The sequence below is a fragment of the Myotis myotis genome, unplaced genomic scaffold (assembly GCF_014108235.1).
Source record: "Myotis myotis isolate mMyoMyo1 unplaced genomic scaffold, mMyoMyo1.p scaffold_m19_p_13, whole genome shotgun sequence".
Taxonomy (NCBI): Eukaryota; Metazoa; Chordata; class Mammalia; order Chiroptera; family Vespertilionidae; genus Myotis; species Myotis myotis.
In genome coordinates this window covers 23,894,425-24,137,069 of record NW_023416317.1, presented here as the reverse complement: position 1 = coordinate 24,137,069, position 242,645 = coordinate 23,894,425, and the positions used below count along the sequence as shown (strand labels likewise).

Below are 242,645 nucleotides of genomic sequence, written 5' to 3'. Positions count from 1 at the left end.
TATATGAAAAATTGCTCAACATCCCTAATCCTTAGAGAAATGCAAACCAAAACTACAATGAGATAAGATCTCACACCTGTCAGAATGACAAACATAAAAAATTCAACAAACAACAAGTGTTGATGAAGACATGGAGAAAAGGAAACCCATGTGTACCATTACAGGAATTGTACATTGGTGCAGCCAATGGAAAACAGTATGGTGATACCTCAAAAAATTAAAAATAGAACTGCCATATGACCCAGCAATTCCACTTCTAAGTATTTAACCAAAAAAACCCCAAAAACACTAATTCAAAAATATTATGTACCCCTATGGTCATTGTAGCATTATTTACAATTGCCAAGATGTGGAAGCATAAAGTGGGGATAAGAACACATATGTAATAATTAATAAATTTTTAAAAAAAGATATGGAAGCAACCTAGGTGTGCCCATCAATAAATGAATGGATAAAAAAGACACAATATGCCCTGGCTGGTTTGGCTCAGTGCATAGAGTGTTGGCCTGGGGACTGAAAGGTCCCAGGTTCGATTCCGGTCAAGGGCACATGCCTGGGTTATGGGCTCAATCCCCAGTCAGGGGCGTGCAGGAGACAACCAGTCAATGATTCTCTCTCATCATTGATGTTTCTATCTCTCTCTCCCTCTCCTTTACTCTCTGAAATCAATAAAAAAATATATTTTTTAAAAAATACACAATATGTATATGCACATACACAATGGAATATTACTATGCAATAAAAAAGAATAAAATCTTTCAATTTGCAACAACATGGATGGACCAAATGGGTATATAGTAAAATAAGGAAGAGAGAGAAAGATAAATATCATATAATTTCACTTATTTGTGGAATCTAAAGAAACAAAACAGAAACAGACCTAAATATAGAGAACAAACTGATGGTTGCCAGAGGGGAGAGAGGGCTGGGTGAAAAGTAAATTAAAAAAAATTTTTTTAAGGAAGAAAGAAACTGCAGGAAGGTAGGTAATACAAAACCAAGAGCATGGCAGTCTAGAGTCATTTACATTCAAACAGCCTTGTAATCCTCATAAGCTCTTATAAAATGTCAAGCCACTTGTATTCCAGTGTTCATAGCAGCATTATTAATAACAGCCAACAAGTAGAAACCATCCAAATGTACATCAATGGATGAATGGATAAACAGAATACGGTATATCTATACAATAGAATACTATTCAGCACTAAAAAGGAATGGAATGCTGATACATGCTAGACATTATGCCAAGTGAAAGAAGTCAGTCACAAAAAACCTCATGTTGTATAATTCTATTTATGTAAAATGTAATAGAATAGGCAAATCCATAATGACAGAAATAGATTAGTGTTGCCAGAGTGTAAAAGAGGAAAAGATAGGGAAGGTTCTTTTGGGGTGATGAAATGTTCTGGAATTAGACCATGGTGATGATTACACAACTTTGTGAAATAATAAAATCCACTTAATTGTACATTTAAAAGGTGAATTTTATGGCATGTGAATTTTAACTCAAATTTTTAAAGTGATGTTGAGAAAAATAAAGGATTATTTATACCCTCCCCTTACTAAATAAGAGCTATCATGTTTTTGCTTTTCCCTTCTCACACACTTACCTTGATTTGTCATTCTGTTATTCCAGGGCTGCAGCAGATTGTTGTGCAGGTTGTAACTCTGCCCCAAACGGACACTCAAGTGGACAAAGAGGGTCTTGAGTCCTAGTCACACACTCATTCTACCTGAATGAAGGGGTACTTTTTCCTAATTCCCACAAAAATGCCTTATGGATTAGTAGTAGCCTTAGTCATTTTAATGGGCTTTTAGCATAAGGAAAGTTGGTAAATATATATATTTAGTCTACATCTTGAATTAAAAAGCAAGCACTTCATTTTACTATAATAAAATAATAGATTTACTATAATAGATTATTTTCCAAATCCTTTGGCCCTCTTTTTAAAAGTTGAATTGAATATTATTTGACTAATCTTAAAAAGTGCATTTCTAGTTTACATGTGTTAGACAGTTCCTTTAAATTCGCCTTTTTTGTTTGAAAAGTATTCAGCATACTGTTCAACTTTACATTATGATCCTCCAACTCAATTTTTATATTTCATATCACTAAAGTATTACCACTACCAAAGGGATTTCCTGATACTTACTTGTTCTAACAATGCAACTTTTCTGACAGCATTCTTGTATAGATTTCAAAAGAGCTCAAATAATAGTATTTTCTACACTAAATTTAATCAGTGAGTCAATACACATTTACTGAATTACTATTATATTCAAAATAACACTATTTCAAACAGGAAGAACCCCCAAATTCTGATATTTTACATTCAAAGTGCATTTCTGCTTGGCACATAGTAGATACTCAACAAATATTTGTAAATGAACCAATGAATTAAGAGCAATTAAAAACAATTTAGATTTACCTGTGATACCTAAACATTAGACACTGACAAATAACCATAGCATTCAATGTCTTTAATTATACCTGTAGGGAAAGAAGGAAAACTACCTGATGTAAAAAATGTGATATTATTAGTGACTATTTCTAAGATAAGTCTTAGAATTCTGGCAAACTAACAATTGCATGTTTTAATGTGAAGTATTTGTGGTATTTTAATAATAATGCCAAATTCACACTATCATTCCCAATCTTGATTCCTTCTCTCCTTCCCTGACTCAGGTGTACTTCTTATGCACATTATAATTTGAAAATCATTGCTATAATGAAAAGGTCATAAGTAGTAAACAGAAAAATTTTGTTAGAACTCAAAATATAAGTCCAGATTTTTAATATTGTTCTCTATCATGTGAATTAGAGTTCAAGTCCCAATCAAGTCAGAGAAGATTGCCTTTTCAAGTATTTAAGGACCATCATTTAAAATGCTATTCTTACCAAAAGAATCTCTTCTTTCTCATTAAAAAAAAAAAAAAACACACCACGTTTAATTCCAGTTATTCTCAGTAAGAAATGTGAGAAATGGAAATAGTAAACATATTCAGTATTTGAGGAAAACAGTTGGTATTCAGCAAACGCCAAGTAATTTATTGACTTGGCAAGGCTCCCTTGAACTCTAGCATATAGTTAACTCTTCTTTATCTGGGAACAGATTTATATTTTGTAAATTGTTTGTAAAGTCATTGAGCTAAATTCTAGGCTACTGACAGTATGCCTGAGACAGCAGTGGAATTAATCAAGCTGAACACTGGGCTAAGTGTAGGTTCACTTTCAAATTCTTATTAAGCACATCTTCTGTCACACGTGTTTGGCTGAAAGACAAAAACCTGGCTTTTAGGGAGCTCACAGTCCTGCAGAGGAGACAGATCAGTTTCTTTTTAAAAAAATATGCTTTTATTGATTTCAGAGAGGAAGGGAGAGGGAGAGGGAGAGGGAGAGGGAGAGGGAGAGGGAGAGGGAGAGGGAGAGGGAGAGGGAGAGGGAGAGGAGAGGGAGAGGGAGAGGGAGAGGGAGAGGGAGAGGGAGAGAGAGAGAGAGAAAGAAACATCAACGATGAGAGAATCATTGATTGGCTGCCCCCTGCACGCCCCCTACTGGGAATTGAGCCTGCAACTCGGGCATATGCCTTGGCGGGGAATTGGACCATGACCTCTTGGTTCCTGGGTTGACGCTCAAATGCTGAGCCACACCTGACTGGGCAGATAACTTTCTTTTTAAAAGCAGAATACAATGCTATGAAAGTGTTATCACATGTTGCCATGGGAGTACAAAGAATGGGGCAAATCTAACTCAGGTTGAGGAGGGTAGTGGTTAATGAGAAGGCTTCTCAAAGATATAGTACTGAGCTTAATCTTGAAGGATGAATAGAATGTAGCCATACAAAAATATTTAGGAGGTAAGATCCAAGGCCTTTAAAACAAACAAAAACCCTCTTGCATTCAAGGGCATGCATCTAAGCTGACGCTCAGGTTTCTAATGTGAGCAATTGCTGGGCTCAGTTTGAGAAATGTTGAGTTGTAGGTGTCTGTGGAGGGTAACCAAGTGAAGACGTCAACGGACATTTACTCCTGTACCTAGGGTCATGGAAAGGCTCTGTGATGGAAATACAACTTGGGATTGTCATTGTTTGCCTAGCTACTGAACCCACTGATGCAAATGAGACTGCCAGGGAGAGCAAGAAAGTGAGGCAGCAAAGGAGAAATCTCTGAGGAAGATGAGATTTTAAGGGATAGGTGAAATCTGAGAAGGAACAGCTAAAGAAGTAGAAAAATGACAATGGCCTGGCATAATGAAGGTCAAAGGAAGAGAGCAGACAATTCTCTCAGATGACATAGAGAAGTTAACTAAGATTGGCCTGGTAAACTTTGGTGAAAACAGAGGTGGAGGTACAAGACATGCCGGTCAAAAACATTTATTGAGCACCTACTACAAGCCAATCATTGTAGTAGGCTTGCAGTGCTATTTTTAATCTTCACTGCAGCCCTCTGAGGTCAGGAAGAAATATTATTACTATTGTCACCCTCATTTTACAGGTGAGTACATTGAGACACAGAAAGACCTTGACCAGTCATACAATTAGTTTGCAACAGTTCCAAAACAATTCAGCTCTACCTAACTCCTGAGTCCAGTCTCTTAGCTATTTCTGGTTACCAATTGTGATGAGAAAGTGAAGATAATGAATGCCAATGGCTCTTAGACATGTTTGTCAGTGAAGAAAAGAGGGTTATACACTGAGTCTAACCAAGGTGGGGTTTTTTACTTTTATTTTTTAAGATGAGAGGTTTGCACATGATTTTAAGCTAATGAGAAAGAAACAGTGAAAAGAAAGAGGAGTCTCAAGAATGCAGGGGTTGTCTAACGCCATTTTCCCTCCTATACCCTCCCCACACCCCGCCCCTGGCAACCACCATACTATCGTCAATGTCTATGACTTGGGGTGGTGAACTCACAATACAGTGTACAGATGATGTGTTATAGAATTGTGCAACTGAAACCTGTATGATTTTGTTAACCAGTGTCACCCCAATAAATTCACTAAAAAGGAAAAAAAAATTGTCACATGCTTTTGTTTTCAGGAAAGTGCACATTCTGTGGCTTTTTTGAAGTTAGTCTCTTTTTTCTCTTATTTTTTTTCCCATTTACATTCATGTCTACACTCCCCTAAAGGAAGTTATTTCTCTTGCTTCTTCTTCACTCATGCCTGGTACTTTAGTGGCCACTCTAAGAGAGAGAGAAAAAAAGAAAGGGTCAATGCATTCCTAGCTATATTTCTATTTCTGTGGCTGGATCAGAATAGATCTGGAAAGAAGCTGTCAGTTTGAATAAGTGAAGCTATCTGGTACTGTATAAGTATGTTTTATGAAAGAAATCACCTGCAATAAATGTCCATCCAGTTTTTTCCCACTTAGGAATCCATTAATATAATTAATGATTAAGTAGACTGACTTTCTTATTTAACTACAATTCACAACTATACTTGCCATATCAAACTAGGCCATATCTATGCAGGTTCAAGGTGAATATCAACAGTCAGGGATAGGCTCCCTTAACACCTTTCCTTCCTATGTTCATATTATAAAATTGAATACCTTCTTTCTTTTCATTAGTTGCTGTATTCCAATAAGTGCCAGAGTTCTTTCTTTCACACCAAAAAACATGGTGCCCATTGCAGAGCTCTTTTCTTTTCTTTATTGATTAAGGTATTACATATGTGTCCTTATTCCCCGCTTGTTCCGCACCCCCCCCCCACCCGCCCCGCTCATGCCCTCACCTCCCCGCCCCCCACCGGTATCTGTGTCCATTGGTTAGGCTTATATGCATGCATACAAGTCCTTTGGTTGATCTCTTCCCCTTACCCCCACCCTCCCCTACCTTCCCTCTGAGGTTTGAGCATCTGATCGATGCTTCTCTATCTCTGGATCTGTTTTTGTTCATCAGTTTATGTTGTTCATTATATTCCACAAATGAATGAGATCATGTGATATTTATATTTCTCTGACTGACTTATTTCACTTAGCATGATGACCTGCAGGTCCATCCATGCTGTTGCAAATGGTAGGAGTTCCTTCCTTTTTACAGCGGATTAGTATTCCATTGTGTAGATGTACCATAGTTTTTTAATCCACTCATCTGCTGATGGGCACTTAGGCTGTTTCCAAATCTTAGCTATTGTAAATTGTGCTGCTATGAACATAGGGGGTGCATATATCCTTTCTGATTGGTGTTTCTGGTTTCTTGGGATATATTCCTAAAAGTGGGATCACTGGGTCAAATGGGAGTTCCATTTGTAGTTTTTTGAGGAAACTTCATACTGTTCTCCACAGTGGCTGCACCAGTCTGCATTCCCACCAGCAGTTCCCTTTTCTCTGCATCCTTGCCAGCTCTTAACTGATCCTGCAGTGGTACTAGAAATGGTTACTTTCAGTTATCCCAGATCTTATTTTCAAAAAAATGTATGCCAATCATGGTTAAAGTTTATTAAACTGAGCTTCTAGTCATTACACTATAAAGGGCAATATTTCCAATGTCTTTTGTATTAAAGGACTTACAATGAAATCCATAACCAGAGCTCTTTGTAGGTTTCTCTCCATAAGGTAATAGTTTTGCTACTCTGGCAGAATAGTGGCTTCTAAATCATAGTCTACATCATAATTTTATACATTCAAGGCAGTCATATTTGGAACCTACTATGCCGAGGCAGTAATGCCAGTGCGGTGGGGGAAATGCAAGGTACAGTGCATATATCTTCTCTAGGAGGTTTCCATTTTCTTAGAAGAGGCTAGATGGTAACAGAAATGACTAGAATTCAGAGCAGTAAAAAGGGCTGATATAATGATAATATGATGTTAGGCCACCTTAATTTCTTTCATTTAAAAATGATTCCATACCCCCAAAAATAAAATAAAAATAATTGCACCAGTAATGCATGACTTTACTTTTGTTGAAAGGAATACAGAAATATCCAGAATAAATTATAGAAGTTCCCCATTACTATCCCCACACTTCCACTTTCCTTCCCAGATTGAGGTATTTCTTGTTAGTCTCTTTTCTGTGTATTTTCATACATATAGAAGTACATATGTACTTTAGCATACGGATTTTATAGTTGTTTAGCATAAATTATTTGAAATACATGGTTCTGTGAATTTTTCACTTAAGTTCTTTTCATGTCAGAACATATAGATCTATCCTTTTAAAAGTCAGTATAGTATTACTACAGAATAAAATTTTAACTATATTCTGCAAAAAAGAGTGAAACAAAATAACTAGGTTCTGAAACTATTAGTTGGCAAAATACTCACCATTGTATTAAATTACTTCCATGCTTAATTACTTGTTGGCGAAGACTAAGCCTCATATAAATTTTCTCTTACCTTTTGATCTTTTAAAAACATAGATTTTATGTATTATTTTGATCTATGAAAGGCTTTAATAAATGTTTTGCTTAAAATCAAGTGTTCTTAAAAGGAATATGTAAGTACAAAATACTGGAATACAACCTAACAAGCATATATAATTGAATGTTAGGACCCCACAAGGAAGAAATAGAACTAAATAAAAGAAAAAATCTTAAATATCTAAAGATAATGGTAATTCTTAATGAGCGTTCTTTTTAAAAATTTCAGTTCTTTTCTCATCATTGTTAAAGTGATAACTGAAATTTTTTAAAAACATAAAATACTCTCTATATCTTGTTTAAATATATTTGTGTATACAGTGGAACAGAAAAAAATAAGTTTATGTTTTAACAGTGGTTATCTTTGGATGGTGGAATGTATTCAAGGTAATTCTTATTCTTTATTTTTTTTGTGAACATTCCAATTTTAAAAATAATGTATATATATTAGTTGTCCTAGAAAAAAATTGAAGCAATAAAATGCATTAATAAATGAACTGAATAACTGTGTCTCTAGATTTAAGAATAAGAACTGTATCCTCTTTATCTTTATATTTCCCCACATTACTTTTACTCAAGTAGCTGTCAATACACATTATTAAAATTTATTAAAACAAAAATAGCATTGGACTATTATGTGTAATGCATAAAATGATAACCTTGGGTCAAATAAACTTAAAAATAGACTTGTAATATATAAATAAGCACCAAATCCAAATTAGTTTATTCTAGTCGTATTAGGCTAGAACACAAAATAAATTTTTATTGGCTAATAAGTTAACTCTCTTTTGTTAAATAATTATATTTTTATTTATAATTTAGCAAAATCTAGTTTTTAAAAAAGCTTATTCTTGTCATTTCCAAAAAAAGAGAGGGGAAAGGAGAGAGGAAGCTGTGCTTACTGGGAAAGTTGCAACATTCAGTTTGTAAGTGCTTTTTGCTTTAGATATTTTTTTCAACTACTTCTCTTACATAAGAGTCCTGTAATATCTCCATAGGGAGAAATAACACTGGGTTACATTATGTCTTTTAATTTTTCCTCCAGATAGTGTTTACAAATCAACATGTAGGAGTGACTCCATATTCAAAGTAATTAGCCAACTTTGGTGTCCATTTGCCATTAAGGACAATTGGTAATTTTAACAATCAATGAGAGTTTATTTTAGGAGAAAACTTACTGAAATTTGCAGGAAATAACCTTTTTGTTCCAAAACAGCTGTCATTGAACACCATTATATCTACAACAATTAAAATTATCTTTGGTGACTTTGAGCATTTGGCATTGCTCCATTATTGTTCAGTTAAATATTTTTCAAGTTTGCTAGGACTTTTGCCCACTGTGTGCTTACGGCCCTTTATTGTCAATAAGTATCTTAGAATTCACCTTTGTGACATTACTTTTTTGTATTGTGGGAGAGAATGTAATGTCTGAAACAAATTGCCTAAGAAATCAAGTAATATTTACTAAGAAATTGTACTACATATCTACAAGTTACTTACAAAAATATAATTACAATTTATTCCATTATATTTGCAACAGATCTCCCCTTTTTTCTGTTTCTAGGTCTTTGCAAAAAAAAAACCTCCCAGTTTAAAGAATTAGCTGATGTTTAGTGGACAAAAACAACAAAAGCTAACATGTGCTGTCATTTTGATAAATTTAATTAAAAATTTTGAAAAAAATTTCTAAGTTTAAGTCACCCAGACCATCAGCACAGGGAATTGATTGTCAAAAACAAAACAAAACAACAACAAAAAACATACTATTTTGGATGCCAATGAGAGTCATAAGCATGTTTGTTCAACACCTATCCAAAATGAGTACTATCTTAGAAAAAAATAACAAAACTGAAATCCTGTAATACATCATCCAATTTAACTCTTAGATAAGACTTCATATTTGTTTGTTTAATTTTGCAAGGAAGTAAATGTTTGTCTTCAGAAATGATTAAGTATTGAAACCTTAAATACATCATATGATAAAAGGGCAATATGTTTATAATATCTCAGATCCCGATTACTGTTACTTGTGACTATTTTGAGGGAAATAATAATTTATTTGCCGTGATTTTATTCAAACCAGAAAAATACTGGAAAACTTGTAAGAATTATTGGATTATTTAAACCTAGAATATTGAAACAAATGGACATTTCTTATACCTTAATACTTTTCTGAACACTTGCAAGTGCATAAATAACCTTTCAGACAAAAAAAATACTGGAAAGGATTTAGAAGGGCTATTAGGGTGAAATTTACTCCAAAAATCTGCAAAAACTTCAAAGCAATTTAACTGTGCTGTGTATATAGGGCATAAAAATTTGCATAAATTGTCTTTAGGCTGACTCCCTTTTCTGCACTTCTCTCTGTTGTCATAACAGATATTTTTATTTTTGAACTGTCTCCTCAATTTCACATATTCAAATCCTGGACTGTTTTTGAGGAGAAATAGTAGCAAAATTGTTTTCCTACCTCAGGAAGTTAAAAATGGAGGATTTGCAATATATTATTTAAAAAGCAGATTCAAAACTTTCATAAAATTTAAAATTGACTAACAAATTGGAGACAATATTCCAAATTGTTAAAAGGTCTTATCTCTGGGGTAGAGAATACTGGTGATGTTTCTTTTCTTGATATACTCTGAGGTTTTCAGAAATTCATGTATTACTTTTATAGTTAGCAAAATAGTAAAACATGGGGAAGGGCATCCCATTGATCATAAAAAGGTGAGTAAAATATATAAAATACTTAATTTTTTTCAAAGAATTTTAAAAATTACTTTTGTAAAACAGTACAGGCCTCCAAGCTCTTCCTCTCATTTGTGGAACATGAAGTATATTTTGGATCAAAACATGGAACATTCCAGACAATGTGAAATCTAGAAAGGAACTGCACCTGTATCCCAATGCAGGGCCAAAAAAATATAGTTACTGAATAAATAATCTTTTAAAATTAGGAAAAAAGCCTAAAGCCCACCCTTTTACTTACTACTACGCACAAAAGTGAAAGTTTTACTTTCTGCACGAATATGACAGAATTTCTGGGATAGTAATTATTAGTAATAAGGTATTTTTCAGAGTTTTATTATACTGATCAGTTTTAAGTGGAAGAGTAGATATTGTAGAATATAACTTAGTGCTTTAACTGAAAACTTGATGATCTTGAATTAAACTATAGCTATTTACTTTGTAAGTTTTGAAATTACTTGATTGTTTTTCCTCACAACTATTACTTGTACCAAACAGAGAACATTGTATATTTGAGAATTTGTTTACCTAAACTGATGTACTTTGTAGGGATGAATTTAGCTTTAGCACTATTTTCTGTGAAAAGAATAACATTTACATAATGTCAATTCTAAAAAAAAAGTCATCTTTTTCATAGGAAAATGTGAAGCAATGTATGTGGAAAGCTGAAAAATCTGGAGATTAGGCAAGGGACATTTGGTATAAAAAAGAATTAAATCATGGCTCTAGATATTTCTGGCAAAAGTAATAATTGATATGTGGAACAAACTATTAGCATGGCTTTTTGAAAGTAATTATTAGTACAACTTCTTAAAAAGTAATCAAAAGTTGTAAAAGAATTCCCACAGAGGAGAGGCATAAAATAAAGACGGAAGTTGAGGAAGAAGAATGAGTGTGTGATCAAACATGTGACTTTGCCATTATTTTTATTATCTTTGCAGAAAACCTCAGACAAACAAGGAGAGAGGATGAGGAGAAGACAAATTAAAATTTAGCTCTCTAAACTAGGTATTTTGCTCATATCACATTCCTTTTTAAAGAAAAAATTTGCATTCATTTTTTGGGTGTATTTCATGGTGGAAAACTCTCTCAAATGTTCTATTGTTTACAACAAAAATTGAAAAGCAAAAGAAGCATGTGAAACTATTCTTAGGCATAGATAAAAGAGAAGCCAAAAATAAATCTTCACCTTTGCATTTTAATTTTCAACAGAAGTGTTGTAGGTTTCTTTAAAGTCTCATGTTGCAGCTGCACTCATTTCCCCAGTCCTTTTACAGTAATCTTAGCAAATGCTAAATTGCTAAAACCAGTTCCAGGCTAGTAAAATGATTTGTATTTTTTCTTTATTGAACCTTTTTATTAATCTTCCAGTTTCTCCACTTATCACGATTTAAAGCTGCCTTTCATTTGAAGGTTTGGTAAATAATCTATTATTTTGTACTAGGTACTAGAAATACAACTCCGAACAATTCAGAAAAGTTTCTCAGATTCACTGTACACTACGTTCTTTCCCCAAAAAGTTTATAAAGGTCCTAATGATCTCTACAGTGGCATCAGAAATAATTTCTCCTTTCTAATTTGGAAAACAAGAACATTAGCCATTATTTGTTTCTTAGTAATTTTCCACATGCCAGTCATCCTATCTTGGAACGCCTCAATTTTAGACTAAACCCCTCTACTGGTGTATGACTTTTCCCATGTGACCCTTTAAATAAATTCTGAGATTTTTCCCATAATTAATTAATCTCAGAAATCAAAATGAAACATGTCACCAGGGTCTTATTTAAAGCCAAGAAATTTATTGGCTATTATCCAGCCTTCTTTCTAAATTAAACAACCCCAAATACTACTTCACTATCCTTGCTTCTTGATATTAGGCATTTTCTTTCCAGATAACTGGGGCACATATAAGAAAGTTTTGATATGTCCACATTGTAACCAGGACCACATTTATATTTTATTTCAATGATACATAAATATATTTTTCTCTAAAATTTCCATATCTACATGCTTTTAAAAAATACATGCAGTAGGAATTAATTTCTCCATCTTTGGCAGTAAAATGATTTTATATCATTTTTCAAATTTTGAATGATCTGAAATACAGGACCACAAAATTCTTTCTGAAAACGTGAATTTTTAGGCTTGGTAACAATTTAATATACAACTAAATCTTCTTGGTGAGAGAGACAAAGAGAGAGAGAGAGAGAGAGAGAGAGAGAGAGAGAGAGAGGGAGAGAGAGAGAGAGAGAGAGAGACTGATTTAATTCCTAAGCTAAATTCAAGATTGCCCATTTTTTGAAAAAAACGAAGTCTCTCTTTTGTTGAGGTATATTTTTAAAAATAACTAAAGAGAAAGCTGGGAACCTTTCTTCTTCCTTTTCTCTTTTCTTCTTCCCTCCCAGGAGGACTTCTTCTTTCTCCCCTTTCTTTTTCCTCCTTCCCTTTCTCACTTATTCTTCCTTCCTTTCTTCATTTCTAATACTCTCATCTTAAGCAAAAAGCAAAGGATTCCTTTGCAGCAGGAGGATAGGCAGAATACCATCACATGCAATCCTCAGTTTAATTGCATTTGGTCCTTAGGAAGAGACATTGATTGGGCTGTTCTGACTATGGCTGTCAGACCCCAGCTGTACTGCCAGGCTATCACAGGAAGATGGTGTCTCTGTATCGCGCTGTGTCACCTCTGACATGTACCTCAGAGCCTACAATGCTGAGTTCTTATTTCCTTCTCCCTCTCCCTCTTACTCCCTCCTGTCTTTCACATTGGTCTTTTTCTCTTTATGTCTGTCTGCATGCCTCCTTCTGTCTCTGTCTGTTGTTCTTCCTCTCTGTTTCTTTTTCATTTATTCATATTTTCTCTCGTCAAAACCTCTAAATTATTATTTAAAATATTTTTGCTTGAATTTAGAAAAAAAAAACACCTTGGTGCTTTGATATAGTTCTACTTCTTTAAAGATCAATTATTGTAATTCCAGTTTTGTTTTTGCTATGAGTCAGTGACCTTTGCTAGAAAGAAAGCATTCTCACTATGGCTTACAGAATTACTACTTAGAAAATGTATATTTTTAAAGGCTGCTGTTAATTTTTTCTATTTTCTTATGATAATCTTAGAAAATATAAAAAACATTGAAAAATATAATTATCCATGGCTACCCTACAGTCTCCAGATTTAGCAAATAAAAGTACAGAGTAGTCAGTCAAATTTAAATTTCAGATAAACAATAAATTTTTAGTATAAGTATGTTCCATGCAATATTTGAGACATATTTGTTGTTTACCTGAAATTCTAATTTAGTTGGGCATTATGTATTTTGGGCAAAAGTATGATTGACCTTTTATATGTATACTAGTGGCCTGGTGCACGAAATTTGTGCATATTAAAAGGGAATTAATTAGAAGAAATATTTTAATATTGCTATTTGTCCTTTATAACAGAAGTGTTAGAGATAAAAGGAAATTAGTAAAATGCATATGAAAATCTTCCTCCTGTCAGAGTCTGGGGTGTGCTACGGGACCCAGAGTCAAGTCCCCACCTACCCACATGCTCTTCGAAATCACGCGAGACCCATACCTGGCCAGCCCCCCCCCCCCCATTGGGCTAGGTCCAGACCTGTCCGGCCCCACTCCCGTCAAGCCCCGCCGGGCAGGGGGCGTGGCCTGAGGTCCCCTGTCAAGCCCCACCAGGCGGGGGGCGCAGCCTCAGGTCACCCACCCCAGCCTGGAGCCATGCAGCCTCAGGTTCCTGCTGATAGCTCATTACAGGAACCCCGCATCTGCTGTGGATGCAGCCATCTTGTGATGGCGTGATGTAGTAAGGGTCAATTTGCATATTACATCTTTATTATATGGGATAATATTTGTAAGTTGGGTGGTTTTTTATTTGGGGACTAATTCGATTTCTTGCTGCTTCTGTATTTAGAGTTCCTTGTGCAGTTTCCTGCTGAGATTTTACTGCTCCCAAGGATGGCTGTCAGATAAAGGTGACAGTGAAAAAACCATAATTTAAATTAGGTAATTTTGCTATTTACTTGTTCTGGCATGGGGTTTTATAGGGTTACAGCAATTTCTCATTTATTTGTCCCTTACTAATTCTGAATTTAAAATAATGTATTGACTTTATGTTTTTTCCCCTTAGTTATACATGTTGTTTCACTCCTTTCCAAGTTCATTGAAAACATAGTTGGTTTTAGAGAAAAATGTACCTAAATATTCAATTTCCTATCACCTCCATCTGTAACAAGCACTTAATAAATACTGTAAAGGGAAGCATTTTGGAACTTGTTATAAAGCAGCTTAATAGTTGCACTAGGTAGATTAAAAAAAAAAATTTTATTGATTTTTTACAAAGAGGAAGGGAGAGGGACAGTTAGAAACATTGATGAGAGAGAAACATCGATCAACTGCCTGCTACACACCTCCTACTGGGGATGTGCCCACAACCAAGGTACATGCCCTTGACCGGAATCGAACCTGGGACCTTTCAGTCCGCAGGCTGATGCTCTATCCACTGAGCCAAACCAGTTAGGGCTAGATTTTTTTTATTAATCTCTCTCATTTTAAAATAAAACATCTGAAAGAAAGTGTAACTATCGTAATATAATAGCTAAGATTTATTGAGCACTTACCATTTGTCAGGTACTGTCCAAGCATTATACCTGAAATAGCTTAAATCATTTAAATCCCAAAACCAATGAAATAGATACTATTTATTCCCACTTTAGAGATGAGGAAACTGAAGTAAAGGGACGTTAGGTAACACCCAGTTTCTTCTGTTATTAGCAGTTCACATTGATGTAACTTTATCACAATTAATGGACCAATATTGATATATTATTATTAAAGTATATATTTTATTCAGATTTCCTTAGTTTTTTTTTAAATAAATCTTTATTGTTCAGATTATTACAGTTGTTCCTCTTTTTCCCCCCCACAACTCCCTCCACCCAGTTCCCACCCCACCCTCTGCCCTTACCTGCCCTCACTGTCCTCATCCATAGGTGTACGATTTTTGTCCAGTCTCTTCCCCCACCCCCACCCCCCTTCCCCCCACCCCCGAGAATTGTTAGTCCACTCCCTTTCTATGCCCCTGATTCTATTATATTCACCAGTTTATTCTGTTCATCAGACTTTTTATTCACTTGATTTTTATATTCACTTGTTGATAGATATGTAATTGTTGTTCATAATTTTTATCTTTACCTTTTTTCTTCTTCTTCCTCTTCTTAAAGAATACCTTTCAGCATTTCATCTAATACTGGTTTGGTGGTGATGAACTCCTTTAGCTTTTTCTTATCTGTGAAGCTCTTTATCTGACCTTCTATTCTGAATGATAGCTTTGCTGGATAAAGAAATCTTGGTTGTAGGTTCTTGCTATTCATCACTTTGAATATTTCTTGCCACTCCCTTCTGGCCTGCATAGTTTCTGTTGAGAAATCAGCTGACAGTCGTATGGGTACTCCCTTGTAGATAACTGACTTTTTTTCTCTTGCTGCTTTTAAGATTCTCACTTTGTCTTTTGCTCTTGGCATTTTAATTATGATGTGTCTTGGTGTGGTCCTCTTTGGATTCCTTTTGTTTGGGGTTCTCTGAGCTTCCTGGACTGGTAAGTCTATTTCTTTGACCAGGTAGGGGAAGTTTTCTGTCATTATTTCTTCAAATAGGTTTTCAATATCTTGCTCTCTCTCTTCTTTTGGCACCCCTATAATTCAGATGTTGGTACACTTGAAGTTGTCCCAGAGGCTCCTTACACTATCTTGATATTTTTGGGTTCTTTTTTCTTTTTGCTTTTCCGGTTGGGTATTTTTTGCTTCTTCATATTTCAAATCTTTGACTTGATTCTTGGGATCCTCTTGTCTGCTGTTGGATCTCTGTATATTATTCTTTATTTCAGTCAGTGTATGCTTAATTTTTAGTTGGTCCTTTTTCATATCCTCCAGGGTCTCACTAAATTTATCGGCAGTTTCTAGAAAATTCTTGAAAAACCTTATAACCATGGTTTTGAACTCTATATCCAGTAGTTTGCTTTCCTCCATTTCTGTCATTTGTGACCTGTTTCTTTGTCTCTGCATTTTGGCTGCTTCCCTGTGTTGGTAGAGTGGCTTTGTGTGCTAGGTGTCCTATAGGGCCCAGTGGCTCAGCCTCCCCAATTACCTGAAGTGGACACTCTTGGTGCACCCCTTTGTGTGCACAGTCTTGTTGTAGTTAAGCCTTGATTGTTGTTGGTATCACTGGGAAGAATTGACCTCCAGGCCAATTGGCTGTGAGAATCAGCTGTGTCTACAGTGGGAGAACTTCTGTGCTGAAGACACCCTTATGGGGCAAGACTTGCTTCAGTGGGGCTTTGGTGCTCACTGAGTCTGCCCCCTGAGTGTGTCCCTTATGGATCTGAGGAGTTGTAATCTGGATGGTCCCACTCTGACCACTAGGTACAAGGGCTCTTGGATCTCTAAGGAGATGCTAATTTAGCCTCTGTCTGAGGCTACCCAGAAGGAGCTATGGAGAGATCTGCAGATTCCTCTTCCTTGTTTGGGGTTTGGAGGTGCCCAGATGAGGCCCAGCTGTGATGCAATGCAAGCTACTGTGGGGCCTTGAGCCTTCTTTTGGATGTTCTGGTTCTCTCTGACCCAGCTGCAGTTTGTTAGGTAATTTTAGATCTCAAAGAGCCAGCCCATTCATATGCAAAAGCCTCTGTGCACAGCTTGGGTGGGGCAGGGTCTCAGGGAATCAAAAGGGAGGAGCAAACAGCTATGGCTGGTCCTCAGCCCTGCCCTAAGAGCCCCCATATCTGTGTCCCGATGTAATCACTGCAAGCACCTCTGAGAGAAAGCCGCCCTCGAGTTCTGCCCACTGCCAGACAGTCCATTTTCCCCCTGTATGAGTCTGGGTCCCCAGAGACTCGCCCGAAACTGGAGCCAGAGCCATCGGAAGCTTGAAACTCCCTCCCGATTGAAAAAGACAGCTGCGTCCTCCGTTGCCAGCCCCTTCTGTGCGCGCGCCTCCATACCTCTGCACTTTACTTCCGCACCTCCCGAGGCTCAGAGTGCTTTTCTCTTTCCTTCTAGTTGTAGAATTGCCACTCAGCCAGCCTTCCTGTGGTTCTGGGTGATGTCTGTTTTGTCTTTAGTTGTATTTTTAAGTGGTTGTTCGAGGCAGCAATTTCAGGTGTTTACCTATGCTGCCATCTTGGTTTCTCAGTAATTCCTTAGTTGTTTTTTTTTAACCTACTATCCTTTTTCTTTTCCAGGAGTCCATCCAGGACACCACACTACATTTAGTTGTCATATCTCCTTAGGCTTCTCTTGACTATAAGTTTCTCAAACTTCCTTTGTTTTTTATGACTTCGATAGTTTTGAAGAATACTAGTCAGGTATTTTTTTAGAGTGTCCCTCAATTGGGATTTATCTTATATTTTTCTCATATTTAGACTAGGGTTAGGGTTTTGGAAAGGAAGATCACAGAAGTGCAATTCTCACCATACCTTGTCAACCTTAATCACTTGCCTGAGGTAGTGTTTGTCAGGTCTCACCACTGGGAAATTACTTTTTCCTCCCCTCTTTCTATTCTGTACTCTTTGGAAGAAATTCACTATTCCCAGCCCACACTTATGAGATGGAATGTTACAATTAAGCTATTATTTTATGAACAGCTTTATTGAGATATAATTTATATACCATACAATTCATCTATTTAAAGTGTACAATTGAGTGGTTCTCAGTATATTCACATAGTTGTGCAATACCACCACTATCAATTTTATAACATTTTTATCTTCTTAAAAAGAAATTCCATACCCATTAACAGTTGTTCCCTCCTCCTCCCCCAGCCATGGCAACTAATCTATTTCCTATCTCCATAGATTTACCTATTCTGAACATTTCATATAAAAGGAACCATGGTATTTCCTAACTGATTCTTTTAATTAACAATAATGTCTTTGAGGCATGTCCATGTTGCAGTACATACCAGTACTTCATTGCTCTTTATTGCTGAATAGTATTCTCTTACATGGATACACTACATTTTGTTTACCTATCCTTCAGGTGATGGACATTTGAATTGCTTTCCTTTTTTGGCTACTATGAAGAATACTGGTATGAACATCTGTACGCAAGTTTTTGTGTGGACATATGTTTTCATTTCTCCTGGCTAAATACCTAAGAGTAGAGTTGCTGAGTATAAATGAGCTATTTTTAAAATAAGAAATACATGGCTGGCTAGACTATGGGCTGTCCCTGCTTTCAGTTATCCACACGGGCTAGGAAAGCCTAGCTCATTGCCCTATAAAGCCATAACACAGGGCACCACCTTAAATCTGTTGCAGCTACCCAAATTGCAAGCATGTTGACTAAAATGAAAGAAAGGCTTCATACAAGCCTGCCTACACACCCCATTCTGTAAAACTATAGTAAATAATTATATGCACTGAAAAAATATATACACATCCCACATATCACTAGCTTCTATTAAAAAGTTATGAACACAGCTGGCATGGCTCAGTGGTTGAGCGTCGACCTATGAAACAAGAGGTCACAGTTCAAGTCCAAGTCAGGGCATATGCCTGGGTTGTAGCTCAATCCTCAGGGCATGCAGGAGGCCGCTGATCAATGATTCTCACTGATCATTGATGTTTCTGTCTCTCTCCCTCTCCCTTCAATTATCTGAAATCAATAAAAACATATTATTTTTTAAAAGTTATGAGAAAGTGCCCTGGCTGGTGTTGCTAGGTGGTTAGAGGGTCAGCCCATGCACTGGAAGGTTGAAGGTTCGATTCCCAGTCAAGGGCAAGTACCTCAGTTGCAGGATCCCCACCCTGGTGGGGGTAAGTTCAGGAGGCAACCAGATAGATGTTTCTCTCTCTCTCTCTCTCTCTCTCTCTCTCTCTCTCTCTCTCTTCCCCTTTCCTCCCACTCTCTCTAAAAAATCAATGGAAAAAATATCCTTGGGTGACAATTAACAAAACAAAACAAAAAAAAGTTATTATGAGAAAGCTCTGCCTATCCTAAGTCTAGAAGTTCTTCAAGGTGCATAGAATAAGTTGTGTGTGTGCTTTCTCTAAATCTTTTTGAAACAATCGAAGGCTGCCACTATCACTACTAGGACTAAGTATTATTAATTAGGAAAACAGGCAACAAGGAGGGAGCAGAAGCTTCTACTTTCTAGGACAAGGGATGTACATATCATTTTAAGAAAGCATTTGGTAGAAGAAAAAAGTACATGATTATACAGCTTTAAGCACAGACACTTCTACTCTGGGGAAGAGTGGAAGGGGGAGAGACAGAAAAAACAATGAATCTAAAGTTTAAACTCCCACTCCTTCTCATCAACCACTTATAGTAGGAACTAGGTGACGTAATCCGCAAGTTTTAAAAAATTAAAAGATATCTCATCGCTTTCCTATTCTTGGTGGAAATAAATTAAACCCATGTAGTTTCTAATAGGTATCATTTAAGTTACTCCCTCAAAAATAAGCATTCTTTTAAATACCTTTGATCATATCCATTATTTCTTTGAAAAATGGTCACCAAAATTAAGCAGGACACTTTTAGGCCTACTCCTTTAACAGAGAATAAGAAAGGTGGAACTAAGTCTCTGTTTTTAATGAATAACAAAACACCAAAAAATAGTGGTCCACACTATTTTCTTTTTGTTCCTTGTTCCCTCCCTAAGGATCTAATATAGCATCCCACACACAAATGGAGTAAAATAATTATTGGCTGAATTTAACTGATGTACTTCTGTGTCTACTTATAGAATTTTGCTGACTTCTGAGAGAAAAGATTCTTATTAAGCAATCCGTGGAACCGCAAGTCATAGTCTGGTCACTGTATGTAAGGTATGCTTTAGATAAGGGTGTTACACAAAGGAAAGTGTGACAGAAAAAAATTGCTCTAAAGAATGAAATCCTGGCCGTACACATAAAATAAAGTCCTTAAAAGTGTTAGCGGCGGTGCAGACTAGTACTCACAGGTTGAAAGAAGGTATCTCTGGCTGTTATTCAAGTGGCAAAATCTGAGAAAGAGCCGGAGGAAAAATTTAACTCAGGAAAAGGGGTAGAATCTCTTTTCCTGAGGACATTTCCAAACAGACCAGATGTATCTCTGCCTGGAATGATGTAGATCAGAGTGGTGTGAGGGGGATGTGTCTTAGGTGTGCAGAGATAGTGATCATTTCAGCCCTAAGGGAAACTGGGCAGGGCCTGGGGTCCAGACACCCAAGGCTGATCATCTCTGTGCACAAATGTCCTCTTGGATTTACCTTTGTGTGCCATATATATGCCATTTCTATATACTCCACAATGTGAAAAAACTCAGAAGCTCATATTTAGGTGAAATTTGCCAGAGGTTGACGTAGATGATTATTCAGTAAGAATTAACAATATAATATATTCTCCATCATTCCTTTTCATGAAGATAAAGGATGATACAATAGTTATGTCATTTTTTATTTAGCGTTAGAATTTGATTTTGTTTTTAGATGAAAATATAGCTATCTCTATTTAGAGAACGGGAATTAAAGTGTTGTGGCCCAGCATTAGAGGACTCAGCATCAAGTGGCTATAGGTACTAATTTAATGTGTTTCTTAGGATCTTGATTCTGATAGCCGGAGTTCCACCTATTCCCCTCGGCTTGAGTTCTTGTCTTGGGGTTTTGCCTCAGACCCCAGATGCCCTAGAACTTAGGCCCTGTCTTGTTCTTACAAGTCTTTCCTCCAAAGGCATGAAAATCTCTGCTCCTGAAATCAAGCCCAAGACATTCCAGGAAGGAAAAACAGTGCACTTATAGATAAACATGCATGCTCAGGAAGATTGTAAGTAGTTCAGCACGGCTAAAATGAAGTGGAAAATCTGCGAAGAGTAACAATAAAATGAGAAAAGTAAGTGGAGGACATATCATGAAATACCTTACATATCATGCTAATGTTGGGATGTACAATATGTCCCTAATCTTTTGGGGACATGTTGTGATATATAGATATTATGTATGGCATATGTAAATACAATACATATTTTAAAATCTACACTGGATTTTTAGTTTTGTTATTTTAATAAAATAATGCATGTTCATTAACAAACATTTGGAAAATATAATGAAATTTAAAGAAAAAGATAACTATCACCTATCATCCCATTACTCAGATAGTATCACTGATGATATTTTGATGTCTTTCACTTAACATTACATCTTGTACTTTTCCCATGCTGCTAAAATTTTTCCAAAACACAATTTTAATGAATGCATAATATTTCATCTTAAGTAGTACAATTTATTTAGGCATTCTCCTAGTACTCACATTAGGTAATTTTCAATTTTTTTCTTCTTATAAGTAATAGTACAATAAATGTTCTTATACCTAACTACTTATATTCTTCTCTGATTATTTCTTTGGGATAGTTTCCTACTGGTCAAAGGGCAAAAGCCTCAACTTTTTCTTTTCAAATTACATTCCATCAAGGTGTATTCAAGTTTTTAAAAAATATATAAAAGTATCTCACTACACTCTGTTCAATGTTTAGAATAAAACTATTTTTTTCATCTTTGTGAATTTGATAAACAAATAAAGGTATCTTTTAATTTAAGTGTATTTGATAAACTAATGATGTGAAATTGTTTTTAATGACCATTTGTACTTATTTCCTCAAATGGCTTGTTAATGCCATTTTCCTATTGAAATTTGAGTGTGAGACTACTCATATAAGTGCTCAAGTGACCTTTTATGTAAGGGCATAAGTTAGGTATATCTACATAGAATCTATTATACTTGTTAAAAAAAACCACAACTAACAAAAATCACTCTATAAAAACCTAATTTAAGAATGTCTTGGAAGTTATCAAATTTATTCATTTTTCTTAACACTTATGAAAGGCAACTTAGAAATGAACAGATAACCTTTAAGATAATGCTTTTCACTAACCTAAATAGAATTGTCTGCACTAATATGTTATTATAGTACTCTTTTCTTCAAAAGTTAAAAACAATTATATATATATTTTTAAAAAAGATCCTATCTTTCATCTTCTGGGCTTGTAAGAATAAGTATATAGCCATTATGGAAAAAGAGTATGGAGTTTCCTCAAAAATTAAAAATGGAACTCCTATTTGACCCAGTGATTCCACTTCTAGGAATATATTCTAAGAAACCCAAAACACCAATCAGAAAGAATGTATGCACCCCTATGTTTATAGCAGTGCAATTTACAATAGCTAAGATTTGGAAATTGCCTAAGTGCCCATCCATCAGCAGATGAGTGGATTAAAAAACTGTGGTACATTTACACAATGGAGTACTACACACCTGTAAAAAATGAAAGAACTCTTACCACTGGCAACATATGGATGGACCTGGAGAGTATTATGCTAAGCAAAATAAGCCAGTAAGAGAAAGATAAGTATCACATGATCTCACTCATTTGTGGAATCTAATGAACAACATAAACTGATGAACAAAGATAGATCCAGGGACACAGAATCACGGAACAGACTGTCGAATCTCAGAGGGAAGGCAGGGGAGGGTGGGTGGGAAGAGATCAACCAATGAACTTGTATGCTATATGCATAACCCATAGACACAGACAATAGGATGGTGAAGGCCTGGGGTCGGGGGTGGGATGGGCTGGAAGAGGTCAACGGGGGAAAAGGGGACTTATGTAATACTTTCAACAATAAATATTTTTTAAAAAGAAGAAGAAGTATATAGAAATAGCAATGATGACCACAAAAGATTTTTTAAAGAAGACCAGGTGAAAACAGTCAAATAAGAATTTGAAGGCACAATTTGTCATAGAAAACTTCAATGTAAATAATCTATACTTAACCCAACCACATTCACAACAGAGAGAATATATACAATATGAACTTAGAAAGACCTTTAGATGGCAGTTAAAATGTAAGATCACAAAATAATTTCATCCTCCAAAATAAGCCAAATGTACAAAATAAAAGTAAAAAGAGCAAAGAATATACAACTAATGCTAAAACCATGTCAGCGTCTCCATCTCATTCTACAAAAGTCAAGAAATATAATCAGGTATAACACAAATTTTATCAAATTAAAAAGGAATGTAGGAAATAGACTCCTGACTTTCTCAAGAGAGAAATGTAGTGAGGGCAATCAGTAGACAGAAAAAAAATTATGGAAAACCATTTAGGTTTGGTGGCATGAAGTTTAGGAATATAGATGACAAAAGGTAAAGAACTTAGAAGTTGAAATCCCTATCTCCAAACTCAGATAAATAGTTCATGAGCCTAATTTAGAAAAACTCACAGAAGTTGCCTCTTTTTCACTTTGTTCAGGTGAAAAGTGAAAGAGGATTTTTGGTTTTTTTGTTTTGTTTTGTTTGTTTTTAAGCAGCAAATAAAGTCTCTAAACAGTGGGTGGGAGGGAGGAATATTAGGACATACCAAACTAAAAGCTGAAATACCTAATGCTTTCACACTAAGTATACCATCTCGATGACCCTGAAACAGGGAAACATTCAAACAAGGGAACTTCATTGCCCCAGTTACAGCTGACTCTTGAACTGATGCCCTGCACAGTCGAAAATTCATAAACAAACTTTGACTCCCCCAAAATTTAACTACTAACAGCCTACTGTTGACCAAAAGCCTTACCAATAACGTAAACAGTCAATTAACATATATTTTATGTTACATGTATTTTATATACTGTATCCTCCCAATAAAGTAAGCTAGAGAAAAGAAAATATTATTAAGAAAATCATAAAGAAAGAGTTTACATATATTTTATACATTCATGACATCTCTAACTTTTTCTTAATTTTTCCATATTTCTAGGCTATGTGGTTCATCTGGAGTTTTTTTCAAATTGTTGCAAGTCTCCAAAAATTTTTCCAATATATTCACTGAAAAAAAATTCACATATAAGTGTACCCATGCAGTTCAAACCTGTGTTGTTCAAGGGTCAGCTCTATTTGTCTACTAAGACAGACTCTCTCCACCCAACTTTACAGAATGACCTCTTTATGCAGGGCTCCTTAGAGAAGGTGGTAATAAAGCTCCATGAGCTCATCCACTCCAAGTCTCAACCCTCTCCAGCCCCTTCCTGCTCTATCTCAGGCAGATAAAGGATAGAACAAAACCACAGCCCATTAACATGAGCTTTTACTAGTATACACATGGTCTGAGTGGAGCAGCTTCACATATTATCCAGATCACACTCATATGTGGAATCTAATGAACAAAATAAACTGATGAACAAAATAGATCCAGAGACATAGAAGCTTGGAATAAACTGTCCAATCTCAGAGGGAAGGTGAGTGTGTGTGTGTGTGTGTGTGTGTGTGTGTGTGTGTGTGTGGGCGGGGGGAGGGCGTGGGAGCTGAGAAGGTGAGGAGGGGGGGTGGGGAGTGGGAAGAGATAATAGGGTGGTGAAGGTGTGGGGATGGGGAGGAAGGGGGGGCAGGGAGGGGGAAGCGGGGGCGGACCAGTCCTCCTCGAAAAGTGGTCAAACCACCCACACAGGGAAAAGAAATCAGGCTGTTTCTGACTTATTCACAGAAACTTTTATCTAAAATCAGTGAAGCAAGATCTAAATGTTTTGAGTGATAAGGGGTTTGACTGAAAAACTCTATACCCAGTGTCATTCAGGCTACAGATATGAGCAAGCAACATACTGGCAATAGATAGCCTCAGAAAGGCAATGGATTCTGGAGATAAATCATTTCTGAAAAGTCTACTTGATGCTATAGTTCAATCCACCAAGAATTGAAATAAAATGAAAACATGCAATGTCTGAGTCACAGAGTATGTCAATTTTCAACTTTACTAGAGATTTTCAAAATGCTCTTCAAAGTGGTCCTCTGGATTTACACTGCATCAAGCATACAGAGTGTACTTTCACACCTGCTTGCCTATATTTAATATTGTAAGAATTTAAAATTGTTTTCGATCTGATGTGCACAAAATGGTACTTCATCACTGTTTTATTTTGCATTTTTCTGATATTACATTCCAGATTTCTCTTCAAAGTGGTGTTACCAACTTTCACTCCCATTAGCAATGTATTAGCATTTATTTTGTTCCACATCATTGCCCATACTTGACATGTGGGAACTAAAGATGGTCATCAGTTGGTCTAACATAGCCTGAAAATTTGATATAACCTTTTTAAACAATTTGTATAAATATTTCTAGGCCCTCTTTATAAGTATGTGAACAAATGTTCATTTTAAGTACATACTGGATACTATGATACATATCATGACCTCTTTTTTTCATTCAACAATATATTGTGGAGGGTTCCACAATCCTCCTTCTCTCTATCCCTCACCAACAACAAACTTTGTGAAGAAAATTTGTGTAAAACAAGAAAAATATCCCTTTCTTCCTCTACCACAAATTTAACTAAAATTCTGTAAAGTTTTAATGAAGTGTCAAGTTGAAAATCCTGAACAATAAATTAGTTTTCTTCTTTATCTAGTGAATATTTATAATTAACCATTAATTCAACAAATAGTGTAATTTTCAGTTAATTATGGAATCATAAAATATTGGTTTTTTTGATACTTATGTATTAATTTATTAGGCAAACCCCTCTGAGATAAATCAAACAGCACCCTAGGCAGACTATATTTTACAGTCACTCTCCAGTTTTATTATTGTATAGAGTCAACCACAGTTTCCCTTGTTTTATTGCTGCATAGAGTTGACCACAGTTTCCCTATCTCACCATTGAAACTTGGGTTTGAATGTGTTTGTAAAAACACATTTTCTCCTGCTGAGGCTAATTATGATAACCTAGAAAGAAAATCTAGGAAATAACCCCCAGTATGGTACCTGGCACATAAATAGGTGTTGAACATTAGTTGTTGAACACATAAAAATTAAGGTCTGCTTTCTGGTTGAATTTCCTATTAAATCCATCCCTGTATTCTATGCTATTTTTGTCTTTTAAATGGTGAAATGCAGATCATTTGTATCATATCCATATGATGATTTTCATTTGTGGGTCTTCTTAAAGTTCCATTTTTCTAGATCCATCTTGCAAAGTTACGTGGGTTGGTGCAGATGAGATACAAATTTACATATTATATAAAAATATGATGCCGAAACCAGTTTGGCTCAGTGGATAGAGCGTCAGCCTGCGGACTGAGAGGTCCCGGGTTCGATTCTGGTCAAGGGCATGTACCTGGGTTGCGGGCACAGGATGTGCAAGAGGCAGCTGATCGATGTTTCTCTCTCATCGATGTTTCTAACTCTCTCTGTCTCTCTCCCTTCCTCTCTGTGAAAAATCAATAAAATATATTTAAAAAAAATATATGACATAGTTTGTCTTGATACCTTTCCCTGAGCCATGACATCACATTTCACCCACTACACCAATACTTTAGGATCCTCTTTCCCCTTGATCACAAAACACTTGTGTACAAAACTCACACCCAGGAGCCATTCCACTTGAACAGGGACAGATAATATGCAGGTGGACAGAGTACTAATTCTAATCTTGGACTTTGATTCTCTCATCCCCATTCAAATTTTTGTTTACATTTTAGTTAACAAAGGTGGGTTAAATCCATATCTTTACCTCTGTTTCCTTTGGGGAGAGAACTCAGAGAAAAGAGAAAGTAATAAGGTAGGGAGTAGAAAACAGGTTCAATAATATTGTGAGACAAGAGTATACACCATATCCATTATATAAGGACAATGAGAAACAAGAAAGAACTCATGAAAACTAAAAATATGATGGCTAAAATTATAAACCACCAATATGAGGATTAGGAGATAAAATTGAGAAACTGTCCCAGAAGTATAATTAAAAGACCAAGAGGTAAAAAAACAGGAGAGGAAAGATAAGAAAATTAGAAGATCATGCCAAATTAAAAAAGAAAGGAATTCTAGAAAGAGAATAGGGACTATAAACCATCGGAAAAATCTATGAGTAGTACATAACAATGATAGAGAGATGATAGGTACATACAATAGATAGATAGATAGATAGATAGATAGATAGATAGATAGATAGATAGATAGATAGATAGATAGAAGACAGAAGGATGGATGATGAATGAAAACAGAAGGGAGGGCTTTGCTTTCAGTAGAATGCTGAGTGCTTACTGGTATATGTAAAAAGAGTGCAATAGTTCAATCATCATTTGCAACCATCAAAGTAAAAATTGGTTCAGGCAAGAATCATCAATGAATGCAAAATCTAGGGAAACTTCAGTGGTAAAGAGGATATTAGCATGGTCTTAAAGTATCTTTCCACAGAGTGCTTATTGCAATAAAAAAGACACCTATCCAGCCCAACCAGCTTGGCTCAGTGGTTGAGCATCTACCTATGAACCAGAAGGTCACGGTTTGATTCCTGGTCAGGGCACAGGCCTGGGTGGCGGGTTTGATCTTCAGTGTGGGGCATGCAGGAGGCAGCCAATCAATGATTCTCTCTCATCATTGATTTTTTTTTTATCTCTCTCTCCCTCTTCCTTCCACTCTGAAATAAATAAAAATATATTTAAAAAAAAACAACACCTATCCAATGAAGAATTGAATAACACTTATGTTGCATTGTGACCAGGAGTGCATAACTTGAATCTAACCATAAAGCAACAGTAGGAAACCAAAAAGAGGAGCAATTTATTTAAAATAAAAGGGAGTGAGGCTTTATTCTCTCTCTTTTTTTTAAGGATCATAAAAGACAAAGGTAGGTTGTGAAATGTTTCATATTAAAGGAGATGAAGGAGGCATGACAACTAAATGTAATGTCTGGTCCTAGACTGGATCCTGTACTGCAGGGAAAAAATAATATAAAAAACATTTTTAATCAACTGACAAAATTTATCCATTGGAATATGGATGGTAGATTGAAGTATTGTATCAATGTTATATTTATCAAAGTTGATAATGGAACTATAAATATATAAGATAATATCTTTATTCTTATGAAATATATAGTGAAGTATTTAGGCTAAAGGGCCATTATGTATAGGACTAAGTTTAAAATGGTTCAGAAAAATTACTTTAGTGTACATATATACCTACACTCTTGTGTGTGTGCATGTACACAGCAAGTGGAGCAAAGTGTTAATAGGAGAATGAGGAAAATTATATGATTACACTCATGTAATCATTAAGTTACTTACAAATAAAAAAGTTGTTAAAAATTGCCTCCTACTCGCCTCATTTCAGGAAGCTACTAGACAATATACTCTAACAAAGGGGTGAAGTAAACCCATTACAAAGAAGACAAAAATACAGGAAACTGGGGAACTAACACTAGAGAAAAGGAGGGCAATTCTCAGGAAATGATAAAGGCAAGGTTGGACACTGCAGGAGGCAAAAAGAACAACTAATCCTACTTGGAGAGGGAGAATGGAGGGATTCCAGAAAGCTGTCTCCCCACCCCCCACCCCCGAAATGATAACAATAGATTACCTGATGTGTTTGTATTGAAAGGGGTTTTATAGTTCTTTTGGAGAGGTTGGGAAGAATTAGTGGTAGTAAAAAAGAAAAGCAATTATTAACTCTAGGGAAAAATAAACTTGTACTAGAAAAGGGATATAATATACTACTTGGTTCACTCATGAATAATACTTATATGATAATAATAATGTAAACACAGAATATTCATTTATCCAAAAATTGTGATAAAACTATATTGAGAGAATGAAAGTAGGGAAGGGAAAAAATGAAAGGAGGGGTATGTGAGGTAAGAGTGCTAAATTCACAGCTTCCAGAGTTGCAAGTTAAATAATGCCCAACTAACTAATAAAGGAAAAGCCACAAGAGCAAATCAATTAGAAATATGGAGGGAAATATCATATAAAATAGAGAAATAGCAGAAAAAAGAGGTTGAAAGAGATTGAGAAGTGACTGGGAAGCAGAACTCAGAGATAGTGATGTGGGGAAGTGAACTGCAGTTTCAGGAGCTTTGTTTATAATAAGCTTTGTAATACTACTTGATTTACATACCTGTATGAATTTAATAAAGAAAAATTTTTAAGACTACAAATTTCTCCTTACTCTAATGATAAACAATGTATTCGTATGCATTCCTTTTTTTGATAGTACTAGAATCTAGGGAAAGCAAGGGGGAGCTGCTAATTAGAAAGGTTTGATCATTATATTAATTATAAAATTTAGTTTCTTATGTTAATTTTTTAAAGCTGTGAGTGGTATGTGTGTGCATATGTGTGCGTGTGTGTGTGTATGATGAAAGGGAGAGAAAAAGGGTTTTGAATAATTCAGGTATTTGCAAAACTAAAGAAGGAAACTGTGTTCATTACATGCTTTTTAATATGCTCATACTCAAGAAAGTACTTATACCCAAGTGGAATTTGATACCTAAAAATAAGTACAGGAAGCACAAAGAAAGATGTGCTCATCATAAAGAAGGTTGTTGTCTATAATTTTGGGTACAGCCAAGCCATTGTGGTTCAGTGGTTGAACATCTACCTATGATCTAGGAAGTCATGGTTCAGTCCGGGTCAGGGCACATGCCCAGGTTGCAGGCTTGATTCCCAGTAAGGGGCATGCAAGAGGCAGCCAATCAATGATTCTTTCTCAACATTGATGTTTCTATCTCTTCCTTTCCCTTCCTCTCTTAAATCAATAAAAATATATAAAAATATATCATTTTGGGTACAGAACAGGATGGAAAGGGGAAACATAGAAAAGATGTTTACATGAGTTTTTACTAATTTAAGTGCTAAGCCTTATAATGTGGTACAGCTAGGGAATTATTTCACCTGCAGGACAGGTGTAACAGGGGAAGGAAGGCATAAGAGGAATTTATACATGTTACACAGGTTTCAAGCTGAGATTTCCCAGGGGAACTGAGGACGCCAAGAAGAGTGTGGGTGGCACACAATCAGTCTTGTTGGTAGAAATTTCAAGGCCAAGCAGAAATATGCTGAATTTTCTTTGGCAAAAAAACATGTGTAAGAATACCAGTGATTTCTTAATCCAATTTTGCAAGTACAAACAATGACTGTGTATTATAAAAAGGTCTATTCAGTTTTCGATTTCTTCATAGTTCCAATAAGGCAAAGATCAAATTTTCAATGTAAGAAAAAACAGACAGGTCAGCAGACAATGAATGAGAAGGTTCTAAAAATGTTAGAGGTATTTTAATTGCTTTATAGTTTATGGCATGTCAAGCTATAATTCTTGCAAGAGGAAGTCAATATGCAAAACTGAGTTAAAATGTTATGGTTATGAAATTTTTTACTCATGTCAATCTAAAATAAAATGAAGCATATGCATGTTCAAAGGCCAATGATATCAATGCTATTGATTGGAAATGTTTCTTGATTAAACATCCCATCAAAATAAAAAATTTTAAGTCCAGTTTAGTGCCATGTAGACAAAACATACAAATGACATAACCTAAAACAGACAGAACTTTGCAGGTTGTCTCTAAATACATGGGATGAGATGGCTAGATGCTCGTCGCTTTTATCTCAGGAAATGGGCTGTGCAAAGTACATGGCTTGTTTAAATCTGCCTTAAACAAGTTTGGCTTTTTGCTGAAATGAGTTAGAATTACAACTGGATACTTTAAGAATCATATGCACACGTTTGGCACTTTTCTTTAGCACATCAAGAAAAAAAACAAAACTGATTTGCACCCTGCTCCTAACCTGGATCAGGAGTTTGTTAAATTTATTTTAGGGTCAGTTTGGCCTCAAGTGGACTACCTAGTAATTGTATTTTAACACATAACAGAAAGCAGCCCAGTGTGACCTTATTGTCTTTTTTCTTCTAAGGACAGTGCAAGAATGAATTGCCCAAGTGCCCATCAGTAAAAGAGTGGATAAAAATGCCTTGGTACATTTACTCAATGGAATACTACTTGGCCATAAAAAAGAAGGAAATTGTACCTTTTACAATAGCATTGATGATCCTGGAGACTATTATGCTAAGTGAAATAAGCCAGTTAGAGAAAGACAAATACCATATGATTTCACTTACTGGAACCTAATGAACAAAATAAACTAACAAACAAAATAGAAACAGATTCATAGATAAAGAGACTGACAACTATCAGAGGGGCTGGGGCTAGGGCTGGGGAGCTGGGTGAAAAAGGTGATGGGATTAAGCAAAAAAACCCCAACAACTCCTAGACAGAGACAACAGTAAAATGATTACCAGAAGGAAAGGAGGTAGAAGAGGGTAAAGGGGAGATAAATACTCACCAAAGGAGACTTGACTTGGGGTGGTAAACACACAATGCAACATATAGATGGTATATTATAGAATTGTACACTTGAAACCTATATAATTTTATTAACCAATGTCATCCCAATTAAAAAAAAAGAATGAATATCCTCTCTAATCACACCATTACCCTGGAGAAAGTCAAGAGAGAGGAACACCCATTCCACCAGAGGAACATTATCCTAACCTCACCTAACACCCCCAATTTGGAGCTTAGGTTTACAATTATTTTAAACAAATAATTAGAAAAATGTTTTCCTTACAAATAACTCAAAGTAATTAATTTTTTGACATATATAGATATGGACCACAACAAAAAATTGGACTCCCATGCATGCGTCTAACATATAAGTAATTAAAGACCAAACCCAAATTCACCTATGTGTTAAAGAAACTCAGAAAATCAGGAAGTATTTTTGTTTGTTTTCATCTCAGTTGAGTTTCTGAGGTTTTTAGTAAAAGAAGTCATTCTTCTTGGTTCAGGACTACTATCTTTTCAGATGTGATCCATAACAATATAGGATTATCTTTCCAAAACTACCTGTTTTGGTGCTCATCAAATAATAGAATTGTAACATGTGAGAGCAGGAAAGGACACCTCTGAGGGAATTCAGTTCAATCCTGAAGGAAGAGATCATAACTGACCCACAGTCCTGGAGCTAAGGAGAGCAGACACCAGGTATCCTGTCACTCAGTGCTATGTTCTCTGCTACATTCCACACGGCACACTACTCATTTGTAAGAGGGACTGTTAACTTAAGTTATTCCCACTTGCCTCTTAAATTTTTCATTCCTCCAGACATGCTCTTGTTTTGCCTCTAATCTTTTCCTGCTCTTCTCTTAAACTAATCCTATAATTCTAACCTTAAATTTTTTGAATCTGAGATAGCATCTATAATAATTTTAAAACATTATGGCAAAATAGTGCAATGAATAAAACATTAAATTTGAATTCAGCATACCTACTTTGTAATCCTGAGCATGTCTTTAATTTTCTATAACTTTGGGCAAGTTGCTTTGCCTCTCTCATATGCAGTTTTCTGACCTATAAAATAAAAAGTTTGGTCTGCATAGCGATCAGACAATAAGAAGAAATAAAAGATACCCATATTGGAAAAGAGGAAGTAAAATTGTCATTATTCACAAATGACATGATATTGTACATCAAAAACCCTAAAGACTCCATAAAAAAAACTACTAGACTTAATAAATGAATTCGGCAATGTAGCAGGATACAAAATTAACACCCAGAAATCTATGGCTTTTTTATACACCAATAATGAAATCACAGAAAGAGAAACTAAAAAAACAATCCCATTTACCATTGCAACAAATTAAGACACCTAGGAATAAATTTAACAAACAAGGTAAAGGACCTGTACTCAGAAAATTACAGGATGCTGAAAAAAGAGATAGAGGAAGACATAAACAAATGGAAGAATATACTGTGTTCATGGATTGGTAGAATCAACATCATTAAAATGTCCATACTACCCAAAGCAATCTATAGATTCAATGCAATCCCCATTAAAATACCATCAGCATATTTCAAAGACATAGAACAAACTCTCCAAAAATTCATCTGGAGTAAAAAAAGACCCCGATTAGCTGCAGCAATATTGAGAAATAAGAACGATGGTGGAGGGATCACAATACCAGATATCAAGCTATATTACAAAGCCACTGTTCTCAAAACTGCCTGGTACTGGCATAAGAACAGATATATAGACCAATGAAACAGAACAGAGAACCCAGAGATTGACCCAAGTCATTATGCTCAATTAATATTTGACAAAGGAGGCAAGAGCATACAACGGAGTCAAGAGTCTCTTCAATAAATGATGTTGGGAAAATTGGACAGATACTTGCAAAAAAATAAAACTAGACCACTAACTTACACCATACACAAAAATAAACTCAAAATGGATAAAGGACTTAAACATAAGATGGTAAACCATAAAAATATTAGAAGACTCCATATGCAGCAAAATAGTAGACATATGTCATAGCAATATCTTTACCAATACAGCTCCAAGGACAATGGATACTAAGGAGAAAATAAACAAATGGGAATACATCAAAATAAAAAGCTTCTGCACAGCAAAAGAAACCATCAACAAAACAAGAAAGCCCACTGCATGGGAGAATATATTTGCCAATGATATTTCAGATAAGGGTTTAATCTCCAAAATTTACAGGGAACTCATACAACTTAACAAAAGGAAGATAAACAATCCAATCAAAAAATGGGCAAAGGTCCTAAATCAGTGGTTCTCAACCTTCCTACTGCCGCGACCCTTTAATACAGTTCCTCATGTTGTGGTGACCCCCAATTTCATTGTTACAAATTGAACATAATTAAAGCATAGTGATTAATCACAAAAACAATATGTAATTATATATGTGTTTTCCGATGGATGGTCTTAGGTGACCCCTGTGAAAAGGTTGTTTGACCCCCAAAGGGGTCGTGACCCACAGGTTGAGAACCGCTGTCCTAAATGAACACTTTTCGAAAGAGGACCTACAGAAGGCCAAGAGACATATGAAAACATGCTCAAAGTCACTAATCAACTGAGAGATGTAAATCAAAACAACAATGAGGTACCATCTCACACCTGTCAGAATGGCTATCATCAACAAATCAACAAACGACAAGTGCTGGCGAGGATACGGAGAAAAAGGAACCCTCTTGCACTGCTGGTGGGAATGCAGACTGGTGCAGCCACTGTGAAGAACAGTATGGTGTTTCCTCAAAAAACGAAAAATGGAACTTCCATTTGACCCAGTAATCCCACTTCTAGGAATGTATCCCAAGGAATTCTATGCTATTGTAAAAAAGAAGGAATTATTACCATTTGCAACAGCATGGATGGAACTAGAGAGCATTATGCTAAGTGAAATAAGCCAGTCAGAGAAAGATATATATCACATGATCTCACTCATTTGTGGAATATAATGAACAACATAAACTGATGAACAAAAATAGAACCAGAGACATAGAAGCATCGAACAGACTGTACAACCTATGAGGGAAGGTGGGGGGTGAGGGGATAAGAGATCAACCAAAGGACTTATATGCATGCATATGAGTAAAACCAATAGACACAGACAGTAGTGGGGTGAGGGATTGTGCTTGGGGGGGGGGCAGGGGAGAGGTCAATGTGGGGAAAGGAGACTCATGTAATACTTTAAACAATAAAGAATTTTTTAAAAATTTGGTCTGGATGATCTTTAAGGTTTCTTCCACTTTCACAGTTGTATGATTATTTTGTTTTTTACCTTAACATTTTAAAAAACTGATTTTAAAGAGAGAGAGGAAGGAGAGACAGAGAGACAGAGACATTGATTTGTGTTCCACTTATTTATGCATCCACTGGTTGATTCTTATAAGTGACCTGACCAGGGATCAAACCCGAAATCTTGTGTGTTACAACAATGCCCTAATCAACTGAGCTACCCAGCCAGGGCCTTGATTATTTTGCTTTTAAACAGTTTTAACTGTGAAAACAAAATAAAAAACTACACACTTTAATCTTCATAATTCTTAATCTTTATAATTCTTCACCCACTGGAACAAATCTATATTCTTCATGTTGTGATTCTGTTTTAGCTTCTCTTTTCCACCTAGTGAAATGGGAATTGTCTCCATGTAGTTCTCTTTATACACTGCTTACTACAGCACCACACAGAGTTGATGGCTTAATAAGTATTTTTCAATGTGATGATGACAACAATTATAAAATATAGCACAGGTGTAGACATTTTAATGCCTGGCATTTAAAAATCTTTATAAAAACCTCTGTTATTTCTGTTTTACTCTTCCTTTCAAAGACCAAGAATAAAATATTGGTGTTTGCAGAAGAAAATCAATTAAATCACTTCAGGGTCCATCCCTAGCCAAATGTTGTGGCAAAGGAGTTCAATGAAAAGAATATTAAATTTGGATTTAAGATTTGTACATAGGTTGTAATCCTGAATATGTCTTTAAGTTTCTATAATTTTGGGCAAGTTATAAATTAGAGGGAATCTAGGAAAGGCATCTTTCATTCCTGGCCCCTAATAGCCAGGCTTTACTTAGTCCATTCAAAAAATGGAATTCAAGTAGATTAAAAAAAAAAAAAGGAAATACATGTTAAATACTGTGGTATTTTTTCTTGTTAAAGTGTATTTAAAAGAAAAAATATTTTAGGAAATAAAAGGAGGTAACTTGTTCATAAATAAGACTTACGTTTATGGTCTCTAGGATTTGCCATAACATGTTTCCTAGAAAAGGAATTCCATACTCTTGGAAAAGTTGCAATGTACCTTGAATCTAAAATGAAAGTTGAATAGCCAAAGGTAACTGCCCATAGCAAATATGAGTCATCATTCCAAATGATAAGCAAAGAACAAAAATAAAATGACTGAGAGTAGGAAAACAGCAGAATTACTGGAAACTTCATTGGATTACCCAGCATGTTAATTCAACTCCTCTTCTTATAGAATTGGATTTGCCTTTTTTAACTATCAAGCGCCATTAGAGCTTGGTGATTACATTTTTTTTTTTCTTCATTGATTGCAGTCTGTGTTAGAGAGATGATTTATTTGTACTGTTCTTCCTTAGAAAACAAATGCTCATTTTGAATTTTCTCCTGCTTTGTGTTGGTGCTAGGAATATGGGGGTGCCTTTAAATATGCTATAGGAGAGATTCTTGCTTTATTTGACAAAGCACTTAAAGGAAAGAGCAATAAAAGGAAAAATGAAAGGAGGAATCTCTTAAGCCAAGTACAATTAAAAACAGTGAACATTATCTGACCTTTTATTCTCACAACTCAAGGTGAATGAGAACAGAAAGTCTATTTATTAGGACAAAGACTGACACGCAAATATTTGGGTACCTTACTAGAGAATAAAAGATGAGCTGTCATTAAAAAGGCATAGGGGGATCAATTAATATTTGACAAAAGTGGCCAGAGCATACAATGGAGTCAAGAGAGTCTCTTCAATAAATGGTGTTGGGAAAATTGGACAGATACATGCAAAAAAATGAAACTAGACCACCAACTTACACCATACATAAGAATAAACTCAAAATGGATAAAAGACTTAAATGTAAGTTGTAAAACCATAAAAATCCTAGAAGAAACCATAAGCAGCAAAATCTCAGACATCTCTCATAGCAATATGTTTACAGATATATCTCCTAGGGCCATGGTTGACAAACCACGGCTCGCGAGCCACATGTGGTTCTTTGGCCCCTTGAGTGTGGCTCTTCCACAAAATACCACGTGCAGGCGTACATGTACAGTGTGATTGAAACTTCATGGCCCATGCACAGAAGTTGGTATTTTGTGGAAGAGCCACACTCAAGGGGCCAAAGAGCTGCATGTGGTTCGCGAGCCACAGTTTGCCGAGCTGCAGTTTGCCGACCACTGTCCTAGGGCAACGGAAACTAAGGGGAAAATAAACGAATGAGACTACATCAAAATAAAAAGCTTCTGCACAGCAAAAGAAACCATCAACAAAATAAAAAGGGAGCCTACTGTATGGGAGAACATATTTGGCAATAATACATCTGATAAAGGGTTAATATCCAAAATATATAAGGAACTTATACAACTTAACAAAAGGAAAACAAACAATCCAATTAAAAAATGGTCAAAGGACTTAAATAGACACTTCTCCAAAGTGGACATACAGATGGCCAAGGGACATATGAAAAAATGCTCAAAGTCACCGATCATCAGAGAGATGCAAATTAAAACGACAATGAGGTATCACCTCACATCTGTCAGAATGGCTAACATCAACAAATCAACAAATGACAAGTGCTGGCGAGGATGTGGAGAAAAGGGAACTCTAGTACACTGCTGGTGGGACTGGTACAGCCATATGGAAAACAGTATGGAGTTTCCTCAAAAAATTAAATATGGAACTGCCATTTGACCCAGTGATCCCATTTCTAGGAATATATCCTAAGAAACCTGAAACACCAATCAGAAAGGATGTATGCATCCCTATGTTCATAGCACCACAATTTGCAATAGCTAAGATCTGGATACAGCCCAAGTGCCCATCAGCAGATGAGTGGATAAAAAAGCTGTGGTACAGTTATACCATGGAATACTATGCAGCAGTAAAAAAGAAGAATCTCTTACCCTTTGAGACAGCATGGAGGGACCTGGTGAGTATTATGCTAAGTGAAAGAAGTCAGCTAGAGAAAGACAAGTATCCATGATCTTACTCATGTGTGGATCTAATTAACAAAATAAACTGATGAATGGAATGATTCCAGAGACATGGAAGCATGGAACAAAGTATGGAATCTCAGAGGGAAGGTGGGGAGGGTGGGTGGGTGGGAGGTAATCAACCAAAGACCTTATATGAATATATGCATAACCCATGGACACAGACAATAGGGTGATGAAGGCCTGGGATGGGCTAGAGGGGATTGATGGGGTGGGGGGGAGGAGGAAGGGGAACATATGTAATACTTTCAATAATATTTATTTTTTTAAAAAAGGCATAAGGGGAGCCCAGCCGGCGTGGCTCAGTGGTTGAGCATAGACCTATGAACCAGAAGGTCACGAGGTCATGGTTCAGTTCAATTCTCAAATCTCAGTCAGGGCAATCAGGGCACATCCCTGGGTCGCGGGCTCAATCCCCAGTTGGGGGCATGCAGGAGGCAGCCAATCAATGATTCTCCCTCATAATTGATGTTTCTATCTCCCTCTCCCTTCCTCTCTGATTATATATTCTATCTAATAAGGAGGGAATATGCTAATTGACTGCCCCACCCTCAAAGATGGTAGCACCCACAGCCAATAAGGAGGGAATATGCTAATTGACTGTCCTGCCCTCAAAGATGGCAGTGCCCAGTCCCCTCAGCCCCCCAGCCACCCAGAGCCAGCCCGAGGTGCAGGCAAGCCTTGGATGGTGGCTGCCCAGCCACCCAGGGCCGGCCCAAGGATGACCAAACGACTGAACAAGCAGGCTGCATGGGGCAACCAGGCCAGCAGAGGGGAGGGGTGAGCGGTGACCAGGCTGGTGGGAAGGGCAGTTGTGGCAACCAGGCCAGCGTGGGGGAGGGGGGGGGGTTAGGAGCAACCAGGCCGGCAGGGAGGGGGCAGCTGGGGGCAACCTGGCCAGCAGGAGGGGGCAGTTAGGGGTGACCAGGCAGACAGGCAGGTGAGCGATTAGGAGCCAGCAATGCAGGACTGTGGAGAGGGATGTCTGACTGCCGGACTGGCAGTTGGACATCCCCCAAGGGGTCCCTGATCGGAGAGGGTGCAGGCTGGGCTGAGGGGACACACACCCCCATGCACAAATTTTGTGCACCGGGCCTCTAGTGTGTATATCTATATCTATATCTATATCTATATCTATATCTATATCTATATCTATATCTATATAGTCATGGTGGAGCTGCACATCTTATATTATTGCATTTAGAATGACTAACCAGTCTCCTTATCCATAAGGCCAAGTACACTTGACCCCAGTGCTTCAACTTCTTTTGGTAATTTAGAAGGACATATGTGCTATGCATTGAAATGCTTTTCAGTGAAGGAGTTCACCTTTATAATCCATGCGTACCCAGTTGTATTAGAAACAAATAGTTTTAAAAATCACATTAGCCCAGTTGCTACCCAGGAAATAAGGAGCCAATCCTTATTATTCAGTACTCTCCATTCCTTTTCTACCACCATGTATCACTGCTCTCTAGTTTCTCCAACAAAACATAGAGAAAATTTTTAACAATAGAGCTCAAACAAGAATTTGCATCCTTTGCAAAGCAACAGGCTTTTAGGAAAAGTTTCCATGAGGAAGAAGCTGAATCTTTACCAGGAATTTAAAATTACGTTTCATCTGGCCCTTCTTTTGAAGTCTGCTAATGAGAATTTTTCAGAATCAACCACCTGAATAAGCAGCAATTTTGAGCCAGGCATGTCAGTAAATATGGATAACTCAAAAGTGGGAACTTTGTCATTTTAATTTTCTGACTATGGAGCTAAGTAAGCATCAGAACATTGCAAATGTTTCCCTCTAAGGTGACACTGTTAAGAGAAGTGGGCAGCTGTTTCAGGAGTGAGAAAGCAGGAAAAAAGGAAGAAGAGGCAGAGCTCAGTGCCCCTTGGACATGTTCCTCAAAGGTCTTGCACCTCCAAGTCACAGACCCAAAGGTCTATCTCTTAAAGCTAAAATTTCATCATTAAAGAGATGGCCATTTGAACTGTCACCTACTACAATGCAAATATAGTATTCTCTGGGAGATTACATATTAACGAACTGTTATCTTTCCATACTTCTACAGTATGACTTCTGTAGTCTAATTCTATTTTTAGCATGATAGTTGCCTAAGAGAAAATCTGGATAGTGAGTGTGTAGGAGTGATGGTGACACTAGTGGGAAGTGGGAAGGAGATGGTGAATGAACCATGTAGAGGAAGTTGTTTAAAATAAGGGCACTGACCCAGGAATCTCAGAGTTGAGTAGTGAGTATCTCTTGTCTGCCCACGAGCTATATGAGGGCACTGGGCAGCCAAAGCAAGGGGAAGAAGGAGAGGTAAGAAGACTCCTAAATAAGTGTTATCTTCACAGTTTGGTTTAGTTTTGGCCCTTGACCAAGAGGGTAGAAGGGATGACAAGGATTTTGGCTTTGGTGAAAGATCAACCCTAGGAAGGAGAGGACTGCAGAACTGGAGGAAGGTTTTGACCTACCATTGTGTGTGTGTGTGTGTGTGTGTGTGTGTGTGTAGAAATTGGAATCAGGAATTTGATAGCAGAGCAGGGACTTCTGGTACACACAGCAGAATGAGTTTGGTAAGCAGATGGATAAATACAATAAGTGCAACTAAGAATCAGAACTGCAGACTGGATTTGAGGGTGGGGCGTGTGATGGTGAGGAGCTCTGTGGTTGGGAAAAACAGTACTCACCTTTGCTCTTTCCTCTCGCTCTTTTTGGCATTGTGCCCTCTTTATCTTTTTCTCTCGTCATTTTGTGTTTGTTTCTTCTTTCCTTTTTGTTTCTTTTAATTGTAGCTAAAAAACACATAACATAAAATTTATCCTCTTAACTATTTCTAAATATACAGTTCAATACTATTAATTATATCCACATTGATATGTAATCAATCTCCAGAATGTTTTCATCTTGTAAAACTGAAACTTCACCCAATAAATAACAGCCCCCCCATTTCCCCTCTTCTCAGCCCTCAGCAACCGCCATTCTACAATCTGTCTCTATAAATTTGACTGCTGTAGGGACCTAGTATAAGTGGAATCTTACTGTACTTGTCCTTTTGTGACTGGCCACTTCACTTAATGTCCATGTTGTAGCATGTGCAGAATCTTATTCCTCTTTCAGACTGAATAATATTCCATTGTACATATAGACCACACTTGGTTTATCCATTTATTCACTGATGGACACTTGGGGTGCTTTCACCTATTGGCTATCATACATGCTTTCCATTTCTACTGGTACCTTTCCGTTTTCCTTAATTGTACACATTGGCAAACTAAAGTATATTTTAAATTATTTATTTATTATTTAAATCATCAGGAGAAAAGGAGGAAGCATAGCAGATGGAAATTAATTTAACAGCTTGGTATCCAGTTAACTGTATGATCTTGGACAAGTTAGTTAATATCACTGAAACTCTGTACATCTGTAAAATGAGGGATTTGGCCCAGGTGAATATCCTTCTAAGGTCTCTGGTTTCTTATTCTCTCTTTTTATATTGCAGGAGGGTTAAATTATTATCTCAAATCAAGTAGAATATTCCTCACTTGTATGAGAGCGTTTTGAATTTGCCTCCTTTGCGTAAATGATCCTTTAAAGAGAAAAAGCCCTCTACTTTTGAACTCCTTTTATGAATCCCTTCAGATTTTCAATGAGTTTTATTGACACATAATGAATTTTATAAGTTTCCTATAGATAAACTCTGATTGTCTCTTTTAAACCATAGTCTCAATCAAATATTTTTAATGCACAAATATGTATTCATTGGGCACTTATGTATTTCTAGAATTATGTTTTAAAAAGAGCAATATAAGACAATGGTACTTCTCTTAAGAAGCTCAAAACTTAATCAACTGTGTCCCAGGTTTTGGGGGATTATTGATTTTTAAAAATTTCTTTCAATTTATCCTAAGTTATACTAGGGTTTCACTACTATTTCAATAATTGCTTAATCCCACGATATGCTTTAGCCATTTCTGTTTTTGAAAGGTTTAACACAATCTATTTTATGCTTAAATAATCAACTAGATCATCTAGTATATGGTTTTTCATATATGTGTCATTAGAGCCATGTGTCAACGAATACTGATTTCATATGAATATAACAAATAAATAATTTCTGTAAGCATATTTTTCTTCAGAATACTAACATTTTTATGTGTATCACCTTATTTGATTAAATCTTTTCCAATTTTGCAACACTACAGTATACTGCAACACAGATTTCATCTGTAAACACAAAGCCCTTCATCTAATATTTGTTGCTATTGCCAGGTTTCCAATGAAATTACCTAGAAATGAAAACAAAAACCGATACAGCAGTTGCTTTAGGGGGAAGAGAGGAGGTGGATGGTGCTCATAAGAGGCCCCAGTCAGGACTGAACAGAAATCCTTAGCTGGCAGAATGGCAGCATGATGTCTCTGTCTTCCTTCCCCATTCAGAACACTGGATTTTTTTTTTTTTTGGCCTAGTGGACAATAACATATCCAGCCACTCACAAGCTAAAGCTCATGCATGTATAACATGGTACAGAGAGTTCTATATTTTACCCATGAAGGCAAGCATGAAGAAAAATTAGAAACAATAATTTTTAATTATTCAAAAAATATGTTGAGTATATATAAGCAGTAATAAATGGTTAAAACCCCTCTTCTGGAAAGATAAAGGATTATGAAAACTCCATCAAAGTAATTTTAATGAAGGGACACTGGAACGAGGGAGATCTCAAAAATAGGCTCTGGACCAATTAAATAAGCCAAACTTGACACTTAAGAAATATGCTGCTCTGAAGAAATAGTATGGACTTGTCGAACTCATTAAGTCCTGGGGAGAGGCAGAGGCCATAGGTAGAGTTTTAAATAAGAGTCTGGTAGATGTATATAATAGGCTTAATGGAGAAACATGCAGATAAAAGAGCTCTCTCCCACGTGGTTTGGTAGTTGCTATTACATGTGGCTACTTCAACTCCTGAAGTCCCTCTGGAGCTAGAAGAACTCTTGTTAAAATTATTGTTTTATGGGCTTAACTGTATGCCCCTCAAATTCTTTTTTTTTTTTTCTATGTCTGTGGATCTATTTTGTTCAACAGTTTATTTTGTTCATTAGATTCCACATATGAGTGGGATCATGTGATACTTTTCTTTCTCTGACTGGCTTATTTCTTTTAGCATAATACTCTCTGGTCCCTCCATGCTGTCTCAACGGGTAAGAGATCCTTCCTTCCTTTTTACTGCAGCATAGTATTCCATGATGTAAATGTACCACAGCTTTTTTATCCACTTGTCTACTGATGGACACTTGGGCTGTTTCCAAATCTTAGCTATTGTAAATTGTGCTGCTCTGAACCTAGGGGTGCATATATTCTTTCTGATTGGTGTTTCGGGTTTCTTAGGATATATTCCTAGAAGTGGGATCACTGAGTCAAATGGCAGTTCCATATTTAATTTTTTGAGGTAACTCCATACTGTTTTTCCATAATGGCTGCACCAGATTGCATTCCCACCAGCAGTGTACTAGAGTTCCCTTTTCTCCACATCCTCGCCAGCACTTGTCATTTGCTGTTGGTAGCCATTCTTATAGGTCAAAGGTGATACCTCAGTGTGATTTTAATTGCCTCTCTCTGATGATCAGTGACTTTGAGCATTTTTTCATGTGTCTCTTGGCCATCTGTATGTCCATTTTGGAGATGTATCTGTTTAGGCCCTTTGCCCAATTTTTAAAAAAGATATCTTTATTGTTGAAAATATTACATATGTCTCCTTTTTTCATCCATTGACCCCTCTAGCCCGACCCTAGGCCTGCACCTCCCTATTGTCTGTGTCCATGAGTTATGTATACTGTTTTCCATAATGGCTATACCAATCTGCATTCTGGTACTAGGGTTCCCTTTTCTCCACATCTTGGCCAGCACTTGTTTATTAATTTGTTGATGATAGCTATTCTGACAGGTGTGAAGTGATACCTAATATTCCTTTTAATTTGCATCTCTCTGATGATCACTGACTTCGAGTATTTTTTCATATGTCTACTTTGGAGAAGTGTCTACTTAGGTCCTTTGCCCATTTTTTAGTTGGGTTATTTGTCTTCCTTTTGTTAGGTTGTATGAGTTCCTTACATATTTTGGATATTAACCCTTTATCAGATGTATCATTGACAAATATGTTCTCCCATACTGGGCTACCTTTTCGTTTTGTTGATGGTTTCTTTTGCCGTGTAGAAGCTTTTTATATTGATGTAGTCCTATTTGTTTATTTTCTCCTCAGTTTTATTTACCCTACGAGATGTATCCGTAAACATATTGCAATGAGAGATGTCTGAGATTTTGTTGCCTGTGGTTTCTTCTAGGATATTTATGGTTTCACAACTTACATCTAAACATTTTTATCTATTTTGAGTAGATTCTTATGTATGGTGTAAGTTGGTGGTCTAGTTTCTTTCTTTCTTTCTTTTTATTTTTTTTTAATTAAATCTTTATTGTTCAGATTATTACATTTGTTCCTCTTTTTCCCCCCCCATAACTCCCCTCCTCCCAGTTCCCGCCCCACCCTCCGCCCTCACTCCCCACCCACTGTCCTCATCCATAGGTGCACGATTTTTGTCCAGTCTCTTCCCGCATCTCCCACACCCCTTTCCCCCTCAAGAATAGTCAGTCCATTCCCTTTCTATGTCCCTGATTCTATTATAATCACCAGTTCATTCTGTTCATCAGATTATTTATTCACTTGATTCTTAGGTTCACTTGTTGATAGATGCATATTTGTTGTTCATAATTTGTATCTTTACCTTTTTCTTCCTCTTCCTTTTCTTAAAGGATACCTTTCAGCATTTCATACAATCCTGGTTTGGTGGTGATGAACTCCTTTAGCTTTTCATTATCTGTGAAGCTCTTTATCTGACCTTCAATTCTGAATGATAGCTTTGCTGGATAAAGTAATCTTGGTTGTAGGTTCTTGGTATTCATCACTTTGAATTTTTCTTGCCACTCCCTTCTGGCCTGCAAAGTTTCTGTTGAGAAATCAGCTGACAGTCGTATGGGTATTCCCTTGTAGGTAACTGAGTTTCTTTCTCTTGCTGTTTTTAAGATTCTCTCTTTGTCTTTTGCTCTTGGCATTTTAATTATGATGTGTCTTGGTGTGGTCCTCTTTGGATTTCTTTTGTTTGGGGTTCTCCGCGCTTCTTGGACCTGTAAGGCCATTTCTTTCACCAGGTGGGGGAAGTTTTCTGTCATTATTTCTTCAAATAGGTTTTCAATATCTTGCTCTCTCTCATCTTCTGGCACCCCTATAATTCTGATGTTGGTACGCTTGAAGCTGTCCCAGAGGCTCCTTACACTATCCTCGCATTTTTGGATTCTTTTTTCATTTTGCTTTTCCGGTTGGGTGTTTTTTGCTTCCTCGCATTTCAAATCATTGACTTGATTCTTGCGCTCCTCTGGTCTGCTGTCGGGAGTCTGTATAATATTCGTTATTTCAGTCCGTGTATGCTTAATTTCTAGTTGGTTCCCCAATATAACATCGAGGGTCTCATTAGTTTTCTTGTAGATCTCATTAAGTTTATCGGCGGCTTCTAAACAGTTCTTGAGAGACCTTAAAAGTGTGGTTCTGAACTCTATATCTTCCATTGACAATTTTGTCCTGTTTCTTTGTCTCCGCATTTTGTTATGCTTCCTTGGTGCACCCCCTAGTGGTCTTTGTGTGCAGTCTTATAGTTAAACCTTGATTGTCGTAGCTAATACCAGGGAGGGTTTGACCTCCAGGCCAAGTGGCTATGAGAATCAGCTGTGTCTGCAGTGAGAGAACCTCTGTCCTCTAGGGAGGTGCTAATCTAGCCTTTGCCTGAGGCTATCCGGCAAATGCCTCTGTGCAGGGCTTGGGCGGGGCGGGTCGCACAGGATCAACAGGGTGGGCCGGAGAGAGCAGTTATGGAGGCTCTCAGTCCTGTCCCCAGGGGCTCTGCCTCTCTGAGTCCCAGCACCTGCTGCAAACCTCGGAGAGAAAGCTGCACTCGCTCTGACCGAAGCCAGACAGTCCCGCTTCTCCCGTTTGAGTCTGGGTCCCTAAAGACTCGTCTGTATCTGGAGCTCAGAGTCTGCGACTCCCTCCCGATTGAAAACACCAACCGCGCCCTCCGCTGCCAGCCCACTCTGCGCACTCCGCACCTCAGAATTTGACTTCAGCACTGCGCCTCCTCTGAGTGTTCGTATGCATTTCTCTTTCCTCCTAGTTGTAGGACTTCCACTCAGCCAGCGTTCCTGTGGTTCTGGGTGATGTCCGTTCCATTTTTTAGTTTCACTTTTGAAGTAGTTGTTCAAGGCAGCAAACTCCGGCGTTAACCTATGCCGCCATCTTGGTTCTCCCTCAAATTCTTACACTTAAGTCGTTACCCCCAGTACTTCAGACTGTGAGCTAATTTGCTAACAGCATCTTTACAGAGGTGATTATTGGTGTCCTTATAAGAAGGACACAGACATATACATGAGGGAGAAGATGGCCATTTACAAGCCAAGGTGAGAAGTTAGGCACAGATTTTCCCCTCACAGCCCTCATTAGAAACCAACCCTGTGGTTATTTTGATCTCCGACTTCCAGCTTTCAGAACTGTGAAACACTATAAATTTCTGTTTTTAAGCCGCCCTATCTGTGGTGTATTTTGTTATGGCAGCCTGAGCTCACTAATACAGTTGTAACACACACCTTTATTTTATTTACTTACCTATACAGAGCTCATTATGTGCCAAGCACTCTTCTAAGCACTTTACAAATATTAATTTAATACTCATAATAACCTTATGAGGTGGGGCCTACTATTTTTCCCAATTTACAGATGAAGTAATAGAAGCACCAAGAGATTAAGTAACTTGCCCAAAGTCTCATACTTGCTAAGTAAAGGAGCTAGGATCTGAATGTGGGCAGTCTGACTGAAGTCCACGTGCTGAAACCCCACTCTACACAGTTTCTCTTTCTTTCTCCTGGGACTTAACCAGGAGTTCATAGATTCAGGTTAAAACTTGTCTTTACAGAAGTGGGTGAGTGGGAGTGTGTGTGTTTGTATATTTTAACCTAATACCACACCATCCCTCACTGCCAAATAGATAGAATTCACATTTCATAATGTCTTTTAAAACTTTTAAAGCCCCACATTAAGGTAAATGACCCAGGATTCCTACAAAATATTTGCTGGTCCTTCATGAGGGGCAGACTACTAGACTCCATGGGCTTTAGATGAACAATTTTTATTTCTTACCTAGCAACATTCCACAGAGATATGGCAGGAGTGATGTTGTCTTCTCTGTTGGCTTGCAGATAATTTCCTTTAGTTATGCAGAACTTGAAGATTTGCACGAAAGGTAGGTTTCTGCAGTCATACTACACAGCATGGAGGCAAAGAGCTTTTCTGTCTGTGTCCTTGGCTGTCAATGAACTGTTAACCAACATGTTTAACTTCAATATGTAGAAAATAATCTTTCTATAAAATCAACTAGAAAAACCAAGTTTAATTAATAAATATTCTAGGACATGAGCAACTAGGAAAAAAAAATATCACTGCAGGAAAAGAGGGAATGCTGCATCCCTGGCCAGAAAACACAAGGGTTTTGGAGACTGGTGTTGTCTCAGTGGCATTTTCCACAAACAGCATCAGAAGCTGGACCACAGTTCAGAGGGGAAAGTTAATTCCTTTCCAATTATTAAATGGAAGGAAAGTACACATGTCCAACCTGCTGAACATGCACCATGCCACACACCGTCCCACACCCTGCCCTTGAGAGTTTCAGGTTGAAAGACTTTGTTTGCAGTTATTCATTGCTCAGAATCTTGAGTTCAGGAACCAGAAACACACCTCTTTACTTTCCCATTTCAGCTGACTCACCCATAGCTTTTATGGAGATGACCGTGAAAGGTCAAGGTAGGGTCTGAGAGGCCAAGATGGTGCCAGCAAAAGTTTGGACTTTGATGAATCGACATATTTGGAAATTAAAAAGAAAGAGTGAGGGAACAACTTCTTGTTCTACATACATTAGGTAGATTTTTCACTTCCCTCAAGAGTAAATAATGGACCCCAGGTTATAAAGTGAGCATCTTGACAGAAGGTTAGTGACAGAGCCTTTTCCAATCATGACTGAGAAAGCAAAGCCAAAGTATACTGAGCAAGAAGGGGCCAGTGACCTCTGGCCTTTTCTAAACCATTTCCTCTCACATTCAGTCAAAAGCTTGGCTTCTTTAAAATGATCCATGTGGTTTTCTGTCTTGTTCTAATAGGAAGTGTTGACACTCCCCCCCCCCAAAGTTATCTCTGGTATTTCCAAACAGGCCAAATTCCCAAAATTTCCACTGCAGAGAAATCCTAAGCAAGTTTGTTGGCAACTTTATTGGTCTGGGAGCCAGCTCTGCCCCAGGTGTTCTGATGTTGCCATGCACTGCAGGGAGCCAACTTAACATCTGAGAACAAAAGGAGAAAAACATTATGAAACGTGATTTCTACCTGGGATATGCCAGATAGGAAGGAAACAAGTCCTTTGTAAGGAAGCAGGTCTCAGCCTGAATCTCAGTAAAGAATGCCAGGAGGGTGGTGTTGCTGGTGGTGATGGTGGTGGTGCAGAAGGAGGGTCAAGAGTATCTAAATGAGATGCCTGACTCCAGGGAAGTATCATGATGCTGAAATGCCCATAGTGCCATAGGTGCCGGTATCTACCAACCCCAAAGTAGGGATGTGGTTCATTCTGTTGTGGTCCATTTACTTCGGGCAAAAATAAGATGCAAGATCAGATTCACTAACACAAGGCATATGAGAAAACTTCCTAAGAAGTCAGGGAACTGGAAAACATTTCTATAACTGAAACATTTGTAGATCTGTGATATCTTTGGAGATGTAGCTGGAGAATGGAGTTATAGGCAAGGATTTGGCTTCTTCTCTGGGTAGTTTAACCCAAATGTAAGGCTTTGGAGAATTCTAGTTCTTTGTGTCATGCTGAAGGCCAAAGGAAACATTGCAAACTACTCCCCATTCCAACTGAAGTTCTTTATCACTTTCTTAAGGAGATACCATGACAACATAGCAGGTAGCTTTATGCTCTTTCAGGTCCTTCTAACTTGAATAACTACATTGCTAGTTTATCATTTCCAGCTAAATCAGGCAATACCTGCTATACAGGATTTCTAAGCAAAATAATTTGCTGCAAGAAACTGTCAATTGCCTGTCTGTCTTAGTTTCTCTAAGTAGATTGACAAAGACCAGAGATATGAAAGGAAAATATTTGTGAGAATCAGAGTCCCTCCTCCCTCCACTTGGCACCACCCTTATCTTTCTTGAGTAATGTTAAGACTCTTATTCAGGTTGAAAGCTCAACCTGATGACTTTCCATTATACAATATTTGTATAATTGGATATTTGTTTGTTACTCATTTAGCTAACCATTTACCATGGACGAATCCTAAGTATATGGAAATGAACCAACTTGCATGTACTTTTTGATCAGAAAAGTTTTATCTTACTACAAATCAGACTAAAATTCACACAAAGAAGCATATTATGTGAGATACTTTATAAAAGGAACATGCATATTATCTGATAATTATTTTAGTACATTGGGTTCAAGTGGAGCTTATAAAAGGTCTTATCAGGTTATTCTTAAAAACAAAACAAAACACCACAACCTGATATCAATGAAAGTGATTAAATATTTTCTCACCCAAGCTAACTTGTGTTGGTTAAATTATGCTGGTGGATTGCATAACTGAATTAAGCAGCAGGGATAGCAGAAACCCACTTGAGGTTAAAAGAGCAATGAAGTTAAAATAACTGTGGTCTCCAAAATATTGAGTCAAGAAAATGCTCTGGGTTCATGGAGTGATTTGGAGAGAAAGCAAAAGGAATTCAGTGGTTATGTGGTAGGGTAGTAAGATTTCTGAATCAATAGTCATATTCCAACTTTTGTTGCCACACTCTGAGGAATTCACTTCTCCCTGAGTTTCATCTATAGAACAAGGTCCTCAGATTAGAAAATCCCTAAGGTTTCTTCTATGTCTACCAGTCTGTGAACTAGGTGGCATTAGTTTATGGTATCCTGGTTTTGATTACTGATACTTTTTTTTTGTTTAAGTAAATTAAAATTTGTATTACATTAGCATGCTTAGGATTTTTTTCAATGGTTTTTCTAATCCCCTGAATTCAACTTGATTAAACAGGATATTTAAATAGCTTAACACCAGAAACTCCCATTTAGACTTAATGGATATAACTGTCAACTATACTTCAATTTTAAAAAATTAATAGGGTAGGGAGATTATCAGAGCAATCTATCAAAATAGTAGGATGAAGACCTTAAATCAAAGAAAAGGATGAGGTATAGAATACTTGTCTAAATTTCAGCAGCAAAAATATGAGCACTTGGGAATTTGAAGAAGGCCCTGGTGTTCTTAAATATTTCCTTTGGACCATAAACTTTAGTTTAAAAGAATCAAGAAAACATAGAGGATTATCAAAATGAACATTTCTAACACTGAAGAAATAATATAACAAAAAATCCTTGATACTTCATAGGCTGTAAGCAAAGACAAAACCTCTTCAATAAAGGTGGTTATCTGAACGAATTTTAGCCTATAATCTATCTTTGGAAGCCTAATTTTTATAACTTCAATATCTCTTCTCAAAGAAGGAATTCTATAGAAAATATGGAAATCAATGCATTGTTGCAGAAGAAGGGCAAGACAGGGTACTATTCTAACACATAACATTCATGTCATGGCACTGTGAAGGCTAATGCTAGGCAGGCTGCAGTTGGTGGAGGAACTGATGACTGCCTCTCCTAGGGTGGGTTCCCTGAGAAACAGACTCTGAGATGGAGATTTGCCTGCAGGAGGTTCAATGAGAATTCTCTCAAGAGCAACACTTGAAAGGAGTGAGGGAAGCAAGATTGGGCAAAAGTTGAGCTATGATGCAGTTACAACAAAGACTTGAGACAATCCCACAGGAAGTTCCGGAACTGGGATGGCCTTTCAAAGTTATTTCGAGTCAAGAAAAGAAGCCTGGGTCTTTGTACATTCACATAAACTGGTCACTGGATGTGAGCTGCACAGGGGAGGGAGCATAACCTTGGGTAAAGCAGCTCCCTTTGCCTGAGGGCAATGCCCAGAGAGAAACTCGCCTGTGGCTTTAAACAGCCAATACTGACTGTCAGCTGCTGGGGGAAGGAATACATCAGTCCTGATGAGGGTTAGGGGTGCATTTAGGGTCCTGCACCACCGCATTCACTACTTTGCTTGATAGTATGGGAATTAACTCTTCACTGTGTAAAAAGCTATATAAAATAGTAACAAAATTTTAATGAATAAGAGCTCAGCTCCCAAGCAACCTCATCTATTTGGAAATATCTTCCGAAAAATAAACTGAGTAAAAATGCCTTTGAGCAGACGAAATAGATGTCTCCAAGACTATTCACTAAAGCTAGTGAACTTGATTCATAGGGATCTCTGCACAAGAAACTTGGCAATATATTGTCTATGTCCATATTCAGTGAGAAATAATAAGACAAATATTTTTTAAATTTCTCAATACAGGAAGTTTTGGTCACTAACAATGTATCTTTGAGGGAAGAGTCAAAGAATATCACGAGGGAGAAAAAATCTTAAAGGGCACAAGAGTCTGGAAACATTTAGTGTCATAGAGAAAATGTGTCCTGACATCTCACTATGCCTAAGGGCATCATTGCATTACAGACTACCACTGTGATTGATACTTATAATGATTAGATCTTCAAGAAAACAATATTCTAGCCCAGCTGGTGTGGCTCAGTGGTTGAGTGTCGACCTATAGACCAAGAGGCCATGGCTCATGCCTGGGTTGTGAGCTCCATCCCCAGTGGGGAGCGTGCAGGAGGCAGCCCATCGATGATTCTCTCTCATCATTGATGTTTCTCTCTCTCTCCTTCTCCCTTCCTCTCAGAAATTATATATATAATTATATATGTGAAAAGAAGAAAATAATATCCTATACATTTAGTTTATAAGGAGAAACAAATTTCAGAAAGATTGCTTATTCATAGCTATCCAGGATCCACCCCATTCTCTGAAGGATCTGGATAGCCAAGTTTTTACTCTATGCATGGACATGGAAATTAAAGGTTAATAGGCATGGCTTCAACCAAGGCTTTAGTAGGGAGATGTTCACACCATACCGAAGATCAATGGCAGTGGCTCTATATCCTATTTCCTTCCTTAATCAGGTCCCCTAGGGAGTACACTTGATAAGCAAGAGGCTTAGGTACAGATTCTTTCAGGTGAATTAAACAATTAAATTGCAAGCAGTTTGGAGCATGCTCATTGCCCTCAGCAATCATCTCATTCTTGCGAACCTAGCTTAGTAAAACTTTCTACCAACAGGTAGAATTCTGCTCTGGCTAAATCATCCATTCAGTCTCTTATCTACTGAGAGAAAAGTGGAGATAAAGAAGACATAGTAAAAGCAGATCTCTGACCAGCTTTCAGAAGCTATGACGTCTATGGGAGTAAGCAGTTGTTCCCTTTCAACTGGCTCAGCTAAGTACGAGGAGAAAGTGTTCCTGAAAATTTACCTAACTGGAAAATCAATAGAAATCAATTTTTTTTTTTTTTTTTTTTTTTTTTTTTTATTTTTTTTTTTTGTGAAACGCTGAATCATTCTGATGCATGTAGCCAGACGTTTATGCAATTTCTTTTTTTATCACCGGAAGATCTTTAGTAATTGTGGGCACTCCTCTTATTTCAATAGCTTCAGAGGTTGTTGACACCTTAGATTAAGCCACTGGATACATGCCACCTTTTCCATTCATAAAGTGAAAGAACTAGACATATGCTGAAAACCTGAAAGTCATTAAAGAATAGGACTTCAATTTTTTTCTTTTACCTTGAAGTCTTAACATTCCTATAAGAACTTTATACCATGAAAACAATCCCCTAATCCTTTTTTTTATTATTATTGTAGTGAGAACTCTTAACATGAGACCTACCCTCTTGGCAAATTTTAAAGTGTACAATACAGTTTTGTTGACTATAGGTACAATATTGTATAGCAAGTAGATCTCTAGAATGTATTCATCTTGTTTAAATGAAATTTTACGCCCATTAATTAGTAGATCCCTCCTCCCTGAACCTCTGGCAACCACCATTACACTCTGACTCTATGAATTTGACTATTTTAGATACTTCATATAAGTGGAATCATAAAGTATTTGCCTTTCTGTGACTGGCTTATTTCACTTAGCATAATGGTGCAAAGAGCCCAAGAGCCAGGATATCTACTATCTAAGGCTATTGGTAAGCTGTACAGGTTTCTGGCCAGACAAACCAACTCCACCTTTAACCAAGTGGTGCTGGAGAGGTTGTTCATGAATCGCACCAACTGGCCACCTCTGTCCCTTTCCTGGATGATCCAGAAGTTGAAACTTCCTGGCCAGGATGGCAAAACCTCTGTGGTTGTAAGGACTATAACCAATGACATGTTTGTCTAGGAGGTGCCAAACTGAAGATGTGTGCATTTACTGTGAGCAGCCGTGCCTGAGCTGCATCCTCAAGGCTGGGGGCAAAATCCTCACCTTCGACCAACTGGCCCTGGATTCCCTAAGGGCTGTGGCACCAGCCTGCTTTCTGGTCCTTGAAAGGGTGGAGAAGTGTACAAGCATTTTGGCAAGGCTCCAGGAACCCCTCACAACCACACCAAACTATACCTACTTACCAAGGGCCAGAAGTTTCCTCGAGGGAGAGGCCAGTGGGTCAATCCAGGCTACAAAAACTAATTCCAGATCCTATCTTGTTATTAAAAAGATTTTGGAACCCCGGCTGGGCGGCTCAGTTTTCTGGAGTGTCATCCTGTACACCAAAAGGTTGTGGTTCGATTACAAGTCAGGGAACATACCTATGATTGATGTTTCTCTCTTACATCAATGTCTCTCTCTCTCTCTCTCTCTCTCTCTCTCTCTCTCTCTCTCCTTCCTCTCTCTCTCAAAATCAATTTTTAAAAAAACACATATTCTAGGGTGAGGATTAAAAAAAAGATTTTGGATGCTGAAAAATTCATTTGTATTTCTACATACTAGAGAGGAACAATTGGAAAGAAAAAAATTAAAGTACATTTATGATAATATTCCCAAACATATATTACATAGGGAAGTATTTGACAAGATATATGAAAGACCTATACACTGGAAACTACAAACATATTTAAGATAAATGAAAAGAGAAACCATGTTCGTGAATTAAAAGACTCAATTCTTCTCAACTATAGATTCAACGTAATACAAATTGAAGTCCCAACAGGCTTTCTAAAAAAATTAAGTTGACTAACTGAATCTGAAAATTACATGGAAACATAAAATATCTTTAGTAGCCAAAAAAATTTTGAAACTATATTACCTGACTTTAAGACTTAGTATAAAGCTATTATCAAGACAGTGTGGTATTGGCATGTGGATTGACCTATATGTCAATGAAACAAAAGGAGAGAGAGAGAGAGAGAGAGAGAGAGAGAGAATTTATTTTCAACCAAAAGTTCAAGGTAATTCAGTGGGAATAGGCTTTTCAACAAATGCTGCTACAATAACTGGGTATCTGTAGGAAAAAATGAACCTCAACCTTCATCTTGCAAAGCTAACTCAAATTTGAACATGGATCTATATATAAAATAAAAAACACTAAAGTCTAGAAATAATCTTAGGAGAAAAATCTTCACAGCCTTAACATAAGCAAAGATTTCTTATGTAAGATGCAAAAAGAACCAACCATAACAGAAAAATGAAGAAAAATTTGATCTCATCAAAATTATAATCTTCCGCCCTTAGAAGAAAATGAAAAGACGAGCCATAGAGAAATAAAAGATATGCTGGGGGAACCATGAATTATTCTGATGGCATTTCTCCCTTAGGGAGGAGTGTCCATGAATTTCACAGAAGCAGCGCTGGGACCTGTGTTTTCTCTGAGTCCTGCTCCTTGGGTCTGCCTACCTCCTCCTCTCACCTGCCGGGTCAGCAGTTCCCTTACCAGGGCTGTCTTGGCTTCAGTTTGTGTGGCACTCTTTAGATGTTAAATAAATGTCCATTGAACGATTAAAAATGGAGATGAGAAAATATTTGGAAGGGCCTCAATCCGACCAGCACTAGGGAAAATGTTTCATAGCTCTGGGATTTTAAAACAGAAAGTTTAGTTTGCCCACAGGGCTTCTTTCTCCCAGTTCGGCATCTTTTCTTGTGTCTTCTGATGTTTTTGTGAATCCTTCTGATGTTTGGTGAACCATTCCCAGAACAAGGTGTGTGTATGTCTTTGTCAAGTAGTAGATCAATTATTTTTTTTAGAACAAAGTTTTAAATATTATAATAAAATATGCAGGAGCATAAAGAAAACCTTTATAGGTATTAAAATATAGTTTCAAAATATTTTAAAAAATAAATTAGTGGTATGGTAATAGAGAATGCTTATTTTTTTTAACATATAACTAACAAGATCTTGTAGTAGGCCTCATTAATTGCTGTAATTTCGAAGTAACGATGAGATTAGTGACATTTTGAAATAACTGCAACATCTTAATAGATCTGAAATATCTATGATTTCTACTGGTAATAAAGTCACAGGAACTGCTAACACTAAAAAAAAAGAGACAATCCAAAAATTGAAAGAATATATTCATTATACATATATCTGACAAGAGATTTGTATCCATAAAATATAATAAACTCTTACATATTAAGAAGGCAAAGAAACAAATTATTTTTAAATGGACAAAAGGTTTAAATAGATACTTCATAAAAGAGGATATACAAATGATCAATAAGCACATTAAAAGATGCTTAACATCATTGGTCATTAGAAATATCCAACTTAAAACCAAAATAAGATACCACCATACACCCCCTAGAACAGCTAAAATTAAAAAGACATACTATCAAGTTTTGACAAGGATAGAACATCCAGGACTGTGATACATTGCTGGTGGGGGTGTAATACAATTCAACCACCTTGGAAAACTATTTGGCAGTCTTCTAGAAAGTTAATGTATTCTTACCATCTGACACATAAATTTCACTCCTAGGTACTCTTCAAGAAAAATAAAAACATATCCACACAAAGACTTGTCAATGGATGTTTATGGTACTTTCACTTATAAGAGCTAAAAGCTGTAAACAACTCAGATATCCATTACCAGATAAATGGTTAAACCAATTGTGGTATATAATGGACTACCATTCAGCAATAGAAAGGAATGAACTATTGGTATATGCACATGGATGATTCTCAAAAATATTGTGCTAAGAAAGAGAAGCCAGACACAAAAAGAGTACCCAATGTCTGATTCCATTTAAATGAAATTCAAAAACGGTTTAAACTAATCTTTAGTGACAAAAATCAAATCAGTGGTTGTCCAGGCATGGATGGGTCGGTGGTGAAGAAGTACAGGAATTGATTGCAAAAGGCACAAGGGAACTTTTGGGGGTAATAGAAATGTTTTATATCCTGATGGGGATGGTGGTTACATAGGTTTATATATTTGTCAAAACTCATCAAACTGTACCTTTTAGAAATAAGTAGATTTCATTGTGTGTAAATTATACTTCAATAATGGTTATTTTTAAGTTTTATTTATATTTATTTATTTATAATATATATTTTTTTATTTTAGAGAGAGGAAAGGATGGGGAGAGAGATATAGAAACATCAATGATGAGAGAGAAGCATTGATTGGCTGCCTCCTGCATGCTCCACACTTGGTATTGAGCCCACAACCTGGGCACATGCCTGGGAATCAAACTGTGACCTCCTGGCTCATAGGTCAATGCTCAACCAATGAGCCATGCCAGCTGGGCTATTTTTAAGTTTTAAAAAAGTATATTATAGTAACATTCAGTTAACATTGATTTAATGCAATATGACTTTTTACTAAATGCTAAGGAAAAACTAACAGTAACCAAAATCAGCTGCTGTACTACACAAAGTAGAATTATCAACATTTGAAATGAAAAGAAAAAAAAGAGACCTAACTACATGGTACTAAAGACATGAAAAAGATAAGATACCATGAAAAATGTTATGCCAATAAATTTAAAATTTTAATGAAATGAACAAGTTCACAGAAAAACACATCCTACCAATAGTGACACAAGAACACATAGAAAATGTGAATTGTCCTGTATCTATTAAAGGAAAAGAATTATAATTTAGAACTTTCTCATGAAGAAAATTCCAGGTTCAGGTGTCTTTACCAATGAATTTTCAAATATTTATAGAAGAAACAATATCACTCTAATGAAAATCTTTCTCAAAGAAAAAGAGAGATTATTTTCCAACTCATATTATGAGGAAAATATGATTATGCAAAATTTGGCAAGGATATCACAAATAAAATTAGAGATCAAGCTCACTCATAAATATAGAAAAATTAGCAAATCAAACACATTGATATACAGAAAGGATAATACATAAGACCAACTTTGGTTTATTCCAGGAATGCACTGTTGATTTAAAATTTAAAGTCAAACAATATAATTCACACATCAACAGAATAAAGAAGAAACCCCATATGATCATTGTAGTCAATGGAGAAAAAAACGTAACATCCACTCTTTATTTTAAAAAAAACTCTTACAGACTCATAGACAGCCAGCAGACAGCTCTAGTGAGGTGGACGAGGGGATGATGGGGAGGTGGTGGGATTGAGCAAAAAAGAAAAAAAAAAGAGAGAACTCATGGACTTGGATAACAGTGTGGTGATTGCAGGGGTGGGGAGTGGGTAGAGGTGGAAGAGGGCATAGAGGGGATAAATGGTGATGGGAAAAATAAAATTAATAAAATTTTAAAACTCTTAATAAAGTAGCAATATAAGAGAACTTCCTTAATCTTATAAGGATATGTTAAAAATTAACCAACCAATCAAACAACAGGAAAAGATATAGCAAATATGTTTAATGGAGAAATATTGAAGTTTTTATCCTGAAATCAGAAACAAGACAAGAATATCTGTTATCACCACTTCCCACTTCAGTCAACATTCTACTCAAAGCTTTAGCCAGTATAATAAGGCCAGAAAGAAAAAAGATATAGATTTGGGAAAAAAGAAACAAAACTATCATCATCCACAGATGATATAATTGCATATATAGAATACAAAAGAATTTATAGACAAACCATCACAAATAATAAGTAAATTTAGTAAGACTGCTAGATATCAGATCGATATACAAAAATATCAGTTGTATTTCCATACACCAGAAATAAAAATATTAGGCAACACAAATTTTAAATTTATTTATATATACCTATAAACACATATGTATATACATACATATACTATATATCTATCATAATAAAAGCTTAATATGCCAATTAGATCAGATGTCCTTCCGAATGTCCTTCCAGACAACCTTCTGGACAAAGCCACTGCGGCGGGGACCAAGGCAGAAGCGGCTGCTGTGGCAGCGGGGACCAAGCCCCTTGCACGAATTTCGTGCATCAGGCCTTTAGTGTATTTAAATAGCAAAAAATCAAATATCTAGAAAAGGAAAACTATCAAAAGATGTAGATGACTCTTCACAGAAAACTACAAAACATTACTTAGAGGAATTGAAGAAGAATTAAATAAGTAGAGGAATATACCATATTCATAGATTGGTAGGCTCAATATTATAAACATATCAATTCTCCCCAAATTGATATAATCCTAATAAAAATTTCAGAAGGCTTTTTGTGGAAATTGACAAGCTAAAGAATAGTCAAGATAGTTATGAAGGGTAAATTTTGGAGGGCAAAGCTACTTGATAATAAGGTTTACTATATAGCTACAGTAATTCAGATTGTGACACCAAAACTTGGCAAGAACATCACAAGCAAAATTACAGATCAATTGCTCTATAAATACAGAAAAAAATATAAACAAAAATAGACAAAGAAAACATAACAGTTCAGAAACAGACCTCTAAAGATTTATGACAAAGTTGTCACTGTAATTTCGTAGGTAATAAGTGGTCTTTTCATTTAGTGGTGCAAAATCAACTTGATATGTTTATGAAAAAAAATCCTGACTCCTATCTCCCACTATACACACTAATCAATCTAGATGACTTGTAGATCTACATATGAAAGGAAAAACAATAAAGCTTTTAGAAGTTAACATAGGGGGAATAAGTAACAATTTCTTAAGCAGGAACAGAAAACAATCACCATGAAGAAAAAGACTGATAATTAGGACTTAAAATTAAGTACTTCTGACCAAGAGATAAGGAAAGGAAAGGAGAGGCTAAAGAATTGTAAAAGATAGAGAACAGTCCTTCTTGGTAGGCAATTATAAATGTATACATAGAAAATCCAAAAATTTCTAAACCAGACATCTAGTGAGAGAATTCAGTAAAGCTCCTGAAGATAATCAACATTAAAAACAACAACAGTAGCCTGGCCAGTGTGGCTTAGTTGACCTATGAACCAGGAGGTCAGGGCACATACCTGGGTTGTGGGCTTGATCCCCAGTAGGGGGCGTACAAGAGGCAGTTGATCAATGATTCTCTCTCATCATTGATATTTCTATCTCTCTCTCCCTCTTCCTGCCTCTTTGAAACCAATAAACACATATTAAAAACAACAGCATTCCTATGTAGCATAAATCAATTGGAAAATATACTATAGAATATCATAACAACAAGAATCATAAACTCTCCAGGAATAAATCTAAGAAACTTTATGCCTGATAATTATGTAGAGATAATTTTAAAACATTATTAAAGAACATAAAAGAAGTCCCAAATAAATAGAAAGATATACCATATTTATGGACTAAAAGGCTGAGAATTGCCCAGCCAGTGTGGCTCAGTGGTTGAGCGTTGACCTGTGAACCAGGAAGTCATGGTTCAATTCCCTGTTCAGGGTACATGCCTGGGTTGCGGGCTCCATCTCCAGTAGGGGACGTGCAGGAAGTAGCTGATCTATGATTCTCTCATCATTGATGTTTCTATCTCTCTCTGCCTCTCCCTTCCTCTCTGAAATCCCTTCAAATTAATCTATATATTTAGTACAATTATAATAAAATGTCAAAAGGGTCAATTTTTCAACTGACCAAATGATCCTAAAGTTCTTATGGAAGGGTAGAGGGCTAAAAATCACAGAGATAATTTTAAAGAAGATGGTGATGGAGTTTTCCTATCAGATATTAAGATTTATTATCTATCTATTTAAAAGCCTAAGCAACCATCGCAACCGAATGGATGACTGAACAGGCTGTGTGGGGTGACCAGGCTGGCAGGGGGGTTAGTGAGGGCCGACCAAATGACTGAGCAGCAGGCTGCATGGGGCGACCAGGCCAGCAAGGGGGGCAGTTGGGAGTAACCAGACTGGCGGGAGGGGGGGGGGGAGCAGTTGGGGGCAATCAAGCCAGCAGGCAGAGGCAGTTAGGGGTGATCAGGCCAGCAGGGGGGCAGTTTGGGGTGACCAGGCCGGCAGGGGGGGCAGTAAGGGGCGATAAGGCTGGCAGGCAGAGGCGGTTAGAGGTGATCAGGCTTTCAGGGGTGGGCAGTGAGGGGCAATCAGGCAGGCAGAAAGTGAGCGGTTAGGAGCCAGTGGTCCAGGATTGTGAGAGGCATGTCCCCCAAGGGGTCCTGGATTGGAGAGGGTGCAGGCTGGGCTGAGGGGACCCTCCCCCACCCTCCGGGCATGAATTTCATGCACTGGGCCTCTAGTACAATTATAAGAAGATAGGACAGTATTTGTGCAGGATAAATGAATAAATAATAGAAGAAATCTGAGAAGCTAGAATCAGACCCTGGAATTGATGTATGACAGAAATCACTGCAAGTGAATGAGAAAAAAATGGACTCTTCAAGAAGAGATTTTGAGATCATTGGTTATCCATAAGGGGAAAAAATGAAATTGTATCCCTACTTCACAAACACCACAAGTGTTAATTTCAGGTATATTAAAATCTACATGGTAGTGGAAGATGTATAGAAGGAGGTACAGGAAAGCATCTTTATGACTTGCTGTAAGAAAGGATTATTCAAACAAGATGCAAAAAGTACAAATCATAAGAGGAAATATTAATAATTTGAGTATAATTTAAAACTTTTGAGCTTTCTATTTCCTAGGAATAAACTTCCTTAACCTGATAAAGACTATCTACAATATTTAATCATATTTAGTATGATGAGCATTTCCTAAAAGTCAGAAACAAAACAGTTACTTCTTACTGATAATTTTCAACATTTACTGGAGTTCCCAGCCAATAAAAATACAAAACATGGAAAGATTGCAGGTATTAATATTAGAAAGGAAACAAGAATATTTCCAAATTACTAATATATGGTTGTCTATTTAGAAAATCCAAGACAATCAAATAAGAAACTATTAGAATCTTCTAATTTCTAATCAGAATTATAAATGGATAAAAAATTATCTTCATAATAGCAACAACAACAAACATAACAGGACCAAATGTTCAAGAAATTGACAATTCCTATATGAAGAAAACTAGAAAATGTTATTTAATGGATAAAAAAAATTACATTTATAAATTCATCAGCAAATATTTGTTAAGCACCTGTTATGTGTCATGCCCTATCCTAGGCTTTGGGGCTATTTTGGGGTAAAGAAAACAGACACATGTACTTGCTTTCATGAAGCTTCCATTCTAGTAAAGAGACAGACAATAAACAAAATAAAGAATAAAATATAAAGAATGTTCGATAGCGACAAGTGCTATGGAGAAAAATAAAGCAAGAGGAGAATAAGGAGTGTGGAGGAGATGCGATTTTTAGGGACAGTCTCACTTAGAGGAACAGTGTATGCTACACAATGGGAAGTCTTATATTGTAGAGATATCAATTCTCTCAAAAGGTAAATATGCAAATTCAATGCTTTCCCAATTACAATATCAACAGTCTTTTTAAACCTGACAATTTCATCCTATGTTTCATGTGGAAGAGAAACTGTGGGAGACAAAATAATCAAGAGGACTTTGAAAAGGAAGAAAAGACTAGGATTTTCCTCATACAATCAAAACATTATAAAGTTATAGTAATTAAAACTGTATGATAGTGGTCCACAAATAGAAAAATAGACTAATCTAATAAAATAAAGAGTAAGCAGAAGTATAGTATGCTAAATAAGTGGGGGAAAATACTTAATTTCCTAATTCTTAATTCAAGTTATAGTTTTTCCAGCAATTTTCTTGCATTGTCACCAAAAGGAATAATTTTATCTTTAATAATTTATAAATTCTTATGCTTCTAGTTGTGTTCTCTTATCTAACAGTATTGACCAACTCCTCCAGTATCAGGTTAAATAATAATAGTGATTGTGTTCATGCTTGTCTTAAACCAGACTTTAGTGGAAATGCCTTCAATGTTTCCCAGTAAATAAAATGCTGGTCTGAAGGCTAAGATATCTCTAGCTCTATCTCCATATTTATATCATATATAAAACTTATGTACATATGATTATGTTAAGAATATAATGACAATTTTTATATCTTATCATTTTAAGAAAGTATCCATTGGTTCCTGTTTTATTATTTCTATCAGGAATGGGTTTTTAATTTTATAAAATGTTTAGCTCTATTTATATGACTTCCTTATTTGACTTATGATGACTTATAATTCCTAAAACTGAAGCATTTTTGCATTCTGGAATGAGTCCTACTTGCTCAGGATGTTTGTTTAATATGCTGTTGGGTTCTATTTCCAAATATCCTATTTAAGATTTTTGCATCAATATTCATAAATAAGATTGGCCTGTAGTTTTTTGTGGGTAAAATTATACTTTTTGGTAAATTATATTTTCTAGAACATCAAGTTTCAACTTCTTTCATTTTCATTCTCTCACAAATATACAGTGGAGTTATCCAGAGGCAAAGTGTGTGTGACAACAAACTGAATGCCGAAGCAGGTGAGAATCCAAGTGTCTTCTGTGTAGCCAGATATTAAAGAGACTTGAAAAATGCAAACAAACCACTCATCCTAGCAAATTTTAAAAGGAATATATAATTATTTTTATATAAATAAAAGCATTATTTATATGAACATGTAATGGGTTTATTATTATTATTTAAAATTTCATGTATTTGCATGGAGTTGTGGTTTTAAAAATTACCTTTCTTTTGACTGTCACTTTCCCCAAGTCATTTCTTATTTTGTGTCTTTATGCTTTCTCTTCCCTTTAAAAATACTAGATTGGCTGTTGGATTATTTTTGTTAATTTTTTCAATGAACCATCTTTTGATATTAGTATAGGTTTTAAAATCTCATTAATTTCTGCTTTTAAAAAAATATATTTTTATTGATTTCAGAGAGAAAGGGAGAGGGAGAGAAAGATAGAAACATCAATGATGACAGAGAATCATTGATTGGCTGCATTCTGCACACCCCGTTATGGGGATCGAGCCCGCAACCCAGGCATGTGCCTTGACCTGGAATTGAACCATGACCTCCTGGATCATAGAACGATGCTCAACCATTGAGCCATGTCAGCCCGGCATTTCTGTTTTTATCCTCATCAATTTATTTCTTCTGTTTTTTTCTATTTATGTCATTTTCTTACATTTTTTAGCATATTTAATTTATTTTAATATTTATTAACACAGGTATTTGATACTATTAATTTTCTTTGAATTTCACTTGGCTATATCTCTGAGATTCTGACATCTGTTTTTAGTGTAAGAATTTTCTAGAAATTCTGCCGCATCATTTTACATTTCCTCTTTCATCCTTGACTATGTATTTTAAATATCATAAATAACATGGGCTTTTTTTCTTTTTATCCTCAGTGCTCCTTATTAAATATGACAAAATTTGAAATAAGGGAACTTGAAAACATGAAGTTTTACTGTTTACCTATTTGTACTTTGCAAGCCCCAGGCACAGTCCCATGCCAGGTTTGTGACAGGTGAGTTTGGGCTAGATGCCTTCTGAAATTCCTTTGATTAGAATTCTAAGATTTAATTATTCTAAATGTATATGTACATTAATTTTTTTGTACATTTGATTTTAAAATTCTTTTTTTACATGGATGTTTCTCTCCTCAGAAAGACTTTATGGTTTTCAAAGAGAATGCAAATGTCCTCATTCTGATATCACACTTCAACTGACTGCAGCCAAGTAGAAAACTACTTAAAGGAGGTGGGTTTAGAATAAAGTGTAGGAAATTGAATACAATTCCGGCCATAACCAACCAGAGACCCCTGCTTTCAGGACCACCACCCAGTGTTACTCATCCCACTAAAGGCACTTCACATTGTGTTCTGCGGGGGCAGAAATCGCATATGTTGTTTTTCTCCAACAAGGGGAATTATGCATACACTGACAACATGAAACCACCTATGCCAGTACCTCGTTGCTACCCATTAAATAACAAACCTCCTGTGTTTGGAAGAGTGCTACCACTGTCAACATAATTCAGAAGAAGCCAAAGTGGTGGACTGGTAAGTTTTAGGTTGATAGGTTTGTTTCACAGCTCTGTTTGATTGCCTGAATTCCAAGTCTGGAGGTTTTGGCAGATGTTTTTTCAGAAACGGTGTTCTCTTTGTGCTCTCCGACGTACATACTCCCAGCTGGCACTTTGCTGGTACTTTACCCATGGGCTAAAGTACTTTTACCAACATCCAAATTTTTCCCCCCTCCAAGTTAGCTTCCAGCAGCCACACCCTTACTCACAGTGGAGCATAGACTCCTATACTCACTTGAATATTGTATTAAATACAGTATATATTTAAATGAATCTCTTTCATATAGAGTTGTGCCTTGGCCTTCCTCTCTACCCTTCTATCTCACAACACTGGGCCCTTTGAGGGTTTGTTGGAAGGCAATAACACCTAACTCAGGGATGGGAGTGGAAACTCTGGCTTAGCCCTGCCTGTGGTTACACCAACAAGCTCTGGATAACCACCAGTAGGAAGTTAAGCTTCCCACTCATATTTATCCATGATTATCTGTCACATACTTGATTATCTTGTACAGCACTTTCCTTAAGTTCATTTGGGTGTGGAACCTGGCATGAGGAATCCATTCTTCCCCAGTGCCATCTAAATGCTTATTTATTTTTGATAAGCTTCCTTTTCCATGTAAGAAAAATAAATGCATTTTGTGATCCTGGAAGATCCATCTATTGAAGTCTTGAATTTCATTATAGAAGAGAGACATGGGAAGGGTATTACTGACAAAATGGCAATGTGAAACATGTTTTAAATATTCTCTAACCTTAGCCTTTGTAACCTTTCATTAGATATATCCTGTCACTTAAGAGTAAATATTTTAATTAAAATGATCTTTCAAACAGCTAGCAGCTCCGAGGCTTGAAGCAATTGTAAGGAGTAAAGATACTGCCAAAGAGCCCAATCCCATTTTCCAAGGTACACTCTGTAGAACTCCTACACTGGTCTGGAGGCAGTGAGCTCTGACCCAGAGGTTGACATTGAGCCACTCTTCTTGTCCTTCTCTGGGTACTTTGGCACTCGTGACACATGTTACTATCTGCTGAAGCGCACTGACCTATGCATCCCAGGTGGCTTTCAATTTGAGGAGCTTCAAATTCTTCATTTTGGTAAGGGTTATAATATCCCTTTAGCTCAATTTCAGCTAAGCAGAAAGACTAACACCTTATATTTAAACACAGGCTGAATGGATAATCATCAGAGGTGTTGTAAACAGGATAGCAGAGTTGGACTATACCAGCGATAAATAGTTTTTTTAGACTTGTGTGTCAAGGAAGGGATGCAGTCAGTGATCACCTTGGGATAAAGGGAAAATAGAGAGGTCAACACAGTGGTGTGCCTGGCCTGCTGTTCTCCTTTAATCAGGAAAAAAATGTACTTTAATCTGTTTTATACATTAAGGTTTCATGTACAAATATATATATATATATATATATATATATATATGTTTAAATATGTTTTATTGACTTTTAGAGAGAGAGAGGAAGGGAGAGGATAGAGAGATAGAAACATCTATGAGAGAGGGACATCATCAATTGGTTGCCTCCTGAACACCCCCTACTGGGGATTGAGCCTGCAACTCGGGCATGTGCTATGACAGAATTGAACTAAAGGCCTCTTGGTTCCTGGGTCGACACTCAACTGCTGACCCACACCAGCCAGGCTCATGTAAAATATTTTTGAAAAAATGGGTGTTCTATTACAAAAAGTAAAGTTCAAAAACTATTGGACTAAAAATAATATTTATGATTCGCAGATTTCCAAGAGAATGCACAGATCTCCCTGCCTTTCAAGATTTACTCTCCATGTATCCTAAAAACCCACAATATTTAATGGGTCTCCAGGTTTTGAAGGTAATGCTTGAGCAGTAGCTATTACTTTAAAAGAGGATTTGGGTGTTTGTATTTATCCCTAAATTCTAACTAAATTGTCAACAGCAGAATCTGGCTTAGTAGATTCGGCTTCAATGTGGTATTTAGCTTTTTGCCTTCTGCTCAAGCTATTAAGCCATTAAGAAGTTACAATCATAAATTATTGTCCTTTGACTTCATTACATCAAGCAATATTTGGTTCCAAAAAGTCTGTGTCATCCATATAATTAATAAGACCCAAATCCCTTGTAATTGCATTGTCAGACATCATTCCATGGGTGAAACATGAGTGAGGGCTGGAAGGGTGAGAAGTATTTGGACAAACAGAAGAGAGAGAGCATATCTTTAACTTTATGAGCAGAGGTGAGTAGGCAGGAAAGGACAAGTTATATTTGGAGAATTGTGAGTAGATCATTAGTTTGGAGTAGAGGATTTGTGTAGTAGGAAGCTAAGACCATATATTGGGTTTTATTTGTAGAGAGCCTTGGTGATCATTTATAGTATGGCCTTTTGTTCAAGGCAGTGGGGAGCTATTCTGGGTGTGAGTTAGGGGTGTGCTTTGGTGTAAGTGACACTTTGGGCTTAATCTGGCCTACGTTTTCAGAATGAATGGGAAAAGCAGGTCTGGCTGGAAGCAGCTGGAACATTACAAAGATACAAAGTTAGGGGACTTGAACAAAGGAAGTATTTGCTTCTAAAAATAGCATCAAAGGAACCAAAGTGGTGACCCAGTTAATAAGAAGTTAGAAATCCAGGACTTTTTAGGATGCTCTCCTTTTGATTCCTATTACATTTTAGTTGGTGCCCGCAAGGTTCAGTAGATCTTATAGAAAGCATTGCTGGGTTCTACTACTACTCCATAGGAAGACATTCTTCAGTGGTTGTCCTTTATAAAGTTTTATTGGAAGAAAATCTATAATCATATTTTCAGACAAAAATCAAGAATATTTGCTCATTTCTATATCACTAGGCAGTTCCTTGAAAGAAAGGGCTATTTTTAAGTAGGGTGCTTGAAAATTTTTTTATCAAATATTGAAAGCAATCTCACTTTTTAATAATATTGCCAGTCATATCATAGGCCATGGCTTTTCTGAGAGAAACTAAACTCCAGCATTTACAAGGGGTAGTCTAGGGAGCTCTAGAAGAATGTAACAAACTAATGTAAAGATTTTCAAGTTAAGCCCTAGCCAGTTTGGCTCAGTGGATAGAGTGTTGGCCTGTAGACTGAAGGGTCCCAGGTTTGATTCTGGGCAAAGGCACGTGCCCGGGTTGCAGGCTCAATCCCCGGTAGGTGGCGTGCAGGAGGCAGCGATCAATGATTCTCTCTCATCATTGATGTTTCTCTCTCTCTCCCTCCCCCTTCCTCTCTGAAATCAATAAAAATATTGTTAAAAAAAGGTTTCCAAGTTAAGAAAACACTATTTCCTCTTCCCAATATAGACTTCACACCTCCTCCCATACTACCCTTATTCACTTGAATTAGTCTCCTTTAATTTCCAAACCATCTTCCTGCAATATTGCAAATAGCTAGTTCAAAACTAGCTTTCTGAGAAATCTTACCCACCCTAGGCAAAACTCCAGAGATGGTCTAGTCTCAATACTTTTTTGTCAGTATGTATTGCTCAGGTTTGCTATAGAGACAGACAACTCCAAAGCACCAATTGCTTATAACACAAGCATGCATTTATCGCTCACATTAGATGCTGGCACCTGCAAACCAGCTGTGGTTCTATTCCACTTGTCTTTCCATGCTTAGACCCAGGCTGATCATTTTTGTGGCAATGGGAGAACCAAATGAGTTGTCTTTGTGGAGTAAATTCTGTTGGGTTTTCATGCCATTGGCCAAAGTCCCATAACCAAGCCTGATTTTAGTGGGACAGGGAGGCAAATCACTTGGCAATGAGTGGTGATGCATCATCCATTTGAAAAAAGGAAAGTGAATAATTGGGAGTACAAGGTATTCACAGTCCTCCCTCATGACATTCAACAAGTTTTTAGGGTTATCTAGAAGTGGTCTATTTACCAAATGTAAAATGAGTAAGAAAGAAAAAAGAAAAGAAAAGAAAAGAAAAGAAAAAAAGAAAGGGAAAGAAGGAAGGAAGGAAGGAAGGAAGGAAGGAAGGAAGGAAGGAAGGAAGGAAGGAAGGAAGGAAGGAAGGAAGGAAGGAAGGAAGGAAGGGAAAAGAAAAGAAACAAGGGAGAAAGAGACAAAAAAGCATGACCCTTTTGAAATGGCATTTTAGGGAAAAGGATTCTGTTGGGAATGTGCTCAGTCAATCCATGAACTTAGCTTATGGCAAAACTCTGGCGTCAGAAGTCTACTAGTAAATCAGACATAAAGCCTTGATAAATCTCCATGCCACTCCCTTATCTTGAGGCCACCCATGAACCCATTTATTTACCTTAGTACAGTAAGACAGATTCCAGCAGAACAAACTTGCAGGAGAAACTGCAAAATCCTTAAATTATTCAATAGGAGAGAAACTTAGAAATTTCCTAAGGAAAAATCATGTTTCACTCACACATTCTCAGCCTACTAGGAATTTACAACTCTAAAACTAGGAACAAAGTCCAGCTCAGGAAGCTACTCTTAATGAAACCTTTGTATCTGTAATTCTTTGATCCCACCCTACAATGAGCTTCTTGCAAGTCTAGGGTCCCTTTTGCCTTAGTTCATATGCTTCCTGTATTCTGACCTGAGCAATCTCTGCCCTAGCTCTCGGAAGGCCAATGTTTCTGCTTTATAGCTCTAACCACAGGGCTTGGGCTAACATCTCTATGTTGTTGAGAATCTTTTCCTCCACAGAGGCTTCACCTCTAACTCTGCCTCGCAGTATTTGGTCTTTTCTGGAGGAATCTCTTATTTTTACAATGATAATAATTTTACAATATGGTCACTTATTCATGTAGAAAAAAAGAGAGTATTATTATATATGAAAGCCATTGGAAATCAGCAACAGTAAGGGTCTAGAGATCAATACAGTATGTAATGATTCCTCTCAGAATCCCTTTTCCAATCCACCACTTAATTGGATCCCCATGTACTTTACTCTTTAACCATTTGTGATGATCTGTTTAATATCTGTCTTCCCCATTAAGCTGTAAGCTTCAAGATGACAGGGCCTTTATCTGTTTTATTGATTATATCCCAGGACCTAGCAGAATACCAGACACATAGTAGGTGCTCAGAACATATATGTTGATTGATTGACTGAAGTTAGACTAATTGTTTAATATCTTAGGGCTTTAGTTTTTTCATCTATAAAATCAGGGAGTAAACTATATTATCTTCAAAGTTCTTACCAGATGGAACTAATTTGTATTATCATTTGTCAAGTGTACTGATGTCCCAACTTTCTATGAAATGCATTAAAAACTAGATGGATTGTTGAATGCACAAAGGGATGGATAGATATGGGATAAAGCAAGAATAATATGTTATTTGTAGAATATAGGTAGTGAGTATAAAAGTGTTCGCTGTATAGTTACTTCAACTTTATGTGCATTTTTTAATTTTCATAATAAAATGTTGGGGGAAATGTGGAGTTCTGAATAGCCTAAAACATAGACTTCAGTAGAGAAAAAGCTGAAGAAAATAATTCAATATAAAAATCATAAAAAAGAGTTCAAGATTATGAAAAGAATAAAGAGACAAAAGGAGCACATACAGTTTAATGAAATCATGTGAACCTGCAAAAAATCTATGCAAGTAGTAGAGGTAATAAGTGACTGTAAGAATTTAGAGAAGAGAGAACAATCAGGGGGGACTACTAAGGCAGGCAGAAAGTGCTTCGTGGGTAGGTGGTGATATTTCAGCGGGGCCTTGAAGGATTTATATGATCTGGATGGGTAATGAGGATAAGAAAAGGAATTTTTAAGGGGCTGAGGATAGCTGAAAATGATAAAGTGAGTATATTTGTAGAGCAAGAATGTGAAAGTAAGCACAGTGGATTTTACATCAGCTTAGCTGCAGCCAAATAGGAGGAGATAGGGTTGAAAACCAATGATGATAATAAATAAAATATTAGGATCTTCCTTATACGTGTGGGGTACCTGTATACAGTACTTTCCATGCATAATCTCATTTAATCCTAACAACAGCTATATGAGGTATTACTATTACAGTTGTTACTAGTAAGGAAACTGAAGTTTAGGGAAGTTTAGCCATTTGCCCAAGATCACACAGCTAACAAGTGGTAGAACTAGTACTGAAACCAGATTTGCCTGATCTCAAAGCCCAAATATCTAACTACTAGACATATTCCCTCCCTGATAAATTGGGGCTAGAGGGCAGTGATGGCGAACCTTCTGAGCTTGGCGTGTCAGCATTTCGAAAAACCCTAACTTAACTCTGGTACCGTGTCACATATAGAAATTTTTTTTATATTTGCAACCATAGTAAAACAAAGTTTTATATTGTTGATATTTATTTTATATATTTAAATGCCATTTAACAAAGAAAAACCAATCAAAAAAATGAGTTCGTGTGTCACCTCTGACACGCGTGTCATAGGTTCGCCCTCACTGCTCTAGGGGGACCTTAAGTGCCAAGATAAGGAGTTTGGGCCCCATTCTCTATGCTTGGAGTTCACTGAAAGATTTTGATAATCAGAGGTTTTAAAAGAAACAGGCAAGAGCCTTGGTCGGTGTTGCTAAGTGGTTACAGTGTCGGCCCGAGCACCAAAGGATAGTGGGTTCGATTTTCAATCAAGGGCATGTACTAGTACATGGGTTGCAGGTTCAATTCCCGGCCCTGGTCAGGTGTGTGTGGGAGGCAACCAATCGCTGTATCTCTCACATTGATGTTTCTCTCTCCACCCCCCTCCCTCCCTTCCACTTTTTCTAAAAATCAATGGAAAAAATATCCTCAGATGAGGATTAACAACAACAACAACAATAAAACAAAGAAAGAAAGAAATAGGCAAGAGATTGAAGCCAGGAAGCCCAATTAGGAGGCTGGCAAATAAGAGGCATAAATAAAATTCCTAATCCAGAATAATAGCTATGGGGACAAAACAAAGGAATAGTCTTTAAGAAGAAATAATCTACTTGAAATAACCTCTTGCTATAAATATTATATCAAAATAAGTTGAGAAATTTACTACTTGGGTGTTAAATATTCAAATAAAAAGTAACTTTAGATCCCAAGAGTTATATTGTGTTAGCTCAGTGAAACTCCAAAGGCAAATGAGCAGCCCAAATGTCATTCCAGTCCACTCCCAAGCCACTCAGTTCTCAAGGTGGTTTGAGGGTCTTCAGAATGTTGAGTGGTTGAGCTGTCTAGGGGGCTTCTTTGGGCCTATTCTTTACAATTTTCTGCCAAGAATGATTACCCATGAGCTCCAGAGTGGACCCAAGAAGTCCAAAATTGGGTCATCCCCTTGGTAATCTGAGAGAGCTAATCTCCCTTCCTTCAAGAACTGGATCTAGAACAACCAGGGTTTGTCAGGCAGTCACTGAATTTAATCACAACTACTGGGATGGCTGTAGCTTTCTGCTATGGAGGAGTTAGCTGAAGGATGGTAATTCTTATCAGAAGAGTTATATATGGATATGGAGGTGGATGAAAATGGGGCAGTGTTCCCTGAGGAGCATTTGTTTACAGGGGTGTGGGGTTCCTGAAGAGCTCTCTGGTGTTCTCTCCCCCCCCCCCACTCTCTCGGGTTATTTCCCTGAAGATGATAGGCTGGGGAGGTATGAAACAGAAGAAAAGACTACTGACAATAAAGGCCAGTAGGCAGGCGTGTGTGTGTGTGTGTGTGTGTGTGTGTGTGTGTGTGTGTGTGACTATATCAATATCCAAGAAAGAAAGCAAATTCTCAGAGTGATAGGGTATTGAATAAGAGGAGGGAACATCAGAGAGAATGAACAATTGCATTGTTTTCTCATCAACAAACTCTGAAGTCCAAAGAGATTGATAGGAGAAAGAGTACCATTCAAGTGTGAGTCCAAACTCAGATACTTGGAAGTTACCTATAATGAGGAATAGCTTCATGGGGCTATTGTGAGATTCTAACAAAATGATAGGTGATTCAGAGCTTTATAAACCATATAGTGTCTTTAAAATGCAAGATGCTGTATAAACTGTGAAATGCTATACAAATATAAGGGATAATGATTATGATTACCTGAGGAAGAAAACATCATTCTAAATATAGTCTGTTACTTGAGAATTATACAGTAATAAGGTTACTTTTAACAAACAGAATTTGCCTGCTGAAATACATCTTCTCTCCTTCAAAATCGATAATCTTGATGGGACTTGACATTTATTTCAAAGAGAAACTATTAAAAACATATGAGACTCCTTTTCTGGGATTAATTTCCTTTAGAACCAGTTCATAAGCCACACAAAATTATCTTATTTATAGCCACATTGTGTTTTGAACCTTATATATTATTTAGCTTAATCATTAGAGTTAACTCCCAAAGAATTATAAGTGTTGTTGTATTTTTTAAATCAAAATTCACTCCCTAAAGCAATGATTCTTAATCTGTGTGTGTGTGTGTGTGTGTGTGTGTGTGTGTGTGTGTGTGTGTGTGTTGAGGTCCTGCCAAAATATACAATACACAGAACAATTTGTATATGGATCTCTAGATTCCCAGAGTTACAGAATTCAAATTTGAGGGCTACAGATCTGAAGGCAATTATTTTCTAAGCATAAGCAGCAGGCTTATTGGAATAAATGTTTAGCCTCCCAAAGGAATTGTTTGAAGGAAACCACACCACTGTAGGAATGATCATATGGTATGAACAATTAAAAATTAATCCATTAGAGTCATATGGATTTGTGCTGTTATTTCTATGGCTGCAGTGGTTTGGGGATGTATGTGTGTACACACAATCCTCATTACTAGGATGCTTAGGCAGCAGCATTTGTCTCCCCAGGTGTCTACCCTCAACTCAATTTAAACAACTCAAAAGAATCATAGCCCTAGGAAAAGGCATTACTCAGGTTAAAATTTCCCTACAGCCTACCTGGTCACAAGAGATGAAGAAAGGCAAGCTTGGTCATTCTTTAGGTGCTCCTGGAAGAGGGATGGCCAAAAGGGCTTTGGGGATTACACTGGTGTTCTTTTTATGAGACAGAGAGGATTTCTTATGATCTTCTCACATGCCAACCCCAGTTAGCACCAGACTTGAGATAAATTAACTCATTAAAATCTTTAGAAAACCTCCTCAGAAAGGTAGTATTGTTCTCATTTATAGATGAGAAAATCAAGACCCAGAAAAGCTAAATGACTTATAATTAAAGTCAATTAACTAATAATTAGCAAAGCCAGGATTTAAACTCAAATTTGATTTCAGAGCCTAGACTCCTTCCATTGCCCAATACTGTCTCTTCCCATTTCTTCCCCGGCCTCTGTGAAACACTCTTGTTAGCCTCTCCCTCCCTGGAGGACCTCTGGAAATAAACCCATACATTTACCTCACAAGGGACAGTGCCCCAAATGGCCCATCTAGGACTGACTCACTTGCTTCTATTACTAACTTTCTTCATGACATGACAAGCTCCTTAAGTTACCTGGGCCTTGGTTTTCACATCTGTAAAATAAGAGGATAAAAGTAGATGAAACTTTGAACTGAAAAATTCAATGACTGAATTTTGTGCACTCATCCCATTCTCCCTAGCTGGCATGCCTCCCTATCCTGTGGGTTGCTCACAGCTCACCTCTAGGGTGCCATCTTCTCGGACCACCCCAGCTTGACACCAACAACATGTACCTGCTTGTTGGCCATTTTACACTTATTTGGCTCATCTTTTTCATTCTCCTTCCATATCTTTTCTGAATTCCTCAAATATTTGTTTATTTAACACCTATATAACCAATTTATGAATAAACCAATTTATGTTGTAATTCCCCCCATGAGAGACAGTTGGTTGTTTCCATTTTTCACCAATGATGCTGAGACTAATTCTTTTACTTGCCTCCTTGAGTACATGTGCAAGAGATTCTCTAGAGTGAATGTCTAGAAATGAAATTGCTGAGCCATAGGGTTTGTGCATTGGATATTGCCAAATTGTTCCCTGAAGTGGTAGTACCAACATTATGTTCCCATTTGCAATGTGTAAGAGTTCCATTTCCCATATCCTCACCAATACTTATCAACCTTATTTTTTTTTCAAAATAACATTTTGACTGCATTTGTCTTATGGTGCTTACCACTTTCTTTTTAATATTTGTTTATGTGCTTCCCCTTTACTGGGCTGTAAAATTTTGTGAGGGCAGAATCCTTGCTTAACTCATTTTCATATTTTTCCCACAGAACTTATCGAGCTTAGTAAGAACACAATAAAGAGTTATAAACAAATAAATGATGAGCAGAATTAATCTTTCGTTGTTGTTAATCCTCACCCAAGGTATTGTTCCATTGATTTTTAGAGAGAGTGGAAGGGACAGGGAGATACAGAGAAAGACAGCAACTCAACTGGGGCTGGGGATCAAGCCTGCAACCCGGGTACATGCCCTTGATTGGAATTGAACCTATGACCCTTCTGTCTGTGGGCCAACGCTCTATCCAATGAGCCAAAAGCGCAACTAATTTATCTTGATCCAGGGAGATGGAGAGTTTCATAAGGGCAGGGATGAAGTGTTCTATCTCTATTAATCTGGGATGAAATGTGGGTAAGGAATCCCCATTAGTTGTAGAGATGATTGCACAGTGGTCACAATTGACCTATAGACTAAGGTTTCAAGATCTATAATGGATGGTCATCAACCCTTGGAGATCCCCGCTTTAGACCAGTTATCATGGTATTCATCAAATATTTGTTGATTGTTGTGAGTGGCAAATTTCCCAATCTCTGAGGCCATCTTTATTATGTACCAAGAGGGCTGTTTCTGAATGGAACTCCCCCCACCTCTGGCCCCACCCCATTACTAAGGGTTGGATAGAATCCATGTGTCCTTTGGACTAGGGTGCTGCCTGATCTATGGTAAATCCCTCCCCTTTTTGTCACCCCAGCAGTTCCAGGGTTGACTCATTTTCTAAATAAGCCACTTGTGGGTTTTGGTCTGACATTAAATGTGGAAGAATGAGTAATTTTTCAAGAACCAGAATTATATTTGATCACAATAAGATACACTGTGTATGTTACTCATGGTTCTAGGATAAGGGGTCAACACTGGTAACAAGCACTCTGACCTTCCCCCATCCTTTCTTTCCCTTAGGTCAAGGGATAGATGAAGGAAGTGGGTATAAGTGTGAAAAAGTTTTGTGTGTATCTCTTATTTTGTTGCCATGTTATGTACAATTTAACACAATTACATCTTGCTCCCTCTGCTAGATTAAGTAAAAGAAATATAGCAAAGTAGTCAAGGCCATGAGTTCCATTGCTACACTGCTTGGGTTCAAATTCCGGCTCCACCACAAACCAGTTAGGTGAATTTGAGCAAGTTATTAAATTGATGTGCCTCTATTTTCTCATTTGTAAAATAATAATAGTACCTTGTTTGTTATAAGGAATAAATTATTTGATAAATGTTAAGTGCTTAGAATTCTGCATGGAACTTAGTAGCACTATGGAAATGTTAGTAAATATTTCCTTGAATTCATCACAATGTTTATACTTATATTAAATGCTCAGTAAATGCTTTTTAACTAAATGAATTCTCTTAAGACATATTTGGAATCAGGGGGATAGAAGTGACTACAAGTGCTAGACTCTTGGTTGTAAATAGAAGAAACTATAAAGATCAATTCCCTTGAGCATAGATATTCCTTAACCCCCAGCACCCCCACCACCACCTTTTTGTTTGGTTTGTATTTTGTTCCCTAGTTATATGTGTTGTGTTGGAGGAGAGTTGCCATTCCCGGAGATGTCATTTAATGGGAGGTTCTACTTCCTGCTTTTTAAGTGTAAGAAGAAGGTACAGATCTAGAACCTTGAACTCTGACAGCATGGCTAAGTTAGAAAGGAGACCCTGGCACCAGAGAAATCCATTCTCTGACCTCTCAGCATCTACTTTAAGGAGAAGTTAGCAAGACAGTGGCATTATCAGGTGAGTTAACAAGATAGTGGCATTTGGATGAGTATTTTGTTGAGTTAGTAGAATGGGTATCGCATGTAGGGAATTATTTTGATAAAATGTCAATATACTGATTTCTTTTTATCAGTGAAGATGTGGTACTTATCCTCACAGCAGTTTTGATTTGGGAGAACATACTCTTGAGTACCAGAGACATGAAGAAGCTGGAGTGAAAACCCCCAGAGCCCCTCCTCCATCACAGGCCTCTTCAGGGTGCCTGGGGCTTGTGGGATCCCCTTCACCAGGGCAGGTCAGTCCAGCCTCATTGGTACCACCATGTGGGCTTCAGCTGAGAAGCTTGATACACCAGACAAGTGGGTCTAACTTGACTGCTATGGGGGCAATGGTGCTATGCTTATTAGAAAGTCTCGATATTCAGTAAAATTGGTAGAAATGCTGAGTTACTGAAGGAAGTACAGATGTCCTGGAGGAAATGTAATCACTGGAGAGGTGTCAGGAAGCCCAGCATAAGTGGTGTCTAAAGGACAGCCATCCTCTCATCCACTTGGAAATAGTCGTACACTCACAATCACATTCACACAGAAGCACATTCACACATAATAACACCAACAGCTTCACCCTCCTAGACTTTTCCCTTCCCTGCACTCCCAAACACGCACACACACCTCACATACACTCAGTCAAAAGGGTAGCTTAGGGGAGACCTCATGGCTGAATCAAATGCTGGTTAATACTGCTGCTTTTATTACACCAAATGTCTTAACATTTATTTTGAGATGAACACAAAACTTGGTATACTGCTGTTACAGTGTCATGCATTCTCCACAGTGCAGCTTTGGAGCTCAAGATCACTGCAACACACACAAAAGAACTGCACTCCAGAGAGGGAAAGGAAAGAACTGCAGATCCTTGTTCTCTCCAGTATCAGTAGACTAAAGGTGCTTCACTATGACAGCAGTCAAGGAATCGCATGTGCTGGGCAGGTGTCTTTTCAACAGCTAATCAGGTGTGTCTGACAAGGGATCCAGGTGTGGGTAAGTTCCTAACACCAAGAATATTTGGGGTTAAGTATATATTCCCCACATAGTCAGCACTGACTAAAGGAAGGGGGGCATGCTTAGCACTGCATCTGAGTTAGGTTAAGCTACCAGGAGTCCTCAATGAAGGGAGTCCTGGTTTCACAAGGAAGAATAAGACATGATGGCGCTGTCACAATAAGGCCACTAAACTCACACCAAACGATGACCTCAGAGAATGTTCTCACAACTACAGAAAAGCAGCTCTATTCTCTCTGATGTCAGGTGCCCTTCGCTGATTAGGCACCTGCCCTGAGACCTTCACATGATCCTTTCTGAGCTGCACATCACTTAGCACAACGGAGCAGAGGAAGGGGCCACACAAGTCAAGGTCATGGGACATCACTACCAAACGTGGCTGACTGTTGTTGGCAAATGTCTCAAATGCCTTTCCCGGTTAGGCCAGGTGCCCACGTGTGTCTGAAGAGCTAATCTGAAAAGAGGCTGGCAAAGGACTTCCTCAAGCTCCTGATGGTCTCTGCTTTGGCTTCATCCTCATTGGCTGAAGACCGGAAGAAGGAGGACTCAGAGAAGCTGAAGGCATTTGTCAGGGACTGCGACTTGCTTGAAGATAAAAACCAGAGAGAATGTGAGAGGGTGGTGTTCCCAGCAAGGTAGGAAAGGACGATCACATGAGGATACACAACTGGAACCCCCACTCCCACCCAAGGGAGACCACGGTGATAGAAAGCCAGCAGGGATTGTGCTACCAGGATCCTGGGAGGCTCCTGTGCTATTTTCTTCACCTTCACTGCTGCTAAAACAGGAAAGGATGGGAGCAGTGAGAAAGAGAGGAAGGAGGAAAAAAAGGAAGAAGAGAAAAAAGAGAGAGAGGGAAAAGAGGAAGAAGGGGTGACTCAAAGGATGTTTCTTTTATTTAATGCTAAAGGGCCAGCAGATTTAATTTCCGAGGCCTCAACTTGGTAAGTACTAATCTAGGACTCACACCCTTCCCCTCTGATGAAATGTAGCAACTAGGGGCCCATGGACTCTTGCACTCTCTTTTCCATGAATTGTCAAGTAGTGGAGTCAGCATCAGAACATCTGAGTCAGTCTTGATTCTGCCACTCACTTACTCTTGACCTCAGGCAAGCCATTGCTTTTCTGGTATTTGGTTTTTATTTGTGGTCTGTACTTGTTTGGTAAAATAATCTCTAGGCCTTTTTAGAGCTTTTTATATTCTGCTTTTTTCTTTCATTCCAAAAGAACCTTTTGGCTTGGCACAAACTCTAGTGCTCAATTTACCTTGAGTATTAAAGCGGATGTAATCACTCTTTGCACCCTTCCCCAGAGGACCCCTATTATAAGGTCTGTGGGGCTCCGGGTGTCCAGGGGCAAGAGACACATTCAGCCCTCCACATTCACAGATGTAACCAACTACGGATCAAACATATTTGAAAAAATAAATCCCAGATAATTCTTAAAAGCAAACTTGAATTTGCCATAAGCCAAGCACTACGCTGAAGCCATGTGAATGAAGATGTGAAAGCATACCCAGCTATAGGTTATATGCAAATATAGGTTATATGCAAATACTACACAATTTTATATAAGGAACTTGAGCATCCTCAAATTTTGGTGTCTGCAAGGGGTCCTGGAACCAATCTCCAACGGACATTGAGGGACAACTCTACTTATCAGGCCGACACAAGGTTGTTAGGCAGTTTTCTAATAAAAAAAAATAAAAAAACACACACATTTTAGGGACTGATTTATCCCTTGAGAGATTAGCAATTCAGAGAGAAAAACTCAATACAAGAAGGTCGAGGAAAGGCTAAGCCCAGAACTTCGGAAGAGGATACAGGTCTAGTGTCTCCAGTGGTCCGTCTTCTCTCCTTGATTTCTACTATGTCCCTTTCCTGCCAGTTTCTGTCTCCAGAACTTTTTTCCTGGTGCCTCAAAAATCCCAGCCCTCCCCTAAATTCAGGGTGTAGCCCCAGAAACTTCATTCTACAGAAGTATGAGCAGTTTCTCGCTTCCTGCAGTTACTGTGAACAGATGCCCTGCTTTCATTAGACTAAAGATGAGCCACAACATGCTGGCCTCTGGGAGGGGGACTCCTCTGCACACACAGGCTAAGGGACTGGGTATCAGCCTTCCTCATCAGAGGCTGACTTTATTCAACAATGTAAGCAGTGACAACCCAAAAATCTGCCCTCAAACTGGGGCCAAAATTGGAAGGTAGGAGAGATTAAAAAGTCAGCATACAGAAAAAAAACTGGGTTGAAGGGAGGTTATGGGACATGTGAGATAAGAAATGTGTCACTGGCCAGAGCTGGGGAGCTGGAGTGGGTGATGCTCCTCCTGTCATGTAGGAAAACCCAGAGAAAGTGGTCATCTGGAGCCCTTGAGTCCTAATCCTGGCTATGCCGCTAATGAGCAGAGTGGCTTTAAAAATGAACATTAATCGAATCTCTCTGAGCTATGTTTTCTCATTTATGCAATGGCTAGACAATCTCTAAAAGTGCCTCATTTGAACTCCAAAATTCTATGGCCCCCTATTCTCCCTCCCTAAAGATTCTCATTATTTTACTATGAGAAGCACAGATGGCGCTATACCAGTGATGGCGAACCTATGACACGCGTGTCAGAGGTGACACACGAACTCATTTTTTTTTGTTGATTTTTCTTTGTTAAATGGCATTTAAATATATAAAAAAATATCAAAAATATAATTCTTTGTTTTACTATGGTTGCAAATATCAAAAAATTTCTATATGTGACACGGCACCAGAGTTAAGTTCGGGTTTTTCAAAATGCTGACACACCGAGCTCAAAAGGTTCGCCATCACTGGTCTGTACCATTCCCCCAAGGCTGCAGCTGTCTGTGCTGATAGTGATGCAGAGTACTGTTTGAAGAAATTGAAGAGAGGTATCTCTGGTTCTGGTGGAGAAGGTGGAACTGACCTCCACCCACATGCTGGTGCTGTTCTTCTCAAGTACAGCCGTACTACTTCCTTGGGGTCCTCAGCTCCTCCTCTGAAGCAGGGCAGTATAATGGGGGCTTCTAGAGTTTCTCCTGGGAATGAGGGAACCCCAGAGGATGCAGTTGCTCAGGGTCTCTATCTGAGCCCTTCTCAGATGACCACACCAGAAACTGACCTCTCTCTGAGAAAGCTGAGAGTAAAAAGCTGAAATGGATTTAACTTCTTCTCTCTTTTCCTTCTGGGCAGCCTTGCTAATTATATACCGTAAACTGTGAGTCAAAGGCAGCAAAGAGGATTTTTTTTTAAATTGAGAGAGAGTGAGAGGGAGAGAGAGAGAGAGAGAGAGAGAGAGAGAGAGAGAGAGAGAGAGAAGAAATGGGAAAAAGAGTAGGAGACAGGATCAAAAAAACAAAAACCCTAAGCTAGTACAAGAATAGAAGGGGTAGTATCTCTGCCTTACTGTCACTCCCCAGGAAGAAAGGGGAGGGTTTGAGCTTCTAGCAAGACTTTAGACTTTCACTTCCCTCTTTCCTATCCTCCCCAATCAACCCTAAATAGGCCCCCAACAACAACAAAAAAACCCACACACAACCAAAAACCAAAAAATAAAATAACCCAAAACCAAAACCCCCAAAAACCCCCACAAAAATATCTGTGGAGGAGGAAGAGGCCTGACTGAAGGTGCTTTCTAGCACCTCTGGAGCCCAAGGCCTGCGAGGAAGGGCAGGAAGAGGGGAGGGGAAGCAGCTGCTGAGTTGTCTCTTACTTGAGCTGTGGGTGAGGCTGGGGCTTCTGTGGTGGAGCAGCCGGGGGTGGCTGGGCCTCTGCCAGGGAGCTGCTGCTGGAGGGTGCATCTCCGTGGGTGGTGGGGCCGCCTGGCAGCTGAGGAGCCGAGAAGGAGGAAGAAGAGGAGGAGGAGGAAGAGGAGGAAGGTGGCACTGATGGTCCACGGGGGAGTCGGCGTGGAGGCAGCACCTTGCCTGGGGGTTGCATTCCTTGGGGTTGCCCAGGGCCCCCTAGGTTCAGTACAAGAAAAACTTCATAATTTAACCATATCAAAGGGTTTTCTTGTTAAAATCTATGTTTCAAAGGGTGTGGTTAGTTAGTTACTGAAAGGATAAGCTCCATTACAAGAAGCCACCTGAGGCTCTGAAGGATCCCAGAGGGAGTCCCTGGTTACCCTCATACATTGCCACTACTTGCTTTTCCTCAGAGACACAGCACCTCAGTCACAGCAGAAGTTGGGGGACAGGGAAGAAACCATGGGATGAGTGGCTTCAATCAGAGGTGAGCTCTCTATAGAAGACCCCGCAGACCAGAAGGACCCCACCCCTCTTCCCCAGAGGTTCCTCAGGTACAGGCCAACCTGCCCCTAGTAGGAGGTCTCAAGTTCCACACAGCAGACACAGTACAGGGCAGTGGAAAGAGCAGTGGTCTGGGAATCAGAAAACCCAAGACATAGTCTATCACTGACTCCTTGAGCAAGTCAGGAAACTTCTCTGGGCCTCTGTGTTTCTAAACATAAAACTGTTAAAAAAATAAGGCCTACTTGTAATTTTCTTTTAAGATGGTAGTGTTTTAAAGATGGTAATAGGTGAGAAAGTTCTTCAAAAATTATTCTGTGCTTTATGATCATTGATAATCACTGACTTACATTGTTTTATGGAACTAGCCTTTGTCCTGCTCTGAGTCTATACGTGTCTGATTCACACCCCCACCCCACCAGGGCTTCATTTTAGTATTAGCTCATGCCCATGACTAAGATAAATCTTTTGTTTCCAGTAACTCTTTTGCTTTTTTATTATCATCCGCAGGGGCTCCAGTCCTTTTCAGGTGAGTATGGTAAAATTCTACAGAAATCCAAGTCCCATTTTCCCCTGGAGATGATGTGGGCACCACCTGGTAGAGAAGACTCCCCCACCTCCACCCCCTCAAAGAGGACCAGGATTCCCTTCTCCCAGAATGAGACAGAAAACCATCTGTGGTCTGGAAAGAAAAAAGTCATCCTTCCTCTGGAGATTGATAGACAGTAAGTGTGGTACCAATGGCTCTGATTTTGCTGAGGATGGTTACTATAGTCAGGAGTCAAAAGATGTCCCCATCAGCACATATAGACTAGTGGAAATGATGCATAATTGGCCTAGAGATCCAATTTCTCAGTCGAAATCTTAGTGTCCACATCCATGGGCCTACTGGAAGGAGTGGTTTATAGAAACTCAATGGCAGCTAAAAGTTGTGTTGTAACTTAGTTTTCTAGAAACACCAGAACACCTGTACCCTCTGGAGAGGTAAAATTCTATGTTTATACCATTATGCACCCATGACTGTTGGCCCATTTATCATCAATTATCAATTATCTACTTTATCATCAATTAACAATTAATACTAGGGTTAGTTACACATAAATATATAAATGAATGAAAAAATGGAAATTTTCATGTTTAAGAATTCCCAGGTTCAAATTAGATAACTAGCGAAGATGACAGGTTAGCACAGCGGTTCTCAACCTGTGGGTCGCGACCCCTTTGGCGGTCGAACGACCCTTTCACAGGGGTCGCCTAAGACCATCCTACATATCAGATATTTACATTACGATTCATAACAGTAGCAACATTACAGTTATGAAGTAGCAACAAAAATAATTTTATGGTTGGGTCACAACATGAGGAACTGTATTTAAAGGGCCAGAAGGTTGAGAACCACTGGGTTAACAGATTATTTCATATTAACCAGTTTTTGCCTTTTAAAAGTTTGGTATTATTTGTATTAACATCTTCTTATAAAATATTTCACGTTGATAGCTCAGCATCTTGTACCAGAAATTTTTAAGCTTTCCCACCTGTACAGAGATGCTTGAATAGCCAGAAACTTTACAACTTAACACTGAAGACAGATATAACTTTTCCTTTATTGCACATTAAGCTGTACAAGAGAGTCACAAAAGAGAGGTACTTCAATCACACTTCCAGCATTAGCTGAGGTTCTCACGCTGGGTCAGTACAAAAAAAAAGGGACAACATCAGAAAAGAAATGGGTACAAAACACCTGAATGGCAATCCTATACTGTGATGCGTATGTCCCCCAGGCCATAGAGTTGTCCCTTAGCATGCTGCCTGAGGTCACATGACAGTCAGGTTAAGCTGTCTACTTGTGTTTGGCAGTTTTCTCTCCCACCTGAGAGACCTTGGCTGATACCACCCTGGAACCTGACTGAATTCAAATAGCAACTTTGTGTTTGTGGTTCACAAATGTCACATGAAAAGCACCTGGATGTTCACACTGAGAACATGCAGAGAAGCAACACCACCATCAGCTCACCACTGGACAAAAATAATAAATAAATAAATAAATTTCTCCATTTGGGGAAATGTTGCTTTATTCCTTTCTATCATTTGATCAGATTGGGAGGTATTGAAGGGCCTGATTCTTAGGCAACTCACCTGAAAGAGTGTAAATGCATATATGTATATATTTACAACAGATTGATTACCATCATCATCTAAAGAAGGGATCAGAGACAAGAACATTCACACTCAGTGTATTTCCCTGTAGCCTCTGAATTTGCCAGCAACCCAAGGAGAAACCAGAGCAGTGCCCCCCTGACACATAAATCATGTTACATACTGCCAACACTAGTTCCTCAGACCTGGTAATCCAGAACAGTGACATATCAGTATAGGAGTGAAAGGGAATGTAAAAGTAGAGCCGAAGCACTTCTTCTGAAAGGCAAACTGCTGGCATGAACTTCCATGAACCATGATGCTTGAGGAGGCCACTTGGTGCCCATTCTGAGCCTGGCCAGGAGATGGCAAGATGAGGCATTGAACCCAAGGCCTGCTTTAATTAACTGCCTCATCTCTGCCCAGGAGCTGAATATTGGAGGAAAGAGAACCAGTGAGGGTTCTTCAAGAGCCACAGCTGTGCAGCCTTTGCCCCAAACACACACAAGGTAACATCTGAGACAGTTTTTCCCTAGAAAGATAAAGCTCTTTATACTTTAGACTCCAGAGGGCTCTCATAACAGCAGAAAACTAAAGCAGGAGTCCACCGCAGAGTTCTGTAGGCAGTGTACCGACTCAAGTGAAATGGGACATTTCAAATTTGGTCTCATGTTATGATGCCTCAGGAGAGGCCAAGAGCAGAATGGCTGAATCCTTCCCAGACTTTCAGTAGCTCCCTGCATTCTACGTCTAAAATTGCTAAAGAATCATCTCTGTACATAGGTCAATCTTTGGGGATACAAAACAGCCTCAGTTCCACAAAAGCACACACATGGCCAACTCAGAAACAGCAACAAAGAAGAAACAACTTGGGGGGACTGAGATCAACACAGAAAACACTCACAAGTTCACCTGGATATTGCACATCGGCGGCCCCATTTTTTTTTTTTTCTAATCTCAGAGCTAATTATTTAATAATAAAAACAAAGAGTACACTGGGATGTAAAATACAAAACACATTCCTAGAATAGCTTCTTCTTTATGTTTTATGTCATCACTGAAAACACAAGAACTCTACAGGCACAGCCAGCATATTCACATATACTCAAACTGCACCAAATTTTAGCAAATGGAGAAAAATGTGGATGGCTTCAGATTCAACAGATGAAGCTATGAAAATTAGACCTTGGAAATCTCTTAAACTTCTATCTAGTCATGCAGAAAGAAAGCAAAAAGCACAGTTCATTGAAGATCCCAAGCACATTCATGGAGGTAAGCAGGGGGTGGGGGTGGTTTAATCTGAGCCTGGACCAGGGGGGAAGGGTGTGTTAAAGGGGAAGGGGAAAAGGAGTGGAGTTGGGTTTTATTTTTGTGGTCTTTGTTTCTCTCCTGTCCATCCCCTAGTCCTATTTCACCCCACATTATGTAATACTTTAAAAAATATATCAAACCACCCAGAAGGTAGAGTCACCCTGGACTTCGGAGAGGCACGATTCTTTTGTACACTGTTTACAAACAGCCCTGGAATCACAAGTTATACAGAGAAACATAAGTGAGCATTACAAGCACGAATAGGGACAGGTAAACAACCAGACAGAGGAGCTGACACTGCATAGGAAAAACACAGTCCAGTCAGCATTGAAAGAACGCAGAAACGGCACCAATGGGAGGGTGAGTTGCTTCCCTCCCCACTTTCTTTCCTTATTTGTTTTTGGCTTAAAATTTCTGCTTTGAAAAATTAACTACCAATCACTTTAAGAAGCTTGGACTTGCTTTGGCCCTACTGCAATGCCATTACAGTCGAGAATATACTGTAAACAACCTTGGGGGGCTGGCCGCTGAGGTGGGGTCTTGCTCGAGTCCGGATCCTTAAGTGTTCCACTCTGGAAGACAAAAATGTAAAAGAGATAAAAAGAAAACTCTAATCAGATTCCAAAGAGAAGCCCTGTGGCTTTGTAGTATGGCTTCAGTGGCATCTGTGGGATCTGTTCCAGAGGCTTCTGCTGTTTCAGAAATAATTTTCAGACTCTAGGCTGTTGCTGGCACACAGGTGTAGGCAGTCTGGGGCATAGAACTACTCTGATACACAGTGTATCCACCCCTTTTTCATTTCACCCCTTTTTAGATTTATAAGAAGCTTTGAGTCTTCTTCCATCAGCATTTGGTTTCTTCTATGTGATCTGCCTGATGTCCAGCTTCCCCTCATACTCACAGGCCTGGCTTCCTGAAGAAAAGGGAAGGATCAACACCAAACTCCAAAGATCAGGCTGTGCTTTCAGCGACCCCTGGGACTGAAGAAGTGGTAGTGGTGGTGGGGTGGGGGGAGCAGGGAGGACCCCGGACCAGGTGAACAGCCTCATTTGCCTCTCTTCTCATGTGGAGTTAACTCCAGGGTGGGATCAGCTCTGGAGCAGACTCAGGGGTCAGAGCCACTCTTTGGGCTGGCTACAACTCCCACAGGAGGGACTTGAAGGAGGGGACAGTTGTTTGCTTTCCAGAACCTCTCTTACCCAAAGGGAAGGAGTATGATGCTCATGTTTGTAAAAGTGCTCAAGGCCAAGCTGTTTTCCTCTCAAACAGCATCATTACATTTTACCCAACAACATGGCTCCACTCCCATGCTTCCTCTACTCCCAGCTGTGATTCTGATTATGTCCTAACAGGATCAAAGATGCATGTGACTTCAGTCTGTCTAACATTTGTATGAAAGCGGTGAGCATTTGGAGCTTGAATTCAGCATAGGGGAAATGCTCTATAAAGCCGGAGGGATGCCAAGTATGCCGATGGTGATGTCAGAGAGGGAGCTTCTGAGGCAAGGCTGTGAAATGGGCTGAGTATGTCTTAAGCACTCTCCCACTTCCTCTTTTAGTGCTCCTCTCCCCTTGTGACATGCCCCCCAGCCCTACTCCCACATTAAAACTGTTTCTCCTCCTGTTCCCCATTTCCCATGGGGCTCCAATTCTGGCCATCTATCTTCTCTTCTGCCTATTGAAGCCCATTTTCAGCTCTATTGCCAGGAGAGCAGAAGTGTTACCCTTTCTAGTATCATGGTCTTTTAATAACAGCAATGCCTAAAACTGTTGTACTAAGAATTTCAGATAGAAGGAGGTAGGGAGCCTTTGAAATGTCCTTAGTGCCAACACATCAGAGGGCACCTCTTATACCTATAATCCCCAGTTTCTCAAAGATCACAGCAAAAATATCAACACTTCTTTCCCTTTCTTCCAAGCCCTCTCATGAGATCTGCAAGACTTAGTCTTAGCCCAGGTACTGAAATACCCACACCCAATAAGCTAGCTAGAGAACCACTGCCTCCAGTCAGCCATTAAGACCCATCATGTTTCCCTCATGGCATCCAAAATTCACCATCTTCTCTTGGCCAACCCTGATCAGGCCTATATCATGTCTTGCTTAGACTACCAAAATAGTCTCCTCATTCTTAGTCTCTTCCCTCTCCAATCTATCTTCTTCATGGCTACTTATCCTTCTAAACTCCTTCCCTAACTCTAACGCTCTAAATAATTTATAATTAACACTATATATATGCTAGGTAACATGTACACTTTTATACAGCATTTACCTTAAACTTCACTATAGCTCTATAATATGGATGCTATTATCAACATCCCTAATTTTAGATAAGGAAACTGAGGCACATCTAAGTCAGGTAATTTGTCCAGGGTCATACAGTGGTGGCTAATGCAACTGGACTGTGAGCCCCGACAGTCTGATGCTCACCTTTTCTTTTCATTGCTTACAGATAACATTCACACTCTTCAGGCTGACATCAGGAACTTTCATCAGCATGGTTGGAATTGACCCTGCTAGCCTTCTCTCTCCCTCATGTCCTAAACACACCGGCTCCCACCAGGCCTGACCCCTCACTGTTTATTCTCTAGTCTAGGCCACTCCATAGTGCATGGATGTCTAAGTCAAGTTCTACCCTATCCATGAAATCTCCTCTTCTGACTGCCTCTTTTTGATTTGTCATCTCCTCTCTGAAATCCTATAATAGCATTTAGGAGACTTATACTACTGAAAGGGACATTTGCAGTGCTATCTTGTTATCCTGAAGGCTGGGATGATGCTTCTAAGAAAACTGCCAAATCTTTGAGGGCATGGACTATGTGTCTTCATCTTCTCATGAATTCCTAACAAATGCAGTGTCCCTTTTTTTCCCCAAAGAAAAATTGGGATATATGGCCTGATATGGGAGTTCTTTATTAAAAAGTTAAAAGAGCTCTGGCTGCACCATAGCTGGTGTGGCTCAGTTTGTTGGAGCGCTGTCCCTGTATACTGAAAGCTCACAGGTTCGATCCTGGGTCAGGTACTGTACGTAGGAGGTAACCAATCGATGTTTCTCTTTCACATCAATGTTTCTCTCTCCCCCGCCCCATCCTTTCCTCTCTCTAAAAAAAACATATCCTCAGGTGAGGATTTTAAAAAAAGCCCTGGCCGGATGGCTCAATGGGTTGGAATGCCATCCTGCACACCAAAAGGTTGATTTGAGGGCTCGATTCCTAGTCAGGGCATATACCTAGATTGCAGGTTTGATCCCCGGTCAGGATGCACATAGGAAGCAACCAACTGATGTTTCTCTCTCACATTAATGTTTGCCCCTCTCTCTCACTTTCTCTCACTCTCTCCCTTCCTCTCTCTCTCTCTCTCTCAAACCAATAAATACATCCTCAAGTGAGGATTTTCTAAAAGCTCAAATAGAATTGGGAGCCTGGCCAGTGTGGCTCAGTGATTGAGCTTTGACACATGTACCAGGAAGTTGCCAATTCGATTCTGGGTCAAGGCACATGTCCAGGAGGGGGCATGCAGGAAGCAGCCGACTGATGTTGATAATGTTTCTCTCTCACCAATGTTTCCATCTCTCCATCTCTCTTCCTCTCTCTCTAAAATCCATAAAAATATATTTTAAAAAATAGAATTGGGAATATTTTTGAATATTCAAGACTATTGTCATTTTACCAACATCATTAAGCACAGGGCCGAGCATATAAGAGGTCCTTAGTAAAAACCTTGTTAAGTAAATGAACATGCAACAACAACTACAATGAAAGCCCAAAATGGAGCAGAATATAAGTCTTTTAAGATAAAAATGTTGGTAAACCCTAGTTGTTAAGCCATATTTTATTTGGTATCAACACTGGTGAGCAGCTCTGAAAATGCTCTGGTTAGGGAATTAAACTTGAGGCCTGCTACAGGTGCCTATATATCAGGCACAGAAAGTAAAGTCCAAACAATCTCAAAGCAGCAGTAATTGCTTCCATCAAGACTGTTTAACCAGCCAAGTTTAGGACACATAAGGCTCAACAGTTCTTTCCTATTAAGCTCTCTTCCTTCTCTTAACCTGGCTGCCAACTGGATGAGAAGTCTGGGGCCAGGATATAGTGTTTGGAAATGGGAGCACAGGATACCAGGGTTGCTTTTTACCTGGGTTCCTGACTTCTTGCTCAGATGGGGCTGGGTATTAATCCCAGCCCCAACACATACACACAGACACACATACACACACATAGCCATCTAGGTCTACTTTAAAATTGAGTAACAGAGTGACTGAGGAATTAGGCTTTTCAGTTAGGAAGACCTTGGGTTAATCTAAACCTGCCACTTAATCTAAACCTGTAACTTTGTGACCTTGGGAAAGGTATTTTGCTCCTCTGCACCTGCCTTTCTTCAAAAGGTTTTTGTGATATAAAGTGAGATTGATCATCTATCTATCTATATATCTATCTAGATATTTATAAGCACCTGGCCCCAGTAGGTGCTAAATAAAATACAACAGATGCTGGGATGATAATATTAAGAGGCCTTTTCCTCGGAAGTTCCATTGTTTCCTAGGTCTCACTCCCATGATGGAATACCTCCTGCAGTGTGCTCCCATTCTAGGGCTTCAGAGAACTTTATTCCGTTGTAATGTTACAAACCTCCCCTGGGCTCCCTGACAAGCCATCAGTGTCATAACCTCAATGCCTGAGAGAGATATTCAGATGAAAAACAGCAAAATTCATATAGACTGACTCTTGCCAGCTCTTTCCCCAAGGTTGCACTGCTGTGACTGCCAGTGAATTACTGTGGACATTGGACAAGACCATTTTAAGATGTCCTCCTCCATATGTTTCTCCTCTATGGAGGACCACAGAGCACGAGGGCAGAACCAGGGCCAATGGGCAGACATTCCAGAAGAGTAGACTTTAACTTATTGGAAGAACTTTCTACAGTAAAAACAGTGCAAGTGGCTGTTTTGGAAAGTGGGCATCTTCATGTAGAAACTAGAGAATTGCCTGACAAAGATGTTGTAGATAATATTCCTTCATTATGAGACAGATTAGATGAACACCACAGTTTCTTCCAATCCTGAGACTCTATGATTCCAGGAGAACCTTTAAAATCTTATATATAAAACTCTAATGGGAGAACTCCAGACTTTTACAGGATGAACTGACAGGAGTAATCATACCATGAAGGCTGGCCCCAGCTCTCCTCAGCCACATCAGTATACAAATAAGATACTCAAAGATGAACTGAACCCAAATTTCCCTTCCCAAAGCTTAAGGGGAAGAGCTCCCAGAGGTAGCCTTTTGGGCTGGAGCCTGGGAATGTGCCTTGGCCACCCTTGTCTGGCGCCTTGGGAGTTCTGTCCTCAGCTCCACTGAGGTTATGGACTGAGGACTTCCCAGGGGCAACAGGAGGCGGGAGGAGAGTCCCCTAGGACTGTCCCATGCCAGGCTGAGACTCTCTGCCTCCACCCACAAGCCTTCCATCTGCTGGAGCTGAGGGCCTATTCCCTGTGGGGATTGGCTACCATGAGATCTGTCTCCAGTCACCAAGAGCCTCATGGGATGCCAGATTCCAGAGAAGTCTGGCCACTCTGGCGTCACTGCCAAAGTCTGGCCTGTAGCCAGCCCACAGCAGGAACTCATGGCCAGGCTGAGCGGCAGTTTCCCTCAGGAAGTTGGGTTTACTTAAACAGGTAAGAATGTGAAGTCCAACGCTTGTGCCCAGACACACCACAAGAGAAGGGGGAATAAATGGCCTTTAGGCAGCATAAAGAAAACCCCCAGTAACCCTGGGTTTAGAGACTAACAACAAGCTCAGAGGGTGTTGGTTTGTAATAGTGCTTCCAAAAATATGATGCAGCTGGTGGTTCATCAGTGTCTCAAAAAGGGGAGATCACAAGTCCACTGCTCTTTAGGCTGATAAACTTCACAAGACACTGCAACCAGTTCTGGGTATCTCTTTTAAGGGGGACTCAGGTGGAATAAAATGGGTACATGGAGCAGATAGGATGGTGAGAAGTGTGGAAATGACATCTTTCCTGATGTGAATTTGACGTTACGTAATCTCTGAGTCTCAGTTTCCCAAATGGGCTGATTGTAAAGATTCAATGAGATAACTATGAATGCACTGAGGACTAAGTTAGTCAAATGTACAAGCTCTGAACAGGGTCAAGGGCTAGCTTGGGTAGTAGTGAGTCTCCTGGGACTAGAGGTATTTAAGCAGGGTCTGCACAACCTCTGGTCAGAGGTGCTATGTAGTTGCAAGCAGATGACTTCTACAGACTCTTCTGGCTCTAGGCTTCCATTAATCCATTAATTCTTTCATGAATTTTTCAGTTCTTTAGCTGTCTGAGAAATGGGACAAGCCCTTCATAGCTGCAGAGGCTTGGGCCCAGAAAGACCCTACGGCTACCGGGCCTGAGCAGACATGTCCTGCAGGCACAGGCTTTGAGTAGTTTGGCAAGGAGAATGTGCAGCTACACTCCATCAAAGCTGATTGAGCTAGTATCCTGCTGTGCTGAATCCACTGGATTTTAGTGATGAGAGAAGTCAAGGAGAAGATAAGAGTTGGTGAAGCTCAGAGATTCCTTCAGGCTGGGAGGAGAGCAAGGTTTCCCATTATATAGGGTCAAGGGTCAAAAGGCCCATTCTTACCATCCCCTGTACTCTAGTAGGAGCATCAAAAGGGAATAGTGCATGGTATTATAGGGCCAGGGACCAGAATATTAGCTCTCTTGTTATAAGCTGTATGACCTTGGACAAATCATTTGCATTCTCTTTGCTGATATGAAAGAGACAGAAATAGCCCAAACCTTCTTACCTAGGGTTGTGTGACTCAAAATAATGGCTGTACTTTATAAACTGTAAAGTGCTAGCAAAGTAATTATATAAGTTGGCATCATCACTATTATTTAAATAATAATATCAATCCAAAGGAAAGAATCTCTAGTGGTAGGATTTCATACATCAACGGAGAAGATATTGTTGGGTGGCTTCCTGTCACCTGGTGCATAGTAGTTGACTGTGTAGGAGATTCTGGTCTAAGCTATACCATGCTCTCTGCATATCACTGACTACATGCCTTGCTCATCTATTCCAGCAGCAAGGTCTCTGAAAATACAGAAAAGTCAATTCAGAAACAGTAAATATTTGCTCTTGAAGTTATTGGAAAGTAAATTACTGATCTGATAGAGAAACTAAGCCCATGATGAAGATTTGTGGGTTTTTGTCAAAGACACCTTTAATTTGTCATCCTGTGGCTTTCAGCAGACAAGCTGGGAGACAGGAGCTACTATCTGAGGTCCCAGCAGGATGGAAAGCTGAGGAAGGAAAGACATTACGTGACTCAACTCTTGAGAGTTGTTGGCCTGGGTCCAGCTGCCCCCACCAAGGAGGAAGGCCTTGCTCAGCATATCTGAGACAGGAAATTAGGAAAGGGTCTCAGGGTCTGGCCCCAGGAAAGAGGCCAGGCCAAGCTCCTTGCTGGCCACACCACAGAACTATTCTGATCAGCTCCCCCAGGCCCCGCTCTCCCGGTCTAGGACCCTAGGGGGAATGAGGCAGAAGGAAGGAATGTGGTCAGAAGGTTGTAGGTTCAGTCAGAGCAAGGGGAACAGCATGTTTTCAGGGATCTTTCTGGGATCACCTCTGCAGTTGCCAATGCCCACCTTCCTTCCTCTGAAAGGTTATATAAAAGGTGCCCAAGGATGAGCTCCTCTTCCTTCTTTTGTGAGGGGAATGGCTGTTCTGAGGGCAGAGCTCATCTCCTGGACTGGGGCTCTCCCATAATCAGTGATTTTCTAAGGCCATAAGAAATGTCCCAGGCAGGCAGTCCACGAGACCTATGGGAGCACTGAGGGCCAGGTCACTCGAGGTCAGAATGTCAGCTTCAAGTGATTAAAAATGTCCCTAAAAAGTTAAGACAGCCCCAAAATAGTTTCTCTTAATAGTCTGTTAAGGGATCTAGTCACTAGTGACTTTATCTGAACCTACCTCGAATCTCCTTAGATTTTCAGTTTATATTCACTGGGGAATAAATTCTCTAAAGCCAGTTCTGCTGTGGGAAGCAGGAAGGCCTTTCATTTGTCCTAAATTTACTTCTTCTAAGCTAAATGAAGCTCTCTTAATCCCATGGTTTGGATCTGAATTGTGCTCCCTCCCTAGCTGCATGGCTGTTCAGACTACAGTGAAACAACTTTCTAAGTCTTGATCTCCTTGCACTCAAGAGACCTCATCTTTTCAAGCCTTTGTGGCTGGAAAGACCTAGCTGGAAATGTTTTTGGTATCTCTTTAGACCAGAGAGCCAGTTTAAAAGGATTGGAAGAATGTCCCACCAGAGACCATAGGTTACTAGAGCTCAGTCCTTCATTTATGAACTCTCAATGCTGTCTTTTCCAGGTCTGTGGCTAGCACATGGCCTGAATCACAGCATCTCAGATCTGGAAGGAGATTTTAAAATTTACCTGCTCCAACAGCCCTAGGCCCTAGCCCACACTTTTACAATGTCCCTGACAAGTGGCTCATCCTGCCCCTGTTTGAACATCAGCAATGATGTGGCAGTCACATACTACTTCCCAGAGCAGCCAATTCTTCCCCCACTGTTACAGAGTTTACCCCTATCTTCCAGTAGGTAGGTTTGCCTTTTGGCACCAGTTCTATCTCATGACAACTATCAGAAAGCAGAAAATATCAAATCATGGGCTCCTTGAGACTATTACGATTCAACTACAGCAACTTTAACTCTAAAAAAATACATTTGGCAAATGCTTCAACCTCCTGGTTTTCTCTCCATTGAGAAGAATGATCCAGGTAGAGTTAGAGTTTATCCTTGGTATACAATGACCTTCAGACTGGTAAAAACATTGCAAGTGTGGTATGAGCAGTTCAGGGTAGGGGAAGAGGTTTGTCTTCCTCCTGGACACCATACATGTATTAATGCTTCCAAAGGCTGAGTCTTAGAATCACTCCTCATAGGTCTAACTCAAAGCCAAATAGAAAGCCCATTAGTATCTAAATTCCCTGCATTAGCTATTCAGCCCTTTGGCCCTAGAAGATTTGATAGAAAAATAAAAAAGAGTGGGAGCAGTGGAATTGAAAAAAGATTAGCTACATGAAGGCAGCACTAGGATACCACCTCTATTGGCATGACCTAAAAGCTCTGCTCTACTTGATGTTCTTTCTCTGATTCCTGGGAATCTCAGGAGCAGCCCAGGCCTCTCCAAGGCCTCAGGATGTAAAGCTAAGCTCAGATGCCAGATGACAGGCCCCATGGGGTCAGTGAATATGAGGGTAGACCCGGAGGCTTTGGCCATCTCTGGCCACCAGGTGTCACTGCCACCTTGAGAACTGTCTCTCTAAAACACTAATGTCAATAGGCAGCCCCAGAGCAGGCAGTCAAGCCAGGCTGAGACTAAGTTGTCAACAGCTTTGCCACTCACCTCTCTGCTTTCAGAGACACAGCCAGTGCCTCTCATACTCCTGCCTCAATTCGTTTAAACTGGTTATAGCAGCTGGCCTGGGTCCACTTTTATGACTTTGTTTTCTATGATTTACCCATTCAGGGCTATGGGGCTGGCTGACAATAGGCAAGGTGTGCCCTCTATTCCCCTTCCCCACCCACTCCCCAATCACTCCAGCCTCCTTTAGGTACTCTTCTAGAATCAAAGAAATAAAAAACTCAGGAGCTGCAGGTAAGGATAGAGAGGGAAAAGGAAGGAAGGAAGGGAGGGAGGGAGGGAGGGAGGGAGGGAGGGAGGGAGGGAGGGAGGGAGGGAGGAAGGAAGGAAGGGACGGACCTTAACAAGAGTAATTTCAGTGGGATGGTAGAAGTGGAATACTGATAGGAATGGGTTGAAAAGAAAATCTGATATGATAAAGGGAAGATGGTGACTAAGGCAACTCAAGATGATTTATTGTGAAGGGGAACAGAAAAATGGGGCAGTAGCTGGAAGAGAGCAGGAGCTGAGGAAAGTCTTTGTTTTTTATTTTTTAAGTGAGAGATATTTGTGTGTTGATGTAATAATCTTCTGGAAAAGGAGAAATTGAAGATGGAGAACAGAGGGAATACTTGAAAGTAAAATGGTGGGATCCAGATCACCAATAGAGAGTGGGCCTTAGAAGCAGTTTCATGTGGGTAAAGATTCAGGTAAGTTGATAGATGTGATAGTGAGAATACAAAGGCAATCTGGTTTGACAGTCTCATGGGCCTGAATCCATGATGACTGAAATGTGACCAATGGAAAGGTGCTATTATCAAGGAGAAATGGGAGGTGGAAATATGACCAATAGTCATGACTTTAAGCCCAAGTTTCAGCTTTTGCCAAGTATGGCATACTGTTGGTTGTCTTCTGTCTTTTGGGTGGCCTGGGTGAAGGAAAAAGGTTCAGAGGAAGCTAACAGAAATTACAAGACACCATCCAACAAATGGTGATGACCTCTGTAAATTTAGTCATGATTTCAATTTAGGATATAAATAACTCTTGGACACAAACTGTATCTCATTCATCACTATAGCCCTAACTCTATTAATTAATTTTAAGTATAAACTTTGGGCTAGGCCTGTGCTAGTCGGTAGTAACACAGATGAATGAGGCATGGCCTTAGCTCACAAAGGGCTGGAAGCATTTGAGAATTTATTTGCTAATTTAATTTAATTTAACTTAATTATGTATATAATAAAGACTTTGTCCTTACCCAAAGAGAGATTTGGCCTTTGTCCCCCATTCCTGAGAGGTAACCTATAAACTATTAGAATTTCCTGAGTGATAGGAGTATCTTTGTTATTCATGGTGGGGGCCCCCTTAGACCACACCTTATAGTGTATAATACTGAGGTCACTCATGATGGGTTCCTTGGGCCACATGATATTAACTTGACCTCCAGGAAGGGGGGAATTGGAGTTTGAGTTCTACCAGATGATTGATCAATCAATGTCTATGAAATGAGACCCAAAAAAAACTCTGAACACCAAAGCTCTGGTGAGCTTCCCTGGTTGGGAATCCGTCCTGTGTTACTGTCACATATGGATGCCAGGAGGCTAATGCATCCTAAAGACAACTGAACTTTTGTGTTTAGAACCCTCCCAGACTCCATCCTATGCATCTTCCCTTGGCTTATTTTTTATTTGTATCCTTTCCCATAATACACCTGTAAGTATAATAGCTTTCAATAAGTTCTGTAAATCCTTCCAAAGAATTGTCAAATCTGAGGGTGGTTTGGGGGAATCTCTGAACTTTCTGTTGGTGTCAGGAGTGAAGGCAGTCTTGTGGAGGACTGTGCCTTCAGACTTTGCAGTTAGGGTGACTCCATGTTTCATGTGATCTTAGAATTCAAAGGGATCTAGAGATCATGTAATTCAGCTCCATTCTATAGGCGAGAAAAGAGAGGTCTAGAGATGGGAAGTTACCCAAGGTCACATAATGGTACGACAGAGTGAGACTAGCCCCTGAGTGTCCTAAGTCCCAGCATGGTATGCTTTCCACAATATTCTGTTGTCGCTTCAAATGTGAGGCTGAGCAAAGAAAAGCTTATCTCTGAGCCAGAATGGCTTTGCTACAAGCGATGTTTGCAGTAACCCCTATATTTAGGGAAGCTCATTCCTTACTAGGTTTTCTGCCTTGACTGATGAATTACTCCTTAAAATATTTAAGCTGCAACATTAATGTTTATAGAGTAAGGGGCTTATACCAAAAAAGAACTAATGCTTTCTGTGAGACAGAAACAATTTTTTGTGGATTTTCTCTTTTTTACTGAACGTTTATGCTTCAGAGATTATTTTCATATAATCTAAATTTTATTGCTAGAAGAGATCATGGCAATGTTTTTGTTCAACCCTCATTTTACAGGCAAAGATGCTAAGGAACAGAAATAGGAAGAAATCTATCCAAGGTCACTTTATAATTCAGTGGCAAGGACAGGCTAAACTCAGGTAACAATAGGGACCTTTATTGAGTGCTTTGATGTACTGTGACATATTTTAAGTGTTCTACTTCATTTGATTCTCATAACAATCCTAGGAGATAGGTGCTATTGTTCAGTTCTCCTGAGCAAGAGATAAAAATGGCCAAGGTCGCAAACCTAATAAATGGAGGGTCCAGGATACAAAGTTGGGTAGTTCTTGCTTCAAAGTCTACAATCTAAGTCACTACTATGTTCTACTTCCCTGTTTGAAATAAAATTTGAAAGAAAAATTTCTGGGAGATTTTCATTTACAAATGATAAAACTTGAACCCTAAAAAGGATAGTAACTTCCCCTCAATGTCACATAGCTAGGGAAGAGCTAGACTAGGACTCAGATTTTGGATTAAGAGTTCTTACTACTTTGTTATACAAAAGTTCAGTGGAGAGAAGAGTTTGGGGATATCTTTGAAAAGTGAGGTATCTCCTAGATGGGACTAAAGATCCTTGGGCCCAGGGGTCTTTGCCTTCCTTTGGACCATTCTAGAACCATAGAGCCTGAAGTTCCACAACAACTTCAATGTGTACTTCCCACTAGACCTGCAGAGGGGAGGGAAAAGAAAGAAAGGAAGGAAGAGAAGATTCCATATATCCTATTCAGGCTTATAGGTATCTGACCTCTGTTCCATCCTAGAGCCACCATAGTCTAGAGCAGTGGGCTTGGGAATGGTTCTTGGCTTTCCTGTGTCTCTTCCCAGCTGTTTACCTGTGGCTGCTGGGTGGTTAAGGGTCTCTGAGGAGACAGGACAGGGGTCCTAGACAGCAGCTGGTTCATCTTGCTGATGACTAGTTCGGTGATGAGTTGTTTGTCCTCCACCTGGTATTCCCCAATTAGCGGCATACTGCAGTCCATGACCTGGTAGAAGACAAGGCCCAGGTTAGAAAAGGGTCTGGAGACATTAAAGGCCTGGTACAGTATTTCAGAATAAGTAGAACTTAAGCCAGCAGAAATAGGTTGGGAATAAAGCTGATGTTGTTCTCTTCAGCTGAAAGCATGTTCCTTTGCAGAAAGAGGACCTTTGTCCCATCTTCCTTCAAACTTCTGCCATGGGCATCCACCAATCTTCACCCAGGCCAGTACTCAATGAGACTGAAATGTTGGTTACTGAAGGTAGTGAGCGGAGAGAGGTAGAGAGCCAGATAGAGTATAGACCAGAAGGGCTCAGAAGTTTGCAAGCGAGGGGACCAGGAACAACTGAAGACCATTCCCTTAACACTCCAGTTAGAAGCAGGCAGTTTTCATCTCTGACTTTTCACCCACATAAACTGTATCTCCACAGGTACTCTAACCATTAAATGACTAGACTCCTGCCTTTGCCCATGACCTGGGATGACTTCCCTTTTGCTCCAATCATGATTCTTCCTATATTCAAGGTCCTGATCAATGGTTTCCCACTTTAGGAAGAGCCTGCCTGCCCAGGATCACAGACAATGTATTCCAACTCTCATAAATGAAGGATGATAAAACTGAAGCCCACCCAGAGAGGGGAGGTCTCACTATCTAGAAAGTTACATGTCAAGCAGACCATGGAGTAGCCCACTTTGGGATCCTAACACTAACTCTCTGCAAATACCACCAACTCTGGGCAAGGAGCCTTTCCTGCGTGTTAGAAGACTGGGCAGAAATGTGTGTGAAGGATTCATACTGTCACTGACTTTCCCTTTAACAGAGAAAAAGGAAGTCAGAAAAGTTGTGTTTGAAGACCAGACTGAGTAAAGTGTCTCCAAGGCGCAGAGAGATGCTAAGAAGAATCTCCTGCATCCAGGAGACCTGATTTCTAGCCCAGGTTGAGATAATAATTCACTCTGTGGCCTTGGGCACAAGTTCATGATATGAGACCTCAGTTTTTCTCACCTGCAAAGTGAGTAGATTAGATTGAATGATTCTTTCTGAGACCAAGAATGGTAAAAAAACACTACAATCTTCCCAGAGGAATGATACTTGGCTAGGAACCCAGGAACCCAGATCTGGTATCTCTTACCCATAGTGTGGGTCAGCCAAGCTGGTTGAAAGCAATAACTCCCCACTGGTGAAGGTGTGTTGCTATGCACATCCACTGGTTGTGTCATGTGGGAACCTTCCCATGGCCCAGGAGAGTCTAACCTAAATGTACTCCGGGCCATTCACATAGTCATCAAACCAAGAGCTGGCTTCCAGCCTTGGGGATTGTCTCTTACTACGGTACTCCTTAAATCATACTTACCTCAAAAATGTAGTCTCTCCCATCTTTGCCATGCACAGCTTTGACAGCACAGATGTCCAGGCCACCAAACATCTCAGAGCAGGCATCTACCCACAGCTTGTACCTGGAGGAGATGGGAAAGTATCCTGAGGCTGGGTCATTAGCTCACATCCAGCCTGCTTTCTGGTCACACTCTCATTGCTGCCTCAGCTTCAATCACCACCCCTCTCCAGCCCTCCCTCCCTCCACTCCCATTAAGCACATTGCCTTATCTTCTGTGCCCTCCAGCTTTGCTCTCCAGATACCTGTCTTTTCAGGCTCAGAACAGACCTCATCAACTCTAGGTGGCCTTTCCTTGGCTATTCCAGCCCACAGTAACTATTCCTTTCTTGGAGCTTCTGTGGTATGACCAGTCTTTATCTCCATAACTTAGCACATAACCTAGTCCTGCCTGATCTTGCTAACTGGCTGCTTGGGCCTTTGTGTTCTATCCATCCAGTCTGACTAGAGGTGCCCTTTGGGCAAGGCCCAATTCTTATAACTCTTCATCTAAAGAAGGCCCCTTCTTGCTATGCTAGGGACTGGACTCCTTTTTACACTCACCTGTCTGACATGGCGATCTGTTCCAGCATTGCAGAGCCAGTGTTTGTCTTCCAGTTTCCTGAGATCGATGTCCTCCTACAACAAGGTCCCACCAGGATAGGACAGGCAGTAAGCCACCCAAGCAAGAGGAGGGCATAAAATTTTCCATATTTTTAGCTCACCACTGCTTTCCTCATCTGCTTCTCCCACAAACAGCCCAGGGCCCTGTTGCTAAGCCTAGAGCCTGGCTGCCTCTGTCAAACCTCCACCTGCTATGCTCTCCTCCCCTCTATGAGTCCAGCTCACTGCTCTAGCTCCATAGAGCCTTCCTGATCTTTCAGACAGATAAGCGATTGATCTCTTAAGAGCCCCTATAGGACTCTGCCTGTACTTCACTTTCAATCCTATATCTATTTTTAACTTTAGTTATTTGATCTAAGTCTTCTATCCACAAGTCTGTAAGCCACTTACGGGTATATAGTATTGTCTTGCATACTCAGCAACCTATCCACTAAGTATCTGGGCTGACTTCATACAGTAGTCCCCTTGATCCACAGTTTAATTTTCCATGGTTTTAGTTACCTGTGGTCAACCAAAGTCTGAAAACATTGAATGAAAAAATTCAGAAATAAACAGTTCATACGTTTTAAATTGTGCACTGTTCTGAGCAGCATGATAAAATCTAGCGCTCTGTCCCACTCAGGATTTAAATCATCTTTTTGTCCAAGTATCCATGCTGCATGTGCTCCTCACCCATTAGTCACTTAGTATCCACCTTGGTTATCAGATCAGCTGTCGTGGTATCACAGTGCTTTTGTTCAAGGAACCCTTATATTACTTACTAATGTCTCATTCATCTCACTTCATCCTGTCACATAGGCATTTTATCATCTCACATCATCACAAGAAAGGTGAGTACAGTACAATAAGATATTTTAAAAGAGAGACACCATAATCACATAATCTTTATTGGTGTATATTATTATTATTATTATTATTATTTTCAAATATATTTTTATTGATTTTTTACAGAGAGGAAGGGAGAGAGATAGAGAGCTAGAAACATCGATGAGAGAGAAACATCGATCAGCTGCCTCCTGCACATCTCCCACTGGGGATGTGTCCGCAACCCAGGTATATGCCCTTGACCGGAATCGAACCCGGGAACCTTTCAGTCCGCAGGCCGACGCTCTATCCACTGAGCCAAACCGGTTTCGGCTGGTGTATATTATTATAATTGTTCTATTTTATTATAGTTATTGTTAATCTTTTACTGCGCCTAATTTATGAATTAAATGTTATCATAGTTATGTAGGTATAGGAAAAAAACATAGTATATACAGAGGTTGATACTATTCATGGTTTCAGGGATCCACAGATAAAGGGGGACCAGTGTATATACAAACTGAATTCTATTGATCCTGAAACCTTCTCAGAGTTCTGTGACTATCTCCCAATGGCTTCCGTACTAGCTCACTTATTCATTCATTCAACAATTGGTTTTTGAGAGCCTGCAGTATTAGCAATATGACTCTGGATAAGTCAGTTAACCTTTTCAGGCTTAAGTTGTTTCACCCATCAAATGGACCGGTTCTCTGTTATGCCCTCTGCACTCTCCATCTATGAGCCTGTGTTAGAGTCAACTTGTCTTGGGCTAAATATGAGGCAGATAACCTGGTTTCTGGTTTTGGATTTGCTCTTGACTGGCTGGGTGATCTTGGGTGAATCACTTCACCTAACTGAGCCTCTGTTATCCATGTGTAAACATAAAGTTGTTTTATCATTTTAAATAAACTGTAACATACAAAAAATATGTATTTTTTAATTATTAATCTTTCCTCAGATACAGTCAAGAGGATGGGGATGGTCTAGGGGACAGAAAAGTCCTTCTCACGCCACTGATAGGGACCTTCTTATGCTGTCTTTATCACTCACTACTGGTTGGAGATTGGATGTGTGAGTCTCCACTCAGCAGTTTCTAGGAGTATCCTCCCTACATATCTGATTTCAAACACTGAGAAACCTAGTACAGCTAGTTTTCTGAGCCCTGAGATGCAGTGAATTGAGTGATGTGGTAATAACAACTCCTCACACTCCTAGTACTGACCGCTTTCCAAGAGTCTTCCTTCCCAAGCCCCTCACCAGAACCTCATTGCAAGCCCCCTGTTGTGAATAGGCTGGGATTCTTGCTTCCACTTTACAAAGAGATTAAGACTCAGAGGTTGGAAGACTTGTCCAAGATTGTATGTCTAGTCAAAGTAGATATAAGATAAAAATCCAGGTCTCTTTATTCCCTCATTGTGCTACATTTACCTCTACACCCCACTCAGAAAAAACAAGCTCAGAAAAAACAAGCAACTCACAGTGGAGTGTCTTGAAAAATCTGAGTAGCAATACAAAGACAGATCATATGAAAATAACACTGCCTTCCTAACACTGGTATTTTACAAGTGTGTCCCTGTGACAGGCTGGGTTCCTCAAGGGCAGAGGCAGAGAGTTACTCATTTCCATGTCCCTAGAACAGGGCCATAGTACATAGTTTCTGATAACAGGGTTGTCAGAAACTTTGAATGAGCAATAATAATGTCCCTTACACTTCACACCTTTCTCTAATAACAGGATGCACGGCACAGATCCATACAGGCGACCTGGGGCATGTGGAAACAAAGGGGACACCGAGACTCGCAGGACATCTGACCTCCACAAAAGGACCCCAATTATTGCCTAGTGAGAGTGGGGCAGGAACAGCACCTTCTTTACACCGAATATGTCTGCCCCTGGATTTCTAGGGTGAGAACTGAGGGAGAAGGAAAGAATTTCAAACTTTATCTTGGCTATTGCCAAGCCAATTCCTTCTTCTGAGAGCAAAGGGATAGCCAAAAGTTTGGGGAAGAAGAGCCAAATAACTGTCTGTCCCCTGCAAATAAAAAAGTAAATAATTTCTAAAGCTGCTCTGGTTGCCCACCCTTTATCAATAGTTGGGATTCTCTTATGCTTCATTTAAATTGCTTTTGGAAACCCTAACCCTTAAAAATGTGGTGTGTCTCCTTTTTAAGGATAAAGACACTCTAGCTTCATTGTCAAAAATTTTGTGTTTATTTAGGAGATTTTAACATTAAAGGATAGGAAATCTGCTTTCTTATTGGCTGAATATATTAATTTTCTGCTTTAGATAGTATTTTTACAATGGTATTTTAAATTATCCCTTCTTACATTGTGCATAATTTTAAAGCAACCCTAAATTCCTTTCTGAAGCAGAAAGACTACAAGTAAAAATTATAAACTTTCAAAAAGTAGGAATACAGTCAATAAAGAAAAAAAAATTCGATGCCTCAATTCTCTATAAGAGTTGTTCCCTGAATACTTATTGGGTGCCCACTATGCACCTACTGCTGCATAAGACAGTGGTTCTGCAGAGGTGATTCTAACATTTCTGCTCAGAGAGATCAGAGGAGAGTGATTCAAATCACATGTGTGAAAAGAGCTAAACTATAGCGATACGAAGGAAGTACAGGGAAAGGGCTCCTTACTATTCCAGGGGAGGGAAGTAGAAATACTAAAAAGGAATGAAGGAAGAGAAATGGAAATGATGGATAAAGAAAAGGGAAGTTATTCAAACCTGAAGTCATGAGTAGCAAAGATCAAATTCATATACTATAATGTTCTGTCTTTGTAAAAAACAAACAAAAAAACTACCTAATTTTTTTTTCTAAAAATGGGAGATTAAGATTGCCAAAACTGGAATTATAACCCATTTGCATTCTTATGTACTAGTATATTATGGAAGACTTGGTAGTCTTGAAATCTTTTCTTTTTCTAAATTCTAATAGTGGAAACCTTTAACTTTCCATTTGGCAAATGGACACAGTTATGTAGAAAAGTCATCATTCTCATAACAACTAGGCTTTTAATGGCTCTATATTGTATCTAAGGCTATATATTTACATCAGGAGCTTCTTAACTTTTTCTGTGCTCTGGCAGCCTGGTGAAGCATGTGGATTCCTTTCAATTATAAAATATAAGATGTGTAAATGTATAAAATAAAGTACATAGGACAATAAAAAATTCAATTATTTAAAGTAATTATCAAAATAGTTACCAAAATATTAAACAAACAAATCTGTGATTAGTAAAAATGTTTTTTTATAAATAACAAATATATTTACAGGGGTAAATGTAGTGGCAGGTCCAATAACTACCATGATTCTTTAGTAGTGATAACAGTAATTGTATTTAGAGATATCTGTCACAACTGTATAAAAATACAAGAACCTCTGTGATTACCTGTAGTGACAAAGTCACTCATGCTACTGCTGCTACTATAGCCTGTTGTCTTCATTCATAACTAGGGAAAATGCTCAATTTCATTTAAAGGCAAATAAAAATAAATATTAATGTTATTTCTCATCTTAGTTCATGGACCCTCACTCCTCCCTGACTTGAAAGGAACCCAGGCTAAGACTCCCTGACTTAATGGCACCCTCTCTCTGTTCTCTGCCTTGTGGGCCAGATGAGGTTTAACTGAGTACTGGCTGTTAAGTGGAGGCTCGGATTCTCCTCTGAGTTGAGGAGAAAGTGAAGAGTATCTGCTGGGAACCCACCCCACTCACATGTAAGCCTTGTAATTGTTGCCTATCTTCTGGACCCGGATGTCATACTTGGCGTCAATGAAAGGCTCTGCTGTGGCGTAGGTCTGGGTGAGGGCTACCACGCTAGCAATGTCCTGGAAGTCGTAGTGGTTTTCCACTTTGACCTAATTTTGGAGCAAGGCAGAGAGGAAAAAAGGAGACATACACATATACACACTGAGAGTCACAAGGATCCAAGTCCTCCAAACCCATCAAGATGTTTCCATTCCAGTTGCAAGCCTGAGTGCCACATCTTAGGAGAGTCCTCTCTCCAGCTTCCCTTCCTAGGCTCAGGAGCTACACTTACTGCAAAAGGCCCAATGGACCAAGCAGGTGGCCTACACTCGGCTTGTTGAAAAGGCCTGTTTGGGTAACACTCATGGTTTCAGAGGAGCCAAATCATGGAAGAATTAATCAATAACAGAGGGAGAATAGTCCATAACCGGACTCTCTGAAAAGTACTCTTCTTGGCCTCAATTCCAAAGTACAGCAGGCCCCAGCCTTACCTTGCCCATGCCTGAGTGAGCATGGCCAATCTTCACCACCACAGGGAATGTGGGCAATGTCAGCTGAAAGCAGAGGAGAAAAGAATGAATTGGTCAGAGTGTGCCTGTTTTTCTGTGAAATGTTACAAATATTTTTCTTGGGAACACCCTTGGAAGGGCCTTTTAAAAAACTAGTCCAACCTATGTGCTTTACAAATACAAAAACCGAGGCCCATAGAGTGACAGTAACTTGCTTAAGGTCCCAGCATGTTAATGGCAGATCTATAAGAACTCTGTTTTCCTACTTGGTACTCTACATCTTTAAAACGAATTGTTTCAATCTTCTCTGCATTAGACAAACACAGGGCAGGACTGGAGAATTGGAAAAAATGCATCTTTTTTAAAATATGTTTTTTATTGATTTCAGAGAGAAAGGGAGAGGGAGAGAGAGAGAGATAAACATCAATTATGACAAGGAATCACTGATCGGCTGCTTCCTGCATGCCCCCTACTGGGGATGGAGCCCGCAACCCTAGCATGTGCCCTTGACCGGAATCGAACAGGTGACCCTTCAGTCCACAGGCCAATGCTCTATCCACTGAGCAAAACCGGCTAGGGTGGAAAAAATGCATCTTTGAAAGGGTGAATTTTACTGTATGCAAATTGTACTCTAGTAAACGATAATTACAAAAGGAATATATCTTTGGAATCTAATTCCCTTTTGTCATGTCCCTCTTAGTATCCTCCCCTCCCTCTCAAACATCTAGTTTTCCTATCCTGAACCTGTCTTTTCTCCACATTTCACAGTCTCTTCATTGCTCACCAACACCCCAAGCTCAACCAACAAAACAGTCTAGTACAGTGATGGCGAACCCATGACACACGTGTCAGAGGTGACACGCGAACTCATTTTTTTGGTTGATTTCTTTGTTAAATGGCATTTAAATATATAAAATAAATATCAAAAATATGTCTTTGTTTCACTATGGTTGCAAATATAAAAAAATTTCTATATGTGACACGGCACCAGAGTTAAGTTAGGGTTTTTCACAATGCTGACATGCCGAGCTCAAAAGGTTCGCCATCACTGGCCTAGTATGTTCTTTCTGCCCAGCTTGGGGTTTGGAAGAGAGTTGACATAAAAAGTCAACGTTTGTAATTTGAAAGAGATCCTTATGAGGGTAAATTCTACTTTGAGGTAGTTGTATTTTAACAGACAAATAATAAAAACTTAAAAGAACTACTCTCCAAACCTACCTTTGCCCCCACCTTGTATAAGACATGGTCTCTCCAGTGAGTAGCAACATGAGATAGGAATCAGTAGGCTACTATCTGAAGAGGCTTTGAGGCCCCAGGTTTATGCTAGGTAATGAGATACTCTGTGCTTTGAACTCACACCAAATGCACTGTCCTCAGCCATCTGCAGTCTGAAGCTCTGGGTATGGGAAAGGGTTTCTAAAGCACTGGCTGCTTTCTCTGACATCTCTCCCCACCCCCCAGCCGACAGAGCCAAGACACACACATACACACACACACACACCCCAACTTTCTCTGTCTCATTCCATTACTGTTTACTGTTGCTTTGGAGCCTCCTAAATAGGGCATTGAAAACACTTCCTGCAGCTGAAAGAAGCCCTGAGAAGCTTGTCTCATTCCCAGTGTGCAGCTCAGCAAGGGGTTCGTCCTTCTCTGTCACTGTCTTTTGCCTGTTGTAATTCTGTCTGCCTCTCGATGACTCTGCCTGTCTCACTCTTTCTGTTTGTGCCTCTCCTCTCTTGTTCTTTCTGCCTGAATCACAGTCCCTTGGTCTTCTGCCTCTTGCATTTGTCTTTGTTGTGCTTTCTTTTTGCCGTTACACCATCCCCTCTCCCAGTGCCTTCCCTCCACTTCTGGGAGGCTTAATTGCTCAGGCACAGAAATGGAAGCTAAGGGCTTCTCCTGGCTTCCCTCTTCATTTTATTGAGGCTGCCAGTCAGGAGGGCCGTGGGTCCTGTAGCCGCGGGTGGCTTACAGCCAAAGGCGGGCGGAGCCCACAGGGCGGGATTGGCCCTAGGTCCACCTCATAAAGCCTAGGGCGAGGGGCGTGAGGCGTTCTGAAAGTGCCCTGGAGAGTCTGTTTGATCCGACAGACCCCACAGGCTTAATTGGGGTTCTGCAGTGTCATGCCCCGGAGCCTCCAGACCGTGTCAAGCTGGGCGCTGTTGCTGCGGCTGCTGGCATTGCTGCGGCCGCCAGGGCTGGGCGAGGCGTGCAGCTGCGCCCCCTCGCACCCCCAGCAGCATGTCTGCCACTCCTCGCTTGGTGAGTCCGGAGGCCTGGGAGGTACACAGCTGGGGGTGGTTGTGTGATTAGTACGGGGCATTGCTGTAGACCTGTAGTCTGGAGGGAATGGGAGGAGCTCAAATCCTGCACCAGCTGCCTCCGGTTGGGGTTGATGGGCAAGGCCGGCACCATAGCAACCTTGCAGGGGCAGAGCTTGGCTGACTTGTAAGGAAATTAAGACTGTGTAAGGGGCCTCCATAGCGGCCCCCTCACCCCCGCCTACTGTCATTAAACAAGTCACTGGAACTATCCTGTGATTATTCTGAACTACAGGATGGGGGGAGGGGAAAGCCAGCGCCAGGAGGTTGGGCTTTCCTTATAAACCTCCCTGTGTCCAAGCCTACATATAACTGAGCCATCATACACTCACACCAATACACATCTTTTACCCTTTCTCTTCCCTCTGCCTAGAATGCCCTTCCCCCCATCTTTAAATTCCTGGCAAACACCTATTCATTCTTCAAAGTCTCACTCAGGTATCCCCTTTTCTCTGAAGCCTTCCTGACTCCTTGGTGCTACTATGGCATTTTTAACATTTTTGTGCTCCTACTATACTATGCTGTTGTTTGCAAATGTGTTCTCCACTAGACCAAGAGTTCTGCAGGAGAGAGGACCCTGTCTTAATCACATCTATGACCTGGTACCTAGTGTTAGGCCAGGCACAGAGGAAGAACTTCATGAATAGTTTTTGATTAATTACCAAATGGCAAAAGATGAGCTACCTCTGTGCAGGGTCAGATCATTTATTAATTCAATAAACATTTGGGCTCAAGATACCAAAACTCTGGGCAGGCTTTGTTTTAGGCGTTGGGCTACATCAACAGATGACCACACTGACCTACCCTCAATGGGCTCCTTCTCCCTCCTCTATCCTGATGCCTACCCCCAGTCCCTGGTCTAAGAGCTAGCTAGACTCAAAACTAGCAAGTAAAGTGTAGAGACTGTAGGACCTAATAGGCCTGCCTGCGCAGGAGTTTCCAGGTCCCTACTCTCTCATATCCTCCTCCTCACAATCCAGAATTCTCCTACAAAATTCTCCAGGGGCCCCAGGCCATCCAGATCCCAAATTACCCCCACAGGTTGTTGAAGGTTCCCTCTTTTGCTTCCTATGCAGTGATCCGGGCCAAGATCTCCAGTGAGAAGGTAATTCCTGCCAGTGCAGATCCTGCTGACACTCAAAAAATGATCCGGTATGAAATCAAACAGATAAAGGTACATGGGAACAATATAGCACTTTTACCTTCTGGGCTTTTGGGAGGGTTAGGGTGTGTGTTTTGGGAAGGGTGGCGCTTAAAGGTCAGGCAATCTGGCTCAGTGATCCTGGATGTCGATGCTAAAGTGGAAGTGGATGACATTTTGGGAATAGGGCCCACAGAATCTGAATGACAGTGCAGGACAGACCCTCAATGTTCCTCTAGTGACCCTATAGGTGCCTGTGCATGGGGCTTCTGGAGGTACCTCCCCTCTCACTGGAATAAACCAAGGTTTTTTTAAAAAGAGAAATGACCCAGTTAGGCCATTTGTGTGCATCAAATCCTGAACTAGACATTTGCTTAATTTCTTTAGACTGAGAAATTTTTTTAGAATGACAAATTTTCCCTGTTAAAATATAAAGTTCACTCATTGACCTAATATAATACTGCTTTTTTGTAATTGTCTTTCAGATGTTTAAAGGGTTTGAGAAAGTCAAGGATATTCAGTATATCTATACACCTTTTGATTCCTCCCTCTGTGGTGTGAAACTAGAAGCAAACAGCCAGAAGCAGTATCTCTTGACTGGTAAGTTAAAGAGCAGCAAATGGCCCCAGTAGTCTCTGTCCTAAGGAAGGCAGCCAAGGAGGAGCCATGGCTGCCCTTGGGCAGCAAGCTGAGCAGCTAACACGTTCTTGGGTATGAAACAGAGCTGTGTTACTTACTAAGAGGCAACCTCTGAATCAGGAGGGGCCTTGGTTATCTCCCTTTCAATGAAGAATACTCATTACAGTGACCTTGGCCACTGTTTCACTATTTTAGGAACAGGTTGCTCTCACAGCCTAGGGTAGCTGGTTCCATTTTCAAACAGTTTTAATTGGCATAAGATTTTTGGTATCTTGAGCCCAAGTCTGCCCCTCTGAAACTGCTCTTTGTGGATTCAGCTCTGCCCTCTGCTCTATGATGATGCATCAGAGGCCTGAGGACAATAGATGCAAGCACTCTAACTTCAGGTCTGCTGGCCATCTTCTCCAATGGGATATTGTCCCTGTCCCTTTCCTGTGATAGTACAGGACAATGAGCTGGACACAACGCCACAGGAAAAGTCTTAATTTCACATAGTAAAGGAAAATTGTGTGTGTGATCCCCTCTCCCTCAACACACACATTATAGTTACTGTAGCCTCTGATGGCATTAGCTTTAGACAGCCACACTGGATCATACTCCTGACTCATAGTGAGTCTGTGTGGCTAACTCACAGCCCAGGCCCTATTAGGGGGTAGAGTAAAGCACAAACTCTAACAGGAGCCTTGAATCTAACATGGTTCTGTTTCCACGAACTTGGGCCCAGGTATAACTATTTGCAATTATAGAAGGTATTCAGCTGGACTGTGCCCTTCCACCTTTGCACAGGATAGTCCCAATGTTCAGAAGTCTTTTCCCCAACTTGTCTGGCAGGTAAACTCCATGCTGAATTGGTTGGGATAGAACAATTAAAGAACCACATAAAACTATGACTCTATAAGTGAGTGAATGCTATACTATAGTATTTTGTAGTTCAGGAAGAAGGTATTTATGTGCTTATAAACAGTTAGGGAAGCTTCATTGTGTAAGTGAGATCTAAATTAGCCCTGAAGGATGAAAAATGCTTAGAAAGGCAAGGAAAAGAAAAACATAGCAGATAAGGAGAAATTCCACTATCTGTCCACCCACTCAGCAATGAATGACCACCTACTTGCTGCCAGGCCTTGGACAGGAGAGTGAAGACTCAGTCACAAGTCATAGTCCTCAAAGAGCTCATAGTCCAAACTTGACTCTTGAGAACTCATAAGCATTGAAGGACACACTGGTAGGGGCTCCCCAGCTCTAAGAATGTGGAATTGTGCTGATCTGGGAGCCTCTGGATGAGAGAGGCAGCGGCAGAGCATGCCACTGAGCCCTCCACATCCCAGGACTAGCAGATGAGGCCATTCCTTCCTTCCTAAGTACCTACCCTCTGTGTGCTTAGCCCACTGCTAGGCACTGTGGTGCATCAGTCAAAGCAGGAGGCATGCTTTCTGCCCTCAAGGAGGTCAAATCTAACCAAGGATGAAAATAAATGACAAAACACAGGTCTAGTGAAAAGTCATCAGTGATGTCCATGCTCTTCAAGAGAAGTCACAAACTCTTTTGCCTAATGGTGAAAGTCCTCTGTGACCATAACACTGCTGACCTCCCCAGTTTTGTCTCCTGCCACTTATCACTGAGTTTCCAGCCCCTCATTTTCCCCAGAGCCAAAGTAAACTACTTGCAGTTATAGAAGGTATTCTGCTGGGCTGTGCCCCTCCACCTTGTACAGGAAGTCCCAATGTCCAGAAGTCTTTCCCCCAACTTGTCTGGCAGGTAAACTACTAACCATCCTTTCAAAGCTCAACAGGAGCATCATCTCCTCTTAGACAGCTTCCTTGCCCCCTGTCCCTTCCAAAGACAGAGATAATTGTGATTTCCTTTGTTCTTATACTGCATCTTTTATATAAACACTAGAGGCCCGGTGCATGAAATTCGTACACTGGAGGGGTGTCCCTCAGCCCAGCCTGCACCCTCTCCAGTGCACGAATTTCATGTACCGGGCCTCTAGTGTTTATATAAAAGATGTGGGACCCCTCAGAGGATGTCTGACTGCCTGTTTAGGCCCAATCCCGCATTGGGCCTAAACCAGCAGTCAAACATCCCTCTCACAATCCGAGACTGCTGGCTCCTAACCACTCACCTGCCTGCCTGATTCCCTAACCACTTCTACCTGCCAGCCTGATCGCCCCCTAACTGTTCCCCTACTGGCCTGATTGATGCCTAACTGCTTCCCTGCTGGTGCGATCGCCCCCAATTGCCCTCCCCTGCCAGCCCGATAGCCCCCAAATGCCCTACCCTGCCGGCCCTATGGCCCCCAACTACCCTCCCCTGCCAGCCCGATGGCTCCCAACTGTCCTCCCCTGCCGGCCTGATGGCCCCCAACTGCCCTCCCCTGCCAGCCTGGTCACCCCCAATTGCCCTCCCTTGCAGGCCTGTTCACCCCCAACTTCCCTCCCCTGCTGGCCTGATTGCCCACAACTGCCCTCCCCTGCCGGCAATCTTGTGGCAGCCATCTTGTGATGACATGGGGGTGGCTATCTTGTGATGATGTGAGAGTGTTGCGCAAGGGCGCAAGGACCACCTAGGCTTTTATTAGTATAGATAACAGTGTAATTTTTGCCTATTTATCTGTCTGACCTACTTGTTTTTAAGCTCCTTGAGATCAAAGATCCTACCATATTTATTTCTGCATTCATGGTACCAGGTCTAGTAGTTGCTCAGTAAGTAAATGAATGACTAAAGTTCTAAGAGATGTGAGCTAGCATGGTTAGGGATGGCTCTGAGGATGAGGTGGTACTGAAAAGGGTCTTTGGAAGATAGGAAACCATTTAATAAGTAAAGAAGGGGCACTTTCCCATAGAGAAGGAGAAAGACATACCAATATAGGTATCAATGGAGCAGAAGACTGCCCTATGTAGATATTGGGAAGCGTTAGAAAGGGGAAGGGCCCTGTTATTTATTGAGCATCTTCTATGGGCCTACTACTGTGCCAGAAGCTTTACCAAATATTCTCTCATTTAATCCTGACAATAACCTTATCATTCTCATCTTCCAGTTGAGAAGTTACATGACTTTCTTAAGGTCACACATCTAGTAAATGACAGAAAAGAAAGGGGTTTCACCAAGAATCTCCCTTTATAGCCCATGTTTTCTCTGCATCACACTAAAGGAAGAGGCCTTTATCCCACAACTTTCCTTTGTACAAACATAATCTCTGATATAAAGATTGTAGAGATTTTTTTGGTCCCTTAATTGAGTCTTATGTCACCACTGCCACCAAAAAACAACAACAAAAAACCAAAAAACAACAACAACAAAAAACACACATTAAAGAGGTTGCAATTCTGGGCTCTTCAAGGATCCAGGCTTTTGGAATTTCACAAACATATTCCTCATGCTGGGTTCTCTTCTATCTCCCTTTGTAGGTCAGGTCCTCAATGATGGAAAAGTCTTCATTCATCTGTGCAACTACATTGAGCCCTGGGAGAATCTATCCTTTTTGCAAAAAGAAAGTTTGAATCACCACTACCATCTGAACTGTGGCTGCCAAGTAAGAGGATGTCCATTTCTAAGGTCTTTGGTGGGGGGTTGGGGGGGGAGGGTCTTGAGCCTTTCAGCCTCACCTTTAATGGCACCTGCTGATGGTACTTCTTCCTTCATGCATGCATTTATTCATTTACTATAGTATACTTGAGATCTGCCATGGATCAGGTACTGTATAAAGTTAGAGATGGGAAAGCAAGATGATCCATAGTCCCTGATCTCAAACAAGGAAGGTGGCATCATATAAGGCAAACTGAAATAGTATAGCTACCATTTTAACAGAATTTACTCTTTATCAGGCCCTCTAATGGTCAATTTATTTTAAATATTTTAATGTAGTCTTTATAACAAATATATGAATAATTAAGGTTTCCATTTTAAAGAAATGAATGCTCTAGAAAGTAATTTGCTCAAGGTCAGTGGTAGAGTAAGGACCCCCAGGTTTGTCTGACTCCAGAAATGCCATTAGAGAGGCAAAACTATGTGGGAAACAAAGGGGAAGGAAAACTTGGGGAATTTTAGAGACTAAGAAGGACTTCATAAGGCAAGGGCATTTGAGCTAGGTTGTAAGGATGTATATGAATCTGAAAAAAAATTGTAGAAAAATGACACCCTACTCACTTTGATGTTGTGTTGTTATGACTCTAGGTCACCACCTGCTATACAGTGCCCTGTACCATCTCGGCCCCCAACGAGTGCCTCTGGACAGACTGGCTGTTGGAACGGAAACTCTATGGGTACCAGGCCCGGCATTATGTCTGCATGAAGCATGTTGATGGCACCTGCAGCTGGTACCAGGGACGCCTGCCCCTCAGGAAGGAATTTGTTGACATAATCCAGCCCTAGTAAAGAACAATGACCACCACATTCCTTCAGGAGTTCTGAAGACCAAGCCAGTTCTTCCTCTCTACAGAGCTCTGGCTATCACCACTTGCCTCATTGCTGCCAGCCAAGGGGAAGTACCAAGTGGACAGTCTAGCTAGTGTTAGAGCAGGGCTAGGGTATGTTACAGCTTGTGTCTGAAACCCCAGCCCAAACATGTCAAAGGCTAGGGAAAGTATCCTGCCCTCAGCCCTTCTCTCCTGCCTCCCAAACCTTTTTATTCTAGCCAATACCTGTTACTGAAAGTTCTGATTCTGGATTAGAATCAAAATAGTTCTGGCCAGAACGATTCCCTTTTCTCTCTAGGAAAATGTATTTTCTCTTACCTTAATTGATCTAATAGTGAAGAAATGGTGAATGCTATTCATATGAGATAGTGTAGCTATCTGATGTACAACACCAGAAGACAGGTTGACAGTATCATAAACAGGCTGATTTGGAAGAATGAAAAGACCAACATAGTATGGCTGTGTATCCTCTACTTCAATCTCAGCTCATCTTGATCCTCTCTTAAACTTTCATTGGTTTGGGGAAGTGACTTGCAAGGGCATAGAATCACTCAATATGAGACCTACAATGGCCTAACCTCCCACTACACGCTGTAATCTCCTCTGTCCCATTCCTGGCAGAGGGTCTGGCCCCCTAGCACACCTCTTTGGATAAGAATAGACTTAGGTATTATCTTTGCAGGTTAACTATCATTAATACCTTCACCTGATGTCCATAATTCTTCTTTTATGTTTCTTTTAGAAAGTCCTTCTCTACTAGATTACTAATGTCTTCATTCCTACTTCAAAACTTTTTTTTAAGCCAGGAAAGCCTAAAGTTGAAATTCTCCTTTAGATTTTGACACCTCAGAGAGATCTCAGGAGGTCTTCTTTGGAGGGCAAATTTCAGGATAGAGTACAAGAGAGAAATAACACAAGGGCTCTTGGGGGAAAAGGATGGTAGATAGACAATATACTTTGCAATTTTTTCAAAAAAATTTTGTGGTTAGCCCCGCTAAATATTACAGCAAAAAAAATCCAGCTTTGGTCCCCATCCTTCCTTCAACTCAGTCCCCTTACCACTGTGTATTGGACTCCCTGAGAACTCCAAGCATAGATCTCTTAAGCCCTGATGTTGGTCTCAAGGATTTATTAAGGACAAGAGCTTAAAGTTCTAGAGCCTCTCCCTGGGAAGCTCTATCTCTAAGGAGGTAGTTCTATTCAAGGTTCAAGGTTGTTGTTATTTGTTTTCTATATGTTGTTTGATGAGAAGCAAGGCCATGCACAATATGCCAGAAGAATGCTCTTGATTCACAGAAATGGTACAAATGTAGTTCCTTTTTGAGAAGGGAGTTAGAGGGTAACAAACATAATCTCTGTCCCAGAGTACAAGTGGGATGCTATGGCAGAGAGTCTCCATTGGTGAGTTAAGCATGATCACCAACTGACCATGCAGGCCTGGGGCAGAGGGTGTGGAGATAGAGGGGGAAGAAGAGGAAGTGAGCTCCAGGTCTCCATGGAGGAAAAACCAATCAACCATGCCATCTCTTTGCCCCTTCTGATATCCTAGGATGGCCTCAGAGAAGGCATAATGTTAACCCAGTCTTCTCACAATCTTGACAAAGCCAAGGGAATGAAAGGCCTTGGTAATAATAGCAGGAATAACACCTGACATCTGAGGGATGCTTCACATTTTCCCAGAAGGCTATTACTTAAATTTTGTACCAAATTCGAGATCCTGGTTAGGAATAATTGACTTTCCAGTTGGGAAAGTGACACAAAGTGAGTAAATTTAACTAGTCCAATGACATGTGGCAGGGCCAGGGCTAGAATCCAAAGAGTGGGATCTTTTGATTACTGGTCCATAGGTTTGTTATTTTCTCAGCTTGATAAAATGCCTTGTTTCTACTCTTCCCTATTCTGTCTCCAGATATTGGAGACAAGGGACTATAAGCTAAAATACAGCCACTCTGGCCTCACAAAGCAGGTCTGCAGTTCAGCTCCAACTGGGGTTAAGATACTAAAACCCTCTTCAGAGCCCCACAGTTATAATGTGAATAAGTTCAGAGTAGAAATAACAGAGACTAAAGTCCCCACCTGATCACCTACCATCTCTTTGTGGTTGGGGTAGTATGTCTGCTCAATTAGTGGGAACTTTTCTCCTCCCAATGTCTTGTAGATGGCCACCAGCTGGGCAAACTGTAAAAGAGAAACAAATGTTTCAGCTTATCTAGACAACTTATAGAACAGACAAATCAGCAATCTATCAAAAAATATTTATTGAGCATTTGCTCTGTTGAGGAATTTGTGCTCTGAGGATATAAAAGAGGTGTACAATTTCTATTCTCAAGGAACATATTCTTTAACTGAGAAAATGAGAGTGAGCTAACATTCACTCAGTACCTACTCAATTTTAATGATATTTCATTGAAGCCTCATATTAAAGTGAGGAACTGGGTACTTTATCATCTTCATTTTACACATAACACTCAGAGAGGGTACAAAAGTTGCCTAAAGTCACAGAGCTGCAAAGAAGTGAAGCTGAGATTGAAATTTGGTTCTCTAATTCTAAACACCTGCATCTCTAGAAATGGCAAGTGATGAAGCTGGATAGGTAACATGGGCCAAGTCTTGAAAGTTTAAATGCCAGGCAAAGAAACAGTATCTTTTTCCTATAGGTAGTATGAAGTAATCAGAGTTTGAGCAGGGGGGTAAGGAATGAAGCTGTTCTTCAGGAAGATTTTGATGGTCCTGGTATATAGGATAGACAGACTCAGTCTTTGTGGGACTTACTACTCATCTAAGAACTGAACTCAACTAGCCCCTTCACCTATGAGAAACCAGAACAGCTCCATGAGGAAGAGGTGAAGTATGCATACTTACAGTGTCAGGGTTGAAAGGCCTTTGGCAAATATCTAGCATCCTCTGCTCCCCTCCCCCATAATTTTATAAGTGAAGAAGCTGAGACCCAGTCAAATCATTTCCCCAAGGTCACATGGTTGAGCCAGATTCATAGTTAGATTCCTTTATTCTCAATTCATAACGCTTTCTATTCCTCCAAGTAGCTGCCTTTCAGTCTCTGCAGAAACCATGCTCTTCACACAGGAAACACAGGTTACTTCCCTACTCAATCCATTCACACACACCCCACAGACCTATCCCCAGTACATTGGCAGCAGGGGTAATCCAGCATCCTTCCTCTAGTGCTACTGGGTTACTTCACAGTCTAAGCCCCAGTTTCTGGAACTGCTAGAAGGAAAAGTTGCCAGATCAAACCTGCCTTCTATTTATCAGAGAAATGAAAGCTAGAACATTTTTCCAAAGCTTAGATCCTGTTCTCTATAAGGGATGTTGGCACATGAGCCTGGGGGGAAAGAGGCTGAAGTAATAAAAGCTCAGAACTGGGTTATTAGAAAACTGGAGTCTTCTGATTCTTGTTCTGCCTCTAACTTGCTAGGTGTCCTTTGGCAAATGATTTCTCCTCTCCAGGCCTCATTTTCTTTAGATACAAAATGAGAGAAATGAACTTGATTAGTTCCTCAAACTTTTTACCACAAATAACATCTTTTATTATATTTCCTCCCAAACTCCATCATCAAACTGCAGTTTAAGTGATCATCTCTTGTGGTCCTTTTGGGGGAAAAGAGAATTTTGTTATTGTTTTTGAAATGCTGGAAAATGTTGAAATTTCTGAATCACTTCCTTAGTGATTGGTTGGTGACTCTAGATCTCTAAACATCCACCAGGACTGAAAGCATGATTCACAGACGTGCAAGCCCCTAGGAGGTTATTACTGAAAGAGACTTTAGAGAGCTCTGGACTAAACATCTCATTTTACAGGTGAGGAGACTGAACCTAGAGAAGCGAAGGAAAGCCTTGGCTCCCAGACCATGCCTGGAATCGAGGCTGCCAGGTCTCTTCTTTCCCACTGCATTCTTCATTGCACCTTGCTGCTCTCACCACTCTATGGTTCTTCAACTGGCTTTGACTATACAGACCAATGCTTCATACCTATCCTGCCCTCTCTGATTCTCTCCACCACCTGATCTGATCTTTAAGTCTCAATCTGGCTAGACTCCTGCTCTGCATCAGCTCCCAAGGCCCTTCAGCATCCCTAGCGAGCTCTGCTTAACAACCTCTGTCCTGCTGCAGCCCACGCCCTGGCAAAGCACAAAGGCATGTGGGTCCCTATCTTCCTAACATGTGGGAGAGTTACACAGGCACCACACTGATGCCAGAAAGCCCCACGGCACACTCCCAGAGTCCTGGGATAGCCAAGACTAAAACGGTAGCCAGTTCCCAGGCATTAGTTGGGTCCCTGGTAGCTCACCCTACCCTTCTCAACCTTACCTCCAGTAGTCCTGTCTGCTCAAGATACTGGGCTTGGCATCTAACCCCTGCCTTCTTGGAACCTTAGATTAAGTCACAAGCACACAGTCACCAATTAAACAAACGTAATATTCGATAAGGGTTATTTCCTCTATCTATAGACAAAAGAATGGATTTGGGACCTGGGGGTGATATTGGCAACAAATAGGAAGATAATGTTCATTGAAACTGCTTAACCAATGAATCAGGAAAGACTTTCTGGAAGAAATGGGACTTCAAGATCAGTCTGAATTTAATAATTTGCCCTCATCCCTCCTGGAAATAAAACATTTAATTCAACCCTAGTGCATGTGTCTCTAAAAAACCTAAAAAGTGTGACAGGAATTTCAGGTAAATGTGTAGTAATATGGTATGGAGATGTTCTTGCTTTCTCTGGAATGCTCCTTTCATTGATAAGTCCACTTCTATTTCCAAAATCCAAGTGTGCCTGTCCTGACCAATTTATGAGATAGCAGATGTGCTCAAAAACGCAGTGATGTAAGATAGACGTTTTCCAACCAACTAAGGCCTCACACCAAGGATACCCACAATAAAGAAATTTAAGAAAATATGAACCAAAGCCACATTTCAGGGGGACCCCTCCCCTCACAGTCACCAAATTTGTCTACTCCCATAAACAGGCAGAGGACAATATATAAAATGCCATTATTATGGTAGCTGTTGAGTAAAAATGAAGGGAGAACTTGGTGTCTAGCCAGGAAGCCCTGCTGTTCTCACACAATGCCAAAAGCAATGTGCTGGGATTGTGAATGGGTAAGAATGTGAACCCTCACCAGATCCTGATCCCTGGAGGGGCAAAGCCCTAGGCACAGGCTCTCTGATTCTCCCCTCCCTGGCTTCTGGCACAGTTTTGAAACATAAAGCAGGGAACCAGCTTTTATAAGATACCCCAAATAGTAGGAGATTGTAACAACCCAGGCTAGAAAACTGGTGGCAGGTACTACTATTATTGCTAGTTGACAAAACAAAAACAAAAACATAGCATAGAGAGATGTTTAGTCAGAAGGCTGATTAGTGAAATCACCCAGAAAAAGCTGATAATAGCAGACTCACCCTGTGTGACTATGAGGGAGCCAAATTCTAATAGGTATTGAAGGGATGGGGGAAGGACTAGGGCATATGTGTAGTAAGGAAGGGCACATGACTAAGTAGAAAGGGGAGGACCTCAGAAAAGAAGTTTGGTGAAGGCCTCATATGTGTTCTTCTACAAATAGCAACACACTCAAAGCACACAACTCTTTTAGCCTGTTCCCATAATACTAGGATTCCAGATGCCACAGGCCACACAGAGGGAAAGGCTGAACAAGTAGAGGTTGGGAACCCAACCTCCCTCCTCAACCACAACAGCTCCCAGATCTTTTGACTCCTCATTCATTGCTTTTTCTCTTATACTGTCAGATCTTGCTGGCTTCCAAGGAAACAGGAAAACTGTGAGTTCAGGTGTGAAGAAAAAAAAAAGATCAAGAGCAGAGGCAATGGATCTATTTGGTTAAAACATCCCCTCCAGTTCCCTGAGTGGCGGAGAGGCTTGGGGTTCAGGAACTTCAAAATCAGCCACCAGTGCCTTGACGCTCAGCAGACTAGTGTGTGAAAACTGAAATTTGAGTTTTGAAAAACAATAAGAAAAGAATGTGATTAGGGGCAGGTATTTCCTTCTGAGAGGACCAGCCTGGAGTAGCAGAGTTATAGGAGCTAGGCTGCCCCAGCTATCAGAGGGGAGGCCAGTGCATCTCAGTAGCCATCATAGGTCACTCTCCCTCCTAGCCTCACTCTTTCTCTCTGCTCAGAAATTTCCACTGCCTCCTAGATTTCCAGACTGGCCAAAGAAGAGAACACTAGCTTCTTCCTCACATGCAACTTAATTTATGTGTATGGTAGTGCAATCTAGAGAAATCCTGGCTCTATAACTTTGGTAAGTAACTTAATCTTCTCTGGGTCTCATTTCTCTATAAAAAGTGATAATAATGATAATAATATCTTCCTTGTAAGGTTATTGTGAGGATTAAATAAAATTAAAATAGGAAAATCTCAGAATTTGGCACCATATAGTAAGTGGTTTTACACTCCTTACTTTCCTTTTTTAATTTTCATTTATCTACATGAAGGGCAGAGATTTGATTATCTCTAAGGGCACTTACATCTCATATAAGTGTCTGATTCATATATTTATAGATAAATCTGATTTTGAGGTTGTTAAAACACTTGGTAAGACTGTCACTAACACCCCTTTGAGATGGACCATCCTCTTGATCCCCAATGGACTCAGACCTTTCCAATGGTTAGACCATTCAAAGACAGAAACAGTTATTTTTATCATTGTATCCTATGGCTGAGGGCAGAGTTTACAGACTTGTAAGGGCTTCTGCACAGAATCTTGGTGTGACTTTGTTGTAAGGCCAAAAGTCCAAATGCAGCTAAGGTGCCCCAGCCCATGATGATGATGTTTTCTTGTGAGAGCTTATCCTTCTCATGTTCCAGCTGAAGCTCTTCCCATATCCTTTCAACTGGTAAGTACTACATCTTGTTTACCAGTGGTCCCTCCTGGGGGACTGGGAGATATAGGACCTGGATCCTACCCTTTTACCTAGAGGGAAGGGAATCTCACTTACCACCCATGGTTTGTCACAGAAGTTGTAAATGGATTCAAGTGAGTTGATGCTGGGGAGGCCTGCATACTGCATGCCAATGATCAGGTGGCGGAAGTCCTCATTCTCCGCCATGCCAAATGCATGCTGCCGGATGAGCACAAAATCTGGCCGGAAGGACCTGGTAAAAATGTAGAGGCAAGTTTGCCATTAACCAGCACCTCAGGTTGTACATCACCTTGTCTCCCATTTCCAAAGCCCAAGATAGAGAAGGGGTTTTAGGGGCCACCTGGTCCAAGTACTTTATTTTATTATTATTATTCTTTATGGACTAAAAATGAGGTATTATGGCATATCTCAAAGAGAAACATATTCCTTTTGTTGTTGTTAATCCTCGCCCAAGGATATTTTTTTCCCATTGATTTTTAGAGAGTGTGGAAAGGAGGGGGAGAGAGACAGAGAGAGAAACATCAATGTGAGAGAGACACATTGAATGGTTGCCTCCCGCACGCGCCCAACCAGGGCCAGTGACGAAGCCTGCAACCAAAGTATGTGCCCTTGACTGGAATCGAACCCATGACCCTTCAGTCCGCAGGCCAACCCTTTAAACACTAAACCAAACCGGCTAGGGCTGAGAAACATATTTCTAAAATTCCCTTATTCCTCTCGGTTAAGCACTGCCTTTTTATAAGGTACAAATGCCCTCAGGAGGGAAGAAACACTTTTAGATCCTCACACCTTAAATGAACAAGAATTTTCCCTATCACTATGGGGTAGTATAAAAGTTGAAGCTCCTTGTGGCTCCAGAATTGGTGTTCCAAGGGGGTCCCAGCAGACACTGTCCTGTTTTGAGTCAATAAAGCTGCTCCTTAAAATAGGCAATGCCCTCATCAGGCCCCCAGGAGAGCAAGGGTCCAAGCTGGCTGAAACCAGATGCCAGACTTCCCAATGTTATTCTTCTAAAGCGGACACTAGGGAGAGGTACAAATATTTTTTGCAGAACTGAGGTTGAGCAACAGCTACAGGAAACACTGAGAGTACAGAATGTTCCCATGCATGGGAAGGCTCCCTGCATTTCACCTCTAGCCAGAAAAGCTCTTAACCACAGTTGCTCTACAGGACTAGGGCCCCTATGTTCATGCCCTTACTCCTGAGGAACCTCATCTTCTCAGAAATTGAATTCCGCGGCAGCTTCCACCCTCAAGGCTCTAGGACTCAGCAATTTCACACCATATGCAATGATCTACCTGGTTCTCTGTCCAGGCACCTATCCAACCTCCCCCTACAACTACAGCCCCACCCCGGCGCAAAGATCAATCTTTTAAAGTGGAGATGGAAGGAGCCCTCCCCCGTCACTCAGGAGACTTAGCATCAAGTGCTGGAGCTGCTCTGACCTCCTAGTGCCCCAATTCTGGGAAACTGGCTTCAGCTGTACCTAAGATCAAATCTTAAACCTGAGTTATAGGAATTGAGCTCTAGATTTGTGGCCAGCTCTTGAGATCCTATACTGGTACCTGGAAGGGCCTGCCTTATTCTTGCCAGATCCCTCCCGGCACCTGTAACTACCTGCTTGTGTGCATGCACCCTTATGACTCACTCTACCTGTAGCTTGAGAAACCCATTATTATCTCTCTTGTAGGATCTCCCCAATCTCACTCCCGTATGGACAGACATCTATCTCTTTTTCTGTCCTCCTTAGTCTCCAGGATGAATGAACTCAGGATGGACAAGCTCACATTTCCTGTTGTTAGGTTCCAGACACCTGAGTTTTGCCTGTGCTGTCACTGACCCAGTTCCTATTGGACACTGGAGGCATCAGTGTCAGGGTACTGCAGATTGGTATAGGGAAGAGAGTGAAGTGAAGACTCTTCCTGGAGCAAGACTCACACATCTGAAAACCGGAAGCCACATCGAGCCCTGGGTAAGAATAATACTGTTTGAAATCATTTTCCCAATCTGGAATTCTCATCACCTCCCTCACAGAAATGTTGTATTATGTTTGATCACATCTATAAGTGCCCATGGCACTATCTGGCATGTAAGTGCTCTGTAATTGATATTTTTATTCCACCCATAATGTCCTTTCTGACTCTAGGCTTTTCTATTAGAGTTATGAGTTCCCAGGGATGAAGAATATAGAAATAACACAGGACTTGGAGTTAAGAGAATGCACATAGAACACAGGGCTCTGCTAACAACTCACTGAGTCAATCTAAGCAAATCAATGTAAAATAAGAGGCTGAACTACATCAGAGGTTTTCAAACTTTATTTTTAAGCAATAGAGTCCTGATTTCCAGGGAAAATATATGCAGAGATAAAAGCGCATGGCTGTACTGGTTGAAGTGGGGCTGGAGTCCTGGAATCCCTCTAACAGGAATCCAGTTACCTCTAAGTAAGCTCTTAGTCCATGAAGCTTTCTCTACCATTGGACTAAGAGCTCCCTGAGGCAGGAGCTGGTTTCCTCTGACTTCCTGTACCGCTTCTGCACAGCACACACCATTAAGTTTACACACTATACATAGTAATATTATCCCACTCCAACACTTGATTTTGAAACTGCCTCTGCAAGCCAGAGAAGGTAATTCTGGAGACAGTGACAGTAACCCCGAGGAGAGAAAGGACCTTACCGGACAACCTTTGTGCCACTCCGGAGTACCTGCATATCCACTGCACAGGTCCCATCTGCATGGGCCACCAGGTTGAGCTCTGAAAATTCTGCCTGGAAAATAACAGTAGGGATTAAGAAGGTTATGTGTTTTTTACTATGGTAAAAAGTAAATAATAATAACAGTAGAGGAATAAGTCCACAGTCCTAACTTTGCCAAATCCCCCACATAGCAGCAGCAATAACATCCTCACCACCAAACATTTTATTGACAATTTTCTTTTTTCTTTTTTTGATTTTTTTTTTTTTTACAGAGAGGAAGAGAGAGAGATAGAGAGTTAGAAACATCGATGAGAGAGAAACATCGATCAGCTGCCTCCTGCACATCCCCCACTGGGGAAGTGCCCACAACCCAGGTACATGCCCTTGACCGGAATCGAACCCGGGACCCTTCGGTCCGCAGGCCGATGCTCTATCCACTGAGCCAAACCGGTTTCGGCTTATTTACAATTTTCAAAGCACTTTCACAAACTGATCTCATTTAACTCATAGCAACTCTATGAGGCAGGAGGAACAGAGATAAAGAGCAGTTAAGTAACTTTCCTAGACAAAAACAAAACAAAAAACTTATTGTTGCCAGTGAAGAAGCAAAACTCAGGTCTTCAGATTCCCACCATCCTTTGTACTGCCTCTCTGAGAGCAGGAATGTGAACCAGGGCAAATATGCCCTTTATCAGTTTCAACATAAAAGCACTAGGTTTTAGATTAGGCAACCGGGTTTTAGTTCTGCTCTACTCCCAACTAGCTGTGTACAACATTAGGCAAATTACTTATACTCTCTGGAGGAAAAGTTCCTCCCATGTGTAAAATGGAAAAAATTTTGTCTTAGCTGGGTGGCTCAGTTGGTTGGAGCATCATCCTATACACCAAAGGATTGCAGGTTCAATTCCTGGTCAGGGCACATACCTAGGTTGCGGATTCAATCCCCACTTGTTCAGTGTATGGGAGGCAACTGATCAATTTTCTCTCTCTCTCTCTCTCTCTCTCTCTCTCTCTCTCTCTCTTCCTCCCCCTCTCTCTAAAAATCAATGAAAACATATCCTTGGGTGAGAATTTTAAAAAAGGAAAATTTTGATCAATCCTGTCTATATAACAACTTCTTTTAAGAACTGAATGCAATGCAATAATGGATAGGAAAGCACTCTGTAAACCACAGCACACTGTGTAAGGAATAATGAGTAACTTCTATTATTACATAGAAAATACATAAATTGCTTAAATTGCATATCCCCCACCTCTCTACCCAAATGGATCTAATTTCTATTTATCATGAAGCAAAGAATAGAGAAAGATAGAAAATGAGCCTTTCAGGACTTTACTGCATTAAAACAAGGAGGTGTTCTTTTCTAAGTTCTCTCTGAATTATAGCCTTAAGCCCAGAGTAGTCACCAGTGGAGGCCACACACCTGAATGACAAACATGTGCCTACCCAGGAATACCATGCCACCAATAACATGGAGCTGTGGCCAGTGATTTGGAAAGACATTCCTCTAAGGTTTTCCTCAGCCTGAGAACCCTGCACTACATGAAGGCCCTAAGAGCCACACTATTTGCCTCTCTATGGACACCAGAACCATGGTAAAAAGTCAGAGAAATTGAAAAATACAGCCTTCAGGACTATGTCTCATTAAAAGAAAAGCCCTGGGCCCTAACCGGTTTGGCTCAGTGGATAGAGCATTGGCCTGTGGACTCAAGGGTCCCAGGTTCGATTCCGGTCAAGGGCATGTACTTTGGCTGCAGGCACATCCCCAGCAGGGGGCATGCAGGAGGCGGCTGATCGGTGTTTCTCGCTCATCGATGTTTCTGGCTCTCTATCCCTCTCCCTTCCTCTTTGTAAAAAGTCAATAAAATATATTTTTTTAAAAAAGAAAGAAAAAGAAAAGCCCTGGGGAAAGGGTGGGGTTCAAGAGATAGCCTGAAACCCAGCGAGGGATGCTGTCTTCCACTCAGCAGGACTAGATGGTTCACTCTGGAATGCCAAGAGGGATTGATGATGACACAGATGCAGCTCTGGACTTCAGGCTGATTACCTGTTCCACTTTGATATCATAATCTCCAAGGACTTTTTTGCCCCGGAAGCACTTGGCCCTGGAAAAATAAAAATAAAAACACAAATTAGTATTGTACAAGTGTTTGAGGTAAAAAATTCATTATCCCAAAGAGAGCCTACAGCAGACAGAACCCCAGAATGACAGTCAAGAGACGTGGGTTAGGGTTAGAGCCTAACTTTGCAATTGGATCACCATAATTGAGAGCCTCAAGCAAACCCTCCTTTACCTGTTCAACCTATCCACCTATAAAATAAATCAAAGCACTTTTCACTCTCAGGTTTTGTAATCCTATATAATAAAAGGCTAATATGCAAACTGTCCCCATGGGCAGGAGTTCAACCAACCAGGAGTTAGGCATGCGCTGACCACCAGGGGGCAGCACAGAACATGGCAGGCATCGGCAACACAGCGCTGGCAGTGGTGTCAGTGGAGGCACTGCCAGCCCCAATAGGCCCTGATGAGAGCGGGACCATGGCAGGATGGTGGAGCAGGTGAGCAGGCAGCGCCAGGCCAAGGCAGGTGCGAAGGGAGCCCCTGGCCGGCGGCGGTGGCAGGCAGCTGGGGGAAGAGAAGCCACAGCCAGCAGTCGGTAGCTGCTAAGGACCCTACCCGTGCACAAATTTTGTGCACTGGGCATCTAGTCTATATATATAAAAGCTTAAGTGACCATTTGACCATTTGACCATTTGACCAGTAGCTATGATGCACAATGACCCCAGGGGACAGATGCTCCAACCAGTAGAGGAGGGAGTCTGATTCCTCACAGAATCAGTCGTGGGTTAGGTTGCTGCTGGGGCACTGTTGGCCCTGAATCTTCTTCAGCTGCACCCCAGACCCAAAGAGGAAGGAGGAGGGAGCCCGATTCCTCACAGAATTGGCCATGGGTTAGGTTGCTGCTGGGCACTGCCAGCCCCTAATCTGCTTTACCGACATCCTGGACCCATCGGGGGATGTCAGAGAGCTGGTTTCCACCCAATCCCCATGGACCAGGCTGAGGGACCCCACCAGTGCACGAATCTGTGCACAGGGCCTCTAGTTTTATATCTCAGGTCTTTTGGCTACCAAAGAAATCTAAAAGTAGGAATTTCCCTAATATTGTTCCTGGTAAAGACTAAGTCCATCTTCTATAGTTTCTTTATCTTCCCCCATCTGACATTTCACTCTGATTTTCTATTTGGTTTCCACCTTTGGAAGTTTACTTTAAAGGAACTATTTTGCTTCTTCATACCATACTTCCAAAAAGAATGTGAGGCTACCAGAAAAAGAATAAAAAGAGAAGGATGCTGAGTAAAGCTACTATAATTGAACACAACACCTATCCTGTATTTCTGAGCAATCAAGAAAATGAGTCAAGCCCTGGCCAGCTAGCTCAATTGGTTAGAGCATCATCCTAGTACGCCAAGATTGTGGGTTCAATCCCTGGTCAGGGCACACACAAGAATCAACCAATGAATGCATCAATAAGTGAAACAATAAATCAGTGTTCCCCTCTCTCTCTCCCTCCCTGTATCTCTAAAATTAATAAATTAAAAAGAAAGAAAATGAGTCAAACTGTTATATAGTATTTATTCACCTTCCATTTTGTCATGGATCTGGAGGAACTTCACATTAATGCATTAATGGCTTCACAGTCTCTGATAAACAGATTGTGTTATGCTTATATTTATATCCATTCCTACTTTATCCTTAACCTGTCCTCCATGCCATAAGATTTTCTTATCTGTCTACTTTGGCTGGTTCTCTACTTGTAAAAAGGGCCTTTCCACACTGTACCTGTTAGCTAGGTTGGCTTGCTTTCCCAGTGCTTGAAATTTCAAATTAGCATGTTTCACCGAAGATTTTCTAGAAGTCCCTCTCCAAGATAAAGGAATATATTAAAATATTGGCCATCACATTCTAGGAACTGTGTATTACTTGCTTTCAATAACATATTTAATCCTCTTAACAACTCATGAGATAGGGGAAAAGGTCTTTATTTTCAAGATGAGGAAATCAAGATTCAGAGGAGGAAAGTGTCATAGGGCAAGTTAATGACAGAGCAAGCATTCACACCCAAGTCTGAGTCCAGTCACCTTGTCACTGCATAGCACTATCTCCCTCTGTTGATTCATTCTCTCCATCTTCACTCCCACCATTACAAAAACTAGCTTGTCATGTGTACTGCATTGCATGCCCCCCTCCCCCATTTCCTTCTTCCGTTCAAAAGGGACTTGATGTTGTAGTTCCACTACAAGTACTTCCTACCCTGGTTCCTGTGAACTACCCAGGATGAGGCCAAGCCATTTCCTTTCCTCTCTGGGTTCTGGAACAGTCCGTTCTAGGAAGTTGTCATTTGTCCTATCCAAGTCCCTGGCCACCCTCAAATTGCTCCTCAGAGGCATTCAGCCATCCTGGAGTTGAATCACTGAAGTCCATCCCTCCACCTCTGCCCTAATTCCTTACTTAGCTTCTCAGTTTGCTTCCAGGACCCTGTTCAACATTCATAGTTCAGCAAGCCCCTTGGGCAAGGGACCTATAGCATATCCTGTCCCTTGGATACTGTTCCATCTTACTTATTGGTTTAAATAATAGTCTATGCATGGCACTATCATTGCTCTGAAGCTTTTGGACTCTGTGGGTCTTTTTTTTTTTTTTTAATATATTTTATTGATTTTTTACAGAGAGGAAGGGAGAGAGATAGAGAGTTAGAAACATCGATGAGAGAGAAACATCGATCAGCTGCCTCCTGCACATCTCCCACTGGGGATATGCCCGCAACCCAGGTACACGCCCTTGACCAGAATCAAACCCGGGACCTTTCAGTCCGCAGGCCAACGCTCTATCCACTGAGCCAAACCGGTCTCGGCCTCTGTGGGTCTTTGTCCATGACTATAAAAGGGAGGAACTAGAAAATATGACCCATGGGGTTCCTTTTTGGTATTGGTTAGGTGTGCTACCTTGTTACCAGCAATGCTTTTTGGATGCTTTTTCCCATTTTCCATCTCAAAATGGCTCTTCTTCTCTGAGGTAAGTCTCAGAAACATTAACAGTAACTTCTTATCCTTGCATTAACAGTAGGATGCCTTGCATTTTCAAGGTACATTCCTTGCCTTATTTATTTCTTACAACTCTGTGAAGTAGCCAAGACAGATAGTGCTGTCCATTTGACCAGTAGAGAAACTGAAACCCAGAGCAGTTAAATAATATGCCCAAATCACACAAGAAATTCATGAGTTAAATTTAGAACTAAGAGTTTATATCTAGGTGCCAACGTTTTTTAATTCACTAATTTATTTTATAGGTTTTGAATACAAATATTAAAGTATATTTATAGATTCTGGCTGGGTTTATCTGCCACTTCCTGCATCTGCCCATTGACCAAGTTGGCTAATGATACTGTTTTCATGCCTTCTCCCCACCCCCAACTCTCCAATTATGTTAATGCCTTTTCCTTAAGGTAATTTGTCCTGTTAGAAATCTTAGTCTGTATTTCCTGGCTCCAGGTCACTGACCTCTCTTGGCTAAGCTACAATTTTATTAAAAAGGATCCAAGATGGCAGGCAGATGGGGGCACAAAACCTTCTTCTGGAGAATGAGCACATTCTCCTAGCAGCTAGCTCATGGCCTTTGGATGTTTTGATTCCAGGTATTTTTGTGAAAAATTTTGTAGCTTACAAGCAAGAGACAGAAGTACTTCCTGATACTAAGAGCACTGTTAGGAGGCAATGTGCTAGAATCCAGAAAAGTTCTGGATCACAGGGCTCTGGCTCACAGTCTGGGTGGGAATCCTAGCTTTGCCCTCTCCTGGCTGTGTGATCTTGAGCAAATGGCTTAAATTTATATACTAGAGGCCCGGTGCATGAAAATTCATGCACTGGAGTGGGGAGGGGGGTCCCTCAGCCTGGCCTGCCCCCTCTCACAGTCTGGGAGTCCTCAGGGGCAGGAGACAACCCAGCGATCAGGGGAAGGCGACGTCCCTATCACACCTCTGCTGCTGCCACTGCCGGCAGAGCAAGCCTTGGCCGGCCCTGGTTACCTGAGCCTTGAGCAGCCCTGGGAGGCTGGGAAGCCGCCATCCAAGGTTTGCCTGCACCTCGGGCCGATCCTAGGTGGCTGGGCAGCCAACATCTGGGGCTTGCCTTCACCTTGGGCGTCGGTTGAGTAGCTGCCACCTGAGACTTGCCTGTGCCTCAGGCTGGCCCTGGGCGGCTGGAGGGCTGAGGGGACTGGGAGACTCCGGAAGTAGGTGCGTGGAGTGGCCAGGCCCACCTGGGAGCAGGCCTGGCCTTGCCTTGCCGCATGCCTGCTGTCCTGGCAGAGCTGAGGGAATTGGGCACCACCATCTTGTGGCTGTGGGTGCCGCCATCTTTGAGGGCGTGGCAGTCAATTAGCATATTCCCTCCTTATTGACTGTGGGTGCTGCCATCTTTGCGACAGCATGACAGCAATGAGCATATTCCCTCTTTATTAGATAGGATATATATATGTATATGATATGTCATACAATTAAGTCAATCAAATAATAAATCAAAGGATAAAATAAAAAATAAGTTTATCCTTCCCCATTCCTCTATCATCACACATACTCCCCATTATCAGTGCAAGCATATCCTTCCGTTGTGGGGGAAATGTGTGCATATAGCTGCATACATATATGTTTCAATATGCACATGGCATCATCCTATATCAGTGATGGCGAACCTTTTGACCTCGGCGTGTCAGCATTTTTAAAAACCCTAACTTAACTCTGGTGCCGGGTCACATATAAAAATTTTTTGATATTTGCAACCATAGTAAAACAAAGACATATTTTTGATATTTTATATATTTAAATGCCATTTAAAATCAACCAAAAAAATGAGTTCACGTGTCACCTCTGACACACGTGCCATAGGTTTGCCATCACTGTCCTATGTAATAAAAGGCTAATATGCAAATTGACTGAACAGTGAAACTACCAGTCACTATGATGTGCATTGACCACCAGGGGACAAACGCTCAATGCAGGAGCTGCCCCCTGTGGGAGTGCACTGCTCAGCCAGAAGCCCTGAGCTAGCTCACAGCTGGCAAGCGCAGCAGCAGTGGTGGGATGTCTCACTGACGAGTTAGGCCCCCTCTTCCTGGGGAGTGGGCCTAAGCCATCAGTCAGACATCCCCAGAAGTCTCCCAGACTGTGAGAGGGCACAGGCCGGGACTGCTGAGGGACCACCCCTCCCACCCCCGGAGTGCACAAATTTCATGCACTGGGCCTCTAGTACTATATAAACTCTTCTTTTTTGAACTTTGATTTTTATTGCACTTAAAAATACAACTTTTTAAAAAATATATTTTTATTGATTACAGAGAGGAAAGGAGAGGGAGAGATAGAAACATCAATAATAAGAGAATCTTTGACCGACTACCTCCTGAATGCTCCACACTGGGGATCGAGCCTGCAACCTGGGCATATGCCCTGATCAAGAATCCAACCATGACCTCCTGGTTCATAGGTCAACACTCAACCACTAAGCCACACTGGCCAGGCAAAAAATACATTTTAGTGATATGTTTTCATCACATATTGATAGACCTCTCTCTTAACAGTTGTATGAAATTCCACTTGAAGGTCCTACAGTAATCTAAACAATATTTATTGATGAGCATTTAGATCTCCAGTTTTTTGCATTGTTTGTGCTATAACAGTGTTACAATGGCTTACATTTAAAAATATATCCATAGGATAAAGAATTTATTTTTTTCTAGCTTTACTATAGTATAATTGATAAATGAAATTATATATAAAGTGTATACCATAATGATTTGATATACATATACTTTGTGAAATGGGATTACCACAATCAGGTTAACAAATCTATCACCTAACATAGTTACCATTTGTGTGTGTGTGTGTGTGTGTGTTGAGAACACTTAAAATCTACTCAGCAAATTTCAAGTATACATACAGTATTATTAACTATACTCATCATGTTGTACATTAGAAAGACAAATAATTTATTGCAAAATTGTTGGTGCAATGAATAGACACAGTTATAGTTTTTACTGATAGTTCCATACTGCCCCCAAACCAAGAAAAAGATTATAGCACTTGCCTAGTGTTTGAAAGTTTGAAAAAGTTATTAGTCTATGACACGCACACACACATAGTTCCTTCCATAAGCTGGGCCCATTAAAAGTGCTCAGTATGGACTTTCTGACTACTAGTCTTGTCAAATCAATCCAAATTCACCCCCTTGTGCTCAGTCCTAAACAGAACCCAAGATGTACATCCTTGAATCACAGACTAAAAATACCTAGGGAGCCTGTGTTGTCAATTTCCCCCTATTGTGACATTTTCTTAATAAGCCTAGCAGCTGAGGATGTATGTGAGTTTAATGGCTTGCAGCTTCCGTGATGGACCATCTCCCCTTATTGCTAAAATGAGTAGAGGCTTCTAGATTTAACTCTTCTTATTCAAGGCACTGAATACTCTCATCAATTCCCATCTACCTGCCAAAAAAGGCTCGTAAAGCTGAGGAGCATTATTTCAGAGACTTCTCTGCTAAAGCCACCTCCAAAGTTGGCCCAACCTAGGCAATCCCAGCCTAAATATCCCCTCCTACATGCATGGGATCATGAAGAAAGGTCTAGAAACAGGAGCCAGGGAAGCTGAGTTCAGGCTTAATTCCACCACTTGTCAGGTATGTGATTTGGGGTAAGTAAATGCCCCTCTAAGCCTCAGTTTCCTCATACATAAAATAGAGCTAATAACAGCAAATATTCACTATGCGCTAACCACTATTCTAAGTATTTTATGTACTTCACCCTCATTTAATAATACCTGAGTCACAGGTTGTAATGAAAACTTAATAAAGCCAGATGAGCATTACTGACATTAAAGTGTTGGAAACTCTGAAATGCTATGCAAATATGAAGTACTATAAGCAAAATGCAAGACATTTATATACCAGGTATTATTTCTGTTTTACTTACCACAGCCAACATGGCTTCTTCTCCTTCTGAACTTTCATCCCATTTATTGTCTGCTCATATTTGGCTCATAGCATCATCATCTGATACCACCTTTTAAGATTATGTAATAATGCTTCAAAGCAAGGACCATGTGAGCCCTGGATTTTCCAGAACATTTTGAATTTTAAATATTGATTATTTCCTTTTGTCAGATTATATTCTCTGAGCTAAGTAAAGCTTGTACAAATATAATCATTGTATCTAAAAATTTCCAACTCCTTCACTGAGCTGTGTACTTAGTAAGTTCACAATCAGGGCTTGCTTATTGACTGGAGATCTTAGGAGTGATGTGGTTTGGGCTGGACAAATATAGAAAACCAGAAGAGACCACTGTAAGGATTCAGTGGATTGAGATTCCCTCTGCAGGCCTAGCCATCTTCTCCTGTGTTCTTGCATGTCTATATTCAGGGTGTGATGCTCTTTCTTCTCTATCCTTACATACATGAAAATTTGTTCTCAATCTCCATCCAACCAGAACTAAAGGACCTAAAAACAGCCTAGTGTATAAATCCTCCCTAGATGGCTGAGGTTTGCACAAGGATCAAAACCTCAAGCTAAAATATAAAAGCACTAAGAATGCATTTACAGTCTCTAGAAGTCACCTAGGGAGGAGAAGGCTTTCTAGGAGCTCTGGAAACTAGCACATAGTAAATACATAGCACTGGTTTGGACATTTATCTTTAACAAGGTGCTTAGTCTCTGGCTCTCACTGTCTCTAATTCACGCCTTGTTCTTTCCCAAGCATCTTCAGATATCAAGAAGTCAGAAAATAAACTAGAAATAGTAGAGACTACCTATTTCCCACCCTACATGCAAAGGGTCAATCAGGGCTGCAGATCTTGAAGAGAATTTGTGAGCATCTGCTGCCATCCACTGGCAAGATGTGGACTGCAGACATGCTGCAGTTCATCCAATTGAACAGTCAGATTCCACTGGCCCAGTGACATCCTTCAGGGTGCTTAATTGCTGAGCTGACAAACCATGCCTGAAAATTAGTGGTTTCTTCTAAAAGGTGTATGTCTACACACCCCAAGCTAGATAGTTGGCTTTCTGTAAGCTGTAGAAAAAGGTCTGTGGTTTGTCAGTAAATTCAGCAACAATTTACTGAGCACAAAGTGGTAGGTGCTGAAAATAGAAAAATGCATTAGCAGTTGCCAAGTAGAGAAAACACTGTCAAGAAAAGGAGAAGGAGATCCATATGGGTAATTGCTAAGGTCCCTTTCAGCTCTTAGAATTTATAACTAGTATTCACATTCTCACCTTTCAAACTTTTCCTTTAAAAATATTTACAAAACAACTAAAACAACAAAGGTTTCATATAGCCCAAAAAGACATACAGTGAAAAGTAAGTTTCCTCTACCTTATTTTCTCCCCTCCCCTATTTTATTAATTTATTGGGATGACACTGGTTAACAAAAGTATACAGTATTGTGTGTTTACCACCCCAAGTCAAGTCTCCACCCATCCCCCCCATGCCCTCCTCCACCCACCCACTTCCCAATCCCGCCCCTCCCCCATTTCCTCTACCTTCAAGAAGCTCACAGGTTAGTGGGGAGCAGAAGCATAAATAAAAGATCTTATTATAGGGCATATAAGCTGTAGCAGGAGTACAAGCAAGGAACTGTGGGAATCCCAAAGGAGAGAGTTCTCACTGCCTGGAGAAGTCCAGGAAGGCTGAATTTTGAAGAATGAGTAGAAATCTGCCGCATAAGGAGGAAGCAGAATGGAAAGGTGACTGCAAAGGCACAGAGGCTGTATGAGCACAGAGCAAAGCTGACTGCAGGGAGGGCACTGTAGGGTAAGCAGTGACAGCTCAGTTCCCTGAAAAAGAGAGAAGATAGACTGGCAAAGGGCTTCAAATGTCAGGCTGAGTAGCTGGGACTTAATGGATAGCTTCCAAAAAAATGTTTTTAACTTTTATTATGAAAAAATTCTATTCTCAATAGTTATTAACATTTTGCCAATCTTTTTCATCTATCACCTTCAACTATTGTTATTGAGACTATCGTTTAAGTGTTTTAAGGAAAATCCCAAATTACAAACATGTCATTGCTCCTGTAAACTTTCGAGTGTGATCTCTGATAATGACAAAAAAATTTAATTGTAGCAATACATATATAACAAAATTTGCCATTTTAACCATTTTTTTAAATATATTTTATTGATTTTTTACAGAGAGGAAGGGAGAGAGATAGAGAGTTAGAAACATCGATGAAAGAGAAATATCGATCAGCTGCCTCCTGCACATCTCCTACTGGGGATGTGCCCGCAACCCAGGTACATGCCCTTGACCGGAATCAAACCTGGGACCCTTCAGTCCACAAGCTGATGCTCTATCCACTGAGCCAAACCGGTTTCGGCATTTTTAAACCATTTTTAAGTGTACAATTCAGTGGCATTAAGTACATTCATGATGTTATGCAACCATCATCATTGTTTCCAAAACTTTTTAACCATCCCAAACAAACTCTGAGCCATTAAGCAATAACTGCCCATTCCTCTCTCCTCAGTCCCTCATAATCTCTAATCTATTATCTTTGTACAAATTTGCCCATCCTTTAGTAATGCCTTTTTAATAATTTATTATTTAATAATTAATAATAATTTCAACATCTTTATTGAGTCTATACAGGCATACCTCATTTTATTGCACTTTGCAGATAACAGCATTTTCATCAACATCAAGGCAAGATCCTCCACCAGCAAAATGAAGGCTCAGATGATGGTTGGCATTATTTAGCAATAAATTATTTTTAAATTAAGGTATGTATGTTGTTTTATAGATATGCTATCACACACTTAATATACTATAGTATAAACAAAACTTTCATATGCATAGGAAAACTAAAAGATTTGTGTGACTTCATGCCCTAGCCAGTTTTGCTCACTGGTGGGAACATTGGCCTGAGGACCAAAGGATCTGGGGTTCAATTCTGATCAAGGGCACATACCTCCACTGCAGGCTCAGATCCCTGGCCCCAGTCGGGGCACGTGCAGGAGGCAACCAATAGATATGTCAGTCACATCTATGTTTCTCTGCCTATCCCCCTCCCTTCCATTCTCTCTAAAAATCAATGGAAAAAATATCCTTGGGCAAGAATTAACAACTACAAAATTTGTGAGATTTGCTTTATTGCAATATTCATTTTATTGCAGTGGTCTAGAACTATACCTACAATATTTTTGAGGTATGCCTGTATTCAAGTTTTCTCAAATGTCTCCAAAAATACTATCAAAGATTTTAAGCAAAGGCAGGTGAGGGGAGGAGGGTAAGAGATCAAAGGACTTGTATACATGCATATAAGCATAACCCATGGAAACAGACAGTAGGGGAGTGAGGGCATGTGCTGGGGGGGCGGGCTGTGGGAATGGCTGGGGAGAGGTCAATGGGGGGAAAAGGAGACTTATGTAATACTTTAAACAATAAAGAATTTTTTTAAAAAGATTTTAAGCAGAGAGGTGGCATGATCAAATGTGCCTATGATCTGAGAGACCGTTTTGTCTGTAATGCATAAGAGACTGGTGGGAGTGAATGAGGGCTCAAGATCATTTAGAAGCTGGTGCAATAACCAGACTTCAGGACTTGCTTTTTTACTGGTACATGGCAAACCAATAGCTATTAGACACCACTCACCTAACAATTCCATTGATCATTTGATTGATTAGGCCTAGGAACTTAGAATCTAGCTGGGAAATGACAGTGATATTAAACAGTAGAATTTAGCCCAGCCAGTGTGGCTCAGTGTTTGAGCATTGACCTATGAACTAGGAGGTCACAATTCGATTCCTGGTCAGAGTACATGCCCGGATTGCAGGCTTGATCCCCAGTGAGGGGTGTACAAGAGGCAGCTGATCAGTGACTCTCTCATCATTGATGTTTCTATTTCACTCTCCCTCTCCCTTCCTCTTTGAAATCATTAAAAAATATATTTTTTAAAAAAATAGGACTTAATTAAGTGATAGAAAATGGTATAGGATTCCTACTATAGATGTTCTGGAACAGTGACATAAATGAGGCCTAAAATAGTCAAATAGGACCTTACATTGGTAAAAGGGTTCGTCTCTCAAATTTGGACTTAATCTAATTCGTGAACCATAAAACTTTCCTTCAGTAGATGGAGAAATGTCTTCTATGGATAGTTAGTTTAGGAATAAGAAAGAAAGAATAGAAGTGAACACCTTTCTGGATAAAGGCAAATCCTGTGGCTTGTCCTTCAATTATTAATTCAGTGATTAAGTTGTTAAACCAAATGCTCTGCAACTAAGGCACTTCTTAGATAGAAAGCGAGCTGCATGGTGTCTCAGTTAACATTCATATAAACAATCTGGAAGAGAATGCATGGGGAAATTGCCAAGTTTGCAGATGGCATTCAGTTCTTCCAGGGATTAAAATGCCAAGCTGATTAGGGATAAAATGAAAGATGATGTGAACGTGGGCAGAAAAGTGGCAGAGGAGTTTTAATGTGACTAAGTGTAAGAAAACATTCAGGGGAAATAATCTTATCAGAAGATCATGAGTGTTCAACTACAATCCAGTAGAGGAACCTAAAATGACAGAAAATAGTTTTCCTTAAGATAGCAGTCCTATGAGATGTCACAAAGCACAAAAGATCAAGAAAGTGAAAGGTGAAAAAATCTTGAAAATTGATTGAAAATCCAACATTAGCCCTAACTGGTTTGGCTCAATGGATAGAGCGTCGGCCTGCGGACTCAAAGGGTCCCAGGTTTGATTCCAGTCAAGGGCATGTACCTTGGTTGAGGGCACATACCCAGTAGGGAGTGTGCAGGAGGCAGCTGATCGATGTTTCTCACTCATCGATGTTTCCAACTCTCTATCCCTCTCCCTTCCTCTCTGTAAAAAAATCAATAAAATATATTTTTTTTAAAAAGAAAATCCAATGTTAAGGGTTTCTTACACTCTTAAGTACTTCATCTTATACAAGTCTTAGTACTTTCATACTGTGTTTGTGATAAGGAGTATAAGTTCCACTTATCTACAAACAAATGACATGATAAAAGTAGAAATAGCCCAAAGAAAAACAGAACAAAATGAAAAGGCTGAAATAATGAGTCTCTTTTCAGTCTTTAAAGCTAAAGATCCAAAGGCGACAGAAGAGTGTGAAGGAGGGAAAGAGAACCCTGAATGACTACACACTTCATTCATCCCACATAACCAAATTAATCTTACAATTTTTCATGCCTTACAGGAATATCATCTCAGTGTGTTACTGGTTTTATAGGAAAATGAGGCTCAGATAAATTAAGTGACATGTTCAATGGTAGCACTTAGTAGGTGGCAGAGCTAGTTGGTAAAATTAAATTTCGGTGCTTCTGATGATCAGTTTTAGAGATTGTATATACTTCATTAGATGGGAACTGTACTCTCTATTCATATTTGTATTCCCAATATCTGTCCTACTATTTGGCACATAGTAGATATTCAGGAAATGTTAATGGGGTTATTGAATTGAATACAGCTAGACATTTGGAGGTTAATATCAGAGAAGGCAACCATGCACAATCCGATAGAGTCCCAGGTTTGTAGATCTCTGATACCTACTTAAAATTTGTAAGACCCCCCTAAGAAAAACAGCAATCTCAAGGCCCTGAAAATTACTAATTTCTGAGTAAATAGCCCAGCTGTGACTTCAGCTGAGAACAGAAAATCATTTTTTCTGAGCAGATTTTATGGAAGTCTCTATTTTGGGAATAATTAAATGACGCACTATGACTGGATAACAGGATTATTATCAAATACTGGGGGGGAAAAGGATCCTGTATCTCAGAAGAACACATGATGGGAAGATTAGATGCATTTGCCTATAATTACAGTGGAGCTACAGAACAGAATGCTTTGGAGTCATGGGACAGATTCTCTTTCCACGACTTGCTTATAAAATTAAATCAGGCTGATTTGATACTAGGCCAAAGTAGGTCAGTTATAAAGTTTTAAAGTGCTTTGGAGAAATACTGAGCATATATAATTTTCAAAAGATGTGGATTTTATGCCAGATAAATAGGGTTCCTAGCATTGAAAAATATCTAAGTTTAACTACAGCATAGGGTCACATCATACCCATAATCACCACTACCATCAAAGCTACACATTTTCATCAAGCAATCTATATGCAAAGAAATATCCTTTATGATATGGCCCCACCATTTATTTCAAAAAAATCTTCCACTATTTCCCTCCTGCAAGACTCCTGCAGAGTCTTTATGTAAATTAGAAAAAGGCACCCCTTCCTCCAGATGGACACACTCCTGAACCAGGGTACTTGGCTTGAAAGAATATGGGGCTGTATTTCATCCCACTTGTCTCTTTGTGGTTAATACCCCTGTGCTGTGAAGAAGTATATGCAGGAACCCCTGCCTACTACCATTCAGACACTGAATGGTACTATTACATCAATCTCCCATTCAGACACTATTTCCCAGCTACCTCTTGTCAAACTAAAGCCTCTGTGCATTGGTCCACTTATAAATCATCCCTCTCTCACAGTAGCCACATATGGAAACAATGTAAATGTTTGTTGATGGACAAATGGATAAGAAAATGTGATTATATATATGTATATATATATATACATATATATACACACATATATATGTGAAATATTATTCATCCTTAAAAAAACAAACAGGAATCCTGCCATTTGCAACAATGTGGATAAATCTGAAGGACATTATGCTAAGTGAAATAAGCCAGACACAAAAAGATAAATATTGAAATATTGCATGATCTCACTTATTTGTAAATCTAAAATAGTCAAACTAAAAAAAAAAAGAATAAAATAGTCAAACTCAGAAGCAGAGACTAGAATAGTGGTTGCCAGGGGCTGAGGGAGGGAGAAATGATGAGTATTGGCCAAAGAATCCAAAGTTTCAGTTAGGCAAGATGAATAAGTTTTGTATGGCATGGTGATGATAGCTAACAATACTATATTGTATACTTAAAATTTGCCAAGAACTCTCAGCGCGCGCGCGCACACACACACACACACACACACACACACAGTGATCTCAAAGGCTTTTTATGCATCTATTGAGATCCTGTTGTTTTTCTTATTAAATTTGCTGGTGTGGTCAATTACATTGACTGATATTCAAATGTTATATGAAACTTGAGTTTCTGGGATGAACCTCATTGGGTCATGATGCATGATCCTTTTTGGATATCATAGAATCCAATTTGCTAAAATGCTGTTAAAATTGTTGCGTCTATGTTCATTGGGGATTTGGGTTTGTGGTTTTCTTTTCCTGTGGTGTCTTTGGTTTGGTGTCAGAGTAATGATGCTGGCTACATAGAACATGTTAGGATATAAGAGCTTTTGTGGAGCTTGTATTTTCTCTACAATAAATGTTTGGGAGACTTCAACTGTGAAGCAATCATTGATTTTCTACTTTTCTTCCAGTCTTTGAATCCAGCAATAAATCTTACTTTATGATATAATGTTCTTTTTATTTTTAAATATAGTTTTTATTTATTTCAGAGAGAAAGAGAGAGGGAGAGAAATAGAAACATCAATGATGAGAGAGAATCATTGATCAGCTGCCTCCTGTATGGGATGAAGCCCGTAACACGGGCATGTGACCTGACCGGGAATCAAACCTTGACCTCCTGGTTCATAGGTTGACACTCAACCACTGAGCCATGCAGGCAGGGCTCATATAATGTTTCTTTAAAACCAAACTGGATTCCATTAGTTAATATGTTATGAAGAATGACTGTATCTATATTTGTAAGTGGAATGGGACAAAAATCATTTTCTCATTGCTCTTATCCAAATTATTGTCAAGGTTATTCTAGCCTGAAGAAAACTGGATGGAGAGTCTTCCATTTTCTTTTTTGATATAAACTGTATGAATTATCTTAGTATATATCCTAAAGCTTATTAAAGGTCACTTGAAAAGTAATATTTTTTTTAAATAAAAGAAATCACCTCTTTCCTCATTAAGGTTCAAAACAAGTTCTGCTCCCTTATAAAATCTTTCCTGTACTCTTCTCCTGCAGTGGTTTCTCCTTCCTCTGAAAGGTCTCGGGTTTGATTCCAGTCAAGGGCAAGTATGTGGGTTGCAAGCCCAGCAGGGCGAGTGCGAGAGGCAACCAATCAATGTGTCTCTCTCACATTGATTTTTCTCTTTCTCTGTCTCCCCTTCCCTTCCACTCTCTCTAAAAATCAATGGGAAAATATCCTCAGGTGAGGATCAACAACAACAAAGAAAGGAGAATAAACACTGTGTTTTGAGTATTAACAACTGTAAACCTATTTTTGCCCACCCTGTGTATGTGCTTCTTCCTCCCTCCTGTATCAGAAGCCCCCCGAAGGTGCACACTGTCTATGCTTTCTTCTAGTCCCCAGTTACTCACCCCTACCTTATACAGAGCATAGCTGGGAGAGAGTTAATTTTATGTGTTAACTTGACAGGACCACAGGTGTCCGATAATTGGCTAAACAATATTATGGGTGTGCCTGTGAAGGTGTTTCTAGATGAGATTAATATTTGAATCAGACTGAGTAAAACAGATTGCCTTCCCCAGTATGACTGAGCTTTACCCAATCCAAACCTGAAAAGAACAAAAAGGTGTAGTTAGGGAGAATTTACTCTCTCTGTCTGTCTTTGAGCTGGGGCATTCCTCTTCTCCTGCCTTTGAACTTAGACTGAAACTTACACCATCAGCTCTCCTGAGTCTCCAGCTTGCTGACAGATCTAGGGACTTCTCAGTCTCCATAACTGCGAGAGCCAGTTTCTTACAATAAATCTCGATTCTTTCTATCTCTCTCTATAGCTGTCTAGAGATAGATAGATGACAGATGATAGATAGATAGATAGATAGATAGATAGATAGATAGATAGATAGATAGATAGATAGATAGATAGATAGAATTGATCCTTGAACAACATGCAGGTTAGGAGTGCCAACCTCTGCACAGCCAAAAATCCACGTATAGCCCAGCCAGAGTGGCTCACTGGTTGAACGGGGTCACAGTTCGATTCCTGGTCAGGGCACATGCCCGGGTTGCGGACTTGATCCCCAGTTTGGAGCATGCAGGAGGCAGCTGATTAATGATTCTCTCTCATCATTGATGTTTCTCTCTCCAGCTTCCTTCCTCTCTGAAATAAAAATATATATATGTTTTAAAAATCCATGTATAATTATTAGTTGGCCCTTTTGCATATGAGGTTTGAACCACTGATTGAAAATACAGTTGACCCTTGAACAATATGGATTTGAAATGCATAGGTCTACTTATACATGAATTTAGATATATCTACTATATATATATATATACATATTATCTATTTATTATCTATATACAGATATACAGAAACAGACATAGATAGACATCTACCTACTCAAGCTGCTATAACAAAATACAATAGACTGGGTGCTTAATTTATTTCTCACAGTTCTAGGGGCTGGGAAGTCCAGATCAAGGTGCTAGCCTATTTGATTCCTGGTAAGACCCTCTTCCTATCTTGCAGACAGCCACCTTCTTGCTGCGTTCTCACATGGTAGAGAGAGAGAGAAGAACACTGGTGTCTCTTCCTATTCTTATAAGGACTCCAATCCCATCATGGGGGCCCCACCCTCATGACCTCATCTGAACCTAATTACCTCGGAAAGGCTTCACTTCTTAATACCACCACATTGGGAGTTAGAGCTTTAAGATATGAATTGGGGGAGGGGGGTACAAACATTCAGCCCACAACAACATTATTAAATATATATATATATATATGTATACACACACACACACACACACACACACACACTGATTTCAGAGAGGAAAGGAGAGGATAGAAACATCAATGATGAGAGAGAATCATTGATCAGCTGCCTGGCAGCCTCACACTGGGGATCGAGCCCCCAATCCAGGCAAGTGCCCTGACCAGGAATCAAACCATGACCTCCTGGTTCATAGGTTGACGGTCAACCACTGAGCCATGCCAGCCAAACTCATAACAACATTCTTAATAAAAATCTGGCCGAACTGGTTTGGCTCAGTGGATAGAGCGTTAGCCTGCAGAATCAAGGGTCCCAGGTTCGATTCCAGTCAAGGGCATGTACCTTGGTTGCGGGCACATCCCCACTGGGGCGCGTGCAGGAAGCAGCTGATTGATGTTTCTCTCTCATCGATATTTCTAACTCTCTATCCCTCTCCCTTCTTCTCTGTAAAAAATCAATAAAATATATATTTTTTAAAAAAATCTGTTGCTTGATCCTTGACAGAGGACAACCACCTACCTGAAACCCACCTACCTTGAGGGAACAAGGAGTTACAATATATAAAAGAGTATCATATAAGAATACACAATATTGTATGGTCATTAAATGCAAATAACAAATAGCCATTTACACCTTCAGCTGGGGTATACACTCCCTGAATCAAAAGAAAGAGTACCTTCCCCACCATGTCACTGAGAAACAAGTTATTCAAGCCAACTCAGAAACTGCATTTTAATCAATTGCTGAGAGGCATTCCACAGTGGAAAGAGCATGGATTTTAAAGCCAGCCTAACCTGGATTTACATCTCAGGCCCTCAACTTACTACTTGAACTTGGGCTCTTTATTCCTCTGTATCTTCAACTACAAGGCAATGATAATATCTATTTCTAAAGTTTGTTAGATTTAAATGACCATGCTTTTAATGTATTCCTCAAACATGCTAAACTTACCATCTCTTTTGGGCTTTTGCACTTGCTACTGATACATTTTTCCCTCAGATCTCTGCACTATTCAAGTCTCAGCTCACACATTACTTCTTCGGTGATGTTTTTCTTGACTACCTGAACAGTAGTCCCCTCCCCTTGCAGTCATTTTATCTGTTATCTTCATAGACATTATATTTATTTTAAAGTTTCCTTGATTATTTGTTTATTATCCATCTCCCCAACCAAAATGTAAGTTCCGTGACAGCGGTGACCTTGCTATCATGATAACTGCTGTATCAGTCCAATGCCCATTATAATGCCTGGTACATGTAAAATACCCAACATTTGTTAAATAAATAGGTAAGTATGTAAAATATCTAGCACAGCACCCATCCACATATTTTTGGTCCTTTCCTCCCCCCCTTTTATATAAAAATCACTGGATTAAATATGCGCCTGTATGAGTCCTTTGAAATGGAAAGCATTTCAACAAAATAGATTCATTGTTTGAATGCTGATCAGGCACTTATAAATAGGCAGAAATATGGTCATTTACTCCAATATACCATAAGACCATCCTCTGTCTTAATGATCTATTTTAGGTACAAATCAACATACTAGTTACTGAATTATTTATAAATTTTAGTCTCATATGAGACATTAATAACATATTCTCTTAGCCATCTGAGGGGGAAATTTTTGCTTAGAGGCCTTTTATTTATGAGGAAACAGAGGCCCAGAGAGAGGAAATACTTAACTAGTTCAGTCAAACTCCTAATTAGAGACAGACCACATGCCCTTTCCATTCTACAATGCTGCATCCTTAGAGCAAGAAAGACAACTCTCACCAAAATTAAAGCACACTCTAATTCAACAGAGATCCCTAAATGATATTACAGGATGGGGAAACTGAGGACCTGATTTCCATTTAGAATGCTTGTGAGATCAAGTATGATAAAGAATACAGGCTGGGGCCCACTTTGCAGACGCCACAGCCCCGAAGCCGCCCATGACCAGCCATGGTGAACCCCACCATGTTCTTCTTTGACATCACCATCGACTGCGAGCCCTTGGTCCGCGTCTCCTTTGAGCTGTTTGAAGACAAAGTTCCAAAGACAGCAGAAAAATTCCGTGCTCTGAACACTGGGGAGGAAGAATTTGGTTATAAAGGTTCCTGCTTTCACAGAATTATTCCGGGATTTATGTGCCAGGGTGGTGACTTCACACACCATATGGTACAAGCGGCAAGTCCATCTATGGCAGCGGTTCTCAACCTGTGGGTCGCGACCCCTTTGGGGGTTGAACAACCCTTTCACAGGGGTCGCCTAAGACCATCGAAAAACACATGTATAATTACATATTGTTTTTGTGATTAATCACTATGCTTTAATTATGTTCAATATCAGATATTTACATTATGATTCATAACAGTAGCAAAATTACAGTTATGAAGTAGCAACAAAAATAATTTTATGGTTGGGGGTCACCACAACATGAGGAACTGTATTAAAGGGTCATGGCATTAGGAAGTTTGAGAACCACTGATCTATGGGGAGAAATTTGAGGATGAGAACTTGGTCCTGAAACATACAGATCCTGGCATTTTTTCCATGGCAAATGCTGGACCTAACACAAACGGTTCCCAGTTCTTCATCTGCACTTCCAAGACTGAGTGGTTGGATGGCAAGCATGTGGCCTTAGGTCAGGTGACAGAAGGCATGAATATTGTGACAGTAATGGAGCGCTTTGGGTCCAGGAATGGCAAGACCAGCAAGATCACCACTGCTGACTGTGTACAACTCTAATAAATTTGACTTGTGTTTTATCTTAACCATTAGACCACTCCTTCTGTAGCTCAGGAGAGCACCCCTTCACCCTGATTTACTTGAAATGTTCTATAATCTTTGTGCTCTTGCCAGTTTATTGGGTTCCATAATTTCCTTAACCTTCCCAGTCTAGCTGGATTGCAGAGTTAAGTTTATGATTATGAAATAAAAAAACAGTAAAAAAAAAAAAAAAGAATACAGGGTGGGACAAAAGTAGGATGTGAGTACATGAAACACAGTTTATTCTTCTACTAGAGGCCAGGTGCACAAATTTGTGTACCAGTGGGGTCCCTCAGCCTGGCCTGCAGGATCAGGCCAAAACTGGCTCTCTGGCATCCCCTGAGGTGTCCCAGATTATGAGAGGGCGCAGGTCAGGCTGAGGGACCCCACCGGTGCACAATCGGGGCCAGGGAGGGACGCGGGAGGTTGGCCAGCCAGGGAGGGGCCACGGGAGGGCTCCAGGGCATGTCCAGCCCATCTCACTCAGTCCTGATCAGCTGGACCCCAGCAGCAAGCTAACCTACCAGTCGGAGCATCTGCCCCCTGGTGGTCACTGCATGTCATAGCGAGCAGTTGAGCAGTCTTAGCATATCATTAGCATATTACGCTTTGATTGGTTGAACAGACAACCGGACACTTAGCATATTAGGTTTTTATTATATAAGATTATTACTTATTGTGTTATTTTCCATACAAACAACTGTAACCCTAATTTTGCCCCACCCACTATAAACAGCAAAGCATTATCGAAGCATAAGAAAGTTTTATTTGTTTTTTATCACTTTACTGATTCATTGATACACTTTGTGATACTGCATCACCAGGGCACATTTCACATAGCAAACTGCAGGAAGGTAATAAAAAAAAGAATTCTGCCTGGCTGGAGTGGCTGTTATTGAGCACCATCCTGTGCACTGAAGTGTTGCTGGTTCCATTATGGGTCAGGGCACATATCTGGGTTGTGGGTTTGATTTCCAGTCGGGGAGTGTATGGAAGGCAAACAGTCAATGTTTCTCTGTTACATCTCTGCCTCCCTCCCTCCCTCCCTCCCTCCCTCCCTTCCTTTCTCTAAGCATGTCCTCAGGTGAGGATTAAATTTAAAAAATAAAAGAGTAATCCCCTCATTCTGCTCTCATTAGAGAAGGGGACGACCCTCTTTTCCTGATCCAAATGCAAGCTGCCATGGCTGGTATGATCAGCTCACTCACCACCATGGCTTTTCAGAAACATCCTTATGCCTCAAGGCAACAGCACTTTTGATTTCCAAATCCAAACCCAGGTGGCACATTCCATTCTACAATTTCCAATTGGCAACAATTCAGGGAGAGATGTTATTCATCAGAATAGGCACTAATGACTGAATTTTGGCAGGCTGGGAGAAGAACTGGCACTGTCGTGGAAGAGACATTCCACAAGGTCCTAGTTACACCTGAATTTAGCAACATGGAACCACACATGTTCTAAACGGAGAAATGGGCCTTAGATGCTATCCGCAAAGTGTCCCCTCAGGAGTTCAACCAACCGGGAGTTTGATCACTCACTATGACATGCGCTGACAACCAGGAGGCAGTGTGGAAGGAAGGCCCCGGCCGGCAGCTGGCAGACAGGAAAGGGAGGCTGGAAGGGAGGCACCAGCCGGCAGCCAGCAGCCGGCAGCCGCTAGGGACCCTTTCCGTGCAAGAATTTCGTGCACTGGGCCTATTGGTTTTGTACAGGAGATGGGGTTTAAAGAGGAAAAGTTGTCCAAGGTCATACAGTGGGAACCCTGTGGGAATGCTGATCTCTTCTCAATTCAGTGCTCTTTTTGTTATACCAAGTTTAGTCCAGAATGGATCTGGATAGAAGCTCATGCCTTAGTACAGAAGTGCAACGATATATTGTGTGGTTCTGACTATCTTCTGCTCAATGACTTTGTCCATCCTTTCAGTTACCTCTAATGATCCACTGAAATGCTCTTCACATTCAATAAGCCCCAAAACTGTAGTTTTAAAAACCAACCCAAACTGATTTGCCTGAAAATCCAGTTCATTTTATCCTTAGTGGAGTCTATTATTAGTGCTGTTATAATAAAATGTATCCTATAAACCTTTTAAAACACTATCATCATTCACTCATTAACAAAGATTAATTAGATTAGGTACCTACTATTTGTCCAGCAGTAGGCAAAGTACTGGTTGGCACGGTAGGGGAAATAAAGACTAGACTTTGTCCCAGCTCTGGCACAAAGAAGAATAAAAATAAAAGTGTTACCAGAAGTATAGATTATTAATCCTAGAGACCAAGTGCCAGAATTATATTAACTTATAGTAAAATTAATAATAGCTAATATTTGTTAAGTACTTAGTAAGTACTAGTTATTGTATTGACTTTACACATCTTATTCCGTTATCCTCACATCAATCAAATAAGGGAGGTAGCATAGCCGGTGTGGCTCAATAGTTGAGCATCAACCCATGAACCACAGTTTGATTCCCAGTCAGGGCACATGCCCAGGTTGTGGGCTTGTTCCCCAGTAGGGGGTGTGCCAATCAATGATTCTCTCTCGTCACTGATGTTTCTACCCCTCTCTCTCTCTCCCTTCCTCTCTCTGAAATCAATAAAAACATACTTTTAAAAAAAAAATTTTAATAAGGGAGATAGCACCCTATATAATCACTTGCTATGATATGCGCTGACCACCAGGGGGCAGCACAAAATATGCAGGTGACCAGTGGCAGCGGTGGGGTGCTGACAGAGCGGGGGAAGGAGGGGATGGGGTGCTGGGAGACAGGGAACGGTGTGGTGGCACACGGGTGGTGAGGGAAGGAGGAGGCAGCAGGTGGAGAGGCGGGGAACCTGATCAGCCCTGATCACAGGCCAGGCCTAGGGACCCTACCCAGGCATGAATTTTGTGCACCGGGCCTCTAGTTATAAAACTGCTTTCACTCAAAAAAGAAAAAAGATAATCTTACAGCAAAGCCATAGAGAGATTAACTTGTTCAAGGTCATACAGCTATTGAGTGGTGGATTCAGAATTCAAGACCATACAATCTAACTCCAGAACAGATATTATTAATCACTTCACACTACTTCTAAAATATCTAATTATTCCAAAAAAAATTTAAAAGAGGATTCATTTTTTAAAATCTCACAGTGTACTTATTTTCTAAAACATTCACTTTTATGCATGCTTTTCTATTTAATTTTAGATTAAATAAAATTTTATAATAAAAAATAATTGAGATAACAATTTCAATTTCTATTTTTAAATGGCTTCCTAGGAAGTATGGCTTTGTCGACGTAAGAAACATCCAAACCTACAGAGAATTTTCATAAGAATTTGAATCAAACTGACAACATTGCCCAGAAGCAAGATCTCAAGTGCTCTAGTGAATGAATTTTGCAGTTTCTTTTATACATTTGAAATTAAAGAGGGAACACAAAGAAGATTACTTGAAGGTGGGAGAAAACAAGGTACAGGATAGTTAATAAGATTATGTGCTCTCTTGAGGGTGGTTAAAGTTTTCCTTGAGAGATCTGAATAAGAGGATTACTTCTGACATTCCAAAGGTGTGTAAACCTAGATGCACAAGAACAATGTACAGGGCTTGCTTAAAAATCTTTTACTAAAGAAATTATACACCTGGGCATGACTATCCACCATGACCTGCCCAGTTAGAAATTTACAACCAGATCACTCCTTAAGGTTACTTTTGGTCACTAAACTTATGCATACCCCTTTGTCGTCCACAACTTTTGTAATAAAAATATAGCTCTAAAATGGATACTTATACAAAATGATATAGACAACTAAAACCTGTAGGTACAATTTGCTAACTTTCTTACTAATAATCAACCATTATAAATATTAATCTTTTTTCTCACAGTAGCTTTTAAGAGAAAACGTTTTTCTTCATGAGGCTTCTAAATAATTCTCAAACTCTTGAAATTAAAGTTTTCAGTTTCTTTTTACTTAAATTCCTTTATTTTATCACACCATATAGGATAAAACACGTCTTTAGAAATCCTTGTGTTCAATGGGGATTTGTTGTTGATGGATACAGAAATTCAGTTTGGCAAGATTAAAAGAGTTATGGAGATTGGTTTCAAAATTCTGCGAGTACCTTAGCACTATTAAATTATACACTTAAAAGTAGTTAATGCCTGTTTGGTGTGGCTCAGTGATTGAGAGTTGACCCAAGAACCAGGAAGTCATGATTTGATTCCTGGTCACAGCACATGCCTGCGCTGCAGGCTTGATCCCCAGTAGGAGTTGTGCAGGAGGCAGCCAATCAATGATTTGCATCACTGATGTTTCTAGCTCTCTCTCCCTCTCCTTTCTTCTCTCTGAAATCAATTTTTTTTTTAAACATATTTTAAAAAATAGTTAAGATGATAAATTTTATGTTATGTGTATTTTGCCACAATTTTAAAAATTCCTTGTGCTCTTTTAAAGTTAGGATATTTAAACTTGAAATAAATTAATTCAGAACAGATCAGGTCTCAGATATATAAATTAATTCAGAACACATCAGGTCTCAGATATTCTAAATACATGATTTTCTGTTTGTGCTATAGTACAGAGAACGGAGTGATAAATTCTGATTACAGGGTGAATGGGAGAAATTTTGTATAGCTTAGGAAATCATCTGAATTGCATTTTCTTCATATGTAAATGAGAACATTTAACCACATGGTTTCTAAGTCATTATCAGGCTCTGAAGTTAAACAGTAAGATTTTAATATGCGGCGTGGAAAGGGCATTCCAAGTAGAGAAGTGGCTTACACAAAAATATTGCAGTATGAATGTATAACTCACAAAGCCATGCTAAATAGTGGTACAGTTATGGTATAACATAAGATATGTTTATGGCATAGAGGAAGTGACAGGGCAGTGGGGATAAGCTAAAAGATGGAGCTAGTTCTTGCTTCCTGGCTTGCCAGTAACTAGGAGAGGGGCCTCTGAAGACCCATGAAGCCAATAATTTGGAGTTTGGGGAATAATGAAACAGAAACCTTGACAATACTCTTGAAAAGAGATTTCTACTTGAATGCTATTTATTTCCCAGGGTCTAGATCAGCCGTGGGCAAACTACGGCCTGCGGGCCGGATCCGGCCCCTTTGAAATGAATAAAACTAAAAAAAAAAAAAGACCGTACCCTTTTATGTAATGATGTTTACTTTGAATTTATATTAGTTCACACAAACACTCCATCCATGCTTTTGTTCCGGCCCTCCGGTCCAGTTTAAGAATCCATTGTGGCCCTCGAGTCAAAAAGTTTGCCCACCCCTGGCTCTAGATTGTGTACTTTGGGGATTTTCATAAAGCTGAAATCCTAAAGCCAAGAGTAGCTTCTCCCTTTGTATTAACACTTCTGATACATGACTATGTTTCTTGAATGGTCTAAAGACTTACAAGTCTGTCTATCATCCATGTGTAGGAAACTTAAAACTAGGTCTTCAAATCCTACCTCCCAATCCCAATGCAAGAACCTACAATATTCATAACAAGGGATCATCAGAAAAATTACTATTTTTCAGGTGTGTGTGTGTGTGTGTGTTTCCAATTTCAGACAGCTGGTTTTTAAATTGTGCTGAAATTTGCTGTCTTGAAGTTTGCTGTGGTTTTTTTTTATTGTTTTTTTCCATTACACTTTACCGTCAATATTATTTTATATTAGTTTCAGGTATACAACATAATGGTTAGACAATCATATACTTTACAAAATGTTCCCCCTGATATTTCCAGTACCCACCTAGTACCATAGATATTTATTACAATATGATTGACTATACTTTACAACCCATGACTATTTTCTAAATACCAACCTGTACTTCTCAATCCTTTCACCCTTTTCACCTAGTCTCCCAACCATCAATCTGTTCTCTGTATCTATGAGTTTATTTCTGTTTTGTTTGTTAATTTATGTTGTTCTTTAGCTTCCACATATAAATGAAATCATATGGCATTAATCTTTCTCTGACTGACTTATTTCACTTAGCATAATACCCTCTAGGTCCATCCATGCTGTTGCAAATGGTTAAGATTTCATTCTTTTTTATGGCCAAGTAATATTCCATTGTATATATTTACCACAGCTTTTTAAGAAATATATACGTTTTGCATTTTATTTTGTTGTGAACTCACTTTATTTTTTTAATATTTTTTATTGATTTCAGGGAGAGAAAGGGAGAAGGAGAGGGAGAGATAGAAACATCAACATCAATGATCAGCTGCCTCCTGCATGCCCCCTACTGGGGATCAAGCCTGCAACCTGGGCATGTGCCCTGACCAGGAATCAAACTGTGACTTCCTGATCCATGGGTTGAAGCTCAACCACTGAGCTACACTGGCCAGGTTGTACCACAGCTTTTTTATCCACTCATATATAAATAACACTGCAATAAATATAGAGGTGCACATATTCTTTTGAATTAATGTTTTGTTTACCCTCACTCTTGAATTAAGATTTAACTAGGTGAAAAATTCTAGATTAAGTGGGGTTTATTTTCCCTCTCAGCTTTTAAAGATATTATTCCTTTGTTTATTTTGCCACTATTTTCAGTTGTTCATTTCTTGTAAGCTATCTCTTTTATTTCCAATGCTCTTAAGAATTACTTTCATAGCTGTGTTATGCAGTTTCACTATAATATGTCTAGAAGTTTTATGTTCATTTATCCTTTGGAACTCGATGTGCTTCCTAATTGAGGTCTTTCATCAATTTTTGAAAATTTTCAACCATTACCTCTAGATATTGCTTCTTTTCCATTCTCTCTATTCTTTCCTTTTAGAACAATTATTAAACATATATTGGATCTTCTCATTCTATCCTCATGTCTTTTAACTGTGCTTTCATATTTTCCCTCTCTGTGAAGCATCATGGGTAATTTCTACCTTACTTTCCATTCACCAATTTTCTCTTCAGCAGTGTCTAATCTCCCATTTAAACCATCCATGATGTTTTTAATTTCAATGCTTTGTGTTTTTATTTCTATAAATTCTATTTGACATATCTGCCTTATATTATTTGTGATATCTGACTCTATCCTCTCATTTTTCATTTGTTTGTCCTTAACCATTTTAAATATATTCATTTTACAGCTATTTTTTAAAAATATATTTTATTGATTTTTACAGAGAAAGGAAGGGAGAAAGATAGTTAGAAATATCGATGAGAGAGAAACATTGATCAGCTGCCTCCTGCACACCCCCTACTGGGGATGTGCCCACAACCAAGGTACATGGCCTTGACCGGAATCGAACCTGGGAGCCTTCAGTCCACAGGCTGATGCTCTGTCCACTGAGCCAAACCAGTCAGGGCTACAGCTATTTTTATCATCTTATGGTTTTAGATCTTTTATCACCTTAAGAAGGTTTGTGTGTTTTTCTGCTAGGCACCCCCAGGTATCACTGGCTGGGCATACTTTTATGTTTATTAATCAACTTGTAGGACCTCAGGGCACATAGATACTATACATCCAAACTCTGAACACAACTGAGGACAGATTTATAGTTTTGTTTTAATTTTTTAATTGATTTTTGAGGGGGTGGGGGAACAATGTTGATTTGTTCTTCCACTTATTTATGCATTTATTGGTTGCCCTGAACTAGAATTGAACCCATAACCTTGGTGTATCGGGACAATATTCTAACCAACTTACTTACCTACCCAGCCTGGACCAGACCTATGGTTTTTTTGATTCTCAAAGAGAGGCCTTTTTTTTTTTTTTTTTTTTTTTTCGCTATCTAGAGGATAGGCTGAGATCTGCAACTTTCTTGCGTCCATGCATTAATTTGATTTTTTTTCTATCCACCATTTCACTGACTGCCCCAGTCTCACTTGTAGGCCTTACCTTTAAGGTCTGTCTTATCTCCTTTTCCCAAGTCCCAAAGTTACCATAATAAATATCGCAACAGGCTTGATAAAAACATCTCATAGACTTACTACTCAGTCTGTCTTCATTTTCAGCCATTGGAGAGTCCCTTGCTTTCTTACAAGTTCAGTTATGTATCTTAAAAGGTATTTTTATTTTTTATTTAGAGCTGTTGGGAGGAGTTTAGATGGTGGGGGATTTTTAAGTTATAGAGTTCAAATTACTGCTGGAAACAGAAGTGAGATTGGTCTCCTTTACTGAGCTTTAGATAAGAAACTCAAAGGCATATTTTAATTAAGCAAACATTTATTGGTCACTTACTGTGATGATAAAATTTTGTGTAAACTTGGCTAGGCTATGGTGCCCTGTTGTTTGGTCAAACACTAGTCTACATGGTACTATGAAGGTGCTTTGTAGATGTCAGCTGACTTTAAGTAAAGGAGGTTATCCTTGACAATCTGTGTAGGCCTCATTTCATCAGCGAAGAGCCTTGAAGGCAAAACCTGAGTTTCCCAGAGAAGGAATTATGTCTCAAGACTAGAAACCCTGCCTGAATGGATTTCTAGCCTGCTGGCCTGCCCTACAGATTTCAGACTTGCCAGCTCTGCACTCAGGTAAGCCAATTCCTTAAGACATATCTCCTACTGGTTCTGTTCCTCGGGAGAACCCTAATTGATCTGCTCACTAAGAATGAGGCTCTAAGAGGGACAAAAAGATGCGTAGGATTCAATCTCTTTCTTTATCCTCACAGAATTAATTTACAGTCTAGAGGTAGATAAATATTTACCAAGAAAATGTAGACTATAACTCAAGCCATTATAATAACATAAAAGTAATTTATTCCTCTATCCTACAAATATTTATTAAGCATCTACTATTAGTGAAATGCTAGATGCTAAAAATTATAAGTCAGAGAACACTGTCTAGTGCAGTGACGGTGAACCTTTTGAGCTTGGCGTGTCAGCATTTTGAAAAACCCTAACTTGCCAAAACCGGTTTGGCTCAGTGGATAGAGCGTCGGTCTGCGGACTGACAGGTCCCAGGTTTGATTCCGGTCAAGGGCATGTACCTTGGTTGCAGGCATATCCCCAGTAGGAGATGTGCAGGAGGCAGCTGATCGATGTTTCTCTCTCATCGATGTTTCTAACTCTCTATCTCTTTCACTTCCTCTCTGTAAGAAAATCAATAATATATATATATATATATAATAAAAAAAAAGAAAAACCCTAACTTAATTCTGGTGCCGTGTCACATATAGAAATTTTTTGATATTTGCAACCACAGTAAAACAAAGACATATTTTTGATATTTATTTTATATACTTAAATGCCATTTAACAAAAAAAATCAACCAAAAAAATGAGTTCACGTGTCACCTCTGACACGCGTGTCATTGGTTCACTATCACTGGTCTAGTGTGTGAGTCAGGTACAAATAGATAAAATATAGCATGTAAGTACAAAGATAGAAATAGGTATATTCTATTATGGGCGGGGGGGAGCCTGAATCAGTGTGGAGGGGTCAGGAAAGCCATCTTGGAATAAATTTACATAGGAGTGAGCTGGGTAAAAGTGAAGTAAAAATTAGGGCAGGGAAGTGGGGGCAAATGGACAGCACAAGCAAAGGCATGGAAGTGAGAAACAGCATGGCATGTACAAAATTGTTATACATAAAACATGAGGCAGGGAATGATGGAAGATGAGGCTAAAAACTTTAATACTACAAAAGAGGGAGATGGCATACAGTTGGAAATTGAGAAAGTCTTCTTGAAAAGGTAGTATTTAAAATGATGAGTAATATTTAATCGGTGAGGAGACAAAATGAGGAGACAAAACACAGTAGTCTCAGAAAAAACCTAGGATACATGAAGGGGACACTGGAAACTAAGAATACAGAGATAAATTATGGCCAGACCACAGAGAGCTCTGAATGATTGATGACTCTCAGAGCAGAGACTTAGATGTATTACCTCAGGTAGTGGCTAGAAGCCTGTGAAAAACAGAAGATAATGAGGAAACTGCGGTTATAAACATCTACCACATCCAAGAGCTTGGAAGGCCCTGAAAGACACACCTGGCCATGGCACTCTGCTGCCTCTGAAAGACATAGCCAGACTAGCCAAGGGACAGGAAATATCTGTGCCACCATGACCTGTCTGAATCCGCTCTCTCCCTATCCATCTTGGCACTGCAAAAACTGGGAACAGAACAAAGGCTAAAACAAGCCCCAGCCTGGGTTTTAGAGAAAAACAATAACAAGAGGGGGCCAAACTGATTTACTAGAAGGGAAGAAGAGGTGGACCCTGTCAGATCTCACCAAGGAGAATAAAATAAAAGACTCATTGTTACCATTTTCTCCCCTTAGGAAATAAGACTCTAAACAGTAAAATGTCATTAACAGAACACAGGCCTGGAAAGGAAACCTAGGTGCTAGTCCAGATCTTGTCACTAGCTTGCTGTATGGATTAGGCAAGCTGTTTCACTTCTCTAGATCTTGATTTCACTATCTGTATTGTCAGGAAACTGAACTAGGTTAGTGGTTCTCAAACCTTGTTCTGTGGAGCCCCCAGATTATATCTGGCAACTCCTAACCCCGTTTTAATGAAAGCAGCTCCATTTTCACCAGTTTTATATATAGGGTTCTGTCTAAAGCCTTGTTTGAAAAAAGAATTTAGCTACTTTAAAAAATGTGAAGACCCCTGAACTTGAATCTCTATGATCCTTTTTCATTTCAGTAGTCCATAACTTTGTGCTTCATGACAGGTTACTATTAGGGAGCTCCTATCTTAAAGTCAAGTCAGCAGATTATATAACAGATTCTGGCACCATTCACTCATATCATCCAGAGTGTTGGTCCCAGGTCCCGATGTCATTTGGGAGGGTGGGCTGGGATATAGTCCATTTTTTGTCTCCTAGGTCCTTTTTAAACAATGAGTTATGAGATCTTATATGAGCCACCACTGAGTTGTACAAAATCCAGAGCAGTATATCTAAAGTAATTTCTAGCATTTCTTTGTAGATTTTAAAATCAGATTTAAATAAAATAAGATATCCCTTTTCCTTCAGATTATACCTTAGTAAGGTACAATTTAGGGACTAAATCTCTCTATCTCAACACTGAATCAAAAGCACCTCGCAAAGCTGTCACTCAATAAATTCATGCTGAATGACTCAATAGTCATTAACTGGACGGAACTGCTTTGCAGTTTTCTCTAGGAATAAAAACTGGATCCAATGATCTTTTACTTGGAAGCTTTTGTGAGCACAGTGAGCACAGTGATAGTACACCTTAAGTGAATCTTTTTACATATCTATGAAGGTGAGGGAAGGGGCTATCTGGTTGTAACTAACTGCACTGACTTTATATACTAGTAACTTCTAGACAATATATTTAATCTATAAACAATTCCTGGATGACACTAAAATTGCAATGACTTCTCCCTTCAATCAAGAACGCCCTAGATCTAGAGTTTACAGCAACATTTGTTATTAATAAGAGGGAACCCTCTCTAAAATATCAGAAACTCTTCTGATAATCTTTATTGTGGAGGAGGATAGCTGTTATTTAATGCTTCCTCCCTCTTTCTCCACAAAACACGTAGAGCTCACTCTGGATCCCAAGGTCCCACAAGACTAGAAAAGGGTTAGGAGGATGGTGACTACTACAGTCAAACCTAATGCAGTGGATATTCTGGCCACTATGAGGAAAGATCTGCCCAACAAAAATCTGCTTGCAAACAGATCACTGACCAATCACAAAACCAGGATGAGGCCACAGCCACTATTCTTTCAGGTCAACTTTCTCTCCCTCTGCATTTTAGCTACCTTTCTCCTATTCCCTCTCCCAACTATGTCCCCATTCTCTTCCCCTCTTCTCCCAACCTTCTCTGACCATGCTCCCCATTTCCCTGCTGGCAATTGGAAACACAGCATCTTCACACAAATTCCTAGTTTCAAGCCCAGAAATATGATTAAGGAAAACTTTTGCATTTCCTTTTTGCCCAGGGCTTCAGGAAGATCCATAATTTTTACTGTTTGAGGGTTATCAATTCATTATTGCTAGTCTTTGACTTATCTAGGTCACCTCTCCAAATAAAAAGCTGGCATGTATCAAGCAAACATATCAGCTAAACTCAGTCTATCTTTTCTGGATTATCATTAACCCTTTGATCCTGACTCAATGGCTTATTCATGGACCTGCCACTCATAGTTGAGAAATGTGTAGTTAAAAAGATAGGCACTTCCCTCAAAGTGAAGTAAAAATCTTAATTTAATTCTTTAAAAAATTATTGAATATCTATTTTATGCTAGGAGGTACTATATTAGATGATGGGCATGTAGAGATGAGTAAGTCCAGACCCTGCTCTAAGAAAACCAACAATTACCCAATTTATCAAAATTCACAGAATGCCCACTATGTACTATTTACTCTATTAACTGCTAGGGAAAGAATAGTGGTACAGTATTCTGGGGAGCAAAATAATACTCCAAAAACATAATCTCTCATCCTATAGTAAAATTACGGAGATAAACATCAAATACCCTCAACCAGAAATCCTTAGGATTTAAGTTATTATGTAAATTGGAACTCCAGATTCCTTGCATACCTTTCTCCAGTAACTTGTGTGGGGATTTTTTTAACTTTATTTTTATTGCTGACACTATTATAGTTGTCCCCATTTCCCCCTTCCCTCTGGCCATTACCTAATCCCTTCACTTTTTTTCATACAGTCTCCCAACCCCCATCCCTCTTGACAGCTGTCAATCTGTTCCATATATCCATGCCTCTGTTTCTATTTTGTTCATCAGTTTATTTTGTTCAGTAGATTCCACATATAACTGAGATCATTTAGTATTTGTCTTTCTCTGGCTGGCTTATTTCAGTTAGAAAAATCATCTCCAAGTACATCCATGCTGTCACAAATGGTACAATTACCTTCTTTTTTATGGCCACATAGTATTCCATTATGTAAATATACCACAGCTTTTGTTATCCACTCATCTACTGATGGGTACTTGGGCTGTTTCCAGGTCTTGGCTCTTGTATATACTAGTAATGCTGCTATGAATATAGTGGTGCATATATTCTTTTGAATTGATGTTTCAGGATTCTTAGGATATATTCCCAGAAGTGGGATCCCTGGGTCAAAAGGCAGTTCCATTTTTAATTTTTTATTTGGTAATCCTCACCCGAGGATATTTTTCCAGAGAGAGAGTGAAAAGGAGGGGAAGAGTCAGAGAGAGAGGAAACATCAAGGTGAGAGAGACACATCAACTGGTTGCTTCCCCCACACACACGCAACCAGGGTAGGGGATCGAGCCTGCAACTGAAGTACATGCCCTTGACCAGAATCGAACCCTTCAGTCCGCAGGCTGACACTCTATCCACTGAGCCAAATTGGCCAGGGCCCATTTTATTTTAATCGTTATCTGAGAAGAGAATCAGAGGGAGGGAGGGAAGAAGGGGGGAGAGAGAGAGAGAGAGAGAGAGAGAGAGAGAGAGAGAGAGAGAGAGAGAGAGAACACCAGGCCAGGGCCATTTTTAAATTTTTTTAGGAAACTCCATACTGTTTCCACAGTGGCTGCACAACCAACAGTAAACTAGGGTTTCCTTTTCACCACATCCTCGCCAGCACTTGTTGTTTGTTGATTTATTGATGGTAGCCATTTTGGCAGGTATGAGGTGATATCTCATTGTGGTTTTAATTTGCATCTCTCTGATAAGTAACATTGAGCATTTTTTCATATGTCCTATTGGGTACCTGTATGTCCTCTTTGGAGAAGCATCTACTCAGGTCCTTTGCCCATTTTTTAATTGAATTGTCTTCCTGGTGTTCTTTATATTTTGGAAATTAACCCCTTTTCAGATGTATCATTGGTGAATATGTTCTCTCATACAGTGGTTTCCCTTTTCACTTTCTTGATTTGCTGTAGAGAAGTTTTTTAGTTTGATATAGTCCCATTTGTTTTTTTCCTGTTTCCCTTACCCTAGGATTCATATTGGCAAAAACATTACTATGACTGATGTCTGAGCTTTTACTGCCTATGTTTTCTTCTAGGATTTTTATGGTTTCATGGCTTACATTTAAGTATTTTATCCATCTTGAGTTTATTATGTGTGTGGTTTAAGTTGGTGGTCGAGTTTCATTTCTTTGCATGCACCTGTCCTATAGTCCCAACACCATTTATTGAAGAGACTGTCTTGCCTCCTTTGTTAAATTTTTAAAAAAATATTTTTCCCTTTATTGAATAAGATATTACAAATGTGTCCTTATCCCCCCAATGTCCCCTCATCCCCCTAATCCTGCCCTCACCCTCACCCCCTGTTGTCAACATCCATCACTTATGCTTATATGCATGCATACAAGTCCTTTGGTTGATCTTTCCTCCTCACTCCCACCCTCCCCTGCCTTCCCTCTGAGTTTTGAGCATCTGATTGATGCTTCTCTGTCTCTACATCTGTTTTTGTTCATCGGTTTACGTTGTTCATTATAATCCACAAATGAGTGAGAGGATGTGATATTTATCTTTCTCTGACTGACTTATTTCACTTAGCATAATGCTCTCCAGCTCCATCCACGCTCCTTTGTCAAATATTAATTGACCATGTAGGCATGGGTTGATTTCTGAACTCTCTGTTCTGTGCCATTGATCTATATGCCTGTTCTTATGCCAGTACCATGCTATTTTGATTACAATGACCCTGAAGTATGTTTGTTATCAGGTATTGTGATACCTCCAACTTTGTTCTCCTTTCTCAGTATTGGTTCCATATACATTTTTGGAATATTTGTTCTAGGTCTGTGAACTATGCCATTGGCATTTTAATAGGAATTTCATTGAACCACAATGAAAGAAAATTATAAGCCAGTATTCCTGATGAACATAAATGCTAAAACCCTCTACAAAATATTAGCAAACCTATAGATTGCTTTGGGTATTATGGACATTTTAATAATGTTAATTCTTCCAATTCATGAACATGGTATATGCTTCCACTTTTTTGCATCTTCCTCAATTTCTTTTTCCAATGCCCTATAATTTTCCGAGTACAGGTCTTACCTCCTTGGTAAAATTTATTCCTAGGTATCTAATTTTTTGTTGTTGTTGCAATAGTAAATTGGATTGTTTTCTGTTTCTCTCTCTGATAGTTCATTATTGGTGTATAAAAATGCCACTGATTTCTGAATATTAATTTTGTATCCTGCTACTTTGTCAAATTCAGTTATTAGATCCAGTAGCTTTTTGGTGGAGACTTTGGGGCTTTCTATATACAATATCATGTTATCTGCAAATAATGACATTTTTACTTTCTCCTTTCCAACTTGGATGCCTTTTCCTCTTCTTGTCTAATTGCTGTGGCTAGGACTTCCAGTACTATGTTGAATAACAGTGGTGAAAGCAGACATCCTTGTCTTATTCCTGATCTAAGGGAAAATCTTTTCGTTTTTGCCCACTGAGTATAATGTTGGCTGTGGGTTTGTCATATATGGCCTTTATTACATTGAGGTATGTTCCTTCTATTCTTACTTTGCTGACAGTTTTTATCATAAATGGGTGCCGGATTTTATCAAATGCTTTTTCTGCATCTATGGATATGATCATGTGGTTTTTATCCTTAATTTTATTTATGTGGTGTATCACTTTTATTGATTTGCAGATATTGTACCAATCTTACATACCCAGAATAAAACCCACTTGATCATGGTATATGATCTTTTTAATGTACTGCTGGATCTGGTTTGCTAATATTTTGTAGAGGATTCATCAGGAATACTGGACTATAATTTTCTTTCTTTGTGGTGTCTTTATCTGGTTTTGGAATCTGAATAATGCTAGCCTCATAAAATAAGCTTGGGAGTTTCCCCTCCTCTTGAATTTTTTGGAATAGTTTAAGAAGGATAGGTGTTAGTTCTTTGAATGTTTGGTAAAAGCTACCTGTGAAGCCATTCAGTCCATGACTTTTATTTGTTGGGAGGTTGGGTTTTTTTTTCAGCTTCAATTTCACTAGTTGTAATCTGTCTATTTAGATTCTCTGATTCTTCCTGATTCAGTTTTGGAAGATTGTATGTTTCTAGGCATTTATCCATTTTGTCCAGATTGTCCAATTTATTGGCATATAGTTGTTCATAATACCTTCTTACAATCCTTTGTATTTCTTTGGTGTCAGTTGTACTGCTCTTCTTTCATTTCTGATTTTATTTATTTGGGTCCTCTCTCTTTTTTTCTAGATGAATCTAGTTAAAGGTTTGTCGATCTTGTTTATCTTGTCAAAGAATCAGCTCTTGGTTCCATTGATCTTTTGGTTTTTTGTGGTTTTTTTTAGACTCTATTTCATTTATTTCTGCTCTGATTTCCTTCCTTCTACTCACTTTGGCCTCTGTTGTTGTTTTTTTTTTGTGTGTGTGTGTGTGTTTCCTAATTCCTTTAAGTGTAAAGTTAGGTTGTTTGAGATTTTCCTTGTTTCCTGAGGTAGGTCTGTAATGCTATGAATTTTCTTCTTAGGACGTCTTTCGCTGTGTCCCATAGACTTTCAGTTGTTATGTTCTCATTTTCATTTTTTTCAAGGTATCTTTTGATTTCTTCCTTGATCTAATTAACTCATTTATTGTTTAGTGACATGTTATTTAGCCTTCAGGACTTCATGTGTTTTTCAGGGTGTTTTTTTTTTCCTGTGTTTTATTTCTAGTTTCATACGATAATGGTCAGAGAAGATGCTTGATATGATTTCAAATTTCTTAAATCTATTCAGACTTCTTTTGTGTCCAATCCTAGAAAATGTTCCATATGCACTTGAAAATGTATATTCTGCTGCTTTGGGGGTAAAATGCTCTAAAGATATCAATTAAATCCATCTGATCTAAGGCTACCATTTATTTGTTGATTTGCTGTCTGGAAGATCTCTCCATTGATGTCAAGGGGGGCATTAAAATCTCCTACTATGACTGTATTATTGTCAATCTCTCCCCTTATATCCATCAAGATTCACTTTACATATTTAGGTTCTCCTATGTTAGATGCATAAATGTTTATCAGAGTTATATCCTCTTGTTGGATTGCTCCTTTTATCATTATGTAGTATCCTTCTTTGTCTCTTATTATAGCCTTTGTTTTAAAGTCTATTTTGTTAGATGTAAGTATTGCTACCCCAGCTTTTTTTTTCTATTTTCATGAAATATCTTTTTCCATCCCTTTACTATTTTTTTTTTCAATAATCCTCACCTGAGATTATTTTTTCCACTGATTTTTAGAGAGAGTAGAAGGAAGGGATGGGGAGAGAGAGAGAGAACATCAATGTGAGAGAAACACATCGATTGGTTACATCCCACATGTGTTCTCGGGCCCAGGGATTGAACCTGCAACCCAGGTACATGTCCTTGACTGGAATTGAATCTGTGACCCTTTGGTGCACAGGCCGATGCTCTGACCACTAAACCCACCAGCCAGGGTTCCATCCCTTTACTTTGAGTCTGTGTGTATCTTTCGTTCTGAGGTGGGTCTCATGTAGACAGCATATATTTAGGTCTTGCCTTCTTATCTATTCAGCTACCCTGAATATTTTGATTGGTACATTAAAGCCATTTATATTTAAAGTGATTATTGATAGGTATGTATTTATTGCCATTTTATTCTTTTTAGTGTTCCTATGGATGGTCTCCTCCCTTTGCCCCTCTACCATACCACCCCCTCCTTCTCCTGAGAATTGGCTGTGGGGTCCCTCTCTACTCTAAGGCAGGTAACTGTCCATAAACAGGATTCAAGGGGTAAAATAAGTCCCTTACCGTCTGAAAATCCACCACACATTCCCTTAAGTCCTAAAGATCAGGAACTCATGGGTCTAAATTCTGGCTCTACCATTTATCAATTGTTTAATCCTGCACAAATCACTTACCTGAGTCTACTCTAGAATACAAGTCTCTGACCTCCCAATCAATTATCCTTTCCGCAAAAAAAAAAAAAAAAAAAAAAAAAAATGCCTTTGTTCAGATAAAAATTAGATGGTTCTTGGAATGATAAAGGTGTAATTTTTTTCAGGGCACTAAGACATTTCTCCAACAGAAATAGGTTCAGTAGTTAGGGATAAAATTGGAGACTGATATGCAAGTTTCTTGGGGGCATATGTAGAAGAGAGACTCCAGGTGACAATATAGTAGGAGTTATGGGTAATAGAAAGTTGTCATGGTAACTTGGAACCTGATGAGTGAACTACTACATTTATCTTCTCCAGCATTTGCCTTTATCTCACATTACTAGTATGCTCATTTTATGAGGCTGAGAAGAAGGTGGGTAGAAGAGAATGACAGAAGAGGATAGAAGAGGAACTAGCAAGTTTCCATATTTGATTTGCTTCCTTCCCTCACCATTTTATTATGGAGAATTTCAAGTGCACAGCAAAATTGAAAGTTGAAAGAATTTTACAGAGAACTCACCACCTAGATTCTACCATCAACATTATATTATACTTGCTTTATGACATAGTTATCCAACTGTCTATACCTCTATCCATCCATTAATCCAGCGATTCTCAACCTGTGGGTCGCGACCCCTTTGGGGGTCGAACGATCCTTTCACAGGGGTCACCTAAGACCATCCTGCATATCAGATATTTACATTACAATTCATAACAGTAGCAAAATTACAGTTATGAAGTAGAAACGAAAATAATTTTATGGTTGGGGGTCACAACATGAGGAACTGTATTTAAAGGGCCAGAAGGTTGAGAACCACTGCATTAATCCATCTTTTTAAAATCAATGTCAAAATAATTTACAAACATGAGTATACTTCCCCCTAAATACATATCATTAACTAAATTTAATATTTAATTCTTTTCTCTTTCTTTTTCTTTCTTTCTTTCCTTTTTTTTTTTTTTTTTTTTTGGCTTTAAACAGCAGAAATGTATTCTCTCATAGTTCTGGAGGCTAGGCATCTAACATCAAAGTGTTAGGAGGGTCATGCTCCCTCCACGTGTTCTAGGAAAAGATTCTTGTCTACTCTGAGCTTCTGGTGGTTCTTGGCATTCCTTAGCTTACAGATGCATTATTTCAATCTCTGCCTAGCTCTCCACATGGCAGTCTTCCCTCTGTGTGGCTGTCTCTTTGTCTCTTCTTATAAATACAGAGCCATTGGATTAGGATCCACCCTAATTCAGTAATCTTCATTTCAATCTGAACACATCTGCAAAGAAATACTGGAGACTTGAAGTCATGATAAAGTGTTAGCAGGTTTGGTTACTTCTGAGTCCTGTCTCCTTGGCTCATAGGTAGCTGTCTTCTTTCTGTATCTTTATATGGTATTCCTTCTATGCCTCTTCTTTTTCCTTTTGGTATAAAATTTACATACAAGGAAATGCCTCAAATTAAGTGCATTTGCTGAGTTCTGACAAGAGCACACACACCCTTATGTAACCCAAAGCCCTAAATGCATATACAACATTACTATAATCCCAGAAAACTTCCTCATATCCCTTTCCCATCAATCCCCACCCAACATTCCCAAAGCCATTGTTGATATGATTTTTTCCATAATAAAGTAGTTTTGCCTCTTCTAGAATGTCAAATGAAATCATACAGTAAGGCTTTTTCCACTTAGCATAATCTTTTAAGGATTATTCATTTTTTTCTATGCATCAGTAGTTGTTCCTTTTTATTGCTGAATAGTATTCCAGTATATGAAGATAAGAGTTTGTTTATCTAGTCTCCATTAATGGACAACAAGATATTTCCAGTTTGGCGCTATTATGAATAAAGATGCTACCAACATTCTAGTATGAGTCTTTTTTGTAAATGTATGTTGCTTTTAATTTTTATTTTTCTGTGTACTGACCCTCACCACAGAATAGGCTTCTCAAGTTCATAGAAAAACTATTTGATCTAAGTTCTACTGACTATAGGAAAAATATGAAGGAATTAGAGTTTAATCGAAAGAGTGCTGGACCTCTAATGGAAAGCCCTCAGCTCTAACTGAAGTTATGTAAACCCTCAATTAAGTTATTAAATTCTCTGAGAGACTCAGTGTCCTTATCTGTAAAATAAAATATTATTGGCCACCTTGTTAATAAAAGAATAAAATTAGTTGTAAAAGTACTTTGCAAATTGTAAAATGAAAACAAAAGAAATATATCAGAATATGTTTCTCACACTGGGATAATGTGTACTCCTAGTTAAGTAAAGTAGTATGATGCAATGAGTAGTATTTTTTTAAAAGGAGGGAGGGGAATATTTCACAGATGATATGATCTTAAGTATAGGAAACTCTAAAAAATCCACACATAAAAAGTTAGAGCTAATAAATAAATTCAGCAAAGTTGAAGGATATAAGATCAACCTGCAATGTCAGTTTATTTTTATACACTAGAAATAAACAATCTGAAAAGAAAACTAAGAAAACAATTCCATTTATAATAGCATCAGAAACAATAAAATACTCAGCTATAAATTTAACAAAGGAGGTACAAGACTTGAATACTGAAAACTTTAAAACACTGCTGAAAGATATTGAAGGCAAATAAATAAATGGCAAGACATAATACTGTTGAAGTGGCCATACTCCCCAAAGTGTTCTATAGATTCCATGCAATCCCTACCAAAAACCTAATGGCTTCCTTGCAGAAATGAAAAGGCTGATCCATTTATATGGAATTTTAAGGGATTGTGAATAGCTAAAATAATATTAAAAAATAAAAACAAAGTGTGAGGACTCACAATCCAACTTACTAGAAAACCACAGTAATCAAAACAGTGTAGTACTGGCATAAAAATAGACACATAGGCCTGGCCGGTGTGGCTCAGCAGTTGAGCAACAACCCATGCACCAAGAAGTAGCTAGTTCATTTCCTGGTCAGGGCACATGCCAAGATTTCGACTTGATCCCCAGTAGAGGGTGTGCAGGAAGCAGCCAATTGATGATATTTCTCTCTCATGGATGCTTCTATCTCTCTCCTCTCTTATAGATATACCGATCAATGGAATAGAATGAAAAGTCCAAAAATAAATACATACATCTATGGCTAATTGATTTAGACAATGGTGCCAAAACAATTCAATGAGGGAAATTATAGTCTTTTCAATAAATAGTGCTGGGACAACTGGATATCTATCCACATGCAAAAGAGTGAAGTTGTACCCTTACCTCACACTATATGCAAAAAAATTAACTCAAATGAATTATAGCCTTAAGTGTAAGATATAAAATTATGAAACTGATAAAAAAATAGGGATAATCTTCATTACCTTGGAATAGGCCATTTTTTAAAGATATAGACCAAAAGCACAAGTAACTAAAGAAAAAATAAACTAAAATTCATTAAGACTTTTGTTCATCAAGCGGAAGGAGGTGCGTAGGGGCCCAGGGGCCCAGGTGCTGCCCAGGGCCCAGAGGTCAGCTGCCCAGGGACCTGCCCTTCCAAATGCTTGCACTTCGATCGCCGGCCAGGCCTAGGGACCGCACCCATGCACGAATTTGTGCACAGGCTTCTAGTATACCATATACTAATTTCATATGACTTAACTCTTAAAATACTTGTGTTTTTTAAGTGCACTGCAAGATACCCATGGAGGCACCTAAGGCATAATGGAGTAAGCTTTCACTTGGAGGCAGAAAAAATGGGTTGATGCATCCTGGCTAGTGTTTCTCAGTGGTCAGTACGTCAGCCCCAGGACCGAAAGGTCGCTGGTTTGATTCCCGGTCAAGGGCAGGTATCTGTGCCATGGGTTCTCTCCCCGCCGTCAGTTGGGGCACATGCAGAAGGCAAGCACTTGATGTGTCTCTCTCACATTGATATTTCTCTCTCTCTTCTCTCTCCCCATCCCATCCTTCCACTCTCTCTGAAAAGCAATAGAAAAATATTCTCAGGTGAGGATTAACAAAACAAAAACTACAAACAAACAAAATAAGAAATGGGTTGATGTTTCAGTCTACCATTCACTAGTAATATGATCCTGGCTAGATACATTTCTCCTCTTGAAACTTTAGAGTTCTCATCTATAAAAATCTATGTAGTAATTAAGGACTATAGGGTTTACTGTGATAACCAAAAGAGAATTTTGTGTAACATTTTGCAAACTGCCAAATACTGTACAAATGTGAGATTCTTAGTATTTATATTTTAATACATACTCTAGTTTATTTTTTAAATATATTTTTATTTATTTTTAATATATTTTTATTGATTTCAGAGAGGAAGGGAGAGGGAGAGAGAAATAGAAACATCAGTGATGATAGAGAATCACTGATCAGCTGTCTCCTGCACACCCCACACTGGGGATCAAGCCCGCAATCTAGGCATGTGCCCTGACCAGGAATCAAACCATGACCTGGTTCATAGGTCAATGCTCAACCACTGAGCCACGCCGGCTGGGCAAGTACTCTAGTTTAATCATAAAATATTTGAAAGCACAACCTATATGTGTCTTTGTCCTCCACACTTCCAAATCCTATCTAATAAAGAGGGAATATGCTAATAAACCCTCACACCATCGCATGGTGCCCATAGCCAGTAAGGAGGGAATATGCTAATTGACTGCCCCACCCTCAAAGATGGCAGTGCCCACAGCCAATAAGGAGGGAACATGCTATTGACTGCCCCGCCCTCAAAGATGGCAGTGCCCACAGCCAATAAGGAGGGAACATGCTATTGACTGCCCCGCCCTCAAAGATGGTGGCGCCCACAGCCAATAAGGATGGAATATGCTAATTGAATGCCCTGCCCTCAAAGATGGCAGTGCCCACAGCCACAAGATGCTGGCGCCCAGTCCCCTCAGCCACACCAGGGCAGCAGGCACGCAGCAAGACTCCACATGCCTGTCTCTGGAGACCCCCAGTCCCCTCAGCCCCCCCAGCTGCCCAAGGCGGACCTGAGGTGCAGGCAAGCCTCGATGGCGGCTGCCCAGACCACCCAGGGCCACCTGAGGCTCAGGTAACCAGGGCCGGCCGAGGCTTGCGCTGCCGGCAGTGGCAGCAGCAGAGGTGTGATGGGGCATCACCTTCCCCTGATCGCCAGGTTGCCTCCCGCCCCTGAGAGCTCCCAGACTGTGAGAGGGGGCAGGCCAGGCTGAGGGCCCCCTCCAGTGCATGAATTTTCATGCACCAGGCCTCTAGTAGTGAAATCAATTAAAAGCAAACCTAAAAGCCCTAGCCTGTTTGGCTCAGTGGATAAAGCATCAGCCTGTGGACTGGAGGATCCCGGGTTTGATTCCAGTCAAGAGCACATGCCTGGGTTGCAGGCTCAATTCCCAATTCCCAGTAGGGGACATGCAGGAGGCAGCCAATCAGTGATTCTCTTTCATCATTGATGTTTCTATCTCTCTCTCCCTCTCCCTTCCTCTCTGAAATCAATAAAAATATATTTTAAAAAACAACAACTAAAAAACCCCAAACTTAAAAAGCCCATGTCACAATTCAATTGTCATAGGCAGTTAAAAATACTGAAAGAAATAAAATGAACTAACTGAATCTGACTGTGAGGTTGACAAGAATGGCTCTAAGATAACAGAGTTGATCCAAGAAGTAGAACAATGGGGAGGGGGGCAGATAACCTGCAGCATAATATTTTACTGTAGTACTTGCACACAGGTACTGTGCTTTCAGATCACATGCACACTGAACCTCTCTTCTCATCTAGACTCAAAGCACCTCTAGAAAGCCTCTCCTTAAGTTACTCCACTATCATGTTTTTCAGCATTAAACACTGCTCCTCCTCTTAGACAGATTCTAAGGCAGGGGTGGGCAAACTTTTTGACTTGAGGGCCACAATGGGTTCTTAAACTGGACCGGAGGGCCGGAACAAAAGCATGGATGGAGTGTTTGTGTGAACTAATATAAATTCAAAGTAAACATCATTATACAAAAGGGTACGGTCTTTTATTTCAATAGGTTTATTCATTTCAAACTGGCCAGATCTGGCCCGCGGGCCGTAGTTTGCCCACGGCTGTTCTAAGGCGGCAAACTGTATCAACAACTGCCCAAGGGTCTTCTCTAGAAGTTTCTCCCAATGTCTCTTAAGTAGATAGTTGGGGGAAATAGCTCCTAAAATGATTATATCTTTTTTTAAAAAAATTTTAAAAGAACAACCATTAAATAATGCATGATAGATCCCCACTTGGAACACACATTCCAACAGTACAGATGCTAGAAAAGAAAATGACTGAATTAGTTCACCCTGGAGTCCGAGGACCTTATACTAGTAACAGCTTTTACTCCTGAAGGGAAAAGAGATAAGCCTTTACTTAATAGACAAACTGTATACAAAGAAAAATGAACTGAAGTTGGAAAAAACTATCTTGTGACTTTCTTTAAACAAAAAAAACAGTATATATATGCTTTAAGTCAAAGCCCTCTTCCCACATCTATTTTCAAACTAAAGTCTCATCAATGTTAAAGGTATGGCCATCTTCAGCAAAAATGGGCTTATGGCTTATAGTAGCTAGGTGATATTTACCAGTTTGTTATGAACTGTATTATAATGAGAAAAGCACAGAAGTGAGAGATAAGACATCTGAATTATTTTTATCCAAGCTCTGTCAACAACTCACTATCTTTGGCAAGTTTCTTCAATCCCATAGGGCCTCAGATTCTCTGACTGTAATATGGTAGTTCAACCAATGAGGTCTAATGCTACTTCTAATAAAAGTACTCTATAATGCTCCTAAAAGTTGGTCTTAGTTTCTTAGATTAGAAAAAAATCAACTTTCCCAAAACTGTGTTCTATGAGATTTTTTGGGTGTTCTACAGCAGGACTTTTGTAGTCAAATGATTTTAGTAAATGTCGGGTTAAAATTCATCCTACACTGAAAGGTCAGAGATGATAAATAAATCATATTACTCCTCCTTACATGCTATTCTTTAAAATACTGTACCATATTCCAGAAGCCTCTACATGAGTCATCTCAGATGGGAATGACCGAGCTAAGCAGAGAATTACATTACCCAGCCTGATTACAATGACATCATTACACAGACAAGCTCTCTGATGAGAGAAATATCTGCTAATCTATTTTTTGAGCAGATAGTCAATAAGAACTGAACAAATATCATTAAATTTCAAGGACATCCATCACTCAAAACTACAGGTTAAAAGCTACTCAGTCAGGAAGGAAAACATTAACATTAGAAAGTCTCAGAATAATAGACTTTTAATTTCAAAGATAAATTTGTGTTGGAAGCTATTGTTGGCATCCCTCTGGATACCAGGAGGAAATTATTAGTCCCTTTTATGCCTAACTTCAGTTATGTTTTCCTTTAGTTTGAATACTTCTGCTGGGAATCTGGAATCAAAATAAGGCACATGGTTATGTGAAATAGCATGTTTGAGTAGTTGAACAGTATATAAAATAGCAGCATTGGACATTGGAATGTAAAAGATTAACTAATCCAACTTGTCCTTACCCCTAAAAAACACACACACACACACACACACACACACACACACACACACACACAAACATTCCCCTCTAGCTAGCAATAAAATTTTTAATGTCATACATAACTTTGAACATTATTTTTTAGTCACTGATGATATGAAAATCAGTATTTGTTAAGTGTTATGATGTGCCAGGCATTAACCTGTCCTCAAGACTCTTAGGATCTAGTAAATGACATAAAACATAAACAAATGTGGTAGGCAGCATTCTAAGATTCCCCACCCTAATTCCAGAATTATTGAATATGATGAATTTTATACCCACAGATTATTATAATGTAGTTAACTTTAATATAAGAAGATTGTCCAGGTGGACTTAAACTAATCACACAATCCTTTTAAAAGCAAAGAGGTTTCTCCAGCTGATGACAGAAAGTCAGAGATTTGAAGCACAAGAAAGATTCTACCTGCCCATGATGAGTTGAAAATTAAGAAGGCCAGGTGTTAAGGCTGTAGGAGCAGAGAGTAGCCTCTGGCTGACAGCTAGCAAGGAAACAGGGATCTCAGTCTTATAACCATACTAGAGGCCCGGTGCACGAATTCATGCACGGATGGGGTCCCTTGGGGTGGCCTGTGGGGATCGGGCCCCAGCTGGTGTCCCCAGCCTCACAGCTCCACAGCCCCACCTGGCACCCCGCCTTGGCCCGACACTGACTCCTCACCTGCTCCACCATCCCACTTGCAGGGCAATCGATCTGAGCCAGGCCCCCCATCTGGCTCCCTCAGTGTCTGGGAGCCAGGCGGCAGCCCCGCCCCCCCACCACCACCACCACCACCACTACTGCCGCTGGTCGCAGTCTGCGGGGTGATGGGCAGGGCAATTGGGCCCCTGCTCGCACTATCTTGGCCTGGCACCACCTGCTCACCTGCTCCACCATCCCACTGTGGTCCCACTCTCATCAGGTTCCTGGGGGCCCGGCAGTGTATCCACTGCCTCCCACTGCCAACACGGAGTCACCGACACCCACCATGTTCCGCGCCGCCCCCTGGTGGTCAGCACACGTCATAGCAAATGGTCAAACTAGTGGTTAAACTCCCAGTCGAGGGGACAATTTGCATATTAGGCTTTTATTATATAGGATGAGATTGAATTCTGCAAATAAGATAAAATTAGAAGATATTTATCTCCCTGCATCTCCAGATGAGAACTCAGCCCGCACATCTTGATTTTGACCTTTTGATACTCTAAGAAGAGAGCCCAACCACATTATGTCAGACTAATGACCTACAGAACTATAAGCTAATAAATGAGTATTGTTATGCAGCAATAGAAAACTAATACCACATATTATGCTAACTGAAATAAGTCAGTCAAATACCATATGATTTCACTCATATATGGAATCTGAAGAGCAAAACAAACAAACAAAATAGAAACAGACGTATAGATAGAGAACAGACTGATAGCTGCCAGAGGGAAGGAGGTTGGGGGCTGTGTCAAAAAGGTGAAGGGATTAAAAAACTACAAATTGGTAGTCACAAAATAGTCATGAGGATGTAATGTACAGCATAGGGGATATAGTCAATAATATTGCAATAACTACGTATGGTGCCAGATGGGTACTTGGAATATCAGGAGGAACACTTTGCAAAACATGACTGTCTAACCACTATGCTGTACACCTGAAACTAATACAAAATAATATTGAATGAAACTGTAATTGAAAAATTAAAATAAAATTCTTCTTAAAAAAAAAAAAAAAACCTCAACAATATCACAAGACACGTCCATTGGAATTGTATGAGTTCATAGTTCTATTAAGATGGCAAGGTGGGTCTGGGATAGCACATAGCTCCACTTCAAGCCAGGTTAGAAAAGTTTTCTCTATATTATAAAAGAGTTCATGTGTTCTCCAGAAATCCTGAGAAAAAAACTCCATGTGAGGCTATGTGAATTCTACAGTGAAAAGTCTGAAAATATCATGGATTGTTTGAATGGAAGCTTCTGAAGCTTTCCTTCTATATAAAGCACCAGAGTTACCCTAGATCAAGGCTTCTTCGGATTAAATCAAGTGTTCTTTCCTTTCCTAGGATGCTAACCAGGACAAAAACCCCTGGAAGGGCATGGACCTTCTCTTTTCCCCTCTTTCCCTTCTATTCTGTCATTCAAACATTTGTTAGATGTTCACTTTGTGCCAAACATTATGCATAGATAAAAAATTGTTGTGACTCAGAGGAGATGGAGGTTACTTCAGGCTATGTGGGAGTGGGGTATATTTGAAAAGGCCAAAATTTACTTTACCAGACTTTTTGATATGCAAAGAGGTCTAAGTTTAAGAGTCAAGAATGCTGATGAAGGGGTTCTGTCCCAGAATTCCAGTGACTGGATATAAAGCCCTTGCCTAAAACTGCAGCTGCTGCATGAGTTGGCATTCTCCTAATTTAAACTTTATGAACAGATGAAATTAGATTGCTCATACAATTCAATTATTTTATCAAAGATGCAAGCAATTCCCTCTCAATTTATGGCAGAGTCTGCAAATTTTGAAAGTGGCTGAGTTTCACAGGAATGATTAAAGTTTCAAAACCAGTGATTACAAGTATAATGCTCAAAATCAAGAAAAGATCTAAAACAAGAATCTTATAAAGCCCATCTTACCTATATCACTCTTATCTATATTACCATCATCTCTTTCTTAGTTTTGTTTGGTTTTGAACAATGCTTCACATGTACTTAAGAAGGATGTATATTCTCCAGTTGTTGGATGCAGGATCTGTATATGTGCCTATTAGATCATTCTTATTAATTATGTTGTTTAAATGTTCTATAACTTTACTGCTTTTTTGACTTTTGAACTTCAAATAATTAAGATGTATTGAAAACTCCTAACAAGTATATTGCATTTATAAATTTCTTCCTGTGGTTCTTCAATTTTGCTTTATATATTTTGAGACTGTTTTAGAATTATTAAATATTCTAAGTTGAACCATTTTGCCTTAAACTACATTTTGTCTGATATTAATATGGCTATCCCACCATTATAGTTTTCTTTCTAAACAGCTTTGTTGAGGTATTGTTGCTACCCTAGTTTAGTGTTTGCCTGATATATCTTTTTTCCTATTTTCACTTTCACGATCTTATGTTTTGTGTATCTATGTATGTATGTATGTACAGATAGATAGATCTATATCTATAGATCTATATATATATATCTATATATATAGCTATATATATCTACATATCTATATAGATATATATAGATATATATCTATGTAGATATATATCTATGTAGATATATATCTATGTAGATATATATAGATATATAGATATATATAAAAGGCTAAGCAACCATCCAACCATCCAACCAGCTGGTAGGTATGACACACACTGACCACCAGGGTGCAGATGCTCAACACAGGAACTGCCGAACGACAGCAGCTTTGCAGTGTGCCCTCTCGTACTCCGGGACCCTTCGGGGGATGTCGGAGAGCTGGTTGCGGCCTGGCCAGGCCTAGGGACCCCATCTACCAGAGGGACCCAGCTCACTCCACAGACACCCTTTGAGCCAAGATGTCGCCCCATGTGCAGCTGGCCAGGGAGGGACCGAGGGAGGTTGGCTGGAGGGTGTGTACGGCCCATCTCACCCAGTCCCGCCCCGCTGCCACCTTTTAACTAATTTCCTTTCAATGTGCACAGATTTGTGCACTGGGCCACTAGTGTTTCTTATAAAAGGCATATAGTTAAATTATTTTTAAATCCTATTTGATAATTTCTTGTAACTGGTAAATTTTGGCCACTTACACTTACTGGGATTACTGTTATGTTTCACCTCAAATGTGCTTTTCATTTGCCCTATACATCTCTTTTACTCTTTTCCTCCCCCCTTCTTGTTAATTTTCTGAGTTTTATGCTGATTTAAAAGTTATATAAGGCTATTTCTTTTCTTTCCATGGTTAACCTTGAAATTATATTGTTGACTTTAACTACATTTGAAATTAGTTGATTGCATAATCCCCATCCCAAACAATGTAAGCACCTTGGAAGTGTGCTCCTCAACCTTTAGTGTGTGTATGAATCACCTGGGGAATGTGTTAAAATGTAGATTCCAATTCAGTAAATCTGAGGTGAGCCTAATATTGTATTCCTAAGCTCCCAAGTGATGCCATGCTACTGAGAATCAAGGCCTTAGAATTAGTAGACATTTGGGTTTGTTCCACTTTTGGGGCCAATATGAAAATGCTGCTATGGAGCATTTTTAATGTGCAATTTTTTAATGGATATATAACTTTAGTTCTCTTGGGTTTATACTGAAGAATGGAATTTCTGGGTCATATTGTAATTCTGTTTAATCTTGTGAAGAACTGACAGACTTTTCCAAAGTGGCTACAACATTTTACATTTCCAGAAGCAGTATATTAGGGTTCCCACTTCTCCACTTCCTTGCCAGCACTTGTTATTGTCCATCTTTATTTTTATTTTTTTAATCCTCACCCAAGGATATTTTTCCATTCATTTTTAGGGAGAGTAGAAGAGAGAGGTAAAGACAGAGTGAAATATCGATGTAAGAGAAACACATCAATGGACTGCCTCCTGCATGCGGGCTACCAGGGCCCAGGCCAGGGAGGACCCTACAACCGAGGTACTTGCCCTTGACTGGACCCTTCCGTACACAGGCTGATGCTCTATTCACTAAGCCAAACCAGCTAGGGCTTGTCCATCTTTTTTATTATAACAATTCTAGAGGGTGTAATAATATACCACTATGGTTTTGATTTGCTTTTCGCTGGCAAATGATGCTGAACATCTTTTCAACTGCTTGTTGGACATCTGTATACGTTCTTTAGAGAAATGTCTATTTAAATCCTTTGACCATTTTTTCACTGGGTTGTCTTTTCAAGTTACGGTGGTTTTTGTTTTTTCAATCCTCACCCAAGGATATTTTCTCCCCATTGATTTTCAGACACAGCAGAAGAAAGGGCAGAAGTGGGGAGAGAAACATTGATGTGAGAGAGACACATCGATTGGTTGCTTCCCACACAAGGCCTCAGTGGGAGACAGGGATCAAACCCACAACCGAGGTATGTGCCCTTGATCAAAAATTGAACCCGAGATCCTTTGGTCCTCGAGCTGACACTCTAACCACTGAGAAAAACTGGCCAGAACTATAACTGTTTTCTATATATCCTGTTTACTAGACCCACTTCAGATCAATGACTTACAAATATTTTCTCCCATTTATTCCTAAGTATTTTACTATTCCTTTTTACTTTATTGATAGTATGTGAAGCACAAAAATTTTAAATCTTGATGAAATGTATCAAATTTTTTCTTTTATTGCTTTTGCTTTTGGTGTCATATTTAAGGAACTATTGTATAATTAAGGTCACAAAGAATAATATCTATAGTTCCTTCCAAGCATCTTACAGTTTTAGCTCTTATAATTGAGTCTCTGATCCATTTTAAGTTAATTGTTGATATAGTGTGAGGTGGAAGTCCAATCTAATTCTTTTGCATATGAATATACTGTTGCTCTAGTACCATTTACTGAAAAGACTTTTCTTTGCCTGTTTAATTATATATATGGCCTATCTATCTATCTATCTATCTAATCTAATAAAAGAGAAACATGCAAATTGACCATACCTTTGCTACACCCAAGCCACGCCCACCAGCCAATCAGAGTGACTATATGCAAATTAACCCAACCAAGATGGAGGCCGGCAGCCACGGAGCTGGATCAAGCAGGAGGCTTGGTTGCCCCGGCGATGGAGGAAGCCAAGCTTCCTGCCTGCCTTGGCTGGCTGTGGCCTCTGCTAAAGGCAACAAGGTTTCAATTATAGAACATAAATAAATCCCAGATACCTGCTTCCAGCCAGCCTCCACTAGGAGCTTGGGTGGCTGGGGGCCATGGCCAGCCTGCAAACAGCCATCAGCCCCTCACCCAGGCTGGCCAGGCACCCCAGCGGGGACCCCCACCCTGAAGGGGCTGTGGTCAGCCTGCAATCAGCCCTCAGCCCCTCACCCAGGCTGGCCAGGCACCCCAGCAGGGACCTCCACCCTGAAGGGGCTGTGACCAGCCTGCAAACATCCATCAGCCACTCACCCAGGCTGGCCAGGCACCCAAGCAGGACCCCCCCTCCCTGAAAGGGGTGTGGCCAACCTGAAAACGACCCTCAGCCCCTCACCAAGGCTGTCCAGGCACTCCAGCAGGGACCCCCACCCTAATCCGGGACACCCTTCAGGGCAAACCAGCCAGCCCCCACCCATGCACCAGGGAAATATGCAAATTGACCCTAACAGCAGAACGACTGGGAACGACTGGTCACTATGACACACACTGACCACCAAGGGGCAGACGCTCAATGCAGGAGCTGCCCCCTGGTGGTCAGTGTGCTCCCACAGGGGGAGCTCTGCTCAGCCACAAGCCAGGCTGATGGCTGCCAGCACAGCAGTGATGGCGGGAGCCCCTCCTGCCTCCTCAGCAGTGCTAAGGATGTCCGACTACAGCTTAGGCCTGGTCCCCGCTGGCAAGTGGACATCCCCCGAGGGCTCCTGGGCTGCCAGAGGGATCTCTGACTGCCAGCTTAGGCCCAATCCCCTGGGGAGCGGGCCTAAGCAAGCAGGTGGACATCCTCCGAGGGGTCCCAGACTGCGAGAGGGCACAGGCCGGGCTGAGGGGCACCCCCGCCCCCCAAGTGCACAAATTTTTGTGCACCAGGACTCTAGTATGTATATATATATAAAGCCTAAGCAACCAGCGGACTGGCCGACCAGCCAGTAGCTATGACATGCAATGACCACCCGGGGGCAGACGCTCAACACAGGAGCTGCCGAGCTCTGGTGACTTGGCAGCTGTGGTTCTTGGGTGATGCACCTGGAACCAAAGAAGAGGGAGCCCGATTCTAGGGTTTGTCACCTGAGAACTGCCCTCTCACAATTCAGGATCCCTCAGGGGATGTCAGAGAGGTGGTTTTGGCCCGATCTCTACAGGCCAGGCCAAGGGACCCCACCTGTGCATGAATCTGTGCACCAGGCCTCTAGTATGTCTATAATATGCCAGTAACACATTGTTTTAATTGTAGTAGCTTTGTAATCAAGCCTTGTAGTAACATTTGAAATCAGGAATTGGAGTTCTCTAACTATCCTTTTTAAAATTGTTTTGGCTTTTGTGGGTTCCTTGAATTTCCATATGATTTTAAAATCAGCTTAATTCCTGCACACACACACACAAAGGCCAGGTGTAATTTGGACACTGGAGTGCACTGAATCTACAGATCAATTTAGAGAGTGTATAGAAATACAACTGAATTTTTCCTTTCCAAGATGTATGCCTTTATTTCTTTTTCTTACCTAATTGCCCTGGCTAGAATCTCCAAGTAAAAAGTTCAGTGAAATGGTGAGAGTGGCCATCCTTGTCATCTTCCTGATCTTGGAGGAAAAAGTTCTAGTTTTTCACCATTAGTACGTTGCTAGCTATAGGTTTTTGTTCTTGTTTTTTTATAGATGCCCTTTGTTAGGTTAAGGAAGCTCCCTTTGACTCCTAAGTTGTTGTTTTATCATGAAAAACAATGTTGAATTTTGTCAAATGCTTTTTCTGTCTATTGAGATATTGAACTGTGACTTTTGTATATTGAACCAACCTTATATTCCTGGGACATCCCGCTTGGATCATGTGGTATAATCCTTTTTATATAGTGCTGAATTCAATTTGCTATTATTTTGTTGAGGGTGTTCATAAGAGATATTGGTCTGCAGTTTTCTTTTTTTGGTAATGTGTTGTCTGTTTTGATATCAGCTAATATTGGCCTCTTAAGGTGAGATTTAAAATGTTCTATTCTCTTCCCTTTTTTTTTTTTTTTTTTTTTTTTGAGTTTGTGAAGAATCAGTGTTAATCTCTTAAATATCTGCTACAAATCACTACTGAAGCCATCTGGTCCTGAGCTTTTGTTGGTGGGATATATATATATAATATATATTATTAATTCAATTTCTTTAATTTTATGAGTTTATAGATTGCCTATTTCTTAATTTATTTTCAGTATTCTGTCTTTCTAGGAATTTATCCATTTTAACTAAGTTATCTAATTTATTGGCATACAAGAGTTCATAGTGTGCCCCTTATATTCTTTTTATTTCTCTAAGATAGTAATATTCCTTCTTTCATTCTTTTTTTTATGTTTTTTAAATTTATTTTAGAGAAAGGAAGTGAGAGGAATAGAGAGATAGAAACATCAATAAGAGAGAATCATTGATCGGCTGCCTCCTGCATGCCCCCTACTGGTGATCAAGCCGGCAACCCAGGCATGTGCCCTTGACTGGAATCAAACCCAGTACTGTTCAGTCTGCAGGCCGATTCTCCATCTATTAAACCAAACCAGCTAGGGCCATACTTTTTTTTTTTTTTTTTTTTTGGCATGTCTTTTTATTTGAAAAGCAGGCATTTTAATGTGGCAACCTAGAAATCAGAATCTCTCATGTCTCCAGGATTTGTTATTGATTTTGCTACTGCTATTTGTTGGTTTAGTGACTTTGATGAACAGTCTGTATTCTTTATCGTGTGGATCCAGTGAAGTCTCTGCTCGATTAGTTTAGCAGTATCATAATTATTGGGTGGAGATTTCCTGAAATACCTGGAACCAATAAGTTTCCTAGTCTTTGCTGAGGGATATGTGCATGTTGGGGCAGGAATGCAACTCAGTCAGGAAGTTTACAACTTTGCTCTAGCCTATACATCCTGCTTGTACTGAGCCTCATGTCAACCAGAAGTGAGAGATTATGGTCTTTGTCTTTCATGCACATCTACATAGCCCCTCGTTGTGTTGGCCTTTTAGATTCCCAGAAATGTGATAGAGTTTTCTTAAGTCATCTATGGATATCTTATTCCCTAACTTTTACTTTTAAGTTTCTACCAGCTCAGGCAGCCATGATGTTAAACAACTGCCACTGATAAACTTTTATAAGACATTTCTATATCGTTTTCTGATGTCTTTTTACACCTGTTACTATGTTCACTTCCAAAATACCCTCCTCTGTTATGGCAAACTCCAATTTATCTTTTATGATATAGTCCAAATATCAACTCCTCCGTTAGGTCTTCTTCACTCCATCTACCTATGAGCCAAATCGATCCCTCCCATAACTCCCATAGCCCTCTTTATATGTATTGATTATAACTAATATTTAATCTACCCTGTCTTCTTTGCTAGATTGTGAATCTTTGAGGACAGGTACTATACCTTATTCATCTTTGTATACCTGAAATCTACACAGAGAAGGCACTGAGGAGATGTTTTTCCAATTGATTTTCAGTAGAGAATTAATCATACCATTAGTAGTAAGAACCAATCTCATTCAAGGCACTGGGTCCTTAGACATAAGCAGAAACTGATGATCACAAATGAATTTTATAATGCAAATCTAATAGCAGAAGGCTTATAATTAGCAGAACAAATGGAAAACCATGAGCTTCTTTTTATTGAACTTTGAGAAAATGTCACTTGGAATCAGATTAGTGAGAATGTCCTTCTGGAGCTCTGACTGGTTCTCCACACACCTGGGTTGTCTTCCAAGCCACCCTGTGACCTCTTATAGGACTCTAAAGGAGCCAACAAGAATCTGTCCTTTAATATCTGTCCTTTAATATGAAAGTTATTAATTCCATCTTTAACTCATATATGTCCTATCAAATTTATATTTTTAAAAGATCTTTCTTTGCTGTATGGAGAAATAATTAAAGAAAGATAAGGCCAAAAGGCCAATTAGGAAGCTACTTTAAGAATCTAAGTGAAAACTGATGGTGACCTGGACCAGCGAGAAATGGGATGACTTGAGAAATTGTGGAGATAAAACAGATTTAATTTGGTATTAGGCTAACTGTCAAGAATGAGAAAGAGGCAGTGAAAGGTGATCCCAAAGTTCTAATTTGACAGGTTGGATGTTGGTACTGTTTATTAAGGTGGAAAAAAAGTTTTGAAGAGGAGACAGGCTTGAAGGGGAAAAAATTCAAGAGTTCTGCTTTTGATATATACATATGAGATATGCAAGTGGAGATGTCATACAGATAACTGAAACTCAAAGGTGAGGTCTGAAGTGGAAGCAAAAATTGTAAGCTTTAAGATAAAGATGGTATGAAATTACCTAAGAAAAGAATTTATAGACAGAAGAGATAATAAAGGCTCAGTTCTGAACCCTGAGAAATCCCAACATTTAGTAATTAGGTAGAAGGAAAATAACTAGACAAGGATACTAAAAAAGAGCAGCCACACTCCTCCAGTGGTGCCTTGCATCTAGACCAGGACACATATTGGTACCAGCAGATGCCCACATTCTTTTAATTGGGTACTTGGACCCTGTTGGGCTCCTTGATTTTCTTCCATGAGAAAAAGAGCAAGCCATGAGGTGAAGTACAACAAAAGGACGTCTTCCATGTGTCAAATGATGAATTAGAGAAAAGGAATATCTCAATAAATGAAATAACTGAATCCCTGAGAGGGTTTTCTATGGAAATACTGTCATATATAAGGAAGATTTTATTACAATTACTGACAAGATCCTCAACTATTAGAAATCATGGACTGGTGGCCCTGGACCAGAATCATGACTGACTGCTGAATTCTGAAAACCAGAACTTTGGTTCAGCATATAAATTTGACAGAGGCCTTGATTTCCAGTTTATAATTGTAAAAAGTGTACACATTTAATTTTGCTGTAAAATATAATCACTAATAATATGCAATAAATACTTCCTTAAGGAAAGGGAAAAAAGAATTTTTTTTTAATTATAAAGAGCAGCCACTGAAGTAGGGGAAAGAAGGAAGGAATGGCTAGCTGTTTTGAATATTACTGATGGAGCAAGTTTAATGAGGATAGAGAAATGCTCATTGAATTGGTTGAAAAGAGACATTTCAGTGCAGTTAATGAGATAATGCAGAAGCCAGACTGAACCGAGTTGAAGAATAAATGGAAGATGAGAAAGAAAAGACACTACGTATAGACAATTTTTCTTAAAATGTTTCCTTCCCTTGGCTTCAGTGACACTTCCGTGGTTCTCCAACCTACCTGGCTGTCTTTTTTTCAGTCACCTTTCTTGTGTTATCTTCTACTCACCTTTAAATTTTGAAATTTTCCAGAAATTATGTCATCTAACTCTTTCTCTCTTCCACATAAGGTCTTCAGTTACCACATGTAGCTGTACCTTTTGCTCAGATTTCTCCACTGAGCTCTAGACTTGTGTATTGTATTGCCTATTCAACATCATTAAACTCATCATTCTCCTTCCACTGTTTTTCTTCCAGTGTTTCAGATTCTCTGTAATCTATATTATTATCTTTTCAGTTATTCAAGATAGACACCTGGGAGCTACGCTTCACTTTTTTTTTCTCCCCTTCTGTACCACAACCAATTCAATAGCAAGCCCTGTCCATTCCACCTACAATTATGTCTCACTTAAAGATTGTCTATGAGCCAAGCATCCGAAGGCTCCCTCTCTCCATTATCTTTCTCATTAAGGCTCACAAGTACCCAATAAGGATGATATTATTCCTATCTGGAAACTGAAGCTCAGAAAGGTTAAGCAACACAAAAAGTAAAAGGCAGAGAGGGAGGGATTTAACACTAAATATGCCTTACCCCACACTGACTCTGACCCCCCTACTTAATGTGTCTGAGGCCAAGTCTCCTCAGGAGTAAAATGGACCTAATATTTCCTATCTTTAGGCTGTTGTGAAAATTTAGAAATAAACTATGAAGTACACATCCCCGGGACAAAGTATGAATACATCCCTAGTACAAGGTATGAATTCAATAAATGTTAAGTCCCGCCCTGACTGGTTTGGCTCAGTGGATAGAGCATCGGCCTATGGACTGAAGGGTCCCGGGTTCGATTCCAGTCAGGGCATATTCCTTGGTTGCGGGCACATCCCCAGTGGGGGGTGTGCAGGAGGCAGCTGGTCGATGTTTCTCTCTCATCAATGTTTCTAGCTCTTTATCCCTCTCCCTTCCTCTCTGTAAAAAATGAAAAAAATATATTTAAAAAAATAAAATAAATGTTAAGTCCCTTACACTCTTTTATTCCTTCCTCTATACCAGTGGTTCTCAACCTTCCTAATGCTGCGACCCTTTAATACAGTTCCTCATGTTGTGGTGACCCCCAACCATAAAATTATTTTCATTGCTACTTCATAACTATAATTTTGCTACTGTTATGAATCGTAATGTAAATATCTGATATGCAGGATGTATTTTCATTGTAACAAATTGAACATAATTAAAGCATAGTGATTAATCACAAAAGCAATATGTAATTATATATTCAATATGTGTTTTCCGATGGTCTTAGGTGACCCCTGTGAAAGGGTCGTTCGACCCCCAAAGGGGTCACAACCGACAGGTTGAGAACCGCTGCTCTATACTGTTTCTGGTAGGATCACAGAGCTGAATGAAGATTGCTCTGTGCCTTCAAGATGCAAATAATTTAAGGAGACAAAATGAACATACACAAAAAGTGATATCCTTTATAATAAAAGCCTAATATGCAAATTGACCAAACAGTGGAACAACCAGCAGAATGACTTGTCGCAATGATGCATACTGACCACCGGGGGCAGATGCTCAATGCAGGAGCTGCCCCCAGCCTGCAGTCCCCAGGCCAGCCAAGGTGGATGCCAGTGGCGGCCCCCCCGATCGCCCCGCCAGCCGCCCTGCAGAGGGAGGTGACCAGCAGCAGTGACGGGGGGAGTGGCTATCAAGTGGGCAGTGCCAGGCCGGTCAAGGCGGGTGCCAGCGGGGGCCCCCCCAATCGCCCCACCATTTTCCCCGCAGATCAGCTCTGGTCACCGGCCAGGCCTAGGGACCCTGCCCGTGCAATCATTTTGTGCTCCAACCTCTAGTAATAATATAAGATGGTAGAGAACTAAGTAATATATTGCATAGTATAGGCTCCTTTTAATAGAATTTCAGAGAGAGAAGAAAGTGCAATTGAGGGATGGGAATGGGAGTGGGCTTTTGAAAATATTTAATAAGGGTATCAACAAAGAGGGGCAGGATATTCAGAAAAAAGATACTGATTTAGAAAGAGGAATAACATGCTCAAGGCCAGGGATTAGAACAAAAGGTACTTATTTTTTTCTACATCAAAGTATTTTTACTACTAAGTTTCCTTGTTACAGTTTAAGTTCCCAATGGAACAAAGGAAAAATTGAGCACATTATTAAGACCAAATGTCCTGGCAGGCAAAGCCATCAATTAAACTGTCTACTGCTTTCTCAGAGAAGAGAAACAAGCCCCAGACTCTGACCCACAGCAGATAAAAATAACTCAGATGCTGGAGTGTGTTCTGAGAATAATACCACACGGTCAAATTGGTCTAATGACGTCAGTCACCTTTTCCAAGCTTTCATCTCTCGGTTGCATCTGCTAAGTGCTAAGATGGACAAATGTCACCATTCCTATGTCCAAAATTTCCTTTGATAAAAATCCATGGAGACTATCAATACTAATATGCCCACTAAGTCTGGGGCTTGAAAGTTTTTATTCTCCAGAACCTGTTCAGTGAACCAATTTGGCTTCTATGACAAAGAAATTGATATATAATTTGCTCCATATTTCAGTAGAACTTCTGGACAGTAACATCATAAAATATTAGAAGTGGAAAGAAACTTAAGGATTATTTTGATCTTATTTTATTAATGAGGACATAGAGGCCCAAAGGGGGGAAATGATAAATTCAAGGTCAAAGGGGTTGTGCAGGAGAGGAAGGGTTATGAGGATGACCAACAGACCCTGGAGAAAAGTAACATAGGGCCCCTGTTAAGAATAGTAATGAAAAGTAAGGGAAAAGAAAAAATAGTATAGAGCTATTCTCAGAGCTCCAATAGTTCTTTGATACTGATAAGAAACCTAAAAGATTATTCCAGAGTCACCTCACCTCAAACTTTGGTCCAATAGCCCTTTTCCCCATTTCCTAAGTGTTCCAGGTGGTCAGTCAATAAACATTTACTGTGCACCAACTATGTAAATATAGTCCCTTACTTCAAAAAGCCTACAGACTGGCTGAGGAAATAAGAAATAATACATGAGGGGGTAATACAACAGCACTTGGAGGGCAGATGAAGTGGGGTAGCCAGTCTTGTCCTCACCATGAGGCTTCAGCAGGCACCAGTGTTCATGAAGATATTCATTCAGCAAGGATAAAACAGTGGCACATGCTGCCAGTTCCAGACCAAGTTCCTGCAGAGCTGGAGAGCCAGCCTGAAAGGCAGCAGTTTGAAGAAACAGTTCGAATTCTAAGTAACCTTTATGCAGAAACACAGAAGCTTGAGAGTCAATCATATCTTGAAGCATGTGTAACAGCATACACCATCTTCTTATGCATAGAAATTCATTATGAAAAGATTCTCAAAAGTCTCCAAATACACTCAAGATCAAAATGAGAAAATATATGCTCCCCAAGACCTCCTCCTGACAGATCTCACTGAAAGCGATCTGAAATTACCATTTATGAAGACAGAGGTATGAGCTGTGGAAGATGAACCATAAATTAAAGATCCCAGCTCCAGCTCCATCAATCCACTGGCTGATCAGAGAGTGTCCCCTACCTCCTCTCTAGAGTATCATACCTTTGTATCTGCTGCCAGAGCCACAGTGCCATTTACTCTAAAGACTTTCTAAAATTCCACACCTGGAATGACCTCTAGTCACTCAGCATCCAATTTGTGCCTTCAAATTGTGTAGAAGTCTGTAATCTTTTGATTGGTTTCTAAGAAAACACAATTAAGCATTTTAATTTTTTATTAAAAGCCATTTTACTTTTTGTATTCTATCCAAAATACAATGAGGCATTTAACTTATTAATAAAATATTCAGTTGGTCAGCCTAAGTTTATTTCTATCTGTTACCAATACCAATGGTTCTCATCATACAGCCCAGGTGGCTACTGACTTCAAAGTCATATCTTTGCCAGTGTCCAGTCTTATTTCCCCAAATTAATAAAATGTTTTTCTCCAGAATTTCAGTGAAGGGTAAGCTGGATCTGTGGTTTTGCTAATATATCTCCCAGATTTCAAAGAACTACATTTCTCAATGACTCGAATCTTAAAGATCTATTTCTGCTGTTAAGTTTCTCAAACTGAAGGTCATTGGAAAAAATAATGTACGATGTTATTTGTTTTATTATAGCAATTATCTATATATATAAAAGCCTAAGCGACCAAATGACCAAATGACTGGTTGCTATGACGTGCACTGACCACCAGGGGCAGACGCTCAACGTAGGAGCTGCCCCCTGGTGGTCAGTATGCTCCCTCAGCCAACCTCCTGCAGCTGGCCAGCTAACCTCCCGCAGTCCCTCCTCCCAGCCTACCAGCACCGCCCTCCCCTCTCCCCCACCCCCACCCCCGCCCCCGCCTCTCCCCGATCGGCCTCGACTGCCGGCCAGGCTGAGGGACCCTACCCATGCATGAATTCGTGCACCAGACCTCTAATTCCTAATAAAGCAGTATCTAATGCAATTTCCAGTTATTTTTCTTTGGATAATTTTGTTATTATTGCATTATCCTGAATATTGGGAAGATGTGGTATATATTGTTTGTTCCTTACAAAAATAAGTAAGCACAATGAAGTGGATGGTAAACCATCAAACACATAAAGGTCCCTCCTGTGTTGCTGAAAGTATAATAAGCAAGTGTAATACATATTTTAAGTATAATTTTGTTACAAACATAACTTATGAGAAAAATTTGATAAGAATAATACTGCATATTGCTAATTTTTAACCATCCCTACTGGAAATAGGTTCATAGACTTCACTCATATACAGTATTCAATGCACAGAAATCTTATGATGAGTTCAAGTATAGAAAGTTAAATGATTTCCAACTAAAACTCTCAAGTCTGAGTCAATACTTCTAGTTCTTCTTTGGGCTGTATGTTCTTAGTACTGGAGCTTCTTATGCCCTTTATTCATCTTTGCAGTTTGAGAGTACCATATTTGGGAGAGAGTTAAGAATCATTAGGAGGAATGAAACAGTTAAAAATTTTACTTTCGAATATATTGTAGGTGCTAATATTGAATTTAATCTTTCAAATTTAATTTCTTTTATGGGTCTGTTAGTTACTCAATAAATCCCATAGGTCTGTGTAATATTTTAATTGTATAAAAATCCTTTGTTACTACATAGCCTATAATAACATGTCTGTCTGCCTTTTAAATCTGTTGCAATAACTTTGCTGAAATATTAACACATTAGAACTTTTTCCTAAGCAAACAAAAATAAATAACACATGAGAAATAAAATGAGTGGTCAAGGGACTCCAAGTAAGTGGTTTAGCTAATAAATGTTCTGAATTCAGATGAAACTGAAAAGAGTGCAATAGATAGAAATATAGTGAGAAGACTTCCGGAGAAACTAGGACATGACTAGAATAAGAACAGACTAGAAGAGAAAACAGTGGAAAGCCTTTAGGCTTGCCTGGAGCTGAGGCCCTAAATTTGTAGATCTCATCACTGATGAAGAGGAGATATACTCAGAGGAATAATAACAAAAGATGAGATTGGAAGCTGAAGCAAATACTAAGTAAATAAAAATTTTTAAAAGCACAGTTAACCTTAGTTTCAAGATTCAGTTCTGTCGCCTACTAGTAATGTGGCCTTGAGTAGTTATGCAATCTCTGTAGAAATGAGAATAACAATACCTTCCAAAGGGGATTATTGTAAGAACTATAAAGTAAACATGGATATATACTTAGACTAGCACCAGGGATGTAATAGATGGACAATAAGTGGTTGGGTATTTTTGTTGTTGCTGGTGTTATTTATTTTGTGTTTGGTTTTTGTTTGAAAGTAGGTGTGAGAAGGGAAGTGCTGGGTCAAGAAAATGTTGAAAAAATAAGAATGAACGGACTAAGTCTTGGACATGAATAGTAAGAAATAGGAGAGCTGGAAACAAATTTTCTACTTCTGAAGTGGTGGAAATTCAATGACAAGGAGGATTGGTCTAGACCTGTGGGTCTCAAACACAGCTCTGACTGGTTGTATAAGAATCATCTGACTATGGAACAGCAAAAGAAGCCCGAATATCAGAATCTTTGTTTAGTTCTAAAGTAACTGATCAGCCACAGTCACAGTATTCCCAGCAGGTCCTTTTGCCATTTATTTCATTTGTATAGTTTCCATATTGAAAACCCTCAATTACTTGACTTTAATGTATATAATTTATACTTACAAATCTGTCGCTATTTCTCCTGTTTCAATTCCGCTGATACAGAACTCTTAATGTCTTTTTGTGTTTTATAAAATCAAGCTTTAAATGACTGATAAAAAAAAAAAAGAATCATCTGGAAAGCTTATTCAAACAAAAATCTAGGATCCCAATACTGAGGGTCTAACTAAAGAGATCTGAGGAGGAAATTTGGAATCATTATTTAAAAAAAAAAAAAAAAAAAAAAAGTCCTCCATGGATTTCTGATGCACAGGAAGGTATAATTATTTCTAGACTAGAAAACACTTTAAAATCTCTTCCAAACCGAAAAACCTCTGATTCCAAGCAGTGAATTATGAAGGTGTGATGTATTATCCTTAAAATCGAGGCATTCAAAGATTCAGGAAATTAAAGCTTAGCTAGCCATACTACATGATTTTTTTTATCCTTACCAGATGATGTTTATTGATTTTGGAGAAGAGGGGGGAGAAATATTGATCAGTTGCCTCTTGTATGTGCCCCAATTGGGGATCAACCCCACAACCCAGGTATTCACCCTGACCAGGGATTGAACCCACAACCTTTTGGTGTACAGGACAATGCTCCAACTAAGCCACCCAGCCAGGGCTCAACTGCTCTCACATTACTTGCAACGCATGTAAAAAAGGAGGTAGATTTAGATATGCCTCAGTGGGATCCAGCTCTTGATCATATACTAAGTATCCCTTATCCAAATTTATGTCAATCTGAGGCTCAAGTGCTATCACTAGAGGATGTTTTCCAAAATAAGAAAGTAGGTGGAATCAGCATGAAACTGGAATGAGAAGAGACTGTCAGGACACAGCGCAGGGTGGAATGATAGGGATAATAAAGGTGAGTGCTCTGTTTGGAAGCCATTCTCAGCACTGTTATGACATTCCAACAATAATATCATGACTAGGTCATGAAGAGCAAAATTATCAAATAGATCTCCAGCATCCATTCTTCTTTCTGGGTTTTTCTCTGCCCATCCCTCTCTCCCTGTTTCAGCACTGCCCCAGCATGTGCCCTGACTGGGAATTGAACCATGACCTCCTGGTTCTTAGGTCCAGGCTCAACCGCTGAGCAATGCCAGCCGGGCCATAATAGTATATCTTAATTAAGGTCTTTGAGAATGCAGCTAAGAATCATTCAGAAATCATTTATTAAATTTAAAGGGATCATTAATTTGTTGGAAAGAAAAATGCATTTATGCTGTCAAGATCTCCAACTTACATCAGAAATCTATTGTTGCAAAAACATGCAAATGGTCTACCAAATCAACCTCCAGATAGCCAACTGATATCTACATATCCTTATAGATACTATAGATAAGAAATTTAAACAAGTGAAGAAATAAATAGGGAAAGTGAAAAAAGAATAAGAATCAAATTCTAGGTACACACACATTAAAAAATGCAGATTCTTATTCAGAAAGGTTGGGGTGGGACTTAGAGAGTATGCTTTTGGGAGGGGAGTATGGTTTTATTTTTTAAACTTATTTTATTGTTGAGAGTATTACAGATGTCCCTGATTTTCTCTCCTCCCCCCTACCACTTCACCCGGCTCCCATCCCACACCAGGTATTCACCTATCTAATTGTCTGTGTCCATGGGCTATACATATCCTATATAATAAAAGGCTAATATGCAAATTGTCCCCACTGGCAGGAATTCAACCAACTGGGAGTTAGATGTGCGCTGACCACCAGGGGGTGATGTGAAACATGGCAGGCGTCGGTGATGCCGCACTGGCAATGGGCTGCAGTGGAGGCGCTGCCAGCCCGATGGGCCCAGACAAGAGCAGGACCGCTGCGGGATAGTGGAGCAGGTGAACGGGCAGCACCAGGCCAAGGCAGTTGCAATCAGGGGCCCCAATTGCCCTTCTGGTCACCCCATAGATCAGCCCTGATTGCCAAGCCTAGGGACTCTACCCATGCATGAATTTTGTGCACCGGGCCTCTAGTCTATAATAATAAAAGCACAATATGCTAATTAGACCGGACATCCTTCCGGATGTCCTTCTGGATGAAGCCACCGCAGTGGGGGCTGAGGCAGAGGCAGCCGCCGTGGTGGCAGGGGGCCAAGGCAGCTGCCACAGTGGCGGGGACCGAGCCCCTTGCATGAATTTCATGCATCGGGCCTCTAGTATGCATATAAGTTCTTTGATTAATCTCTTTCTGCCCTTCCTCCCACCTTCCCTCTGAGATCTGTCAGTCTGTTCCATACTTCCATGTCTATGATCCTATTTTGTTTGTCAGTTTATTTTGTTCATTAGATTCCCCATAATAATCTCCAGGTCCATCCACGCTGTCTCAAAGAGTAAGAGATTTCTTTTATTTGTTATTTGTTGTTGCTCCTCAACCAAGGATATTTTTTCCATTGATTTTTAAAGAGAGTAAAGGGGGCGAGGGGAGAAAAAGGGGGGTGAGAGAGAGAGAGAGAGAGAAACATCAATGTGAGAGATATTCATGTATTGGTTGCCTCCCACACACACCCTAACCAGGGTCGGGTTCAAACCTGCAACCCAGGTACGTGCCCTTGACTGTGTTTTTAATATACACAAAGGACATAACTTTTCAGAAGAGTGACCAACTGAGACCCTTTGGTGTGTAGGCCAATGCTCCAACCAATGAACAACACCAGCTAGGGCTGCTTTTAAAGTAAAAATCTAGATGATTTTGACGTCAGAGAACCACACATTGAGAAACTATGCTTTAAAATGCTCAAAATAAAGAATATATGTCAAGTATATTCATATAGTAATTATCTTTTAGTTTTAACTCTTAAAATTACAGAACCAACCTGAAATCAATATAAAATATTGAAAGTAAACTACAGTTGAAAAATAAAAATAAATGCATAAAATTATATAACCAACTCAATTTATATACTTAGTTTATGTATTGTCATATTTTTTTATAAAATCTTCCCTGATTGCCTCATATTAACAATAGAAGGGAGTGGAAAAACCAAAAGACAGAGAGCGTAGAAGAGGTCAGTTCCCTGTAAATTAAGAGTACAAATAGCCCTGGCTGGGCATGACTCAGGGTTAGTGTTGGCCTGCGCACTGGATGGTTGTGGGTTTGATTCCCGGTTAAGGGTACGTAACCTGGGTTGCAGGTTTGATCCCCGGACCTGGCTGGGGCACGTGTGGAAGGCAACCAATTGATATGTCTCTCTCATGTCGATGTTTCTCTCTCTCTCTGTCTCTCTCCCCTCTCTCTCCCCCTACCTCTCCCTTCCACTCTTTCAAAAGAATCAATGGAAAAAATATCCTCACTCCTTGAGTCAGGATTTAAAAAACTAAAAGAGTACAAATAAAGCTATCAACAAATAAAATGCTAAGAAAAATAAATCTAAGTCAAAATTAAAACCATAAATATAAAACCAACTTTCTAAAATCAAACTGCAGGTAACAAAAGGAAAGTAGACTTTGGGTGGTGTGCATGCAATAAAATACACATATGTAAAATTATAACCTTGTACACCTGAAAAGAAAATGATGAACTGTTATCAACCAATGTTGCCAATAATTTTTTTAAATAAAATAAAACTGCAACCAAATAAATCTATAGGCACATCTAATCCAAGTTGATACAGTGTTCAGAGCTAAAATCAACACCACATAAAATATTGAAAATAAAATCCCTCCTTGTATCTTGTATTTCTATATGTTTAAGATTGTTCTGGTACTGCTCAGCTGCTGGACTATATTTGAGACTCATTTCAAATAACTTTACTCATGTAAACAATTTTTCTAAAAATAGGAGATCTAAAGATAGCACCTTATTTTCATACCTTATGTTGTCTTCTTAAAATAATCTTTTTTTTCTGTTAGAATGAGTAATACAATTGGTCTTTTTAAAGATCAGTTGGAGGAAAAACATTTAATATACACATTTCCATAGAGTTTTTAATATACACAAAGGACATAACTTTTCAGAAGAGTGACCAACTGAAGGATAGATAATATAGACACTGAATTTAGAGAGAAATTAATGTACTACCAGTATCAGCCAATGAGGAAAGTAGGAGTCTATAGTTTGGGAAAAGATCAGGTTTGGGCTTGAATATCTATCTACTCTGCTACTCATTACCATGAGCAATTTATTTAACTTCTATGAGACTTAGTAAAACAGAGGTAGTAATTTTGAATATTAAGATAACATCTGTGAAATGCCCTAGCACAGAGCCTAGCATAGAGTAGTTTAAAAAAAAACAACAAAAACAACCTTTTAAAGGTATATAGCTCCCTTCTTTCTCCTCTCTGCCCACTAATCTTCTGGTTTATTAGTTTGGACCACAGAAGACATTCTTTTCTTTAACCTTTATATTGTAAATAAAGATACAAGAATACAGAAACAAAGATATAGGAAGCCATACCAAAAAATATACTGCTTAATGAGTTTAATGAATTGGTATAATGCAAACACTCATGTATCCACCATCTAGGTTAAGAAACAGAATTTTGCCTGCCACCCCAGCAGCTCTCCCAGTAAATAGCTTATCCAAATTAACTTCCTTCTTTTCTTCTTTTCTTCAAAAGTAACCTTCATCCTGACATTTATAGTAATCACTTCCTTATATTTGCACCCAAGTGTACATTCTTAGACACTATAGTTTAGAGCTATCCATTAAAAAAATAAAATAAAAAACAACAGCAACAAAACACTGTATGTGTCTCGACCTATGAACCAGGAGGTCAGGGTTTGATTCCTGGTCAGGGCACATGCCCAGGTTGTGGGCTCCATCCCCAGTAGGGGGCATGCAGGAAGCAGCCAATTGATGATTCTCATCATTGATGTTTCCATCTCTCCGTCTCTCTTCCTCTCTGAAATCAATAAACACACATTTTTTAAAAAAACTGTGTGTGTGTCTTCTAAATCCCTTTTAATCCACAGGTTTGCCACTTCACCTGTTTCTTGTCTTAGGGTTCATCTGTTAAAGTATCTAGACCTTTATGTTTTTTTATCAGGAACTCACATCTGCTTATCTCCTTTTGTGATGTTAACAGCTAGTGATGTTAACAGCTATTGATGTCCAATGCCTCGATACATTAATTCACTAGGACAGGGGTGAACAACCCCTGGCACGCGTGGCAAACATGGCACGCCAGTAACTTTTGCTGGCACACGAAACCCTCTCTTATAGTCTTCCATTTACAATTTTTTTTCTTAATATTGACTTTTTTATTTTTCAGATAAATTCAGTGTAGGTGCATCTTGGATAAATAAATAATTTTACATAACAAGTTATCTTAAAGACCATAGACATGGATTGACGAGAGAGGGGAAGAGCAATTTCTATGCTTCTGCCTTAACTCTCCCTGCCTTCCTAGATCCGACCAGTGTTTTGGTTTCATCCACATACGCTTGTGAATCTTTGTTCTCAGTGATGAATTTTGTTAAGTCTTGTAATAGGAGTAGCCTGACGGATGAAAGTAGTAGCTCATGCATATCTCTGAAGGTCACGAAATATAAACCTGATGTAAAATCTCTGTCATCAGTGATGCAGCAGCAAAAGTCCCACTGATAATATCAAACAAAGTCATAAAGTTTTCTGTCGGACTATCAGTGTACATGTATACATTAAAAAATAAATGTATTTTTCATCATCATATACTGTGTTTTTGTCGCTCAAATGAATTTTATTATTTCTTCAAGGTTCTTCACATACGTACACCTTAAGAGATATCAAGTAGGCGTAACATGGTCTCAAAAAATTAGGGTTGGCATGCAGAAGAACTTTGAGTCAGAGATTTTGCTGGTTTTGGCACGCACTCACAAAAAGGTTGCCCACCCCTGCACTAGGAGTTGCAAAATGGTAATACTCAATTTTTTCATTTTATGCAAAAATATAATTATTTCTATATGTCAGCAGCCACTAGAAAGGTAATAAAATTCAAAGAGTAAAACCACTTATAATAACATCAAAAGAACCACCAAACACCCAGAAACAAAAGCAATAAAAATATGAAAGACTTCCACACTGAAAAATCACAATATTAAATTGAGAGAAATTATAGAAACACCTAATAAATGGTGGGATACATCATGTTTATGAACTAAAAGATTCATATTGCAAAGATGTCATTTCTCCCAAAGTTGATCCGCAGAGTGAATGCAATCACAAAACCTGAGCAGGTCTTTACTGTGTGCATGAAAATCCATTCTTTTTTTGTTTTTTGTTTTCCTTTGAGTTTCTTCTCTTCATTTCTATCTTCATAAAAAGAACACAGCTCATTCTTTTAAAAGTTTTCTTATCAAATGTATGTATCTAAAGTATAAGTTTTCTGCAAAACTGCACCTTTGCTGTATCCCTTAAATATTACTATATAATGTTTTCATATCATTCAGTTCTAGGTATTTTAAATTTCTTTTAATTATTTAGCAGTGTGTTTTTAAATTTTCAAAATACATGGGTAATTTTAAAAATTCATCATTTCACATTAACTCCTAATTTCATTGAGTTGTAGTCAAAGATCGTTCTTTATAATATCTATTTTTGAAATTTTTATGTGCTCTGACTTGTTCCTATCAATTTTTTAAAATGTTCCATGTATTGAGAAAATATGTATTCTTATATTGTCAGATATAAAAATCTATACATCCAAATGACCAAGCATCAAGCTTTTAAATTTTTAATTCTGCCTTCCTGACCTATCAATATTAAACTTTTCGATAGTAATATAAGATGCTAGAAGACAGAAGCAATAATTTTCTAAATTTTGGAGAAAATCACTTTCAATCTAGAAATCTGTATTCTACTACACTGTACTAGTAAATCAAATGTATGAGAAGAATAACAATGCTTTTGAACATGCAATTTCTCAGGAGGTTGATCTATTAGGCACCGTTTCTTGAAAATCTACTGGAAGATGTGCTCCTGCAAAGTGAGAGAGTAAAGTAAAGCAAAAGGAAAAAGTGGAATCCATGAAACAGTAGCTACGCCCCAGGAGAGCAGAAAAAAAGAAAAAAAGTTCAAGGATTAAATAGGCCTAAATAGCAAACAGTACAGATTGAAACAAAAACATGTTTCTGGGAGGGAGATCTCTAGACAGGGCATGGGAGAGGAAGAATTGGTAGATTTTTCAGATATTGTTAGCAACTGATTGTATCAGACATATCTCTTGCTCCTTGTCAGATTCTCTCAGTTTTACTCATCCGATCTTCAGCTGCCACCACAGTGATTCTGTGTGGGTTCAAATAGTTCTATCTCCTCCCACAACTTCCAGACTCAGATGAAGTGTCACACTACAGAAGGTAGAATCATGTCTCCCTCCAAATTACCAGACACATCTGATGATACAACCACGAAGGGTGAGGGGGGAGCTGTATTCTTCATGGGGCAAGTTTTAACCACAGGGAGACAGACAAAACCCTGGAAGCAAACAGATAAAATCCCTTCCCCTCTTTCCAATGGGCTATTCTAACAATTTTCAGTACAGCCTGTACGAAAATGTCTGAGTGGGTGAGTAGGTGAACCTGCCATATGACCAGCTCTTATCTCTTCAAGGCTTGCTGTGAACAGTGGCCAGTACAGTAATGCATCATCTCACATTTGCTTCCCATTCTTCCTGCCTCACTTCCTTCTACCCTCATTCTTGCTGTCCTGGGATTACACCTCCCAATAAAGGATTGGCATTTAATGACTGCTCAATTGCTGTTGTCTAAGGAACATGGACCAAGTCACAGGTATATGTTGGAGTCTGATGAAACATTATAAAATTTTTCAATTTAGAACTGTAAAAATTATTCAAGGAAAAACATCGGAAATACTATTAACTCCAAGGGGGAAAAGTTGTGTAAGGTTAGCATTGTAATCATAATACAATATATCATCTAGCTCTGCAGAAAACAACATTTACATAATTCTAATAACGTAAACACTGATCACTGATATAAGTACAAATTGTGGAATAATTAAATTTGATGGATGAAGAGTAGAGGAAGAGTGTGAGAATTAAATTTACCTCTATCGGGTAATAAGAAAAAAGAACCACAGAATCAAAATCCTATTCCCAGCTCTAAAGTAATTATTCAATGTGTGATGTTGTATAAATTGTCTAATTTACCTTTGCCTGAGTCTATTCATTTGTCAAATGGGAATAATACCTGACATGCCTTTTGTAGCCAAGTTGTTGCAAAGGCAAAATTAAGCAATGTGTGTGGAAGTATGTTGAAAAAAGAGAAAGGTCATCTTTCAGAATAGGCATGGGAACCATCAGCAAGTTCAAAGCAGCATTTTGGGGTTAAAGGAAGAGAAGTGGGAGATGAGTCCAAATCCCCTAACCTACCACTGTTTGGAAAATCTGCAGACTAAACTGCAGGGACCAAGCTAAAAAAATTCAAGAATGTGATGATCCTTTGGCATTAAAACCATATCTCTTTTCCCAAGGAAGGTGGAAGACATGACCAGGCCTAACTCGTATGGGTAATGTTGAGTAAAACAACCTCCTAACTTGTTTTCCTGCCTCTATTCTTCCCATCAATCTATCTATGTAACTTAGTATTCCTAACATAACTCTTTATCATGTTATCCACAGATCAGGGACATATAAACACAGGTCCCCCAATTCAGGTTCTATATCCTCTCCATAAGTTTGTATTAGTTTCTCTAGTCCATTCAGATTTTGATTTGTCTTGCCCTCTTCCAACAGCCAACTTAACTTTTTTCTTGGAAGTGTAACAACAATTAATTTTTTATAAAATTGATTTCAGAGAGGAAGGGAGAGAGAGAGAGAAACACCAATGATGAGAGAGAATCACTTATTGGCTGCCCTCCTGCATACCCTACACTGGGATCGAGCCTGAAACCTGGGCATGTGCCAGAACCAGGAATCGATCCATGACCTGGTTCATAGGTCAATGCTCAACCACAGAGCCATGCCAGCTGGGCTAACAACAGTTACTTTTAACATCTGATTAAATTCTACCCCATCTTTACAAAGCTTGACTGCCTCAGACAATGCATGAGTTCTTAAGAACAGCAAGCATGTCTTTTACTTCTCCTAAGTGCTAAGCACAGTTCTAAACAGGTTGCAGGTATGTATGTATGTATGTATGTATGTATGAATAAATAAATAAATAAATAAATAAATAAATAAATAAATAAATAAATAAATAAATACAGAAACAGAAGTTACTTACTTAACCTCTTTAAGCTTCTAGTTTCTCTTCCATAAAATGTGGATAATACCTTACAGGGATACTGCGAGACTTTTAAAAAGCATGTATATGAGAGTAGCCTAATGACTAGCATGGAGCTATAGCATTCAATAAATGTTTGCTAAATATAAATACTAAAATGAGGACAATATTCATCTCAGATGATTAGTGTGAGAATTAAATAAGGATGTGTGCCAACTTATTTTAAAACCAAAACAGTTGTCAAAGGCAAAAAATTATCATCATTAAAAAAGCACAGCCCTGGCTGGGTAGCTCAATTGGTTGGAGCATTGCTCTGGTATGTCAAGGTTGCAGGATCAATCCCCTGTCAAGGCACATATAGGAATCAACCAATGAATGCATGGATGCGTAGAACAGAGGGTCAAATCTCTTCTCTCTCTCTCTCTCTCTCTCTCTCTCCTAAAAGTAAATAAATACATAAATAAATACATAAATAAATAAATAAGTTTTAAAAACCACAACATAAACAGAATGAAAGCGAAAACTACCAGGGAACCAACTCAAAAGCAATACCCAACATGGGAAATATAAAAGGTGGATCTGTTAAGTATCTGGCCTCACTTCTTAGGTAAACTGAATGAATACCTAAGTTTTTGCCTAAAGAGATGATATCCTAATGTCTAAGGCACACACAAGCCTTAAAGTAGATGCTGTTGTACAGCGTGTTTCAAAGGACATTCTTTGCAACTGGCCCATTTAAGGAATATTCCCTCTGATCCAGAGAAGACCTTTGTGTAAGCCATTTCCAAAAATGGTGATGCAGTAACAATCTGAATGTTCAGTTTCAGAGTCTCAAGGTCTACTTACTGTTGGAGGAGTAGCTCTGAACTAAAAGTGCTCAATAAAACAGTTGTGACATTTGGGGATTCATTTATACTAAGAAAATTTATTGGGGCAGCAGCAATTTGAAGAACAGATCACCATCACCCAAAACTAGAAGACCAGCAATGGCACTAGAGGAGAAATTATCAGTCCCTGTGCCCCTGCCAGAGGTGCAGAACAATGTGGCAACTCAGACCTCAAAACAATATCCTCTAGTGAAAGCCACCAAGAGAACCTATATGGATTAAAAAACCGTGGTACATCTACACAATGGAATACTACACAGCTGTAAAAAAGAAAGAATTCACGCCCTAGCTGGTTTGGCTCAGTGGATAGAGTGTCAGCCTGCAGACTGAAGAGTACTAGGTTCTATTCCGGTCAAAGACACATGCCCAGGTTGCAGGCTCGATCCCCAGTAAGGCGCGAGAAGGAGGCAGCCAATCAATGATTTTTTCTCATCATTGATGTTTCTATCTTTCCCTCTCCCTTTCTCTCTGAAATCAATAAAAATGCTTTTTTAAAAAAGAGAGAAAAAGAACTCACCATTTGCAACAGCATAGATGGACCTGGAGAGCATTATGCTAAGGGAAATAAGCCAGTCAGAGAAATTTAAGTATCACATGATCTCACTCATATGTGGCATATAATTAACAACATAAACTGATTAACAAAAATAGATCCAGAGACATAGAGGCATCAAACAGACTGTTAAACCTCAGAGGAAAGGCAGGAAAGTGTGGGTGGGTGGGAAGAGATCAACCAATGAACTTCTATGCATATATGCATAACCCATGAACACAGACAATAGGGTGGTGAAGGCCTGGGGTGGGGGGCAGGGTGGGCTGGGAGAGGTCAATGGGGGAAAGGAGGATATATGTAATACTTTCAACAATAACGATTTTTTAAAAAACACAAAGAAGTTGACACTATAGATTCCCTTGACTCTGTCCTATGAGGTCATCTTAAATTCCTGTTAATTCAGTAAATTATAATTTTTTTCTAAAAATAGTGTGTGGGATTTATTATTTATGTTATCCTCCGAATGTGAGCTACTTTTATTGAGAAGATACTTAAACAATCAAAAGTAGGATTCATGTCCAGACTTTTCTAATGACTTGCTGTATTCCCTTTCACACGGCACTTACCCTTTTGCTATTCTCCTTCTGAATCTGTTTTCTCTATTTTTCTAATGAAGAAGTTAGATAACTCCAAAGATCTACAAACCTATGAAATCACTCCAAACTGGAGCCATCATTGTCAAGGAATCTACACTAAATTAAGGGAGTAATTTAGGATCTAAATCAAAGATTCTTGCAGAGAATTATAATCATTAACAGCCTAACAACTGCTAAGATTGGTTTGTGTTGTGCAAGTCTAGTGCCCGCTTGGAACTCTCCAGGGTACTGATTCTATCTCTGCCTGGTACTAGTATACGCCCTTCCACTCCTCTGGAAATAAGCTTGTTTCCAAATTTATCAGCCACCCAGGCAGAGGTGTGGCACAAATACGTGCACTGCTCAATGACTATACAAGTGAACAAAAGAGAAGACTGTCATAAAAGAAAACATCACAGGACTGTAAAACAAAATGATCCAAAACAGTTTTTATTCAACATGTATTAGCCACTTCACATGAATTACTATACCATTTCTTATACAATCCCGAAGCCATTTATAGCACTCTGGTACCAGACTCAAACCTAGATATCTCAATAGTCAATCTAATTTTCATTCCACAATTCCTTTCTGCTTCTCTTTTGAATCCCAATGTCAAAGTTTCCAAAGTTATGCTCAGCCAGTAAGAATTCAGACTCTTACATACCTTAAGTGTTCAATAAATGTTGAATGATAAATATAGAACCACTAGAGGCCCGTTGCAGGAAGATTCCTGCAAGAATAGGGCTTCGCTCCCGCCTCTGCCGCCTTGGCTCCCTCCTGCCTCCCACCGCCTCCCACATCCTCCCGCCGCCCGCTGCCCCCCCCCACCCCCCGCACCCCACACGCCCGCTGCGCCCCAGCTCCGCTCCTGCCTCCCGCCTGGGCCACCTTAGCTCCGTTCCTGTCTCCGCCACCTCTACTTTGCTCCCTTCTGCAGCACTTGGCTTCCTTCTACATTGTCTTCAGTCTTCGCTCCCAGCTGGTATATGCAAATTAACCGCCATCTTGGTTGGGTTAATTTGCATATAGTCGCTCTGATTGGCTGGTGGGCATAGCGAAAGTACAGTCAATTAGCATCTTTGTCTTTTATTAGTGTAGATAAGCATTGCTAAACTTCAAGTGCTTCCAAGTTTCACCATGTCTCCTCTGCAAATTTTTAAGACCATGATAATCTTATCATATATAGAACTAAAAAGACTAACATGCAAGCTTCCAGGGCTTAGGTCTGCATTGACTGCAAAATTAATAAACAAGCTGATTAATGATTAAAAGTAAACACTACTGTGTTTATTGCTACAATCACAGTATAGTGATTATGAACAGGGGTATAAAATTGGGCAAGCTTGGATTTGAACCCCAGCTATCACTTACTAGCTGCATGATTTTGACATATTACTTATCTTCCCTAAGCTTAATTTGACTTATTTGCAAAATGGAGAAATATAATACATACCCTCGTATGACTGATGAGAGGATTAAATGAAATACTATATTGAAACACTAAATAGGTACTCCTTATATTGTCTTATTTACTATGTAATTGGCACAATACTTGGCACATGATTAGTGATTCACAAATGTTAGTATCTTTATAATAAACCACAGGATTCTATAACTAAATTGAAGACTTTATTGTGAAAAACAGTCTTAAAAGAATTCAAAGAATTTTGTGGTTAAAAAAAAATGAGAGCTTCCAGTCAGGATAGCAGAGTAGGTAAATGTGATACCTTCCATCCTCCCACAACCACATCAAAATTACAACTAAACTACAGAACCATCATTCAGAACTGCCTGAAGTCTAGCTGAACAGAAGTCCTATAATTAAGGACATAAAGAAGAAGGCATGTTAAGACTGATTGGAGGTGTGGAAACTCCAATGGGCTGGTCCCCCCCCACCACCCATGTGTGGCAGTTAAAAATTGGGAGGGATATCTCAAATATGAAGGTCCTCCCTGAGGAGCAAGGGATTCCAACCCCACATCAGGACCCCAGTCCATGGTTCCAGTGCTGGGAAGAGACATCTGAATAAGTTCTGGCTGTGAAAATCAGCGTGGAATGTGGCTGCATGAGACAGAGGGCTGCTGAGGTCCCAGGCATTCCTCTTTTGTATTTAAATATATTTTTATTGATTTTAGAGAGGAAGTGAGAGGGGGAGAGAGAGAGAATTAATTGGCTGCCTCCTGCATGCCTCCTACTGGGGATTGAGCCCCCAACCCAGGCATGTATCCTTGATGGGAATTGAACCCCAGACCCTTCAGTCCGCAGGCCGATGTTCTATCCACTGAGCCAAATTGGCTAGGGCCCAGGCATTCCTTTTTTTAAATTACTATTGTTTAAAGTATTATATATGTCTCCTTTTTCCCCGACTGACCCCTCCCCAGCCACTCCCACCCCGAAGGACAAGCCCCCACTACCCCAGTGTCCGTATCTGTTGGTTATGCTAATATGCATGCATACAAGTCCTTTGGTTGATCTCTTACCACCCCCCAACCCTCCCCTGCCTTCCCTCTGAGGTTGGACAGTCTGTTCGGTGTTTCTTTGTCTCTGGATCTATTTTTGTTCATCACTTTATGTTGTTCATTATATCCCACATATGAGTGAGATCATATGTGGGATATTTATCTTTCTCCAACTGGTTTATTTCGCTTAGCATAATGCTCTCCAGGTCCATCCATGCTGTTGCAAATGGTAAAAGTTCCTTCTTTTTTATAGCAGCATAGTATTCCATTGTGTAGATGTACCACCATTTTTAACCCACTCATCTGCTGATGAGCACTTAGGCTGTTTCCAAATCTTAGCTATTGTAAATTGTGCTGCTATGAACATAGGGGTGCATATATCCTTTCTGATTTTTTGGAATATATTACTAGAAGTGGGATTACTGGGTCAAATGGGAGTTCCATTTTTAACTTTTTGAGGAAACACCATAATATTTTCTACAGTGGCTGCACCAGTATGCATTCCCACCCAAAGTGCACAAGGATTCCTTTTCTCCACATCCTTGCCAGCACTTGTCATTTGATGATTTGTTGATGATAGCCATTCTGACAAGTGTGAGATAGTACCTTCTTATTGTTTTGATTTGCATCTCTCAGATGATTAGTGACTTTGAGCATGTTTTCATATGTCTTTTGGCCTTCTGTATGTCCACTTTCAAAAAGTGTTTATTTAGGTCCTTTGCCCAGATTTTGATTGGATTGTTTATCTTCCTTTTGTTAAGTTGTATGAGTTCCCTGTAAATTTTGGAAATTAAACCCTTATCAGAGATAGCATTGGCAAATATGATCTCCAATGCAGTGGGCTGTCTTGTTGTTTTATTGATGGGTTCTTTTGCTGTGCAGAAGCTTTTTATTTTGATGTAGTCCCATTTGTTTATTTTCTCCTTAGTTTCCATTGTCCTAGGAGCTGATTCGGTAAAGATATTGCTATGACATATGTATGATATTTCCAGGCATTCCTCTTAAAGTGCCCGTGTGCAAGGATTTACTCAGAATCACTCACTCTGATCTCCACCTCTGGGACAGCAGCTTAAAAGGTACCAGGGACCTATAAGAAGGAACTGAATTGTCTGGCATCAAGGCAAGGGCTGGAGGAAAAGTTTTCTCCCAGACAGAAGCACTGGCAGAGACCAATGTTCCTTTTCTGGGCCCTCCTCACACCAAGCCAGCAGGTGGTACCATATCTTAGTCTCCCATCAACCAGGCTAACACTGTTCACCCCTCCTTGGTGATTCCCTGAAACCTTGACCCACCCAACTTGTGGGCCCACCCATGACATTTCCAATAGCTTTTCCATACAAATAACATGTCTTGGCTCTGCTGCAAACTTTTCTAAAATCTCTCAGAGGTTTGCAAACCCTAAATAAGCAGCATCTCTCCTCAGCGTGCCCTGTACCTCCTGCTAAGTGGCCCCAGTTCTGACACTAGTGGCAGCCAGCCTTGGTTTCCAGCTTGGCCTCTCCCAGGCCTCCCCAAGCCCAGCACAAGTAGCAGCCATCTGGAGATCACTTTGTAGCTCAGACAAGGCACAGGTGTCAGCTGACCTTGGCCTGCACCTCCCAGGAGGCTCCAGAGCATGCGTACCAATGAACAGTTAGAGCAAAAACTGTGTTAATAGCTCTCTTTAAATTACAGAGAACACTCACACACTGCCAACTTAATACCTACAGCAACCAAGTGAGAAAGGCATCAGAAAGAAGCAAATCATCCAGAAGATTCTGATGAACACTCAAGTTTAAGAACCACTGTCTGTCCACCACTCTGGTCCTATCTTCTTTTGCCTCTCTATTCAACTTGGATTCCATGACCTAGTATTTCAATAACTTCCCTTTCCCTTTCATCCTCTCCACCTCATAAAAAACCTCAAAAATCCTTTGATAAGCTCAATTATTCACCTTCTCCAAATGTGTCCCTAAGTTGATGAGGAAAGCCAGTAAAAAAAAGAAAGATTGGCACTTCAAGAAGGCCTTCAAAGGTCAGTAAATCTGCTCTAGCCAGTTTGGCTCAGTGGATAGATCGTCGGCCTGTGGACCGAAGGGCCCCAGGTTCAATTTTGGTCAAGGGCACGTACCTGTACCTCGGTTGCAGACTCTCAGCTCTGGTCGGGAGCATGCAGGAGGCAACCAATCAACATTGGTGGGTTTTTTGTTTGTTTGTTTGATTTTGTTGGTGGTGGTGTTTTTCTCTGTCTCTCACTCTCCCTTCCACTCTCTCTAAAAATCAATGGAAAAAATATCCTTGGGTGAGGATTAAAAAATAATAATAATACATCGTGTTTGGTCAAAAGACAATGACGATTTCAAATTTTATTCATCCCCTTCAAATAACACCCTTTCCCCTCTTTCTTCCTCATTCTCAGTAGATGACCTAGCCTCCTATTTAAGAAAGAAAATAGAATCCACCAGATGGATACATCCTCAACTTCCCATCTAATATATACAACTTTCTGTATCTTTACCCATTCTCCTCCATCCCTTCTGTTTTTAAAATAATAAATCAGGTGGGCCTCCTCTTATTTAAGACTAAAACCACCTCTGAGTTGGACCTCATTTCCTCTTTCTCTTAAAGAAAACTCACATTATCAATTATTCTCCTCTCTCCATATTATTTACCTTTTCCTTAATTATGGCACATAATTGGTACCTTAGTATCCTATCTAATAAAAGAGAAAGATGGTAATTGGCATACGACCGCTACCCTTCCTATTGGCTAATCAGGGAGATATGCAAATTAGCTGCCAGCCAAGATGGCGGCCGGCAGCCAGGCAGCTTGAAACTAACATGAGGCTTGCTTGCTTCAGTGATGGAGGACTCCAACGTTCCCCGCCTGACTTGCTGGCCTCTCAGCTGCAACTCTAAGCAACTATTTTGCAAATATAGAAGCTAAAAAACCCCCAGAAACCTGCTTTACTCAGCCTGGCTTCAGCCAGCCAGACCGCAACATTGTATCAAATACAGACGGTAAACAAAGGCCAGAAACCTGTTTTCAGTAGCCGAGGCCTCAGAGCTAAAGCTGGCCCAGAATAAAAAAAGAAAAAAAGGAGCAGTTGGGAGCTTCAGTCACCCGTCAGCCTGAAAACGGCCCTCAGCCCCTCAGCCAGACTGGCCAGGCACCCCAGTGGGGACTCCCACCCTGATCCAGGACACCCTTCAGGGCAAACCAGCCAGCCCCCACCCATGCACCAGGCCTCTATTCTATATAGTAAAAGGGTAATATGCCTCCGGCACCGGGATCAGCGTGGCAGGGGCAGCACCCAAACACCCTGATCGCCCTGCAGCTCTGTGTGTGACAGGGTGCAGCCCCCTAAGCCCCTGATCGGCCCTGCTCTGTGTGTGACAGGGTGCAGCGCCCCAACACCCTGATCGGCCCTGCTCTGTGCGTGACAGGGGGTGGTGCCGCAACTTCCCTATCGACCCTGCCTTGAGTATGACAGGGGGCGGTGCCCCAACCCCCCAATCGGCCGTACCCTGAGTGTGACTAGGGGTGGCATCACAACCTCCAGATCCGCCCTGCTCTGTGCATGACAGGGGGCGGCACCCCAACTCCCCCAATTGGCCCTGCTCTGAGCCCGACCAGGGGCTGCACCTAGGGATTGGGCCTGCCCTCTGCCACCAGGGAGCAGGCCTAAGCCAGCAGGTCATTATCTCCCGAGGGGTCCCAGACTGCGAGAGGGCACAGGCTGGGCTGAGGGACCCCCTCTCCCCCTCTAGTGCACAAATTTTTGTGCACCGGGCCTCTAGTATACAATGAAATACCATGCCATCATAAAACAAAAAAATGTGAAACAGCTGTGAACTATAATATGCTTTCCTGAAGTTCAAACCCATATACCCAACTGCCTATCGTCAACTTCTACTTACATGTCTCAAAAGCACTTCAAACACAACATGTCTGAAGTAACTCTCATCTCCTCCTAAAATCTCTTCCTTTAGGCTCCTGCAGTGTTCATCTCAGTAAACAGACCCCTATCTACCCAGGTACTCAATCAAAAACCTAACTGATATACTTTGCTACCTCCCTCTCCTTCATCTCCTATCTATTAATCATCAAGTCCTGATAATATTACCTGTTAAATATTTCTTGTATTATTCCACCTCTCCCCATCTCCACTGCCATTATCTTTGTCCAAACCACCAGGTTTCTGCAATAGCCTTAAAAATATATATTAAATTTATTGGTATGACATTAGTTAATAAAAGTATATAGGTTTCAAGTGTACAGTTCTATAATACATCATTTGTATATTATATTGTGTTCACCATCCAAAGTCAAGTCTCTTTCCATCATCATTTACCCCCCCTTTACCATCTTCTACCTCCCCCCACCTTCCTTTCCCTCTTATATGAGTTTTTGATTTTTTAAAAAATATATTTTTATTGATTTCAGAGAGGAAGGGAGAGGGAGAGATAGAAACATCAATGATGAGAGAGAATCATTGATTGGCTGCTTTCTGCATGCCCCCCACTGGGGATTGAGCCCACAACTCAGGCATGTGCCCTTGACTGGAATCGAACCCGGGACCTTTCAGTCCACAGGCCCACGCTCTATCCACTGAGCCAAATCACCTAGGCTAGATGTTTTGTTTTGTTTTGTTTTGCTTTGTTTTGTTTTGTTTTGTTTAATCCATTCATCGTTTGCATCTGGCCCTATAACCCCCCTCCCCTGGAGAGTACTATTCGACATGAAATAAGCCAGTCAGAGAAACACAAATATCATATGATTTTACATATATATGTAGAATCTAATGAACAAAATAAACAAAGAAAATAGAAACAAACTCATAGATACACAACAGCTTTTTTTAATGGTTTCCCAGCAAACATAATTTTCCTCCTCCAATCCAATCTCCACTAGATTGCAGCCACAGCAGTCATTTCAAAACAAACATCTAATCATGGCTCTTTTCTACCAAAACTGTTATAACTTCCCATTTCTATTAGAATAAAGTGTAAAATCTTTAGAAAAGTCTGGAAGCCTATGCATGACTTAACCAACCTCTGTTTAATCTCATTTCACTCCACTCTCCCCCTCTCTACATTCCAGTCACAAAGGGCTGTATTTCTTCAAACTATGCTCTTTCCCTTTCAGGAGCTAATTAGATGTTCTTTCTCCTGGAATGTTGTTCTACTCATTTGTCTTGCTAACTCCTACTCATTCTTTAGGTCTCAACTTAAATGTAATATCCTCAGTGAAACCTTTTCCAACCCTTCAGATTGGGTCAAGCCAATTTTAATACCCCCCAATTTATCAGATATTCATTCATTCATTTATTCAACAAACATTTATTGGGCACCTAAACTGTACCAGTTCCTGTGCTGAATGCAAGGAATATAACTGTGAACAATACTGACAGTCTCTTTCCTAGTGGAAAATATAATCATTAAACAAATGATTATTTAATTAAAGTTGTAACAAATTCTATTAAGGAGAAGTACAGGAGCTTTGATAATGAATGAATATTGGTAAATGGGAGAAGGTAGGAATTCAAATCCAGATATCCTGACTCCAAAGTCTATGCTTTGTTCCCACTACACTCTACTGTAAATCCAAGCTTCATTTTTATTTCTAAGTATAATTGATTTTTAACTTTTTTCTTCTTAATTCCAGCAGATACAAATTCTGCACAGTTTTCTCCTGTGCCTCTAGGAGGCAGTACTAAGCTCACCACCACTCAACATGGCAGTACTGCATCTCCACAGGGCCCACAATCAGATCATAGTGAACACTGTTCTGGGAGTGGGGTAGGGATTGAGGAGGGTAAATAAAAAAAAGTTAAAATACAGTGCAGGACTATGTGCAGAGGACAATGGGAAAACAAAAGATGGAAAGATTCATTCTGGAGCAATAACCTAATAGAAAGTACTCTGCATAAAGTAAAACATTACTCAAATGATTATTAGTGGTGGCAGTAGTGTGCTGATCTCTAAGCAATTGAATCCTTCAAGGACAAAAAAATGACACCTATTCAAATAGAAAAATAGTATAGCCATTTACTGATTTAACCCAGAAAAAAACTAAAATATGTTTCTCCTCATTCACTCTTGGCATCTCATTGTAATTCATTTTACAAATTTCTATTTGTAACAAAGGACAAATTAATTTATATATTTTACTTTTTATACACTCTATTGCATCAGAAAAATCCTAAAAGTCTGATACTTCTAATTTATTATAATCACATCTCAGTCATTAAGTTGGCACTGAAGTTAAAAAAAAACACACACTACCAGCCCTGGCCGGGTTGCTCAGATGGTCAGAGCATCTGTCCCCATATCCAAAGTTGTGGGTTGGATCCCTGGTCAGGGCACATACAAGGAGCAACCAATGAATGCATAAATAAGTGGGACAACGAACCAATGTTTCTCTCTCCCTTCCGTTCTTTCTCTCTCTCTTTCTAAAAATCAATAAATTAAAAAAAAAAACAAAAAAATAAAAAATAAAAAAATAAAAAAAACCACACACACTAAAATACTAAATGCAATAAACTCCATTTAAATTCATTTTTAGCACATTTTGTTACGCTACAGTTACCTCCCCCTGGTGGTGGTATAGCGGAATGACATTGAATTGAAAGCGGACATAACTTTTTTCCCATTAGTTTACATCCAATATGATTGTATTAGTTTCAGGTGTACAGCATATTGGTTAGACAATCATATGCTTTACAAAATGTTTCCCCTCATATATTCCAGTACCCACCTGGCACCATAGTTATTACAGTATTATTGACTCTATTTCCTATGCTGTGCATTACATCCCCATTACTATCTTGTAACTATCAATCTGTACTTCTCAATCCCTTCACCTTTTTCACCCAGTCCCCCAATGCCCCTCCCCTCTGGCAGCCCTCAGTCTGTTCGCTGTATCTAGGAGTCAGTTTCTGTTTTGTTTATTCATTTATATTGTTCTTTAGATTCCACATATAAATGCAATCATGTTATTTGTCTTTTTTAATATTTTTATTTTTATTGATTTCAGAGAGGAAGGGAGAGAGAAAGAGAGAAACATCAATGATAAGAGAGATCATTGATCGGCTGCCTCCTGCACGCCCTCTACTGGGGATTGAGCCTGCAACCCAGGTATGTGCCCTTGACTGGAATCGAACCCACAACCCTATAGTCCGCAGGCTGACTCTATTCACTGAGCCAAACCAGCTAGGGCTGTTGTCTTTATCTGACTGACTGATTTCACTTATCATAATACCCTCTAGGTCCATCCATGCTGTTGCAAATGGTAAAATCCCATTCTTTTTTATAGCTGAGTAATATTCCATTGTATGTACCACAGCCTTTTCATCCACTCATCTATTGATGGGCACTTGAGTTGCTTCTATATATTGGCTATTGTAAATATCATTACAATGAACACAAGGGTAAATACATTCTTTCAAATTAGTGATTGATGTTTTTTGGATATATACTCCAAAGTAGAATCGCTGGGTTACCAGGCAGTTCCATTTTTAATTTTTCAAGGGACCTGTATACTGTTTTCCACAGTGGCTAAACCAATCTGCATTCCCACCAACAGTGCACAAGGGTTCCGTTTTCTCCACATCCTCGCCAACAGTTGTTGTTTGTTGATGATAACCATTCTGACTTGTATGAAGTGATATCTCATGGTTTTAATTTGCATTTCTCTGATGATTAGTGATGTTGAGCATTTTTTTATATGTCTATTGGCCATTTGCATGTCCTCTTTGGAGAAGTCTCTTTTTAGATCCTTTGCCCATTTTTTAATTGGATTGTTTGGGGATTTTTGGTGTTGAGTTGTATGAGTTCTTTATAAATTTTGGATATTAACCCCTTATCAAATGTATCACTGGCAAATATGTTCTCCCATTCAGTGGGTTTGGTTGTCTTTGCATTTTGTTGGTTGTTTCTCTTGTTGTAGAAAGGGGACATGACTTTAGATTACCAAACACCTAGAGAGCCCAGGCTGGGAACCTCTGAAGCATATAATCTTTAAGGCATACAATCAGATTTTTTAATGATTCTGGCTCTACCACTTCTTAGATGCATGACTTGGGGTTAATTTCTTAACCTCTATAATCTTCAATCACCTAATTCATAAAAGAGGATAAATGTACCTATCTCACAGAGTAATTGTAAGAATTAAGTACAACAATATATGCAAAGAGATTAGCATAATGTATAGCATACTAGTACTCAATAAATATTTGCCATATTATCTCTTTCAGCTCTAAATTCTTATAAATTCTATAAATTCAATGCCATAAAGCACAATAAAATATAGAATATCTGTATTACATGTATTGTTCTTATTCCCCAATAGCAGGAATATGCTATAATTCACAACAAGAGCCACACCCAGGTAAATTTATAGTTAAAAAGGATCCAGTTGCTCGTCTAGAAATTTCAGTGGCTCCACACACTTGTATAAAACTAGATGATCATGACCCAAGATAAAAGGGGACTCCAATTTTTGATGGGTTCTAATGTTTAATCAAATGTCTTCATCAGATTCCAAACATTTCATACCTATTCCCCCAGTTCTGTCCTCTAACAGAATGAAAAATAGTTGCTCAGAATCTTTTGACTACAGAGCAAAATAATTTTAGACAGTTACTAAATTTTTTGTCATGTTTCTGGAACCCTTTACTTTTCCACAAGGATCTTATTTCAAATCTTTCAATATCCTAATTAGTCAGGCAGTGGAAAAGACAAATATAATATTCCACCAGGAGTCTGAACAAATTTGACTTAAAGAATTGCCATTCTTTTCTGCTTTTGCTTATGCTGTTCATGTTCATGCCTTTACCTCTCTTCATCTGAATCCTACTCCCCTTCTGACCCTCTGATTTCATTCTACCATATGACTTTGTGAGCTGAGCAAGAGGGTTATCAGCATAGTAGGACAGGAAACTATAACTCAAAGGCTAAAAGATTTGGCCAAGTTTACAGAGGTGATAAGTGACAATGCTATTCATTTTATAAATCCACTGAAACATCAGTAGTGAGGTTTAATTATAGGAAAACATAATGACAATTTAGCACCAAGAACATCTAGGCCACCAATCTGGATTTATTCTGATTTTTTTAAATCGGTTGATTTAAAACAGATATGAAGATAGAAGTAAATCTACCTCTTAATGAGCCAAATGTACTCATTTTAAATATCTATACTAATAAAAGGGTAATATGCTAATTAGACCAGGTCAACCGGACATCTTCTGGAGGTCCAACTTCCTTCCGGACAAAGCCACAGTGGCAGGGGCTGAGGCAGAGGCAGTTAGGTGCAATCAGGCTGGCAGGGGAGCAGTTAGGAGGTAACCAGGCCTGCAGGGGGGGGCAGTTAGGGGGTGAAGAGGCCAGCAGGGGGGCAGTTAGGGGGCGGCCAGGCAGCCAGGCTGGCAGGGGGGCAATTAGGGGGTGACCAGGCCAGCACAGGGGCAGTTAGAGGGCAACCAGGTTGGCAGGGGGGCAGTTAGGGAGCGACCAGGCTGGCAGGGGGGAAGTCAGGGGGTGACCAGGCCGGCAGGGGGGGCAGTTAAGGGGCAACCAGGCCGGCAAGCAGAGGCAGTTAGGGGTGATCAGGCAGGCAGGTAGAGTGGTTAGGGGTGATCAAGCAAGCAGGCAGGCAGGCAAGTGGTTAGGAGCCAGCAGTCCAGATTGCAAGAGAGATGTCCCGGATTAGAGAGGGTGCAGGCCGGGCTGAGAGACCCCGCCTCCTGCACGAATTTCATGCACTGGGCCTCTAGTATTAAAATAAAGGTTCAGAAAAGCTTGTTTAGTCACTTTTCCAGTAAGGAGTGTTACATTTGCAAGTGTAAACTAGACAAAAATATAATTCACTAATTCACATATTTGAAAAGTCCTGGTTTTGAGTTCAACAGATTTTAGGAGTTCAAAGAACTTGGTTGCTCTTCATCTCTGTTTTGGCTTCACTCCCAAGTAGAACTTCTGAGGACCCCAGTCTTACATCCTCCCAGATTCATGTTGAATATAAAAAATACATACCTTCTCTAAAAAACTGGTCAAAAGTCAGGCATAGATACAAACGGAGATTGGTGCCCATTCCTAATTCAATCTCCATGATCAGAATCACATGCCCATTCTTGAAACCAGGATGAAGTGGGCTCTGTCCAAAGCACAGGCTTGAGTTCTGGGGAGAATATGGCTCCCTAGAGGAAAATCTGGGCACTAGTACAAAAAGAGAAAGAATGGCCCTCGCTGGTATGGCTCAGTTGGTTGGAGCTTCATCCCATACACCAAAAGGGTTCAATTCCGGTCAAGGAACATACACCTAGGTTGTGGGTTCAATCCCTGGTTGGAGTATGTAGGGGAGGCAACTAACAGATGTTTCTCTCACATCAATCTCTTTCTTTCTCTTCCCTTCTCTCTAAAAATATCAGTGAACATGTCCTCCAGTAAGGATTTTAAAAAAGGGGAATGGACTTTGGGGGTGAGGGGGTACGGGCAAAACAACAAAAGTCCACTACAATCATATAACTAATTAGAGCCATATCTGGGTCCAGAACTTACACTGCGACTTTCAATTCAGTGTTCTTTCTCTTATACTATGCTATCATACTATATTAGTCTTCCTAGAGGAAAAAAATTATTAAAAAAGGATCTCAATCAGCTCTAAACCTTGTATTATTTGAAGCTTAAAATATTTTGCTTTATCTCCTGAAAGCTATATTCATGAAAAGACAGCTTCACAAGACTTTGCAGGAAATAATTCTGTTCCATGTGGAGAGTTTCAGCATCACTTTCAAGATGATCTTGGCCTTATAATCTGCTTGGCAGGTTATACCTGGCAGGACCAGCCATATAAAATAAAGGGTAATCTATAAGGTTAAATACTAGGGGAACCAAAGGTTCACAGCACAGACTTCGACCCTACTTCCCTTTTTTTCCTTTCTTTTTAAAAATATTTTTATTTATTTCAGAGAGGAAGGGAGAGGGAGAGAGAGATAGAAACGTCAATGATAAGAGAACAATTAACTGGCTGCCTCCTGCATGCCCCACACTGGGGATCAAGCTCACAACCTGGGCATGTGTCCGGCCTGGGAATCGAACCATGAACATCATAGGTTTATGTTCAACCACTGAGCCATGCCAGCAGGGCATTACCCTATTTCTTGTTAATATTTTTTAAAAGTCTACCACGAATCAATTTAATAAATTTTTTTAAAGTCTACCACCAAATTAAATTGAATTTGGAAGGCCTATCAGGCTACGAATTTTCCTAAATATCCTAGGGAAAAAACACTTTTAACTTAACCAACATTTAGTGAATGTGAAGCAAATAAACTAAGCATGTTGGATATAAGAATGAGCAAGAAAAACCCTTCCTTGTGAGAAGCTTGTTATTTGGAGGCAGACGTGTAACATGGTTATAACATATGTGAAAAACAAATCTCTTAAAAAGTGATTTGGAGTAGAGCACAGCAATCACTTCAGAAGAGAATTAAGATGCCCTAACCAGTTTGGCTCAGTGAATAGAGCGTCGGCCTGTGGACTCAAGGGTCCCAGGTTCGATTCCGGTCAAGGGCATGTACCTTGGTTGCAGGCGCATCCCCAGTAGGGGGTGTGCAGGAGGCAGCTGATCGATGTTTCTCTCTCATTGATATTTCTAACTCTCTATCCATTTCCCTTCCTCTCTGTAAAAAATCAATAAAATATATTTAAAAAAAAAAAAAAAGGAGAGAATTAAGAGTCACAGACAACAAGGCCCAGAGAAAGTGTAGAGTACACCAAAAACGATAATGATGTCACTAAGAAGGAAGACAGGAAGAAACCAAAGGTGAATTTTCCCTTTCAAAGGTTGGCCTTGAAATCTGGAAATTGGGGAAAAGGGAGGAGAGGAAAACAACTTCAACTAACAATTAATTATCAGATATTATGAATAAGGATTCCTAGGAGGCAATATGAAAGGTACAAAAATGAACAAGATATTCATCCTCAAGAAGCTTATAATATACTATAGTAGCCCGGTGCACGAAATTCACGCACATTAAAAGGGAATTAATTGCCCTAACTGGTTTGGCTCAGTGGATAGAGCATCGGCCTGCCGATTCAAGGGTCCCAGGTTCGATTCCGGTCAAGGGCATGTACCTTGGTTGCGGGCACATCCCCAGTGGGGAGTGTGCAGGAGGCAGCTGATCGATGTTTCTCTCTCATCCATGTTTCTAACTCTCTATCCCTCCCCCTTCCTCTCTGTAAAAAATCAATAAAATGTATTTTTTAAAAAAGGGAATTAATTAGCAGAGATATTTTAATATTGCTATTTGCCCTTTCTCTATAATAGAAGTGTGAGAGATGAAAGGAAATTAGTAAAATGTATATGAAAATAATATATAAATTTATTAATAAACAGTAACAAAAGAATACAACAACAGAGGCATGATATAAAAACGACAAAAACATGATATGAAACAACAAAAACATAATATAAAAACAACAAAAACATGATATAAAAACAACAGTGATACAAACAATGACTGATAAAGTAATTAAGAGTGAAAACACTTATAAATTGCTATGGAGTTTCAGATAAGATAGAAAGATAAAGAGAAAGAGACAGAGAGAATATTAATTAAAGAGGAATTTAGAAAAGTTTCATGAAGAAAGTATAAATATGTAGGGGATGAAGAATAGGAAAAGATGTTGGGGGAGACAGATGCTGAAAGTCAATCCCAGAAGAAAGGTCATATGAGACTTTCTGGCCCTCTTTTAACTAATCCACCTTTCACATCTTTAATCATTCTAGTAGGGATGGACCATCACAATTCAGTGCCCTGTCATTTGGGGGGCCACAAAATAAATTCTCAGGCAATTAACAGAAGAAATTATGCAGCTAAAAGCAGAATGATAGAATATTCTTAAAACATAGGCTTTCTATTTTATCTTTCTGAGCCGTATTTTTCTGACCTGTAAAATATGGATAAATAATCCCTGCCTACATAAAGTTGTGGGGAGTTAAAGTAAAATAACATTAAAGTGCTTAGGACAGCCACTGGATCAGTGGTTGAGCGTCAACCTATGAACCAGGAGGTCAAGGTTCAATTCCCAGTCAGGGCACATGCCTGGGTTGCAGGCTCGATACCCTAGTGTGGGATGTGCAGGAGGCAGCCGATCAATGATTCTCTCTCATCATTAATATTTCTATCTCTCTCTCCCTTCCTCTCTGAAATCAATTATATATATATATATATATACATATATATATATATTGCTTAAGACATATCTGACCTTTTACATAAGAGACCGTTTAGTAAATTATATATATATATTTATAAATATATATATAAATATATAAATATATATATTTAGTAAATTATATATATATATATAATGCTTAAGACATATCTGACCTTTTACATAAGAGACCTTTTAGTAAATATTAATTTTTCTTCCCTTCTGTATTAGTTTCCTAAGACTGCCATAACAAATTACCACAGTGTAGTGGCTTAAAACTTGTAAATTTTATTCTCTCACAGATTGGGAGACTAGAAGTCTGAAATCAAGGTGTTGGTAGGGCTATGTTCCCTCAAACGTAGTAGTGGACCATAGTTCCTTGCTTCTTCCAGCTTCCAGTGGCTATCAGCAATTCTTGCTGTTCCTAGCTTTAGCTACACAGCAAGCATGTCAAACTCGCGGCCCTTGGGCCACATATGGCCCACAACAAATATTTGTGTGGCCCAGCCAATATAATGGTATGTAAAAAGCATTTTAATAAAAATTTCATAACTTAATTTTTACAATATCCTGTTATACATAATTATTAATAACGAACTACAACATCTGCTAATGACTGATTACTATAATCGTGTTGCATTCATTTCCCTTACACACCTTACACGCAGGCGCACCATTTCTCTCCACCCATACTAGCAGCGAATATTTTAGAAGCGATTGCCACGTCATTTGTCTTGTACTGACTTGTTTGGTGTGCGCAACAGGAAATATTTCGCTTTTGGAGAACAAGAAAAATAGATTTGCGTTACGCTTATTAATTTGAGCAGTTATTCAGTGTCTGTTAAGTTAATGTTCAAGAAAAAATATTAATTTCTATTAAAATGTTCTATTATTTTATGTTAACAATTACTCATTTATTTCAGCCCTTTGTATTCAGCATGTCTCTATCAAAATAAACCTACATTTCTATGAAAATTGAAGCTTTTGTTTTTTTGCAGCCCACACAAACTTAAACCTTGTTTATTTGGCCCGTGTTAGCCTTTGAGTTTGATATGCTTGCTACACAGTTCCCATCTCTGCCTCCATCTTCTCATAGCTTTGTCCTCTTTGTTTATCTATGCCCTTTCTTCTTCTCATAAGGGCACTAGTCACTGGATTTAGAGTCCACCCTAAATATAGGATGACTTCACTCCAAGATCCTTAACTAATTATATCTACAAAGACCCTATTTCCAAAAAAAAGGTCACATTCTGAGTGCTAGGTGGACATGAATTTGGAGGGGAACACTATTCAACCCACTACACCTTCCTTCTTCAAATGCACTTGAATCTGAAACATTCACATCTTTTATAACTGTCTAGTTCATAGGGAAACATTGCCTTTTCATTGCACTCCCAGAATATTTCCATGGTATTAAGTAACAATATCTAAAATTCCCTTAAGCAAAATTGGGACTTTAAGAAAACCTGAGGCAAGTTGGCATTTCCAACACACCCAAAAACTTGGGCACCAGTTCTGACTCTACCAGTGAGCAACTGTGAGACTTTGGGCAAATTATATCAGCTCTTTAAGGTTCCATTTCTTCATCTTTTAATGGGAATATCACAAAATTGGGGGAAGAATTAAATAAGATAATGAATGTGAAAGCATTTTCTGAACTCTAAAATAAAATACAAATGCTAGATATTATTTACAAAACTTCCAATAATTAATTATTTAGCAAAATGTACTGATATATTCCAGGTGCCATCTTAAATACCATGGGGAGACAAGAGGAACAAAATATGGTCTATAACTTCAAAGGGCTCACAGTCCAACACTAATATATAAATAAAGATTATAAAACAATTTACCACTAAATTATATGAAAATTACTATGTATGTTTGAAAGAACAGAGAAGTCAGTGATCAATGCTAGTTTAAAGGAGGAAGAAATTGAGCTAAGTCTTATAAGACAGGTAGGTTTTAGCTAGGGAAGAAAGGAATGAATGCTGGGGAGGAAGATAAAACATTAAGGCCAGATATAACAAATTTCAAAGCTAGACAGTACACCTAGACTTGATGCAGAGCATCAGCTACTGGAGGTACATGAATGGAGATTGCCATGATGAAAGCAGGGTTTTAGAGGAAAAAATCCTGGCAGCATTTGCAATCTAAATTGGCAGAAGAGAGACTAAAGGGAAGGACACACCAACTAAAAGCCTGTGGCCCTAATCCAGAACGTGTTCTTCTTCTCTGGATGCTAAAATCGTGACTGGCAGCAAGATCTATAATTTCTGGGAAACCATTTACTTTTTTTCTCTTTTTTTTTTTTAACATATTTTTTATTAATTACAGAGAGGAAGGGAGAGAGAGAGAGATAGAAACATCAATGCATGCCGCCAGTGGGAATCGAGCCCACAACCCAGGCATGTGCTCTGACCAGGAATCAAACTGTAACCTTGTGGTTCATAGGTCGATGCTCAACCACTGAGCCACACCAGCCAGGCAGCACTTAACTCGTAGGCAATATTCTGAGTCTTTTCCAGGGTTTTTTCCTGTGTTATCCTCACCAAACCAATCAATGGACTGTATAGGAGCTTCTATTTCACATTTCTCATAATCTCAGGGCAGAAAAATAGTATAGAGGACACACAGGCAATCGAATCCAATGTAAAATCCTCAACATGGGTTGATGGAGTCATCCACTGAAGTCACTTCTGCTTAAACACTTCAGCCTAAGAAATGCACATTTAATCAAAGCTACCATCCCTGGAAACAATCGAAGTCAAATACATCAGCTCTTTGAAGAACACTTGGTTGGCCAGAGTCCTGGGAAGCTCTTCATATGGGAAAGTTAGAATTTGCTATTGCTAGAGTCGAAGGAAGAATAACATGATCCTGCAACTTTTGACAGAGATTTATGTCACACCCAGTAGTGTCTGGCTACAGGGAGGCAGATCTGAGTCAGTCTGTCAGGCAATGAAATCCTCACTCCATCTGCTCTGAGGGAGTTGTCTGCCAAGTTTGATGCCTGGACACATGAGCTTCCACTCCCACACCCACCACTTTCTCCTCTGAGAAGTAGAAACAAAATCTGTTTCTAAGCTTCATCTTTTTTCCTCTTCCCAAAACCCATCTCTAAGAAACTACCTGTCAATTATAGGTCATAGAGAAGAATAGAGAAGCACATATTCCCTCTAATAACTCCAAATGAGCAAGATGACTATAATACAACATACATTAAGCAAAGACTGCCTGGCTTTTCCATTGTACTCACATTTGTTCTTTGATGAGACTTGATTCCCTTTCTTTATTTCTACATCTTTCTTTTATTCCCTCCTTTTTTGAATGAAATATTGAATATATTAAAAATGTGATGTATACAGAGGTTATAAAGCTTCATGACAAAAAGAACATTCATGAAACCAAGATGGCAGCATAGGTAAACCGGAAATTGCTACCTCGCACAACCACTTCAAAAATACAACTAAAAGACAAAACGGACATCATCCAGAACCACAGGAAGGCTGGCTGAGGGGAAATTCTACAACTAGAAGGAAAGAGAAAAGCACACTGAGACTCAGAGGAGGTGCGGAAGTAAAATGCAGAGGTATGGAGGCACACGCGGAAAGGCCTGGCAATTGAAGACACGGCGCATGTGGAGAGGGCTGGAAACTGAGGACATGGTTGTCTTTTTCAATCAGGAGTCTCAAGCTCCTGACTGCTCTGAACTCCAGTTCCAGGTGAGTCTCTGGGGACCCAGACTCATACAGGGAGAAACTGGACTGTCTGGCATCGGGAAGAACTCGAGAGCGGCTTTCTCTCAGAGGTGCTTGCAGCGATTACCGGGACACTGAGACGCGGGGCCTCTTAGGGTAGGACTGGGGAGCAGCCATAGCTGCTTGCTTCGCCCTGTTGATCCCCTGAGACCCCGCCCCACCCAAGCTGTGCACAGAGGCTTTTGCATATGAAAGGCCTGGCCCTTTGCAACCTGAAAATTACCTAACAAACTGCAGCTGAATCAGAGAGACCCAGAACTTCCAAAAGAGGGTCCAAGGCCCCACAGCAGCTTGCACTGCTTCACAGCTGGGCCTCATCTGGGCACCTCCAAACCCCAAACAAAGAAGAGGAATCTCTCCATAGCTCCTGCTGGGTAGCCTCAGGCAGAGGCTAAATTAGCACCTCCTTAGAGATCCAAGAGCCAGTGTACCCAGTGGTCAGAGTGGGACCATCCAGATTACAACTCCTCAGATCCATAAAGGACACACTCAGGAGGCAGACTCAGTGAGCACCAAAGCCCCACTGAAGCAAGTCTTGCCCAAGAAGGGTGTCTCCAGCTCAAAAGTTCTCCCACTGCAGACATAGGTGATTCTCACAACCAATTGGCCTGGAGGTCAATTCCTCCCAGTGATACCCACAACAATCAAGGATTAACCACAAAAAGACTGTGCACAAAGCCCACAAAGGGGTGCACCAAGAGTGTCCACCTCCGGTAATTGGGGAGGCTGAGCCACTGGGCCCTATAGGACACCTAACACATAAAGCCGCTCTATCAACACAGGGAAGCATAAAAAATGCAGAGACAAAGAAACAGGTCACAAATGACAGAAATGGAGGAAAGCAAACGACTGGATATAGAGTTCAAAACCACACTTTTAAGGTCTCTCAAGAATTTTCTAGAAACCACTGATAAATTTAGTGAGACCCTCAAGAAATCTAGTGAGACTCTTGAAGTTATGAAAAAGGACCAACTAGAAATTAAGCACGCACTGACTGAAATAAAGGATATTATGCAGAGTTCCAATAGCAGACTAGAAGATTGCAAGAATCAAGTCAAAGATTTGAAATACGAAGAAGCAAAAATCACCCAACCGGAAAAACAAAAAGAAAAAAGAATCCAAAAACATGAAGATAGTGTAAGGATCCTCTGGGACAACTTCAACCATACCAACATCCAAATTATGGGGGTGCCAGAAGAAGAGAGAGAGCAAGATAATGAAAACCTACTTGAAGAAATAATGACAGAAAACTTCCCCTACCTGGTGAAAGAAATAGAGTTACAAGTCCAGAAAGTGCAGAGAACCCCAAACAAAAGGAATCCAAAGAGGACCACACCAAGACACATCATAATTAAAATGCCAAGAGCAAAAGACAAAGAGAGAATCTTAAAAGCAGCAAGAGAAAGAAACTCAGTTACCTACAAGGGAATACCCATACGACTGTCAGCTGATTTCTCAACAGAAACTTTGCAGGCCAGAAGAGAGTGGCAAGAAATATTCAAAGTGATGAATACCAAGAACCTACAGCCAAGATTACTTTATCCAGCAAAGCTATCATTCAGAATTGAAGGTCAGATAAAGAGCTTCACAGATAAGGAAAAGCTAAAGGAGTTCATCACCACCAAACCAGTACTATATGAAATGCTGAAAGGTATCCTTTAAGAAGAGGAAGAAGAGGAAAAAGGTAAAGATACAAATTATGAACAACAAATACACATCTATCAACAAGTGAATCTAAAAATCAAGTGAATAAATAATCTGATGAACAGAATAAACCGGTGAATATAATAGAATCAGGGGCATAGAAAGGGAGTGGACTGACTATTCTCGGGGTGGGGAGAAAGGGGTGTAGGGGGTGTGGGAAGAGACTGGACAAAAATTGTACACCTATGGATGAGAACAGTGGGTGGCGAGGGTAAGGGCAGAGGGTGGGGTGGGAACTGGGTGGAGGGGAGCTATGGGGGGAAAAAAGAGGAACTGTAATAATCTGAACAATAAAGATTTAATTTTTAAAAAAAAGAACATTCATGTACCTATCACTCACTTTAAGAAATAGAACTTACATTGATAAGAATTTACCATTAAAACTATACCCTCCTGCCTCACCTTGGCTTCCATCAGAAGTAGCCATGTACCACAAAATGTCAATGATGGAATGCATCTACAACAGTGATCCTAAAAGATTATAATAGAGCTGATAAATGCCTACCACCTATTTAGCTGTCACAACATCATAGTGCAATGCATTACTCACATGTTTATGATGATGCTGGAATAAACAAACCTACTTCACAGCCAGTGGTATAAAAGTATAGCACCTACAATTATGTACAGTCTATAGTTCTTGATAATGATAATACACGACTATGGTACTGGTTTGTGTGTTCACTATACTTTTTATCATTACTTTAGAGTGTACTCTTCCTACTTATAAAAAAAAAAGTTTGCTGTAAAAAAAAAGTATGCCATATTATGCCCCAGCAGCCTCATACATCTCGTGCTTACCATTCCTCTTAATTGCATCATTTTCTCTTGTGCTTTATTTAATTTCATGTTGTTTGGTACAGTAACATGCTATACCATATATCATGTATACCTGTGTGTGTATATATATATATATATATCTGAATTTCTGTCCCATAATTCTTTATACTGAGGCGCCAAGAGATCGGTGCCAGGCGCCGGCAGTGAGTGCAAACAGTGGCTCCGGCGCTGGCTGCAGGTGCGAGAGGTGGCTGCTGGCCCTGATTGCCCCCCAAAAGCAGGGGGAGGTGGAGAAGTCCTGAGGGGCGATCGGGGCCAGTGCTGGGTGCAGGCAGCGGGTGCGAGCGCTGGGTGGGACTGTGGCGCACGGGAGCAAAGAATTTTCAGTAACCACCAGAGGCTCGCACTGATGACAGCGACCGACCAGCGCCCTGCCTTGGTCTGGCGCCCCCGTTCACCTGCTCCCCCATACCGCCACAGCCGACGCCCGCCATGTTCTGCCCTATGCCGCCTGCTGCTGACGCCTACCATGTTCTGCGAGCACCCCCTGGTGGTCAGCGCACATCATAGCAACCAGTTGTTCGGTTGTTCTGCCGTTCAGTCTATTTGCATACTAGCCTTTTATTATATAGGACTAGAGGCCCGGTGCACAAAAATTTGTGCACTCAGGGGGGAGAGGGGGTCCCTCCGCCCGGCCTGTGCCCTCTCGCAGTCTGGGACCCCTCGGGAGATAACGACCTGCTGGCTTAGGCCTGCTCCCGGGTGGCAGAGGGCAGGCGTAATCCCTAGGTGCAGCCCCTGGTCAGGCTCAGAGCAGGGCCGATTGGGGGAGTTGGGGCGCCGCCCCCTGTCATGCACAGAGCAGGGCGGATCGGGAGGTTGTGATGCCACCCTCAGTCATGCTCAGGGTAGGGCCAATTGGGGGGTTGGGGCACCATCCCCTGTAACACTCAAAGCAGGGTCGATGGGGAGGTTGTGGTGCCACCCCGTCACGCACAGAGCAGGGCCAATCAGGGGGTTGGGGCACTGCCCCCTGTCACTCACAGAGCAGGGCCCATCAGGAGGTTGGGGTGCCGCCCTCTATCACCCACAGAGCAGAGCCAATCCGGTGGTTGGGGCGCCGCCATTCTCACACTCAGGGCAGGGCCGATGGGGAGGTTATGACTCTACCCTGTCACACACAGAGCAGGGCCCGTGGGGGTAGGGTGGGGTTGGGGCGCCGCACCCTGTCACACACAGAGCATGGCCGATCAGGGGGTTGGGGCGCCTTCCCCTGTCACGAACAGAGCAGGGCGGATAGGGAAGTTGTGGCCCCGCCCCCTGTCACACACAGAGCCGCAGGGCAATCAGGGGGTTTGGGCGCTGCCCCCTGTCACACTGATCCCGGTGCCGGGAGGCCTTGCGGCTCTGTTGATCCCGGTGCTGGAAGGCATATTACCCTTTTACTATATAGGATAGAGGCCTGGTACACGTATGGGGGCCGGCTCGTTTGCCCTGAAGGGTGTCCTGGATCAGGGTGGGGCTCCCCACTGGGATGCCTGGCCAGTCTGGGTGAGGGACTGAGGGCTGTTTTCAGGCTGGCGGGTGACAGAAGCTACCAACCACTCCTTTTTTTCTTTTTTTTTATTCTGGGCCAGCTTTAGCTCTGAGGCTCCAGCTCTCAGGCCTCCGCTCCTGAAAGCAGGTATCTGGATTGTTTCGGTTCTATAATCGAAACAATGTATAACTCCAGCTCTGAGATCCCGGCTTGCTGAGAGCAGGTTTCTGGGGTTTTGTTTAGCTTCTATATTTGTTACAATGTTTCTTAAACTGCAAGCTCAGAGGCCGGCAAGGCAGGCGGGGAACATTGGAGTCCTCCATCACTGAAGCAAGCAAGCCTCATGTTAGTTTCAAGCTGCCTGGCTGCCAGCCGCCATCTTGGCTGGCAGCTAATTTGCATATCTCCCTGATTAGCCAATGGGAAGGGTAGCAGTCGTACGCCAATTACCATGTTTCTCTTTTATTAGATAGGATGGCATTTATTATGCTACAAATTCTTTATAACTGACTTAGTCATTTGCCATTTTGCAGCTTATGTCCTGAAATGTAAACATCCTGTGGAGAAAAATGACTTTAGATTATGAACTCTATTCAAATAATGGCTTAAAATGGGGTCCTGTTCTGGACAAAGGAACTAAGAATGCAAATATCAGAATTGTACTGAGGTGAAAAGTGTAATTTGGCTTACAAGAGATATAGTATATTAATTAAATCTTTTATCATTATTTCTTATTTCTTAGACCAGAATCATTTCTGGCTTTTTCAAAGCAAAACATTAATCAATGAGTACTACAATTTTCTGCATTTTTCTCATTTTAGCCTTTGAGATACTGGAAATTATCAGACATTCTGCCCTTTTAAAGTCTAATTTTATTAAAAATATTTATCTTATGACCTTGATTATGTAGAATACCACCTAATGGATAAAACAATTTTTGTATTTATGAACACTGCCATTTACTTACAGATTACTTGTTGAGTAGAGTAACGCTATGATTTTAAAGCTTGCAGTAAAAATGCCAAACTGGTACTTTGGAACCAGTTTATTCTTACCTGTGCTAAGTAGAAATGTGAAGGGGTTAAAATGTCTTATGTGATAATTTGCTGATTATACAGATACCATTTTTTATTCCATTCTTTGTTTTAATTCATGTCCTGTACTTTTTGTTCAAACAAGTTTGTGGTGAAAATTAAAATTTCAAATTTCTTTTAAGGAACTCTTAAGAGTAAATAATATTTCATAAGTGGAAAAGAAAGGCTTAACATTTGGGAAAACTTTGTGCAACACAGTAGTAATTGGGTGACAAAGATAAATTATGTCAAAATGAGAATGTGTTATAATTAGAAATAAAAAGCTAAGGGATATTTCTTTCAGTTAAGTAATATAACTGGAACTCTTTACTATGAAACATGGCTTTTATAAATGCATGGTCTGATCATTTTACTCGCAGTCAGTATTTAAAAGCTTATTAACATTTTCCTCATTTCTAATAATGAATTTTAAATTACAGAAATTGTCCAATAGCTTTAATTTAAAAGTGAAAGTATATGTTGAAATAAATTTGAAATTTTAAAAGGAATAAAAGTAAAAAATATTTCACTGAAAAGAAAATATTTGCAACTCAACAACAAAAAGACCCAATTTAACCAACCCAATTCAGAAATGGGAAAGGGTTTAAATACACATTTCTATAAAAAAGATATACAAATAGTCAATAAGTACATGAAAATATGCTCAGCATCATTAATCAGAAGTCATATGCAAATCAAAACCATAATGAGATACCACTTCACACATACTATGATGGCTATACTTTTTTTTAAAAGGACAATAACAAGTGTTGCCAAGAATATGAATAAAGTAGAATTATCTTTCCTTCCTGGTGGGAATTTAAAATGGTGCAGTCATATTGGAAAATAATTTGGCAGTTCCTTAAAAAGTTAAACACAGAATTACTATAGAACCCAGCAATTCTACCAGATATATACCTAAGAGAACTGAAAACATATGTTCATATAACTACTTGTACACAAATGTTCATAGCAGCATTATTCATAATAGCACAGAAGTGGAAACAACCCACATGTCCATCAACTGATGAATGGATAAATAAAAGGTGGTTCATCCATACACTAGAATATTATATATAAAGGAATAAAGGGCCCCGGCCAGTTTTGCTCAGTGGATAGAGTGTCGGCCTGTGGACCGAAGGTTCGTGGGTTGGATTTCTGGTCAAGGGCACTTATCTCGGTTGCAGGGACCTCAACCCTGGTAGGGGCACATGTGGGAGGCAGCCAGCCGATATGTCTCTCTCATGTTGAGGTTTCTCTCCCCCACTCCCTTCCTTGTCTCTCTAGAAATCAATGGGAAAAATATCCTTGGGTGAAGATTAAAAATCAAAAGGAATAAAGGCATAAAATTTCAAAGAAAGGAACTAAGTATTAATATATTCTACAATGTGGATAAACCTTGAAAACATTACGCTAAGTGAAAGAAGCCAGACATAGGAAAAAAGGTCATAAGTTGTATAATTTCATTTACATGAAATGTCTATAATAGGCAAATCCATAAACAAAAAGTAAATAAGTGGTTGCCTAGGACTGGAGAAAGGGGACATAGAGAATGACTGCTAATGGGTATGGAGTTTCTATATGGAGTGATGTAGATGTTCTGTAATTAGATAGCTAGTGGTGATGGTTATACAACCTTGTGAACATACTAGCATCAACGAACTGTACACTTTAAAAAGGTGATTTTTATGGTATGCAAATTATATCTCCTTTAAAAAAAAAAAAAAAAGCCCAACCTACATTTCATATCAATCTCACACCTGGAAACTATCTAAACTCACCATTGCCCACAGCATAATGTTTCCATTTCCAAAGTGAGGTAAGTACTAAAATTACTTATAACACTTTACTCTGCATACTTTATGAAGGTTATTCTTCTGATCAAGTGTTGATTCTCTAAAACCTCTTTTCTGACCTTACCGCCTAAAGTCCTCTCCCTAAACTTTTTTCCATTGAACTACAAAATTGCTATGACTCAAATAACACAATTATTCTGTCAGAATCATGAAGGGGGAAAAACACGGATTTTGAATTCAGACAGAAAAATTCAAATCCTCATTTTGACTTTTTAGCTGTATGTAACTTTGGGGAAGTTACTTAACCATCTGCTCATATGTAATATGGCAATAATATCTCTTTGGAAGTGTAAGAATTCAATGAGATAATGTACGTAAAGTGCCTGGTCAAAGTAACTTTTCTATTAATGTCAGTTCACTCCTTCTCCCTGTTTTGTAAAATGGATGAAGTTGATATTATCCCCAACTGGGCAGGTATTATGCCCCAATCTGAAATCTGTCCTCAACCAGGAGAGGATTCATGACATCTAGGGAGATCTCAAGGGCACAAATGATAAAAAGGGTGCAAATGGGCATTTTAATTGGGACCCTGACTCCCAACCTACTGCAATTCACAGGGTCATTATGTTAGTCTCTGAGGATCTCTAGGCAGGGAGACAGGTATTTGACAAAAGAATGAAAAGGCACACTGCTCCAATGACCACAAATGGAATTCATTACAAATAAACATGTTTCTGGGAAAGAATGCGGAGATCTGTCATGGAGAAGAGCTGGGAAGCCTAAGCCACAAAGCTGACTCTAATTTTTTACACAGGAGGTAAAATTACAATCTCACCACTTCCACCACTGATAATGAATTTAAATGGTAAGGGCATAACTGAGTCTATTACAGGGTGGAAACTTGCTGCCTATCATCAGAGTCTTCCCCCTGCCCCTGTCCCCGCCCTTTTGTTTTACACTGGCATTTACACATATACCCCAAACTGAGCCAATTAAGAAGAAATTAATGTAGACTGCAGGTAACCAAGGCTCTCCCTAATCAAAAATAGTTCTGAGTGTGTGAGCACCACAATTGCCATTGCTAGCATCTAAATATTACTGTGTGTGTAATATACACAATTTGTACACCAACTGAGAGTTAATGGTTATATTTGGAGAGATTTAAAGCACACATGGCAACATGTTAATTTCTGTTAGACCTGTGTGGTAGTATACGAGTATTTTTATATTATTTTTGGTATAGTTCTAAGTGTTTGAAATAGTTCATAATAATAAAGGACTCTGTAGATTAGAATTAAAAGGAAAATTAATTAATTAATTAATATTGCTGTTTGGATCAGGGGTCCTGAGTCTAAAGGAACACAAAATTTATTAAGCAGTACTAATTTAAATGGTATTGCCAATTCTTCATTAGTCCTGATCACTGTAACATTCAAATCCCTTTACAAAGTAGTCCAGTGACCCTCCCAATCGCATCTCCTAGCATGCTTCATTCTCCTTTCATAATACAAAATATCTGCACAATGAATACAGTATTTCCAAAATAGCAATGTCTTTTATGCCTTTCTGCCTCATTCCTCTACCTGAAATGCCTTATTCCCCCTAATCTCCTAATTCACCTAGTGAACTTCTATCCTTCAAGTCCAGCTTAGATGTCTCCTCTTTGTTTAACCCTTCCCAACTCCCTATCCTAGGGGTAAAATTAATTATATCCCTTCTCTTCCCTCATGGTGGTCAAAGGATATCCTTGTATGTATTTTTTGTAATGTTAAAGATGAAAATTTTGCTCATTTAGTTTTGTCACTAATAATATTTCACAAAGTTTTCAGTTTTCACAAAGTGATACTTTCAATTAGTAGCGATTGTCTACTCTAGTGGATTTCAAGTTTATATTTGTCATATAATTCTTTGCTTTAACTAAAATCTCAGAAAGAAGCTCAATAGGTATAAAAGAAATAAAATCAGAGTTGCTCTGGTTGTCATAATATATAGAGAGGATCCAAAGTTATCTCTGACTTGGATCTTCCCACAGTTGGCCCTGAGGATGGCCCATGGCACAAGTCCCTATCCAACCCTCCTCCCCTTTTTATAAATTAGAAAACCTCAGTCAAGAGAAGATACATGTGGTTTTCAAGAGCATACAACAATTTAGTATTAGGGCTAGGATCTAGGTCTTCTGCCTTCCTACTCTTGGGGGCGGGGAAGTGGGGGAGCTATAAGAAAACTGATGAGAGAGAATTAGAGGCTTGGCTAGCCTTAAAAATTCTATGGGAGCTTCTTCCGTCAGCCTGCCAGCTGGAGCAGAGGATGTGTCAGTATAATATCTACCTTGAGACAGTCTTAATGACTAGCTGCTAAGAGATTCAATGGGGAGACAGGGAGGGCACAGGGTAGGGGGAGATGCCGGATTAAAAGGGGGAAGGGGAAGAGAGAAGGGGAAGGGGAAAAGAAAAGGGAGAAGAGGTAACAGAGAGGGGGAGAGGGAGAAGGAAGAGGGAGAGGGAAGAGGGGAGAGGGGAGAAGGGAGAAGGGAGAGGGGAGAGGGAAAGGAAGACAGACAGACAGGAAGGAAGACAGATGAAAGGAAGAAAGGAAGGAAGAAAGGAAAGAAAGGAGAGAGGGAGGGAGGGAGGGAGGGAGGGAAACACCTCATTGACAAACTGTAGTTTCCATGTAAGCAAATCAGCAAGTAAATTGCCAAAAGACAAGGCAATTTTTTCACATAACATATTTATAAACAAACATTAGGGAAAACATTCAACCGTACCTGTACTAATAGAAATATATATTAAAATAGTTAAATACAGCTTTTATTCCTATATATTAACACTTAAAAAGATACTAATACTGTGTGCTGGAAAGTGAGGTGAAAATGGTTGATAAACTTCAAATTGGAAAACCCTTTTATAGAAAGTAGTATACCAGTAGCAATATCTATCAAAAGCTACCTAACATCATAATCTTTGATCAGTAGTTCCTTTCCTGAAAATTGAGAATGCCTATGGTTTTACTATGTTAATAATGGTAAAAACTGGAAGTCAATGTAAGTTCTCTAATAGAAATATAATTGAATAAATCATGGTACAACAGCTATGAAAAATATAATTATTAGGACTATGTAACAATATGTAAAAATTATTTAGAAGTGGAAAAACAACATGAAATTATAGCTTTTACAATTATGTAAAAATATGTTTGCATATGGACAAATATTGGAAGAAAATATAGAAAATGTGAAAGCAGTTGCTTTATTACTATGGTAAAATTATGAGAGAAACATGCTCTATTTAAAACTTCCTTTAATCATGTTACTATAACAATAAATCACACTTTATTACATTGCTTGTTTAATTACCTACCTTTCCAACTAAACTATATACTTTGTGAAGACAGAGCAATGTCTCCTGTTCTGAAGGTTATAGCATCAGTTCCTATTGAATAATTCATGAAAGAACAAATGAAATATGTGGGAAACCTCAAAATAAATGAATACCCCCTAAGAAAAGGAGGGGATGTGAACCATTAAAAACAAAATGTTGACCTCTAGGTGCCAGTTTCTAAGCTTTAACTGTGGGGGAAAAAAACAAATAAATCCATTAAAATGTCTCTGGGAAGTCTTTCTTCCCAGAAGGCCACTGCCCAGATCTTAGCTCCTAAACTAGCGGTTCTCAACCGGTGGGTCGCGACCCCTTTGGGGGTCGAACGACCCTTTCACAAGGATCGCCTAAGACCATCGGAAAACACATATTGAATACATAATTACATATTGTTTTTGTGATTAATCACTATGCTTTAATTATGTTCAATTTGTAACAATGAAAATACATCCTGCATATCAGATATTTACATTACAATTCATAACAGTAGCAAAATTACAGTTATGAAGTAGCAACGAAAATAATTTTATGGTTGGGGGTCACCACAACATGAAGAACCGTATTAAAGGGTCGCGGCATTAGGAAGGTTGAGAACCACTGTCCTAAACAATCTGAAGAAACAGCACAGGGTCCTGGGAACTAGGCATAGCAGCAGGGTACTCCCAGGATTTTCAGGAACACATGGAGTTAGAAAGGACAAGAGCTTCACATCCTTTTCCAACCCCAAACTCATTACCTTTTGACTCTCAGAACCTTCCATATAACTATAGCTGGAAGTAAATGAAATGTAGGGTGTAGGGAGAGAGGCTGGCTATATGGAAAGAGAGAGAGAGAGAGAGAGAGAGAGAGAGAGAGAGAGAGAGAGAGAGAGAGAGAATAGGTCAGCAGGAAACATCTCTTAGTAGGAACTTAAGTCTGAAACTACCCTGAGCTCTGGGTAAGAAATAAATTTCCAGGTGTGAGGGAAAATAAGAAGCTTTAAAGGAATTGAGCTCTAGAGTGAAAATCGCCTTTCTTGACAACTTCAATTCAGTCTGAAATATTCCAGAGGCACCAGAAGGACTCTAAGTCACGAAAGTATTATGAGCATTAACAAAAACACATAGGAAAAAGAGACAACCTTTAAGTTATTTTTCAACCAACCTACGCAGCACCTGTCACAGGCCATACAGGCTCTTTTCAGCTTAAGCAATTTTTTAGCCATCTTTGGTGCTTTTAAGTAAAAGTATCACAATTGACTAATGTAAGCTTGGAAAGACATTTAGCTGCATGGAGAAAAGGGGCACTGAGTAAGGATAAAAGTGTAGAGAGAGAAGAATCTAGATTTTACATGCAGCTCTACCTATTTTATGTTATAACTTTAAGTAAATCACAGTCTCACTCACTGAGCCTTGGTTTTCTTGGTTTCCTGTTTCCTAATCAAAACAGAAAATTATACCAACTTAACTGACAAGGTTAAGGTAATAATTAAATAAGAAGATACATGCAAGTCAAAGTACATAATAAATTATGAAGTTTTACTTAAATATATGACCTTATTACAGAATCACAAATGCTACAATTTCCTTCAAGGGTCATGCATTTTCATCTGGAGACTAAAGGAAAATCAGTCTCATCCCACTTTGCTTAATCAACTAATTTATTCATTCAAAGTATAGACTTTTGCCCTAGCCAGTTTGGCTCAGTGATTAGAGCATCAGCCAGCAAACCAGAGTCCCAGGTTCGATTTCGGTCAAGGGCATGTACCTTGGTTGGGTTTCAGGCTCCTCCCCAGCCAGGGGCCTGGTCAGAGAGTGTGCAGGAGGCAACTAATCAAAGTGTTTCTCTCACATTGACATTTCTCTCTGTCTTTTCCTCTCTCTTCTACTCTCTCGAAAAAATCAATGTAAAAATATCCTTGGGTGAGCATTAAAAAAAACACACAAAAAAACCCAGAGTATACTTTTCATACAGGCAGGTGGCAAAAAAGAATGATTCTCCTTTTCCCCAATCTTAGTGCTGAAATTTCACTATGCATTACTTAGGGTTAGAGAATTTTTTCTATTTTCCACCTCCTATGAAAACAGAAAAACCTGAAAAGGGATTACCAATAACCATTAATAACTCATAGTTGAGCTAAAATTAACTTAGATTGCTGAAAACTAAAATCTAAGAAATAGGGATGCCAACTACAATTTGGCCTACAACTCTCAAGAACCTCCTGATTCCAAGTTTTCAGTCTTATTGTCTCCAACGACCAAAATTTCCCAGAAATACCCACATTTCAGTATGTAAAAATCTCCCAAACTATTTCTTGCACTGAAAAATAAGACCTTGTGTCTCAATTTTGTTTCAGAAAATATGTTCACCTCTGAAATGAGTCCTAGGACATAGGACATATGCCCACAGAACAGAATGAGAGGTATCAGTCATGAAAGAAGGCACAGAAAAGTAAAAACACTCAACTTCACCACATCCACAGTTCTGACTAAAATTAGCAGCCCTGATACTAGGGAAAAGCTATCAACTCCCCTAAATTCTAGAAAAACTAGAAAAATTGCCTATGTCAATACTTAAAAGGAAATTAAGTAGGGAATTCTCCCTCATATCTATATATATTTAGTCCATATATATTTAAATCTTGCGTGTTATGGTTTGCAATCTGACCTCACAACAGTCCTATGAAGAAAGTTGGACAGGTATTATTTCTCCAATTGTAAGGATGAGGAAATCAAGAGTTAGAGAAAAATAGCAATTTGTTATGGACTGAATTAAATCCAGATCATCTGACTCTAAATCTCTTATGCTTTCCAGAGCATCATGATGCTTCTTGAGGTCTTTTAGCTCCATTCTCTCCAGACAAGATAAATTCCTGTACCAACCAACCTTCTTGTCACCACCTTTCATGGCACTGTTCCCTGAATTTTTGTGTCAGCAGTTCCTGACACAAAGTAGCACTAAAAGGAACTCATTAAGCTAAATACCTTTGGAAAACAAAGAAGTTTGTTAAATGCCTGGAAGAACTGATATTCTTGCCCACTTAATACAAGTTTCCAACTAGATTAGCTAACCACCTCGTTCTATGGCACTTGCAACTACATCTAGGAATCCCACAGAAAAATACACAAGCTCCCAAGTCAAAGACCTAAGTTCTAATCCTGACTCTTACCACTCCCTGGCTTTGTGAGCTTGGGTAACCATCACACCCTCCCTGGATCTTAATTCCTTCATATGTAAAATGAGAATAACATTAATTACTACTCCACAAATACTACTGTGTGGAGGATTAAATAAAACAATGGATGTGAGAGTGCTCAAAGTATCAAGTTTCTACAAATAAGCCATTGCAAAACATCTTCCTCAGAGACGGTTTCAAAACACTAGTTATCAGTGTTTTCTAAACTATGCGCAACTGCCCCATCCAAAATTAAGGAATATTCATCCAGGTTTGTGCTATTTTTAGTGTCATGGAAACCTGTCTACTATTTTATTTGAAGTTCCTATAAATATTCTTATGGTAAACTTGCCTTAAAGCTGCTATGAAAATCTGCTTGTCATAATGGAACATTTATTGAACATTTCTCATGTGCCAGTCACCAGGTTAGACATTTATTTCAATTGATTCTCATAAGAACCCTTTGAGATATTTTACCTCCTTTTTATAAAGAAACTGAAATTAAGAGAAAACAAGAAATTGCCCAAGATCAAACAAGTGTCTGTGTCACTGAAGAAAGGAATGGTGGTTAAGACACAGAGTTGGGGCTGAACTACCTGCGTTCAAAAACCTGAGTCCAGTGAGAAAGATACCTACTGAACTGAAAAAGGCCCCTAGTGGACTCGAAGGTCCCAGTAGACAAGGTCTATGCCCACCTTATCCTTGTATCTAACATAAGCACCTGGCTTATGTTAGATGATCAATTGCACTGAATCATATTCCAGTTAAATTGTTTTGTAAATTTGAGGGAACGGTATGCAATTCGGGAAAACTTTCTATTTAGGCCTCCATTACATATTGCTTAGCAAAATACTGACAAGCCTATTCACAAAGATATGCACCCCATCCTAGCTAGTTTGGCTCAGTGGATAGAGTGTTGGCCCTCAGACCAAAGGGTCCCAGGTTCGATTCCAGCCAAGGGCACATACCTCGGTTGCAGGCTCAATCCCCGTGCGGGAGCAACCAATTGATGCGTCTCTCTCACAGCGATGTTTCTCTCTCTGTATCTCTTCCCCTCCCTTCCACTCTGTCTAAAAATCAATGGACTAAATATTAACCAAAAAATAAAAGATATATGCACCCCTATGTTCACTGCAGCATTATTCACGGTGGCCAAGACATGGAAACAACCAAAGGGTCCTGCGATAGAGGACTGCATAAAGAAGATGTGGTCCATAAACACAATGGAGTATTACTCAGCCATAAGAAAGGATGAAATAGCGCTATTCCCAACAACATGGATGGACCTTGAAAACATTATGCTAAGTGAAATAAGTCAGTCAGAAAAAGCTAAGAACTATATGATTTCACTCATATATAGAATATAAAACTGAAACTCATGAACACAAACAGCAGTATGGTGGTTACCAAAGGGAAGGGGGTGGGGGAAGAAGGGGATCCTAATATATGGTGACAGGAGAAGATTTGACTTTGGGTGGTGGGCACACAGTATACAGATCTTGTAATATAGAAACCCACACCTGAAACCTATATGTTCATGTTGACCAATGTCACCCCAATAAGTTTAATAAATAAATAAAAAGTTTTAAAAGATATTGACAAGCCTAATGTTACTGCAAATCTGAACTTGGATACAAAAAGACAATAAGCAATCTTAGGTAGACAGGGATACTAAGATAAAAATGGGCCCCTGAGCCTAACCGGTTTGGCTCAGTGGATAGAGCGTTGGCCTGCGGACTCAAGGGTCCCGGGTTTGAGTCTGGTCAAGGGCATGTACCTTGGTTGCGGGCACATGCCCAGTGGGGAGTGTGCAGGAGGCAGCTGATCGATGTTTCTCTCTCATCAATGTTTCTGACTCTCTATCCCTCTCCCTTCCTCTCTGGGGAAAATCAATAAAATTTTTTTTTTTTTAAATGGGCCCCTGGAAGGAAGGTCATCATTGTAGCACAATCCCATTAACTTAAGAATATCGTTGGATTTTGATGACTAGCTCTCTAAGAGTCTCCTTCACCCATTTTATAATGACCTTTGCTGAAATATCAATAATACAAATAAAACAGTGAAATTGCTAGTTTAGATACAGTGTGATATGCTCATGTGGTTCTTTTTAAGCATTTACCAGCAATTCCACAACAAGTCTTTAAAAGAAACAGACACAAACAGTATTTTTAAGGAAAAAAAGGATTAAATTTGAGGGATCTACTCAGAGCGACTTAAAAGTAGAAAGAAACTTGAGTTGGAGTCGCAAGATGTGAGTTCTAGTCTCCATTCTCTCACTAACTTCTTATTTGACTTTGGGCAAATCATTCCATTTCTCTGGGCTAGATGATGGTTCAGATTCCTTTGAATTCAAATGCTATAATAAGGTCAAAAGTCCCTATCGGTCCTTCAGAGAATCAGAAAGTGAGAAAGAGAAAAATTAGGAAGGTATAAAGATGGTAAAATAGAGGGGTACTGTAACATAGTAAAGAAGGGAAAAAGGCTTAGTATAGAAACTGAAGTTCTAGATCCTAGTTCTGGTTCTGTCATCAACTAGTTGAGTAATCTTTGAACAAGTCACTTTCCTTCTTTAGATCAAGATTTCCCCCCATTTATAAAGTAATCCAGATGATCTTCCAGCTCTAATAATGCTGCTATGAACAATGAAATTCTATGGAATTACTATGTTTGTATTAATCAGAAACAGAACACATAAATAAAATATTTAGCAGAGAGAAGCCTCAAACTTCACTTGAGCTTTCCCCCAGCCTTCAATTCAAGTATTTTTCTAGAGCCACTCACAAGCACTGGTCCAGACCCCTGCACTTCAAATTCCCCTATTCTGTTTTCCCCCCTTTTTGTGTTAATCCTCACCTGAGGATATTTTTTCCACTGATTTTTAGAAAGAGTGGAAGGGAGGGAGGGACAGAGAGAGAGAGAAACATCAATTGGTTGCCTCTAGCACGGGCCCTCAACTGGGGCCAAGGATTGAACCTGCAATCCAGATATGTGCCCTTGACCGGGAATTGAATTTGCAACTCTTTGCTCTGCAGGCCGACACTCTAATCACTGAACAAAACTGGCCAGAACATTAATGTCCCCTATTCTTAATTAAATGCCAAAAGTCTGAATAGAAACAGCTGCTGCTCTGCCTGCATGGCTCAGTGGTTGAGCGTCGACCTATGAATAAGGAGGTCACAGTTCGATTCCAGGTCAGGGCATGTGCCCAGGTTACGGGCTCGATCCCCAGTATGGGAGGCAGGAGGCAGCCAATCAATGATTCTCTCTCATCATTGATGTTTGTATCTCTCTCTCCCTTTCCCTTCCTCTCTGAAATAAAAAATGGTTTTAGAAAAATAGAAACAGCTGCTGCCTAGCTAATCCATCAATCCAGTTTCTTTGTTGTTTCCCTTCTTTCCTGCTACTGTACTTTCCTTTTACTACCCACTGTTTGGACTGAGCCACACCTATCTCTTTTGATTCAAATTCTTCAAGGCTCCATTCAAAGCACACTGCTTTCATTAAGCATTCCCTTCCCACTCTAGACCATATCCATCTTTCACTCTTTTAAATTTCTATAGTACTACATTGCTGTGATATAGATTAAATGATATTTGTAATATCTGGGATATGGTAAAACATCTGGAATATAGTAGTTGTTCGATAAATGATAGCAGTGTTGTTGTCACACCTTCAGCACTAATCACATACACTTTAGTTCAATGCACCTTTAATGTTCATGTGAATCACCTGGAGATCTTATTTAAATACAAATTATTATTCAGTAGGCATAGATGAGACCTGATCATCTATAGTTCAAAAAGCTCCTGGTTGCTGCCAATGCAGTTGATCCAAGGACCATACTATGAATTATGGATATAAGGGGTAGTTTTTTTGTGTGTGTGTTTTATTTTATTTTTTTTATTGGTTTCAGAAAGGAAGGAAGAGGTAGAGAGAGATAGAAACATCAATGATGAGAGAGAATCATTAATCAGCTGCCTCCTGCACGCCCCACATGGGTGATCAAGCCCACAACCTGGGTATGTGCCCTTGACTGGAATCAAACCTGGGACCCTTCAGTCCACAGGCTGACACTCTATCCACTGAGCCAAACCAGCTAGGGCACAAGGGATAGTTTTAGCAAGTTTTTAAAACATGTATTCATTTTATCTACCCAAATGGACAGAAAGATCTTAGAAAACAGATACAATGTCTCATTTTTCTTAGCATATATACCCTTTACAGAGAAGGTGCTCAACAAACATCTGTGGATTTGTCTATCTGCAGTCTCTAGGTAATCTAGATAAGTTTCAGAATGCCTGTGTTGTACTGATTTTCAAAGCAAACACTGAGACATGCCAGGAGGAAAAACTCACATGATTACTGGGATTGGAATCACTAGAAGATGGGGCAGGAGAGAATCTGAGGGAAAACTTACCTCTTCACTGGTGAAAGTGTAAAACACAGAAAGAAAAACAACCACCAACATATACAAATGGATACCTGTTCCTTGTTTAAGCACAAGATCATTTATTAAAATGTAGTCTTAAGTGTACTTCAAATTTATGTATGAGCCTTAAAAGAAGATACATATTCAGGATATATAAAGATATAACACACACACATATATATAATCCTGATATAGTATACACACACACACACATATCCTGAAAAAAATACACACAGACATTCACACATGCACACATACAATTAGTGGTTTACATATATATCAACTACTAATAATAATTACTATTGTCCTGTGAGCGTGGCTCAGTGGTTGAGCTTCAACCTATGAATGAGGAGGTTACGGTTGGATTCCTGGTCAGGGCACATGCCAGGTTTCAGGCTCAATCCCAGCAGGGGGCATAGAGGAGGCAGCCGATCAATGATTCTCTCTCACCATTGATGTTTCTATCTCTCTCTTCCTCTTCTTTCCTCTCTGAAATCAATAAAAATATATTAAAATATAATAATAATAATTACTAGTAAGGTACATAATGAGTTTTATTTCATTTTTTAGTGAAACAGATACATTTTGCAATAATCCTTTAGTGTGCAATTAATCTAAGATCTTAGGCAATCAATAAAAACATATTTCAAGCAAAAGATAGAGAAAAAGAGAAACACCTCCAATTTCCCCATCAACTTGGTTGGTGGTAAGGTCTCTAAATTCCAATGCCCACAATTACACTGACAGAAATTCAAAGGAATCTGCTGTGCATTAAGTCTGCTCTGAGAGACTGCCTATTTTAACCCCTTCTTTTAAATCTCCAATTATTTAAATGCTTGTTAAAACCCTCTTTATTTTAGCATTCTATATTCAGATGGGACCAATATGCTTAAATTCTACTGAGAGCTACACTCTGACTTCCTATTCAAGCACCAGGAAAATAATATTGGGCATATAATGACACCTGCTCATTGCATAATATCTAGGAGTTTAAACTATGAGACTAATTTACTAAAACCAGCCTTTAGAGCAAAAAGCACCTTTAAGTCACTGTGCTTGTCATAAGCAGGCACCTGCTCCTTAAGTCAAAGACCTTTCAATAAAACCATTCATCAGTATTTAACCAAGATGTTTGTGTGGTTTTTAATTTAGACATGTTAGAAGACAAATAGCAATTCTGAGGATTGCTATGAAGCACAGAAACACAAGCAGAGAACTGCTGTCAAGCACCAGACTTAAACTGGGTTTATGAGTTTTAATAAATCAATGTTATTACTTCAGAGAAAAGAGTAAACAGTTGGGAGTCAGCCCATAGGAAAGTGGCTTCCATTATTTCCCTCAGAAGTCAGGTCTTCCGGGCAAGGCAAATTCTCTGGTTCATGCCAGGCAATTTTTCTAAAGAATAATCATATCCAAGCAAAGTTTCCAATTTCAAGCCACTTGACACTGTTAAAGCTAAACGCAAATCCACAGCAGCCTCATCATACCCATACAAATGAGTACCTTTCTACCTGCGGGTACCTAACTGGTACACTAAATCCTAAACAAACGCCTTCAACTGGATAAGGTGCAGGAGGATCAGATTCTTGCATAGAAAAATCAAGCACCAATGTCATTCCCATTTCTCCCCTCCTTTACCTGGCCTTTTTTCAAAACTCCTCTTTTGTGACACTTTCTCCAATAACTCCATTCACTGAATGTTTTAATAATTCTAGATTCCTTTTTGTTAACTGCTTCGTGCTTCCGTTGTGTCTCCTAAACTTGAGTTCTCGGTGAGGCCCCTACACTGCCTAGCCCAGCCGTGGGCAAACTACGGCCTGCGGGCCAGATCCGGCCCGTTTGAAATGAATAAAACTAAAAAAAAAAAAAAAAAGCCCGTACCCTTTTATGTAATGATGTTTACTTTGAATTTATATTAGTTCACACAAACACTCCATCCATGCTTTTGTTCCGGCCCTCCGGTCCAGTTTAAGAACCCATTGTGGCCCTCGAGTCAAAAAGTTTGCCCACCCCTGGCCTAGCCCCTAGAGGGAGCCTATTATTAATACTGCTAACAACATAATAACAATGAAGCAATAGTGAAGCAGTGCAGTGGCAACAGTGGAGTCAAATGGGTCTAAATTCAAATCCTGGTACAATCATTCGCTGGCTATATGACTGCAAACACATTGCTTAGTTTTGCTAAGCCTCAGTTGGTGGTGAGAATTCAATGCGATGTGTACTAGAGCACCTAGCACAGCGTTTGGCATATAACGGACGCTCAGTGAAGCTTATTACCTTCCCTCCCCACTAACAACCACTTGTTGATTTAAACCGAGTTAGAGTAATTCTCCTAGGCGGCTGTCAGTGGCACCATCATTTAGTGCTTTCCCCATTACACTCTTGCGGTCCCTTCAGATTTTCTACTCCCCTGTCTTGAGAAAAGGCCAAGGACACAAGTGACCTAAATGACTATTCGGAATGGTCATATTAGGGGCCATCAGGAGGGCACTTCCACATCTGCATCTCCCTCCCACCACACCCACCCTCCCTCCCTCCCCCCGGGTCACCCAGTGAGAAAGCGATAGAGAAATAAAAGCAGTGAAGCAACCAAAAGAGAAGACGGAGATAAACAGCGCTGCAGTCCCTCTGTGCCTTCCTCTGGGGAGGTCCAGTCTCCAACCTCAACTCCTGTGAGAAAGAAAAACAAATACACACACACACACACACACACACACACACACCCCTTTCCACATTCCAGGAAAAAAGCAACCCAGATTTCTGGCTTCTTCACTTCTTCAAGCCTTTCCCCAGTCAATTCCACCATCACCTCCCACCCCAACCGTTATCCCCTGGGTCAACTTCCTGCCACAGAAAATAGAACCGGTTTTCATTGATTGGTCTTAACTGGATCTCATTCCTGCTTTTGTCAACTAGAGGTAACATTTCCCCCCAGTCTTCCCATTCTAAGTTGGAATATCCCTTAATGATTAATAATAATAATGATAATAATAATGTCTTGAAGTCCCTTGTCTGCTGTATTAAAGCAGATCTCTTGATTTGCAGCCCTTTAATGATCCAGAATATTTTGCCACGGTCACCATCTTTCTAGCAGGAAAAAAAAAAAACACCATCACTTCCATTCCCCACACACATACCAAAACCAAAAAAATCCACAAATCCCCTCCCTGCTGCGCAAAATGCAAACATGTCGCTGTTCCTGAGCGGCCTGCAGCTGCGCTGCCGGGAGCCAGCCCGCTACACCTGGGCTCCCGCATCTGTGACGGGTCCCATCGTGATGTCAATATTGACACCAGCCCCGACGGGCCAGGTGAAAAACAGCCTCCCCGAAAAATTCCAGTTCCTTCCCCAAGTCACTCGTGCCTCATAAAGTAGAACCTTTTTTTTTTTTTTTTTTTTTTTTTTTTTGGTTGAAGCATCCCTTCGCGATGTGGAACCATGTCCACCTCCTCCTGTCCGCGCCTGGGCCGAAACGCCTGCCCCTCCGCCCGCCCCGCAGACACAAACTCTGCTTCTCAGACTCCCCCCTGTTGCACACAGCAGCCCCTCCGGTGTGTGCGGAGGATCCGAGGCCACCGGGGAAGCCTTTCACCTCCGGGCGGACCCCTCCAGGCGACCCGGGCCGCCGCCGGCCCCGCAGACACCCCCTCCCCCCGCCCTCAGCCCCTCGCCCGACTCCGGGGCCCCTCCGCCCTCCGGTGTATGGGTCTGCGCTGTCTCCCCGAGGCATCGCCCTGCGGCCCGGGAGCTCCCCGCCGCGGCGGCGGCTCGGCCCGACACCTACCAGTCGGTGTGCGGCTCGTCGACGACCAGCAGCACCTTGGCTTTCCGGGCGGCGGCGGGCGCGGGCGCGGGCGCGTCCACCAGGCCGGCCGACGCGGCCGTCTGCTTCACGGCTTGGGACAGCGAGCTGAAGAAGCTGCTGCCCATCGACGGCGCCGAGGCCGCGGGAGGCGCGGGCTGAGGCGCGGGAGCGGGGGCCGGCGGCGGCCTCCGCTCCGGGCCGGGAGAGGCGGCCGCGGGCGCCGACGAGGCCGCGGCAGCGCCCGGGCCGGGGGGCGGCGGAGGTGGCTGCTGGGGCTCGGGCCGCTGCAGGTCGGTCATGTAGCCATTGGGCAGGTTGGCGATGAAGCTGCTGTCCGACAGCCGGCGCCGCAGGAAGTTCATCATCTGGCTGCAGGGACGAGGGGCGCGCGGGGCGGCTGCACCGAGCGGCGCGGAGGGCGAGCCTGCGGCGGCGGCGGCGGCGGGACTGAGGCGCAGGGGGCTGAGGCGGCTGAAGGTGCAGACGCGCGGTGCGCGGCGCGCGAGCCCAGCAGACAGACTGGGCCGGGCGGTCCCGGCGGCGCGAAGCTTAGCGCAGGGAGGGGCGGGGCCACGAGTCGCCCCGCCCCGCGCCGCAGAGCCGGCCCCGCCCCCGACTCGCCGCCTCCGCACCCCCGCGGAGCGGCGGGCCTCGAGGGTCTGCGGGCTGGGAGGCTGGGGAGAGCCAGGCCTCCTGCCCCCTGAGCGTGGTGGCTCTGTGGGGAGGATGTAGGAGCCAGTGCTGCTCCCCAATAACAGGAAAGAGGGAGCCCAGAGCCCCTACCGCCTTCCGGTCGGGGAGAAGAGAGCCGGGTCCCACTAGAGATGGAAGCGAAGGAAACTACTCCCACTCCCTTCGGAGGGAAGAGAGGTGTTAAAGGTGAGAAAGGAGCCATTTCCCGGTGAGTGCACGCATGTACACACACACGCACGCTGTAACGAGAATGAAAACAACCACCTCTTTTCGCAAAGAACATGTGTCATCTCCCCAACCCCCATATGAGGAATACAGTGGGGCCTTGACTTACCAGTGTCCCGACTAACGAGTTTTTTGAGATACCAGCTGTCTCTGGGCCGATTTTTTGCATTGAGTTGATAGAGTAATTTTAGTTAACGAGCTCGGTCTCGAAACGAATTAAACTGGTAAGTCAAGGCCCCACTGTAATCTGTCCCCACTCACACACGCACACACACACATCCTATGGTGAGATGGAGAAGAGCTCCCCCCCTTCCTCCATACTGGGGAGAGAAAAACATCCCCCACCCCCACCCCAAGGTGATGGAGGTAAGTCCTAGGCTCATCTCTACTTTGGGGAGGGGAGGGTGAACACAAGCTCTCCACTCAGTGTTGGTAGGATGTGTGGGGTGCCGTTTTGACGGCCGCACTTGCGAATGGCTCACCTAAGAGCGTGTACTTCGCTCCCCTGCTCATCAAACAGAGAGGAAACCATGTGTAAGGCTAGACACACACACACACACACACACACACACACACACACACACACACGACCCCCAAATGGCATAGCTAGGGCTCCCCTATCCCTTCTGTGTTCACTACCCTAACAGGCATTGGTGCATCTGATGGAGGTACCAAGAAGGTAGTCTCTTCAAGATCTTTCTTTCCTCTTGTATTTTCCCAGTTCACTCACTGGCCAGCTCAATGAAGACTCTCGGGTGGGCACTTTCCCACGTGTACGCCCTGAATCTGGTGTGACCCCTCGACCTTTGTTTTCACATCTAGTGAGATATACTTAATCCCGGTGTTGTAGTGGAACAAGACACAACAGTTACACTTTACTTTCAGACCACTCTGGGCAAGTTAGCCCTCAGAGGCTCTTTTTCTCCGCTGATAATAAAAGGAAATAACTTTTCAGAATTGTTGCACAGACTAAATGAGGTCATGTATGTAATGCACCTGGCCCACGGGAGGAATTCTAGTAATGGTGGCTGGATTCTTATTTGAACAAGTTCTCAGTAAGTATGCATTGGGCTGAATGGAATCAATGAGCAGCTTGCCACTAATACATATTGGCAAGCAGTTCTTGCTTCCTACATCCTGGCTGACCCTCAACTTGGAGCCTGGAGATGCACAGTCCAGCTCTGAGCCAGAGACCCAGTGACATCGGAGAGATCTCCAACCAACTATAATAATACACTGGTCTTCCCATCTACCATGTGCCAGATAGACTGATAGGAATGGAAAGAGGCCCTTGTCTGTGGGGTTTACATACTATGTGGGCGGGAGGAGAGAGGAGGAGATAGACACAGGAACAATTAACCACCATAAGTCATGGCAAATAATACAGTTGGGTAAAGTGGCTTAATAGCACCAACAAGGGAGGGGTTCATTCTGCTTGTGAGGCTTAGGGGTGGCTTCTCAGAGGAAGTGACATTTGAGTTAAGTGTTAATGCAGCTGCAAGACTTTTCCAGCAGAAAAGTGGGGAAACACTCAGGCAGAGAAGCCTGGAGGAATGCTAGTTGATGACTCTCTTCCAGTAAGCCTTCCCTCCATCTTACAGGGTGGGCTGAGAGTTTTATCGCCTTTGCTTGGCTTTTCCATAGCCCCTGGAGAAATTATAATATTCTGGTGACCAGAATGTAAGCTTTTCAAGGATAGGATTGCCTGACACTGAATACGTTCTCAGCTATTTGAAAATCAAACTGTACTTTTACCCAACTCAGTTCTCAGGTCTATTGGAGAATAAAACTGACAAGTCACTAATAACTTAAGGAAATAAACTTAATTTAACATATTGTCTTCCTAGAAGTATTTTTTAGAGAATCAGAAGAATCATTTCCAAAGGCATGAATCTCTAATGATGGAACTTCAGACACTATCACTTCCATTTTTTATTTTTTTTTGGATCATTGGGCTATCTTTTTAAACATTTTACTAATTCCCCCTAACCATTAAGCTTGCAGTGTATGTATAAAATTTAAAAATCAAACATTTAGTAAACATGTTTTGAGCACCTAATATGTACAAAGCATCATGCTAGCCACTGGAAGGTGAAGGAGATTCAAGGGTGAAGAAAACCCAAGCTCTGCCCTTAAGAAGACAACTCATAAACATGTGAACACATAACTAGCAGTAGCAGAGCAGCCTGTGAGTCATCAGAGAGTGGAGCAGACAGTGAGTGTTAAAGGAGCCAGAAGAAGAGAAGATCTTTTGGGTAAGAAAAGATTTCACAGGGGAGGGAGGACCAGAGCCTTGTAAAATGGGTGGAATTCAGATAACCAGAACAAGGTGGAGAATGCACCCAGACAGAGGAGATAACAATATCAAAGTCAGGGAAGCCGGACTGGATAAGTTATGAGAATGTATAGATCTACTTTGTATTATCACTATATTCCTTGAGCCTTAGAATAGCACCTGAATGTACCATGCACCCAAATACTATTTGTAAGAGAGGCTATACTTGTGTGTGTTTATGTGTTAGTGTCTATCCAGCTTTCTTTGTAGTTAGCAAGCACCTCATGGTGAGAAATTCTGTCTTCTACTTCTTTCATAGTGATCTAAAAAGCCTAATATAACATCAAAACATAGCAAGTATCCCAATCTTGGATGCTAAATCAGAATATTCCCAGAGAACTGCTTAGCTATAAATTCCTTCATTGATACAATGGAAGCCCACAAGACCATTAAAAAGTACTTTTCAAATATTCCATTAATTTATTGTTATTTTGTGGTAGGTGTTTTTTCTTAATATATTTTGTTGATTTCAGAGAGAGAGAGAAGCATCAATGATGAGAGATAATCATTAATCAGCTGCCTTCTGCACACCCTCTACTGGGGATCAAGCCCAAAAGCTGGGCATGTGCCGTGACCAGGAATTGAACCGTGACCTCCTGGTTCATAGGTTGACGCTCAACCACTGAGCCACACCAGCCGGGCTGGTAGGTTTTAATAAGAATATTAATCATGG

General features: G+C 39.8%; 2 protein-coding genes and 3 pseudogenes across 3 annotated transcripts; 4 read left to right on the top strand and 1 right to left on the bottom strand.

Moving 5' to 3' along the window:
• Nucleotides 1-47,384: 47,384 nt before the first annotated feature.
• On the top strand, nt 47,385-53,266 carry LOC118668592 (annotated as a pseudogene).
• A 23,247-nt stretch (nt 53,267-76,513) lies between these two features.
• On the bottom strand, nt 76,514-239,263 carry SYN2 (synapsin II). Of its 2 annotated transcripts, none has more exons than XM_036332208.1 (13): nt 238,699-239,263; nt 124,555-124,612; nt 122,487-122,578; nt 119,883-120,039; nt 114,982-115,083; nt 104,372-104,434; nt 103,848-103,990; nt 99,259-99,333; nt 98,677-98,779; nt 97,179-97,328; nt 85,051-85,111; nt 80,555-80,804; nt 76,514-77,425 (listed from the first exon to the last, which is right to left on the bottom strand). In XM_036332208.1, the coding sequence occupies exons 1-13, from the start codon at nt 239,082-239,084 to the stop codon at nt 77,290-77,292; spliced, it is 1,776 nt and encodes a 591-aa protein (XP_036188101.1). In that variant the 5' UTR covers nt 239,085-239,263; the 3' UTR covers nt 76,514-77,289. The 2 variants fall into 2 exon arrangements, with proteins under 2 accessions (XP_036188101.1, XP_036188102.1); XM_036332209.1 differs by having other exon boundaries at nt 114,994-115,083; nt 238,699-239,262.
• TIMP4 (TIMP metallopeptidase inhibitor 4) lies at nt 105,974-117,856 on the top strand. The gene is made up of 5 exons (XM_036332210.1): nt 105,974-106,651; nt 107,787-107,884; nt 108,337-108,451; nt 111,898-112,022; nt 112,664-117,856. Exons 1-5 carry the CDS (start codon nt 106,513-106,515, stop codon nt 112,859-112,861), a joined length of 675 nt encoding a protein of 224 aa, XP_036188103.1. The 5' UTR covers nt 105,974-106,512; the 3' UTR covers nt 112,862-117,856.
• Nucleotides 143,242-144,027, top strand: LOC118668071 (annotated as a pseudogene).
• On the top strand, nt 183,397-183,854 carry LOC118668072 (annotated as a pseudogene).
• Nucleotides 239,264-242,645: the final 3,382 nt, after the last annotated feature.

Bases quoted from the DNA above. Each gene is read 5' to 3' on its own strand.
- TIMP4 (XM_036332210.1), top strand. From the start codon at position 106,513: ATGCCCCGGAGCCTCCAGACCGTGTCAAGCTGGGCGCTGTTGCTGCGG. The intron at 107,885-108,336 runs GTACATGGGAAC...ATTGTCTTTCAG, and splicing joins ATGAAATCAAACAGATAAAG to ATGTTTAAAGGGTTTGAGAA. The intron at 112,023-112,663 runs GTAAGAGGATGT...TTATGACTCTAG, and splicing joins ATCTGAACTGTGGCTGCCAA to GTCACCACCTGCTATACAGT.
- SYN2 (XM_036332208.1), bottom strand. From the start codon at position 239,084: ATGATGAACTTCCTGCGGCGCCGGCTGTCGGACAGCAGCTTCATCGCC. The intron at 115,084-119,882 runs GTAAGTGAGATT...TCTCTTTTACAG, and splicing joins TCTGTGACAAACCATGGGTG to TTTGCCCAGCTGGTGGCCAT. The intron at 103,991-104,371 runs GTAAGGCTGGGG...CTCCAAAATTAG, and splicing joins CTCACTCAGGCATGGGCAAG to GTCAAAGTGGAAAACCACTA.